The 288,358-nt window shown below is 39.9% G+C and overlaps 13 protein-coding genes, 1 long non-coding RNA gene and 4 other non-coding genes across 34 annotated transcripts in view; 6 read left to right on the top strand and 12 right to left on the bottom strand.

Annotated features, from left to right (window-relative positions):
- ttll1 (tubulin tyrosine ligase-like family, member 1) overlaps nt 1-11,195 on the bottom strand; it is a 15,006-nt gene extending 3,811 nt beyond the window's left edge. Inside the window, exons 1-9 of one of the 2 annotated variants that reach the window (XM_031313598.2) lie at nt 10,709-11,195; nt 10,457-10,580; nt 7,862-8,070; nt 7,597-7,777; nt 7,192-7,329; nt 6,562-6,670; nt 5,857-6,000; nt 2,227-2,313; nt 1,274-1,437 (exon numbers count right to left, since the gene is read on the bottom strand). In XM_031313598.2, the coding sequence (XP_031169458.1) occupies nt 1,274-1,437; nt 2,227-2,313; nt 5,857-6,000; nt 6,562-6,670; nt 7,192-7,329; nt 7,597-7,777; nt 7,862-8,070; nt 10,457-10,580; nt 10,709-10,742 (1,190 nt within the window). In that variant the 5' untranslated portion in view covers nt 10,743-11,195. Of the gene's footprint in view, nt 1-1,273; nt 1,438-2,226; nt 2,314-5,856; nt 6,001-6,561; nt 6,671-7,191; nt 7,330-7,596; nt 7,778-7,861; nt 8,071-10,456; nt 10,581-10,704 lie in introns of both variants that reach the window. The other variant, XM_031313599.2, reaches the window with a different exon arrangement.
- On the bottom strand, nt 183-269 carry trnay-gua. The gene is given in 2 exon segments: nt 183-218; nt 233-269. It is a non-coding gene; the product is annotated as a tRNA-Tyr (tRNA).
- trnay-gua lies at nt 2,931-3,017 on the bottom strand. The gene is given in 2 exon segments: nt 2,931-2,966; nt 2,981-3,017. It is a non-coding gene; the product is annotated as a tRNA-Tyr (tRNA).
- Nucleotides 4,264-4,350, bottom strand: trnay-gua. Its single transcript is given in 2 exon segments — nt 4,264-4,299; nt 4,314-4,350. It is a non-coding gene; the product is annotated as a tRNA-Tyr (tRNA).
- trnay-gua lies at nt 9,238-9,324 on the bottom strand. Its single transcript is given in 2 exon segments — nt 9,238-9,273; nt 9,288-9,324. It is a non-coding gene; the product is annotated as a tRNA-Tyr (tRNA).
- Nucleotides 11,196-12,383: 1,188 nt separating the features above from the next.
- On the top strand, nt 12,384-15,741 carry bik (BCL2 interacting killer). 2 transcript variants are annotated; one of them, XM_035996239.1, is made up of 7 exons: nt 12,414-12,470; nt 12,556-12,584; nt 13,416-13,473; nt 13,635-13,737; nt 14,523-14,675; nt 14,763-14,841; nt 15,455-15,741. In XM_035996239.1, the coding sequence occupies exons 3-7, from the start codon at nt 13,416-13,418 to the stop codon at nt 15,569-15,571; spliced, it is 510 nt and encodes a 169-aa protein (XP_035852132.1). In that variant the 5' UTR covers nt 12,414-12,470; nt 12,556-12,584; the 3' UTR covers nt 15,572-15,741. The 2 variants fall into 2 exon arrangements, with proteins under 2 accessions (XP_035852134.1, XP_035852132.1); XM_035996241.1 differs by lacking the exon at nt 13,416-13,473 and having other exon boundaries at nt 12,384-12,470.
- Nucleotides 15,742-15,962: 221 nt separating this feature from the next.
- On the bottom strand, nt 15,963-22,989 carry mcat (malonyl CoA:ACP acyltransferase (mitochondrial)). Its single transcript, XM_031313602.2, has 5 exons — nt 22,365-22,989; nt 21,823-21,910; nt 21,520-21,737; nt 21,190-21,327; nt 15,963-16,522 (listed from the first exon to the last, which is right to left on the bottom strand). Exons 1-5 carry the CDS (start codon nt 22,800-22,802, stop codon nt 16,250-16,252), a joined length of 1,155 nt encoding a protein of 384 aa, XP_031169462.1. The 5' UTR covers nt 22,803-22,989; the 3' UTR covers nt 15,963-16,249.
- Nucleotides 22,990-24,088: 1,099 nt separating this feature from the next.
- def6c (DEF6 guanine nucleotide exchange factor c) lies at nt 24,089-33,096 on the bottom strand. 2 transcript variants are annotated; one of them, XM_031313580.2, is made up of 13 exons: nt 32,966-33,096; nt 32,502-32,737; nt 31,645-31,785; nt 31,036-31,218; nt 30,164-30,394; nt 29,929-30,075; nt 29,620-29,728; nt 27,554-27,783; nt 27,367-27,474; nt 26,899-27,065; nt 25,875-26,073; nt 25,683-25,773; nt 24,089-24,573 (listed from the first exon to the last, which is right to left on the bottom strand). In XM_031313580.2, exons 2-13 carry the CDS (start codon nt 32,595-32,597, stop codon nt 24,362-24,364), a joined length of 1,914 nt encoding a protein of 637 aa, XP_031169440.1. In that variant the 5' UTR covers nt 32,598-32,737; nt 32,966-33,096; the 3' UTR covers nt 24,089-24,361. The 2 variants fall into 2 exon arrangements, with proteins under 2 accessions (XP_031169440.1, XP_031169439.1); XM_031313579.2 differs by having other exon boundaries at nt 32,502-33,042.
- A 1,246-nt stretch (nt 33,097-34,342) lies between these two features.
- LOC116060079 (tetraspanin-7-like) lies at nt 34,343-38,633 on the bottom strand. The gene has a single exon (XM_035995805.1). The coding sequence runs from the start codon at nt 38,186-38,188 to the stop codon at nt 37,100-37,102; it is 1,089 nt and encodes a 362-aa protein (XP_035851698.1). The 5' UTR covers nt 38,189-38,633; the 3' UTR covers nt 34,343-37,099.
- A 4,071-nt stretch (nt 38,634-42,704) lies between these two features.
- si:ch73-352p4.8 (cystine/glutamate transporter) lies at nt 42,705-47,881 on the top strand. Of its 2 annotated transcripts, XM_031313480.2 has the most exons (13): nt 42,705-42,988; nt 43,071-43,336; nt 44,227-44,353; nt 45,021-45,136; nt 45,261-45,386; nt 45,524-45,623; nt 45,785-45,829; nt 45,919-46,042; nt 46,127-46,230; nt 46,339-46,435; nt 46,577-46,726; nt 46,812-46,989; nt 47,315-47,881. In XM_031313480.2, the coding sequence occupies exons 2-13, from the start codon at nt 43,111-43,113 to the stop codon at nt 47,377-47,379; spliced, it is 1,458 nt and encodes a 485-aa protein (XP_031169340.1). In that variant the 5' UTR covers nt 42,705-42,988; nt 43,071-43,110; the 3' UTR covers nt 47,380-47,881. The 2 variants fall into 2 exon arrangements, with proteins under 2 accessions (XP_031169340.1, XP_031169339.1); XM_031313479.2 differs by having other exon boundaries at nt 42,708-43,336.
- Nucleotides 47,882-48,387: 506 nt separating this feature from the next.
- Nucleotides 48,388-55,679, bottom strand: foxm1 (forkhead box M1). Of its 6 annotated transcripts, none has more exons than XM_031313475.2 (9): nt 55,477-55,679; nt 53,984-54,468; nt 53,678-53,826; nt 51,938-52,129; nt 51,665-51,793; nt 51,390-51,449; nt 50,891-50,939; nt 50,612-50,784; nt 49,577-50,392 (listed from the first exon to the last, which is right to left on the bottom strand). In XM_031313475.2, the coding sequence occupies exons 2-9, from the start codon at nt 54,429-54,431 to the stop codon at nt 49,577-49,579; spliced, it is 2,016 nt and encodes a 671-aa protein (XP_031169335.1). In that variant the 5' UTR covers nt 54,432-54,468; nt 55,477-55,679. The 6 variants fall into 6 exon arrangements, with proteins under 6 accessions (XP_035851696.1, XP_031169338.1, XP_031169335.1 ...); XM_031313477.2 differs by lacking the exon at nt 55,477-55,679 and adding an exon at nt 54,845-54,994; XM_031313476.2 differs by lacking the exon at nt 55,477-55,679 and adding an exon at nt 54,602-54,845.
- A 10-nt stretch (nt 55,680-55,689) lies between these two features.
- Nucleotides 55,690-57,515, top strand: rhno1 (RAD9-HUS1-RAD1 interacting nuclear orphan 1). 2 transcript variants are annotated; one of them, XM_035995806.1, is made up of 3 exons: nt 55,690-55,910; nt 56,065-56,255; nt 56,343-57,515. In XM_035995806.1, exons 2-3 carry the CDS (start codon nt 56,091-56,093, stop codon nt 57,081-57,083), a joined length of 906 nt encoding a protein of 301 aa, XP_035851699.1. In that variant the 5' UTR covers nt 55,690-55,910; nt 56,065-56,090; the 3' UTR covers nt 57,084-57,515. The 2 variants fall into 2 exon arrangements, with proteins under 2 accessions (XP_035851699.1, XP_031169344.1); XM_031313484.2 differs by having other exon boundaries at nt 55,703-55,910; nt 56,068-56,255.
- A 684-nt stretch (nt 57,516-58,199) lies between these two features.
- zmp:0000000711 (tubby-related protein 3) lies at nt 58,200-79,491 on the top strand. 5 transcript variants are annotated; one of them, XM_031313494.2, is made up of 13 exons: nt 58,243-58,321; nt 62,281-62,375; nt 65,023-65,064; nt 66,980-67,031; nt 70,703-70,865; nt 71,233-71,445; nt 74,550-74,683; nt 75,301-75,492; nt 75,683-75,795; nt 77,071-77,188; nt 77,286-77,384; nt 77,483-77,654; nt 77,770-79,491. In XM_031313494.2, the coding sequence occupies exons 2-13, from the start codon at nt 62,320-62,322 to the stop codon at nt 77,901-77,903; spliced, it is 1,488 nt and encodes a 495-aa protein (XP_031169354.1). In that variant the 5' UTR covers nt 58,243-58,321; nt 62,281-62,319; the 3' UTR covers nt 77,904-79,491. The 5 variants fall into 5 exon arrangements, with proteins under 5 accessions (XP_031169357.1, XP_031169358.1, XP_031169354.1 ...); XM_031313497.2 differs by lacking the exon at nt 62,281-62,375 and having other exon boundaries at nt 58,200-58,321; XM_031313496.2 differs by lacking the exons at nt 58,243-58,321; nt 62,281-62,375 and adding an exon at nt 60,144-60,372.
- On the bottom strand, nt 79,480-87,646 carry LOC116060085 (protein mono-ADP-ribosyltransferase TIPARP-like). 2 transcript variants are annotated; one of them, XM_031313492.1, is made up of 6 exons: nt 87,584-87,646; nt 85,418-86,263; nt 85,056-85,224; nt 84,441-84,628; nt 82,946-83,215; nt 79,480-80,502 (listed from the first exon to the last, which is right to left on the bottom strand). In XM_031313492.1, the coding sequence occupies exons 2-6, from the start codon at nt 86,251-86,253 to the stop codon at nt 80,058-80,060; spliced, it is 1,908 nt and encodes a 635-aa protein (XP_031169352.1). In that variant the 5' UTR covers nt 86,254-86,263; nt 87,584-87,646; the 3' UTR covers nt 79,480-80,057. The 2 variants fall into 2 exon arrangements, with proteins under 2 accessions (XP_031169352.1, XP_031169353.1); XM_031313493.1 differs by lacking the exons at nt 84,441-84,628; nt 85,056-85,224.
- Nucleotides 87,647-88,376: 730 nt separating this feature from the next.
- On the bottom strand, nt 88,377-91,240 carry LOC116060168 (tripartite motif-containing protein 35-like). Its single transcript, XM_031313608.2, has 7 exons — nt 91,110-91,240; nt 90,487-90,934; nt 90,208-90,303; nt 89,866-90,096; nt 89,754-89,776; nt 89,551-89,669; nt 88,377-89,378 (listed from the first exon to the last, which is right to left on the bottom strand). The coding sequence occupies exons 2-7, from the start codon at nt 90,907-90,909 to the stop codon at nt 88,834-88,836; spliced, it is 1,437 nt and encodes a 478-aa protein (XP_031169468.1). The 5' UTR covers nt 90,910-90,934; nt 91,110-91,240; the 3' UTR covers nt 88,377-88,833.
- A 30,992-nt stretch (nt 91,241-122,232) lies between these two features.
- Nucleotides 122,233-171,708, top strand: ptn (pleiotrophin). Its single transcript, XM_031313381.2, has 5 exons — nt 122,233-122,680; nt 154,902-154,996; nt 156,392-156,565; nt 164,038-164,199; nt 170,939-171,708. The coding sequence occupies exons 2-5, from the start codon at nt 154,903-154,905 to the stop codon at nt 170,992-170,994; spliced, it is 486 nt and encodes a 161-aa protein (XP_031169241.1). The 5' UTR covers nt 122,233-122,680; nt 154,902; the 3' UTR covers nt 170,995-171,708.
- Nucleotides 171,709-171,843: 135 nt separating this feature from the next.
- Nucleotides 171,844-248,939, bottom strand: chrm2a (cholinergic receptor, muscarinic 2a). Of its 2 annotated transcripts, XM_031313380.2 has the most exons (3): nt 248,764-248,939; nt 222,204-222,353; nt 171,844-180,344 (listed from the first exon to the last, which is right to left on the bottom strand). In XM_031313380.2, exon 3 carries the CDS (start codon nt 180,301-180,303, stop codon nt 178,789-178,791), a length of 1,515 nt encoding a protein of 504 aa, XP_031169240.1. In that variant the 5' UTR covers nt 180,304-180,344; nt 222,204-222,353; nt 248,764-248,939; the 3' UTR covers nt 171,844-178,788. The 2 variants fall into 2 exon arrangements, with proteins under 2 accessions (XP_031169240.1, XP_035851863.1); XM_035995970.1 differs by lacking the exon at nt 222,204-222,353 and having other exon boundaries at nt 248,764-248,926.
- Nucleotides 248,940-276,643: 27,704 nt separating this feature from the next.
- Nucleotides 276,644-282,181, top strand: LOC116060232. The gene is made up of 3 exons (XR_004107462.1): nt 276,644-276,763; nt 281,359-281,363; nt 282,171-282,181. It is a non-coding gene; the product is annotated as an uncharacterized LOC116060232 (long non-coding RNA).
- Nucleotides 282,182-288,358: the final 6,177 nt, after the last annotated feature.

Here is a 288,358-nt window from a genome sequence, read left to right as displayed (position 1 = left end):
AGATAGTTCACTAAGGTTAACAACTGTTTTGAGAGCGACAGAAAACTAGCATAGGCTGTCAGAGTTATTTAATGAAGTACTGTAATATTTCAGGAATATCTGCACCAAAAACATACTAATACTGCAAACACTAGAATCTTTGCAGGTGAAGACGGAGATATCACTATGTGATTAAAAGGAATTCCTTCGAGCCGGATTTGAACCAGCGACCTAAGGATGTCTGACGTAACCACTACAGTCCTCCGCTCTACCAACTGAGCTATCGAAGGGCAATGAGATTAGACACATACAACAAACTATATGTTGCCCAATCTCTCTGAGCCCCTACTTTGAACTGTAGTGTTGGTGTAGTGTAGAGAAGGCAGTAAGAGCCAGCTGAAGCAAAGAAAGACGGGTAACTTCCCTCCCTCTGGTTGCATTTACATAGACTCAATATGTAAACAAGGTGGTAAAGCACACACTACCCTCATTATTGTGTTTAGGATGGAGCACAAATTGTCAGACGACGTCTGAGTGTATTGCGTAAGTATGATCCACTGGTCTGTTAAATCACAACACCCACCCTTCCATAGGTCAGTTAGGTCTGTTAGGGCGGAGGGCTGTAGTAGACAGATCACCAGTTACAAACCTAAAGCCCCCAACTCCATCAACAACCTGTACCTGGCAAACATACTGAACGGATGTTACTGCCGCTTTAAAAGACACTGGTATGCGGGCCGATCCCTATAGCCCCGGACAAAAAGCTTTTGAAACACTCGCCTCTGGCAGGAGGCTGCGGTCTACCATGACCCAAAACCTTACGCCACAAGAATTGACTGCAGTGGGCCTCATCAACAAGCCCGGGAACCCCACTGACAGTCCCACCCATAGTCACTAACCTGACAAGGCACTAAACTGTACAGCCCTACTACTTTGATAATAATATTGATAATAGTAAAGATTGTAAGATGTAATGGATTTTGTTCCACAACACACAGTGAAAAGTAGCTCCTTCAACATGTTCCATAACATGGTTAAAAGCCATTCCTTTGCAGCAGATTTGAACCAGCGACCTAAGGATGCCTGGCATAACCTCTACAGTCCTTCGCTCTACCAACCGAGATATTGAAGGGCCTGAGAGCCTCTAAAAATAGACAACACATTGAGCTTAGTAACTGTAGAAGATACACTTTCATTTTTGACTGCTGTATTTAGCAGCTGTGTGACCTTACTTGGCTGTTAGAGGTTGCTGAGTTTGCCTGAATGTGAAAAGGTAGATTTTAATGTCACTCACAGGACTTGATAGTTGCCCAGGGCCTCACGGGGCGGGCTGCGATTCCAGCGGCAGTCTGGGATTTCCCCATTGGGCGTTACGATATTGAGGGTGTCGTTGATGAGGTTGTACTTCAGGATGCGGTCGTTGGCTGTGCTGGAGGTCAGCGAGGGAGAGGCATTGACCTGAGAATGACACAGATCAAAAGAAAGTGACATTTATATTTGAAGATGAGGTGGGATCCAAACAGGCATGAGCACATTGTTTCATTTCAAATTCTTCCTATCCCCATATAGAAGCTCTTATCAGGCAGGAAATTCTGCTATGGTGCTATTAATTAATTAATAACAGCTGTGCTCATAAACATACATTCAAAGAGGAAGTGGCAAGAGGGAGATGAAGCAGCAACTTTGATATCAACACACACTTAATTCCTTGATTAGAGAAAGGAGTTTAGCTAAGTTTAGAATAATGAACAAAGGAAAGTGTTCTTGACTAGGTTTGTGGCACATGTTTTTTCAGTCCCTCACTGAGGACCGTCTATGTCCTACAACCAACTTTATGTCACCCAAAATACATCAGATTGGTGTCTGAAATAGACCCAGCCTGGAAACCCAGTAAGTCATTATGACTGTTAAAATGAGTGCAGTAAAATATGCCACATGACAAGCACATTATTTAGAATGCAAAAAAAAAACACAATAATAACAGAGGCATCATATTTTAAGCAGACTAGCCAGCAAATAGCATACACACACACACACACACACACACACACACACACACACACATTAACCCATTAACACTCAAGGAACGTGGAGTCACTTGTCATGTCATGTTAATCTTTGGGCTTGACAAAGGCAAGAAAAACAGATTTGTTTTACACAGCAGAGGTTAATTTTTAGTAAATTAAAAGCTCTTTCGTGTGACTTGTTGGTGTCTACGCATGTAAAAACGCCTGGTAAACTACTTACCTCAATAAGCCATGGCTTGAGCTTGTCATCAATAATGATGTCATACCCATAACACTCAAAACAGTGCTTGTCATTGTTCATCACAGGCTGGGAGAGAGAAAAAAACAGACAATGAATTAGGAAGAGGAATTGACCTACATCGTCAGAGATTATGATCTATTGGGCTGTAAATCGGTAGAGAGGACCATGAGTTTGCGCTGTTTTCAGTGTTTTTTTCCGTAATTTTAAGCCAAGGAAGTGTGTCTGTCAGTCGGGGAGGGAGGACGGCGAGGTAGTGGTGTTTTTAGCGACTGTTGCCGTAATTTTAAGACAAGATAGGGTGGTTGTCAGTCGGGTACAGAGCTCCGCGTGAGCACGGACTTTTATGACTGTCAACATAGCCAGCATCTAACGTTAGCTACTCCGCTGTGCTGCAGAGTAATGTCTGGCTATGTAAGACTAGTGTCTAGCAACATTGATGCTGTGTTCTCAACCTGGCAACCTCCGTGAACTACGAGTCTGGGGTGGAGGGGGCGGGGGAGACGCCTCTGTCCAGTATTTTGAATTTGGACTGCAGTATGGTCAATATCTGCTAAACTAAAACAGCTTGTGGTGGACTCAGAGAAACAGGATATAACACAAAGTTGTAGCCTTGACAAGTAGACAGTGCTTCAAATATAGATGTTGCTATTGGACAACATGTTCATAACACAGTTAAAAGGAATTCCTTCGAGCCGGATTTGAACCAGCGACCTAAGGATGCCTGGTATTGCCACTACAGTCCTCCGCTCTACCAACTGAGCTATCGAAGGGAGCCAAAGCACACACATTCACTAGTAGGACCATCTCTACTAACACCATATTGACAAGTATATAGTATATAGTGAATACCTTCTTATGAGAAACAAGTTGTCTTCACTGAGAGATTATAATATTATTTTTATAATTATTTTTTATTTTTACAGACGACTAAGAGAGAGATTCGACGCATGGTGCAATGACAATCACCTGAAGGTTAATATCTGCGAAACTAAAACAGCTTGTGGTGGACTTTCAGAGGAACAGGATATAACACAAAGTTGTAGCCTTGACAGTAGACAGAGCTTCAAATATACACTCACCTAAAGGATTATTCGGAACACCATACTAATACCGTGTTTGACCCCCTTTTGCCTTCAGAACTGCCTTAATTCTTTGTGGCATTGATTCAACAAGGTCCTGGAAGCATTCTTTACAAATGTTGGCCCATATTGATAGGATAGCATCCCCCACACCATTACACCACCACCACCACCAGCCTGGCCAGTGGTAACAAGGCATGACGGATCCTTGTTCTCATTCTGTTTACGCCAAATTCTGACTCTACCATCTAAATGTCTCAACAGAAATCGAGATTCATCAGACCAGGCAACATTTTTCCAGTCTTCAACTGTCCAATTTTGGTGAGCTCATGCAAATTGTAGCCTCATTTTCCTATTTTTAGTGGAGATGAGTGGTACCCGGTGGGGTCTTCTGCTGGTGTAGCCCATCCGCCTCAAGGTTGTGCGTGTTGTGGCTTCACAAATGCTTTGCCGCATACCTCGGTTGTAACGAGTGGTTATTTGAGTCAAAGTTGATCTTCTATCAGCTTGAATCACTCGGCCCATTCTCCTCTAACTTCTAGCATCAACAAGGCATTTTCGCCCACAGGACTGCCGCATACTGGATGTTTTTCCTTTTTCAGACCATTCTTTGTAAATCCTAGAAATGGTTGTGTGTGAAAATCCCAGTAACTGAGCAGATTGTGAAATACTCAGACCAGCCCGTCTGGCACCAACAACCATGCCACGCTCAAAATTTCTTAGATCACCTTTCTTTCCCATTCTGACATTCAGTTCGGAGTTCAGGAGATTGTCTTGACCAAGACCACACCCCTAAATGCATTGAAGCAGCTGCCATGTGATTGGTTGATCAGATAATTGCATTAACGAGAAATTTAACAGGTGTTCCTAATAATTCTTTAGGTGAGTGTAAATGTTGCTTTTGGACAACATGTTCCATAATACAGTTAAAAGCCACTCCTTCGAGCCGGATTTGAACCAGCGACCTAAGGATGCCTGGTATTACCACTACAGTCCTCCGCTCTACCAACTGAGCTATCGAAGGGAGTCAAAGGACATACATTCACTAGTAGGACCATCTCTACTATCTGTGATTACCAGGTGTTTATCACCTATGGTTGGAGCCTCACAAATAATATCATAACATGAACTCCTTTGAAATGGAGCCAAGTCAGCTACAGTCAGTCTAACTATCCTAATATATTGGGAATGGTGCTATTGCACAACATGGTACGTACGGACCAAAAGGCCGGAGTGTGGACTGGTAGCTGGAGAGGTGCCAGTTCACCTCCTGGGCACTGCCAAGGTGCTCTTGAGCAAGGCACCAAACCCCCAACTGCTGGGGGCGCCTGTCCAGCAATCGCAGCCTCGTCACTCTGACATTTGTGCTCTGTCCATTTGTGCATGTATAGGTCCTGAGCATGTGTGTGTATTTCAGGCCTGTGTGTTCTAACAACAGAGAGAGAAAACATTTTTATTTCCCCCCCGGGGATCAATAAAGTATAAAAATATTATTATTAATTATGTTCCACAACACACAGTTAAAAGTCAATAAAGAAGTGGCTGCAAAGAAGCTAAACATTCTAAAATGTGGATGCTTCACACACATCTTCAACTGGGCAGCACAGAAGATCTACACAATCACCACAGCTTCAAGGTGGGCACACAACACTGATTAATGTCACCTATTCAGTCGACTAGTCTATATCCACGACGTTCCACTTCCAGAATTGCTCCGTTGCCGACGGAAATTCTGCCGGATTTCACTCATTTAGGGTGGATATCCGTCAACTTGGGCTTTCTTTGTGTTGGCATTTTAAACTCCGGTCGATTTATGAGGACAATGGTTAACCTTTTCTCAGATCTCTGCAGGGTAAATCTAGACAGCTAGCTAGACTATCTGTCCAATCTGAGTTTTCTGTTTTGCACGACTAAAACAACCTTTGAATGTACACATGTTCCACCAAAAGAAGTACCTGAGGCTATTTTGCAGAGGCGCTGTTGCTCCGTACGGCGCTTAGTGCCGCCCAAGACGATTGGTTCTCGAGTGGTGTTATGTTCCATAACACAGCTAAAAGCCACGCCTTCAAGCCTGATCTGAACCAGCGACCTAAGGATGCCTGGTATTACCACTACAGTCCTCCGCTCTACCAACTGAGCTATCGAAGGGAGTAACATCATCATAATGCATTAGTAGGACCATTTCTACTAACTGTGACTACCAGCTACTTATCACCAACAGTCATACTGTCACAAATCATATCATGACAAAAACTCTTTTGAAATGTAGTCAAGTCAGAGGCAAAGATTTCCCTGCAGCTACATGAGTAGAACTATCAATATAGTGGGGAGGTGCTATTGCAACATGTTCCACATCACACAGTTAAATATCACTCCTAAAGATGTCTAGTATTTCCACTACAGGCACTGAGTTTATTATAAGTGCCATCATTTGGTCAAACGTCCTAAAAATTATTGTAATTCTGTGATGTCAGTAAGCATGTAGGTGTATTGGTCACATATTCAATTTTGGAAATAAAAAGATTCTTACAGCCACGGCCTTCAGTGACTGCACCACGATCCAGTGGATCTGGTCAAACAGTCGGCTGGTCACCTCCTTCCCTCTGGTGCTCTCTAGGTACAAACGGAGGTTACTGACCGTCCACTTGCCTCCATGGACGTGGTTGTAGTCATCCTGTGTTAAAGGTACACAATCTAACTAGATATTGAAATTTGTTTTTTTTTCCCGCATGGAGTTCTGTTGCAAGAAGATGTACAGCTTTGAGAGGAATATTATTACCTGAAATCTATCAGTCAGTGTATTTGGATCTAGTTAGCATCAATTTGTAAAACTATAAATGTGGCCAATAACACTTGAAAAATATAACCTGCTTCAATTTAAAGAGGCAATCCGCAGATTTCACACACGAACATCAGTAAACTCGTCATGAGGAGAAGTATTGACCCTGTGAAAACAGTTCACAGACAGAAAGCCTATATTACAAATTTGAGGCATGGAGGGTATTTACCATTTAGGGAGGGTCTAATGACTATTAATTTGTGGGAAGGAAACATAGGGTGCAGGAGATTGACCCATAATTGGGAAGTCAGGAAGTCTGGATATTGCGGCCACTGCTGCTTCATGACACTTTATGATGCAATGCAAGTGCAATACTGAATTGGCGGAATACCCCTTTAAAACAAAATGCTCTATTAGTAATACCTACTAGCCATACAAGACAAGATGCAGACTTACCCCATGTTTTTGGATGGCCACATTAGTGAGGTGAACAAACATGTTTTCCAGTTCACTGGTGCTGGGTGTGTACTTGACTGTGCAGAACCTACAGAAGCCGAGCTTGTACCTAAGGATCAAACCACAGAGAGGGTTCAATCAGGGCCGCAACAAACGATTAGTGTCATTTTTGATTTAGCTGCCTGCTGTTTTCTCAATAAATAATTTCGTTTACAACATGTCTTCGAATTGTTTATTCGACCGACAGTCCAAAACCAAAATATATTCAGTTTACTTGTATATACTACAAAGAAAATCATCAAAGTCTCAATTATTAATACTTGCCAATAATTTTCTGTCCATCAACTAATAAATCAAGCTAAACTATTCGTTGCTCTTTTAGACTCAATAAGCAAGTTTAATAACAGAATATTGGACAAAAATAATAATGGCTACACAAGGTTTTCTACAATGGCATTTATTTATTACTAAAATCTTTACTGAATGAATAAGTCATGGCAAAACTGTTGATTTGATTACAGACAAATGCTATAGCAAACCAGCTGTATTCTGTTACATGTAGATAATAATATATTGCCTCTAAATGGTGCTAATATTCAACGTAAAAAAGCATAGAAATTCAGTGCTTACATATAGCATTTCAGAGGCCGATATGTGGTCACTAGAACGTAGAGACGCAGGTCAAACTTCTTCCCTCCTATCAGCAGAGGATTGTCAATGTACAGGGAGATGACATAGGCCTCCTTGCCACTAGATGCTGCTACAAACCTGGGAGCAGAAAGCAAGAAGCCAAACATCAGCAAATCACAAACGAGCATTACCTGTTTAGGATGTTTACTTGGGAATCAAATGCTCATAGGATAGATTATACAGGCCGTCATGTTCAAATACATTCAAAATATTTTACTATTGATGCTCTTTGGTTCATTTTTATTAAAAGATAAAGAAGGAAGAGAATATACGGCACCATGCAAATCTGTGTAAAGAGTAACCCTCCTCACAGGAAGTGTTATGACGATGTCTTCAGTAACTCACGTGGAGGTGCGGCTGTCTCTGGACCACTTTTTGATCTGGGATAGTTTATTGATGAGGAAAATGCCTTTGCCCTGAGCTTTCCCGCAGGGCTTCATGATCCAAGTGCTGGACGGGTTCTTGCGGTACTCCTCCACAAAGAGATTATAATCGGCGGGGAGCATGAACGTCACAGGAACAAAATCTGCATGAAATATAGAGCAAATAGTTAAACATATACAGCTTTGTGAGGAAAAGAATGTGTGCATTTCTACGCTCTAATGGTTACCTAAATAAAGGTATTTCCCGTTCTCGTCCTTCTCTGCTAGCGGACTGCTTTCCTTCTCAAGCTCCTTGCGGTAGCGTTTGATGTTCTTGATCATTAGGTCCTTCCTGGTCAGCTCGTAGTGGTTGGGGAAGTGGTTAACCATCTGCTCATCTGACAGGCGGTAGCCGGTGTCCACGCTGAACACATTTCGGATGGTCTGGACGCTCATCCTACATGTGGGTACAAATGAACCTGTATTACGGTGATCTGAAGGGTCTGGGGTCCAGAAATAAGCTAGGTAATTTAATTATAACTCAAATATTGACATTCATAGGATCAACATGCACTCTATTTGCGGCATTTGAAATTTGAAAGTCATCAAGTAAAAAGTAGATATGGTACTTGCACTTTACCAGAATATTTGTAATTTATGCTAGAGTCATATATTGTACTTTTTAGATTAATATTTATAATAAACATATGAAAAAATTATAAAATACAAATACAATACATTTAAAAAAAAAAAAATAAAACCAGTGGTTTCCAATCTATTTGGCTTGTGTGACACTTTAAAATAAAGCGGTGTCCAGTAGGCCTGCATGATTCGGGGGAAAATATGAATCACGATTTTTTAGCTTAGAATTGATATCACGATTCTCTGCCACGATTTTTTTCTCACGAAGTGTAATGTTTATTGCACACATGACAACACAAAACAAATTGGCAGTACCAAACATAGATTTTTTTTTGGCACCTATAGCACATTGTGCATCACCACAAGCCTGTAAACATAGAGGCTTCAATGAATAAAGAAAATAAAGTACATACTGGCCATTTAAGTACAGTAGGCTACCAAAAATAGTGACATATAACACATTGAACGAAAAAGGGCCCTGATACAGGCTCTATCTGAACTCCTTGAACATGTCTTTACATAATATCAATGTCAAATGCTTTCAATAAATTAATTGAAGGAGACAAAAGAAGAAAAAAAAATCGCGAACAGGGCTGAATCGAGATCGCGATTTTATAAAGATTTATCGTGCAGGCCTAGTGTCCAGTTGGGGAACCATTGTCACGTTTCAGATGTCTGTGAGTTGATAGGAGTTTAACCATAGAGACGTTTTGGATGGTGTAATTTAAATGACTCTACAAGTCCCAAAGACACTATTATTGCCACATCAAATATAAAAAAAAAAGATTAGAAAAGGTCCAAAAAAGTAAAATTTGTATAGAAGATGTTTGTTTTTACTTCTTCCCTACCTAAAACTGTTGTGGTGGACTTTCAGAGGAACAGGATAGAACACAAAGTTGTTACCTTGACAGTAGACAGTGATTCAAATATACAGTAGATGTTGCTTTTGGACAACATGTTCCATAACAGAGTTAAAAGCCATTCCTTCGAGCCAGATTTGAACAAGCGACCTAAGGATGCCTGGTATTACCACTACAGTCCTCTGCTCTACCAACTGAGCTATCGAAGGGAGTCAAGTCAGACTGATACATCAGTAGGACCATTTCTACTAACTGTGACTACCAGCTATTTATCACCAATGCTTGTACTGTCACAGATGATATCATGACACAAACTCTTTTGAAATGTAGTCAAGTCAGAGGCAAAGATTTCCCTGCAGCTACATGAGTAGAACTATCAATATAGTGGGGGAGGAGCTAGCTCTGCATCCTAGTGACAATTAACCTACTAAGTGCCCCCCCCCTCCCCCCCGAACAATTTGCACTACCCTATCCCACCCATACTGTTCTATTTATTTATTTACAAATGTACATACTGTAATTACACCTATACATAACCATATTCTACTGCGCTTTATACTATTCATCCTGCACATACACTTATTCTTACTACTCTTATAATGTTACCACACTGCACATAGCTGTACATACTGTAGCCTACATATCTGTCATATGGTTCATATAGAATATCCATATTTATTCTGTTTTTCTTATAATATATTCTGCTAATTCACTGCATATATCTATATTATTCTTACTACTATTATAATGTCATTGCTACTACATTGCACATATCTGTACATGTTGTTCATACATTGTTCATATTAGATAGCCATATTTATTCTGCTCTAGAGATCGCGATTTTATAAAGATTTATCGTGCAGGCCTAGTGTCCAGTTGGAGAACCACTGTCACGTTTCAGATGTCTGTGAATTGATAGGAGTTTAACCATAGACCATAGAGACGTCTTGGATGGTGTCATTTAAATGACTCTACAAGTCCCAAAGATACTATTATTGCCACATCAAATATATATATATATATATATAAAGATTACAAAAGGTCCAAAAAAGTAAAATTTGTATAGCAGAGGTTCGTTTTTACTTCTTCCCTACCTTATAAATTATCTCATGACTCTTGTGACCATTTGGATGGGCCCCAAAGCCAAAGTTGGCAACCACTTAACTGATTTTAAAGTAGGATTTTTAATGCAGGACCTTTGCTTGTGTTTTAAATTGTGGTATTCGTACTTTTACTAAAGCAAAGAATGAGTACTTTTTCCACTACTGCCTATGGTGCTTGCAGAGTACAGTGTCCAAGGATTGAAGAGTCAGGTGTAATGTGGATAAGATGTAAACCTACCAGTAGAAATTCCAGTCGTCGTTTTCTGTAACTTGAACCCATTCCCTCTTTTCAAAGTTGTTGATGAGCACTGATTTCTCAATATCGGTCACCCACTTCACCTTACCGGCCATGGTGCCTCCCACTAGGGTGGAGCACAAAACAGGTAAACAGATAGAAACGGATAGGATTTATGATAATACAATGCACAAGGGAAGAGAGAAAAAAAAACGTGCATGCAGCTACCATGCACCAAAGCAGTCACCTACCTACAAATCAATGTCAGGAAACAGCCAGTCATCAGCATCAGCTAGCCGCCGGGCTGGCTCTGTTAGCAGGCTGCTGAATCCTCCCAGGACTGCTGCAGAGGCTGGGCGGACATCACCCAGTCAGTGATGCAATCTCACCAGACTGTCATTAGCTAGCTAAACTCATAGCGAGACACAGCGACAGTTTGTTAGCATCATTGATAGCTCCAGCGAACATCAAATAATAAGTGCTTCCATGTTAGCGGTTTTATTGCTAAACAAGCTACATGTATTGATCCCGGCGTCGTGAAGCTGGACACAGTGACGAAAAGCCCACCACGGTCAAACTACTCTTCACAATAAAAGTCTTAGTTATTGAAATGTAATATAATATATGTTAACATATATATATATATTCAACTAATTATAATGTAAAGGGTAGCTAATTCTAGAACAAGAAATTCCTCTTGAACATGTTACGACGTCGGTATGGGCTTGGTCCTTCCGGGAGAATAACCTAGCAACGGAGGACGCAGTGATGTCATTACAGGATGTCATTACCACAGCGTACCAGCAGGGCTGAGCAGCGTAGATATATCTATGAGGTTTTTACTTCATTTATTTTCTATTTATTCTTTGCTGACCCCTGGCATGTGTTGTATTACTTTATTTTGTTTCATTTTTGTATTTTCTGTATATTTGTGTATCTAATTCAAAAATAAGTAATGTATTACTGCTTGTTCCATGGATGTAGGCTATTATAGACCGTCAAGACACAAAACGCTTACAAAAAGAGGACGTTCTGTTTTTGATCTTCACAATAAAACACGTGTATGGTCAAAATGCTTATAGTTAAAAAAAAAAAAGAAAAAGAAGAAGAGCGTTATCTATGAAAGGTGAGTAATATCTTCTGTAGCCTATACAGTGCTTAATTTGTAAAGTGGGAGGTCCCGGAGCGCAGAGGGGGGGTGGATCCGGCGACTCAAAACGGGGCTTGGAGGTAACGGAACCAAAACAAAAATTACACCTGCCTACGTAGCTTCTCTGATTAAAAAAGCCTAAACAACGCTGTGTGTACATCAGGGCAATGTTTATTTTTATTTCAGAACGTGCACTGCATCGGTGCGAAATGTAAAAAAAATTAAAAATACACTGCAACGATCGTTTTCAAAAGCAGCAACTATCCATCGGACAATTAAAACATAAAACCCACCGTGGTCTCCACATTCTTGATCGGCAGAAACGATTTTTGCTTGTTTGGGATCCGACTTGGCCAGTCGGCGTATTCGAAAAAGTTAAGCAAACTTTGTTGTCTTTTTGACATTATTATCCTCAACCAGCACAAGCGCTTGTGTCACTTGAAGTGCAGCGCCGCGCTGTTGAAGTGCCGATCCCCTCCCTCCGTCCCTCTCCCCCCTCTGTCTTACCCTGAAAATTCACCTCAAAACGCATTGAAAATGCAAACACAAGACTTTTGTGGAACTCCAATGGGGAATCAAGACTAACAAGACAGATAACAACATTGAACACTACACAAACAGTAGTTTATTTTTTTCATTTAGGCGACTAATTTTTCATAGTGACACAGGAGGTGCCGGATCCAATAAAAAAGGTTCCGGATCCAACGTCGGAGGTGCCGGAACATGTTCCGGCGTGTTCCGGCTCAAATTAAGCCCTGAGCCTATCCTGTCGCCACGGGGTGGTTCCTCTTGGTATCAGCAGGTAAAGGCGTGGCCCGTCATATTTGTGGCAGTTACCTGAGAGCGACGAGATTAAAGGACGCTGCTGTAAGTACAGAAAAAAAACACCTTTATTTCTTTATTGTATTACTTTCAAAGCATATTCATTATAATGTATTTACATTTATTACAGGGCGGCGTCTACTTTAATCAACACAACAGGTGGGTTTCATTTCTTTCTTGTTTTATAGTGCATGCACCTGTTTACTGCCTGGGGCGGCAGCATTTACACCCGTTTAACATCGAACATAATACTATTCCAACACGATACACTGTTAATTTGTAAATGTAGGTAGTCCTTTTTAAACGAATTAATATGTGCAGGTTAAATGTGTGATCTAATATGTGTGATCTTCAAAACGACCTTTGTTTGCTTTGGGTGAGAAGGATGACTTCATCTCTTTGTTATGACAATATGGCAAAGGACTATAGGCTATTACACCATTAATACTCCAAAACTGTCATCTGGGTATTATTTTGGAGCCTAACCTATGATTGTATTGTTACGGTTCCCACATTTAAGGCTATATTTAGGTGGTATTCTAAATGACATAATAATAAATACACAATAATACTATAAACATAAATCAATATAATCTTTTTCTATAGTTATAGTAAATCAACAAACAAATATCTGAAGTCTATAGGTAGATTCTTGGAAGCCAGTGATTTTTTTCATTTATTCTCGGTGAAATAATAAGGACAGTTTGGTTGATTTGAGTTATGGAAATTGTGGATTTGCATTGAGGCACACAAGTGCAAGTACAAAAGGAACTGGTCTGAGGACAGGTGCACGTAGGAGGGAACACACCTGATTGTTGGGGCAAATAACAAGTCATAAATGCAGTAATAAAGGAAGATTAGATAGTTAGACAGTTTCTATACTTCTATAGTTTTTTCCCTATAGTTCTAAACAGACATCTTAAACGTAAAAACACTTCAGTTGATATAAAGGCCTACAGTAGTAAGTTGTTGTTGGACTTTATCCAACAGATGATGTCATCTCTTCAAACCTGGGAGAGCCTGTTTTATCTACCTGGATCTCTCCCTGGTAACACAGCCACCACCTATCCTGCACATGACCCAGTATTTACATAGCCTGTTTATAAACGTTGGTACCCAGCATGGATAACATGGCCGATGAAGCTCTAGGAACTTTCTCTCACGTGTACTGATATGAATAATTTGAATAATACCGGTTTCTCTTCTCAGAAAACAAAATGGTGGAGCAAACAAGACAGCCGAGTCGTGTCGTCTCCCTCCAGGCTGGACCTGGTGAGGTGGGCACTGACAGCCTGTTTGACGTCAACCTCAGGTACATGTACTGCACAGGCCCTTCCCCACACCAGTCATAATAACAACACAGAGCTCAGACAGACTGAGCCTCAGGCTACAGACCATGTGGGATCAGTTGTACCAAAAACAAACAATATATATAAAAAATAATCACTTTGGTGTAGGATTTTTTTTGTTACACCTAATTAATATAAAGAAATAGACTAAATATGCACTGTTTATAATAACTAAAAAAATAAAAAATAATCGAAAATCGTGTGTATCGTGATTTTTTTCCCGACGATTTTTAAAATCGCTTCTTTTCCCTAGAATCAATTTTTTTCTTTCTTTTTTTCTTACCAGTGATTTATACGGTACCGCTGACGGCGAATACATCATATCTGTTTTTTGACTGAAAGCACAAAATGCAGAAAATACACGTTATGTACTTCTTTACACAAATAAATGTCAGACGGACTGACTGACGTGATATGCATTCTTTTTAGAAAACAATTCGTTTTTAGAATTGTCTCATGATATATTGTCTCTAGAAGTGTACTATTCAACTTTTGTTTTCGTTACACAAGGAAAAGAAAATCACAATGCTCAATACTATCGAATCGCAATGAATGAAAAACACGATACAAGTCGAATCGGCACCCATGTATCGTTAAAGAATCGAATCTGGACAAAGCATATCGACCCAGCCCTGCTAATAACAATTCATTACATACTTCAGTCTGACAGCACTTTGCTTGTGTGAGAAAGCCATCATTGTGAAAATCTTGGTAACTGAACAAGAGTCATGTCTGTTTGCTCCTTCAGGATAAATGACAGGGCTGCACGGGCCTTTGGGCAACAGTTGGCTCTAATTGGAGATCAGATGGACTGGGAATGGGCCAGCAGACAGCTGAACTGGCTACCAACGCCTCTACACGTGCTAAGACCCGCTCAGGCATTGACCAGGATCATATATCGGTATAAATCACAAAAAAACATCTTTCTCTGGAGCTTTTCTGTGTCTGGCTGTTGAGAAATTGTAACCTGGTGTTGCTTCTCTTTTAGGGATATCCACAATCAGTTATGGGGCTTCCAGGGCCTGTCTGCAGCGGTGAAGGCCTGGATAGCGAGCACTGCGCCTGGGGTATTCTATCTGTGTCTTAAGTGACCTTTTTGCTACTACTGCTTAGTTTAAAACATACAGTGTACAATAAAAAAAAACATCTTTTGGAAATTGATCTTAATGCCTTAATTAAAAAAAAGGAAAAATCCTAGAGATTGGCATGGTTTTATTTCAGTTAGCCTAATATCTGGTTTGATTTGCATTGAGAGATGATTTTATGGAAAGTACCCCATGCCAATCTCTGTAATGTGATGATGTGGGGCTATTTTAATTCCAAAGGCCAAGGGAACTTTATCATGATGCATAGTATCCTGGATCCATGAAATAACTGGCCTTTAAAAATAAAAATCTGCCTGGCTCTATGGGGATTTAACATAGGGGTTATACTTATGCCCCCTGTATTTTAAGGAAGAACATTTATTTATTTACGATACATTATTCATTCACAATGAAAATTGGTGTCCTTAAAGGTTGGATTTTTTGGATATTTTAAATAAGGCATTAAGATCAATTTCAAACAAGATGGATTTTTATTCCTCTTTTTAGTCAACTTTAGTATGGGTGTGGAAACTTAGTTTCTGAGCTCAAGTCTCATTGCACTTAGAATTGAAAACATTTCTCTTTCATTTCACAGGTGTCCAATTTAAAACCAGTAACCTGCACTGGCTGGGCCAGAGGAGCACTGGTGACTGTGGCGCTGTTGGCTGCAGTGACCATTTTGGGGGCACTAAGGGTGGAATGGAAAGCCTAAACAGGGACATAAGCAGGTCTTTTAGGCCATTATATATTTGACAAAAAAGGTTTTCAAATGAATGACAATTATTTCTGATTTGTTTCTGCTGTTTACTTCGACTTCTCTTTTTTATACTATCTTAATGACGTATTGAATTTGACACTATATGACCGGAAAACAGGTGGTTTGAAAAACAAAAAAAAAAAATACTGTAAAATTTGTCAGGGCATGTGGAAATTGTTAAATTGGTTTTACAGTGTTGCCCAAGGAGTTGGCCAGCGTATTGTAGCAGTGACATGTTGGTTCACAGTTGTATTAATGTCAAAAAGCATGTTTCCCATGACTGGACTGTTGCTGGCCTGCAGTCTTTTGTATCCAGATTAGTTTCTTACTGGTTTAAGAGGCCAACTTTTTTTTTTACAAATGATATGTAGCCTTGCTTTATATAAAATGAAGGGAGCTGGACTTTCTGTTTCAGATTGATTTCATGTGATGCAAATAAACTTCTAAATTACAAAATGTTCATCATGTCTCATTAATAAAAAAATATTTAATTACATAATAATAATAATAATGACACACAAACAAGACCATAAGAAGCAACCACAGGAGCTTGCAGGTTTAACAGGTCTTGCCGGTCATGACCACACCAAAACTAACACTGAGGCCCATTTTTTGACCTCCACATCTCTGCATTCAGTCTTCGTAAGTGGTGACTTCCACATGTGCGTACGTTTTGAAGGCCTTCCTGTTACACTTTTGAAGTGTGGCGCCGAGCTGCTTTCCGGGGCCGACCTCGTAGGTGTGGGGGAACTTCCTTCCCTGTGTCCTCTCATAGATCTCGTGCAGAGTTTGCTCCCACTTCACAGGCGACACCAGCTGCTTCACCAGCTGCCTGCGTACGTGGCTCTCATTCATGTAGCGTTTGCCGTCCACGTTGGAGTACACGTTGATCTCGGGGCGACGGACCTGAGCCGGAGAGAAATCTACGCGTTAGGTGACAAGCACTCCAGGCGTGCAACTTTGAAAAGTGGTAGCTGAACAAAATGGCTATTGGTGAGGTTAGAAAAACTTTCGTGAGATGTGGATGAAATTAATTAATACTAGTAATTAAAGCTGTCGGACGAATGTAGTGGAGTAAAAGTACCATTTTCCCTCTGAAATGTAGTGGAGTAGAAGTAGAAAGTGGCATGAAAAGAAAAGACTCAAGTATGTTTGTAGTATGTATATTTGTACTTACAGTCTTGAGTAAATGTACCTCTGCTCAAAGTAGAGTGAGAAATGTTTGTGAACAGCATAGGGCCTTGTCATTATGAAATAAATAAACACTAACCTATCACTGTTTAACCATCCAACTACCATAATGCATTTATGTCGAACTTCATCTTTTTATTTTTTTTATACCTTTATTTAACCAGGAGGTCCCATTGAGATTCAGAATCTCTTTTACAAGAGAGACCTGGCCAAGGTAGCAGCCAAATCACACAAATGCATACATAACAAACACCAAATTACATTTTCACGATAAAAGAAGTACAAAATGTTAAAAATAAAAATATAAAAACACAATGAGACTCTTAAGAAAAACAAGAACATGTCTCCATCACAACACTCTTTACAGTAGTTTTAAATTCATTTATGGACATAAGGGTTTCTAACTTTAGCTCTTTTTGTAGATTATTCCACCCCCAAGGTGCTAAATAAGAAAAAGCAGTTTTTCCCAATTCGGTTGTAACTCGTGGCACCTTAAAAAGCAACCACTTTGAGGAGCGTAGCTGATAGGTACCAGAGCAAACAGAGAGGAGGTTACAGAGGTACAGTGGAAATTTGCCAAGTATAGCTTTATAAATAAAGATATACCAGTGCTGTTGTCTACGAATTTTAAGTGATGTCCAACCAACTAAATCATAAAGAATGCAGTGATGGGTAAGGGACTTTGTATTTGTTATAAATCGTAGTGATACATGGTAAACTGAATCAACATGACGCAGGATGGAAAATGCAGCATGCATGTACAATATATCTCCATAATCAATTACAGGCAGAAAAGTAGCTTCCACAAGTTTCTTCTTAGCACTAAAAGTAAAGCAAGATTTGTTTCTGTAATAGAAGCCGAGCTTGACTTTAAGTTTCTTAACTAAAGCAGTAATATGTTCATTGAAGGAAAGCTTATCATCTATCCATATCCCCAAATACTTGTATGAAGACACTCTCTCAATTGAGTTCCCATCTAATGAAAAAAGGCCACAATTGTCGAGTAGCTGTGCTCGAGCTTTAGAGAAGACCATAAACTTTGTTTTCTGTGTATTTAAAACCAGTTTTAAACTCAATAATGTGTATTGCAGTGCCTGAAATGCAGTCTGAAGTTCCTGCACTGCTACTGAAATGGTGGAAGCCTGGGTGTAAACCACTGTATCATCAGCGTATAAATGTAATTTGGCTTGAACATCTCTATCCAAATCATTTATAAAAATTGAAAACAGAATGGGTCCTAAGATTGATCCTTGAGGGACACCTTTAGTTATTTCAAGAAAATCTGATTTATAACCTTCAGCATAAACACATTGAGTACGATCTACCAAATAATTCTGGAACCATGCAACAGCCTTCTCACTTAAACCAACTGAATGTAGTTTGGTCAATAACAATCCATGATCAACTGAATCAAATGCCTTAGACAGATCAACAAATAATGCAGCAGAATGTTGCTTCTTATCTAAGGCCCCGATAATATCATTTGTCACTAATGTAGCAGCAGTGATAGTGCTATGGCCACTTCTGAACCCTGACTGAAAATTATTTAAAACATTTTTGTCAGTCAAATACTGTTTTAACTGTACATTCACAAATGATTCTAAGATCTTTGACAAAACAGAAAGTTTTGATATTGGACGGTAATTATTCAATTCTGATGGGTCTCCACCTTTATGTAAAGGTAGAACATAGGCTGCTTTCCAACTTTTAGGAATGGAGTTAGAAAGAAGACTCAAATTAAAAATATGCGCTATGGGCTCAGCAATAATATCAGCTGCCATTACTAAATATTAGACGGACAGAAGTTGCAGTAAATGACAGGTGACTCTGAATCAACTTCCTGCCCTGAACTGTGATCCAAATCAAACTGTATCTGCATGCTTCCTGCATGGGCTCACATATGGCATTTCTCCCTGTTCATTCAAATCTCACTGTCTGTGTGTGTGTCTGTGAGTGTGAAAGTGACACTCTGACTGTACGAGAGATTCCCACCGTGTTTTCATTTAACATGACACCAAAGACTCAACACCACATTAAAGCATTGCGTTGCAGCGGGGAGCGTCCTGTGTGGGTCCCTGGAAGAAAACTTTCTAGTGTTACTGTGTTTCTTGGCTCTTATTGGGCAAAAATGGGGCTAAAATTAAGACATATTGACATTGATAATATAAAGGAGAAGTGGTTCCAAGCATAGTGAATGTCCCAATTCACGGCCCAAACTGAAAGGGACGCTTGTGAAGGAGGCATCTTGAAGACAGCAGCAAAAATGTTTAAGCTATTCCAGGTAGTAGAATGTGTACAGTACACTTTGTGTGATGCCCATGTAGTGACATTAATGCATAATGAAAGTTGGCTTTTTAAGAAAATGTGCCAAAATGCAAAAATCGGTCCCTTAGTGCAATTTTTTAATTTTTAATTTTTTAATTATTCATTTCAATGTCATTTTTTTTTTTTTGCTAAAAATTCTTCACATCTCCGTCTACATAATGACAATAAAGCTGCCACTTGACCTTATGGATCTGTTTAAGAAAGTAACAGTTGGAGTTTTTTCTCTCTGACTCAAAGGCCCTGTTTACACGTACATGGTTATTTTGAAAAATGGAGACATTTCCCTTCGTTTGGGCCCTTCGTTTACACGCAAACGGATAATTCGCCTCTGAAAACGAGTCTTTCTAAAACCTCTGGCCAGAGTGGAGATTTTGGAAAACTTTGTTTGCATGTAAACTGAGACAAACGGAGGTTTAGGCAGCCGAGGAAGTGAGGAAGAGAAGAGAGAGGAAATGATTCGTTGCTGTTGTTGCTATTTTCGGGATTCTGATTGGCTAACGTGGGCTTGAGCTTCTCGTTACACTGCCACCTACAGGTTTGGCATGCTCTTGACGGCATATATACACGGGTACGTGTAAACGAACACTTTTCTGAAAAATGACAGCTGTGCACAATGTTATTTTTGAAAACGGAGAGGTTGAAATGTCCGTTTATGAAAATAGCCGGCCACGTGTAAACGTAGCAAAACTTCTGCAAAGTTTCAGCAGAGCTGAGAAGATTCTAGGAAACAACTTCAGTTTGCAACAACAACAACAACAAGGGCTGTGCCCTTGCCTTGCAATGGAATTCAAATGAAAAGGTCTATGGGACTTTATTTATAGTCTTTACTGTAAAATAAATGCATTGTTGTGTTTAATAAAAATATTTTAATAGAGAAAGTATAACATTTCATCTTGTTACACTGTTAAGAAGACCCTAAGTGAACTTCATGTCAAATGCCATGTTGGGCTATACACTTCTATTTTGCCGTTTTTCAGTCTGGAGAAGTCATGTGATGCAGCCTAACATCACACAGTGTGTCATCACCATAGATATACACACACAAAGATCCCAGTTTTAAATATCTGTACATATTTAGTCTAATGTAAAATTGTAATGTCTTTACATTTTTTATTAGAATATACTTTTTGTTTCATATTGCTTAATAACCATACAAATAGATTTATAAAATGATATAAACCCATCCTAATATTGTGTTAATGTACATATAACTGTTTATTGTATTTTGTCTGATGCTTTGGCAACATACATTGTTATTGTATTGCGATGGAGCGGACACCCAGGAAAGACCCCAGCGACTGCTCCGTACTCCTCTTCCCCGGCCAGGGCAGCCAGTTTGTGGGCATGGGTAGAGGACTTTTGAAGTATCCTAACGTTAAAGAAATGTTCACGGTGGCCCAGAAGCTCCTCAGGTACGACCTGCGCTGCACTGCACTTACTCGTTCCCGTAGCAATACACCTGTCACGTTTGAAATCCATTGGACTAACGGTTCGAGAGATATGCTTATAACAGACACACAGAAACATAGACAGACAGACGTTCCTGTAATTTATAGATAAAGGAGTGGTGGACATCATTTTTTTACTTGGTTTGTTTAGTGCTGCAACTAACAATTCATTTCATTATTGTTTAATCTGAAGATTCTTTTTTCAATTAATAGATTAATAGTTTTGTCTATAAAATGTCGAAAAAACGACTTTTTAACTTACTATCAAACTACAAAGAAACTGGTTTAGAGCACGCTGTTGGGCAGTTCAAAGGGGTGGTTTTAACATCACATCTGTCTTATAGGTTTTGTAAATTAGCACTCTTTTACAGATTGTTAATGCTTCCCAAAGTGGGTGTTTTAAGGGCAGGCCATGGTTGCCACAAGAATGGTTCATTTTACAGTACTCTTTTAATATTCTTTCACTATATATAAAAACAAGGCAACATTTACATTCACTTCATGTTTATATTACATTTCCAAACATATAAAATTGGAAGAAATAAGCAAAAAACATGGAAATCATTAAATTACCATAACACATAACACCATGAAGAAAGTTTGACTGACCTCCACCTGTCTGAGCACCTCTCTGAGGGGTTCAGTAGCCGACTCCATCAGCTCGGTGTGAAAAGCCCCGCTGACTGGGAGAGGTTTGGTCCTCATGAACTGGAGACGTCGGGAATTTTGCTGGAGGAAATCCAGAGCCTGAGGAGACAACACAGTTATGATGAAAGAGATATCACAAGAGGAGTCTGAGACAAGACTGTTTTTTTAATCACACTTTTACGCAGATTTATAGCACTGTAATGATAATACAACAAGGATGTAAAGGATTTGTTGTGGTACATTTTGTGTCATATTATATGTTCATCCTAAGGCTGCCATAATGCTCCATACCTTTTGGTGCCCTGCGATGACCCTGCCATCGGGGAACAGATAGTTGGCCACAGAGCAAACCGGCTCCCCGATCCCCAGGCTTGTGCAGTGCTCTTTAGCCTGCACACAGGCATGTTTATACTGGGCCTGTGGCCTACCGATGACTGACAGCATCCCACTAGCAACCAGCTCGGATGCTTTCTGCATGGCCTCTGCACGGACCTTCACCGCATACAGAGCTAGAAGACACAGAGGGGGTAATATATTATATTTCTTTTAACTGAGCAACATCTGTGTCATGTACAAGTTAAGAAACATGTTTACCTTCTGCATAGTTCATGGCACCAGAAAAAACCAGGGCAGCAAATTCTCCAACGCTGAAACCTGCAGCAGCAACACACGTCTCAATGGCCTGTGTACAGAAGTGTAGAGAGTTACAAAAGAAAAAACTAAATAAGATGTTTTACCCAAGGGCGTAACTTTGGGTTCAACATTGGTGGGTTGAGATCTCTACTTTTGAGCCAAAAGGAAATTTTGAGCATATTAAACACTTCTTTTCCTGAATTCTGGTGAATTTTTCTGCAACAATGTGTGCCTTTTCTGCATCAAATGATGGTGCAAATGTCTTTAATTATGTAAAGGAAATTATTATTGGCCAGTTTTGATTATGGGGGGTTGTAAACTCCCTCCCCTGTAAATTACGCCAATTTACCCATTACTACTTTTACTTTAGTAAAATTTTGAATGCAGGGTTTTTACTTTTAATACAGTATTTGTTTATTGTACTAAAACTATAGAAAAACTTATTTCACCACTGCAAAAAACTGCTGTCGATCGATTATAGATTATTAAAATCAGACAGCCACCTTGGGGTTTTCGTGGTTGAGCCTCTCTACCGCAGCCAGTGAAGTGACAAACACCGCCGGCTGACAGTGAACCGTCTTCATCAGCTCCTCCTCGGGGCCCTCCAGGCACAGAGACAGCAGGTCGTATCCGAGGAGCTTCTGGGCCACCGTGAACATTTCTTTAACGTTAGGATACTTCAAAAGTCCTCTACCCATGCCCACAAACTGGCTGCCCTGGCCGGGGAAGAGGAGTACAGAGCAGTCGCTGGGGTCTTTCCTGGGTCTCCGCTCCATCGCAGGCGGCTCGCTTCCCAGGAGAGGTGCGGGGGTTTCGGGCGGAGGGTGGGGAGCTCCATCCTGGGAGCCAAGGTGGCTGCTGGACAGTCTCCTGCTCACAGAGACCAGCGACCTAAACTTCCCTCTGGAGGCTGCTGTCGTGACAAATACTGATGCCAACATGGCGTCACCTAATGATGTCTTCACGGATCAAGAAAGACCCATATTCTGCCTGGAAAAAACTATAATTAATGAAAGAAAAACTAAGGTTTGTGCTTAACGGTCAGCATGAGACAATCATGGGAGCCGCCATGTTAATTTAGGTCAAACAGGATTTGAGTTTGTTTTTTTCCGGTTCCCTTTCCGGTTCTTTTCTGCTGCAGCGACACCTTCAGGTCACAATATGTCATCATGACTTTTTTGGAAAAAGTACAAAATACAGAAGTAGGCTACAATAAAAATGTATGAATATCTTTTAAAAAAATATAATTTGCACTTACCAAAGATTTAGAAAAATCCCAACCTCAAAATTTGTATTTAATTTAGGATTACCCCTTGTATTTTTTGTATTTTTAATTTTCTGTTTTATCTTAGAATAAAACGTTATTGTCCCACCAATTCTTACCAGTTAAGACACAGTAAAACGGAATCAATCAACATAACACAATATGAAATAATAAACTATTATTACTATAAAATAGTGATTGCATATATGGTAAAATGAATTCCTTATGTTTTTTTGTTTATCGAAGGTGTCCCCCATAAGGCGCTTTCTGACTTAATTTTTTATTCTTTATAGCATTACAGTGGGTTTTATTGTCATTTATGTATTGCTATTATTATTGTTCTTTCATGATTATCAGCTCTTTGTCAATGTAATGGTTAATTTAACAACTTTTTGAATAACACTTTTTTGGGTGAGTTTTCAGGCTTACATAGATTTGAAAAAGATCACATAAATTAAGCTATAAGCTGTGACCAGGATATGTACTGAGTGGGGCATTTTACTGTTAAAAAATAATAATACTGTTTCTAAATTACCTTAACAATATCTTTATATCCAACATATGTACCAATACAGAAATATCTGTGATAAGCTACTATCAGCTGATATTAGGCTGCTTAAGTCTTACTGCACTTCTCAGTACTTTGTATTATTAAAATAATACATAAAGCTACAGTATATAGACAACCAAAAAAAGTAAACCCTTCAATCATGTGCAATGTTGAAATCATCGCCTTTTTAAAAAAAGTGTTTTCTTTTACACATTTATTACTTACATACATAACTTCCTGTGAGTTCAGTTATCGTGTTGTGACAGAGAACTTGCAAGAGAAGAGTGACTGATCTTGACTTCAAATTAGCTTCAGGAAGTCTGATGTTAATCGAAACATTTTGTAGGAGAGATTGTAGTAATTCAAATGTGTTGCCCAGGAAAATAACTGAAAATGATGAATATCACAAAATTACATTTTATCATTCAACAATAAACTTTATTGTACAGAAATGTATCTCAGTTGATCTGTCATATGTGTTTTCATTAAATCCTGCATCACAATGTGCGTTTCATCCTCACTGTCCATCTTAGTAACCATTTCAAAATATAAATATAAAACGTATTTTGCACAGATTCTTTTATGTATTGTAAATCATTTTTCACTTTCCACTCTCGGTCTTAAACAAATGAAGAATTTCTTTTATAAAATTTGAACTTGTGGATTTGAAACCGTCAACGTGGTAATCACATTTGTCCGTTGGGTTTTCCCTGTGATTTTTCTGATCCATCTGACAGGTTTGCAGCCTCCAGCTGCTCCTCCAGCGTCTCGCTGTCTTCTGGTATCTGGTTGTTTTGATCAGCTGTTATCTTGAATTTAGAGATGAACTCATTACTGGCCAACGCTCCCTCCTTTTTGGGACACATGGGTTTTGATGTTAGGCGATTTCCCAAACGTTCTACAAAAATGAAATAAACAACAACATTAACAACAAAGTTTGATCTTTGTGATGTTCACTGATACATTTGAGTTTTAGGTCAGGATTGCAAAAGTAGGTTTTATTTCAGGTGCCATTTGTTTGTTAGCTTGTTAGCTGAATATCTCAAAAATGTGTGAACAGTTTTCAATCAAATGTAGTGGGAAATTAGACCATGGTCCATTAAACAAATCCTTAATTTAATCCAGATCCAGATCTATTTTAAAGGGATTTCTTAACAATGCAACATTGCAGTTTTCAATACTTTATCATGAACTACCGCACTTTCTTGAAGGAAAGAATTCTAGCATATGTTTGCCATGACTGAGATGAACATTGGAAAAAATTAATTCAGTAATATTAGTTCATATTTTATTATCTGTACAGTTAGTCAAAATGACTAGAAATATAATTCAACTGTTATGAATTTACTGTGGGAAAAGCCTTTTTTTTTAATAATAAATCTTTTCAGCACAGTAAATAGCATCATTATCATAGCCACGGGGAAGTAGGGGGGCTGGGCCTCATCCTGCACCCCCATGTGGCATCACGTCACGCTGTTATGATTTACATGGCGATACTATATAGGCTATATATATATATATATATATATATATATATATATATATATATGTGCATATTAGATATTAGCTATTCATATATTCCAGGGGTGGCTGTGATCCAAACATTTCCAATAACAGAGAATTGTAATTTGTAAAAGTCCAAAAGTCAAAATGTATTGAAAAAAAATAGATGTAACGAAATATTCTGTTCAATCCATATTTGTTTTCACTACGGTGAAAAACTGTTTGCTCTCCTGCTTGCCGCATACAAGGGGAAGCACGCACCTGTATAACTCGGCACACACACACATATATATATGCTATCCATATTAGTACGTAGGCCTATAAAAAGGCCGCTGCACCCCCAAGTTAAAATATGCTCCCGCGAGTATGATCAATATGATGCTATTTATCAAGTTCAGTAGGGTGCATATTTGCTGACTGAAGCCCTTAAAGCAACCTAATTAAAAGTTATTGTGTTGCCCCTTTAAACAGACCCAAACAGACCAGATTGAGATCATACTGCACCTCCAGGACTGATGGGTGTCATCAGGCGGTTCAGCTGGACGTTCCAGTGTCGTACGTGTTGACTGGCATATCTCAGCTTCTCTTGTACCTCCTGGAATAAGAAAATCAAACAAGTAGTTTCTCATTCTTTTTTTTTATTATTATGATTAAACATGCTGCACACTGAGCCACTCCAAACTATCTCTATTTTACCTCCAGGTGCTGGTGGCTCTTCTGGCGAGAAGCCCGCAGATCCTGGAGCTCCTGAGAGGCTGAGTGAAGAGCTGAGGGGGTATTCTGGTCTTGATTGCCATCCGAGGCCTCCAGTATGGTGTTGAGGCACTGCAATGCCCTCTGCTGCTCCTGGAGGAGCTGGAACTGCTTCTTCTTCGCTTCTTCCGCCTGCAGCAACCTGGAGAAGAGAAGAGCAACAACTGCAATTAAGGTAGTTAAAAACCCTCAGCACCTGATTGCTGTCAAAAATCATGCTCTTTCTCTGATTCATAACTCAGTCAAATCTAAACGCAAAGACACAGGTTTTTAGCTTCAGTCTGACTACTTACATCTACTGAGTCTTGTTGTCTACTTCATGAGAATATCATTATCTATGATGTCCATATAAATCGTGAATAAACGTCCAGAAATGTGAAGAAATCATAGAAAAAAGTCACTCCTACTACAGAACTTGCCTGAGAATTGTCACGTTTTCTTCAGTATCAAAGTAATCCAGTAATATTTGTCTGTACATCCATGGGTACACTGTAAACAGGGACTGCTAACAGCTAATTCGGCAGACTGCTAATAGTGTCAAATTGCAAAAATGTAAACATATATAGGCTTTAGAGTTTTAACCATGGATATACATCCATGGTTTTAACCCATTGCTAACTAACTCCTCAGCAACATTATACTTACTGTTTAAAATCTCCAAAGCATTAGGGGAAGTAGTCCCAAAATGTAAGAGCATAATTATCCCCAAAATAAAAAAGACAAATAATAGAAGTTGAAAAATTCATTAATATTGACTTGACATGTTGCACTATCAATATGTTTTTGACATTACTAATGTTTATAATGTCCCATCAACGTGGTGTTAATGTGACACCCTACTCTATCAATTCCTATACAGATATTTGCACTGTGTTGAAAATCTGTGGATGCATAGACAGAAAAGTCACACAGTGTCAGATCTGGTTTAGACTATAATGGGAATACAGTAGGTGTGTTTGTTTATTACCTCTCCAGTTCCTGTCTGGCCTTCTCCTCCTCCAGCCGAGCCTGGATCTCCATGTTGAGAGCAGCCTCCAGTTTCTGCTGCGTCAGCTCCAACTCCTGGATCCTCTTCTTCTGTTGCTCAGCCTCCTTTTCTTTCTCCTGCATCTCTGCCTGCATGCTGTCTCTCAACTAGGAGTAGTCACAAACACACACACACACACACACACACACACACACACACACACACGGACACGCACACACACACAAACACAAACACAAACACAAACACACTCACCAATTAAGTGGAAAGAACTGACCTATTCTTGATTCCCCTTTTCCAGGAATGTCATTACCGTTTCTCCACCACTACAAATCCCTGAAGGTTAAGCCTGACTTTTATAATGCCAATGTTTTTGTGCTGTTTTCAGAACTCTAAATCCTTTTTAGAGAATTGTAAATAAACACTGTCATCTGGAAAACTTTCTCTTACCGTCTCGGCCTCCTTCAGCTGCCTCTCCAGCTCCATCTGCACCTCCCTCTGTTTCCTCCTTTCTTTTTCCTCTGCCTCCCTTCGTCTGGTTTCTAATTCGCGTGCATGCTGCAAGACACAGATAAAGGTTAAAGGCAAAAACTAACCTATGACTAATCGTCCCTCCACTGATTCCTTCCGCTATTACCTGTATGATACTTTCTATTTCTAAATCCTGTCTGTCTTTCTCTTTCTCCATCTTCTCCATCTCTTGGATATTGGAGTCGTCTGATTGGCTGCTCCGGCTGCTGCAGCTGCTCCGGGCGCTCCGGCTGCGCTCCCGGTTGGTGTGCTCCCGCTGGACCCGCCTCTTCAATTTCAGTTCTTGGTGAAGTGAAGACTTGCCCTCGCTCTGGAGACGGAGAGCTGTCTGAATAGCTGGAGAGGTAGCAAAAAGATAAACTGTAGATAGTGTAGATAGTGTTGTTGGTGTTTCTTTAGTTTGATTAATGAACAAAGGAGCGATATTTCTTACTGGATCAGTACTTCACACAGTTATTGATTGACAATCGATGTTTGGGAAGTGCAGCAAACACCAAAAACAATGACACCAAACTATTACTTTGACTAAAATGAATTGTTTGACATTTTGGGAAAAATTATATGCTTTCTTGAAGTTAGAAGATCAATACCCCTCTCATGTCTGTACGGTAAATGTGAAGCAGCCGCTTAGCTTAGCATTAAGGCTCCACGCATAGCTTTCGCCGTAGCCTACGTAAGTGGCCTGAAGAGTATACTTGTGCGTTGGTGTGTGTGTCGATCTCTTTAAGAGAATAGCTGGGCCGGCATGTGTGTATGTGTGTGTGCGTGTGTGTGTGTGTGTGTGTGTGTGTGTGTGTGTGTGTGTGTGGGGAGTGTGTGGTAGAGCGAGAGAGAGAGTGACGGGGATTAGCTTCGGAGCGAGTACTGACTTTGAGGCATAGAGAGAGAAACAAAGTGCCTCGCCTCTGCGTTCTGACCACAGTGAGAAATCTGTAGCAGGAGAGTGAACTCTCTCCTTGATTTCATGTTGTTTATGGAGGAGGAGAACCAGGAAATGAGTAGGGGGAAATGCAACGCTACCAAGCCACGTCCGAGTGACATGCGTCGCCGCGACGTGTAGCTACATTTTTCAAGAGGTGCAGGTCAGGCTACGGCGTAGGGTTTGGCGTAGGTGCGTGTCTCCACGTACCTACTTACGTAGCCACAGCGTAGATTTTACGCAGAAGCATATATCACGCTTTAAGTTTCATTTATGGTTCTGTGGAGGCTCCACGCAGAGCTTTCGCCGTAGCCTACGTAAGTGGCCCGATGTTTATACTTGTGCGTTGGTGTGTGCGTTGTGTTGTCATGCGTTTGTGTGGGGAGTGTGTGATAGAGCGAGGGAGAATGTGAGAGAGTGACGACGATTAGCTTCGGAGCGGGTAGCGACTCTAGAGTCATAGTGAGAAAAACAAAGTGTCTCCCCTGTGTTTTCTGACCATGGTGGGAAATCTGTAGCAGGAAGAGTGAACCCTCTCCTTGATTTCATGTTGTTTATGGAGAAGGAGAACCAGGAAATGAGTCGGGGGAAATGCAACGCTACCAAGCCACGTCCGAGCGACATATGTCACCGCGACGTAGTTAAACTTTTTAGGAGGTGCAGGTCAGGCTACGGTGTAGGGTTTGGCATAGGTCCGTGTCTCCACGTACCTACGCACGTAGCAATGCCATAGATTTTATGCAGAAGTATAAATTACGCTTAAGACTGGGAACATGGTGGAAACAGCTGGCCTAGCTCTGTTCAACGGTAACAAAATCTATCTACCAGCACCTCTTAAGCTCACAAATTAACAAATGATATCTTGTTTGTTTAACCTGTAAAAAAAACAGAAGTATAAAAATGTCTATTTGTGGTTTTACAGGCAGTAATTTGCCATATTATATCCAGTACCTTCATGGAGTTTCTGTAGTGATGGCAAGACTGGACAGTAAGGCTAGCTGTTTCCCTTTTTTTATGTCTTTGTGCTAAGCTAAGCTAGCTGCTGGCGGTAGCCTCATATTTATCCTACGGACATTAGAGTGGTAACAATCTTTTCATCTAACATCCAAAGATGTAAAACTATTCCTTTAAAATGTCTCATCTGAAACCAGTGAATTGAATTAGAAAACCACCAGTGACCACACACAATAAACCACTGCAGTCAAAATGTAATTTCTGTCTTTGTATGCTAATACTAATACACACCAACACACCTTGAGTCCACTCCACCTTCTGCCTCTGGTCAGACGCACTCATCTCAAAGGTTTTGTTGTGGGTTTTTACACAGAACAAACAGCGCTTCCCTTCCCTGTCTGCAATAGGCTAAAAAAGAAAGAGGAGACTCAGAAAATATAACACATTTCAGATAGTTTAGCTTGCTGGTTAGATCATGGAATCAAAATACAAGGATTAGGGTATTTATGTGCTGTAAAGGACTTTGTCTGAACCCATCGAAAGCACAGCATTTGACTGATTACAATATAATTAAACATGCAGTGTTTACATTACATTTCCTCACCCACCTCTATGACACAGCCCTTATTCAGCTGGATCTCCCCTTTCTTGTCTTTCAAGTCCTCGCTGACGTAGTAAGCCACAGAGGAGGGCTTCAGCACAAACCAACGCTCAGTCCAGTTCCTGCGTACATGCCCCTTTTTCCACATATAAGCCTGGAAACATTGGACAGATATTAGATAAGACAAAAACGACAAGCGAGAAGACGACAAACAGAAACAGGAAGATACAGAAAATACACACCCTCTTGAGGACATTGTGATACATCTCCAGAAAGACCTCATTCAAAGCCAGACTGAAGGCCTCAGCGCTGGTGATCCTTAGCAGCCGGCCTGCAGCCATGTGCTCCAGGAAGGTCCATACAGACATGTCATCATCCTGCACTGTAGCATCCTGGGATATTAAGTCCTCCAATGGCTTCCCATCCCACTCCTGGCTCATTGCTGTGGAAATTTTCTTGAGGAGATACTCCACCTAAAAGTGTTCAAACATTAGAATACTGTAAGTGTTTTCAGAAAAGATTACAAAAATATATATTATTTAAAGTCTAAATAACATATAGTGTATTCCTATAACATATACTCTACTTTTACAGAGGAAAGCTACTGTGCTGATAGTAGAAAAAGCTGTTTATTTTTGTCTTTGTCGACAGGAAACCGTAAGCATTATGGAGGAAGTGGAGGAAGGAAGAGACTCATTAACTTACTTACTTGTACTTTTCTGCTGTTAAAAAAATGTTAAATGGTTTGACTTTGTTGGAACACAAGCTGGGTTTCTATGGAGCATATGTCTTTCTAACAATTAGGAAATCACAGTGAAAGTGCCTTATATCACTGCCTGAAAAGCTTTCTCTGTGTGATTTGTTACTCTACTAAACTTTATTTGCCTTGTGAATGGTAAGGAATGAAGGAATTATTGCACTTGTGTACTTTATTTCAAAAGTGACCCTTTTCTCTTGCTGTACGATGACAAATTGTTTGGATTTTTTTACTCAGAGGTATAAAAATTCCATCAGATGAAATTATCATGGACTTGCGTCTCCATCAAATCAAGTCGCTCCCGATGTTGAGTCCTACCACAAATTCTTTTTTCACACCATCATCAACATCTTTTACCTCCTCTGGTATCATCACCAGCGGGTAGCGGTCCTCAGACAGGAGGTTGAATAAACAGAAGAGCTTAAAACAGTCTCTTTCCGATAGCGGCGCCCCCTGTGGTACACCCTTGAAGTTCTTCTTTCTGGTCATCATCCAGCACAGGTCATCGAACTTCTCCTTGTCAAACATGCCCTCTTTGACCTGAAAAGACAGAAAAAATGACTCATAATAATTGAAACTTGAATGAAACTAGATTGAAACTTCATGTGATGGAAACAGTTTTAATAACACACATAATGGATATATATACAGTAATAAATCACTCAACCAATAAGATAATTTGTTTCTCCTAACCCAAAAAGAGCATCAATATAACACTAATAAATAATAATAATAAAAATAATAATAATGAAGTGCTTTCCAAAGTTAAGAAATGTACCGGACATAAGAAGATTTAAGAACAATTGGTATTGCGAAAACAATAATGTGTATAACATATTAAAAAGAAAAACTATAACAAATATACTCAGAGAAAAAGCGTTAACTCGATAAAAGAAACAAAGCATACATAAATTGATAACATGTCTGTAACTGCTACTGAAGAGGCAATGTCAACAGTCACAGTACCTTATCCAGTATATATTTGTTGAGGTAGGGCATGTAGCCATGATTAGACACCGGCCCATCATCGTCATCCTGGAAGTGCTCCTCCAGAGCCACCGGGTCATGTGGGATGTTCAGCACTGTGTACAGGTTGTGGGAAAGCACCTGAAACACACACACACACACACACACACACACACACACACACACACAGGCCCACACATAAGCACATAGTCTCAATTTATATTTCTTCTGTGCACTCCATATCTCTCTCTCACACACACACACACACACACACACACACACACACACACACACACACACACACAGCATGTCAGGGCAGATTTCTGCTAATTCCCTGGATTCTTCTCTTCTATGGGGCATGTAGGAACTGGGCGGAAAGCTACATGACAGAACAAAAATAACTGAGGGAAGAAATTGCTGAATAAGCTCTCTACTTGTCCTCTGTCTTGCATTTTATTTGAAACGCTGACAGTGCTGGCATTATGTCACTATTTATGTTTCTGGGAAACAGAGAAAGGTTGGACTTTGAGCTTGAATCGGAAACTGGGCTCACTGCGCCTCACCACCAATCTGAGCAGGTTACGTTAGAATAAAGCTTTTTTTTTTCTTTTTTTTTTAATATTTGGACTTGTGTGTGAGCCTTTAGGGCGTTTGCTGATTGCAACGTTGATTACGTGGATTAAGTTAGTAGGCTATTTCATTACAAACAAAGGCAACTATAGAGACTGATAAGCACTGGTTTGTCTACAGCCAGAAAGAGTGATTTAAAGGAAAAGGTAGCAGTCTGTTTCTGTGTCCAGTGGACGCCCCTCGCTCAGTTTCCTGATCTTAATATGGCTACATACATTCCTGCTTACCTTTAACTGCGATTTGGACACTTTCCCGCATTTCTCGACGTCCAGAGATGTGAAGGCGTACCAGATCGACTTGAGGAGTTCGGATTTTAAATCCATTTGGGAGATAACCTCGCTGTGCGAAAAAACTACATTTCCAAGAGCAGCGCAGCGGCTTTTACGCAGCGACGAGCGAGCGAGCGAGCGGTGTTGAGAATTGCCAAATAAAATGTGGGGCAGAGTACAGGCTGCTGTGCAAACTGCGAAAGACCAAAAGGAGTCAGATGTAGGAGAGACTTAAAGAGGCGGAGAGTAGAGATAAGACCTACACTTTCCTCCGTAATACATTATACAAAATAATACAATACACGATTTTACAAATATCAAACACCCTGAATAGTCTGGTTTAGGCTATTCTCCACAAAATATTGGCTAATTGCCTTACCATCCACTCTTAACATGTATCTGAATAAAATAGACAAACTTACAAGCTAAATGTCCAAGTCTAAGACATTTATCCAGTCTACAGGATTTTTTTTTTAATTCCTCAAGTGCTGCCAACCAAAAAACAAAAATAAGACGGATCCGTGTTATCAAATTCAGAAGGCATACCGAGACACACCCATTTGTGGAGAGCCTGAAGCCATATTTATTTACGCAATTTCATAATCTAAAAAAGTTTTAATGTAGGCTATATTAAAGGATTTATTTTATGCTATATCTAAGGATTTTAAATGAACCAACATAAAAAAACTGGAGCGTATTTAATGATCTTTATGAAACAGGTATGTTTTTAAGGTTGTAATGTATGGGTTACTATACATGTAATCAATGTGATGCTTAATATCCCTAATTAAGTTAATTGTATAGGCTACTGCTCCTCATCTTTAGTGAGGGGTTTTGGAGCTGTGGAGATCTGATAGTGACTATATTTGCTACACCATTCTGCAGCCTTTATGTTTCCCTTCCACTGAGGATTTGTTTTGGTTGAAGTCATAAATAGTGCACATTAAAAGCACCCAACCTAAAATAGTTTTCAAAGGTATTATGAGCAAAATCCCCCTTGTGGTTTCCCTGACTTTAATTGCTGCTTGAACATCTCTCAGAACTAGTGGGGAGGTAGCAACCTCAGGCAAAATAGGTTAAACAGGGACAGTGTAATCAGATGGAAAGCATCCGCAAGCCTTGTTAGAGCATATAATGTAGGCTAATCAATACCAATAATTAGGTCATGAAAATGGTAGTCATTGTTTGGAGGCCACAGACCAAAGCCTATCTGTCTCCATATGTAGATATATGTTGGTTTTAAGTTAATCTTTCTGATACATTACACAAATCTAATTAATATTGCCCAATTTGAGCAGAGGTCATAATTTTCTGCTCCATAAACTAATAAATGTTGGGTCACGCCGTTGTGTTTCGTCATGCTCAGCAGTGCGTCTGTATCTGTTGTCTCCTTTCAAGGGCAGATTTAATCAGTGTCTCAGGTGGTAGAAATGAGATGTTGTTCAGTTAGCCATAATTCAGAATTGCCCAGCCAGAGGTCTCAGTGAGAATAGACCACTCCCAGCGCTGAGAATTTACCACTCTGGCACACTTCCATCATGGCCTTTTTTCATAAAATAAAGACCTAGAGCAGTTTCTAAAGGTCTTTAAAATGCAGACAGAATAGAATATATCTATTTGCCCACTGGGTGGAAATTTGGCAGGGGTTCAAACCTGCCACCTGTCAGGATGAGGGATATAATCTTTGGGTATTTCCGTATTACCTTAAAGAGGAAACAACTCACATTAAAACCCAAAAAGTGCGCTTCGGTGATTCACAAGATGTTACTTAGACATTACATACTACAAATGTGCCTTTACCAATGCAGTACTGTATGTTGTTAACACTACACTACATCAACATTACAAGAATGCTTTTGTCATTTATATATTTAATAGCCTATATTCAAGGGCAGCAGACCTTTACATTCCCATTGTCAGTGTCGAATCAATATCACCTGTAATGAGGCAAAGATTTTTGTTGTTTATTGTTGACAGATATAGTTTACAGTTTCAGTCATGCTTGTTCGCAAGGTTGGTGATTATTAGAATACATTATACACACACACATATATATATATAGGCCTATCATACGTTACAATTACAAGAGCAATAAAAAGGCCTATCCTGAATAGGAGAGGTGGGATGTATGGAGGCTGGAAGGAAGGCAAATGGATTTGTATCATCTCAGTGCATATAATAATCTTAAAACACATGTAATAACAAGTTCATATGAGAAAAAACACTTTCACATTCATCTAAGGAGTGTCTATACATTTTGGGAAATATACTTATTTGAGTTCCTGCAGAGAGTAAAATAAGAAGATAGATATCACTCTTATGACATTCATATTTTGTTCATTCATAGATCGGGATTATGTGATCTGACCCTTTACATAGTTTGTTTGAGGAACAAAAAATGTTTACGTCTGTGAGACACTGAAGTCTCAAAACACAATAATTCAACATCTAAATATCACACATATGGTGACAGTGGCAGACAGCTGAATTTATAATTAAGCCTGAGAAACACCAAAATCTGTTCAATGAGACAACTCCAGAAACTGTGTTTGCATTATTACAACCTATGGAAATATTTTTTATTTACTTGTGAATGATTATAGGGTACATTCAGTAGCCTATTTGGAAACACATCTATGCGCACAATAATGCAACTATACTGCAAATATACAAGATCAGACATTGCATTTCAGCAGCAACACTAAAAAACCCTTTTAATAATAAACTTGACACAAAGAAACTTTTACTTGTGATAAAAATGGCCCCAATGTGAGAGTTGGCAGCCCTGGCTAAATATAAAGCTACAGCCCGGAGATGGTTAGCTTAGCGTAGCAAAAAGACTGTAAACGGGTGGAAACTGCTAGCCTAGCTTTGTCTAATGGTAACAAAATATATCTACCAACTCCTCTAAAGCTCACTAATTAGATATACAGTGTATATTTATCACATTCCTTTTGAACGGATTAAACAAAAATTAACTAGCTAGGCTAGCTGTTGCTCCAGTTTTTATGCTAGGCTAAGCTAAGCAGCTGCTAGCATTAGCTTTATATTTTTCAGAGTGGTATTAGTCATCTTACTCTATGCAAGAAAGTGAATAAAGATATTTCCTAACATGTTGAGCTATTTTTTTTAAGTCAACATTAGTTTGATGTTGAAGAAAAGCAAGTTTCATGCTAGTAGTGGGATGCACAACATCTGGGTCATGCCAATGTAGTAAAAAATGCTATTTACAATTATTCAGTGATTTAAAACGATTCTGTGCTACCGAATATACAAACTTTAGCAACACAGAGACATTTGGAAGAAACTTTTTAAGCAGTCAAAGTTACCAAAGCACCTCAACACAGTGGAAATGACGACTATAAACAGCACAAAATACCACAGACCAATAGATTATTAAGCCTTTTTCAAAAGCACCATTCGAGCACAGTGTAGTCTTTGTGATTGGAAAACTAAATGATGCAGATACGAACATCTGTTGAACACAGCTAGACTAAATCATCTGAAGTGGAAAACTGCTGGTGAACATTCCTGTGCATTCAGCGTTGAGGTGTGCTAAATCAACCAAAATGAGAGTAGTTTAACCCTAAATAATAATCGTTTTTACATTTTATATAACGAAGCATATTAATCCATGCCAACATTTAAACATTTCTGAAACAAAATCAGAGAGCAAAGTCTCCTTGTACTGCCATCTAATTTTTTAGATTTACGGTCCCACCCTAATTTGTGATGTCAGACTTCTCCTTTGCAGGTATCAAATGGACACACCCCTCATCCTACCCATTCGTCCCTTCCACAATGAATCAAAGAAGTATTTTTTATTGTGCAGAAGACGGAGTCATACAAAGAGTTGCAAAGTGTGAAGAGATGCTGGTTCCTGAAGTATTTTCTTTTTACCACTAAATTGCCAAATGTTCTTATCTTTAATGTTCCTTAATATAGAAACAAAGGAGTATTATAGATAATTTAACAATACTATAGGTTTATGTTATGATCCTCAGTTTTAATTATTTAAGGAGTAGTTTCTGAGAAATTGTGCTTTCTTCACCTTGCCATAGTCGCTCAATTCATCCAAATTGAACCCGAAACTGAAAGTAATTTGATTTCAACTGCAGAATCAGATTTCTACAAAATGTCAGCTTTAGCTTCAGCTTGCTGTTAGCGATGCTTGCAAAAAGATCTGTAATTCCTTGTTTCTTAACAAAATGCTCAAGAGGACTTGCAGTTGATTTCCCTTTTTTGTTTTTGTGTACACAGGCTTGTATCTTTGACTGTTTTGTCAAATAACCATGTATTTCATAAAGCAGTTGCTGATTTTGTGTGGGGAGAGTTTTTAATGCCCATCCAAGCCATGGAGACCTCCAAATGCACCTGACATTGTGCAGAAAATGAACAAGACTTTGTAATCCCGGAAACCTGGACGCTCAAAATAAGCCCCCCCCCCCCCCCCTTAGAACTCTATTACTCTTTAAGGGCGTAGTTCATTCCCAATCCTAATTATCTACTAATTGGTAATTCCTTGGCGTGGGTTGCCTAATTTTTTAACTTGACCATTAATGTGCCACCACACGTCGATGTTGTCTTGGTGCCAGTTTCTTGGCCAGCAGACAAGCCAGGGCGATGCCTCCGATTTGAGTGAAGGCCAATCCTAACACTGTGGCGGCAATGTGGAATACGTTGTCGTTGACCAAACTAAAGACTTTGCGGAAGCAGCCATGGGGATGGATTCCTGCAGCAGCTACTCCTTCAACATCATCCGACAGAAGAGGTCGATTCTTGCAGCCCTTGCGCCTCACGCAGCAGCTGTCTGGCAGGGACACAGAAGTGCCGTTCTCGTTGGGCAGGAAGGTCATATGCTGGATAGCCCAGTCCGAAGTGAGCCAATCACGCCAACCATCAGCTCCACAACACTCCAGGGACCTCTGCAGGCTGTCTAATGCATCGGCACGGCCCTCATCCTCCGTGTAGCCGGCCACCGCTCGCTGTAAACCGCTGCGAAATCCTCCAGCAATGTCTTCGCGATAGAAGAGACCTGAGAGTCCAGCTGCCAAACCGGCTATTAGTGCAGCAAGTTGAAAAAACCCGTAAGCCCTGAGCACGCAGGGGAGGTTTGCAGCCACCCCTAGACAACCCAGGAAGCCCCAGGCGGTGATGGCTGCACCTGTGGACAAAAGGATGAGCGGGGCGTTGGGGTAGCGATTGGCAGACAGCAACATGTAGTCTGCCAGTGAAATCTGTGCCCAAACACCTAGGCTTAAGATGGCCAAACCTGCCCCCCAGAAGAGGCAGCTGAAGGCCAGGAGACCCAAGCGCAGGAGGTGCATGATTCCAACTGGGCGGCAGCAGGGTGGGGCAGCGCCCACAGGTGGTGGTGCAGGGGGTGCCAGGGAGGCCTCTGAACCCACGGACAAGGATAGTCGCTGCTGCTGCTGGTGGAGCTGCTCTTCCTGCTCTTGGTAGGGTGGCAGCAGGTAGCCAGGGATTGCAGAGGGTCGACTAGGAAGAGGAGGTGGAGAGAGCAGGTCGAGACCCCGTGGAGAGGAAAGTCTTCGCACAGCCAGCTGCTGGCGTTCCCAGTCCAAAACTTGTCTGCTGGGACTCGGCCGAGCAGACAGCGAGTCGTAAGGCAGTGCAGAGCTCATGATCCCGGCTCTTGCTTTATCTACTCCCCTCTCTCTCTCTTTAACACACTCCTCCTCTCTCTTCCTTCCTCTATCAATTCCTTCACTCCTGTCCTCCTGCAACACACAACCCCCCCCCCCACTTCTTTACGACTGGTTATTAATCAGCCATCAACACCACCAACGCCGACTGGACTGCAAATCACACTGATGGGTGTCGCGTCGTGCCGTTATCTGCATCCACAGCCCCCCGGTCTCCACTGTATTTATCGTTTATTTCGGGCGTTTTTTCCACCTGCGTGGTCACCAGCTCTAAAAAATTGCCTCCGCCGATAGTCACATCCAGACATCTGGATGCTCACTGCTACACCTCGCTCTGGTCAAAAAGGGAGGTTATTGCAGTGGACGTATCTGAAATCCACTCATGCACACCCTCTCTCGGTCTGGAGGAGACATCCCTTTTAGTTTTACTATAATCCAATAAATGAACTGGGGATGTCTTTTTAAAATGTAAAAACCTCCCCCATGTTAAACTCTTATGATATAGTGCCAGATATAATTACAAGTTAGTAGCCCAACAATGTCAGTGACGAAGGACGTGACTAAAGTGTTTATAGCACTGAAGTTGGATGTAAAGATAAAAGATTGTTATGTGTGTGTGACGTCTATTTAAAAGTCAATTTAATTTATGATCATCACCATTCACCATCATCACTATTTTGATTCACATCATGCTAATCCTAGTTACTGTATTGTCTCATCTAGCAATGTTTTCTCTTTGTCACTGTTGGAGTTATTCATTGTTTTGTTATATTTAAATAGGTAAATATTTACTTATTTATTTTGTTTCTGTTTTGTTTGAAATATACAGCCACATAAGTTTGATTATGTCATTAGTATCTTTACTTGGGTTACTTTAAGTATCTGTTAGTGCTTTTGTTTTGAAAGTACCACGCAGCCTGAGCCAGCAGGTGAAGTCTACATACATGGGTGAGCAGGAATGTAGCAGTTAGACACCAGGAAGGGCTGATGGTTTTTTCACTAGACAGAGCCTAGAGACGCCATTGTTCCTTTGTTAAAATGTTTGTTTTCCAAAAACTGGGAAAATCAACCTCACAAAATTCCATCTTTGCCTGGACAATGAACGTTTTTTTTTAATCTCTGCGTAAGATTCATTCCTTCGGTGCCTCAGTGGCTGTTTGATTTTGAGTTTTGAGTTTGTTTTTGTTCAATCTGGGGATAAAAATTGCCACTACAGTCACTATCGATTTAAAATACATTTAGAAACATATGCAATGCTAAAATCTTCTATTTATTTTTTCAAACCCCTGAACTCCCCCATTTAGACAGCACTGTAACTGCTCTTTGTTGGTCCCCTGTTAAATGATGCAGCCAGTTTTATTCTGGTGATTCCTGCTCATCAACCCTCCCCCCAATCATAGCTCATTAAAGCCTCTCAGTTAATTAACCACATTCATATGGATCTTTTTTAATAAGGACAAGCACGATGACAGGGACAGGGAAAACCCAGATAGATTGGCTGGGGAAAGAGGAAGGGTGAGCACAATGAAATCTAGTCTCACACTGTACGTACAGCCTTATGCAGCCAACCCCGCCAGGCTGCAGAAGGTAGCTCAACATAGCCTTTGTTTCCTGGATTTAAACAAAATCCCAAAAATTAGGTGTGACTGGCCAGGGTTAGCTCATATATCGATTTTTCATGTACTTGCAAGATTATACAGACCTTGTCCTCCAGTATGTGAAGAATACAACAGCGAGCAGGGTGAAGACAGAGGGATGTTTACCACAGACAGCTGGACGTCTGTAGAGGAAATGAGGTTATGTTTATGATGTTTATAATTAATCTTTAGTCTTGTAATTATCTCACTGGGTTTTATGTGCACTCTGGAGAGAAATGAAGGAAATACATCACCTGGCATGCAGAATGAGATACCAAAGGCGTCTCCAATACAGCTCCTTGAAAAGACAGACAGCACAACGCCTAAGCAGAACACACACAAGTTTAACTGACACAAGACACTGAACACAAGGTATAGCCTGAGGCTGATACTGGGGTTGTTTTGATAGCCCACAATGGAGTCTCACGGCCTGATATTGAATTGTATCCAACTTCTGTAGTAATGTTCTTGATGCAGACGTAGATTGTGCACTCATAATCCATAACTGCCCTGATTAGATTTCAGTTTTTCAAGAGATCCTACTTGCTCCCCACTCTCTACCCCTCAAACGTCTTATATTTAGTACTTTTTTTTAAAAAGTATAAAGAAAGAATATTCTATATTCCTTCCCCCTTTTTCCACACAACTCCGTCATCTGCAAATAAAGCAACACCAATAGACCTATCGACCCTAAAAAACATTTTACAAACATTATTCTTTACTCTCTTTATTGTATTCCTAATAAATAAATAAATAAAAAAAAAAGGTTGAGAATAAAAAAAAAAAAACAAAAAAAAAAACCTAGGCCCTATAACCTATCCTATCCATTGATATTCCTGTATAATGTTATGTGTCTGCCCTGAGCCCATGCCTGCTTCAGTCTTGTTTTGGTTGACTCCTTCTTTTTCTTCTTTCACTGTCGCTCCCCACTTTAAATTTGAGAGTGAACTTCCGTCAAAAATCCTTATTTTCCTCGCCCTTCTTCAGACTATTTGTCGACTATTTCTGCTATCCTTTCTCCCTCCTCCTCTCCTACTTGCACTCTTTTCACAATCCGTCTCCATATCTTCATCATCCGACAATCAAGACTAAACTTGCCATGCTAATCCAGCCACAAATCAGAGTATGCTGAGAAAGAAAGAACGGTCTGACAACAAGCAGCAAAAACCATAGATAGACAGTTAAAGGCAAAGACCAACAAAACAAACTTCTTCTTCTTTTTAATGGCGACTTACAATCAGACAGAGCATTATCGCCACCTGCTGTATCCTTGTTACATTCTTCTTATATCCTTTTGATTAGTCCAGTCCGTGTTTTGTAAATAGGCGAAGATGTGTTTAATCCATAGACTGTATATTAATATTAACAGTCTATAGTTTAATCACCATTTAACATCGCATCTTTGTGTGATTTACGGAAACATGTAAAATAACAAAAAATATGAATCACTTGTGACTTCCTTACATTTCTTCTTCTTCTTCTTTTTTTCTTCTTTTTTGCAAATTAATTTATTAATGGTAATTACATGGTAATATGAAAATTATATATAAAAAAACAAAAAAAACAAAACAGAAAACATACAAAAAAAAAACAAATAAAAAACAGAAAATGCCAGTGGATCATAACATAGACAGAAATCATAAATCAGTTCATAAAAATGTTATAGGATACATAAATTCAGGGTGTAAATCGCTTTCTTCTTTTTAGACAAATGATGGTGTATGATTGGAAAGTTTAGATCTTTTATGAGTAATAAGATCAAATTGATGATGTAGTAGGTTGATATGTTTTGTAGAGTAAAAAAATGTGGGGACATAACCAAGAGTGGGGACATGATCAAAAAAGATATCATCGGAAACCATTTGCACGCCACATACATTTCCCTTTTATATCTTTGTAGAAATATCTTGGATAAAGGATAAAAACAATAAATCATTATAAAAAGTCACGTCCTAAACCCCATTTGAAATCAGATATTCAGAAGGTAAGCACCAAATCTGGTGTCTGAAGTTATTCCATTAGGAAACAACATTTAGAACAGAGGCCATTTCCTTTTGAGATAAAGCACGTATATCACGGTTATTAATAATAATATTTAAACAAGAGAAACATGTCCGACCAACACCGCTAAGAACAGGATCCAGTGGTAGCACAGTAAATTCAGATAATAGCCTCTGAGAAGCATTAAGGCACCGGAAGGGATTGCATAAAAAAACTAAAGCATATTTCTTTGGTGTAGTAATACCATACTTGTTCAGAAGTTCAGAGTGTGCCATTGCACCATTATAATTGAGGAGCTGCTAACAAATGATTTGTGTTTATCTAATGTTGTCTCCATTGTTCCATATGTAATATCTGTGCAGGGAAAACTTATGCTTATAAATAGACCAGAAAAGGAGCATTTGTTTGTGAAAACTTGTCAATGTTAAACAGATGTAAGGTCTCCAAGTTTAGAGAACAAGTAGGCTACAAGTAGGAACAAGTATGTGTGACACACTCCAACAACACCATGACGAATTCCTCGTATGTGCAACGTACTTGGCAATAAAGCCCTTTCTGATTCTGATTCTGATTCTAAGTTTCAAACATTTGTTGTGCTCGTTTGTGTTTGTGGTCAGGCCAAAATAAAGGAATTCAACATCAAACCTCTTACATATTGTAAAACAGAGCTTTGGATGGGACAAGATAAAAAAATGTCTGTTGTTATGAACGCAGCCCTCCTGCAGTCTGTGCAGCTGCCTCTACATCAACCTGACCCTTTTTCCCCAAAGCCCGAAAGACATCCATCAAGCTGTACATACATAAGAGCACATGCACACATAACAGTACAATGAAGGAATGTGTCGAGCCTTTAAACGTGGTTACCACTTGCTGAGGCTGGGAAGAGTGCTGGCTTTGTTCCCTGACTGGGCGGGTGGGGTAAGAGCCAATAAGGGGAGAAAGCCATGCAGGACAAGTTAGGGGGAGAGGGGGCCATGTGAGGCCCGTGTTGGCCTCTTCCTACCACAGCTTCATGCACATTCACTAAAGTGCTGCAAATGTGTGTCCAGAAGGATTAACAGGAAGCACAAAGAGGACTGTTGAATGCTATTTTGGGGAAAGCATCAGGGGAAAAGTGGAAAGGATTTGGAGACAGAAAAAAGGTAAGAACTTAAGTTTGCAGGAGTCATATACAATAAAGGTGCAAACTTTTAATGAGCAGTTTGAAGGAAACTAAGTGAGGTCAGTTTGAGGTGTCAAGTTGGGATCTACGGCCACAGTGAAATGGACGGGACGCAAATAATGAAAGAGGATGACAAGAAGGAGAAGGCGGAAGAGGAGGTGGTGCACCTTCGGCGAGAGATTGGCTTGCTGCCGGCTGCGTGCTTCATCATTGGTACAGTGGTGGGCAGTGGGATCTTCATCGCACCCAAGGGAGTCCTGATAAACAGTGGCAGCGTGGGGCTCTCTCTGCTGGTGTGGGCGCTGTGTGGGGTGCTCTCCTTATTTGGTAAGATGCCTGATGGAATGATTTGTCTCTGCTGTCTTGGTAAACATGTAATTGTTAATTTCTGTGTTACTTGAACTGAATTTTACATGTATTAACTTACTGTAGGCCTATGTGGTTGGTACAGACATGGAATTGAATATTTTAGGAAAACAAAATATGGAATAATATATATTTTTAAACATTCAAAGCCATTAACACATATTTTGAATCCTTTTAAGAATTAATTCATTTTATTATTCCTTTTGGAAAGAATAATGAAATAAGATGATTCATTGTCACATTTAGTGGTTGTTTAACTTTTTTAATGTATTTTAGGATAGCTTCATGTAAGAGTAGATTTGTTTTCAATATGTCTGTCAATACATTTTTTCAATCCATCAATACATCAATTATTAATTACTGAAATGAATATATTCATCTGTCCTTTATTTCCTGCAAGTTATTCATAAGTTACACAATAACAAGACAAAGTGTCTACAGCCACGTTAGTGGCTCTGTGAGCACATCAATCTGCTATATAATGAAAAAAGACACAGAAATCTCACTTTTTACAATATGGCTGTTTAATATATTTTTTTCCTGAGCCAAGTTCAGCCCCGACAACACGTAGCAATGTTTTTTAAAACTGAAACGGGGTGCGTTGAACACCCTGTTGTGTGTGCAAGCACTCTGCCTTTTTATTAACCTGAGTTCACATACACGTCTCTGCTGATTGGGTATCACCTTTGACACAGCCAATAAATGAGAGACACACCCACCAAACCAGGCAGCCATTGCACATATTTGCACACCGTTTCACACCGTTCTGAGGAAACATGTCGTTCAACACAGAAACCGTAGTGTACGTTTTGAGATTGAACGTGCCCTTAGTCTGCTCTCTGTTCCATTAGGGGCCCTGTGCTATGCTGAACTGGGCACCAGTTTTACAAAATCAGGGGGCCACTACACTTACCTATTGGAGACGCTGGGGCCACTGCCGGCCTTTTTACGACTCTGGGTTGAGTTCTTATTCATCAGGTTTGTTTAGATTTGTTCCTTCAAGGGGTGTCACCATTTTGATTCAAATCGAAAATTGATCGAAATGAGCTTTCGATTTCGACTATCGGAACCAGAAGCAGAATCGGAGATTCGGCCAGTATTTCTTTCGATCTCCACCCCTGCCTACTTGCGCATGTTCGCAGAAAAAAAAACTTATGGGCTGGTGGCATGCAGCTAAAGACATAGGCTAACGCTAGCTTACCGGTAGCCTGTAGCTTGACTTTTCCAGACACCATGACCACTACCGGAGTCGGAGATAACGGAGAAAACTCATAAAACCCAGAAAATCCTCCTGCTTCCCTGAAGTCTCCGTGTGGAAACATTTTGCCTTACCCTTAGTGAGTTATGTAAACAAACAAAGAAGGTAAAGCATGTGGGCTCCTACAACAATCATGGTGCCTTCAGGTACATGTTGTTAAACTAATGGTGCATTCAATTGCGCCACTAAAAAAACTCGTTGCAAACTACCCTTCTGCTATCTTATTTGGGCATAGCCGTCCCTGTTGGAAAAAAAATGCTTTAATCAAAAATTGAGTCAAATTGTGACCTTAAAATCGAAAGTCAAATTGAATCGTGACACCCCTAGTTCTGTGTTTGTCCTGACTTAATCATCACACCACATAACAAGCATATTTTATCTGTCCAGGCCAGCTGTGGCCTCCTATGTGTCCCTGGCTTTTGGCCGCTATGTGGTGGAGCCGTTCTTTGCTCCCTGTGCTGCTCCCACAGTGCTAATCAAACTTGTCAGCATCCTGGGATTGAGTGAGTGGTTTTATACCTCCTTCATCTATCCACAATACCATTACCCTATATGTATGTCCCTGTTGTGTAAAATATAGATTCATAAGTTTTCCTTTACCAGCTATTTGTATTTGTGTCTCTGTAGCGTTTGTTGTGGCAGTCAACTGCTGGAGTGTGACTTGGGCCTCTCGCACTCAGATCACCTTGACATTCGTTAAGATGTTTGCTCTGGTCCTTATCATCGTCCCTGGTGTCATCGCACTGGCCAAAGGTGGGAGGATGTAATTATTTCTCCTGAGAATACAGATGGCTTTCCAGCTGTTAGGTCGTGTCAAATGATCATCATTTGATGATAATGCTGTTACTCTCTCTCTCTCTCTCTCTCTCTCTCTCTCTGTATTTTTCCAGGACAAACTGAGAATTTCCAGAATGGTTTTGAGGTTGACTCATTAACATTGGATAGGTTGCCACTGGCTTTTTATAATGGCCTATATGCCTATGGTGGATGGTAAGCAAGCTTTTTTTCTTACAGTATGCACATTGGCTTTTATTAAAAACTCATTGTCTTCTTTTTAAAATACATGGAACCTTTTCACTGTCTCTTTGACAGTATATTAAACAGTAATAATATATATTTTTTAAATGCTTGTGTGAACCTTTTTCATTTAGGTTTTATCTGAACTTCGTCACTGAAGAGGTCATAAACCCAAATAGGTATTTTACATCTGACGTTAGCTCTACACTTAATCTATTTTTAAAAGCCTTGTTGCCTTTACAATTCTGTGTGTATCCTCTTTTGTCAGAAACATCCCACTGGCAATAATCTGCTCCATGGTGACAGTGACAGTCTGTTATGTTCTTGTTAATGTGGCCTACTACACTATGATGACTCCCGCTGAGCTCCTGCTGTCTGATGCTGTGGCTGTGGTCAGTGCTTTATTGCATTTAAAAGGAAAATCATGAAGAAATATGCACTGTATGTTTAAATGTTCTAATCCTGTGTCTCTGCAGACGTTTGCGAACCGTGCTTTCGAGGGTTTGGCTTCTGTGATTCCCTTTCTTGTGGCCCTATCCTGCCTTGGAGCACTTAACGGTGGCTTCTTTGGGTCACCCAGGTAATCTGGGCACAGAAAGGTTATTATTGTCATTTATGTGTGTGCTTTAAAAGCAGCCAAGAATGACTGCTAACAGCCTGATTGGAACTCTTACTGTTTGTGTTGCAGGATGCTGTTTGTGGGAGCCAGGGAGGGCCACTGGCCTCCAATCTTTTCCATGATTCACATCCGCAGACACACACCTTTGCCTGCTGTGCTGTTACTGGTTAAGTACTTTCCACACACTTTAAACCAGCAACTTGTGTTTATTGGCAATATAATATTAGTAGAACATTACACTATATATAACAGTGACAGCAGAAGCAGACTGAGTATGGATAAGTCATTATAGCTGTATTGTCTCCAGTACCCCTTGGTGGTGGTGATGTTAATCACTGGAGAGATCTACCAGCTCATCAATTTTGCCTCCTTTGCTCGCTGGTTCTTCATCGCCTTGGCAACTTTGGGGATGCTCATCCATCGATATCGCTTCCCTCTCCACCCGAGACCTTTCAAGGTTAGTGTGTCCAACTGTACAGCATTCTTCATTATACCCTAGGCTAAACTGACCATGCACTGTTGTTTTTTTTGATGACCCAAAGGTGCCCCTGGTCATCGCAGTCACCTTCACGGTGGTTTGCTTCTTCATCGTGGGTCTGTCTCTTTACTCGGACCCCTGGAACACAGGGCGAAGCTGTGCTCTCACACTGACCGGGGTCCCAGTTTATTATGTGACTGTCTACCGCTTTCGCTTGCCCCATAGATGGAGACGCATCTTCAGTAAGTCATACCAAAATTATAACTCTATATATCCATTTTGCTGGGAAAAGATCAATATAGAGTATGTTAAATAGAGCAGAAGGTGCCTTGTCATTTTGGAACATAGCTAAACTTTTCTTAAGGTTTGTGTGTAATGTTAGTAACAGAAGAGGAAATCGACTTTTCACACAAGAAATGGTCCAGCTTATAATTGTTTACATTTTTTTACTAAAAACCGGCCCACTTAGCTTACTAAACCCCACTCTAGACATGTTATCTTTACTTAGGCAAGAATGAAAAGGCATCTCAACTCTTTCATAATTCTAATTCTCTTCAATATTCCCAGACTACTGCAGCATGCATCTGCAGATCCTTTTAGAAGTGACTCAACAAGAAGTGCAGACATACTGAAGACCCCAAAGACCGATTTCTACTGAGACTTCCTTTATACCACCTTAACAAATCCTAGAGTATTTTTTGTTTATCGTTTAAACCTGTGTTTTATATTGGTCCATTTTAATACTTAAATAAATGTAAGATGCTGTTTTGAGAAACTATTACAACTATGCTGGAAATGGGTGGGGTATCTGACTTCTCTTAGACTGCATTTAAGGCACTTAGCTCACACTTTTGCCATTGCCACTGGAAGAAGAAATACTTTTGTCTATCATTGTCATTCTTAATGAACATCTAAAGCTCTGCTCAAGATAGTCTTTATTTTTGTTTATGTTTTACAAAGTTCTTTGAGACTAATAAAGTCATTCTTGAATCACAATCTATAAATGGTTTAAACTATAGTTGCATAATATCGTTTTTTATCATCATCGCGATATCAACTTGCGCAATATACGCATCGCAAAAGGCTGCAACATATTACAATAGACACTCAAGAGATTTTTTCTGTTAGTTGAAAAACTATCAGCAGAAAACTATGGCAAACCGTTTTGACATAAAATCTAGATTTTATGTTAAAATGGCTTGCCATAGTAATCTGCACATTAAAATGTATGTCATTCTTTTTTAAGTGGTGCTTTTTATATTCAATTCAATGTTCAACTTGTTCAATAAAAGAATGTTGGAAATGGTTCCCTTTTGTTTTAAATTCAACAAGCAAGTTGTTCTATTTTAGCAGAATACTGAAAGCAGCAGAAATGCAGAACGGAGTACACGGTTTATTTATCACAAGTAATATTGTTATCGCATATTACCCCCATATCGTGCAGCCCTAGTTTAAACTTTTATTCAAATATAAATAGGCAACCTTACTTGTAGTTTTTCAGATGCAATACACCATACAGGGGTTTCAACATCACTGTACTGTAATTTGTGTTAAGTTGTAGAAACCTTGTAAGAAAGCTAATCAAAGAATACTTATGATTGAAAAAAAACAAAAAAAAAACAATGAATAAAAGCCCTTCGTGCTGCCTGAGGCGCCAACACCAGCTGATTTATTGTACAGTCATAGAAACACCAACTTCAGAAAACAGAACAAGGCACATGCTTTGAAAACTGTTTGCTAGAAACCACAGCATCTCACTCTTTGCATGCCATTCAGCGCTAACTGTAAACAGATCAACTCACTGCAATGCAAAACCTCTTGCATATAAATACACATGCTAACAAACCTGAGGGTATTATTAAAGCCATACATTATTTTGTGGCATTTTCAAAACGGGATATCCGAATATAACTGAAAATCTCTCATTCTGCCCTCCAAAGATGGTGCTGCAAAAAAACTGTTTCCCCTATGTTCCATTTCTGCTTACAGAAAACTACATTTGCATCTTTACTGAAAACTAATACAACCTTTGTCAGGTAGATCCAAAATATTCAGTATTTTGCTCCCAAAGACTACTTTAAAATATGGTGTTATGAGGAGTCACTGCATGCAAAATGTCCCTCTCTGCAGCTACATGCAAAATGTCCCTCTCTGCAGCTACAAAGTGCCTACTGATGGCATGCATAGAACAGGTAGGATTTATAAAGTCAAGTGGTGAAGACAGTGCTACAATTAATGTACAGAGACAATCCTATTGCGGTTAGTGCTATTTGTATTACTTTGCCATTGTTTATTGCTAACAATCTCACAATGTAAAAGTCGATTCCAGGAGGCCGCCTTAACCAGACGGCATGGATGCATCTCGCTGGCTTATCAGGCAATATATTTTCTTTCCATTTACATATGCAAAAGCAAAATTATATATTAAATTGTGCAAATCAACATACATAAGTGTATATGTACGTACATGTCTACAGACATATTTCTCTACTTGAGCGATTCGTTCAAGAGTACAGACGGATACGACTAAATAAATGATAAAAAAAAACAAAACAAAAAAAACACAGGACCTGAAAAAAGTTTTACGGAGAGAAATAAGAGCAACAAAAAAAAAAAAAAAAAAAGCAGTTGAGTGACGGAACCAATGAAAAAGCCAGAGGTGGAGAGGAACATCTGATGTAAGGGACGACAAGTGAGCAGCCTGCTAATTTGACCTAGTAACTAAAAGTAAAGTGTCCCTTACATTTTTTTTTTTTTTTTAATACTTCACTTTTCCCCATTCCATCCGATAGTGTTTTGGAAAACAAATGACATGTTTTGGCCCTCAGGTTACTTAAATTGAGGGATGAACTCGGACCAGCTGATATTGGCCATACCCAGGTCCTCATCGTCCAGACCAGAGAAGCTAATGTCCACTAGTATCTTGCTGAGGCTGTCGTTCATCGTATCCAGGACGAGGCCCTCTGTGATCGAGCGGTTAGCGGGTGTTGCAGCGCCCCCTGCCTGAAGCAGCTCTCTGGAGCAGCTGCTTCTGGGAGAGTCTGTCGGCCCCGGTACTCTGGGGGGAGCGGATGTGAGCAGCTCTCTGGGGGAGCTGAACAGAGGCCAGTCTTTAAAAGGAGTGTTGTTGAAGCTGAAGGTGGTGTAGTCATGCCGCGGTGTGACCGCAGGACCACCTGGTGTGCGGATGGGACTGAAGTCCAGAACCTCTTGACTCCTTTTGCCCACAGGAGTCACTTTCCAGGGCTCGGGTAAGACATGAGGAGGCTTGCTGGGCGTGGAGGAGCTCAGGTGGCTGTTACTTTTGATGGGGGTCTTGAAGGAGAAGTCCCGATCCGTGCTGGTGCCGTGCTGCTCCTGCTGGTGCTCGTCCAGCTCAGTGTCTCGCATGTCCTGGAAGGTTGAAGCGTCGGAGGCTACGCCAGAGTCAAAGAAAGTATTATCAGGGCAGAGGAGGACGGGCTCCTCGTGCACAGAGTGAACCAGGTGCTGTTTGCGCCGAGAGCTGCTGGCTTGTCTCTTCGGAGGGGCTTTTGGTGTCTCGCATTTAATTGGGACACATACCTGCTCTTCCTTCACCTTTACTTTGAGGTCTTTGTTCTTCTGAGGATACATTACCGCAGCTGGGGCGTCACCTTGTGTCACCTGTCAGACATACGACCATGCACTTTACAATTCTAGCAGTAACTGTGTCCTTCATACACGCATCCCCACATCAAAATCTAGTCAGAACTAACCAATATTTCTCCCACACAGCTGATCCCATATGACTATTGATACTGGGGGGAAAAAAAAAAAAAAAAAAAGTCTACAAATGTGTTTGTATTTGGCCATAAATGGGCAAAGCACGACAGAGTCTTTTACCTTAGGAGCTATCCGCACTCTCTTGGCTCCACGCGAAGTGTTCCGTTTCTGCTGCGAGACAGAAGGGGCAAACTGGGCCGATGAGGACGGCAGGTAGACAGAGGAGGTGACGGGGAGCTGGATTGGAACCAAGTAGGATTCGGTTCGAGGGAGGAGAGGCTTCATCCTCCTTTCTGTATGTAGAAAAGACAACAACACAGAGCAGAGCATCTTAATGACCTATTTTTTTTTTTATTTCTTCATATTAAACTCAAAGTCCTTCCATCTTTAATAACTCACCAGAGCTAGTTGGAGTTTTTCTTGCATCAGGAAGCATCCTCTTTTGTTGCTGTGGAAAATGAAATGACATTACATCACTTTTTTTCAGTGAAAACATAGTGCCTTACTGTGCTCTCTCCTTCCTGACTACACTTCAGTGACAATCTGGGTTCTCTCCCTTGTTTTTAGCAAGCTAGAACAGACATAAGTCAAAGTCAGACCTCTTAAAACTGTTCCTACTCTTAATGGAGGAATGATGGATACAGTGGTCTCAAAGCAGACTAGTCTATCAGTGTTACTTCTGCCTCCCTGCTGCTCAAATCATCTCCTGCAACAAAAAAAGATTTCTCTAGACCTTAGACCTCCATCTGCAGCTGCACTTTTGGGTCAAAGAGTCTGGTGACAAAAAAAGGCAAGGGAAAGTGGACGTCTGATTTTCTGTCCCTTTTCTGCTTTCTTCTGCCTGACTGCATGGATGAGGACTGTCCCTAGAGGAATTGAAAGGATAAAGCCATCTTACTTGGTGGGAAAATAAAAGCATTGGCACCGGAACAGGAGCAGTCATTGGGTCACAACCAGGCTGTAGAGAAAGATGTGGAATGAGGGAAGAAAAACATGAAGATTGGAAAAAACAAAACAAAACAATCCCCAGACACCATGGATGATTATGCTCATCAAACATACAAAATAATGAACAATAAGACAAAGTTAATGAGTTTCAGGGTTTCCTTCATTTTAGAGGTGGAAGAAAGTGAAAAGGGTGACGGCGATAAGAAATCAGTCAGTTGTGCTCACCTTGTACACCTGATCAAGAGTGAGGCATCGGTTGGCCTCAGGCCGGATAGTCCAGAAAGAAATTTTACCATCTGGTGATGTCTCACGAATGAACATGTCGTGTAGAGAGAGGTTATGGCGGATGGAATTCTGCAATTATAAATGAGCAAAAAAATAAAAAAATAAATAAAAAACAAATCCTTAATGGGCGTTTCAGTAGGTGACACTCAAAGACTTGAATCTGCTGTTATATGCACCCACGAATTATACATTTATTTTTCAGTTGTTAAGTACCTTCCATCCTGGTTTAGCCACTTCTTTGAAGTAAGGGAAGTGGTCCTCGATCCACATGTAAATCTCTTTCAGCGTCATCCTCCTGCTCTTCCGACTGTTGATAGCAAACTGGATCATGGCCATGTAGGAGTATGGTGGCCTCTCTGACATGGGTTGCTGCACAGCCTCTGCATCGATTTGTGTATTTTGTGCCTGTAAAGGAAATAAAGAAAAAGAAAGAGGCTTACTTACATGATACATGTGTTAAAGACAGATTATGTTAGATTAACGCAGACAACAGAAATTTCCACTAAATATTGATTAGGACTGGGTACCGAATTCAATACTTTTTAGGCACCGACCAAATTTACTCTAAAGTATCTAAAAATGTATCGTCATTCAATACCCAATTTCTAAATAAATAAGTAAGTAAATATAGTAAATATAAGTAAATCTCATCAGCGTCAGTGAGCCAATAAGCACGCAGCATGCTTTCTTTTTGTTTTATAAAACTGGTATCGAAAAAGGTATCGTTTAGGAACTGGTACTGAAGTCACGGTATTGCTACCAAATATTTTTGAATGATACCCAGCCCTAATACTGATGCATGAAAAAATCTTAAATCTGACATCAGTCAAGATTATGAATGTAAAAATTGTCACGAATCTGCCCCAAAGAACAGCACCATTTCTGACAAAAGGTGAGCAACATTGAGAGTTGCACTTAAGGCATCATGCTGATGCAAATAAAATAACTCTGGCCCGTGCAAAAAATGTAATAATTAAACTGTCACTCGACTAACAACTTCAACTAAGCTATTACAATAACCTCATTAGTCACAGTAACTACTAGGGTTGGGTACCAAAATCCGGTGCTAATGTAGCTCCGGTGCCTAAACGACCGTATCTACAGGACCGAATAGCAACACGTAGTACGGTGCCACTGAAATGTCTGCGCTGGCCTCTTATTCTCCGAAACAGACGTTAGAGGCAACAGAAGCATCGCTGCATGTCACGCTAGTTAACTCTACACTTAGCAGCAGGTAACGTTAGCCTACCGCTAGCTAGCAGCTGGTTTAAACACGGTTAAAATGCTGAAAGCTAAACGGTGTAAAGTGTGAGTGTATTTCACTGTAGAGGATTCCAACAGCGGGACGTTAAGCAGTTTGCAGCTGCCGTTGTCGGAAAAACAACACATTTGTTTACTTGAAACTGGCAGCCTAAGCCTTGTGGTGCATTCAAAGTTATTGTAAAATACCCTTTTCCCATCTGGTGATTGTTTTAGTTGTTTAACAGCAATCTACTGGTGAAATAAGTTATTTTTATTACATTATTAATAAATAATTTAATTTGGGCCGTATGGCCTTAGCAATAAACAAGCCGTGCTTCCTTTTTTTCTCAAACTTTTTTTTTTTTTTTTTTAAAGTATCAGTTCAGGCACCGGCACCGTTTTAAAAATATCGCTTTAGCCCTGGTATTGGAAAAAACCCAAACGATACCCAACCCTAGTAACTACAATCCTGCACGGTAATGTTTTGGCTCCTTGCTTTGTCTAGCAGCACAACTGTTTTCTGTAATCCCAATACTACAGAGACAATTGTCTCAATAAAATGTCAATTCATTTTGATTTACAGATCAGTTAAGGATGGTGTTTTGGGGACGTGCTAAGACATGCCTGAGATCAGCATCCGCTGCACCAAGCATTCATTGAAGTTTTCACATCAACAGTAACGATCACACTGAGGTAACAAGAGCAGCTGACCTGAAAAGGCTGTGAATTTGAGTTTTGGTTCTCCTTGTTGACCATCTGCTTGGCAGTATCCGATTCAAAGGCACATGTGTTCATTCTGCCCAGCCACTGAATATTGGTGAGGCTGTCATCTAGAGGGCCACACTCCAGCTCCTTATTCACTGATAAAGAAAAAGGAAAAAACATTATTGCTTTAACAAATGAAGGATTAAAGATAGCTAACCCAGTCAGTGCTATTAAAGAGGTGGAAAAACCCCCCAGTAAAACTCAACAACTGTACTTGAAATATCATCTTAGAAAAACACCTTATTTACATACATGCTTTAATTCCAGTGAGAGGTTTAGCATCCGGGGAGCTGTGCATAGTTTCAGCTTTCACTGGTTGTACAACTGTGGAGACGCCATCGCCTTCAGCAGCAGGCTGACAAAAAGATTCATCGTCATGGCTGCTATTCTCACTCAGAAGGATAAACTTGTTTGGTCCCTGGGCACCACACTCTTTGCCTTTGGCAGTGAGGGCCCCAATAACACTTTGAAGGTCTGCTGTTTTGGGGATGACAACCACCTGGGTATCAGACATGGAAGGGTGGTCCATAATGCGAATACCATCAGGGAAACACTGACTGGCAGCGGATTTTGAAGGTTCTTTGAAGCCTGATGCATCAGCTTGGCTTTGTGATTCAGCTGCTGGCGGATCATTTTGCTGAAATGGCAACTTTCTTCTTCTGAGGATCAGGGGTCTCCTTGGGCTCCGTCTCATGGTCATCAAATCATTGAAATGCTCCTTGGTGTTTACTGGTGTTCTGTACAAAAATAACACATAGAAAATACAAACATTTGGATCAACATAACGTTAGATTGTTTTAAAGCCTCCCAAATATTAGGAAAACATATTCAACTTTTATCTCTGCAACACACCATGCTAACTAGAACTACCTGTAGATGAACGTTTGCCTGGCAGACGGTATGAAGGCAATGCTAAGTTACAAACGTTAGCTAGCTAGCTAGCTAGCTAGTTAACAGTTAACGTTATGGATTCAAACCGTTCCCCTGTACGCTGATCGATTTTGATTGACACGAAGAAATCAATTGATGTCAAATACCAGTCAGAACCATACTGCACTCTGGTGGGACGGATTATATGTTAATAGTGGATCTCACGATGAAATTCAGCGTCACCTTGTTCCTGTGTCCGTTTTTAGCTGTGCAACTGCTCAGGTTAGCAGCCTATTTTCAGGTCAGTTGGTTAGGTTTCCTGGCGACTCATGCCTTTTAGAACAACAGTCGTTACCTGTCTACAGTTGACGACGTGTTTTGTGTAACGTTAACGTTACCGCTGATTCCCTGGCAAACATCCAACGTTTGTATGGATTCACATCTGACTGTTTTTATTAAAACAAATGTTGCACTGTTTTTGTGAAGTATGCCGAATTAAAGACTTGAGATTGTAATTATTGATTCAACATTTCAATTCATTTAAATACCGATGTACATTTGAAGAAAAGTAATGAAAACATTACAATGCCTTATTGTTTAAACTGAGTTCAATGTGACATCCATCTGACTCACACGAATGACATGCAAAAGGCTACGAAATAAAGATTTGGGAGGAAACATCTGTTTTGCCACGTTAAACTTGAAAATACAGATAAGCTATTGCACTTGGCTTTAACATTACATATTTCTCCCCGCGAACGTCATATGTTTTGAAGCTAAATTATCTAGCTAAGTGGCTAGTCATTACGTAGGTTAACAGCTAACGTTAGCTGACTACACCATTGTAACGAAAGCAAAGCTAGATAAAGCCATACCTTCATATTACTGTGATGTTTCAGGCAATTCCGCTTGGCTGGACTCCTACTAGTAGTTGAAACACTTGGTTCATATTCGAGGTTAAATCAAAGGATCCATGATATTTAGATATTTTTTCATTTAGTGTTATTTACATGCTGTCTGGTCGATTCAGAAACGTTTTTGAATTTTGGCGCTGTGGGTGCCACTTCCGTCACTTTGATCACGTGGTATAAAAGTGCACCAATAGTTGCTAGACAAAAGACCACGATGGCACCCAATCAGAGACGATGGTGGAGGAAACCGGGAAATAATCATAGGAAATAATGAGTAACAAGATGACGCAAAACAAAAGAAGTTCATAGTGGACAACGACAGTGAAATAACTAACGTTTTATACATGTATTAATTGTTTGCAATACTGGCTATGTCTGGCGCGAAGTATCACATTTAGGTAAGTACAACGTCGTGCTTGTAGCTACGAATGAAAACGTTCAAATGTATACAGCTGGCTGTTGACATCTGAACCGTAAACATTAATCTACATCTGGCACAGTATGCTATTTAAATCAGACAATTACATTGATATAGTGATGTTTTCATTCCAACAGGTATTCAGGAATGATTTCTTTTAATGCCCCGTAAAGCCATAAAAACAGAGAAGCCTCCCCTGCTGTTCCTGGAGCAGCCTTTGTGTGGAGCCAGACTCCAAAATGTGCCTGAAGTCCGAGCAGCACTCAATCCCAAAGACTTTTTCACAGAGACACAAGCACAGAACAGCTCAGCTCTTACTTCTTGGGTAAATTGTTGTGCAGTTATTTCACAGAATAATAAGTATCCTAAGTGACTCCATGTTTTTTAAGCTGTCTGTTTACTGTACTCTTAGGTAAGACCCCAGTTTGACCGTTCAGTTGCAGCTGCACCTCCAGTGAGACGAGGGAGGAGAAAATGTCATTCTGCCACAAGCATCCTTGACAGTTGCAGTCAGCTGTCCAGGAAAAGAAGTGTGTGCAAATTCCCTGCATTATCGTTTCAGACAAGGTCAAGAGACCAATCTCATCAACCAAAGAATACACACACAAAGAAATCTACAGAGTCTACTGTTGTGTGTGACGTGGGAAATGAACCACAGGGATCACACCAAATCAAAAGGACAGTTTCAGGTGCACAGTACTCAGACACACCAAAGAGACAGCCGACCTCAATCAGAAAAAGGAATGTGGAGACATTTTCCGATGGTGCTGCATCCTCCAGCAGATGTTTGGACCGGACTGAAACTCCATCTATTCAAGTGACAGAGAAATGCAGAATTCCAGCAGATGGTGTTTCAACACCTGCATCCAATGAGTACAGCACCACTGAGGTCAGCAGTGTCAATCTGCCACCTGATGTGGACACTCCAAAAGTAATTCAAGAAGGGAATAGTTGCCCCACCTCCACCTCTCTACACTTGCTACAGGCTCAGCCATGTACACCACCATGTAATCATCCACCTGACATTTTAGTGGCTGACACACCAGAGAGGGATTATGGGGTGAAGGTGACATGGAGGAGGAGGAGGGGTTTGATGTTGATGTTAAAACAGAGGGGCTATCTCTCTGATTCGGATGCTTTAATTCACAGCTGACGTAGAGATTTGGTAAGAACACGTTTAGGCAGTTTTGTCAACAGAAAAGAGACATTGATTCTTCAAACGGACCATTTATGTGACCAGAATGCTTTCTATGAACTATTTTTATCCATTGAATGGAGCTGCTGCATTTTAAAGTGATGATCACATATCAGTTCACTGACCGTTTACTTTGATCATCATAATGATAAGCCAAGGATGTTATGAAATAGCTCTCACTCACCCCCTCCACACAGCACAAAAAAGTTATTAATGTAATAAATCAAATAATGGACAAATCCAAATTGCAATAATTACAATATTTAAATAGTAAGCTTTTAGTAAATGAGAATTTATTTAGACCGATCCCAATTATACTGTACTGTTATAGATTATGTTGCAAATAAAAGGCAGTTCTTAAATTCAAATATAACCCTGACCTCTCACAACGCAAGCCTATTGTTTGTTACTCTGCTTCAACATTTTAATGGCAGATATATGGGAAAAAAAAGGTCATGTCCAATGTCCACGGGGACTGTAACTGATTTATCAAATGGCCAGTATCGCGCAAACACTATATATTTTTGTCAATGACATGAAATCTTGAGTCACTGGTGTAATAAAACCAAGAGTGCTGCTGAAAGATGACTTGAATACTGCTGTTGGTGATTGTAGGCAGTGCTGTGTAACTTAAAACCTACATTTTCTCTTTCAAATGTGTTGCATAAAATATATGCAATAAAAGTTTAAGTCCCAAGTAAAAACAAAAACAGTATACACTGCTAAATAGAGTATTCTGGGGTAAGATTTAGTTTCTTTCAGAAATGAAATATGGTGTGGCCATTTCAGAGAGGAACGACATCAGTAGTTATACCATGCAGAATTTATGTCTTGATGCAAATGAGTTTCTTGAACCACTCGTCATACATACTGGTCCCTGCAGCAAATCCTTGACCCATCCATTTTATATTTATCTTTTCATGCCTGTGAGGCACCTCTGAATTGAAGCTATAACATATTTCAAGGTAAAAGGACAGCTCTCTTACAGACGACAGCTCTCCACCCTCCTCCAGAATGTCCACCAATCAAAATCTACGTAAGTAATCGGCAGACCAATAGGAACGCCCGTTCTTAGTGTGCTCGGTAACTAAGGACCGAGTGTAACAGAGTTCTCTTCAACCGCGTCCACAAAAAGTACTGCTGCACGAGGATCTTCCTTAGCAACCGTGGATAAACATGAGTTACTACAGCATAAGGTAAAATAAAACATACATCGCTTGTACGTTGTGTAAGTATTTGTTCTGTTTGGCTAACTATTGAATGAGAAGCTAACCGCTGTCGTTACCGTTTTATTTTACCCGAAAAAACTTGACTGTCGCCCACAACTTTTATAAAAGGCACCATTGCATACATTAGCTAAATGCTGGGGGCTGAGGCAGCTAACGTTAGCTTATAATCGTAACAAGCCAGCTATAACATTACACAGCTGGCAGATAAACACAGATGACAGTTACCATGTCTAATTTATTTTCCAATTTTGACGATATATGTTACTCATTAATGCCAAGCTTAGTGAGCGAGCTAACGGTCGCAGTGTTACAGCACAAAATCGCTTCACAAACGTTATAACGCTAGCTGAACAATGGAAAAGGAAAGGAATTATATTAATCATTCAGCTACATTATCGCTAACGTTACAGTAACGTTACCTCAAGTGACAAACGTGCTTTAATTGTTAAGGTTTATTCGCTTATAAACAACGCCTGTTCGAATGAAACACATTTAGAAAACAATGGACTTCAGTAACAATGAGCAAACTCATCTTATCTAATGTAGAAAAAAACGTTTCATGTATGTTTAGTTACGTAATAACCAGGCATTCTTTGTTTATTTCATGACGAGCAATTTCTTGCGGTATTTCCGACGACACATTGTATAACACTCCATCTCCCTGAATATGTAGGATTGCGTTGTTTGGAATGTGGACTACTAGGAATGCAGGCTTCTCTGTTTATTTACAATGTTTTAAGTTATATACTCACAGATGGTGAAAGGCACTCAGACACGAAGATCTGACTAGATTTTGATTTGAATACAGAGAAGCGAGAGGCATTAGGAAAAAAAATGTTTGCATGTTTGAGCATGCCTTTCTGTGGCCTCTGTGTCTATTCCTGTAATGTAGTATAAGTTCTCACCACACAAATGAGCTGCTAAAGCTATATAAAGCTAACACTAACAATTAAGTAAGTAGTAGTCAGTAAATGCAAAACATGGATTTTATTCTTCATTTGAAAGTAACAGGAGGGATTGAATGTAAACATGCAGCAGTCAGACTCAACACAAATAATTTACCCATAGCATAATGCACCATAGCACTTCCTACACTTTTCTTTTGATGTCCCCTCTGCTGGTCATGCAAACAGTTGTTGGGAAAAGGAATCTAGTGTGTGTGTGTGTGTGTGTGTGTGTGTGTGGTGTGGTGTGGTGTGTGTGTGTGTGTGTGTGTGTGTGTGTGTTTGTGCACACAATGAAAGCTACTATAAACAATTTCAAACACTGGAGCAGCAGAAGTCTGCTCTTATTTTGCAGGGAGATAAAAATGAAAGTAGCTCACACCCTTTCCTGTTACAGTCCCAGCCTGATTTTTTTTTATTTAATTTGAGACATAGATACATCATGTAAAATCATGTTTATTTTACAGTGATGTTGAAACGTTTTTTAATTGCCTACTGTACTACAAACACATATGTGGCTTGCACAGTCAGTGTCAGTTGGTTCAGAGTTAGAAAATGACTAGCTACTACCCTGTTTACGTTTTCCCCCCAGATGTCTAACAAACACTGCGCTTTTACACAAGGAAAACTGTTGGCTTTGTAACTGTGTAGTAATGTGAGACATGGCAATTGACTCATTCCTTATCTGCACACATGCTGTGATGCACACTGCTCCATCCCAGACAGTTTGTGTTATAAAGTTCACAGATGGCTGACTCTGCATTTGTAATAATGAACCTTCAAAGACAGTTGAATAAGGGGCATGTTCTCTGCTTCTTGTTGCCTTTTTATTAATCTCTCACAAATGTATTAATTACATTTTTTTCAACGCACAAGCACCTCAGAGTGAAGCAACTACAAATACTGGAGCCTGCTTGCAGAGCTGACACATGTGAGGAGTGACAGTTTTCCTAACAGCATTACAAATGGAATGTTGAAAGGACTGACAAGATGAGTGTAGGATTGAAAGTGTGGGCCACTGATGCAGTTTTCTGTTCCCTTGTTGCACTGTAGTCATCAGTCATCATTGCTAAGGTTAGTAGTAAGAATGCACACACACATAACCTAAATTGAAAATGGGACATCTGTACTTAAATGGCATCAAAAGACATCCAGTGTCAGCCTAGAGTCATCAGCTGAAAGTTAATAGTAGCTAACAATTTTTTAGGTTGTTATTGCTGACAACTGTAGCTAGGTCTGCCAAGGCTATTTGATACTAACCCTAGTGGAATGTTTTCTTTGCTATGACTCTGGGTACAACAGTTACGCAACAGTTACATATAACATCACTGAGTACCATCAGTATCCCATTTACAAAAGCGTCCATGCCTAGAATTTCCTATAAAGTATACATTCTTTACAGAGTTGAACAAGGTCTGAAAGATCACAAATAAGCTTACCGCTTGCCACAGGAGTTGTCAAGCAACTAACTCTTGTTGCTTTTTGCATCGGTAGTTTACAGGAATTGTCAGCAAGGTTGGAAAATGAAGCTGACCCAAGTGCAATATGTGCTATGTGTCTAGCCCCAAAGAGGAATAGATGTATGGGAATGAATTCAGTACTCATCTTAGTTGACCATCGTAACACCATCATTATAAATCAATCAATTAAAAAGATTTCTGCACCAGGGTGGTGGTTGACCTCTGCAACCACAAGCATGGCTTGTGATTTACTGTGGTTGTCCAGTTGATTCCAAACACATATGGCTCAGCTGGCCAGAACAATCCACTCTGTTGCTCAATTACTGTCTGAAACACTGAAAAAAAACATCCCTGGTATTTGTAATGGACTCACTTTGTCCTTGTTGAATGCTACAACACTGCATACATTTCACTGTTATAGTTTCTGCTGTATGTTCACAATACATCTGTGTTTCTGCATGATGTTATGATCAGTGCCAAGTGGCACTGATCATAACCATGAGAACAGTGCCACAAACAAATAAAAGGACCATTGTAGGAGAGTCTTGAGTGAAGTGGGTCCCCAACGGAAATGTTATGATTATCAAATATCATAGCTTATTTCCATCATTTGTTTTGAGCTCAATAATTACTCCCTCTGGTGAGTGATTCCCCTGACTTATATGCTATTTTACCACTGTCTCTTAGGACAAACATACACAAACATACTCTTCATTTTCTCTGTGCTTTCTTTCGCTCGCTCTTGCAAATAGGCACAAAAAAACTGGACCGATTGTAACGCTCTGGTTTCCTAGCAACTAGATTAAGGTCTCCAGACCATGTCTGTTTTTAGAATGGGCAATCTATAGGTTTCGTTTTTTTTAGGTACCTTTATAAAACAGCATGTACTTATTATGAGGAACACAGACTGGAATGTCTTACTCATATGCTGACAGCTATTGAATAATTATATTGAATAAATTCCCACTATTGCGTATAATAGAGATGCCAGACAGAATGTGCATCTGTGGTCTGATATATGCAGTGCCCCCTTATGAGTCAGAGGAAATGAGCTGGGACTGATTGCTGAGTCTTTCAGAAATTTAATGGAAAGTAGTCGGGCAGTAAAATAAGGGAACTTAGGTGATAGCAAGTAGTCTAACTGATTAAAAAAAACTGTGATTTTATATCAAACATAAACAGGCTCAGACAGCTTACCTTTGCACTCATGGTATCAGGACTGTTTACGTAACTTTGCTAAAAATGTCTTCTCAACACTAGCATTTAGGCCTGTCACTTTCATACCCATCCCTAGTTGAATCCTTATGGGTTGCCCGAAGTGTGAAGTCATGGTAACAGCTCCAAGCCTCCCGACCTCAGTCTGCCTCAGGGCTGCTAGCTGTCACTCCCCTGGGTGGGATATAGCTACTCTTTGTCAGTGACATAATAGCAGAGATCTTGGAACCTGCAGGGTGTACTGTAAGGCAGGACTGCACAATAACTCTGAGCTCCAGTGTGAATATAAATTTTTGTGAAACTGTAGATAGCAGAGCCCTGGACTAGCATTCTTGCAGCCGCATCCATGGATACTATAAAGAATGGGGGATCTCAGCCTGTCTACAGTCGCTGGTCATACAGGTAGCTGCACACATACATATGCTCTTGGTATCATAGAAGCAGTTGTTTGAAAATAGCCTTCCTTGTGTGCTCCCAAAGACTTACGGTTTATTTGTCCCAGTAGGACCGCTGGCTCCTGCATTAACACACACATTGACAACCACATTTTTGCTTTAGTTCTCAGAGCTGTATTGACTTTTGAGGATTGAGAATTGCAAAGCGGTCTGTGCCAGGACGAGAGGTCAGCGCTACTATAATGTTTCTTCCAGTTGCTGCTCCATCCCTCTGGCCGGCTGAATGGCTGACCTGCAGTCAAAGATGTTCCTCTTGCTCATGTTTCTGCCACCATGTTGTTATTTATTCAGAGCATCAGGCTGTGACTGTGCTGTAACCAGAGTTGGTGATTTGCGTGTGTGTTCAAGCTGGTTTTTTTATGCTGTTGGCTGCTTGATTGGAACACTCATGTAACTAAGGATGTGCTTAGACTATCAATCCAACTGATTACTGAAACAGCTGAAGTGACTGTGACTGTTAGCATTTTGTTTGTCAAGGCTCAGAGATGTTTAGATTCTAATGTACCGGTAACGGCAGTATTGCCTATGTAACAATTTTTTGCCTTTATTAGTGATCCAGTTTGTTAGGGTTCATCTAAACTTTGTTCATTGCATTTGCTTAGCACACTACTTAAAGTTAAAAATATTTTTGCTGATTTAAATCCAGCTCTGTGTCATGGCAGTGTGGGCAGCGTGTGCAGATGAACGGTGTGTGGCTTCCCTCTGTGGCCGCAGCGCACAGAGCTCCCAGCTGAGCAGAGGTCTGCCGCGATTCAGCAGACCTTGGTTGCTCCAAGCTCTGTGCACTGGCACCACGGAGGGAAGGCAAAGTATCCCTTTACGGGTTTCCTCTTGTATATAAAACTAATGCATCAAAAAAAATGGGAGAAAGAGAATAGCATCAGTTGCTTGCTCCACATCTCCTGCATCTGTTTCACATTAGAAGCCAAAAGTTTTAAAGGAATAGTTCAACATTGAGAGTGGGATGAGAAGGTTGATATTAGGCAGTATGTTAAGTACGGAGCTGAAGTCAAAACATGGTTAGTCTAACTCAGAATAAAGACTGGAAGCAGGGAAATAACAGCGAGCCTGGCAATGCCCAAAGTTTCAAAAATCATCATTGAAGCTCCCAAATTTACAGAGTGTATCTTGTTTGAATAATCAGTACACAAACAGAAATGTAAAAATGACAATTTGCGGTTTGCAGTTATGGGACTTTTTCTTTATTGTCAAACAACAACCATGCGCAGTAGCTGTGCCCTGTTTATTGTTGTAGCAGTGAGGTTGCCAGGTTTAGACCTATACCAAAACTTGTGCTCACCAGCTGAATCTGGCATCCACATTATAGTCAAAGCCGCTTTAAGTGGAAGGATAAACGTCACTGTTTTGTGCTCGCTCAGGTGTAAACAAACAGTGGACGTAGTTCTAGTAGGTTGCAGTTGATAATTTTTACATAAGTAAATGGAATGAAGCATTTCATCTTATCGGTCCTTTTATTCTGTATCCTCTCCTAGTTGGAAGCTGAATTGCCTGTGGCAGACATTATGTCATGCTCATTCAACTTTCAGATTCCTTTTCGAAGTGGCAAAGTGGGAGCCGTATAATTAAAATGAACAACAGCTATAATGGACTGTGTTCCGATAAAAAGATCCCTGTGGTTTATGTCATGCCATTTCTTAATAGCTCTTATATTGTCATCTGAAAAGAAGTCACTGGTCAACTTGTCCTCTTTTGCACCCTGAATCAACAGCGGTGTGATAGACAGTTACCATTCCATCATTTATAGTATTAAAATCACATTTTCTCTTTATTGTCTATGATATTTTATCGCACATTTGATTTAGGGTTAGATTGATTTGCCACATAAATGCCTCTGACCAAATGTTCTCTGAATGAATATTTAGATTTAATGTGCAGCTCAACAGGAATTACATGCCCTCGTCGAGCCCTCCTTTTGTCAGTTATTCTAAACAGCACAGTGCTAAGACCTCCAATTACAGTAAAGCCCAAGAACTGGCTGCAGGTTTTTAATCAATGCTGGTGGAGGTGGGCTGTTGACGGAGCTGAAATCTCCATGGTTACTTTCGTCTGACAAACAAGGAAGGAACAACAGAAGCTTGTCCTTCTCTTGTCACCCAAGCTGTGACAGACTAATGAAACATTGATCACTCACATCTGTGATGAGGCACTCTGGACGTGTGTGTGTGCGTGTGTGTGTGCGTGTGTGTGTGTGTGTGTTTTCTAAGAATATTTGTGGTAGTAGACATCTCTCAACCCCCAACAGATTGAAGTATTTATGATAATACTCTGAAGGATGTTGGTCTTTTATTTTACATTGCACCTGTTCTTCAGCTGCCCTCTGTCTGGCAGCTTGTTTGACTTCATTAGATAATTACTGTTCTACTAAAGCATAACATCTGTTAATAGACTGCTGTAGCTCTCTAGTTTCATTCAAGCTACACATGAATCAGTAAAACCTATATAGATAGTATATAGAGTATTATTTATGTCTCATTCTTGTTTTGATCTTGTTGCTGAACATGTTTCATTCTCTAATTTTCCACACGTCCTGTGCTACGGGCTGCCATGGTGCCAAATTGCCAATTTCCCTGAAGACCTTCGAGCTCTGCCAGCTTCTCCTCTAACTCAACAGCAAGGTAGACAGCAATACACTTGCCCAGCACGCACACTTTCTTCTCACAATCTGTGACTTGAATTGCCAGGTTAACAGAAGTTTAGTTGCACTTTTAAAGGGCATTTTATCCGTGATGTAAACACCATATTTGTCTGACTTTTCCCCAACAGTTTTGGACACATGGCAATCCAGTCTGCTTCATAGCATGTCAAATATGTTCCACTGCTAAGACTCTTTCATCAGTTATGATTGCTCTCTAGGCTACGAACACACTTAATGTGCGTCATCTGCCGCTACCAAGTGGCATGTCTTTGTCTGGGGAAAACAGGCTCTACTATTTTGCAGCTACCATAAAAATGTTTAATCACAATATTCCGACACAGATTGCCTCAGGGATATACCATTACCAACAGAAACATTGTGTGAGGGAAACTGATGTTGTAACATAATCTAGAGGGTGTGGTTTCAACCATTAATTAGACTGTGCTTTGTAGCATAGAAACAGCGTTATTAATGGCACAGCCCAATGGGAAATCTAAGTCAATATTTTAATCAGAGTTATTTATGCCTTGGTCTAATTATTGGACATGTGGTAGTCCTTTGGTCAAAGCATCCAAATCCACAGGTCTCAGGCCTACACGGCCCATGTGAAAGGCTGTAGTGACTTCTCCCAGGTCTCGCTGTTCACTTGCACAACTTTCACCCATCTCTTTCTTTACCATCCTAAATGACAGTCCTGTAAGTGTAATTAAAAACTACTATCATATCCCACTCTCTATCCCTTCTCCTTCTTACCACCACCTGTTCTCAGGTGCCATAATGGGCTCCCATGGGACCCATCTGTTTGCCAATGTCAACACTGAGGGATACTTGGAGAGGGATTCAAAAGTGACATGACGCGGTGTGAGATGACTCAAGCCCGTGCTGGCTGTTGGGCTACAGATGATGCTAATTGTACCTATGTGGGCTTAAGAAAAGTAGAACAGGCTCATTAAGCCGTGTTCTTGTTGGCAGAAATGGGTTGCCGGAGTCTGTCATCTTTTGAAATTTAGTGACTGTCCTTCAGAGATGAGCTGTGATGTCAGCCAGCGTTGGGCTTGAGGTTCTTAACTAAGTAGTGCGTGTCATCACCTACACACTAGAGCCGTGGAAAGGATGTGAGAGGGACTGAGGGAGATGGAAATAGGGGGAGTGATGGATGAGTGAGTCAGATATCTGATGAGCTTACCTGATGGAGAGATAGATTTGAAGACTTCTCATCCTATACCCTTAATCCTTTTCTCTAAAAGAAACTCATTTCAGCCCAGCAGAGCATGTGCTATTTATAGAGTTACACAACAGGAAAAAATGAAAGAAATGGAGTTAATGACTTACACATTACATTAGCCTATGAGGGTGACTTTTCTACTGTAGATCTCTAACTCCGACAGCACAGACTCCTGCTGTTGCCCTTCTCACTTCACATGGTAGCTAAGCAACATGGGCCCAGCCCCTTCAGATAGGTGTCCAGGGTAAATGCCCAGGAGACTTAAGACTTCAAGGCATTCTCTCAGCTGGAGCTTTGTCCTTTTTCTTTGTTCCCTTTCTCTTTCACAAACTTGCTCTCTTTTTTCCCCCGTCATTTTCAGAGAATGAGTCATGCCATCTTTCGCCAACATGAAGGTCACTTTTTGGCCTGTAGATTTGTCATTATTTGGTTTTATTGCCACTTTTAAAACGGCCACTACTTTGACTAAACTCTATTAACTCCTAATTGCTTTATTTCATACAAGCCCATACACGATACAAAGTCTTTATTGCCTTGTATTTGTGCAACAGCAGTGGTGACCTCTACTGGTTTGATAAGGAAAATCAAACTTAGTGTAGATGCTTTTAGAGATCAATGAGTGTGAAGTCTCTAACTCTTTATAAGAAAGGTTTCTTCTTTTTCTCTGTAGTGGCATCGAAGATGACAGTGCCAGTCTTATGCAACAGAAGCTGGAAAAACAGGTAGGAAGCCACATTTCATCCACAAAAGAACAACACATGCTTTTTTGACAATTCACACCTTTTGTTTTCTCTCATCATTTTTCTAAGACTGTAATGTCTGTGTACTGTGTTTGTACTTTCAAAGAACATCTGGTGTAGTTCATTATGCTGCACCACTCGGATTAACCTTTTTAATTCACACATGTATGATGTTTTTGAGAGCTAACCTGTGGTATTTGTAATCACCTGCCAAGATTTAACATGAAACCGGTAAAATAAAAGATGGCCCTATGTTCTGCCACTCTGGTGCCTGCTGGCGTGCCTGTTGTTGGCAGGAGCAGCTTCAACATCACTGCAGTGGTGTGCAATTTAGTGATTAATGCTGTTTGTTTTGGAAATCTGCTGTTTTTCACCTGCCCAGTCCCTTGGAATTTTAATGCTTACTTACTCCTGAGGCTGAATTGTTTCCTTTTATCCACCCATTACCTGACATAGCCCTTCTTCTGTCGCACTTTGCTCTCTTTTCATCCTTTCCACCCCAAGCCTCTGTAAGACGCTTTATCCCCAAACCTTGCTGAAGAGTCGCTGTGTAGAGCTTTGATTTAAGCTGGAAGCCATACTCCACTATCTCACACAATAGGCAGAAACAAACAGGAGGGCTAGATTGGTGAGTTCAAAGAGAGGGATGGATTTAGTGCCGGGCGTCTGGCTTTGTGTGTGTGTGTGTGTGTGTGTGTGTGTGTGTGTGTGTGTGTCTGTCTGTCTCATGGTCCCACGTTGCTCTGTCAGGCTGCGTTCACATAAACTCAGGCAGTTGTCAGGCGGTCAGGCGAAAACATAAGTCTTCCCATCCATTTTGAATTTGAGTAGTGCGTTTAGGCTGCAGCGTTGGGGGCCGAAAAAACCTGCAGCAGCCTGTTTCGAAATGTTGAGACAGATTCAACTTGGCAGAAACACAACCCAACGTAACCCTGCGGTGGCCAATCATGTAACTGGCATTCAGACTTGTCAGTGCGTTTCGAGGCGGTGTGAGAGTCCTGTACAGTAAACAGGAAACATCACTGCCTCTATCGCTGCCACAAGAAAGTAAAAAAAAACTATAAGGGTAAAAAACAAAACACAAGCACTTAACTGCCCAGAAGTTTCTGTAACAATTTTTTTTTTCTGCAACAAGCTCCAGCACAAGGCACAGTCCCTCTGTCTCTTTTCTTTCTCTTTTTGTCTGTGAAATGAAGCTGCCTTCAAATGCGGTCAGAAATGTTGAGATCTATAAACAATGCCAGACCTTCCTCCACAGCGCTGGGGAGGAGGGTCTTGCTAGTCCACACAGCATTCTGGGATAGGAGAAAAACGTGCTCTGGTTTATTGGCATTTCTTTAAACCAATCACAATTGTCTTGGGCGGCGCTAAGCGCTGGACGGAACCACGGTGCCACTGTAAAATAGCCTCAGGAAGGAACTTGTTTTGGTGGAACGTGTACGTTCAAAGGTGGACAGATAGTCTAGCTAGCTGTCTGGATTTACCCAGCAGAGATCTGAGGAGCAGTTAACCATAGTCCTCATAAACCCACCAGATTTTAAAATTCCAACATAAAGAAAGCGGAAGGTAACGGACATCCAGTGGATTTTCCGGCGGCACAGGAGCAGTCTCGGAAGTGGAACGTCGTAGGTATATACTATAAACAATCTGACGGAAAACAATAACCGTGAAATATAAAGTCTACTTGTGCTACATTGGGGGTTAAAGAACACATCAGGACGTCACACAAATGGGCCATTTAGTGACACTCCCACACCACTGCAAAACCCTGTAGCGAATGCCGGACCGACCGATCAAGTGAATGAAGTCTTATGCTGCACACTTTCACTTGAGTCCAAACAGCCTCACTTGAGAGTCTTCTGTTCTTACGTAAATCATGAAGACAAACACATCCTCCTATGCCCAGAGGGGGATCACATGCAGGTTATGGAAAATCTATTGATAAATATTAAACAAGTTAAATCCATCTTTTTACTGTTTTTGACTCAATCCAGTGTTTCCCACCCAATTTGAAATAGTAAAATGAAAACCATTCAGGCAATAATACCAGGAGCACTGTGACCATATCTCAATTTGAGCTCTCTCTCTCTCTCTCTCTCTCTCTCTCTCTCTCTCTCTCTCTCTCTCTCTCTCTCTCTCTCTCTCTCTCCCCCCCCCTCCTCGCTACCTCCCACTGGAGCACTAATGACGAGTGATTCAGAGTTAGTACACTCAGAGAGCCAGACCTTTTTCAGGAACACATAGTGCAGAGCAGGCTGTTGGTTTGTCGGTTGCAGAGGGATGAGGGACAGGGGGACAGAGTCATGCCTAGCAGGAGTGCTGCTCTTTGGGGGAGAACGTACTTCCACCTGACCTCAAGACAAATGCGAATTGTAATGTTTTTTGTATAAAGAAACCTGTCAACTTTGGCTCACACTTCAGGACACAATGGACCGGGTTGGTAACTTGTTATATTGCTTTTTCTAATATATTTTCTTTTCATTTGTCTGAGGATAACAGTTTGTATAAGTGACATAGCTGTGTGGCTGTTTACCCAATCTTCCTATCTGGCTGTTTTTCAATAAGATAGGAAAGATTCAGACACCCAGTAATCTCTCACTGACTATTTTTAACTTTAGTCATCATATTCTTTGAAAAGACACAAATTAATACATAGTATGTGTCCTCAAATCAGATTTGGCTGATACAGGAAAGACTGCTGGAGCCTGAATGAAGTCACATCCTGGTCTCAAAACGCCAAGTACTGAGTCTTTACAAAAGAATGTCAATATTACAATAGATTGGCTTAAAATAGCAACTAGACGGGAAGGCAACACAGACTGGTCAGACTTTGATTATATGAAGAATTAGTCCAGAGTGTAGGCTGTGGAAATCTTAAGAAGTTGTTTCTGATACGGTTTCACTTCATTCAATAGTCAGTATCTTGACAAAAGGCAGTCAGATCACGCCAACTGAATCTAGAAACACTTCATACATAATCTCTAAAATATAATGTTTAACTGAATGGTTTAATTCGAAACTACTAAGAAAAAGAAAAATATGAAGCTCAGCTTCAGGCTGCTCTTGCCCCCCCCCCCCAAACACCATTGTTATGCATCTTGAAACTTGGCTCTATCTCCACATCCATTTATTACACTAACAGTAATGACGTTCATTATGATAATCATGCTTTATGTTTTTTCATTTGTCGCCTTTATTTATAGCCATAAAGCAAGCATGCATATCCCGGCCCTCCTTAAAGCAGAGTCTTTTGAAATAAGTCCAGATTGTTTAGCTCCCAGACTTATCATACACCTGTGTATTACAGAACTAATGTATTCAGAGGGGACAGAGGAGAAGAAACAGTAAGACCGAATTCTTAGAGCCATTTTTTACTTGTCCAACAGTTTATTGCAAGATACCTCTACAAATAATCAAATCAAATACCCATTAGCCTCAACTGTTCTATGAGAATAATCCAGCTGTGCAGTCACCTGCGTCTTTTACAGGGTTTTCATATTTAATATCCTATTGGAACTCACCATGCATACTAATGTAATTACCCTCAGCTCATAGAGTTGATGTTATCCAGCTTGGCTAAGTGTTCTCAGCCTCTTGCAACATTTATAAGAAGCCTTAAGCATCTATAAATGTAGTGATTTTTTGGTCCACAGAGGGCACTGCTGGAGCAGAAGCAGCGGAGGAAGCGCCATGAGCCTCTGATGGTCCAGCCCAACACCGAGACTCGGCCCCGGCGCTCCAGGACGCGACGTGGTGAGGAGCAGGCCCCTCTGGTAGAGTCTCAAGTCACTATCACCAACGATGTCATCATGGATGGTGAGGAAAGCACCTGATACCTGTTTTTTTTTGTTTTTTTAAATGTTGCATCAACACATGAGGGATATTTTTTGTTAGGTCATGTAAAACCACATAGACTGCCATTTTCACACAATCTTTCCTCTGTGCATAAAAAAGTAGGCATTGATGTGCTACATTCTGTTTTATATGAAGGAGAATTATGTGTTTGAAAGGCAACTTTATAATGTGCCACTGCATAAAATACATTTAAGATAATCAGTATTACGGCATTGTGCACTTGAAGAAAAAACAAGTTTGTCAGACAGACAAACAGTTGTATGTAGTAACTACAACACAAGGACATTTAACAGCTCAGGTAACAACTGACTGGTCTCCCCTCCTGTAGGTATCGATGGCCCAGCAGCTTTTTTGGGCTCAGAAGCCCCTCATCTGGGAATGAAAATCCTGTCTGTGAGCCAGTCTCAGTCCCAGTCTCAGTTCCAGTCACAGCCTCAGTCTCAGCACCAGTCCCTTGTTGCTGAGGAGCCTGAGAGAGATGGAGACACTGAGACGCTGCTAGAGCCCAAGACAGATATCCATGAACTACTGCAGAAACAAGGTGAGTCCTGTCAGAGCTTAATAAGCTTTTCAAGAGAAAATAAACTTTATTTTATTCTGAAGGAATACTGAACCAGAAAAGTGTTTGCATCAATTGTTTAACTCTGAAATATAGATTTCCAGACAAAAAAAAAGTTTGCACTCGCATTACTTTAGAACAGAGCTTCAAAAGTGGTAACCATTACCAACCATAACCAACAGTACAATAGTTTCATCCTCAATCAAAGCATGTTAATTGATAGGAAATTACAGTTTATAGCTTAAATATGTATTTTTTACTACTTCGAAAGAGGGTTAGTAAGGCACTGATTTTCTATTAAAACATTTTAAATCCACAAAGCCCATTCATTGACTTGTAACTGTGTTATTAGAAGATAAGAGTCAATTTACTTTCATGAGCACGTCTACTTATTTTTTTGCCTTCATCGCTGACTCTGTGGAGTCCCATAATCCACTCTGTGTTAATAGTTACTCATAGTAGTAGTTCAATCAGGAGAGACTTCATTGCAAATACGAAAAGATTTATTTGTAAGTTTACATAAGCAAAATATGAAATGTACAAAGTCTTTGGAGATTAGACTCCATTGTGTCGAATATGTTATGAATATGTTAAAGGGGTAGAGAAACCCAGACAATTCCCAGATGGAGTCTAGACACTGGTGGTGGTGATGAAGGACCACAAGAGACCAAATCGAAAGTGCCAAAGGGGCGGTCAGCTGGACGAAGACCCAGGGTATAATGGGTGAGAAGACCGGTGGTTGAAGGGGAGGAGGCAGGTCACACTCTATTCCTGAAATGACAACTGACAACCGCAGAGGAGAGAACAGAGTTAAAGCAGGGATGTCATGCTATGATTGGCTTGTGAAATACATGGCTGAATCTGATTGGTTTACTGAAAAGTGAATGCCTAGAAACAGCTGATCAATTAGGAGAGATGTGAAAACGTTATTGAAGTCTTCCTGAAAGAATTTACGCTGAGCTTCATTAATAATAATAGTTCTAAATCACTCCAGATTAGCAAGTGTTGTTAAGCAGAGTCAGACTTTTTGACATCCCCTAGAACTCTGCTGCTGCAGAATGGAATAGGGAGACAGTGGTGTGATTGATTGTGACGCAGTGAGAAATGGGTCATTTAATAATAGGCCAGGGCATTGTTCACACTGCAGTGCTCATCTATGGCATGATTATAGATACTGCCACACACACGCCCCAGCCAGCTGGCAGGGATTCATAAAAGTTTATGAAAGATGCATTAAAACCTAGCCCTGAGTGGGTGTACTTTTCTGATCCATCTGCTTCTGTGGAGCAAAAACAAGTTTATCCATCCTAAAATCATGTCATCTTGCATTTAAAGCAATAAAGTTTAAAACAACTCCACAAGTGTCATAATGTTGGGATTGCAGTGCCACAGTTTAATCCGGGGGTCAAATGACCAAAGGGTGCTCTAGTTATATCTTTTTTTCCTGGGCTTTAGTGTGATGTGATGCTGCAGTAGCAAATGTCATTGCCCTTCTCAATAATGCAAGTCCTCATTGTTAATGCCCAGCCCAGTTTAGCATAGGAATATGTCCTCAGGATTTACAGCAGTTATATTTGGCTCCCTGTTCTCACATAATACCCCAACTCCCGAGGAAACGGAAGAAATAGAAAGTTTGAGGTACATATTTAATCAGCTCATTCAATCAAGATGTGTATTTTTGACTTACTTTAAAATGTAATATCCTTGACCTGCTTTACTAAGGTTGTTATGAGTTATGAGTCCTCCTTGACATTTCCAGATGGTTGATTTCATAAGCCACTGGCTTACACAACTTTGTTAATTGGAGCCCTGGAGTCACTGTTAAGAGGGAAGCTAATATTTGCAATCTGTATTTCATATTGGTACTTGCTTTCTCTCAGGGATAGCTGCATATCCTGGGGTTATCTCTTTGCAAATATCCCAGTATAAATATTGTGTTTGGCTGTGCTGTCAGTCACATTATTATTCTTGTTCAATACTGCATAGGCCAGTGCTCTCCCAAGCCCCCTACTCTCTAACTTGCCCCTGGCATGTTGGTCCAGGTGGAAAAAAGGAAGTCGCAGAATGGCTCTTCTGTGTGCCAAGTAGCAAATGTTCTGTGTGTGAAGAAGCAGGCTTTGGCAGTGTTACTATCATTTAATCACTTCAAAGCTGACAGTTGGATTACAGTTATTAGGGACACTTGTGCAACATGCTCTATAATTGTATACAAACCACATTAATATCATCAATTGTTATTCCTGGTCGAGCAATTAATTAAAGTTAAATTTGACATATCTTTAACTTTGCAAAGCTCTGAGGAAACAAGTTCCCCTGCTTACTGAGATCTTTCCATACCATTGGACCGCTGTCATCCTCTGACAGCACATTCAAATTTGAGTTGCGTCCTGGCTGATAAATTCAATTATCAATGAAGAGACAGATGTCTCAAGCAGTCTAGACTGGCTGTAGTGAGCCAGGCCCCATTTTATGCATCAGCATGACTGCACGGAACTGTCTCTTCACAAGCGCACAGATGCAAGGTATGGGGGGGGTTTGGGGGAATGCACTGTTTGTGAAAGGTATTGAGGCCATGAGCCAAATGTGACCTTCGGGTAGGGTGAGTGCTGAGCAGAGCTTAACTCAAGTATTGTTCTGCTGGATAGAAAGCTGGAGATGGCTCAGTGAGATTCACAAGGTTTTATCCACTTTCCTCTTCTGCTGTTAAAGAGTTGAAATAAGTCTCTCCTTAGTGTAAAATAAATACTCTGTTTCTTTTGAGAATTAAAATGCACTTTTTTGCCTCAACCATTGCTTAATGTATTGCATCAGTTCTTGAGGAATTAGTTCTCATAAATCAAAGACTATAAATGAACCAAAAAAAATGTGAAATCCACCTTGGGGTCGGGACAATTTTGAACCAAAACTGAAGAAAAAAAACCTGGGAAGAAATACAATTCTTCGAGATTCTTTTGTAGTTGGGAATATACACAGAGCCTCTGGGATTTATTTTCCTTTTTTGTCTTGTGTGAATTTGTGTGAAATTGTGAAGGCCCTCCATGTAGCAATAAAGCTCTCTCACACCTTTGCCTCTTGTACCTCACCAGGTCTGTCTGGCAGTATGAACTTCGATGAAGCCAGCGAGCATGAGGACGACGTGGAGGAAGAACGGACACGTTCTCTGTCTCCTAACGCAGACACCACCAGACCTTCCTCTGCCGCCAGTGGCAAGGACATTCCAGTGAGTAGCCAAATAAATGCACCAGGGTTTCCGCGGGGTCTTAAAAAGTCTGACTGATTTGCTGAAGTATTGTGTTCTAGGTCTTAAATAATTTTCAACTGGTCTTAATTTTCCCACGTCAATGTAGCGCTACCTCGGTTACACTTTACGTGAAGGTATCTCTTATGTAGATACCTTCAAGTAAAGTGTAACCGCTACCTCTAATGCTCACTGAAATGTTCCCGCAGAGCTTTAGAATGTGTTTTTTTTAGTTCTGTGGTGTTGGAGTTCTTTCTGTCACTAGTCCACATATAATTCACTGTATTACGACTACAAATTAGACCAAATGCAACTTAAATTGCAGCCAATCTAGACACCAGTCCTATAATGCCAATGAGGAAATCGGGGAATTGTTGCAGACAATGTTTCCAGACTCTAACGTCTGACTTTTTTTTTTGATTTTGTGATATAGGTCTTAAATTTCATTCATAATGGTCTTAAAAAGTCTTAAATTTGACTTGGTGAAACCTGTAGAAACCCTGATTGCACTCACCAACAAGCTTCTAACGTAGACTATATAATCCAAACCACAATACTAAATACTGTGTAAAAAGGTTCATGCACTGTGTTGTACCTAGGAGGTGGCACCCCCCGGATCACCCACAGCAGAGGGCTCACTAATTGATGTGGCCAATCTAGAGGAGTTTGTTTTGCGTCCGGCTCCACGTGGTGTCACTGTTAAATGTCGAATCACCCGGGACAAGAAGGGCATGGACCGCGGCCTCTACCCCACCTACTTCATGCATATGGAGAGGGAGGATGGCAAGAGAGTGAGTGTGTAGCCATATAATGGAACTTGTTTTTCAAACTTTAAAAAAAACAAAAACAATTAAAAGTACTTAGACTATACAAGACTTGATGTTAAAGAGTTATCAAATAAACCACAAGATGATAAAAGAATTAATCTGTATAGCATCTGTGTACAGTACAGACAGCCCTTTTTTCTGTCTCTCTTCCCAGGTGTTTTTGCTGGCAGGAAGGAAGAGAAAGAAGAGTAAGACGTCTAACTACCTTATTTCAGTGGATGCCACTGATCTGTCGCGAGAGGGAGATAGCTTCATAGGTAAACTGAGGTAAAAACCACACTTTTTCTTGGATCTACCTGTGCCCATGGAGGACTACATTGTCACTGTCATTTGTTGATAGCATACAGTACCTGACTAATATACATCTAAAAAAGTCAAACTAATATCTGCCTAAAATCCTTGTGTAAAGTTGTGTTGTATTAAACCTACATTGTGTAATGTTTTGAGTTGATTCTTAGCAAAAACCCCTTTGTTCTTTCACAAATATGTGCTCCTCCATGTGTAATTACTTCCACCAACTAATCAAAGTATTCTCGTAAGCGTAGAATCTGCCATTCAGAATCATTCAGAATACATAGGAGCGACTCACTCGAATGACGGCCGCCATGTTGCGCCTCCATCTTTAAAATACATTAGCCAAAGAGGGACATACCTCCGCTTTTCGGGCTTTTACAATCAGTGGCACCGTGACGAATGCCAGGGGGAGATTACTCTCCAGGGAAGCGAAAAAGAGAATTAAAACGACAACGCGACAGACGAAGCAACAAGACCAAAGTTAATATTGGAGTGGCTAGAACAGCTGCGTGTAAAGGATGGAAATACTAAGAGCTCATTTAAGGTTCGGCCACCGTAGGAGTTAAAACGCGCTTGGAATGGGAAGGGCTAGAAAGTAATATTCAGTTGGTTGTCATATACAATTTCACCGCTAGATGGGAGAACTTCTTACACAATGTAGCTTTAAGTATTTCACATTGTTTGGAAATGCTACAAGACTGCATTTTGTTGTAATCACACAATCTACACGTCTGTTACAAAAAGCTGCATGAGGCACTATGAGCAAATTATACTACGGTATTATAAGAGCAGCTGTCAGACAATTAGCAGCAACTCTTTTTTTTACCTTTATTTAATTAGGGAAGGTTCACTGAGAGGAAGCCTCTCTTTTGCAGGAACGCCCTGATCACATTCACACAGTTACACATTCATACCTGGAAGCTGCCCAGTACAACCACAGTCTGATCTGCTGGCCACTGAGCAGCTCCACTGGAGCGGTTGGAGGTTAAGGGCCTTGCTCAAGGGCACCTAAGTGGTGGTAATGAGGGAGGGACAAGCACTTAGTTATTAGTTATTGCTGTTATTAAACTGTGTACAGTTTAAGTATGAAATGATACCTTGTAGTGGTAATGTTTGGTTGGTTTTAAGATGGCTGAACACAGTGCTTATGCCTTTGCCACTACATGACTTAGCTGTTAAAAATGCTGCCAGCAATTGAAGGAATGTGAAACGGTGTAAACATTTCAACTCCGGTGTGTATTCTAACAGGTCCAACCTCATGGGCACCAAATTCACAGTGTATGACAACGGCACCAATCCCTGCAAAAACCCCGGGACACTGCTGGAAGAGAGCAACACACGACAGGAAGTGGCTGCCATCTGCTATGTGAGTGAATGACAAAGACGCACACAAGCGTTTGCTGCGTTCCCTGTTCATTGATCATTTGAAGTGAAACTGTCACACTCTCTGTACCATTTGGCAGGAGACCAACGTGCTGGGATTCAAAGGACCACGTAAGATGACTGTAATCATCCCGGGCATGAACATGAACTTTGAAAGAGTCCCTGTAAGGCCTCAAAATGTGAGTCTGATGGTCCCGGAATCATTTACTCTGAACCATGGCATCAACAGAATGGGTCAGAACTGAACATGAATATGATATATAATACTATATTACAGGAGCAGGAGAGCCTCCTGAGCAGGTGGCAGAATCACTCACTGGACAACCTGATTGAGTTGCACAATAAGGCCCCCGTTTGGAACGATGACACCCAGTCTTATGTGCTAAACTTCCATGGCCGCGTTACTCAAGCTTCAGTCAAAAACTTTCAAATAGTTCACGATAACGACCGTAAGTATGCCCCACTATTCACTATTTGTCCACGCATATTTTCTGCACTGTTCAGGCTTACAGTAATGATTAACACACATACGTACGGTTGTTTTACTGTTTCCCCTAACTCTAGCTGACTACATCGTCATGCAGTTTGGCAGAGTGGCTGAAGACATCTTCACTCTGGACTACAACTACCCCATGTGTGCTCTGCAGGCTTTTGCCATTGGCCTGTCGAGCTTTGACAGCAAGTTGGCCTGTGAATGAACCAACAGTTTTACCACACCACCACCACCTTTTCTGTCCTCCTTCAAATCTCGTTTTACGGGATTGTTTGGAAGCCGACAGCTAAGCTGCTTACATCACCAGGAACCAGTTCACGCAGAAGTCAAATATGAGACTGAAAAAGAGAGCAGGAGGGCACTGATGGCATATGTTGGTGCTCTGTTGGCCGATCCAACAACCCTCCTGGTTCCTGTGCAGATTTTTTTTTTTTGTAACATGTTAGCAGGATTATTTCAATATCGGTTTAACCATTTTGTACAGTGTATACGTACAAATGTATTCAAACTAAAAGGGAAAAGGCAAAGCAAATCACACTACTCTCATCTGTGCTGGAGACGGGTGCAAAAAGAACTGATGTTAAATTAATGACTCATTGTTTGAAGGACGGTGACATGTTTATTGATGTTTTGTCTGTTGCTTTTGTTGCCTTTGAATTTGATTTCACTCAGTGTTTTTTGGCTCTAAGGATGGCAATGTCGGCTGAGGTGTTACTCTACAGAGCATAAACCTTTTGAATTACATAACATGGCCTTTCCTTTGGCGCCACCCTCAGGCCAAAATGTAGAGTTTTTTAGCAAAGTTTTCTGTTTTTCATCCGTGCAAGTCTTTTCTGGCAAGTAAGTCAGAATTTTAATCTTGTTTACATCTTTTAGTTTGGCTACATGGTTTAATCTGCAATCTACTTATAACTAATTTTGACGTTCTTTTATTATCATTGTCAAACCTCATTTTATTCTTGTGTGGAAAGTGCATTATTCAGAACAGGCCCATCTTAGTTTTTGTGTTTTTTTGTGAATAAGTGTAATTTTTATCTTGTGACTGTGATTTTTCTTTGTCATAACAAGTTGGATTATCGTGAAAAAAACATAAATGCAGAATTGCACATTTAAAGAGAAAGGATAGACATACTGTATATAAAATATAAAGTAATGCCTTCTTATTGATCTATTCTGGCAGTCTTCTAACATGAAATACCAAATTTAATTTCAAGACATGGAATTTTCATTGTTGCAGATACAGAAGTCACATTAGACTTTGTATGAAGAGAAACAAGAAATCTACTGTATCTACGCCGAGTATTCAAAATATCAGACATTTTATTAAGGTGAAATAGAGTTGGAGGCAATTTTGTACAGCCCACATTTTCTGTCTCAAAGCTTCGACATTATAACTGCCAGTGTCTCTTCATCTCCATTTGAATTGTAAGGGAAACTTAAGGGGAATCAATAAAGGATAGTTTCCTTTATGTCATTATCAAAATGTCCCTAATATTTTGTTAATTCACAATCTCACTGTGATGTGTCTGTAAGGCACATGTGAAAACGAAATATTCAGGGTCATGAATGATTTACACAGTTACTTTAAATCAGTCTAATCTTGATCCTTTAGGAAAAAGTGTTGTGTTTTTCAGGGGTAGATATAATTTGAATTTCCTGCTCAGAAATCCTCTGTAACACGCAAACACAAATACAAATATCTGGTTGGTTTTTAAAGGAAATTAATGTTGTGTGTGCCAGCAATTTATGAAAATCCTGTTTTGTCATTTTTGTGCAATGGAGTTTTGAAGAGTTAAAAAAGGAATTTATAGAAAATATTTTGAAATATATATATGCTTTTACTACTTCGGTGAAACACATTCCAGTCTGACATTTGGAAACTATCCAACCAGATATACGGCTGTATTTTAACAGATGAAAATACAACAATGGATGATCAAACTTATGTTGAAATATGAAGAGATTAATGTATTCTGTGAACAGTTTATTTTCATAAACACAACAGATGTCAATTTGATTCAGAACACATTTGAAAGAAAAACATAAGTACTTATTTCCATTGATTTAAAATGTTTGAATAACCAAAATAAAGACACTTAAAAAAATAAAGTGCTTCATAAGTTTATACGAAATTTTTACTCTGTGGTTCCTTGTCTTCATTGTTGTCAAGTAGAACATTATTGCACATCATCCATATATATTGCACACTTTAAGTGAGGGAACTGAGCATTTGCTGCAACTGACAACATTTGATGCAGTTGATAACATTTCAGGATCCTCTTACATCAACTCTAACACTGTTTATATCTGAACGATTAGCATCAACTAACTCCTGTGCCATCAATGCCTGTCCTCTTCATCAAATATTAATCTCTTGGGGCAGGTCTTTGTACTTGATGAGGTAGTATGGGTAGCAATGACAGCTATCAAAAACTACAAACATAGTGGGTTTGTCCATGTTGTCCACGCAGCTGTCGTAGAGATAGAACTGCCTCATCTTAGAGTTAAGCGGCGGCCTGTGGTAGTTGTACCCTCCGAGACACGTCTCCCCCACCAGGACTTTGGCTAGGAACATGTGGCGAACCCTATCTGGCCCCTCCCTGGCTGTGTACTTATGGGAGAAGGAAGCGGTGGTGGCGAAGTAGGAGCCAAAACCCTGAGACGTTCCATGAACCCCGGCCATGCGGGGGTCGAAGTTGTTGTGGCAGATGTCTTCTGAGGGCTCTTTGGTTGTCCCGTGGAAGAGATGTCTCTCAAGAGGCTCCTTAGAGTTGGTGTGCTGCTTCTGCATGTACGCCTTTTGCCTGTAATGACAATGCAGATACTAGTGTTTCGATGTAGTAGTTGGTGTCCAACTTTCCTGCCTCTTTGTCTTTGTACTTAACTCACATAGAAACTTGGATATAGACTGATATTTAGACAGTGTTGGGAGTAACGTGTTACCAAAGTAATGCAATTACAGTAATGTATTCCTTTTTGCTGCAACGCAGTAATATAACGCATCACTAATTACATTTTGGTAATATTATACCCGTTACAATCTCAGTAACGCGAGTTACAACGCATTTTAACGCAACATTTAGTGGTGTTTTCAGAAAGCAATTTGTGGTGGTGGTGAGGAAATGCAGCTTAACGATTACGTTGCCTGTTTTAAATAGCGTAAAAAAAAAAAAAAACGAAACGCAATATGTGGTGGCCGGTGTTGATTCCGTGGCGCACCGCCACAAATTAGTCTGTGTGGGAAACACTGGTTTTTTTTTTTTGTTTTTTTTTGTTTTTTTTAAGAATTCACCAACACCGCAAAACATTTCTTCACAGGCAAAAAAAAAAAAAAAAAAAAGCTGTGAGTGTTATTTCCTGTTGCTGTATTGATGATTTTTTTCAGGAGTTATTACGCTGCGTTGAAGCGAGCTGTCTCGTCACTGTTCCTGTGGTCAAAACCAGAACCAGAGACGGTACGGACAACATCTGTGTCCCAACAGGTGACGGTACGTCAGCGCGGAGAGCATTGTGTCCGAGCTGCTGACAGATATAAATATGTCGGGAATTAATGTTTAGGCTTGCTACACGTAAATACCATTGCATTTTATCAGCCGTGGAAAGTAACTATGCCGTACTTCAATACAACTGTAAGGTACTTTTAATTGAGTATTTTCATTTTCTCCTACTTCCCTATTGTACGTTTTACTTCTCTATTTGTATAGATTTAGTTACTTTGCATATTCATATTAATTATACAAAATATTATGAATAATCTATGATGTATTAAAGTGGATAAAGAGGAGACTTTATTGATCCGGTGGTGAGATTCACAAGCTACCTGCCAATTTAAACTTTTGCTGTTATTTTGATGAAAGTAACTCAAACGTAATGCAAAAGCAGTGTAAAGCATTACAATTCAGAGACAGTAATATTGTAATTACTCTCAAATGAAAGTAACTACTAGTAATCTAGAATGTATTACATTTTGGAACTAACTTGCCCAACACTGTATTTAGAAGGAATATATCTGTCTTATGATTAGACATATACAGTATATTAGTTTGCCAGTATATTGTGCTGAAACAAGCTTTTGAAATTGTACGAGATTCTGCTACTAGCTAATTTCCGTCGGCAGTCCCTGCAGAGGAGCAATTTAACTTGGAGCTGTGCACGGAATTATCAGCTCTACATGCACAGGTGCACGTAAAGCCCAGCTCAGTCCAAAGATTCGCGACGAGACGCGTTGAAACTTGCAACTACTTGCAACACCTCGTTCTGCAGCGTTCTGAAAGCTGCCAGTTCACACCAACCAGACGAGACAGTGTATCATCTCCATAGCAACGACTCTTTTTACTTCTGTCCTAACTTCCGACTTCCAGACTTTTTGTAGCTGAATATATCATTTGTTGCGTCGAAATATGAATGTGGATAGTGTTAGTGATAGTGAGATGCTTGCTACAGTTACATTTCTAGTGATTAATCGGCGAAAACACGTTTTATTTCTCCGATTCATGGCTCGTCACTCTCTAGCTCGCTACACCGTACGCGCTCGCCGTCGCACGTTGAGCCTCAGTTTATAACACAAATAAAATGGATTATGGATCACATGATTCTAGCTGACTTTACAAGATGACTTCTCTATTGGCTGTTGAAACAGGTGACGTCCCTTACGTTCTAAAACCAACCTCTGGAGACTTGACCAGCTGAGTTGCAGCCACACCATCAACTGGTTTGAGTCGAGCTGAGACGGGCCGGTTCAGACCGCTGAAACTTTTCTCTACAACGTTTAAAACGGTTTCGCCTCGTCGCAAATCTTTGGTCTGAACTGGGCTTAACTTGTATTAAAAATGTTCAGGGCCGCCAATTCTCACGCATTGACCGAGACTTTTCAGATACTCGCGCGCCACATGATAATTTTCTCACGCAGTAAAAAACGAATGCATAACTGATAATGTCGAGGACACTGACAATGCACGGATATACCAAAATATATCAGTACACAAGTGTTTTTTTCTTGTTCTTAATATTGTTTATGAAAAACCCATGATAGTCAATAGTAGTTTCACTGTACATTACAGTAATTTCGGCCAGATCTGGTGCAGGTAAATATTTTGGTGCATGCAATTTTAATAGTTACAAGCAGCAGTGCATGCACACAGAAGGAAACAAACATTTCAGGCCTTGCATAATCAATGCAAACTGACTTAATAACTTTAACTGAAGTATTTAAGGTTTTTTGATAACAGGCACAAATAGCAGCTAAACCTTTGGTACTTGTCCCAGTGGAGGAGGTTCTGGATCTGCTCGATGCTGATGATGTCCACCTTGGTCTCAGGCAGACTCTCATTGAAGAGGTTTTCAATACTCCGGTAGGCCTGTGTGCCGGCCGGAAGGTCCACCAGGATGTAGTCCTGCTCTGAGGCCAGACACCACACTGGAGGATACCAGGAGCTGAACTCCTGCAGAGGGTCCACGCTGAAGTTTTCCCCTGGAGGATCACTGACAGGCTCGGTGGAGACAGTCTGGATTCCTGTCCTGGGTGTAGAGTAGAGAGGAAGGGAGGATATTAAAGGAGAACTCCGGCCAATTTTTACGTGCATCTTGATCGCTATAAATTAGTGCTGTCAAACGATTAAAATATTTAATCGCGATTAATCGCATTAATGTCATAGTTAACTCGCAATTAATCGCACATTTTTATCTATTCTAAATGTCCCTAGATTTCTTTTTGTCCAATTATTTTTTCTCATTTTAATGCTCTTATCAACATGGAAAAGTGGATCGGCTTGCTTTGTGCTTTTGTTGCCTGGCTTTGACGAGGGGGCGGAGAATGTGCATCAGCTGTGTGCTTGGCCATCAAGTGGTATTTCAGACTGGATGTGCTGCGATGATCACAACGACAAAACACACAGATCACTTTGGTTTTGTCAATGGAACCATTTGGCAACTTTTTAAAAGTAAACTTTCCATTCAGAATTCTCATTTTGGCGTCTTGCGCTCGCCATCCACTCAAAACGTAACGTTAGCCTACTACTCTTTGGCCGGCTCGCAAGCCCAAACAAGTGTGTGCGGCGTGCCTGTTGTTTTGTTTCCGGTCTAGATAGATCCGGTGTGGTGTTGTAGTTTTTCTAACGTTACTAGTTGTTGCAGTTTTCTATGCCAAAAAGAACGTTAATCTCGCGATAAAAAAATTGACGCCGTTAAAATGGGTTTGCGTTAACGCCGCTAATAACGCGTTTAACTGACAGCACTACTATAAATATGCGAGTACTGTCGATTGGAAAAAAAATTACCAGAATCTGTGCTAGCAAACTGGAGTTGCACAGTAATAGCGTTAGAGAAGGCTAGCTGTAGTCTTGCGCTGAAGTCCCGTGGGAATTCAGTTGTAGCAGGAAAAGGTAAACAGTAGTGTGCAGAGCGGAGCGTAGTGTCTGAAGAGTGAAGATCGGAGATGTTGGAGTAAGAATAACGAGACTACAGCTAGCCTTCTCTAACGTTATAACTGTGCAAGCCACAGACATCATTTGGCCCGTTTCCATGTAGTTACTGCACTGTAGTGCTCAATTACCTATTTTTGAGGGGGAAATAAACTTCAAGTTTTTGTCGCGAAGGTATGGCCTGTCCTGGATTGTTTTTTTTCCTATCGACAGTACTCGCATATTTATAGCGATCAAGATTCACGTAACAATTGACGTTCTCCTTTAATGTGATGAAGAGGGGATATAGGACCATTTCTAAGGAAGAGAAAATGGAAACCAACTGCAGGTAAGGCTGCATGGATTTGGGGGAGCAGTAGATGGGTCTGCAGCGAACTTTTCTCTGGAACCCAGTGGTGACGTTGGACTGGGTCATGGTGGCAAAGTCCACCTTGTACTGTTGTGAGCCAATGTAGAAGGAACACTCGGGCTCCTTTTCGCTCATCTTCTTTAGCAGCGAGGTTGACACATCCTATGGAGAGATGAACCAATCAATGAACAAGGAGCTGCTGAAAGACACTTGGTAGTTATTGTCAGCTTTCACATATATTAATTAGAATGTAATCGTAAGACAATTGTAAGTAAGTACAAAAATGATTCTGATGTACAGTAAACGCAAGCTATTTGTAAGAAAGGTCATTAAGAATGGTTTCATATCTCCTCTTCATCACATTAATATCCTCCCTTCCTCTACTCTACACCCAGGCCAGGAATCCAGACTGACTCCACAGAGCCTGTCAGGGATCCTCCAGGGGAAGACTTCAGCATTGCATTGGTAGCTAAGAGAGTGGTTAGAGGTAAAAGAGGACTGTGGGGAAAAAAGGGCACTAATCGTGCCAAGGAGCGATAATAAAAGTACAGAAACTAAAAGGAGAAAAAAAAAGAGAGGAAACATTCACCTCGTTGTACTCTTCCCATTCAAGGTTGTTCCACCAGTAGATTTTCCATTTGCTGGCAAAGTAAGGGTTCCTGACCAGACTGTCAGAGTTAGTCAGTCGTCTAACCCCACCATAGTTACATGAGTTTTTCAACTTCATCGAGTCAAAGACAAGAGAGTAGAGGACATGCCTAAAGGTAGTGTAGGACGAAACAACATTGTAGGGTTACAATTAAAACACTTACACTAACTTTTGTTTTGACTCAGGGAAAACTGAACATGCTGTAATCAACACAAGGGAAAATGGACAGAGAAAACAAGACATATTAGTCTGGTTTAGCTTTACAACCAGAGATCTGACTCCAGTTCTACCCTCTTACTCACCCATCCTTGAAGTAAATGAGCTTTTGGTCGACATTGCAGTAGTTCCTCTCCAGTAAGACCTGAGAGCAAGAGGGGATGTCGATCCACTGGTGGGTGATCACACACCACAGCTGCCAGTGAAACGGGTAGGGAGTGTGGTGCATCTTACACCTTTGCCCTGCGCTACACAAACCCAGGAGGAATCTGTCACAGACCTGGATGTCAGGCGAGCTCCTCGTGTGAAACAGAGAGGGAACAGGCACTTTGGACGGGGCTCGCTGCTTGGTGGGAGTGGCTGTTGGGCTCTGGGTGGCGGGTAGGATCTGTCTCTTGGTAGGGGTGCCAGGCTGATGGGCAGGCTGTGGTTGGGTGATGATGAGAGGCAGGGAAACGATGAGGGCGGTGGCTGGCGTAGGGTTTGGAGGTATTTTCTGTGGTTGACCTGGTGGACTTGGCAGCAAATGGGTGCCGTTTTGGGAAAGGGTGAGCAGGACACAGGAGTTCTGAGTGGCGCCATGCTGCTGAGTGATGGACTGGATGACCATCTGAGGCTGCAGGATCCTGGTAGAAGGCACTACGGTCTGTGCCACACTGGATGTGCTTTCACTTTTGCTGGAAGTTGTAATCTTCCCTTGCGTAGAGCTCACAGGGGTTAAGTGAACACTGATGCTGTAAGGGTTAACGGTCCAGGCGATGTCAACCTGCTGGGATCTCATGGCCTCCCACACTGGGAGGCTGGTGTTGGTGTCAGCAGGGATTTCCAGTAGGATAAGAGACGGGCTCAGGAAGGTGACTTTGGAAGATTTGGACGGCGACTCTGAGTCTGACAACTTTCTCTTTGTTCTTTTGTTAGGCATCTTGGAGCTCCTGTATAAAACATTTTTAACAATTAATTTAGGTTTAGCTCAGTATAGACTCAAACTACAAAGAGGAAAGTGTTTTTTGTTGGTGGCTGTAGTCATGGGTCTATTTTATGGGAGGGGCGGTGGGGATATGTCACAAACACCTTTCTGATTACCTAAAATAGTCCCAACCACTAATTTGATATTACTTGCACATGTGTTTAGATCAAATATAATTTCCATTTGCTCTACAAAAAGATAATTCCCTCATGTTCCCACTGGATGAGAAATAGTTTCTATTTGTGTTTGCTCGTTTTGTCCCCACCCCCTTTACATGCAGTGTTATGATGGTGAAGGTGGTGAAGTAAACATTTGTGTAGACAACAAGACACACAATGGTGCAATTTATGCCGGTGTTTTCAGTTAGTTTTGGTTTTCCACTTTGATGAAGAGCAGCATGCTTTGTCTCATCCAGAGAGTCTGTGTCTGTCAGACGGTCTGAAGGGGATACAACCATGTCAGCAGAGCAATAACGTAATGAGGCAACAGGACAGGTAGATTTTTCCTTGAAATATTGTGAATTTATTCTCATTAAATTAAGCTACGACTTAATTCGCGATCAGAGAATACAAATATGGAGGATATGTTTTGAATGTGGAGAAAGTTTTGAACATGGGCAGAAATCTTGCTGAAAGACATGAGCTATGAAATTCCAAGGGTTTGTAAATGAATTAAAATGAATTGATGTAGGCTATCATTGATGTGAACAGGTGTTACTACCACAAACAAAAACACAAAAGAGTAGGGAAGCCTCTGCCTACATGTGTTTTGACTAAGCAGGGATAGGCCTAATATTAAATGATCTACAGAAGATAAATCACTGAAAGAAATACAGAATGCATTACATTTTATGTTTTTTAAATTTTGAAATGTCACCTGGCACATTCATTTTGTCATCCTTCGCATAAAAATCCACCAGAATGCAGGAAATGAAGCTCGAATTTTCCTGAGGGAGGACCCACAGACCCTCACTTCACGTGTCCCTCACATCTTTGGTCCCTCACCACTAACGTTAGGCCCGGCTGTGTTCATGTCCACGGCTGGGGGGCTTAATTTATATCAATTTAACGTTTACCCAACTTCTAATTAAAGACATAACAATTAAAACTTTTTTAACGTTCTTGTGTATTTACTTATTTATTAACACATTCTTAGCAATAAACCACATGCAATATTAGCATTGAGGCTATAACCAGCTAATGAAAGCTAATTTACAAGTTGATATGTGGCTAGTGGAGAGATTGGTTTGGCAATGCTTAAGTAATATTTGGCAAACCTTACCGACCGTGACGCCTGCTAATGCCTTTAACGTTGAATCTTGCAGGGAAAAGGCAGCTTTACACGATTCTCACGAGTTGTTCAGATAAGTAAACTAAAGACTGACATACCGCTGCAACCACGTTGCTTTCGGTAAGAACTGAAGGACAACGTCGACGTGCCAAGCGCCACAGTTTAGTGGGTGGGGTGAGGGGGCGTCCAAACGCTCTTAAAATACAGGAATGCAGGGGTATCAATTTAAAGTATTTTTTACATGAAGTGTAGATGTTGATCAAATTTATAGTTACTGTAGCTCGCGCGCGGGCACACACACACACACACACACACACACACACACACACACACACACACACACACACACACACACACACACACACACACACACACACAGGACTTGTGAAATATAAATTTCAATAGACCACATAAAAAGAAACTCATCTTCTCTAATAATACACAAAAATAATCCCCCATTATTTCTAAACTTAATGTTTTCGACAGTGGAATTAAGTCCACTGTAATAACATGTTATGAACAACAACATTCACACTTAAAAGAAACATCCATGGTTTCATTTTAGGTAACCATGCACAAAATCAAGGGAAGTCATGATATTTGCAAATCATTTATTTGTAAATTAGCACTCTCAGTATTTGCACATAAAGCATGTTTAGTGTTTGCCGAATATCTGTAGTTATAGGCATATATATATATATATATATATATATATATATATATATATATATATATATATATATATATATATATATATATATATACACACATATATATATATATATATTTATTATCTAGGTATATACAGTATATGAGTTATATACACAATTAGGCTTACAACATTTACTTTGACATGCCAATTCAGAATCATTTTACAAATTTAAATTACTTAAAACAGCCATATCTGCTGGAGCTGCTCCCCCCGCGACCCGATACCGGATAAGTGGACAAAGATGGATGGATGGAGCCATATTTTTGGTTAAATTATGTTATCAAACCTGATTTTGCAAAAAACATTTTAAGGAAATAGCAGTATCTTATATAATAGTTCAAAGTGCAGATATCAAACTAAAGTATGTAAAGGTGTACAGGCAAAGTATTCATTACTGGAAAAGATTGTAGGACAAAGTGCTGAAATTATGCAATTTGAGTTCAGATTCTAAGCGCCCTCCTCTTACTGTGTGACATTCTCTCACTCCTTTGGTGCTGAAGAAAAGCAAAAAGTTGTGAAGAGGAAATGCATTTTCACAAATATTCAATCGCTTTCACAGAAACCTCCAGTGGTTCCACTGTCAAAGGACACTGCTGACAACCAACCCAGAAGTAAGGGAAGACTTTCTCCGTGATGGCGTGCTTGAAGGTGTAGATGTGTGTGTTGTCATGTGGGTCGTAGAAAGACATCCTGCCCTTGTCACAGTCCAGCTGCACTCTGATCCTCTGTGGGTTCCTCTTCAAGTTGAGCCTTGTTAAAGGAGATGTACCCGCAAAGTACATTTTGTGGTAAAAGTACACACTCAGGTAGCCGTTCTTCAGCACTGAAGACACTTTCTCTTTCCTCTGGACAGATTCTTTAGCCACGCCGACAACCCACGCCGTATTATCTCCCACATTGACGTCCCAGGCATGCTTGCCTGAGGTGAAGCTCTCGCGGCCCAGAACACCGGTGTCGGGGTCGAACCTCTCCGGGTTGTCGGGCAGCTTCTGCTTCTCATCACTGTCACAGACGCTGGTGAGGTCGTCTGACAGGACGAGCCATGGGGCAGCGGTGTTGGGGTCCAGAGTCACTGGGGCTGAAGAAAACATGGCAGATAGTCACTCTGACTGTAACACACTCTGACTGTAATTCATTCAGTATCACAACCTTTTCTCCACCTCAGGAATACAATGACACAAGTGAAACTGCAGCTGAACCTTTAAAAGAATAAACCTGGACCTGAAAACTTGGATAGAGCATGTACTCACTGAATTTGACAATTTTATGCATCTTCTCCCACACATGGAAGTTCAAAGACCCCAGATATTTAGCCACATCTAGGAGTGCTCCCGGAGCCATGACTGGATCTTCGATTGGGCTGCTAGCTCTGCAGGGAGCAGAATTAGGCTGTTTATATATCTTGTTAGGAAAACAGAGAAAAGAAAAGCTTAAAAGATAAAAAATATTTCACCTTGTCAATGTCCTCTTGCATTTCTAAAAAAAAAAAAACAACAATAAGAATAAACTTATTTGTGTGCAAGTATCCATGCATTTATTCATATTTCAAACATGTACAAACTTACATGAAGGACAGAGATGCCCTCTAAAGCTATCCCCTCCTCTAAATCTCTGATGGATTCAGACACAGATGCCATATTTCTGGTAATTTCTTCGATTTTCTGCATCAACGCTCGACTCTTCTGCTCTTCCTCCCCCCTCAGCGCCTCCATCCTGGCTTCCTCCTCGGCGTTAAGGAAGCTGTGGAGCTTTTCAAACTCCTCTCGGGTCCGTCTCGCCACAAATCGAGCCTGGACCTGAAATAAAAACGCTCGTAAGCATGGCTTGGAAATGAACTGCACTGCTTATTAAGTGCATGATATTCTATTTTTTTTTTTAGCAGAAATGTCACCACAACGGCACTACACCTGAATGCATTCCACAGTGTCTTCATAGTTTTTCTTCATTTTGTCAAAAGCATCCCTCTTCTCATGCAATGAGCTGAGGGCAGACTTCATTTTCTCCTGAGCAGATAATTAAGAGAAAATGAATATGAAGGCCTGTTGAAAAGGAAGTTCATCTTAAAAACCTTAGGCTGTTACCAGCCCCTAACAGCTGTTCAATGAACTTAGAAAAGCAGCCCCAAGGAAAAGCATATCATTATTCCACCTTAGTTCTACATTTTGTCTTGAAGGTGAAGTATTTACCTTCACATCTACGACGGCCTCGCTGACAGGGCAACATTCGTGCTGTTTGTGCTTCCTTGAGGTGTGGCAAACCACACAGATAGCCTCCTTGTCTGGCATGCAAAAAAGCTTAAGCCTCTCCCCATGAAGAGGGCACATCTCCCCTGGATCACAGTACAGCTCTCCCGCCGTTTCATCCAGACCCTCACTCTCCTGGATGTAAGCCTCACACAGGTTCTTCAGGGTGAGACTAGGCACAGGGTCATCCACACTCTGGGTTCTGCACAGAGGGCAGTCACGGCTCCGTCCACCATGAGTCCAGTACTGCTGCAGACAGGGTGCACAGAAGCTGTGGCTGCACTTGAGGACCACTGGGTCCCTGAAGATTTCGCAGCATATGGAACAGGAGAGATCCACCTCTGGGAGCGAGAGCCTGCCTGCCATTTTGACACTTAGCTCCTGTTTCACTCTGAAAATGAAAGTAGGGCAAAGGGGCAAGCACTGATCAAACACAGGGAAAGCCCTTCTTTATACCTATAATCCCTTGCTGTGTTGTATTTATGAACACACGTCAGTCTTTAAAGCCTTTAAGTGCAAATTGATTAACTGTCAGTTCCAAATATAAAAGTTAGAGCCAAACATACCTCACAAACAAAGTCCTATGACGATCTAAATGCGAGCACTTCCTGCTTCCTGTTTTGATGAGTCACCCAAAGGAGGCGGAGTCTCAGAGGCTGAGCAGGCATTTTTAACCCTTAACTAACCCAAAACATCTCATTTACAGTCCAAAATCAATGGCTCACAAGAGAGACAAATCTGAGGGGATACCAGATAATTAATAGGACAAGAAAGAAAAGAAATCATTACTGTTACTTAACACTATGTATTTGTTTTAAATTTTGTTTCACATTTTTGCTTTTTTTGAGCGTAAAATACAGCATAGTTTTACCTCTCCAGGGCTCTAAACATCTTTCAAATTACACAATCTGAGGAGATTCTTTGGTTGAACTCTTGTCATGAGGAGTCGCAAGTAGCCTAGAAATTGAAATTAATTTTTTTATTTTTTTGGGGGCATTTTTAGGACTTTATTTGACAGGACAGCTGAAGACATGAAAGGGGAGAGAGAGAGGGAATGACATGCAGCAAAGGGCCGCAGGTCGGAGTCGAACCTGGGCCCACAGCGTCGAGGAGTAAACCTCTGTATATGGGCGCCCGCTCTACCAACTAAGTTATCCAGGCGCCCAGAAATTGCAATTCAAGGGACCATAAGCCAAAAAGTTTAGGAACCAATGGTCTGAGCTATGGCTTAAGTAAGATCCATAATAGACCTTTTTCATGTCAGACATTTTGATAAGTCATAGTAAGAGAAGTAGCCTACAGGTAAAATTGATAACATTAACAATGGCTCAGTTCCATTGTCCCAGTAAGCTATTCAAGTGAGCCAGCATGCACGATACGGACCTCCTCTAAGTGGAATGCAGCCATCTTTAATGTTATTAAATACACCTGTGCTTTTCCAACTATGACAAGTCATGCTGTGAAAAAGATACATCTATGATGATGAAAGCTAGAACTCCAGGCTCATTCATCTCAATTTAAACAAAAAACTATAAATATGAAACGGTAAACAATGCAATACAATTAAAGCCAATATAAAAACATGTTCATTATAAAATATTGAATGATCAGGTATCACCAGAGAATTTCTAATAAGGGGAGAAGTTCCACTCTCCTGATACTTCCGGCTTCTGAACTGGTTGCAGTTCCACTCTGGTTCCACATGAGGGCGCAAAATCCACTTTTCTCAGGATAGAATTTTTTTGTCTAGTAATTTGAATGTTGCATTCGAAAGGGGAGGCAAAGAAAATACACACGGCTGGGTGTTAGATCTTTTTAAAGTGGCTTTTTTGTTCTAAAAAGCCTTTTAAAATGTCAAAGACGTCATACAGATCGTACGGCCAGAGATACTGCTTTACGGCAAGCTCTGAGTCACTTCCTTTTTTCTCTCGAGGCATCGACAACACAGCTGACAGGAAAGGCTCTCCCTGTCAATACACGTGCTAGGAAGAGGTTTGCTAATGTTTTAAAGACCACGCTGAAATATTCACTCTGGCATCCTGGTTCCGCTTCGGATGCCATCAAGCGGGATCTCTGGTCGTAATCAGTCCTTCACTGACCAATCAGCATTCATTAGCAGAATGCTAGCGTGTTATGGGCAACAACGACTCAACCTGTAAGAAATCGAAAGGACATAAGTACTCATTCATTCAGCTTTCGACCTATAATCCATGTTGAACTTGCAAAAACTACAATCAAATCTGAGATTTGTCAACATCAATCAGGCGAAAGAGACTAATTTAGTCGTCTATCTCCATAGAGTCCCATTCATTTTGCACTTGTCTGCGATCACCCCCAGTGGAACTCTGGTGGAACTGGAACCAAATTCGGTACAATGGGGCTAAATAGGGAGTGAACAGGCTCTGCGTAGACTGGCTCTGGTATCACTTTGGTCCAAAACTGCAGCATCTTCTCATCTGTCTCCATGGTAGTTTTATTGAGCCCTGTAAACAGCTCTCTGCGGCATATGTCGCCATCTAGTGGCAAACTACTGTAAAAGGTTGATCTTTAGTGTGCAACTAATGCCAACTGCTATGCATATTATGTAGTCGAATGGGCATCGAAACACTTGCTTGTTATGAGGATTCACTGTACAGTCAGTGGTCAGCACACTTATTTGCTATTTTCATCTTTCATCTAACAGCAAATACAGCTGTTTGTAACATGCTGCTTTCCAAATTATGCTTCGATCATTTGATTTCATGAAATTGCTAAGAAATCTTTCCTGTGAATTTATTGTATGTCTGTTGTAGTAGTAAAGTCCACACCTCTCATATTTCTTTCTAGGATCCTCCTTTATCACACAGTATGCTGTTACTGTCCAGAAAGCCTTTATGTGTTTATGTTGCTATTTTTATGCTCAAAGAACAACAACAAATAGACAGAGAAAAATAGAGTCTGCTCACTGTCGGTTCTTGCTGCTTGATAAATGTATTGTTCAATTTCACAGCATCAGTGTGCAGACTCTCTTTATTTTTCATTCTGTCCACTTGCAGTCCAGTTGTGCCCATCTACAGCCTCCACATGGTTTCTGTGATTATAACTTGATTAACTTTGCATAGTAGGAACTTCTTTTGATTGTATGGAAGGACCTCAGCAGGAGCCTGAGGCCTATTAACGTGCTGTATTTGGCCCTATTGTCCCTTTCTGGTGTCAGATTAGAGCCATGGTCAGCACTATATCACTTTGTTTTGGGTTATTGGGAATATTTTGAAAAGAAACAAAACAGTCGTTACATTCACAGATCCTGACAACTTTGCATTTAAATGCAGGACATCAAGAGCTGTTTTTAGAAATGTGTGGGCAACATTTTTTTTCTTTTTCCAGAAAGCAATCAAGTTAATTAATTTTGTACAATGGGCATTTAGAGGAAATGTTTCTTCTTTGTAGAGACTATATTCGTGGTGTGAGTCACTGTCTAAATTGGATGTGGTATGAGGAGAGCTAAAGCCAGACTATGGAGCTTTTATGAGAGGAAATAACACATTATGTTATTCTTTCAAAGAAAGTTGATTACACAAGCAACAAAACACACAGTTTCTCAAGTCAATACACTGACAGGTTTCGCTGCTACAGTCTCACTTAGTCTGGTTAGTAGCTTATGGTGGCTAATGGTATCTACTGGTAGGAAACCTAAAGTAATTGCTGCTGTTGTCAGCATAAGTAGTGGTATGGTGGTGCTGAAGATGCAAGTCAAAAAGTAATGTCAGGTGTAAAAAAGGGCCAAACAGAGTGAGAACATGAGCCAGCTTTTATAGCCTAAGGACCCAGGTGAGCCTAATCAGCTGACGATCGTACAGTGTCACCCAATTGCCTGCTGAGGTGGTGAGGTATGACCCACCCTACTCTGCCTCTGATTAGCTTACCCCTGATGTTCTTACCCTAACCTTAGCCAATCTCACTCCTCATGACTAAACCTAACCAACCCAACCAACGAATGCAATGAGTACAAGCCAATCAGAGGCACAGTAGGGCGGGTCATGCTTTCGCAACAGTAAGATTTGTAATCAGGCTGCCAGGACAGCCTCCAAGACAGTTGGATCTTTATTATATTGGCTGTTAGTCATGCAATGATTTAAAAGATCATTAGTTACTTTTTGGTCACTTTTTTGTAGGCCACAGAGACTCAAGAATCTTCAGCTTTTCAGTTGGACCTAAAGCTGCATAAGCTGATTATAATGATTGATTGGAATGAAAACTTACTAACCCCTAACCGATGGAGTATTCTGTACTCGGCCTTCCTGTCACCTTCAAAAAGGTAACTCTCCAAAACTTACTTTTAGTTAAGCTTCCTTTTCTTCAGTTGATGGCACTCACGGCCTCTATGCTTTTTTGACATGAGTATAACAACATGCACAGATGGTCTTTTTGTCATTCATAAAGGAGGTTTTCAGTTTCCAGCAGATGCTCTGGTTGTTAATTTCTTCACTTCCCTCCTGGAATGACTCAGAGTTTTTAATGCATGCTGAGCTCCGCTTCAGCTGGGCAATGAAGCATTTGGTGATGTTTAGTGTATATAGGACATCGTGAACAGACTGTAATGTCTGTGCAGGCCTGTTCACACAGTAATTTACATTAGACATCAATGTGTTTATTGGTAATATCAAGTGCATTAACATTCAATGTAATTATTGTATGATTGTGACCAAAGATTTCAGTGCTTAGTGGATTTTTGTAGCATTATGCATCATAAAATGAACTCATTATGCTTGTTATCATGCTAACACTGATGTATGCAATTGCAAGTTTGCTTCTTTAACTTTTCTCTAATCACACGATACCTTGGACAATAACATCCGACACCACCTTTAAACTGAAATTAAACCATTTACCATGTTTCTCTGATGATGTAATTATTTTTCACCACTAGATGTCAGAATGTACCCACGTATGGTGAGGTCAGCTAAATCGCCAACTGAACTTATGCTGCAGCATTCATGCGGAAGTGTCCTGATTGCTTTGCATCCAAATGACTTGAAGTAAACGGACAAACATCAGGAGATAAGATATAATGCGTACTATCCTCCCAGGATAGGTGCTTTGAAAAATACCTGTGCTACCTCAGGATAAAGCGGTTAAATGTTCACATTTACCCGGATGTTACTGCCAGCACCCTCTCCTTCCCTGTAAATTGGTTGTCAGCCAGTGTGACCCGCTAATAGTGATTAATTATTGCTCACACCCTGCTAGTGTCCGCAGAGCTTGATCTGGACTGAAGGGGAAAGGGGAGGAGGGCTGTGTCAATCCTTCAGCATCTAATGAGGACAGGCAGGCTAACACACAGCAGAGACAACCCCTGTCCAGACCTGTCTCACAGAGAGCATCACTTTAATGAATACCATCAGGTAATGGAACTCCTTCCTTTTAGGTTTTGATGACTGCAGCTGAGAAGGTGCATTAAAAACATTATCAGTGAAGCATAACAGTTTCATATTTAGTTCACCTGTGTAAAAGCCTATTTGCAAATGTGTGGCAAAAAGTCAATAGTCTATTACTCTGCTGTGCTATGCAGTTAAGTGAACTAAAGCCAGTGAATTTTGGGAGACCGTAAGACGAAGGAGTGAAGGAGAGAGGGAGAGGTATATAAAGAAACACAGAGAGAGAGAGATATTTTATTCTATGAATTGGCATCACATCCCTTTATTAAGGCACACCTAAAGGGTTCATAAGTTGTGACTCATGACGTTTTTAATAGTCAGTGAATTGTTGATGAAAGTGAATGCTACTTAAAATGACAAAACTTAGTTAACCTGCATAAACTTCATTTTTTTGGCCACTTGGGGTCAGCGGAAACAAGCTGCAAACTAAACACCAACATATTATCACCTTCTTAATTACTTAATAATTAAAGTATACCTTAGAACAGTGGTTCCCAAACTTTTTCACATCAAGGACCCCTAAACAGACACAAATTAGACCATGGACCCCCATTTGATTAGATTTTGTCCCATGGTCCTGCATCTGATAAGATATTTGCCTTTAGATGTTTTATTACAGAAAGTGTAATAAAAAAATATGTATACATTCTGTCATTGTGTTTGTTATGGATGGATTAATAATGAAAAAAATTATTCCCCCTTTTGCTGGGGATCCCCTGGAACCCCCTCATGGACCCCTGGGGGTCCCCAGACCCCACGTTGGGAACCGTGGCCTTAGAAGGTAGTGGTGGCATTTTTAAACCTTGGAAGGTGTGTTCAATTTGAAAGCCAAGTAAAGTTTTGTTCTCTTTATTTGCATGAATTTGACTGTGCAGTCTGTGTTTATTTTGCCCCACTGTACTAACTGTACAGACATTAGCTGTAGCTTCACAACTTTGTCTTTATATGCAATCATGTTGCCTCCAAAATTCACTTTAAATTCAGTGTGACCACATGCAACACTTGCAGCATATCAAGTTTAGCTGCATCGTGTCTCAGTGTATCCAATTTTAAAAGATCTTAATTTATTACACAACTGTCCTGCTGTGCTTTTTGACTATAGCCATACTTTTCTGCTGAATATTGAAATTGCTGCAGTAGGCAGCAGCAGAGTCAGTGCGTATAGTGTGGAGAAGACATAATAAGATTAATCTCCTATTTTAGTCATAATTGTAATTTCTACCAGAGAGACGAGAAACAGAGAGGGACAGGGGCACCAGAACTGAATTATACTTTCTGCCATATCAAAATTTGATCTTTTCAGATTATAATACTTGTGACGTGATGACAAATCATTTTCGTGCTCTTCACATTGTGACTCATGAGCACCGAGCTCTGTCGTTGTCAAAAGGAAATACTAGAGCACATTCATTTTCATTCATTCTGTCTCTTCTTTCACACATAATTTGAATGCTCCATATAAATTGAATTAAATGCACAATGTCACTAGGACTCGTAAGGAACTCTCACAAAAGACCAGGAATTCCTTTTTTTGGTCACATATTGATTTTTCCCCCCTTGGTAATGGCTGAGAAACCTTTGACAATCGTCTCACACGGACACTGCAAGGTATGTGCGATGTAGTAGGTCTTTTCCCTGCTAGCTATTTTTAGTTTGTATTTGAAGGTGTGTGGGAAGGTTTGACTGAAATGATACACTTGCATGGTGCTCACACACACACACACACACACACACACACACACACACAGCTGCCTACACATACTGTAAGCACCCCGACATTTCCACAAACACAACTGTGTACTGAATTGGAGGTAAATTCGATCTTATTGGGAGGCTGCTGGAAAGCCTGGGGCTCAGAAAGTCTCTGGAAGGTCGCCAGGCCCTCCAGATTCACAGGAAAACCACAGTTATCAGTATTTCCCTCCCTCTCTCCTTCCTCTCTCCTTCTGTCTCTCTCTCTCACACACACACACACACACACACACACACACACACACACACACACACACACACACACACACACACACACACACACACACACACACACACACACCTGCACACAGCGACCCAACCCACTGGAGTTTAAATGACTAACATCAATTCAATAAGCCCGGCCTGACAGGGACAGCGCAATACACCACAACACAGCTGCTCTCTCCATCTCTTTGCTAACCCATTTCCCTTCCTGACTTCCTCCCTTCCCTTTAAACTCTCAGCTCAGCAGAGCAGAGTGATGACAATTTTGTTTTAGCCGGATGAATCTGCTGTCTGTGATGATCCAAATCTTTATTAGTTTTTTTCACTGCTCTACTATAAAAAAAAAAATGGTATGGAGTGTGTCAGGAAATGGTTCCCATGTCTGGAAATTGCTTACAATCATTTTCTGCTGGAATTGAGTTACGTGTTACTTGCTTTTTTTTACCTTCTCAGGATTTCATGTCATCTTGGCGAAGTGGAAGTGAAATTGCTCCCAGTCCTGTAAATTTTTTTCCTGTAAAAAGATTCATAAAAAAATATTCGATCAAACAGATCAAATTGTAGACTCTTAAGTTGGATCTTTGTGGTGACTCCGTGGGGCTGTTGCAGGACCAGGAGGACCATGCATTGGCCACCTCTATGTGGGTCATTTGGCTCAGCTTAGAGCCCAGAGCCGCCTGTCACCATCGATGTGTCAAATCAGCTGTGGCATGACAAGACAGGCTGCAGGACTGAAGCCAGGGATCTAACTGGCGAAGAGGAAGAGCGCCTACAGAATGCTTCGACTAATTGTGATCATCACCACTATCATGGCAGACTTTAGTGTATCAAAAATCCACTTTAAAAACTATAGAGCAAAGGCCTGTATGGGGTTTTGTTCTCCAGGAACAAATTGGCCTGCGGCTTCCCTTCATTTCATCTACTAGAGGGAGGCCTGGGTCTCTTTAAAACTCAGATGGATGTGCATCTCTGCCAGCATGACACCCACAGGGCCTCTGTCATGTGATAGTGCACATTAGGAGCTGATCTTGGTGACAAATACCCCGCCCTCGATGGCTCTATGTTGGGGCAAATGTAAGATATGGATTGCTGGATGGAGCTGCACTATCCCCCACTGACCCCTACAAGTCCTCTATGTGTGTTTGTCAGTGTGCCTGCTGGGAGTTATAACACATTAAACAGTATGTGATACACATAATCCACTTGATAAATGACCTGATAGCCTGGACAAACCTATGGCAGAATACAGAGCCCACTTTAAAGATACGTGAGAGCTGCTTGGGTTGTCATTTTTAGGCTGTGTGCTTAGGCAGATAAATCAAACACACCTACAATGGTTCAAATATTTGCCCCGCTTTTCCTGACTGTACTTTTTGTGACCTCAGCGTTAATTAACATTCCTGGGGCTGCACACAGAATGATTTCAGCCAGTGACAATTCTGTGGGATTATATATATATATATATATATATATATATATATATATATATATATATTTTTTTTTTTATCTTAGCTCCAGGAAGGATTTGAATGATATAAATCCCCATTGCCAGAAAAAGGATTGGAGCTTTCGCCTGACTTAAAGGTGTCGAACAGTCCGCGACGGCAGTAATCCTGTAATCTGGGCAGTCAGCAGCACCGCAAAGGTCTTCACACCAGTATGTACAACACACACACAGACTCAGGCTGATACAGAAATACAGCACTGCCATTAAGACTACAGCTGCCACCAGCCACACCAGCAACACCACCGCCCACATTGCGTCTGTCATCATATCCCACCTCGCATTGCTCCACTTTATCCCAGCAACCCTTTGTCCTCGGCTGAAATCATCGGGCTATTGTAAGAGCTCAATAGCAAAATGTTGGCGTTTTCTATGGGACTACGATAATGTTCACGTTTCCTTTGTCTTCAAATGTTTGTGCTTACATTCTTTCACATGGTGTGTTGGGTTTTACACTTATACGAAATTAAATGGACTCAGGTCATGTTTGTATTTTGTAGCTGTCTTTGTATCATCCTAAATGATGAGTTTGAAATGGGACTAATAATTTGGTATCTCAAATGGTAGAGCATGTACACCATGTACAAAGACTTAGTTCTTGAGTGGCCCAGGTACGACTCCGACCCGTGGCCCTTTGCTGCAAATCGTCCCCTCCAGCCTTTCCTGTCAATCTTGAGCTGTCCTGTCAAATAAAAGACAAAATTTTTTTTCAAATGTTTTCAAGCCAAAATTCAAGCCATTGTCAAATGAGTTGCTACAAAGTTAATTAAGACTATCAGCTCCACACAACTCTCTCTGTATTTCTCAGTATGGCTGTGTTCAGAAGATTGTGTCGTCCGGTGACTTTCCCGTGCAGAAGCTCGAGTGAAGATAATTACCTCTTCTGAAGAGTCCATCATCTTTTTTAATCCTCCGTGTCTCCTTGGCTACTAGCAACTGCGTGGAGAAGGGGTGGGGGTGGTGCGCAATCACGTGAGGCTTGTATCACGTGGACGCGCCTACAGTTTTGTTGTCATTACTTAGAATTCCTCATGGGGGCGACAGATACTACGCACTATAGCTTTAACAGATCTATTCTTACAGTAATATATATGTACAAGTATATATACATGAACAGCCTATATCTATATACATGTGTATGAGTAGGTGTATGAATATGGGACCATGTGTATTTTAGTGTGTATTTTAGTGTGTCTGTGTGTGTAGGTATATGATCATGTTAACATATAATGTGTACTATCGACTACATAGTATATTTTTACACTTACAATTAACATTTTTAAGTTGAACTGTAATATGATGAGACTGTGTGATACAGTTGAAAGCTCCAGGAAAGCTAATAAATAGATCTTGAGTTGGGATTGTTTTGTCAAACTATTATTATTTAGGTCAAGAATGTTATAATTCAAAAGTCAATTATGGACTAACTCAGACAAAAAGTCCTTAAAGTACCACTGATGAAGAAAAGGATGGTTAATGGAATTGTTTTGACAAATTTTTGCTTGGACTGGGACTGGAGACTAAAATACATCAAAATAAACAAACAGGCAAATAAACAAATAAATGGCACCTATGTGATAGGCTTTATAGTATGTTCTAAAAATGTTTTCTAAAGTACATTTAATATGGACTGGACTCTTGGACTAGCAAGACTACCAAAAGACATGCCAAAGGAAGATACTATAATATCTTGAAAAAAACTATTTTTACTCAGGCCAGAGTTGCATCAGTATTAGTACTACTGTTGTAGATGTCAGATGAGGTACACAATGACATATTCTCTGGTCCTGACCTCTTAGAATGACTGAGCTTTATAAATGTGCTAGTCCTTTAAACGTCAACATCTTGTTTGCTGGGCAGAAATGAAAACACATTCCTTTAGGTAATCTGCCTGCCCCCTCCTACTGCCTTATGTATAGGTTAGCAGAAACAATTTAGAGGCTTGGGAAGAGAGAAACAGACATGTTGCTGGGATACCAGAGAGTTGAATACATTGATTGCATCTTGTGCTTAAAGATGTACGCTGACTCGGATTACGGTGGCTGTTTGTACCTTATTAGTGTGACATTTCTACAAGAGGAGGACGGTGTCCCCAGATGACTCAGAGAATTGGGTGCATTTAAATGTCAGACTACAAGGGCAATTAATTTTTTTGTCTTGACATGTTTAATATTCTTTTGAAAGCGGGGAGGAAAAGCCAGTGTAGAAAATTGCAGATTGTGGAATGAGCGGAGAAACTGATAAGAGACCTTCCTTTTATCACTGTGGCTCCTTTCAAGAAGAGGAGACACAGCAAACTCTTCAAGTGAAGCCCCGACTGAGTGCATTTGACGATAGCAATTGCATAATGAGACTATCCTGAAGCTTGGCTGAGTTCTCAACTTGAAAAATCACAGGTTTAGTGTGGGCGAGTCAGAACAATGCCATGTTTGAAGTCTTTGTTGTGGTCCTTTTTTTCTTTTTAAATATTAATAACTTTGCGATGGCCTAAATCTAATGAATGTCACATCTAGTTGAAGGAGGCTCCTCTGTTATTATGTTTCCTCAAAATATCAGCACTCGCAACAGAAAAACATGACTTTCTCTGAACAACAGCATTTCTTTAACATCTTTTTAGGAGAGACAATAACTCAGACATACGCCTTCACGGCAGTAATATGATGGCTATAATGTGGCCTATAATATGGCAAAAATCTGTATTTTGTCATGCTGCTGTACTGCACTTGTCTTGCAACTTAGAGGTGCTTAAACCACAGCAGGAGTTATATTCAGCCATCGATCCATGGACAGAGGAGTACCTGTATTCAGTCAGGCCTTTTCCATTTTGATAAAACAATGATCTATGGTGGGTGGGGGAAACAAGCTGAGATAACTGTTTTGTTGGTGTTTCCTCCCTGACCACACTGGGCCATTGGTGAAGGTCATGCCTTATCGAGTGTTTGGCAGCACTTGTGACCATAACCATGCAGTTACATGGAATAGTGTTATCAATCAAAGCTGTTTGTGGCTGTGGAATATTATATTTAACAACGTTCAGAAATGGCTCATAAATATAGAGAGAGAAAGAATCTTTTGAAATCTTGAGTTGGCACAAAAGCTAATCTGTCAGGGGTAATGAATTTTAGCGTTTTTTAGGTGCACATTCAGGGAGCCTGTTGGAAATGTGGCTTGTAAAGTCTCATTATCATAATGCTGGCAGACAGGCGGAGTGGAAATTAGATTGAATTCAAGGCCATAGGAGTAGTAGCTGTGAGAGAGACACAGACACCATAAGCTACATAGGTAGTATTAAATAAAAAAAGAAATTTGTATTATTTTGAACCTAAAGATTAGCCTGGCTACGCCCTCCTACGTACTTCCACTCAATTTTCATTTTCCTTCAGTACACCATCTGGGTTTGCAGTATATTCTTGGGTTTTCTCCGGCCAAATTTTAACCGGTTCAATCAGCGAACAGAGGGAGTGGCTGAGAACGATGCCGTTGAGGCCGTGCACTAGAGTTGTAGTTCCGTAATGGCGGAGGAGAAAGATGTAAGCGAAGCCATTCGGTCCGTTGTGGCAACGCTGCCGAATATCCAGAAGTTAAAGCCCGAGCAAGAACAATCTTTGTTGAGTTTTGTTGGTCGCCATGATGTTGTGGCCCTCCTCCCCATGGGGTTTGGGAAAAGTTTGATTTTCCAGCTCGCTCTGTTAGTGGTGAAGGAGTGGCTAAAGGCGAACGCTAGCGATGCTAAGCTGATGTCACGACCAAAAGTTAGCGATTGGTTATGGCAGATCCAGAGTAGCTCTGGGCAGATCTAAACTTCAACAGAGTACCTGCCTTCAAGGAAATTAACACTTGTCAATGGAGAGTGGCCAGACTCTCTGTACAAATGAAATGTACGAGAGTCTGGTAAGACCAGGCTACCTAAAGATTACCGTGACGTTACAATTTTGAAGAGCTCCGTTTTGTTCTCTTTGGCGGCACATATGGCAATAAGGGGTAATTTCAGGTGTAATTTGGATCTCACTTCCCAGGGGGTAAGCTCCTCTGGAGATATTTTTCCCCATTTATGGCACTATTTTTTCTGTTGGATGGAAAACCCATTACAAATTGCGCTGCTTGTGATTTTTCAGGTTTGTAATACTGCAAATGCAAGGGACTTCAGTGGGCCAGATAATGACTTAGACATTGATTGAAATGAAAATCTTTGAGATTATAACTTTAAAGTGGAAATGTGTGATTTTTGACAAATAACACAATGTTACTCTTTCTAATGACATTACTTCTGAGTCACTTTATTGTCTTCATGACTCATCTCTACTTGTGCTACTGGTAGGAGCCAAGAACATACTGTCCAATCTAGAATTGATTGATATATATATATATGAATTTGAGCAAGTTGAAAATGAATTAGTTGAATTTTATACATTGTATTTTGCATTTGAATTTGGTATATTGCATTTTTTAACCTTGAATTTTATATTGTGAATTTGTGAACTTAAACTTAATAAAATTCAGAGGCATACATTATTTCAATGCATAAATATTCAGTGCTAGAAATTCAATGGCTTTTTAATTTCAAAATCCGATGAAACAGATCTACTTCCATATTTATCCATGTTTAATGTGTTTGTCTTTTTTCCCATTTATTTTCATATACAACACCCATATTCCCCTATCAACAGCGTATCAAAGTTTCTCATTTCAATATATTTTTAAAATAAAATACATAGAGTGTATTGTTTTAATCAATGTATAGATAAATAGCTGGATAACTGCTAGATAGAGATTGATGTCACCCTGATGTCCTCTCTGCCATGATAACTGATTCAAACCTCTCTTCACAGTCCGTGATATGGATGACCTAGCCAGTGCTTCGCTCAGTTGTTTGCAGTCTGTCAGGCTCTTGTGACTGATGGTTATGGGTGTGAAAGGTCAAAAAAGTCTGGCCTTACTTGCTCGGACTGGGGCTATTTTTGACCTCATTAAGTAAAAAATCACAGAGCTCCTCTCGGACCAGATGCATTCTCATCTGTATTCCAGGAGACACTAATGCAGACATCAATGTGGCTGGCGCTCTGCTCCATCTGCTCGGCTAAAATTGACACAAATAAAACACATACCACTGCAGCTACTTTGCTTGGGCAATTTTCCACATGCTGCCAGTCATGAAATGTAACTTGTGACTGCAAGTAGCTGAAATTTTTTTCATTTTTGATGCTGTGATCAATATTCATACAGTACGCCTATGTATGTATGTATGCAAGCTGGAATGAAGTTAAAGGCTCATCTTAAAAAAAGCATTCAGAGTCAGGGAAATTAAAAGTGTATATAAGATGTGGCTTTTATAGTTAAACTTACAAACCCACTCGTCCAATTACAATAATGCACACCATTTGGGGGGGCTGCATTGTAATGCACCACATTTTATACTTGCTGAAGAGAATACAGAATTGGTATACCTCAGTGATAGATGAAAATTCATCAGCAAGCATTAAGCATGGGCCACTGCAATGCAAAGGCTAATCCTTACACTTTATCTCTGCAAGAACGTCCATTTCCATCCATGACAAATTGTTCACTGCTGAAGCACATTCCTATTGAGGCTGCTGCATGTGGCTTCATTAAAAATGGATATTAAGGGAGTACTGCGATCAAAGTTAAGTCCTTATTTACACAAAGTCTACTTTGTCGGGGCGGCCTCTAGCTCACCCAGTGGGAGCGTTCGCCCCATGTTGGCTGAGTCCTGCAGCGGCGCAGGTTTGGGTCCGACCTGCTGCCCTTTGCTGCGTGTCATCCCCCATCTCTCTCCCCCTTCCATGTCTATCCACTTTCAAAAATAAAAGGAAAATCCCCAAAAAATAATCTTTAAAAAAAAAAACAACTACTTTGTCTCATCTCTAATTTGAGCCGGACGTTCGTGCGTCGCTCTAGCTTCCTCTGGGCATCAGGATCAAGTCTTGTAAGTTGATAAATGTGCCTCCTATTTACAAACAAGCAACTCATGTTAATCAAGATTGATTACATTTTTCACACTGATGGGAATAAATTGGCTTTTGCAAAGACTGCAGGTATACTGGAGCAAATCCTCAAGTTTAATTAAAAAACTGACAATTCCCTGCTTTTTTTTGTTTTCAATACGATCTTGATGTGATGAGTGTGAGTGCTGTAGTGCGAGTACCAAGGAAGAATCTGTGGTCTGCAGGGCGCTGATTGCAGATGGTCCGAGCTGTGTTTTCAGGTGGACTTTTATTTACTTTACCACCTCCTGGGTTGACAGTGAGCACCTGCAAAGGGCAGGACCAGCGCCCACTAAGCTGATGTGTGTTTACACGCTTGGCCGACTCAGAGAGACGCCTGCAACTGGAGAAATGAGGCTAAGGATCCTGGTGCCAATCACAAACACTTTAGCTGTCTTGCTAAATCCCCCCGAAGAAGAAAGAGTAAGAAAATCGAGACAAATCCACCACTTTTGCATATGGTCCCTATCCAGATGCTGTCTCGTTACTCAAAGTATTTCTCAATCCTTTTTTGGAACATGGTTCAATTGCAGCTGTGGCTCAACCTCTCTCTTCAGTCATCTGGCAAGGTTGCAAGTGGTAATTTATTTTTTCATTGATTGGGACTGCAGGCCCTTGCAAACAATGACAACTTGTGATCAGCTGGAGTGAGACAGAGGTGTTTTATTATGAGGATATTGACTCCTCTCTAAATTCACTTAAGTACCACAGGTAGGTCATCTTTGTGAAGCATTCTGAGGCAAGGAGACAACAAGTTGCATCGCACAGAAACGGATGTTTGCATCTGTGCAGTGTCAACACAAAGAACTCCTGTCATCACACAAGCGAAGGAACATCAGGTATGAGGCAGCGCAGCCTGATGTCCTTGGGTCAACGCCGCTTTTCTTCAGCGTTCCCTCGGAGGGGGTGGAGGAGGAAGGTTCAGCATTTGGTCACAGAGCTATTTCCCTTCCTTCTTTCTCTCAATCGGCAGATAAAAGGGCTGTGCAGTGCCAAGCAAACAGCCCCCAGCCCACTGGCTGCAGACTAGATGACAGAGAACAAATCAAACAGAAAGACGAGTGCTCCCTCGGGGTTCAGGCTCCATCAGTGTTAGCAGTGATTCCAAGTTTTGATCCTCCCTTTCTCTGCCTTTTTTTTGCTACTCAGCTCGGCACTAATCCTATTGTCAAAGGTGACTGCCGGGAACACCGTGACGCTCTGAACCACTTTTACAGAACCGGGCAGATGATATGTCATTTAAGTTTTCTCACCTCTCTCACTCGCCCTTATTCTGTCTCCGTAGTTTTTTTCACAGCAATTCCCTCACTAATTGGCCTTAAAGCTATTGTGTAACCAGCGTGAGACCTTCTTCTTCTTTTTAAAGAATTTGGTTTGTTTTGACAACTGGAAGTTTGAATTGTTGACTTCTCTTTAAGACCTCGGAAATCAGGAGGGTTGTATTTCCTGTGGAATGAAATATGGAAGGCTGTGTTTATTTCTGCACAGAGCAAATACCCAAAGGGGAGCGTGAGAATCCATAATCCCAACAAAAGTTAAGAACAAAACACCAGAACTACGTGGCTTGTTTTAAAAGTACTTTTAAGGCAGACCAACTTCTGGACCATCCTTTTTGGTATTTTATCACCTCATGTTGAGGTTTTGAATCTTCTCATATTATAAAAAGATTTCCATGTATTCTATTGATTATAAAGCAGGTCGAGATGCTAAATGAATACTGTGAAAGTATCAACATGCTCGATCCACAGAGAAATGCACACAACCTGTATTTAGATATGTGCCTTTAAACGAGCTGTCAGGACTTCCGCACGGTTATGATTTCACAACTATATATAGGTCGAATGTGCCGCTACAGTGCCGTTACAATCATTACCCAGCTGCAATGACCCGGAAACACTGACCAATCAGAGCAGACTAGGCTTTGGGGGTAGGGAGCTTAAAGTCTGGGTAAAGAAAAATCAGTGATTTCTTTGTAAACACATGATACATGTTAGAAAATGTAAACTGTATTCGCCATTTCTGTGTCCAGGATATTTTCAGGCGTTCTAAAATAATGGTTCGATGACGCACTGGAGTAATGCTTAACATAACCCCTCCCCTACTGTATGAAAATGATGTTACTACTAACGTTTAAGCACATAGCATCAGTGTTGCTTGGTTCACCCCCTGTGTGAGTGGTGCAAGTTCGTTACGTTCCACAACCTGTCTTAGCTCTTCCAGTTTAATAAATACATGAATAAACAACCCTGTTAAATGCCACAATCATATGAACACAAGCAAAGTAGCCGTCACTAACGTACCTTTCGGTCTTTCAGTCTTTCAGCCCGAATCAGCGGCTACTGGGCCCACAGGCAGTTAATGCTCACTGCTGTGTGTGTGTGGGCTTTGTGCTGTCTGTCGCAGTGGAGCGGCACTGTTCTTCGGCTCAGGGTGTGTGTCCTACCATAGACTGTGTGTGCTACTGGGTTAGCTGCTAATGTAGCTCAGCGTAAATTCTGTCAGGTAGACTTCTAATACGTTGTCTCTATTCTCTTTAACTGATCAGCTGGGCAGTGGGTGTTTCGGTTCTGTATACCAATTAGAATCGGGCACGTATGTTCTATCCAATCACAGCATGACTACCTTGTTTTAAATATCTTCTCTCTCCCGTTTCTGTCAGTTGTATTTTCAGACGAGAGTGCGAGTGCGACTAGTAGTTGTTGGCTTATGGCATTAGTGTTTTTCTATGTTGCGTCTGGTTCGTGGGTGTGTGTCATTTCAGGTTAAGAGCACATTTCAATTCAACCATTTCAAATGATGTCTATCCTAGAGGATTTCTCTCTCGCACTTGTCCTGCAAGCAGTTTTCCGTAGCCATGGCGCATGCATGCGGGTGCAAACAGTAGCATCCTGGCAGGCAGAAATCACTCCAGAAGTACTTTCACACGACTGCAGTCCCGGAGATTTTGCCTTGTTTGTAGCTCCCGACTCGCCGCACGGCCCGCTCTGAACTGCAGCTGGCCTCCAGCCGCGACTCTCATCCGTGGCGTTGTACGTGTTTTGGTCAGGTTCATTACGGCAGAGGAACCGGCATGTCAATTCAGATGAATAATCCAACCCTTCGTAGTTAAGTTATCTCATCGGGCATATTTTGTTCATTCATGTTTGCCGCCCACCAGTAATGCGGATCACGTTGCTGTGGCCTGGAGTTCCGGGCTCTGTACTTGATAGCATATAATAGGCAGTACATGGAGGTACGTAAGTGTTTTGTCCCATATTCGTGATGTTTCTGGGCTTAAGTACTGTTTAATACTTGGGCAGGTGTAGGATTCTTTCTCGTTAGGGAATGACACGTTAAGGTTTGTCTTCGGAGCTGTCGTGATATTTGTCAGTAGTCATGCTGACGTCAGCAAAATGCATAAGGCACTTATATTCTGCATTTGTACATAAATATACTCATTGCCGTTGTTGCCTGCTTACTAACGTTTTGTGCGTTATGCTCACTCATGGTGGGTAGCTCACACTCATTATGTTTCATATATGGTCTTTCAAAGCAAGTGTTCTCAGCATAATATTTATATTGTACAAACTATCTAACAAGCTGCATTGCTCGCATCAGCTATTTAGCCTACTTTTATTTTCATCTCATATCTGTGGGGGCCTCTTGGTGTTTTACGTTTTATTTTATCTATTTACAAAGATGTGTTGTTCATTTCCACTAAGCTTCCTATGTTGGTAATAGATTGGTGTGAGTCCTGCAAATCAGATTCTGACTGATTCCCGGTAGATGTGTTGGAACCGGTGGCAGCCCAGGTTTCTAATCACTACGTGTATTCACTTTCGGTTATGGCTGGTCTCGGTGGTTAGTCTTGCATCATTAAAGTACGTTGTCTTATTCATGGGCACGCAAACTCAGCATGGTGCATATGGGTCGCGTGTCAGCATTATGGTCATCGCATCCTCCTATTTCATGGATCCTTCTTGCGGTATCTTATGTCTGACTTTGTTACTTTGTACCTACATTCTGCGATGCCCTCTGAAGGTAAGTATTTTGTGTATTACCCAGACACTTTCTATCACTTATGAAATATTTTGGGCATGTCAAGAACAATACATTTTTGTTGTGGTTGGTAATCATTTGTTTCGCATAATCGTCATCGTGCGGTTGGCTTCTCTGTCTTAACCACGCTAGGTCAGTTGGTATCTGGGTATTATTAAGGCACTGTATTAATAATACATGTGTGGCACTTGTTTTCTTTTGCTGAGCTACGTTTTGGGGGAATCCCTATCCTAAGTATGGTGGTGGTAGTCCATCTTACTGGGCAAAAGGCAGTCGTTATTGTCTTATGTTACTGATTGAATTTTAGCAGCTAGTTGTACAGTTCATCTCTGCAATATGTTTAAACATAATTCACCTTTGCAATGGGATTCTTATATAGCTACACCCTATAGATCTCCTCATATCTGTCTCATTATGAGCATGTTTTACACGATATCGTTGCAGCACGGCCAGCTATACTTCATATTGTGCACGTTTAAATAGCTTCTTATTGCAGCATGTTTAACCTGTTTTTCTCGCAGGATGGGTAAATTCTCTATTGTAAGTCTTCATTTTCATTTATGCAGTGCATTAAGTGACGTTATCACTGATCTTGTACGCAGCTAACTCATGACATTTGACCTCATTAAGTTGTACTCCTTACAACACTAACCTTCTAAGTCGCAGACACTGCTTCTTTTCATTGCTTTTAATCTAAGATTAACTACTCATTGTGGCGGCTGTAAGGTATGTAGGCTATATTCTTGTCATTTAATCACTTAAATTCTTTTCAAGTTTTGGGGGATGTGTTTGGTTTTCCTAAACATTAATTGTATAGATCCCCTTTTACAATGGAGTCTAATCTCCAAATAATTGTTTGTACTTGTTTGGTTAATTGTTAGTAATAAATGTTACATATCTGCAACGAAGTCTCTCCTGATTGAAATGTAGCTCAGCGTAAATTCTGTCAGGTAGACTTCTAATACGTTGTCTCTATTCTCTTTAACTGATCAGCTGGGCAGTGGGTGTTTCGGTTCTGTATACCAATTAGAATCGGGCACGTATGTTCTATCCAATCACAGCATGACTACCTTGTTTTAAATATCTTCTCTCTCCCGTTTCTGTCAGTTGTATTTTCAGACGAGAGTGCGACCCGCCTCCTCCCCTTCTACCTCCAGGCATTGTCGACGGTGTATCGGTCTTCTCCCGGCTGACGGCCCATTTTATATCTCGGATTTTCTCACCACCACCACCAGTGTCTAGATTCCATTGGGGGATGTGTTTGGTTTTCCTAAACAATAATTGTATAGATCCCCTTTTACAATGGAGTCTAATCTCCAAATAATTGTTTGTACTTGTTTGGTTAATTGTTAGTAATAAATGTTTGCATATCTGCAACGAAGTCTCTCCTGATTGAAATGATGCTGTGGAGAGTACTCGTTCTTTGGCTCAAGGGGAATGTGTGCTGTGCTATGTAAGATTTGGTGTTAAAAATGTGACCGATAACCGGTATGGCCGAAGAGGCCTGATAACCTATCTGACTCCACTCAGGTCACTACACCTCACACCCTCAAATCTTAAGTGTTTGTTGACTGGTAGATCAGAAATAAAAGTCAGGATTCGTTCAGTTAAAATTATAACAAACTTTAGTGAAGAATGATATTGCAAGATACAAGTACGTGTACACGGATCAGATATTACAAGACAAGTCTATCTCTCCTAACAAACCGACAGAGTCTCGCAAAGCATCTCATGCTGCTAAGTTAAAATCTTGTCTTTTTATCCATTTCTGTCCCATCTTCTGGTGGTGCTGTCATCAGTTTGGATACAGTCCAGATCTTCTCGGCTCCAGCCGGCTCCTAACACGATGTAGCACAATGTATGAAAATGTTACCTTGGCTTCTCCCATTCCCAGGTCAAAAGAGACAAGCTGTTATTGTTGGGATTTGCTACGTTGCATTTCATTTACCAATAGTATACATTGAAAAATGTTTTACGATGTTCATATTACTGATACCTGTGTATTTTCTTAATATTCTAGGGAGTTGCTTGAGAGCCAAGGACATTTTCATAACTTGCGCTACACTTCTCCGCTTGCGAAACACTGCTCCATTGTCATCTCTGCTTCCCGTGGTCAGAGGAGACCTTTCTCAGTTTCCAATCATTCCCTGGGTGCCAATATCCCGTATTCCCTTTATAATATCTTATCACTTTAAAAGACCAGATGGCCTCTCATAACCCAGAGAAGCAGAGACGACAAGGTCAGCTCATGAACTCTAAAGCCTCTCACTTTATTCTCACAAAAAATATATATCCTACAGCTACAGACCGCGTGTGCTAATTTTTTTGTAAATGTGCTAGCGAACTAACACAGCAGCTCGTTATTCGGCTTAGTGCCTTCAGAGGACACTCCCCCAGTGTCTCAGAGCAGAAAGGACTGCTTATTTTTTCACAATTTTGAAACCTAATCTATATACTTGCCAATATGTTTAGTCATTCAGATTTCGCTGGCTGGTTATTAACATATTTTCCTGTGGTGTCACTGACTGAGAACGCATTTATTTTTACTTTACCCAGCCTTTAAAGAGACAGACGCTACAGAGCGTTTCAGACAGCGGGTCAATACAGGTATTTTTATACAGTGTAAATAAAAAAATGTTTTTTTTGAACTTTAAAGCATGTAAACATTCATAAGTATAAACTTGAAAATTATTAGAATATGTCCCCTTTAAGGGATCCAACAACAGCACAGATATGACAAAAGTTAGTTTTTCCCTCCAACTTTTGTTTGTTTGGCCTGTGTCTTTCGCTGTCTTTCACATGTTCCTAATTTTTGTTTGAAGTATGGCTTGCTTGAAGCTTTAATACATTTTCATTTTCTGTCACCATCTGTTCAACCAGATCTCATACTTGATTATCTGCAGGGCTCACCAACAAATGACTACAAGAAGCATCATGTCTTCACATCAACACTTTCTATTTCCAATCTAGTTTTGTTTTTTGTTTTTTTTTTAAGAAAAGAACATTTTATAATCTTGCTTCTGCTCAGTAGCATAAGATTGAAAAGCCATTAATGAGAACATACGCAGGCCTTACCAGGAAACAAAATTAAGCCATTAGAGATTAATGACTTTTTTGGGGGAAGCGTATGGAGGCAGATAAACGCTGGGCAACAGGGCCAGACTCACGTCTGGGAAAGGAATCGGGCGAGAGCTGTTTTTGCCTGTCACGCTCCGCCGGCCACGCTGGAGTGTTTTGGCTCCTTCAGATTAATTGTAAGTCATAAATGAAGTTCTACAGTGTTCAAACAGGATGGCCAGGGCAGGGGCTGATGCTGACATTGTTACATAATTATAGGAGAGGACATGTTTGGTTTGTCTGGTTGGAGTCACATTAAAATTCAGCTGAAAAAGTTCTGAGGCATTGTACACAGGAAAATGAACCCTGTACTGTATCAGATTTGCATTTGTGTGACTAGTAGGAGCTAGTCTGTCACCCACGAGTAACTAGTTACTTGACATCCTCTAATTCAATTCAATTAAATTTTATTTATAGTATCAAATCATAACAAGAGTTATCTCAAGACACTTTACAGATAGAGTAGGTCTAGACCACACTCTATAATTTACAAAGACCCAACAATTCCAGTAATTCCCCCAAGAGCAAGCATTTAGTGCGACAGTGGCGAGGAAAAACCCCCTATTAGGGAGAAACCATCGGGTGGTAAGGAAAACTTCCTTTTAGGGAGAAACCTCGAGTGGTAAGGAAAACTTCCTTTTAGGGAGAAACCTCGGACAGACCCAGGCTCTTGGTGGGCGGTGTCTGACGGTGCCAGTTGGGGGTGTGATGAACAGTGGCAATTACAGTCACAATAAAGATAATGGAACTATGACTAGAAATAGTAGTTGTAGTAGTTCATGACGTAGCAGGGCACTGCAGGGCGTTACAGGGTGTAGAAGGGCGTAGCAGGGCATAGCAGGATGTAGCAGGCATAGCAGGGCATAGCCGGATGTAGCAGGGCACTGCAGGGCATAGCAGGGCATAGCCGGATGTAGCAGGGCGTAGCTGGACGTAGCAGGGCGTAGCAGGGCATAGCAGGACGTGGCAGGGCGTAGCAGGGCACTGCAGGATGTAGCAGGGCGTAGCAGGACGTAGCAGGGCACTGTAGAGCGTAGCAGGGTGTAGCAGGGCATAGCAGGGCACAGAGCAGGGCCACGGCGACAGCTGCAACCATGATTTAGGTGCCACCCTAATCCAAGGAAAACTTCTGGGCGAAAAAACAAAAAAAAAGAACAAAAGATCCATGGGGAACACTTGCTTCCAATATGAGGGAACCACATTATCATACAAAAGTATTAGGCTAATAAATCAGCATTCATTCATTGTCAGTCTGATTATCTTGCTAATCAATACATTTTCCCCAGGCCATTACACTGCTGATGCTAAAAGTGTATGATGACTAATTTGCATTGAGTTGATTTGAAATGGAGATTTGCATTAAGGCCTGAATAACAAGCAGCTGTAGTCTTACATTAGAGGTAAACATTTGCTTTTTTACATCGCTTCACTATGACAATGTGAAAAAGTTCTGACTGTTCAACAACAGAAAAAGAAAACATCCCGATCATATTCCACAGGGAATGCCAAGGACGGTCTTTGAAAAGTAAAAATCACTTTACTTTTATTAGCTAGGGCACAGGCATATAAATATTAATATTCAACCAAGAGCTTATGCTTTATTAATGAAACTGAGCTTCTTGTGAAATTAAATGGGCATAATGGGATACCGTTTATTACCTCATGCTGAATAGATGAGAGCCATAAACTTCATCAGGAGATAAAGGTTGTGCTTTCATAAAGATTCGTGATGCAAATCGACATTACCGAGGTGTTGTGTTTTTGTTTGTGAGTGTGTGCTACTGTTTGTTCTGATCAGCTCCACTGAAAAATAATCAGAATCAAAAGGGACTTTTAATTAGGGCTGCACATTTTGAGGAAAATATGCGATATGCAATAATGTTGAATATTGCAATAACGATAAACAAACAGATATGAATGTGTACCAAGTTCTGCCTTTCTGCTGCTTTCAGTATACTGCTTAAATACCACAAATAGCTTGTTGAATAAAAAAAAAATGGAATTTTTGTTTTTATTTCCAACATACTTTTATTGAACAAGTTGAACATTGAACTTAAAGGGGACATATTATGCTTTTCCGTGTTTTATATCATATCTACAATGTTATAATGTTGGATTTTCATGATAACTTCAAATAATGAGGTAAACGTATTTTAGAGAAATCCCTGTGAGCTAAAACTTTCAGATTTCCAACTATTCTGAACTCTCCGGTTTCACCAGTTTTTTTATACTCTTGGCTAAGTTGTAAGCAACAGTAAGCAGGCCTTCTATAATTGGTCATCTGCTCCAAGTAGGCAGGACTGGAATGTTTTTTTTAAACCACTGCGGTGTTATACTGTTGCATGTAACTACATTCTAACGGCAGTAAACAATGTCACCTTGGCTGCCAGTGTCATTAAATTCTCCCCGAATCCGGGTCACATTACTCCTGAAACATTTTCTGTTTATCTAGTATTTGGTTTAAAAGCCTTTATTTGCGTAGAAAGGTCTGCTATATTCTATTAGTGTCCACTGCTAACTATAGTAGCTGTATGGCTAACAGCAGTAAACAATGTCATCTGGGCTGCCTGCCAATGTTGTTAAATTCTACCTAATTCCAGGTCACATTACTGCTGAAACATGTCAGATTGGGTAGTGTTTGGTTCAGAAGCCTTTAACTGTGATTTTTGACGGTAGAAAGTGCTGCTTCCTTCCACTAAAATCTAATGTTAGCATACTGCTAACTATAAAGTAGCTACAAGCTAACGCGACATAGCTGTAATCTTGGCCAATGCTTGTAATTTCTCCCCACATCCCGGTTACTTTACTTTTGGGACATGTCCGGTTGTGTAATATTTGGTTTAGAAGCCTTTATTGGTGATTTTTCACGGTACAAAGTTTTTTGTTTTTTTTAAACACTAAAGCATATAAACGTGTTCTAGTACAAACACAAAAGTATAATCCTGAAAATGCTATATAATAGTTGCCCTTTGACACAAAAGGCACCAGTAAAAACAAGAATAATAGTACAGTTTTCTACTGATATTCTCATTCAACTGACTAAAAAAATCCCGGAGTGCAATATCGCAGTCTTTTGAGATGGGTTTATCGCGCAAGTTGACATTGCAATCACAACAAACAATTAAAGCTGCAAGCAGCGATGGACGGGCCCTCGCACCTGTGCGCGTGTCGGGGTTACTGGCGGATGGCGCTCCTTGCGACTGTGCATTTGCGTGGCACTCAGACACTGCAAATCGTCACCAATGAATAGGGAACTCCCTGCTGAGTTCAATGATACCTCACACAAGACTCTACGTCATACAGTTCATTAGCTGTGAAAGGCGGCATGGCCTAAGCATAGGGGTCAGGGCAAACCTTTACCAATAAAAAAGAAAGTCTCTGCTGAGTTCATTGATACCTCACATAAGACTCTACCCTAAACAAGTCACCAGTTATTAAAGGGGGCGTGGCTTAAGCATAGGGGGGCGGGACAAACCATCACCAATGAATAAGGAACTATCTGCTGAGTTCAATGATACTGTCGGTACACGATCCGTTCTGCCTGCATGATCCGTTCTGCACATGCGCAAGATAATACTGTTTTACCGAGGATACGACCTGCACGATCTGTTCCACGCTAGCCTATGGCTAGCCTCCACCGGGAAGCTAACGTTAGTTTAGCTAACAGCTAATTCGGCTAACCGCTAGCTGACAGCTAGATTCAGTCTAAAATAACGTTAACTCAAACTTAATGGGAAAAGCAGCTACAGCTAAATTAAGACTTCACAGTAATAACAATAAAGACAAGTATTGAGTGATTGTATTTTAAATGAGCACAAGTAAAGTAGAACTGACGTAACAGCTGTTATATATGTTAGGTGTTTGTTATATATGTCAACGTTTATTTTCAAGTTTTATTTTGAGGGTCTTTTAAAGTTATTACATGCTGTCTCAGATAGCAGTTAGCCGAATTATCTGTTAGCCAAACTAACGTTAGCTTGCCTGTGGAGGCTAACGGCAGACCGCTACAATCAGCTAGCGGTTAGCCGAATGAGCTGTTAGCTAAACTAACGTTAGCTTGGCTGTCGACCGGAAGCGTGGAACAGATCGTGCAGTGTCGTAAATCCTCGTACAACCGCGCATGCGCGAACATTTTGCGCATGTGCAGAACGGATCGTGCAGGCAGAACAGATCGTGTACCGACAGATACCTCACACAAGGGTTTACCTTGAACGGTTAAAATGTTATGAAAGGGGGCGTGGCTTAAGCATAGGGGGTGGGCCAAACCATAAGCAATAAAGAAGGAACTCTCTGCTGAGTTCAATGACACCTCACACAAGACTCTGCTGTTATTGTAAATGTCCTTGGTGGTTGTTTTTGTCGTTCAACAGCAATTTACTAGTGAAATAAGTTATTGTTATTGTTATACATTATTATTAAATCATTTAATTTTGACCATATGGCCTTAGCAATAAACAAGCCATTCTTTAATGTCACCAACTGTTGTTTAGTACCCTTTGTTTTCTTTTCTTTTTTTACTTTCTTAAAAAGTATCGGTTCAGGCACCGTTAATTGTGTATGCGTATTCATTTTTTTAATCGATTGACAGCCCTAATAATTATTAATACCGCTAGTGCTGCTAATATCTATTCAGCACATGTAACAATATACTATATGGGACCTTTTACCATGAGGTCTGTCTCTGCTTTTCCTGATAAGATTTATTTTTATGAAGCACTTAATCAAAGCTGTCAGGATAGAGGGCGTTGTCTGCGGTATACATTGCAAAGCCCTCTGAGACAAACTTGTGATTGAGGTCAAAAGAAATAAACTTGACTTGTTTCATCAGGTGTACTGTAGACAACTGGATACGGTATTAGGCCGGATACAAATTTAAATGATGGTCACGGCCCCAACGGATGTTTAGTGTGCATGCATGTTTTGTCCTGTGTCTGATATGACTTGTGACCTAGCGGGGTACATCCTGTGAATCACACTGTCAGGACATTTTGTTTCTGCATTTTGTCCTCATGCACGGAGCTGTGGTTAAAAAAAGAAGAAGAAAAAGACTGTGGCTGACTTCGACAGACTGATTTCATTTGGTTTCATCAGACTCTCACCGCAGACGGGCCCAGTCACTGCCATCTTCTTATTGGGCTGCCAGTGGACGTAAACTCAATGAACAGAGTTAACAGTGTCTTCATCCCCGGCTCTGTTCATGCTCACAACAACAGCAGCCAGTTTAAAGGGAGCAAAAATAACAAGGGAGCTGTTGGATTTAATATAAAGACACATATACATATATACATATTTCACTCAATCTCCAATATATTTGTGTAAACTGTTTTCTGGAGCCCCTTTTCTGCTTTCAGCTCAAGAGAAACTCTCTTGGCCATCGAGGATCCTTTTTCATATTTTTTTTCATCGTTCATCGTCCTATCTCATTTAATCAAATGAGGGAAATGATGTCATTGGAGAAGCTCCTCGTGGATGGCACTAAAGCATATCGCACACTTAGGTGAGGGCTGAAGGGGGGTGCAAATGGATGAAATGTATTATTAATGAGTTGAATATGAGACGACAGCAGTGGAATGGTATATCGTTATCAACGGGGGGTATGAGTCATACTAATCACTGACCATCACTGGGGCTGATGCTGAAACAACATGATGCTGAACATGAAACTGCAGTGTCCATTCAAGGGTAAGGCAGCATGAATAAACAACGGACCAAAGTGCAGGGTAATTATTAAAAAAACATAACATCGTTATGCATTCTGTGGTTATAAAAATGGAGACGAGGCAGACATTCATTCCCTATTTGTATACTTTCTGAAAACACATTGCTTTTTGATGCCATTTGGCCATGTGTGCACTGACGTAATGCTTAAATTCTCAACTTTGTTTGCTTTTTCTTCTCCAAAAATCAATACCTTCTTTCTGCCTTCATTTAGGCTTTAGATTACGACGTATGTTTCTAGGGCAGATGCATCAAACAACCTATTTCTCACCAATTTTTACATTTTTTTCAACAGAGCACCTCTTTGATGACTTTCAAAACAAACTTTCAGTTGTTAGGCAAAAGGTGTTTGAGGTGCACCATTTTTTTAACTTTAAGTTTGAATACCTGTGATTGTGCGCTGGCGGCCTCTTGAAACTTATAACATCAAGTCTCACCCCTCACCTCTTCACCTCCCGTCGTACTTTTTCATATCATCCTAAAAGAAGTTGCAGTAACAGTGTGGTAGTGAAAAGCTGTCTTTTAGACTTGAGACTTGGACTTGAGTCAGACTTGCATCAGAAAAATTATGTATTGACTTCAGGGTTTTTCCTGGCTCAGAATGGGCCTTTGGGTGGAACCACATTAAGCGGGTGATCTCAGGGTCCTCCCCCAGGAAATTATGAGCCTCAAACACTTAATTTCCTGCATTCAGGTACATTTTTATGGACCAATTTATTTATTGGTAAAACACACAAAATTTATAACGCAGGTGACATTTCAAAAATATAATAAAAATAGAATATAATGCAGCAGAGAGAGGGGAGTTGACTACTGGAAGTCAAAGACGTTTTTACCGCTAGCTAAAACCTCTTTGTGGGGTGCCAAAAATTCCTCTATGCAGGAAAAGCCCTGGACTTGAACTCTACAGTCTTGTTAAAATGTTAAACCTCAAAACAATGAAAATAAAGAAAAAAGCAACAGGCATAGCCACAAATCATGATTTTTTAACAAATGTGTGTATCTGTAATCTGTGTATTTTTTTTTACATACATTAATCACTGCGTATTGCCAATGTGTAAATTGAATGCAGCCTAACTTAAAAACTTATTACGGTCGGTTTTAATCCCCAAAACCAAATAAAGGTCCCTCCATGAATCGAATGGCCTGCTGATGTTGACCATAGTTTTCAACCGATGTCGCTCACATTCCCCTTTGGCCAGACGGGCTTCACTGAATAAATAATCACGTTACTGTTTTGTCTCATGCCCAGGATGCTCGCTTTCTCCTACAAAGTGCGCATGAGCAAGAGGACACTGACTGCAGTTCACTTAACGGCCACCACTGTCATTAATACGGATTTTCTGAAAACAGAAGTGCCTTTAAAAAACATTTTAATCCAACAAACTCCATCTTATGAAGAACATAATGTGATATGATTGAAGGCTTCTTGTGGGGAGATTGTTTTCTCAACTGCTGTTTCCAAGGTCAAAAATGAACTTTGAACTCCAACATGGTCAAGAACTCCTTAAAGTGCTCCGGGAAAAAATTTTATTTGATCATCCACAACTTCAAGAAAACTAAGCAAACTCCTTCTGCTGATGAAAATAATGCAATATGAACCAAAGCTCCATAACATCTATAAACTGACCTTATAGAAAGATTGTCCATCTTTGAGATGAAAATGTTCAAATTTAGTGACATTTGTGATTTGCTAATAAAGACTTTACTTTGCCGTAGAGGATTTGAGATTTATCGGAAAGGAACTGAGACTCGACTTTGTCTTAAAAACAGCTCTGGTGGGAAGATTTTGGTATTAGTTTTAAGAAATTGATCATTGGTGACCATTAATGCTAATTTGTATCCCTTTTGTTTTAATTAATAATGCTCCTGCTGAGTCTCTATCACATTGTCTAATGGTTCTTGAATATGCTTCTACCTGTAAATGACCATTAATGTAGTGCATTATAATCACATTGTGAATAGCTCTGAGTATCACCTTAACAACAGGCTCTGGCACTAAAATGCATTATCTAATACTTACGAGCTACTGTTCTGGCACTATGATGTTTTTGTGCAGGAAAGACCTTATAAGGTGAAATATAAGGCCATTTATCTGTGTGTGGACTACAGAGAGTCGACAGGCGGTCTGACATCAGTATTGTACAAAGGGCTTTGTGGACAGAAGTAATGGTACACTTTATTGATTGTGTGTGCTGTCAATCCAGGCTTGTTCAGCTGTGGCATAGTGCCGGGGCTGCTCTATAGGGTCATCTCTAGCCATCTGTCGTTACAAATACCCCGAGAGTATCCACAACTTACTACCACACTCCCTCGAAAAGGATATCTGGCCACAAATAAGAGCTCAAATGGATCTAACCAGAAATATGAGAGGAAGAGAGAGACAAGGAGAGAAAGAGACGATAGATCAACTGACAGATAGCTGTACATAAAGTTTAATAATCTAAATTTGTCATTTAAAAGGAGCTTGATTTTTAACAGTTGACTGTTACTGTTTGTAAAAAGTTACACCTTGTTGACTTTTTTCTGGTGATAAATTAGCCACTCAGATCAATTATCAAGTGGGCCTGTGTTGTTTTGTTTAGGCCTAAAACGATCAGCCAAGTAATCAATAGTCGAACAGAAAATCAGTGTTGGGCAAGTTACTTTAAAAATACAATCAATTACAAATTACTTATTGAACAGTTACTTAACTTATTCTAATGTACTAATCAGAAAATGAATTACAGAAAATCAGAAAATGAATTACTTACATCACTGATTACATCTTTACGGTGCCTTTAAAAAAACTCCAAAGCCTCCATACCTGACTGATTCGTCATGGTCGGTTGGTCTTAAATATCTCAACAACTATTGTTCTGATGGATTACCATGACATTTTGTACAGACATTCATGGTTCCCAGAGGATGAATCCTAATGACTATGGCGATTATCTGACTTTTCCTGTAGTGCCATCAGCAAAGTATTCACTTATCTATGTAACGTCTACGAGATGGTTTGGTAAAAAATTCAGTACAGATATTCATGGTTCCCAAACGATGATTCCTGCCAACTTTGGTGATCCTCTGAATTTTTCTTCAGAGCCACCATGAGGCTTACATCTGTGGTTTTGGGTTTTCGACAACTATGGGAAAATTGCCATAAAATGTTGTACTGACATTCATGTTCCCCTTAAACATTTAGTGTTTAAAATGTTTCATAATAGTGACAAATACCACTTCCCAGAGCTCAAGGTAACACAGATATTTGGTCATAAAGTATGTGGCAAATTAAGATTTTGACTTGGTGCTGGCGCTTGATGAAAAGTTAAGGAATCCTCAAAGTTATTATAATTCCTCCTAATCTATTCGTCAAAAAAGTAATTGACAGATTAATCAACAATGGAAATAAGTTTCAAGCCCCAATGTTCATTAAAAGCAGTGATTTTAATATCTGTAATCACTATAATCATGCAGTCTCACTGAGATCAAGATCTATTTTTTCTTCAATAGACCTTAGAACAACTAAAACATCTATACAACCAGCAAATAAAAAACCCTAACCCTAACCCTAACATAAAGTTAGACAACCATTCAATCAAGTGACAAAAACACTATCAGAGATATACTCAGATGTCATTCACATGGCACGGTGAATATGTTTTTGCAGTGCTGACCCATATAAAAAGATGAAAAACAAATGCAGAGCCAAGCTAAGGTTTGTCAATACTCTATTGATTGTTGTGGTTGGGCTCAGTTTTCCATGGATCAACAAGATATTTTATATAACTCTGTGTGGTTTGGTTTGACTGCTGTTCTCAGCCTGCTCACTCTGTGGGCTCATCTCCTACAGCTGCATTTTGTTGTTGAGTTTGCTCGCTCCTCCTGAATATCAGCCTCTCTGTTGACATTTGGATCAGTGTCTCTTTCCACCATCTCCCTTCTCTTTCTGTTTATGTGTATCTGTGCGTCCCTTTTTTTTCTCTCTCAGCTCTTTCTCCTCATCCCCATGGATGTCCCAGGCAATTTGGCTCTTTACTGCTCTCTTCCTATCTCCTTCTCTCACCCTCTCGTCGGCAATCTCCCGTCTTCTCTCTGGTGTCTCAGTGAGTGCCAGGCGGGACGTCCCTAGAGTGACCTTGGGGGTAATGAGCTCCTGATCACGAGTCAGGAAACCCGGCATCCAACACCCAACCCACAACCCTCCCCTCACCCCATGCAACACACATAAAAAAGAAGAAAAAAAAACTACACAGCTATCGCATGCTCAGCCCACAAAGAGAAATAGTATTGGAGAAGCAGGGCAACGGGGCAGAGGTGCAGATGAAAAGAACATAGAGAAAATACTACTTCAAGATATACAACTATCAGACCTCCAAAATAAAGTAAGTGGATTTTCCCTTTTCTGGTAGCACACTAATGATGCATGGCTTTCGTGGAGTAGGTGTGATGTGATGGTGAGGTGGTTACTTGAGCAGAAAAGTTTGGAGTTCAAGTGTATTCTGTGCAGAAAGACTCGGCAGTACAAATTGTACTAAGGCCATTTTTGGTGTGTTTCTTAGTGTGTGTGTCTCTGAGTATATGTTGGGGGTGGGATTTATGTGTCCAGAACTGCCATTAACACCCCCCTGTTGTGTTCATGTTTTTAAAATCTCACAAAAATAAAACTTTGGGTAAGTAGAAAAAGAAACTCAGTTAAAGTTTGTCTGGTGATCAAAACAATGTTTTGCAAGTCTGTATTTTTTTTTGATATTTCGCCTGTTTGTTTTACTGTTATATATTTTACCAAAACGTTTCTGTAGACATGGTCCTAATCGCTTTTTTCTTGCTCTTCCCATTTTAAGCAGATTTTGCCCTAAGGCTGTTGATAAGAGATAATAAACATATGAAAAGATAAAAGACTATTAAGCTTAAAATGCTGAGATTTATAACTGCAGATGGAAAAGTGGCTTGTAGACATATTGCGTAAACAATTGGCCAGTCCCAGTAATCCAGCAACCACGGGCTATGGACTGTGGTATTAAATCATTAACAGGGCCGTCTCCTCAGTGATTAGACTTCAAACATCCATATGTTTTGTTTATTATCGCTATCAGCCAAATATATGCAAGACCAATTAAGTATGTCTGTGCATGTGCGCTGGTTGAAGTAGGCTACTTTTTCCGAGGATGTCGTAATTTGGGTCAGGCCTGACTGGAATGACAAACCCGGAGCAGCCGTATTGTATCAGCACTATGTGGTCCTGCAGACCTTCTGCTTGCGTTGCCATGGCTTTCTTCAGCACTGGTATAGCAACCCGAGTCAGGCTAAACAGTGTTCCTCTCTGTCTTATGGGCATTCCTGTTGCGGACAAAAGCTTTCTCCGGCTCATTCTTGCTCAAAATGAGGTGTCCGCTTCATTTCTTTAGAATCAACACATGGTGTGGTCCTAATGAAAGAGCTGGGGGAGATTAAAACATGAGGTGGAGATGAGCTTGAGAAACTAGCTTTGGGTCTGTAGGAAGTCAGAAAACAATGTGGATTAAGCTGCATGACAGCCAGAAGGGCCAAACTCATAAAACTGCGTCATTTCTAAATGGGTCCTGGCATTTTCTTTCCAAGATGGCCACTTGGAGGCCTTTAAGAGACATTTTACGCATTCTGCCCTTTTCTCTTGTTAAACACTTACTCCACAAACTTCACCACGTGATCGCGCCTATATGTCAAGACTAAGCACAAAGCCAGTTCATTTCCTTCTGTCTTCACAAATGCTTTGACGAGACTGCTCTCCATGGAGGAGCTGGAGCAATAAGGCATAGAATTGTGCTGTTAGGGCCCTGAGAAGTCCGCTCCAGGGGGGAGGGAAGAGCTGTGAATGGAGCCAATTCTCATCTATAGGGCACAAGTAAGTGAGGGAGAGAGAGAATAAGAGGGTAGGGGGATGAGGACATACACAAAGATTCTCACAATGAGTGGCTGGTTTATTCTTGTGGGGTACGCACTGACCCCTCACATGTGGGATGAACAGAATGAGCCTTGATGGGGTCCGGAGGGCCTCCAAAGAAAGGGAGGACAGCATAAAGAGAGGAATAGAAGAAAAGAGGAGGAGAGAGATGCCAGGAGAGAGGCCTGTCAAGGAACCATCCTTCATTGCATCCAGTTGTAGCACCATATTGCAAAAGCGTCAAAAGTTGATGATTCTGGTGTATTGCAACTTGAGTCTTATTTTACTGGTTTTGGCCACCATTCCTATTGGTAGTAAGTAAATTACATGGTAAAAGGGCTAAAGAAGTCAGACAGACAAATAAACTGTTAAAATACAAATTTTAACTCACCAGTGACAAAAGAAAAAGAACGGTCATAATCGAAGCAGCACAAGCTAAGATATCCTGACTTCTAGTTCCTATTATGGGCCAAGCTCCAAAAAAACTGGATCCCACACTTCCCATAAAGCAACTCAGAAGTAACTTTTGTTTAACCCTCCATGCCTGGTAAACTCTTGTGTCTTTCAAACTTAATGGCACCAATTTGTATATTGTATTGTTATTTTCTAACCTGATCTCACAGAAACACACAATCCCAACCTCTTAACACAACATTACGTGGTGGTGGCACATGTTAAAAAAATGTGCCGGCACCACAGAAACAATTAAGGTTTAGGCAACAACACTACTTTATTAGGTTTAGGAAAATATCATGGTTTGGCTTAAAATAAGTACGTTATTTATGTAAGTTAAGAAAAAGTCAATGTTGACTTTCGGTTTCACACGGGACACGAACAGCAGTCTCCTGGGTTAAGGTCCTGTATTTGTTTGACCCATCCCTCCTCCCAACGTGGATTATGGCGTTCTTTATACTACCTCACCTGACTTTGAGCCTTTTAGCTGTGTTAAACTGGGGAATACGTGTGTCCAACATGACAAATGCTCCTAATTGACTTTCCATTGGCATCACCACGTAGTGGTACGTGTGGTGTTAAGAAGTCGTGCATTTCATGTATTTCTGTGCGATCAGACTTTTATTTCTCACTTTGAAGCATTCTCTCTAGTACCAACGAAGACATTATACAGCTCTTTTAACAGGCAGAGTAGTAATTTCCGATGACAAGCAAACTGAACTTAATGTATAAAGTTGGTAGAGTGCCCCTTTAAACAAACCCCCAGGTTAGCCACACTTATTTGGAAGAAAAAACAAAGGCGAAATGTGAAATTATTACCCAGCCTGTCTATTGTAAACACCCATCACAGTTTACAGACTGACTTCCTGGTTCATTTTTGACATACCTTGATTGCCATTGTTGTGTGCGTAGGCAGTTTTCCTGAGGGATTATTACCTTACTACCATCTTGGATGCCTTTGGTTTCAGTTTTACCACAGAATGAAGTGGTCAATTATTGGCTTGTTTAAAATCTTTCTGATCATATGACAACTCAATTCGGTGAGTACAATATTGAGAGTATAGAGTATAATATAAAAACCAATAAACAAAATGGCCAAAACTACAGTACAAAAATGGTTGTTAAAGTGGAATTATCCTTTAGCTACTGTACTGACGTTTAGGAAAAGCACAGGTCCTGAGCTTGCCACTGAAATTTCCCTTCATCTGTTATTCAGCTGTGGCGATGTGTCTGCGATGTGCCCTGGGCTGTGACTCCTCCTGAGTCTATTAGGTTAATAGTAATGTGTGGACATGCAGACGTTCTCATGGAGACGTCAAGCAAGCAGCTATCTCATTACAGGCAAGGGCGAGACAATCAAAGCTGTCTACAAAACCTCTAAGCCGATGATGAGAGATTTTTCCTCTTGTGTGCCCATTGATGGAGCTACTAATGCCTTTTGTGGATGAATACACGAGTCAGGTTTTGTGTTCGTGCTCATTTCTTTCTTTCCTTAGATTCATACGGATTTTCTACTTTTTCTGTGGAAAAACAAATATCTAACTGTGACCTGCATCCCTCTGCCGTGGCTTGTTCTGACGTTGGATCCTCGGAGAGTTAATGATAACCCGAGGCTTTCCACTGTAATCAGTCAGCTCATTAGTGTCCCACTCAGTCACACAGCCACCCCCACGCACACACACACACACACACACACACACACACACACACACACACACACACACACACACACACACACACACACACACACACACACACACACACACACACACGTACACACATACAGTATGCACAAACACACACAAACTGTCCCCAGGCCTGCTGGTAGGTGACTGAAAGAAGAGAGGGCAAAGATACGTCACAGGGTTGGAACACAAGTTCTCTACCTACTGAGAAAGTTAACATACAGTAATGTAAAACTGGACCCTAACATTTAATTTGATGTGTTTGATTGTAGTGTTGGTCTGTGTCAACACAACATTTAGACAAACATACTAGTTGCTTTGCGAGTTTGAACCAATTTACTGCAATCACTCATGACTTATCCTTTTGCAAACCATGCTAAGATGTTTTGAAAAGTATTCTGTTTACTATTCTTAAGCATCCATTGTGAGATATGAAAATACCGTAGAGACATCTTGAAACATTTATTATGCATTATTTTTTGCTAAACTTACATTGTTGTTGTCTAGCAGGTTTTAAAAGGAAGCTGTGCTTAATCTCTATTAATGAAAATTGTTATGCAACATTGTGAAAGATTGATTTAGACTTGACATTTACTGGTGGATTACACAAGATAAAAAAAGTCTGCCAACTGATTTTCATACCATACAGTAATGAATGAAAAATATACAATCCTATTGCATTGATTAAAAAATAGTCAACACAAATGTTAAACCTACATTAAGTGATTTTTGGCCACTTGGGGGCAGAACTACGAACTGTAAACACAGCATTGACACACTATTACCCTGTAAAGCTAGCGGGCATGAGGTTGTTCGGAGCAGTGAAGCTGAAGTTTGAAGAGGCTAAAATGTTCCATAGAGCTGAGGGAGATAATTCTTGATAATTCTCATCAACAGGTTTGAAGATATTGTACGAAAATGTATGCACAATGATTTGTACGATATCTTACTAAATTACGAAAACTTATGCAGTACTGTTTGTATGATGTCTTACAAAATATGATGTTCTATTTAACGCTGCCTTACAGCAAACATCAATGTGGGGCTTGCAGTAAAAAATATGTGGAATACATACAAATTACAGTGCATTACTTTTTGTAGATGTACGAACAGTTCATGATGGCAGGCTGTTCTCTGTTTATCACTAAGAGTGACCCCTTTCATATTACACATCACTTGACCCATAAAAATATTGACTGGAGCAGCTTTGAGTATGCCTGATATGTAAATAAGGAGCTGATAAAGTGCTTGCAAATGTGCATATTAGCATATGTGCCATTTGGTTACCTCACAAGCACCTTAAACATTTCCTGCAGTGTACAAGATGCAGTAGAGGCTTTGGACAGAGATGCTGTAGTTGTAAATCTAAAATCAAATGTCATACAGGGAATACAGGTCCTGAGGGTGTTCCCCCACCCCTAATTTGTGTGTGTACGGGCTTCAGATTGTGAAGCACAGGGGAGTGGGTGTGTTTGTGTTCCTCTAATTAACTGAGGGATGATCTTTTCTCTCTCACGTACCATGTCATCAGAGAGAAACCTAGAAACTGAAAGGAGGAGAGTTGGACAAACAATACTACTTCAGTTGTATTTATCATAAAAAGAAAAACATGAGCATATTGGATATTAGCACTTTATGAATGCAATAGTAGATATACTTATAGAATTGGTCTCTTTTTAATATTGACCATCTGGTCTAGTCTCTTTCTAGATGATTACAGGTGCAGCGAAAATAAAAGTAAGCCACATTATCGACTCTGAATACTTTCTCCCCAATGCAGAACCTTGCTAAATGGCTCAGAGGTAAACCCTGAGGGGAATATTAAATAACATGCAGCCAATTTGCTCCCAAAACTCTAACTAAATGCTGTAATCTATTGGCTCAATCAATGCAATCTTATTTTATTTAGAGCCACGTCTTTGGTTGCAATGTAGCCTGGAGTGGATGCAACCCGGCCAGTGGAGCATTAATGACATTATAATAATTTCAACAGAGAGAATTTGATTCTTGCTGGGCATGAACAGTGTGTAGATGATAAGAGGGGTAAGCATTCAGAGACGTGTAGCAGCAGGTTGCTCTTACTCATTGGGATGCAGGGATTTGTTGTGATGTGGCCACTGATGTTGAATGGAAAGTTAAATTGATCGTGAGCATCACTGTGGAACACTGTCTGCCACTTAGTGTCTCCATTCCTATTCTACTGCTAATTGGATTGCTAATGGTAATGTTGCACATGGGTGAAAACCTTTTTTGATTATTATTTTTAGCACAGTGATCACATGAAAAAGAGATCCACTTTTTTTCAACATTACTCTCTTCAAAGGATTCAGTGACATTATATGTTTAAGAAAGAAAATCTCTGCCGTTTCCATCTTGCAGATCTTTTTATTAGGGCAAACTGTGGTTACCAGGCTGCTTAAAGTGCAATATCTTCAATGATTAATACCAAAATAATTTCAAACAGTTTATATAGCCTCTTACTGCCAAAGGGGGTGTCTAATCCTTGGTTAAATCTCAGCAGGTTTTAATCTGGCCCAGTAGAGAGTTTTTTTCTGCTCTGGGATGTCTTCCTGTCCCTCCCTCGAGGCACCACATTCTGGAAAAAGTGATTTGGAAAGTTAAACACCTATGATGGATGGGCAGAGGATTAGATAGGCCCACTCTATGGCTGCAAACACCAAGGGTGGTTTTATGTCCACCCACCAATAAGTGATTAGAAACCAGGATCAGTAAGGGTGGGTATGTGTTCAACAAAGCCCCAAGGGAGAAAACTGTCAGGCACTTGTTACTTGACCTAAATACCCTAAAATGTATGCGCATGTCACAGCTGTTTCTTAGTCGTAACTGAATGATGCGTTTTGAAGCTCTGACTCAAGAGTTAAGTTTCATCCACATGGAAGGAAAGGTAGACGGAGTGAGAGAAGAGAGTCGAGTGGGAAGGAATCGGGAGAAAAGAAGAGAGGCGAGAGAGAATCATTAGTCAAATGCATTAGTATTCCATCCGCGGCTTGTGCTGTAAGACAGCCGGTCTGTCCAAACAAACAACCAGGAGAGGGGGGATGCCTCATTATTACTTCCCCTCTTTTTTCCCCCCTGGAGTTCACATTCCATCTGACCACAAACACCAGGTCAGGGCTTTAGCCTTGCCCTCTGTCTCTGCTGGAGTTTAGAGATGTTAGCAGGGCCAGTAAAGCAACAATTCACATGCTTTTCAGTACACGATGAGGACAGTACAGTGCAAGGCTGTGGCCTGGGAGAGGGGAGACAAAAACTTAATTATTCAAAATGTTTAATGTTTTGTCCTCTGAGCGTTTTGGATAGATGTCCTCTTCAGCCTGATGCATTGTCTAGTGGAAGGGGCGTCTTTTCACCCTTGAGGTGTCCGCTCTTCACACGCCTGCAACCTTCCCTTCCTGACAGTTTATCACCGAAAGATCCCAGTGCTCCCAGGAGTAGGCGGTTGCACTCCGCTGGCACACAAACATCCACTATTGAACATAAAGATGCTTCAAAATAATCTTTGACAGTATCTTTGCCATTAAAATGTTACAAATATCCGCAAATGTAAATCAGTGCATTTTTGCTTTAACTACCTTTACATGGAAATATTCATGAGGAGATGACAAGATTATATAATTAATGGAGCATGAGTAACTCTAATACATTAAAGAATGTCACTGCTGCTTCCCACCTAAGATGGCATTTGTGTTTTTTAATGAATACGTTTGTCTCATCTGATCCACATTTATCATGCAGCATTTTTTATCAGTGATGGAAACAGGTACGTGTCCAGAACAAACCAGGACGAGAGGCCAGTTACAAAATATAAATTGAGTTTATTCACAAAGTCGCATAGATTAAAAACACTAATAGGAACAGGCCAACAGCACCAACGTGGAACTACACAGTAGCGACTTTAGAGGGGAAAGTGCAATGGCATTGACACAATCACTTGACATAAATAGCAAAAATGCACAGGAATAATTTAGAGGCTGTTAATATGCTTAGGACCCAATACACACAATAAAAGAGCAATGAGCTCCAATAGAACAAAATACCACTGCACACTTTAAAACCCACACATTCATTCTTCACTACATGCAGGGAATAATAGAAGACTTAACACCTCAATCCACACTAGCAGGCAATAAGGGGTCTCTAAAGCTATAAATAAGCCTATAACCAGCCTTAGAATTGCACAGCGCCCATCAGCGATATTGCACTTTACCCTTTAATAATAATATTTAAAATAAAAGAAGACGAACAAACCCAACTAAGAAAGAAAACAAATTGTACAAATAAATGCCCGTTACTCTAAATTAATGTGGGAAAAAACAATGACAGGCAATATTGCAGTCAAAGACAGTCGTTTAAGTCATTTAGGTTTCATTCAGACCAGCAGCATGTTTTAATGTCGTGATGACCGATAAATCATTATCTCTGCTCCAAGTTTGAGCTTATCTAAACAGCTGACTGGAATTGTTTTGCAGCGTGCCTATACGGCAACCTGTCTTCCGTCACTGCAGTCTTCTGCACTCGCAAGACTAAATGTTTGGCCTTCATACATGTTTACCCCGCTGCACTTCCTGATTCTGCGGACCGATAGAGAGAGAGAGAGGGAACGCAAATTACCGGTGTCCCTAAATAACCTCCGCCCTTCACAGGGCCATGACGTCACACCCATTACACTTATTTCCAGGCTTTGCGGTGGAGTGGAGGAATATGATGATGAGTGATATCAATGTAGTAGAGGAAGCAGGAACGAGTCCCCACAGCGTCACAATCTCTTTCCTTCAGTTGCATATTCTCTTTTTCAAAATTCCAACTTTTCCACCTCAGCTTTTGTCCTTTTCCTTTGAACTTCTGCCATTTCCACTCAGGCTTTTATGCACAGATTGAAAATGGGCACCAAACAGGTAGATGGAAATGTATCATTAGTAATCCTCGGACACCAGCTGACCACCTCTCAAAAAAACTAACAGCAGTGTTGCACTTTCTTTAAAGCACAAAGGTAGTGCATATACCATTTATTGCATGTCAGATTTTGAACTCCTGACCTTTGTACCTTGAAAAAGTTAAATTATGTACCCGAGTGACCTTTAAACATAATCATCTTGAGTGCTGCCTTAATTTGAATGGCCAATTCCCTCTCCTCTGTCATCCTTGATGCTTCTATCTCCCGAAACTGTAGCTGAAACAACCAGAACCAGAATCAGAAACAGATTTATAACCACGTAGTTTTCACATACAAGGAATTTGCCTTGGGGTTTGGTGCGTACAATAAACATATAAGAGGCAATACAAAATAAAAGCAAAGTACTGCAATAGTCAAGAACATAAATATAGAATAGAAAAAATATTACTATTTATTATTATTATATAATTGGAAAGATGTAATTGCAGGATGTGCAAAAGTTCACAGTATAGAGAAGAGCGACGAGATTGATCCCACACCAGTTTCCTACCCACCAACACTGCCAATGGGGTCAAGCACTGCTGCCGGGAGTTGGTCCCTGACTCTGCAGTGTTTTTGTCCTGTACCACCCAGGTCCCCCAATCAGTGCACTGCCGTAACTGACTTTAAGAGCATGACATTTAATAGTCACTTTTAATTCAGGCTGAATTGGCATCAGAAACTACTTTGTACCTTTGTGGTCGATAAAACCACACATCTGCTCTCTTGAGGGCCTATTAATTCCAAATCTAATATCTGAGATAAGATTTTTTTTCCCTGACTGCTGCCATATAAAGGATGAGAGGATCCCAATGGAAATAAGTTGACTTTTGGTCAACTTTATTTTGTTATCCTCAATAATTTGTGGTGTGCATTAATTTGTTATGAGCGTCTGTTATGTTTCTCCACTCATTTATTCAGTTTGTCAACTGTCTGTATGATACATTGTTTGTCAGAAACCTAACTAACTACATGCTAATAATGCTACATTTCTACTCTTTATTATAGAAAATTTGTTATTTCTTATACTTATTTTGACTTTGCACGCTCTGCAGAGACAACCAAATCAGCACTTGAGTTATCGGATCAACTGTATGTCACTTCGGGGCACTTGCATGCTCTCTTTACTGAGGTTGAAACAACTTTGACTGCAGAGTGTTGTGTGACACACATTAAAGTAAAACAGGGTTTCAGCGGAGGCAGAGGCCCCGCCACTCTGCAGTGTTTGTACATGAGGACTCAATGTCTCCTGTGACTGTTCTAATGCTCAGTGGCAAGTTGAAAGGTCATGTTTAATGCCCTGGGCTTTGACTGTGGGCAAGAGCCACTTCACCCCACCTCCCTCCACCCCTTAACCCTACACCCACCACACAGCTGAGCACAGCCCGTGTCATTATGGGGATACTGGCATTTGCACAGCAGTTCTGAGTTGTGTTTTCATTTTGAACGGGAATGATTGGATATGTCCACGCTGCAAAAATGGGCTCCCTTATTTATTTGTAAATTGTGCCCCACAAAGTACTGCCACATTTATGGTTTGGTAAATAAAGCTGGAGCAAATAGTGTTTTGTGCAGATGAATGAAGACTGACAGCAGAGGGCACACAAAAAATCTTGTGGGATGCGCTCCTGATGGATGGAAATAGTTACCGCAGATGCAGGGTGATGGTGAATTGGACGGATTTGTGACGTAAACATCAGTAAACACAACATTGTGTGTGCAAGAAACATTTCTGTACCTTATTATCATACAGTGGCTTTACAGTGAGAATAGATGTTTCAACACTCTTTAATGTATGTGACTTATTGGAATATTGGATTGTTCAATGTCCTATTTTTTATATATATGTTTATTGGTTTTCATTTTTACAATAAGTACAAAATGGATCCATGAAATTTAGCATGCAACCATACTTCAAACAAACACACACATCCCAAAACTTTCCCAAACTTTATAAAATTGGTTTGATTTGGAATGTATCACAAATGTCAGGTATTCCAGAGGTACTAAATCAAACAACACTTTATGCCAGCCCTTAAAGGGGAAATATGCAGTTTGTTTAGCTAAAATTACTTTAACTGAACAGCTTTGGAGTCATTGGAATGGTTATATGACTTTTTTTTGGGTTGAATGGGGGTCGTCTCGCTCCCCCCTAGCGCCTGTGTGCAGAAAAACCACCTTTGCAACTTTTCGGCCGGCAGGCCGCTAGCCTCACTGTCAGGAAGTATCGCGTGATATCAGGTCTCGCAAATTGCTTCACAGCCACTGCACACATACGCCCATTCAGGAACCGGCTAACAAGGTAGCGATGGAGTTTTTCACACTATTGTCATGGCTGAGCCGGCTAAAAAGAAGCAGAAAGCTAGGAAAGCATTGTCGGAGGAACAGAGAAAGAGGAAACGGCAGACTGACCGAGTGAGGAGTCAGACACAAATAAACATAGGAGCTGCCAAATATCTATTCCAAAGCTGTAGGCAGAGCTCTATAGAGAAACCTGTGAGCAAAAAGCGAGAAAACAGCAAAGAAATGGCCAAAACTGCATAGCACCTCTTTAACAGTTGGCTGTTTATCACTAATCCACTGCAATAATATATTCTTCCTAGCTTCATATGTAAGAATACAGAAGAGTTTCTGGTTTTTTAGCACTACATATCTAGCAGGGAGACCAAGAATAAGAGACATTGGATCTATCTGTAATTTTAGCCCAAGTGTCTTTTCAATTTCTGTCAAGACATTAGACCAGTATCTCTACAGTTTATGGCATGACCAAAGGCAATGGGTTAGAGTACCAATCTCTTTTTACATTTAAGACACATTGGTGACAAGGTAGGGTTAAAATGATGTCTGCTTAACAATTAAGTGAAAAGTGATTCACAGAAACCTCTTTAGCTAAAGAATCTGTGGATAACTTCAGTGATGTTCATCTCCTGAACCGTCAAGGGAACTGCAGACAAACAAGCTGCAGCCAATTTTATTGCGGAATAAATTAGGTGGTGTGGATGCTCTGTATTGAATTCCCATCAGCTTCTCCAGCTGACGTCAGAGGATCTCAGGCGGTGGATCTCTGCGGTGCTTCACATGCTCTCCTCTGTGACTGCCCTCCACTTAAAACTCCAACTCTCTCACCAATTACATGCCAATTACTATTTTCTTTCTGTTATTTTTCTCTTTTTTAGTGCACAAACACATCACATATAAATTGTTATTTACATGTTTATTAAGTTTGGTGTTAAAGCAAGATTTCTCTTTGGCTAAATAAGGTGTTCAATAAACATACAGCCAGCTGGTATCAGAGATGTTTTAAAGATTATTTCTTAAGTTGTTTGCTGCCTTTAAAAAAAAAAAAAAAAGTTGTGATAGACACCCACACAGTGCATCATCTTACACTAGTTGGTCTAATAATTGTGTGTTTCAGATCAGCAGTTCGTTCTGAAGAGCAAGGCCAGACTGCGTGAAGAATTGTTCGAACGTTTCCAGACTCTTTTTTCTTTTATCTCGGTTCAGGAAACTTAGCAGTGGAAAAGTGCTACATAGAAGAAGGCAATGCGCCATGTTAGCCTCCCAATACTCGTGCCAAATGGCCCCAAAGACAATGCAATAAAAGTGAAGGATTTGCTTCGGCCAAAAGCCATGTCCTTGACAGATCAGAGTTGTCCAATCTTCCTCTGTCCGTCGTTCTCAGTAAATAACTTCCCCCCCGCTTCCTCGATGGCTGGAAATAAGACTGTCACTGGGTCCGGGGAATATAGTGCGTCGCAGATTCATTGAGGGTTGCGCAGAGCCTGGCAGAGTAGAAACTGAGTGACACTATCATTGCAAACAGAAGTAAAAAAGTTCTAAATAGTAGTCTTTCTTTGGGGTTTCAACAAGAACATTTTCCTCTCATTTTACATAGAGAAACAAGATAAGTAGGTTATTATATACTAACTACAAATAGGCAAAAAACATAGAGAATGTACAAAATATCAAGACACATTCCTGATAATGAGTTTTAGTGCCTTTCATCTTAATTAGGTCGGAATCTTCTTCTCATTACAACTTTTTTTTATACCTGTTGAAATTAATAATGGAAAATTGGTTTTACTTGATTCGTGTATTCAGAGAAAAAATATAAATGACACAAAATAAATGATATTTTTCCTTGCTACTTGGTGACAGCAAAACAAGCTGTAAAAACAACATTGACAAATCATCACCTAATAGCCAACTTGTTGGTAAACAGTTGCCTATTCATACATCCAGCAGATACAAAACTACATTAGCTCTTTAGCTCCTAAATGCTCCACTATGTTCACCAGTCGCAAACTTTTAATGTTTGCCATCTGGTGCTGGGCAGTTAGTGTACAGTGGATTTATCAGAACTTTTAGTAATAGCTACCAGGTGGAAATACAACTGAATAAAGTGAGAGTGAACTAAAACAGTAAAGTTGTAAGCTGTAAAACCCAAAACAATTAGCCAAAGGCTGTAAACTCTCCGTTGAACTAAAAGGGTTGAGTCTGGCGATAATTCTGTGCGGGTTCCGTCACTACAAGCAACCCTTTTCACCTTACACGTAGGCATTTGACTGATTGTTAAAATAAAAAATATTGGTCAGTGTAGCTTTAACTTGTTCTATTTCTAGTTAAAATCACTTTTGTGAGAATTCAATCACATCTTTCCAAAACGTTTTGTTTCCTTCTTACACCAAAAATACACAAATCAATTAAAATGACTATTATAACTAAATGTGTTGTGGTTATTGATAAAGCATGACTTGCAGCGACTATATTTAGTATATTATTCAAAGCAAGGCTTCAAGTCTCATAAGTATCGCCCTGTTTCAATATATTTTCTGAGAGACAGAATAGTTTTGACATGTTTGAGAGGTTCTTGCAGTCGGCGGGTATTTCATGCCTGTTTCACTGAATGAATTTTGATGGGCTGCTAGGTCCAGGCGTCTTTAGCAGTCCCGACAAGCCTTTGTTCTTTCCCTGTTTTCATGTCTGATCCCCAACAGCCCACAGGGGGAAGCTCTGTCGGCCGTGCGCTCCAAAAGCCTTTCTGTTTGATCAACTTCTAACATATTTGAACAATTTAGGCAGGGATGAATGCAGGTAATTCAAAGCCTGCCAAGACAGTGTTTTGGGGAGATGAGAAGACGCGCGGGTTCACATGGAGTAGCGGAGAAACTCTGATTTCTCATTTCTGCGCTGCTGCACACTCCAAAAAACTTTCCATCAACATGTAAACGAACCCTTACTGCCGCTGGCATCCTCCATCTGCAAAAAAAAAAAAAAACACATTTGAAATGATCCTCTCTCCCCCAAAATCACTCTACCCTTCCTCTGCTTCCCTTTCCTCGGGCAATAACTTATTTCACCCAGTAGAGGCCAGTGTGTAGCTGATGAGGTCATCCACCTAATATGACAGCTATACACTGCAAAAAAAAGGCTTTTGAACACCTTCAGTGGAGGTCACAGTGAAGAGGGGACATGGATATCATTTAGTTCAGTCTAAGCAGGAAAATCATTAAGAGGAAATCAATGGGACGTCGAGCAGCAAGAAACAAAGACAAAGACAAATAGAGTTTGACAGTGAAGTAAGGTAAAACATTAAAGCCATTTCCGCCATTGTTTGAAGTAGAAAAACACAGCAAGCGGAAAAGAGAGCCCTGTTCAGTATTACTATGAAAGGACATTAAATGTGGGTGTCATTGAATACAGTTACTACAGTAGAGTGCAGATAAGAGGTCAGGGCCATTATGAGAGCCCTCCACTGACAGTTAAATCAAAAGAAACCAATATCACCATCCAAACAAGTCTCTTGCTTCCAATTTCTGCCACACATTAAGAAGAAAAATAGACTTTACTGAATAGGTGTGATTATTTTCCATGGTTGAGTCATCAGAAATAAGCTGCTTTTTTCCCTTTATGTGGAGATTTGAAGTGGGACTGGGAAATTTGGAAATTCTAATCATCATTTAGCACTAAAATCTCATTTCATCCAACCACCTTCTGCTGTAAAAGAAATAATTTAGTGATCAAAGGGGAGGTGTGGAAGATATAAAGATAACAGTGTGGATATGCTGAAACTCTTAACAGCCCTGAGGAAAAACCCATGATTTATTTTCAGTTTCAGTTTTGACCCTTTACTCTCAAAGCTGTGCAACTTTACAGCCTATTTTTTACAGGTGTGAACCTGCAGAAATAATTATACTCTTCCCTCTGAAAACATAACTCATACAACCTTACACATAGCTTTCAATTTCATTTGTACTCAAATAAGATTTTGTGACTAGAATGACATCAAATCACTTATTTCTGATGCACATTCACCTGTTTCTGCCATTTTTTTAAACATTGTCGAAAAAGAGTAGAAAAGTTTGTCTGCATTGAACAAATTATCTTTTCTGACCATATTAATATATTGTATTTCACTTAATTCAAGAAAAATGAGATTCAGACATTTAAATTAACGATTTAAGTTACTTATTCATTATTTTTTTTCTGCACAATTTCACATCTCAAGCCATTTTATTTATTGGAAAAAAGTGAAAGAGCTTCAAATATTCATTACTTCCATCTTATGAGAAAATAAAATCCATTTGACACGTTCGTTATACAGCCACAGGTTTTGCGCATATGTTGACATATGTATATATGGAAGGACAAAAACAACAACTTTCCCTTAACTCTGTCCATCTATCTTTCAGTTTCAGACAGATTGCCGTGGAAATTTGAGGAGAAAAAACTCCAGGGAGAAGCAAATCCCCAACCAACCAAAGCAGCAGAGAAACACTGTTATTGAACGGCGCACTTAAAACTCCCGTCTCTCTATGGGTTGTCCACCTGGGAGCAGCGTGTGAATGAATAATAATCAACCGAACATTTCAAACTGGAGATGGGAATCGAACAGAGGCTTTGGATTTGCATGGATTAACTAACAGGGAATCCAAATGCATTGGGCACATGTGGTGCAAATTGAAGGGTCACTGACTATTTTCTAGGACATTAGTTGAGAATGACCACTCATGATTGCCTCCTCACAAATCGCACAGGTTAGTGATTAAAAGGCCTAAAATCACTTGGTTGCAATCATCCCTGAAATTGGACGGATATTGACGTAACGTTGCAACTCAAAGAGCTGTAGAGACAGATTATTAATGTTATTTTAAAATCAATAGGCTTTTTTTAGGCATTGCTTGTGGGGGGCCTGACTGGGTGTGTGACATGTATCTCCTAGATGTTAACTGTAACTATTTTTCTCCACTGCTGCCGTGTAATCTGAGGTGAGCCTCAGCCTGAAGGGAAATGTACAACTGTTTGCCTTTGTGAGGCTTTCGTAATCTGCAGTCAAGCTTTGTTCCACTGCCACATAAGCTACAAGGGAACCAACAGGACTGAAGTGCCTCAGCAAAACAAATGCACCGTACTGTAGCTTTGTTATTCTACATCAGAGACCGTATAAAGCTGCACCTTCAATACTTATTTTAAGAAGGCATCAAGAAAACGCATAAAAGCACCTCTGATTCACAGTACGTGGGCTCAGGAGAGCACCAGTTTAAATGTGCTAGGTAAATATATATAGCATATACTGTATCCTCCAGTATCTATGCCAGCAGTGTGACACTAATACTGTAAACACCACATCACATTATCAAAATGGTGAACATAATTCACCCACACTTTCTCAGTGATTGTTTTGCGCCGATGTCAGACAGGCAAAACTTCTCATCTCGCATGTCTTGGTGACAGCACAGCTTAGCATGCCTTGCAAGCTAATGTTGTCACCACAGCTTGAAGATGCAAGATGAGATCTGCAGGCAGAAGTGATAGGAGGAGAACATTAATGAATCCTTTGACAGTCACATCTTCTCTCTCAGCTTCACTGCACAATACTCTCGAGATAATAAAACAGAAATACCAAATGAAATCAAATGTATAAAAGCACAAACAACATTATGCTATATAGTGCTGACAGAAACGTTCTGCCTCACATTAGTACATTATTCTGCACAAACCTGATGCATAAACCTGTTTAATCAGCCTGTCTGGCAGAATCTAGCCTGTACTGTGCTGTAATGCTTTTTGGATAAAAATACCCACCAAATGACGTAGGTTATTTTATGTTCTGGCTGCAGAGAGCAGCACATATCCAGCTCCTTGGCACAAAATTGAAAAGCTTCATTGTATCCTGTTAAGTGAAGAATGGTGACTGACTTTAATTGGCATATAGATCTTTGGACCACGTGGGCATCACACTGCAGAACAACTTTTCCTTTGTCTACGGACATCACACTGACAGAAACATCTGGTTTGTGTGATGTAATTGGTTATATCAAGGTGCATTGTATATATTGCTTGATTCTTTAAAGTGCCCATATTATGAAAAAATCACTTTTTCTGGGATTTGGGGTGTTATTTTGTGTCTCTGGTGCTTCCACACACATACAAACTTTGAAAGAAATCCATCCATGCTGTTTAGAGTGAGATACAGTTTCTGAATGTGTCCTGCCTTCAGTCTCCGGGTGAGCTGTTCAAAATCGGCACGGCTTGTGACGTCACAAGCCGAAACGAGCAGGCTAACCACAACCATTAGCTCGTAGCGTTAGCATGCTAACGCGAGCATGCTAACGCTAGCATGCTAACGCGAGCATGCTAACGCTAGCATGCTACCTCATTCTTAATAGCAAAGCACTGCTACAACACACACAAGTTCACCATAATCTACAAAAGAACTACTTACATGTGCGCCCTCATTTAGAAGTCTCCCAGCTAATCCTGCTTTGTAACTGACCAAAGTTGTAGAAACCAAGGGGGTAAGTTTCGCTTCAGAGCTCGAATCTCCTATGGCGCCATTTTTATGCTACAAAGCGATCACCCTGTTAGCATTCCATTGACTGCCATTCATTTTGACGTCACTTTGACAGCGAATAACTTTACATCTGAAGCGTTTAAAGACTTTATTTGTCCATTGTTTATTTCTAAAGAAACACAACAATGTATAAAAGGCTCCATTACCTTGTACCTCACGTTATGGCTCCATAGTATACGTTTTTGTAAAAATAGGCTAACGATTGTATCATAACCACGCGACTTACTATCGCATAGTAGAGGAATTACCGTATAGTACAGGAGAAGCTTGCAGGCAGTTTGGACTTACATTAGCTGTTTAAGTTTAATTACTTATGTTAACTAGCATTTTAGTTAGCAATAATTAGCCTGTGTCCATGTTATCTCCTTACATATACCTACGCTCTCCTTCTCTGCAAGATTGGGAATTATTGAGATTTCTCTTGGCACAGCTACCAGAAGACTTCCAACTTTTAGACACGTTGCTCACGTCACATACGTTGCTTCTCTCAGTTGGAGGCTGCGCAGTAACGCTCAGCGCTCACCGGAAAAGTGCTTCTAAAGGCCTTCACTGGTCTCCGTCCAGAGCAACGGGATCTGTTGGTCCATTCTTATATACAGTCTATGGTAGAAACAGCCTTTCTTTTACTGTCTATGGAGCTAGCTAGCTGACATGATTACATCTGAGCTACTGTGCATGTGCGAGTGCAATCAAAGATAGTACAGAAGAAGAAGAAGAAAAGAGGTCTCACTCTGTAGCTAAAACAGAGACCAGCTGAAAAGAGGATCTGCAGCAGTGAGAGAGAGCGGTACAGTACAATAAAAATATGGTGTTTTTTGAAAATTAAACCATGTAAACCTATTCTGGTACAACCTTAAAATACAATTATGAACCTGAAAATGAGCATAATATGGCTGCTTTAAATTACATTTGTATTAAGTTATCTTTTTCTTATTATATTAGAACTGTGCATAGTGACTGCTTTCATGTTGCACCACTACAATATTTATTGTACAACTCAGTCTCACTTCTGAATTTGAACATATGAAAATTCGTACTATTATATGAGTATCATAACTCAGTGGGTGAAATAAACAAAACTCCTGGAAGTGTGTGTGCCTAGAAAGTAATAATCCTAGAAATGAATAATCAATAATAAACAACATTTTCATATAAATAATTTTTCAATTTTGCTCTTCATCCCATACTCGGCTCATGAAAGCATAGATTTACAACTCCAAGCAACAGATGTCTGTTACAGTAGTTGTTCACTGGACTTTTGTGGGGGGTGGAGTTGTGGTTTGTTTGAAATACACAAAAGATGATCTGAGGAAAAATAAGCCACTTGCAGGAGCTCATACTTATACTAATGCAAAACAGAACAAAACAAATAGAGTGCAGAAATACCACAGAAAATAAAGCAAACATAGTGATAGTCTCACTATATGGGGCTCTTACAGTACTGTACATGTTCTCAGTCTCAGTTTATCCCAGCCTATACTCTGCTGCTGGACGTGTTGAAAAGATGGAGTGCTGGAGTGAAAAGCTGGTGTGGGATTACAGGTAGATGGAGGATTTATCTCTCCACCAGTAGCTGTAGTCATGCTCCCTCTCAGCCTCGCAGTGTGACGCCTGGTTTGGGGGAAGTGGGTGGTAAACCTCTGTGGGGAAATGTTGGTGTGCGTGTAGGTGGTAGGTGTAGGTTATCTGAGACTGGAATCATGGTTATATCCAGAGGATGAGCAATATCTCCTCTCTGATGTCTGGTATGCAATATGGAGTCCTGCGCTGCATCTGAGGTTATACTGTATGGTGCACTAAGCTTTCTGCCTGCTGTCATTATTATTCAAATGTTCACCAAAGTCATATTGTACAAGGGAAACATTTCGCTTCTTAGTATCCCACAGTCACCAGAGGGCTCCCAAATCGGATTAGTCCTCTGTTCAGTTTTGTCATAATGTAAGAATGCCCCCAAATTTTCCAAATTTCCTTTTTTTTGTGGGGTAGACAGCAAATATATATATATTTTTTTAAAGAGTATTCTTTTGGCATTTTAGGCCTCCATTTGTGACAAGACAGCTTAGACATGAAAGGGGAGAGAGTGGGGGAATGACATGCAGCAAAGGGCCGCTGGTCGGAACCCGAACCTGCGGCTGCTGCGTTGAGGACTGAGCCTCTGCACATGGGCGCGTGCTCCACCTGTCATTACATATTAAGGGTTTGCGGGCATCTTAATACATTTTTGAAATAATAAAACAAATTGGTTGCAAATTAACAAATTTGGGGATTACAAAAAAAATGTTGCGCTGTGGAGGAAGGTCTGGCTAGTCCACACAGCATTCCGGAATGGGTTTATTGGCATTTTTTTAAACCAATCACAATCGTCATGGGCGGTGCTAAGCGCCGTGCAAAGCGCTGTGCAAAGCCACGGTGCCGCTGCAAAATAGCCTCGGTAAGGAACTTGTTTTGGTAGAACATTTGTACGTTCAAAAGTTTTTTTTGTCGTGCAATAGAAAACTCAGATTCGACAGATAGTCTAGCTAGCTATCTTGATTTACCCTGCAAAGATCTGAGGAGCAGTTAACCATAGTCCTCATAAATTGACCGGAGTTTAAAATACCAACACAAAGAAAGCGGAAGGTCACAGACATCTGGCCGAAAAGAGTGAAATCCGGCGGAATTTCCGGCGGCAACGGAGCAATCCCGGAAGTGGAACGTCGTGGATATAGACTAACTGGGGATAAATGCTTGATATACAAAAGACAGATTTTACACTATAACTTTAATATCCAGGGAGCAATTGATGCAGTAATTAATGTCTTTCTAATTGACTCTGCTTAATCATATAATACGTTTGGAACTTACTGACTGGCATTCATATATGTCAGCATGACACTGCAGAAATGGTTTATTAACACATCTACACAGTTGAAATAAACCTTGAATAAGCTGTCACTGCCGCTCCACTCCAAAATATGAAAATCCACAGTCTGTTTACAAGCAAAAAATAAAAAACGCAGAGATATTAATGGCATTGCTCAAGTGGACAGAAATACAAATTCTCTTCAAAGTCCATTGAATAAGAAGTGGAGAAATGAACAGAGAAAAAGAGAGAGCGGCAGACGAGATAGGAAAGAGAAAAGGAGGGATGATGGCTTAATCAACAGGCGGACAAAAATGCCCACGCTGTGTGAAAAGGCTTTCTCATCCAGCATACTTTAATGAACAAGTGACTCAAGGTGCTTTCACTGGGTTCCTGAGAGGAACACTCACACACAGACACACATAAAGATAAATGTTGCCTATTCAATTACACAGACACCTCTAAATTGCCGCCTTCGGAGAGAGCGTCTGAGAGAGGGAGGCGCTGACTGTTGATGCTAACAGAGTGGGGCTTGAGAGACGGAGCTCTGTTTCTGGGCTGTCAGTGGCTGCCAGGGGGAACAGACTGCACAGGTCCAGTAGCCAGACAGCTAGGTTCTAAAGGGAACAAACCCAGCTATTCTTAACAATCAAAAGGCACCCAAACAGAGAGAAAAGCACGAGGACGAGGACTGGCGATAACATGTCCCATTGCAGGCTGTACACAGGTGATTCAGCTGTGGCATTCTTCTCTGAAAGGAATGGAATTCAATGGTCAGGATGAAAATAGACGACTCTGAGTACAGCACACCCATATCAGGATGATCTAAAATAATCAAACCTGCTGACTCAACTACACTGTGTAGCCTTTTACAGCATATTCTCTAAATGTGCCACATCTATCAGCGTTTAGCCTGTGAACCCTTTTAGTTCTGACATTTCGTACATGGATAACTCATGAATACTGTTGCAGCTCTAGTCAAACCTATTGTAATGTCAGTTTGTGTGAGTACAAGAGACTCCTACAAAGAATCTGTGACCTTAACATTGCATGAATGAACACAAATTTGACCAAACCCTGAAATATTTGAACAAACTTTTATTTTTTTTTGTGGGCCCCTACTGAGCTCCCTTAAAGTAATTTGTTTTAAAAAAATCTCTGGTTTGTGCAGTATATCCCATGTTGCACTAGTGAGGATTCTCTCTGACCAATCAGTGGTCTGCAGTGTTTATACTCTACCTTTTAGTATCTGCTCAGCTTGCTTAAAACCTTGACCGAGGTGGTACCACAAAGAAATCGATGCAGGATAGTCTCGCGATATATTTCCGTACAATACTGTATCAATACACAGATGCCAAGTATCGATCTATTAATATATATGTGTTGGTTAGCTTGTCTGCTTGACAATCCTATTTGCAGCAATAAAATTGAAGTGAGATGAACAAACATATGAAATGTATCTTTTTAGATAAAACAGATGGTGACAAAGTTTCCTTTTGGGGACATCATTTGAAATTGGGAAAAAAATTTAAGTTGGAAAAAAGGTAATAAATTGCAATATACTGTATCGCAGAATATTGCAATATGTTTTTTTTGTATTGTGAGGCCTCTGGTGATTCCAACCCCTACCAGGTACTATCCACTTTTTGTTAATGGAAAACCAAGAAAGAGCAAGTCGAGTAGAGCGTAGTCAAGTTGTACCATGCAGTGGAAAAACATCATATTAGTTTGAAATGTTTACCCCTTGAGTCAGTGCTAAAACATTAGTAGTTTTTGTTGGTGGGTTACCAACCTGTCTCCACTGAAAAGAAGCCCTTATTGAAAGTTTAATCCACTTGTATGCCCCCCCCCCCCCCCGGCTCTCTCTGTGCAGCCTTCTTTTCATTTGAAAACATGGCTGAAATATTACAAAGCTGAAGATAGATATAAAGAGGGGGAGGGAGTGGTGTTGCATGTAAAGAAAGTTGAATATAGTCTTCATTTGTGGTACTACAGTTTTATAATCCTAAAAAAAGGAGGGTAATTGATAACTACTGGAGTTTGTCGTAACAGTATGGGATTCACATGAATGCTAATAATTAAGAAAAAAAGGGGCACAGAGATGAGTGGGAGGATAAACAAGTGAGTGGGTGTTTGGAGGCGTAGATATGATATGATCAGGGTAATGCAGGCATTCATGCTTAAATAGAAGTCTTCAATTTCAGCTGTTTCAGCTCCGATGCTCTTACAGAGCCATTGTTTGTCATCCTTATTGTGTTTTTATCATTAAACAAGCCTGTCATTCTGCACCGCTGTTCAAACTGAGCTCACTTTTCAAGACTTGGCCTCAACCACAATACACACACACACGCGCACACGCACACACACACACACACACACACACACACACACACACACACACACACACACACACACACACACACACACGGAGTGCCACACATGCTGTTTTTGTTCCGGAGCGCGGTTCCCTGGGGGCTCCTCCAGTGCTGTTTTGAGAGATAGCAGGGACCCTCTCCAGCACTTTCTCCCCCACTGTCTGACCTTTACAAAACACAAGTCAGAAAATGTGTGGCATTTTCCCCTAATCATCTGCACCTAAACACATGAGAAATGGTGAGGTGTTTTGATTAAGGCTTGCAGAGTAGCATTTTCTTAGCTTCCTCTTATATAATTTGTCATATAATTATCTATATTCCTGTTATACCCTTCACACCACTGTTTATGCCTGATTTGCTGTTTTTTGTGGCTGCATAACAGAGCTTTACATGCTTGTTTGCTTGGTTGTCTCTTTTAAATGCCTTCTCTATCTATACACTTCTCATTTCATCTGTGCTGAAATCTCAAAAGCTCAGCTCAAGAAACACTCAGACCGAGAAACTCCTTTCAATCCTTTCAATATGCCCTGTGTCTAGGTGAAGTATTCGCTCTTCTTCTGAATCACAACTACTGAGATGGGAAAGCCACTCAGAAGGGGATTTTTCTGCCTGACTTTTCCCATGGACATAGTGCTGTATTTTCTGTCTGTAACTAAAGATAAACAAACAGTGAACCGTAAAGAAAAATCTGTCAATAAAATGTCTTTTCTTTTGTTTCTGTTTTTATAAATATCAGACATGGCTTGGCAGGAGAAGAAATGTTCATACAAGTAAAGACATTTCAGTGTAAGATCTTTTTAAATTCAATTTCTTAATTCATTTTAACTTTATTTGCCAGGTAAGGGCAATCAATCTTGCAAGAAAGAGGATACAGGCATCGGTCCACCTGAGATTATTTTGAGTGAGAACTTTCCAAGAAAGCAGAAGCAGCAAGATTAAACAATGCTTAAAACAGAATTCTTTTTTAGAGAATAACTTAAAGGACAATTCCGGCGCAAAATGAACTTAGGGGCGCCATCTTGGATAACAGTGATGAGCAGTCGAATCACGAACGCTGTGTTTGAGCTATGTAACTGGTTACTGGTTGCACGGCGTTTGTCGTTCAACTGCTCATGACTGTTTTCCAAGATGGCGCCCTCATGTTAACATGAACGCTACTGTCTTTATAATCTATCTTTTTAATAAACTGTCTGTACACTTACAAAGTTCTCAATGCTTTGGTTTACATGTAGGGACCTTCATTATGCTACCGTTGAAGTGTGGTTCTATTTTGAGCCTTGTTCGGGGTATAAAATAGCAATTTACCATCTGCCCGAAAGTTAGTGTTAGTAGCTAACCACCGGTTTGCGGCAGCTTTTTTAAAGCTAGAGACACATTCGATTAGCATGAAAACAGATCCCAGAGAACGTTCGACTCGGTACACATATGTTATTAACCCCTAGGTTAATTTTGCGCCGGAATTGTCCTTTAACACTAAGCTGAAAAGCATTATGTCAATGACCTTTTCTGACTGAAAGTCTTTAGCACCTGTAACCACTCCCAGCAGTGATGTCAAAACGTACTTATCACACCTTGGAGCAAGGTGTTACCTTTAACATCCAGAGGTCAGAATTTTTTTTTTTTTATTTATTTTTTTTTTTTTTAAAGTTTGTTAATTCTATTCAAGTTCATGTGTGAAGAGCTTTGAACAAGAGATCTAAATGCAGCATTTATTTATTTTTGGCCACTTGGGGGCAACAAGCGAGGTGTACATGTTGGCATACAGTTGCCTATTTATGCATCCAGCAGACAAGGAGCAAGAGAAGCATTTACTTGAAGTGGAGGCATGTGGTGAGATGCACACAGCTGCAACTCTATGGTTGTTTTATGGACTGTGTCTGTTGTTTGGTTCCTTTGCATTGCTATTAGATTGGAAGACTTTGTGTTGGCTTTTATACGGGACCTGTGAGTTGGATGCTTACCTTCCACCTAGCAAAGAGAGAGGTGAAGATGGTTCTTTCTTCTTCGGGTCGGCTTTTTGCACAGACCTGTGTGACCTGAGTGGTCTTTTCCACCTGAGACCAGTGTTTACCACTTGGAAGAGAACTGTGGGAGTGAGACTTAAAATACCTTTTCCTTTCGATTGCACGTTCATGTGAAACGACCTCCAAAACTAAAACTAGCTATAAAAAGACAGAAAGGCTAGGGGTAGAATTAGGTAAAAAAGCTTACTGCATATTTTACAAAACATGCTTATTGCAGCATGTTTTGTCTTTGCCATCCAGAACTTCGCCTTTACTCAAAGTACACATGGAGAGTTTTGTTTTTATCTCTCGCTGACCTGTTGTTTAGTGTTGTACAGTAAATCAGCTTTACGCCATGGAACATGTTTGGCTGCCATCCCTCTTTTTATTTTGCAGATGAAATAGGTGGAGCGTAGTGGCTCTTTCTGGTCTGTCCAGCTATGGGGGCTTGTCCCCTGTTACTGAAATAGAACAATAGTTATGTAATGTACGTCTGACTCAATGCACAACCCCGTACATGTTTACCTGCCATTCCATTAATCACTGAAGATGTAGTAAATTCATGGGCTTTTTATGATTCACTGTCATCCCAAGATTTGAACATGTACCCTCTTTGATTGAGTGGAATACAAGTACGGAAGCTTCTCAGTGTTTATCTAAGAAATAAATGCAGCAAAAAGAATTATTAATATATTAATGGGACTAAATTTCATTTTAGATTTTGTATTGATAAGTATATAGATGCTTTGACCCTCTCTTCAGAAATGATCACATCACTATCACAAAGCAGAACAAGCAAGACACAGACACATTCATCACTCAGGTGATCTGCATCATCATCAGAGTTAATCTGCTCTCAGGCTGGACCAATCAGAGCAGAGCTGAATGATGTCTGATAGTCCCACATGGGGGACAGAGCAGAAGGAACTAGAAAAGACGATTATCATAAAAACTACTATATAGAAAAATAGAAAATGTAGAAAATAGAAAAAAGTACTATATTACTCTCCCATATTTTTTAGAAGAGTTTAAGAGTAGATTGGCTCTCAATCATGCAGATCACAATCACCTGAGTGATAAATGTATTTTTGTCAATTGCTTGTTCTGCTTTGTGAGGGTGATGTGATAATGCCTGAAGAAGTGAGATCTAAAAGTTGCAGAATTAAAATAGCTGGGAGCTTTTAACAGTGTGTGGCTCACTATATTCACAAGCTAGTCACTAACTGTGTAATTTTGATGCTGAGCAGGTAGTGTACAGTAGGTTTTTAGAGCTTTTTCCCTGAAACAGCTGATGGCTGCAGCCTATAACAGCACTTTGAGAGTGGCGAGAGTCAACCAAAACAGTAGTTTTGGGCCTTAAAGCCAAACTATGAGCTGACTTTTGCTATAAAGCTCCATAAAACCCAGACGAGCTGCTGATTTGGGTGATAATTCATTGTAGCTTCTTCACTACAAGCGACCTCTTTCACCCGCTTTGAATGTTATCAGCTGATTGAATGGCCGTTGTAAGTTCTTATCACTACCATTGATATGAGGCTCCTAGTTGGCTCAGTAGGCCGTTATTATCCATTGGTAAGCTAGATCACCCATCCCTATACATCCATGACCTATCAGCATCAATATTCAACGCTCACCGGGGCTCTGTAAAATTATGTAGTATAAAGAGCAACAATGGTAGGGAGTAGTAACTAACACAGAAACTTCATATTGTAAGGAAGGTTGCGAGTGGTGGATGGGTTAAACCAACAGCACATTCACCCGGGAGAGCTGTGTTTGTGTCCCGTGTGAAACCAAAAGTCAATGTTGACTTTTTATTTATTATTTTTTAATTATGTAGGCTATGTAACTTAAGTTTTTAGGTAAAGTTCTTAACTCATGCAACAAATGTAACCCTATCCCTAACCCCAACCTAACCCTAAAGTATTTCAACCCAAACAACAATCTTTTACTAAACCTTACCAAGTAGTTTTTTGCCTGAATATGTATTTTTGTGTATTTTAAATGTTTGCTGTTTTTTATATTGCTTAAAGTGTGTTTTAATGTACTGTATGACTTAAGTCAAAGGCACATTAGGACTAAAATATATCCTTATATAAAAAAAAGGATCACCTCATATTATATCAAGTATTGCGTGATGAGTCAAAGCAAGCTTGGAAATACTTGCCTTTGGAAACTACATTCTTTGATTTGTTACCTCCAGGGGCAAAGAGTTATTAAAAAACATGTATAATTAATGTGCAGCTAAGTGATCTTAAAAGCATACATGTGTGTTATGATAATATTTGTGTTCATCATTAACACCCCACAGGGGGGGGGGGTGTTGCTTAGTTACATGCTCCCCATATGTATTTAGACAAGCTCTCCTATTGAGAACTGGATTTTGAGAGGTTAAATAAAAAAAAAAAAGAAATTCCTCACATAATTGTGAGCTGTGTCTGGATCAATGGGGCAAATTGGAGGTTTGATAAGACTAATTCTCACTGGCTCATGAGCCACACACTGATCACTGGATGTTTCTGATGTTCCAGCTAAAACAAACCCAGAGATGTGAGGTTTGCAAACATTCAGTTCTCCTTTTCCCGTCTTAGCTTAGTGTGGAACTCTAGATTTCTACACTGAGACTTTACTATGTTTCTGACGTTAATTGCAAGCAGTTGCTAAATGTGATCATATTTGGCTCCCCAGAGTAAAATATGTAAGAAAACTTGTATTTTGTATGATAAACTGGGGACTGTGTTTATTTTTGTCTTCTCAAATACTGTGTTGTTTTTGAAATTCATATAGATATACAGATACAGATAGTCAAACACCCTGATTTGAGAGTGTGGTGTATTTTGGCCACAAATATCTAAAATAGAGCTGAAATGATTAGTTGATTATTTGGTTAGTCAATCCACAGAAAATTAATCAGCAACAATTGATTAATTGGCCCAGTCATTTACTAAGCAAAAATACCAAACATTCTCTGGTTCCAGCTTCTCAAATGGTAATATTTGCAGCTTTTTACAGTTGTATGCCATTTTAATATTTTTTTTTTACATTTCATAGACTAAATTATTCATTGAGAAATAATTTAGTCTATAAGAGGCACTAAATGACTTTTTATTTGAAAAGTTTCACTTCACTAAACCTTCAGGTATGGCTATATCCTGCATCAAATAATTAGCTTAGATGATGAAGGATGATGTGACCAGTGGTGAATTGAGCTGAGATAAAACCCCCACTGCTTTAGTCACATTATAGGTGTCTATGTCATGAGAATAAGTAAGTTGTGGTCAGGTTTCCAGGGGCTAAGACTTGGAAGGAAAAAAACGGCCTCTTCTTTCCGTCACAAAGTGTTGAGCTTTAGGTGTGTCTGACTGTGTGTACATTGAAGAAAAAGAGGGGAAGAGTATTTATGGAAAAGCACAAGTAGACGTACCTTAAGTTAGCAATCCCTAGTGCTTCTTATCAAAGAGTTACACAGGCAGCACACATGCCTGCCGAATGATAGTCAAATGCTCCAATCCACCCAGTCATCCATTATAGGTGCTGTCATGCTCTGGAAATAGGAGCTACAGGGCTGGGAGAGACTTCCATTTAATTTATTGACCTCAATAGGAGGAGAAACCTGTCATCTTAAAGTATTCTCTGGCTACAGAAGTAATGGTTAATTCACTTTAATTCCAAGAACTTCTTTCTTCAAGCTACTGTATGAGGTGCTCAGTCAAAGTCATCAACCCCATCCCTTTTTATGCCTGCACTTCACGAAGAACCCATCACTGTGTGTGTCTATCTGAGGAAAAGGTTTTCTTATCTTTTGAAAGGCCACAATACTTATTTCTTGGAAAAGGATCTTTATCGAGGCTGTTTTATTGGTTTTTTTTCTCTGAAACTCTTAGAACTCATTGTATGCGCTTCTTACCGTTTGGATTTAATGATTTTTTTTCTTCCTTTTTCAGGTTATGGAGAAGAATAGTTTGGAATCTCTTTTAAAAGAGTCTGAAGTATTTAATCAAAACAGGGTTTGCCTGTGTGCTGCCACAATCAGTAAAATATAAAATCAATTGTGTGGAAAGATTCAGATGGCTTTTCCTAGCAGACAGACTACAGGCGCTGCCATAAGGCTCATTATTAGTTTCTAAGAAGTGCTGGGGAACATTAAATCCAAGGTAGAATGCACTACACTAACATCCAATAATTAAATACAAGGTTTGAATACCTAATTTAAATTCCCGAGGCTTTCACAGTCCCTTAAACAGATTTAACTTATGTGATGTCTTACAGTAAGTAAGTGAAATGAAAAGTTGTTAATGCAAGTTTCTTACACAATGGGATGGGGTGCGCTCAGAGCCAGCTCATGATTAATTAAAAATGACAAATGGATATTATTTCCCTACCAGGATCAACCTTTCTACAGGAATTTGAGCATAGAGGAGTTTTTTTTGCGTTAACACTTGGTAATTGCCTCAGTCTCATGCTGTCTCTCCTTTCAGACAGCGCGGGCTGCTAGAGGATTTAACTCTCTCAAACAAAGGGGGGGAGAAGGCAGGAAAGTTGAAGAGAGTGAGTTTTCTGCAACAATGTTATTACAGTGACAGGTGATAGCGACAGTAACAGCTTTCTGCTGATCCAGAACCAGCTAGAGGATTGCATAATAAAGGAACTTCTGATTCTGATTATATGGAGCAGTGTTGAGAAGGATACTTTCAAAACGTATTCCGTTACAGAATACAGAATACATGCCCAAAAATGTAATTTGTAACGTATTCCGTTACGTTACTCAATCTGAGTAACGTATTCTGAATACTTGGATTACTGCCACATTGAACAAGCAGATAGATTTTTGTATTTGTAGTCCTGAACTGCATACTACAAAAAGCTAACCGCAGTCTAAGCTACCACGAGCTAATTTTAGCAAACGTTAGCTAACATGTCAAATGGGGCTAGTCAGTCTTTCAACGGCTCTGGGGATAGTAAATCAGCACGTAGGAGAATGTAAAGTCGCACGTCAACTATAAAATAGCAAGGTGACCAGTAAAACTACAGCAGACGACTACCCTTGGCTAATTAAAAAAAAAAACTTACTTTAAGATGCTTCTTTAGGTTGGAGGTGGAGTAATTTGGACGCAGAAAGGAGGTTGGTTGCTGGCAAGCAGAGGTTGCACTGCACAGTTATATTCAGTTCTCCCTTCTCTTTCTTTAATGTGAAATGCTGTTTGAATTTCCAAGATAGAAACGCATTCCTGCCCTGGCTCTGTTGTGCCGGTTCCAGCTCCATCTCTACCTCTATTAGTGATCACGCAAATAGCTCATTCACACAAGAACACATTCACACTAAAAACCTAAATCACTCTTCAAACATTTTGTTACTTCTAAAATAGGGATGCCACGATCCAACTTATTCCCTCCTGATACCCATTCTGATACTTCAACTCAGGGTATTTGCAGATACAAAGTGCTGATCTGAAACCAATACTCTCTATCTCTTTATATGTATACCTCACTGTGACTCACCAAAGTCAAATTTATCAAAGGTAACATGAGGCCATGGATTGCTGTGACATTGAAAGCAAAGTCCCCGCCATGACTGAATAAATGTAACTGATATTGACATTGATGTAGAAACTGTGTTTCATGTGGATCTGTCATATCTGGCCAATACCCAATACGCTTAAATATGCCCTGTGGAGATTTCTTGTAAACAGACAAAATTTCTGTTTACATTCACTCTTAAGGATGCACACAAAAGCTTTTTATAACATTTTGAAACCTGCATTGTTTACATCCATGTATACTTGCTAGCAGTGTTCTTCTTTACTGCCTTTTGTTGGCACATTGCTGTGTTCCTGGGGTCATTACTGCCACCTGTTGATTGGTTGAATATTGTGAAACCATTGGCAGGAATATGTATTGCGTCACCCCCTGTGTATGTGTGTGTGTGTGTGTGTGTGTGTGTGTGTGTGTGTGTGTGTGTGTGTGTGTGCAAAACGAGGACCCACTCATAAAACAAACAAAGCGGGGACCCACTCAAAACTCTGCTCCACAGCACTAATAGTGGTAAAAAAACTCCACAGGGTACCTTTAATAAGGTCAGTATTAACACCAATACTGAACATTCCTTCAGAACTTCCGTTTAACCCTCTAAACATAAATAATACATACAGTTTTTGGTTTCACTCTTGTAGAATCAAAGAAAGGGTTTCTTTAAAGACAACATTTTGCCACATGCAGCCTCAATCTTATGTTGTGAGCAAGGGTTTTCTTAGCTTCACTTACATAATATTTTGTTGAGTTTTGACAAATTAAATCAAATGTGTGTTGACTTTTTGTACCCTTGACAAGGTTTCACAAAGATTGACAACAAATACAGCCATGCCTGACAGTGTACTGGCAGTGCAGACAATCAAAATGTTGGTGGACACAGCACAGTGGAAATGACACCAGATGAAAGATGGACATTTCCCAGGCTATTCCTCTGTCTCGTGAGACTTGCGACAAATATTGCTTTTCTCTTCTTCTTCTTCATGTTCTACCAAATAGCTGAAAGCGTTAAAGGAGAATTCCGGTCAATTTCAACATGTAGCTCTGTTGTTTGTAAATTTGGAGTGCTGTCAGTAGCGAGAAAAACGAAAACAATCGGTGTTGCCTACACCGTGTTATCCTCCTGCTAGCATTAGCACCCAACAGGCTTAAACAGGGGAAGTTTTAAACTTGTTTTTAGCCTCTTAACATGTTCAAAATGTCATTAAAAGTGCCTACCCATGTGAAGTGATTCCTTCCAAGTGAACACAATGAATCTGACTGCAGGAGATGTGAAAGAAATGCATGAAAGTTCTGCTAATTCAGCTCGGTTTAGTTCCGGTGTTGAGACGGCATTTAAGAGTGCTTAGGGACCGTCTACAAACTACAACACAGAAAAGAAATACAACAAAAATATGTAGGCTATTAATTTAATGATTAAATAAGGTAGTGCCTCCAAACTTACCTCAATTATAACTTGTCTCTTGCTAGTTGTACTACAGCACTTACTTATAAAAAATAAACATATGCCTATTTTTGAAAATATGTTTGCATCTCTTTTCGGTGTGGTAGTTTGTAGATGTCCTGAAGCACTCCTTGCAATATCAACACCGGAACTAAACAGAGCTAAATTAGCAGAACTTTTATGCATTTCTTTCACATCTACTGCAGTCAGATTCACTGTGTTCACTCGAAAGGAATCACTTCACATGGGTAGGCACTTTTAATGACATTTTGAACATGTTAAGAGGCTAAAAACAAGTTTAAAATGTGCCTGTTTAAGCCTGTTGGGTGCTAATGCTAGCAGGAGGATAACACGGTGTAGGCAGCACCGATTGTTTTCGTTTTTCTCACTACTGACAGCACTCAAAATTTACACACAACAGAGCTACATGTTGGAATCGACCGGAATTCTCCTTTAAGTTCAGGCACATTTTAAGGAGCTCTCAAAAGTCATAAGTTTTAACTGTGTAAAGAAATCACATCCTCTAATGATTGTCTTATCTCTCTTTCAGAATGAATGGACAGAAGCTGTGGACACGGGTGGCCGTGATGGCACTCCTGGTGCTAACAGTGATGGCAGCTGAAGGAGGCAAAGCAGAGAAACAAGGTGCATTTTGCAAAGCTTGGGACAGATTCTTCAACTATAGAAAAATGTATAGAATTATTAGTATCTCTGCAGGTTTTGATTTACTTTACACTATATATGAATATGAAAGAGCAGCACCATGCTGTTCAGTATTAAATCCAATCTACAACTTGTTTGATGACGGAGAAGCAATGTTTCTCAATTAACCTTATCAATATAAAATGTGACATACAGTGCTATCACCCTCCAAGATGTTGTGCTGTGAGAATATTACTCTTAACAACTTATTTAGTTGGACACAACTCTTGAAAATATGAAATGGGAAAAAGCCTTTGGGGTTGAATTAATTGGTGTCCTTTGAGAATTTACCAGAAACAAATAGCAATATCTTGCAAGTAAGGCTAGATAAGTCAGATAATTCCCACTTGGGTAAAGAAAACAACATTTAGCTAATTTAAATTCAAGTAAAAAAAGTTAATTTGCATTTGAAATGAGAACAAGCACTAAACTCATTAGCTGCCTTGAACTAATATTAAAAAGTCAAAGAGACACTGCAAGTAGTAGTTTCCATTTCTTGTTTTAATAAAAACTAAGATTCTAACACGTTGGTTATAACCAGAACTGTAGATGTGAGACATTTGTGTCATGTCGGACTCAAGACATAAATATTAATCTTTCAGACTTGACATGGGCTTGACTGCTGTGGGACTGGACCTAAAACTTGATTCCTTAAATACATGACTTGACCACTCCTTGCAACACAGATACTCTTGTTCGGTGGCCATAGCTTCACAATGTCCGCAGGTACACCACCAGTTTCCTGAAGTACGAGGCTGTGTTGCGGCATTGACTACCGGTAGCTCTCTCTCTCTCATAGCCCTTTCATGGAGCTCCCGCAGCTCTTTGTTCAATAAACTGTCTGTACACTTACAATGTTCTCAATGCTTCGGTTAACATTTAGGGACCCTAGTGACGGTATGCTACCGTTGAAGTTTGACGATATTTTGAGCCTTTTTTAGTGGTATAAATAGTGATTTGTTTTTACTTTCCCTGTGCCCCAAATACTAGCGTTGTAAGCTAATCAGCGGTCCGCGTTAGCTTCTTTCAAGCTACAAACACATTTCATTAGCATGAAAACATGTCCCAGAGAGCGATCGAGTGGGTACACATCTGTTATTAACCCCTAGGTTCGTTTTACGCCAGAATTGTCCTTTAAAGTCTTATAGTTTTGACCTAAAATAAGATGTCAGACAGGCCTTGCATGGGCACACTTGAATATTATTTATATTTAAAATTAGATATTTAATTATTGGGCATATACAGTGAAATAACTTGTTCAGTGATGTAAAAAAAATCTATTGAATAATTGCGGAGATAATATTAGGTTACAGAACCTGTTTATGCTCGGTCGTACAGGAAAGAAGGAGCGCAAGTCAGACTGTGGGGAGTGGCAGTGGAGTGTGTGTGTAGCCAACGAAGGCGACTGTGGGCTCGGCACCAGGGAGGGAACACGCACTGGCACCGACTGCAAGCAGACCATCAAGACCCAACGCTGCAAGATCCCCTGCAACTGGAAGAAGAAGTTTGGAGGTGAGGGAGGACATAGATATTTCTTAACAATCTACAGTACCTTTTAAATATTTAAATATTCTACGAACACAAAAAGACTCAGAACGTCCTTACTTCTGCATAACTGCATGGCTTCTCTCCCTCTATCACCCCACACCTCCCCATAATGTATGCTAGCCTGTCACTCACAAAACAATGGTCCCATTTTCACAATAGGAATGAGTAAGCTAGCTAATTAGAGGTACAACAAAAATGTCTGCCAAGAAAGTGATACATCGTCATAGAAAACACAGGAATAATCATCCTGCTTTGTCATTTGCTTTTTGGGCTTCAGACTGTGCAGCCTTCACATATGAAATGTCTTGCAGTGACAAGCCTGAGGGACTTTTGTTCTTCCAGTAAGGCCTGTCAGGCAGGAGCCTGCTGCTCTGCAATGAGCCTGTCACGAGTGATGAACACACTGCAGGAAACTAGGTCCTGCAAACTGGCTATATAGATTATAGTAGCTAAAGTTTTGGGAGTATTGACATATAAGTTACATCAGGGGCAGATTGGCCATCTGGCAACTCTGGCAAATGCCAGAGGGGCCGGACCTTTTTTTTGTTAATGTGGGCCGGTCAGATTTTTTTTTTTAAATATAAATAAATTGTCTTTACAGGCCGACAGCGCAGAACACGGGTTTTTATCACTTGCACGATTTCACTATGGTTATAATAATAATAATAATATTAATAATAATAAATATTAAGCATTTGGCCAGTCGGCAACAGCCGGCCTGGTCCCGAGATGGGCCGACCGACCCAATCAGAAGTTACTCAAATTGGGACATTCAGTCAAAATCAAGCACGTCACCTTCAAATGGGATCTCCGTTTGCAGGGTTCAGGCTGTACCGGACACTCTCGGTGATCATGCTGCTCTGGGGGACCGGCTGCAGCAGTGAGAAGCCGCTGCTGACAGGCAGAGAGCCGGAGCTCTGACTGCTGTCCGTCCGTGCGGCCATCTGACGGCATCAGTATTAAATTGAGACCGGTAATGAGTTTCATTACCGGTTAAAAACGTCTCATTGTCGCGTTAAATACTAATCTAATTCGGTGTTTTGGTACAGTTGGTTTTAACACCTGATGCGAAGGGAACAAGCAGCGTCGCTCTGCTCCGTCTTTCTGCTGTGCCCCATTCACGTAGTGTTTAGTTTTACACTACAGGTTAAACTCTGCAATTAATCCGCGGTTCACATGTATGTATGAACTGTGGTGGTCCATTACACTGATAATTTTTTATCAATAGAATATAGAAAACATTAGGCCTACACTTCACAACGTTTTGTATCCATAACATGATTGTGTTATTGTAGAATTTAGCAGTAAAAGCAGTAGCCTCTGTAAGTCAACCCTACATTTTTCAACTGGGGAGCAAAACATGCTCTTTGGGGGGAAAAAGTTACCATAAAGCCCTGTTCATGCTAATTAAACAACTGGACTTTAGGGTCAAGTGTTGTCGTATCGGCCCATGTCCCGGATGTGAAAGCCCCCTTACTGGACTACTGAATATAATAATATTCCATTTTATTTTGTATTTTAAATTGTTACCTGCCACCAGAATTTTATGATTTCCTTGCCATAAATATAGACGTTTTTACCATAAATTGGTGCCTAAAAATGCAGAATACAGGAATATCAGGAAGCAGGAAGTCTTTTACCCTCAAAATTTCCTGGGGGAGACCAGACCCCCCCTGCTTTATGTGTTCCCCCAAAGGCCAATTCTGAGCAAGGAAAAACCCTGAAGTATAATCACAGAGAGCCATAAAAACATTAAAATTGCAGAGTCAGAGAGTTAAAACAGATGAAAAGATGGAGAACCAGACAGACAATATGTACAGTGTCAACAGAGAGAAATACGGACAATCGAACAGACAGACAGTGACAACAAAGAACAACATACTGTAGAGAATGAGAGTAACAGCATACAAACAGCATAAACAGGCAGTATGTGTACATTTGTTATAAACGTGTGCTCTCTAAAAAGTAGTAAGCATTGTTTGCCAGTTACTTACATTAAATGTTTAAAAATCTGTTACATAAGGTACTGCTTATATTATTTCACCATCTGTACACAAATGTAATTAGTCAATGCACGTGTCCATGGGTGGGGCTGCATGGTAATGTGGGCTGGTGTGACTACAGTGCCAGGGCTGAATTTTGGTCCCAGTCCGCCCCTGAGTTACATACCTCTGGCCTTTAAATTGTGGAAAGTTACTTGAGAAAAGAAAATAATAGAAAGGCTGTTGTAGAGGCTGAAACTGAGCCAGTGCCTTTTTTTTGTTTTGGATATTTTTTCAATCAAAAAATGAATACTGTAACATTTGGTGCATAGGCCCCACAAAATGTTTCCGAATTAGTGTATAGACACCCTGCAATTTAACCCTGGCAGCCAAACCTGGATTTAGATGTGGTGCTGCTCAGTAAAAATGTCACAATCAGAATCGCTTTATTAACCAAATGCACAATGTACACAGGAATTTCAATTGGTGATGATACAGCGCAGTGAAAAAGTTAAAATGCAAGTTAAAAAGTCAGAGAGTGGGGCGACCTCTAGTTCACCCAGTAGAGTGTGCGCACCATGTAGGCTGAGGCCTTGGTAGCGGCCCGGGTTCGAATCTGGCGCGCGGCCCTTTGCTGCATGTCGTCCCTCCTCTCTTTCCCCTTTACTGTCTTCAAGCTGTCCTGTCAATTAAAGGCCATAAAAAAAGCACAAAAATAAATAAATAAAAAAATAAATAAATCAGAGAGTGAAATACAGAATTACAAGAATTATATACATTTGAACAAATTGCGCACATTGTCTGTAGGGTGGAAGTGTGAGTGTGTGTGTCTGTGGGGGGGGTTGATACTGTCTGTCATTGATGTAAAAATATTTTGCTAGACTAGTTGGCTAAGTACTTATAGGTAGCATGCATATTGTACTAAGGAAGAACATTAAACCTTGTAAAAAGTGTAAACTTAAAAACTTTATGGGTTTTTCTCTGAGAGTCGTTCCGGATTCCATTTTTTGACTCACAGGAGTATGACAACCACGCAGCAATATTGTCGGGTTGCCAGCAGCATGACCCAAAAAAGGGCAGGTAACGAGGGTACCCAACACTACAGCTAATGGGTTTTTATACAATAGACCATAGAAATACTCGTACAATGAATGCACAAATGAAGGGACACAAAGCCCAAAATGGATAGGAAGTGATGTTGAAAAGTGATAAAAGAAAGGGAATGAATAACAATAACTTTATCTGCAAGGAAATATCTATCTCTTCAAGCCACTTAAGTCTGGGTCTGTTGCAGTGGATGAAAGTTAATGTTTCCATCCTAAAAAATATTGTATTGATCTCAAATCAATCCCCCATTGTGTTTATTATCAGCTTTGACTTTGTAGCAATAACCTTAAAATCCTGAACAAGTATTTTACACTAGATTTGACATTTTTAAAGGCAGGGCGAGATTCTAAATGATCAGATTTTTTCCCCAATGATCCGGAAATATATATAGGACTCTGTTAGGATGTGGAGGTGCTGATGAGTGGGTGTGTTCACAGTTGTACAACCATTGTTTAGCCTACTTGTAAATTACCTTAAAGAGGCATGGGCTGCCTGTCAAATTTCCAGGAGTTGGCAAGGAATCTCTCTCTCTCTCTCTCTCTCTCTCTCTCTCTCTCTCTCTCTCTCTCTCTCTCTCTTAGACAAGTTACGGAGGCGTATGGTTTCAAAGTTGGATGCTCAGGAAGTCCCTGTAGGATTCTTGCAACAATGACCCTGTCACTCCCTCTCTCCACTCTCCGTCCCTCCTCTCTTCACCCCTTCTCTCCCCTCTCCCCTCCTCTGATGAGCACCCAGGGATCTCAGAGGCAGTGACAAGGGGTCCGATGCTTTCATGTGAGAGGAAGCTGACGAATGTATGTCACAGCCTTGAGGGAGCCCGGCTAGAGTGGCAAGAAAATAATGGAGGGAGATATGAGAGACATGGGCTGGACAGTATACACACACGCACGCACGCATGCACGCACGCACGCACACACACACACTTCTTCAAACACATTTCTACAACATACACCAGTCACTGGCTGTAGCCATTTTCTGGAGCAATCTTGCATCCTCTGGGGTTGAGTTTAAAGTGGATCAAATTTAAAGGGATACTTACCGATTAGCATTAAGCTTTGTATCAGTAGAAACCCGGTAGTATTTTCAAATGACCATGCTTTCCTCCCTCATGTCCCCTTGAGAAGAGAGATCTCTGTATTGTGGGTCTGAAAAAAGCTTCTGATATTGCAAAAATCGTCATTTAGCGTCATCGGAGGCATTTTCAACCCAGCCATAGGGGGTAGGACTTGTCACTAGCCGATGTGAGTCGAGTGTCAGCCATCTTACTGACTGTTAGCTACGCTAACAGTCTCTCTCTTTTCAGCAGCAACTTTTACAACAATTATGTGCATTCAAACTACCGCACATGTGTACCACTGGGACGCCTGCGGTGTCGTTCGATGCCGCTAGCCAGGTAAAGGGATATCGAAAGCGGTGTGCGTGAAAGCGGGACGAGGGCAGGAGTTCGACCTAGGTGGAAAGCTAACGCTAGTCGGCCAGCTGTGCCATCCATCTTGCTTTAGGGTGACCAGACGTCCCCGGTTTCCGTGACCTGTCCCCGGCTGGAGCTGTCCCCGGTTTTCACTGTGACTGACAGACCCGAAATTGGAATGAAAGAAAGAAAGAAAACATTGACCAAACGCGCACCCTACACGTGCATGTGCCCATATTTTACGATGCTAAAATGACGTGTTTATTTACGTGGAGGCTGGTGGGTTTAGCGAACGCAATTTCGCGGATTTTTTATGTTTAAAAAAAGGATCTTACTCTTTAACAGAAAGGTCGACCTCCTTAGATATCCTTTCCATAATGTTGTCAGACACTTAGAATATTAATCTTAGTCTGTCAGTGGCAAAATGAGCACTTTTATGAACGTAAATACAAGCTGGACAATTGTCCTATTAACTTACATTGTAGCTTGTTTCACCGCTGCCGACTGCAGCGATCTCGTTTAATACTGGACCAATGTCTAAGGAAAATATTTCCTCAATAGTTTTAATTGTTTAATTGTAAGCAATAAAGCAAAAGCTGTCAGATAAATGTAGTGCAGTAAACATTACAACGTTTCCCTCTGAGGTGTAGTGGAGTACAAGTATGAAGTAGCAGCAGGGGCGATTCTAGGATCAGACCTTTAGGGGGGCTCAGCCCCTAATGAGAATGTGACACAGATATAGTGCATGCAAAAGTGTTAATCTGCGCCATGAAATTACCAACTTCTTCACAACCGCACTCCTGCTCTCCCTCTGACAGATACAACCTCCTCAACCAGAATCTAAGCTTTCCAGTGATATCAGCGCCAGTTGCTGTGACAAATGGTTTGCAAGAAAATTAACATTGAACTTACATGAAATGTTATCATATTTGCATTCTGCATAAATCTCTGCACACCCATTACACTCTGTGAAATATGTCACAAACTCTTCACTCAACACATGCATCGGTACAACAAGCGGTTCCCGGGGAATCCGGTTTTGAAATTGCAACAACATTTCTACATGGTCTTCAACTATAGGCACAAATTATAATGTATCCTCATGTAAACTATTTATATCAGCACAGACATTTTTGTAAATTGCTTAGCCAGTGTATCCCACCATAATGGTTATTATATTGCCAGATTCCAGACAATCCCACTTACTTATATATATTCCACTTACAAATATGAATATAAATTTCTACTGGTATGCTTCCTAGTGACATTAATGCAAAAATATGAAGAAGAAACTATTCCACCTGTGTGTGCATGGTTAAAATTCTGAAGTGCAAATTAGTTCAGCCTACAGCACAAATATTTCCATCCATAGATAATAATCAAGTCTAACCTCTGAATTTCTTTTCAAAGTGCACCAGATTGATGCATTTAAATGTTAAAATAGACAACATTTTCTTACAGGGGAGCATGCCCATGAACCCCCCTAGGGGGCCCTGGGGCAGTGTCCCCGTTTTAAGTTTACAAAGATAAAAACATTACCTGTTTGGGAGTATTTACGCTTCTGAGCTGAAAATGTCCCCGGATTTTGTCTCAGAAATCTGGTCACCTTATCCTGCTTGCAAGTGTCCGCTCATTAGACAACAAACTGGACTACGTCCAACTTCAATGAAACTCCCAATGGGAGTTCAGAGACTGTTGTGTTTTTGTTTTTGTGGAAACATGGCTGAGCAACAGTGTAATGGTCTCCGTTATCCAGCTACCAGGCCTGCTAGCTTTCTGAGCAGATAGAGATGCTGCTCTGTCGGGTAAGACTCGTGGAGGTGGGCTATGTTAACACGGACATGGACTGGTGCAGAAATGGAGTGCCAACTACTGCTAACTGCTGGTGGAGTTTGTGACTGTTAAATGCCGACCATTCTACATTCCACGCAAATTCACGGCTGTGTTTATACTCGTTGTTTACAGCCCATTGAAGCGCTAATGCTACCAATGCGTTAGCTGAACTTTACAGAGCCTATAATGTGTGTGCCTATAATGTGTGTGCACTAAATGTAGTTTTGTATGTTGTTTTTATATAATGTTGTTTTTATATATTTTAAATGTGTAACACCTCTTGAGCCACAGTGAAACGTTTCATGTATATGATTGAAATGACAATAAAACACACTTGAGTTGACCTGACTGCCTGTCTATGCTATGTGTCTATGTCTGTAAGCGGTAGGCGTGGCTTGGGAGTGGACTCGTAGGGAAGCGAAGCAAGTGCATTCTGGGAGTTGTTGTCTTTCATCCACATGAGCCAAAAATACATTTTCTGGCTTTTCTCGGTCTAGAAGGCACCAACTTCTAAAAAAAAAAATCACATTTGTACTACATAAATGACCCAGTTTAATACATATTCATCTTTCCAGCGGTGAAATATCCCTTTAATGTCAAATGAAAGCACATATGTGAAATTTATTTGAGGTGCTGCTGAAAGGACTTTCACTTCTCTGCTGCCAAGATTGTATCTGTCCATTGTTTCCAGGATGAACAGGAGCCAGGCAGTTTTTGATTGCATTCATCTGTTAGCGGGTTTCATTATATAGGAAATATAGGATCAAAACTGTGCAGCACCATCTATTCCTGTTAGGAAAAAAGCTATAAGCATCTTTTATTTGGAGCGTCTCGTGGCTTGGGTCTGTGGATCTTGGACAGTTTCTATTGATAGGAAGGAGATAATAACCAAATAAATTAAAAGCATTCATCAAACCCATTAAAAGTGTATGACTCACAACTCCTTAGACTCAAGGGGGTTGATTCACTGACTGATTGTAAAAAATATAGATGCTACATTTAGTCATTTTTTCAGGTTTTCTGCTTGATCTCTTATCCTCCTCAGAGCCACTTCACGAAACAAAAGCATCTAATGAAGTGTCTGATTTCTTTGTGTGCTATAGGGGAATGCAAGTATGACTTCCAGGCTTGGGGGGAGTGCGATCTGGCGACGGGCAAAAAGAACAGGACGGGCGTGCTGAAGCGAGCGCTCATGGATGCGACCTGTGCCGCCACTGTCACAGCCACCAAGCCCTGTGGGAAAACCCCCAAGACTAAGCTGCAAGGTAAGCCGAGTGGAATAAATCACCACTAGATAAGATATAACTCTCCCTGGACATGCTGTCAGCAACAGAGGGGTGCACTGAATTCCTGTTGACGAATCACCGTGTGGTATAGGTTCTCTGTACTCTAACAAAAAAGTATGATATTTTACTGTTCAGTTTCAGCAGTATAAACAAATAATTCAGGATGACAACTTGATTCATTCAATAATTTATAGTATGCCAACTGACTCCTTTTTAGTGCAGAGTACCTTTTCTTCCAAACACACTGGCATAATTAAATTTATTGAAGAAATCAATGCACTGTACCTCCCTGAAATATCTGTATTTTCAAAAAAACTACCCCTTACCCAAGACAAAGCAAAGGCTCTAACAAGACTTGTTCATGGGCTTTGTACTGTAATGTAAGCTAGAGAGTTGTTGAAACACACCATCCTTAAACCCTTGATGCAACAAAGTCGCTTATTTGAACTAGTTTGAAAGCTGGAAATATTATCTTTTATTTAAAGAAATCACATGTCATTAGGTCAGTTTGAATGAAAAGAAAAGACCCATGCAAAAACAAACTAATGGTTTAAGAGAAGAATTGCTCCAATACTTTCTTGCACTGTTGAGTCATTGTAAACAGTTACAGGGAATGTTAGATTAGTTGGTTTGTTTAATTAAGTATAGCTGAAGGGATGTTTACCACTTGGGTGTCTCTGTTTATTCAGCTGAACTACTCATCTTCCCCCTGACAAGCTTGTACATCTTGTGCTGTTTTTGGATGTTCTGTGTGTTTTAGCGATGCACGAACACAAAATCAAAAAAACAAAATCTGGAGTCATCAATTATGATAAGAAATTAGCATCAGTATGTGCATCATCAAGGTGCATTTGAGAGTGGATTTATTCTATCCTCTTTGTAATAATTACTGTGTAAGTTCAGCAGATATTTAGCTTGTCTCCTGGCACATCTCAGATTGATTGCATCTTTGTTAAATCCCACAAACCCTTGCAAATTATTTTAATCTCAGGCGATGCCAGCTGTGATTCACAGCATTAGAGGTGAATAGGTTAACTCACTATTCAGCTGTAATTACATGCTTTTAGCTTTCTTTCGTCATTTTAAAGAAACTGAAGTCACTACTTCCCACATTCTACGGGAAATGGGCAGTTATGAAAACCCGAGCTGACATAAGATTTGAGCTACTGGGAGAATATAGTTAATAACCACCTGAATGCATGTAGAATATATTACATTCTGCTTGGTGTAAAATTGGTGATAAGAATGCACACGATTCATTCCAAGTGAGTCGATGCCCTTTGTTGATTCTGTAAACAAGGATGTAACTGACCCACTGTGACTGTCCCATTGTCCAAACAGGATTATAATGAGTGCAGAATTGCTGCCAATGGTCATAAACTGCGCCCTTATCATGCTCAGCAGATGACATGTGTACACACAAAGGTTTGCACATGGAGTTTGCTTAACCTTACTGTCACTTCATCAAACAGCCAGTCAAATTACAATGATAAGACATATGGGAGCTCTCCTGAGACGTTTTATTTTTATTTTTTACTACAGGATGTCTGACTGCAGCTGCAGTGCTGCCAACTGTAACACATCTGTCTGCTTGACTGTTTGTCTTAAGATGTTATGCCAAACTCTAGTTGACTTTCAAAGGAGGAATCTGTTAAATCTTTTACTCGGTAGCACATCATTAATGCATTGTGACAGGAAGTTTCTTGAGAAGCTGTACTGTACTCGCTAGCTGCGACTCTACCATGCTTTCCAGCAAATATATATAATACAGGATTCTGCTTTTAAAAAAATATGTATGTATGTATTTATAGTAGGTCTATAGTAGGTGTCTTCCGAAGAATAACAGCATCAGTCATTTCAGCAAATGCCCAATAATAATGTATGTTTAGGTTAAAGACCTCCACCAGAAGCCATAATAATCAGTCTTGTCAGTTGGGAGCAAAGGGCAGTTAAAAACAATGTTTCTTTGGAGGCCATGTTGTTCAATACACAATCCATTTTCTTGATTTTTGCTGTCCAGAGTTGTGGGGGATGGAACCTATCCCAAAATGCAATGGGTGAGAGTGAGGGGCTATAGGCAGGCCTCCAATATATCAGTGCCCATCACTCACATTCAATCAGTCACATGGACTGTGCAACTGTGGACACGCAATCTCCATTCAGTCCTATTTTGTATGCCATTCTGGTATCTTAAGTGTTATATTGTGAATATAAGAACCTTATTCCAAACTGATGAATTGCATCATGTTTCATTTTGCTGGAATATCAATGTAGATCAAGAACTTTTCATGTTAAAAATGTAGGCTAAATAAAAATGTATATATTCACATAGTGGATGTATGTGTGTGTGTGTATGCGTATGCAAGTGGAAAGGTGTTTGGTTTGCAGCCATGTGTGCAGCGCTGCATACCTGTGCGCATCAGTTCTAATGAAGGCCAGATGCGTGGATGCGGAGTGACAGTCTAAGAGGTGTGAGAGCTGAGGGCAACAGAGAAGCAGAGCGAGGATGACAGTGGCCGAGATAAAGGGAAGCAGTTGGGAAGAGAGACTGCGTGATGTGAGGTGTGATTTACCACGTCTGCCAGTTGGAAGATAAGCCCTGGGAAGCAAAGGGGTTGCTGGGAAAAAGAAAGAGGGACTGCTGTGCACAATGAGGTGTGTACAGGAAGGGGAATTGTGTATGCTTTTTTGTGTCAGGGGATGGCATAGATACAGTCTACAGCAGCACGATCAGGGAGCTTATGGAAAAAATAAACAGAATTGTTTGACTTAGGAGTGACTAAGATGGAGAGAGGAGAGGCTATCTAACCCCCGGCCAAATCTACAATTCTGAACAGCCACCTTGGGTTGGGAGATAGGTTTCCCCTGACTGCAGCATGTTGCTGTGATGGAGGCAGCATCTGTCTGCAGTATGTTGCTGTGATGGAGGTAGCATCTGTCATTTGCAGATTCTGGAGGAGACAATGCTAAGAGCCGCATTGGGAGCGATCTGAGATTCAGAGTTGCGTGTCTTTGCTGTCGAGCCCAGGTGAAACAAAGACCCTGCGGAGCAAAAGAGGGAACAAAGAGTGACAGAAATTAAACATCATGAATGCCTGTAGAAACCTCAAGGTCCCCCCCTTCTTTTTCAGCAGAACAAGAGTGAGCAGGGTGTTTTTGGCGTGGATGCCAGACTTGGTTTCAGGTAAAACAAAAGGCTTTGTAGAAATAAATCTGGCGTCTCTGAAATAGTTTGGAGCAATTTTGTTTGGGTCATTCTTTCTGGACAAACAGGTGGTGTTCTGTGTAAGATAATGTAATCCAGAGCCACACAGAGTATTACTGTTGCACTCACCCCACAGTTTCTGCAGTTACGGCTCTATGCCCTTGTAGGTCAGAAATATGAGGTTAAGAAAAGACGATTTAAAGTTTTTAGTCTGGCCAGCCAAACTTTACAGGCAGATTTTTCTGACAGATCATCAGATGATGACCTCCTTGAAGTTGTCCAAAGGCTGATACTGTATAACACTCAGATCTTATGGCAACGTGCAAGGAAAATACAGTACTTTCTTTCATTTGAACTAATTGATTGCATCATAAATTAATCTATAGTTAAAATGAACTTGTCCCCCGTGAAGAGTTTATTTGTGAAAACAGGTAAAACCCATTTTTAAAATGAACAAACCAACACTAGCCAATTTGATCTGTTTTTGCAAATGAACCCTTCAAGTAGACAAACGACAAGAAATGAGGTTGGAGCAGAACCAGGGATTTGTTAATCAGCATGGTCAGTGAATTAACCCCTAGGTCACCAAAAAGAGTGTGCCATCAAAATGTGTCATTTACCAGGCATACTCTTTTTATATATGGTGAAATGCAGTGGTGGAAGAAATATTTAGATATTTACTCAGGTAAAATAAATACTCCATTACAACTTAAAATCTTCTATTAAAATCATAGCTAGGTAAAAACACGTAAGTATTAAAGATAGATTTATCAAAGATAAAAGTACTTATGTGTCAATGGCCCCTATAAATAGGTTATTAATGCATCCGTGTGGTGTGCAGCATTTTTGTGTATCATTTTTATAATGTGATTTAATGTTTTGTATGTAAAATCTTAATCTGCAAAGTTCCTATAGGTGTCAAATAAATTCAGTGGTGATGTTACTTCCCTCTAAAACAAGGGCGTGATTTTGGGTTCAACATTGGGCGGGTTGAGATTTCCACTTTTGAGCAATATTGAAATTTTGAACGTCAAACACTTCATTTTCTGCATTCTGCTGAATTTGTGCCTTTTCTGCATGCATTTATGGGGCAAATGTCTTTATTTACGTAAAGGAAATTATAATAGGTTTTTGGGGTGGGTTGCACTGGCCAGGGTTGTAACCCTGTAAATTATGCCTATACTGTAATGTTGTGAAGTAGAAGTATAAAGTAGCATATAATTGTAATTATACAAGTACCTCACAATTGTACTTGAGTAAATGTACTTGGCTACATTCTGACATTCAACAAATGTCAAAAATTCAGATTCTGCTCTCTACTCAGTTTTGGCAAAATATGTTGTCACCGTGTTTTGGCTCAGGGCAGATTTGAGCCGGAGAAGGCAGCAACGGCCTGATTCTGAGTCTGTGTCAGAGGCAGAGAGGAGAGCGAGCAGTGCCATGTAATGTGCAAATGCAGCAGAAAGTTCTCCAGCCTGGTATGAATTCCCATCTCACATATGGAGAAAGATAATACAAAGTGAGATAGAATCCTTTTCTTCCATCTCTCTCCCCGGGGAGCAGAATATTCTGACAAAAACAACAGGGGAAGAGAAGAAAAATATAGTAGAGAAAACATTCAAACAAATAAAAACAAGCAAAGAAATGGGACGGAAGAGCAATTTCCGGATTTGCATGGGTGAGCGCACTTTGCACGTCAAAATCTTATTGCCAACGGAAGTTTGCAACCGAGGTGACAAGAACAGATTTCTAAGTCGATTTCCTCATAGTGCACGTTCAGAATGTTAAAAAAGGTTGAAACTCAATTGAAATCTCATTGACTAAGCATACCTTGTTGCTGTTCAGAACTGCTTTCCTGCATTTCATTAGAGGAGTTGTGAAGGTGTCCTTTCACAATAATCCATTTCATACAAATTAATTAATTCAGGATTTATGTATTGACAGTGTTTTCATATCACACTGTACCTCTTTTTAAATTCACCAATATGCTTTTTTCATACATTACTTGTACTGGATTTGTCAGGCATTTGTATGAAATCAATGCTTTTTAAAATCTCTGAAATGGGAGCATTATGAAAATGTGGCGATTTTTTTATTTGGCATTTAACACGCCTTTCATTTATGTAAAGCTGGTCGAGTTGTGATTGTGAACCTAGACAAAAGTGATGTCGGAGGATCTAAATTTAGTGTTAAGTATAGCAGTAGAAATTTGCTTTGGATTAGGTCTAAATAAAAGGGTTGCTGATTATGTAGGCTGACATCTCTGTTCAACCAATACATTCTCACTCCCAACTTGTCAAAATACAGCAGTTTGGTCACGACCCCTTGGCGTCACTTTTTAACACACTGGGTATGCCTTCGGTATCATTTTGCAAAATTCAGTTACGGGACATAAGTAAGTCAGTGCTGACTTTTGGGTTCACACAGGACACAAATATTGGTCTTCACAGCGCCGCGGCCGAAGCCCAGTCTCATACAGACGCTAAAGGGTGCCTTGTGTGTTGGTATCAGAATCTGAGAGCCACTGAGCTAGCTGCCGTATTTGACGAGTTGAGAGTAAGAACAGGTCGGTTCAACATGTCGTAAATGAAAAAGCTTGGTGCCAAGTATTTAAGAAATACAAACTTATTACAATATATTTTGAAAAAAAAGAAAATGAAATACACTGAAAGGTACAAGACACATACTTTTATTGACTAGTTTTCATAATAGGACGTTTTCCACAGACTTGTCCACAGGTGTTACTAATAACAATGATGCCTTCGTTCTATTTAAGTGTCCCAGTAAAACATGGGGGTTTAGAGGTTACAGATGTAGAAAGGAAGTTAAAAGACAGAGCAACTGAGTCAGAGCACTTTCTTAATAAAGTCAGGACCCTGAAATGGAATTCAACCATCATTGATTTTTAATATTTCTCTACAAAATAATCTTTAATTTTATTTTTTATATGCAAACTCTATCTGCACAAACACAGGCATATGTATAAAGAATAAAAAAAGACACAAAGTTCAACTGAGAGACAGATGCATACATACAAGCAGATACACACAAACAGCCCAGCAGATTGACAGTCCAGTCGAAACAGCTAGCCAGGAGCTACAGTAGCTTAGCCAAACCGCTGCAGATTGTGCTCTCTTCCTGTTCACCAGAGCGGAGAGGCCGCAAAGCAGACAGGAAAGACATGGACTGTGGCTTTTGCCATGCCTGCCAGATACCAATCCACTGTTGCGGGAAGTTGATAAAGTATCTTTTCATGGGGCATACACCAAGCCTAAAATCAATCCCCAGGAGAGAGTGGGAGGAGGGATTGCATGCAGTGTCACAGCACTAAACCTGCACTCTGGGAAAAAAAAAAAACTGATTAAAACTCACACGGTTGATTATTACAATCTGAAGCGGAGCATATGCCCTCTTCATGGAGACAATGGGATTTGTTTATTTGCAGAAACCCCACCTCTGGCAAAGAAAGTAAACACTGTGAGTTTCAACTATTTGTCTTTTCACTTATTGTAGATGCGAAGAAGCAAAAGAAGGAAGGCAAGAAGCGAGAGCGCGCCCAAATGGACTGATGAGGTTGTTTGTCCCTGGGAGGAAGGAAGAAGAGGGTGCAAAGACGTCCACTGCCCTATTTCAACATGGTTCCTCTTTGTATATCCTGTAGGTTGACAGTAGGAGCCTATAGAGCTTTGACAAAACCAGTGGAAACATGACTTTTAGTGAAAACATGTTTTACTTTTTCTTCTTTCTAGCACCTGATAAGAAACAACTTGTATGTTGCGATAGGAGATATAATACTCAGTGGTAGGGACAAATAATGAATACAAAAAGAAATTTGTTTACTAGTGTTCTTACCTAATGATGTTATTTCTAGGATTATTTTCTTACTGACAAATTGGATAGCATTTGTTTTACAGTTGCATAGCCTAACTCTAATTTGGAAAACTCTTTGGTCCATGCCTCGACTTAATGAAGCAGTTGGCTAAAAGTGAAGCTCTAAACATCTTCACTTAATTAATTTGAGCAAACAAAAAGATTTGCATTTGCAATTTTTCGAAGTGTCTCAAGTTAATGGTAATGCTTTACCCCATTACTTTCTGCTATATGATATTTTTCTTTTATTTCCAGTAAGAATAAACCTAGATCTGTCCGGAGGCTGCATGAAATAGCATCTGTAGTGTGAAAACTACTACTGTTTTTAGTGTGTTTTCCTCCTGCTGCTCTGTTGTACCTCAATTTATACCCACTGATTTTTACCATCCAGCTGTTTGCTGTAAAAAAAAAAACTCACTATTGTAGTCGTCAGTTGGAGTTAACATTCCCTATGTTTCCAAAAATAAAAAATAAAAAAGGTAGACATATGTGTCTCTTTCACCCTGTGTATCATCACACATTGAAAAACTCAAAAATAAAATGTGAAACACATTTCATATACAGTATTTTATTTGAATTTCATTCTGAGAGAATATGGCACAAGGTAACCACTTAATGCAGTTCATCTTACAATGTCATAGGGGACCAGTGATAATAACACTCAGGTTCATTGTTCAGAACAAATAATCAATCAAGAATGCATCAAAAAGGAAATCAATACCATTGTTACTGTACAGGAAGTATCATAGTGGGGGAGGGGGGGGGGGAATAAATGAGGGATTCTTTCGGGGAGGAAACATTCAGATAGTAGCTATTAAAGACGTGTATGTACATTTCAAATGTACCACATCCAAATTACATATAATTTATCATATAGATATATACAATGCAAACAATAGATTGTACAATTTATTTTTCCTATTGCAAGAGAAGCCACAAGCCACAGTGAGTGAATACACAATGGACATCTACATACATAAGCAAATGAAAAATGAACATTTGTATGTACATTTAACACTTGCAGCAGGCTACAGATTTTTTTTTCTTCTTTTTTTTTTTGTTTGTTTGCTGATTTTGTTTTAAATCCACGTTAACTGTGACCCTTGAAGTTCAGATAGGGTCAAATAGCTCAACCCTCAACCCACTGGTTGCTCCACACACAAAAAAAGAACTTTTCCCCAGGATGTTAAAATTGCGAAAGTTATAAAGTGTGTCCAGTAAGATAGCAGACGACAGCTTCTTCACAAGGTGTGAGGCCTAATACATTTACAGGTGAAATCAAAATGAAGCCCTTGCTTCTGGGCCTTTGGGTCACTGGAAACTAGTTTTAGCTTTTTCCTCCTCCAGGTTTCCAGGTTCGCCCTTTTTTTTCTCCCCTTTCTCCTTTCTGGCTGCAAAAGTTACTCTTGATATCCCCTTTAATGCTGCTCCGAAGTTGAAAGGTTTGGTTCGGTTGCTCATTTTGCAAAGCAGGAATCCATTTCTTAGCAAATCATGCCCCCAGAAATGCACATACCTTCTACTCTTATAATCATATTCTCTTTGAAACACTTCCATAACCCATAATATTCATCTTTATAGATCTTAAATAACATTTTAAATTTCAAACCAAAAGAAAACCTCTCTGGCTGTACACTGATCATATTTTAATTTGTACTTTGTACAATAATAAAAAGAAACAGATTCACTAAATGTCATCGAAAATGTACAATATGATGTATTTATACATATTCCAGGACTATGCAAAGCTGTGTCTATGTGAGTCTTTTGGAAGCCTGTTGCTATTGAAAGATTGAAAAAATGGAAAATCAACCAAAAAAGCCCACTGTGCCTCCAGGATAGTATTGAAATATGTCACAGCTGTACAGTTTTTGATAAATTATTTCAAAAGGCATTGAGATGATGATTTTAGATTGTTCAGTCCAAGCTTCCGTTGCCTCTGCAATCAGACAGTGGCTGTGTTAAGATGGAAATCATAGTAATGGGAGCTCAGAGCTGAGAAACACAATATCTGTAACCAAAAAGTTAAAAATGCTTAACATGCTCTTTAATATGCACAATGTAGCACCATCTACTTTCAGCACAGAAACACTAAAGATACAACAGTGATTTTAGGATAAAAGAGCAATTTGTTTATGTTACTCTGGATAAGGCACTTTAAATTGCTCCGTACAATCTGGCGATATATATATATTTTCCGTCTCTGATAAAATTCTCCCAGCATGCACAAGCTGCTGCGTTTTCACTTCTGCAAGGCTGCACAAGATTGGTGAGATTAATCTCAGCAACGGCCGCCAAGAGTGAAGCCAGAGAAAACTTAAATTTGAAGTAATCTCTGATAAACTTTACATGTCATGTGTACTCCGTAAAAGGAGTTTAGCCCTTTGACATAAGCCGTATGAAGAGGAGCCCAGCTAGCTCTGACGGCACATTATGATCTGTTGATTACAATGGAGACAATGTTTATTCTAGTCATATTAGACAGATGGGCATCAGAATGTATGTTCTGTACGTGAGCATATATGCATAAGAATGGACTCCTAAAATATGAAGGTTATGATCATAACAATAAAGCAAGAGGTGGTGGATTCTGTTTGCACAACATGAGAATGAGATGCAATAAAAGCGCAGGAGGGACGGTAAACAGCACCATATCACATTGTGTTTACACCAGGCGGCAGCTTTCGTCTGGGACACTGAAATTCCTGCAACAAAACCCTTGGCTGACCTGCCCAGAACGGCTGTGACTTCTCCAAACATGGTCCACATGCTAGCTTTGGATTTTGTCACTGACAAAGCCCCTCCTCTGTCCTCCCCCCTTGTAGCCATGACTACAAAGGCGAGCTTATCTGTTTCATATGAACAAAGTGTACACCTTGGGGGCTATCAGCCGCCTTTCTCCCTCACATGCACGACAGCCTCTCTCTTTCGCTGTCAACAAACAACCCTTTCTCGTTCTATAATAAGCCCACATCATCCACCTCCCCCCTGACAACGCCTGATACAAGAACATCTTTTTTTTCTCATCTGTCCAACAACAGTAGCAGGGGGGGTGAAGCGGTTTATGAGAACTTTGCTCCTGATGTTTAAAGTGCATGCCGTGGAGATAACAGCACTAAGCACTTTTTTAGATGCATCCCCCCCTTCTCCTTGCTCCAGGAGGTGATAAACTGCCATCACCTTCCATCAAACACCTAAGCAGCTGCTCAAACTGGGACCCCTGGACCACCGCTTGAGCTGTGAGCCACTTACTCTCCTGCTGGTATCACTCAAACGACAGCTTAGGAAAGATTAATCAGATATTCTGGAAGGCTCTCTACCCACTACTGAGATGTGTGACGGATGTCAGACAGACATGGCTCTACTTATCACCGTGACGGATGGTTGGATGTCGAACTTGGATGGATGCCTCAGTTCTGGCTGAAACTGCTCGCAGAGACAAACATGGACCATTCAATGTACATTATGTGCAGCAGTGGTGGAAAGAAAATGTACTCAAATACTACCAATGTATAGGTAGCCAACTTGTACTGAAAAATGTGTGTGGACCAATCAGAATTAGGAAATATTGAATCAAAATCTGTTGTCTATTGGTGGATTGTTTGTTTATGTTGCCAGGCCACTATCAATCAAATCTGATCAAACCATATCCACATAGACATAATGAAACAAACAGATTAGCTGAGTTTTCAACAAGTCCTCATACCTACACGACACAATAGGTTGCCAATGACTCCCAAAATTACATATTTGACCTTGTATTCACGGCCGCATGATGGCCGTTTTAAACACGTGACCGTAACTTGGAACGTGGTGGCAGTTTTAATCACGTGACTGTTCTATTTAACGCAACAGCCACCATTTTTAACACATAGTTAATGTTGTGAAACAGAACTAGTTACATTACGTTTAGAAAACATCAGGTATTGGCTTAAAATGAGTCATGTAAAACTAAAATGAGGACTTCACTACGTCACGGACTTAGGTCTGTAAAAGTTGGTAAATTTAAAAAAGTGACTGTTGACTTCTGGTTTCACTCGGGATGCAAACTCCAGTCTCCTGAGTGAAAGTCCTGTTTTTGATTGACACAGCCACCACACCAACCTTTGTCCTTACGGAGTTTGGCACTCTTATACTTTATATATATATATAGTATATATTATACTTTGTCACCTTACTTCCTTGTTTGTTCTCGCGATAATTATTACAGCCATGAGATGTCGCCGCCTAACAAACGTAAGTATGGGTCATTATAAGCTGCTTCCACAACCAACCTATACAGTCGTTTTCTGGGTGAGTCTGGAGCTTTTAAAAGTCAAACAGGGTGCGCCTTTTAGTAAAATTTTGAATGCAGGACTTTTATTTTTATATTGTGATATTGCAACTTTAATTTGAGTGATGAAGATAGAAGATCTAGATACTTCTTCCACCACTGATGTACAGCCACATGCTGGAGATGCATCCAGAGTTTATGGAGGCCTAGTATTTTACCGTAGCATTTACCATGTTGCTGTAGGTTGCCAGCCACGAAAAGGAAATGTCAGTGTGCTAGCCTAATGCAAAATTGTGATTAATTTCTGTGACTGCAACTAGAAAATTTAAATGCATGTGCAGGGATGTTTATCCTGCACTGGCTCTGCAAATGGAGCTTTACAGTGGAACATAGCAGGAAGGAAGGCTAGAATGAGTGCAGGAGAAAGATAATTAATAATATAGCAAGCTATAGTTAAGCTGTATAACAGTATATACATATATGTGATATTTACATTACATTCATGACCTCATATATGAGGTAGAGACTATAACAGGATGAGGACTGAGTGGAGCACTAAGTGGGGCATAGGCGTGTAGCATGCAAGCACAAGCTGAGCGTGTAATGGGCAATCTTTAATCTCAAATGTAGGTGTTCCACATCGTCCCATAATCTGATCAGCCTCATGGTGAGTTTTCATTATAGGATCAGTCCCAGATCTCGGTTTGAGTAGACAGCCTTGAGGAGCTATTTGGTGCAGGCGTAAATCTTTGCAAAGCCCCCCTACCAGCCACTGTGGCAACCTCCTAATGGCAAATGCTCCTGAATATTCATCACTCCAACTTGTGAGCATACATTAATGTAACTGAGAATGGGCTAATAGGTTGAAATGATGGATGACATGCATGAATACATGGAACATGACTTACAGGAAATTGATATTTTGTCATTTGTTTTCCAATTGAAATAAGACACAACTATTCATTATTTCCAATCTCAGAATAAAATGATTTACATAGACTGAATTAACTCGCTTGTTAATTTTCTAAAAAAGAAAAAGGAGATGGGTTACAAAACAGGTACAGTAAAGACGTGGAAATAGCCCTTATTTAAATCACAAGGTTGTGACCCGTGATCAGAAGTAAACTCCACTCTTGGAGCAAACACACATCAGCATGTATACCCACACCCACTTCAGAGCTCTCACACACACACACACACACACACACACACACACACACACACCTTCACAATCATCATCAGTACAGTGAGTACAGTACACGCTGTGACATCAATCTACTAAGCAGCAGAATCGTATGATGTCTCCCACTCATCTACACACACCAAAGAAACACGCACCACCAAAGCCTTCCCAAAGACAGTAATAAACCACAGCTCTGAGCTCCAGCCACCTGTTTCACATACAGAGCAGGACGGTTCCTCGCAGTGACAGTAAATATAGGCATCTTGATAACCACCATAAAATAAACCATCTTGTCAGCAGCTGGAAAAGCTGACGTGATTTGATTCGGTATGATCGGCTGGCAAATCAAAGAGTGCAACTGAACAATCTCATGCCACATTTGTTTTCTCTATTTAGTCATAACACGTGTTGTTTGTTGTTCTTATAGCTATTTGATTATTGTCTATGATGATACAAGGCAGGCTATACTCAGTGAGTTTTCTTTTATACAAATTAAAAATGTGAAAACAAGTTGTGGTTCTACGGGCGAAACGTGAGGGACTATTTCTTAGCTGGGTGAAGTGATTTCCTAACGATGACAACAGAAGTTCAGATTTTTGCTCCCTGCCAAAAAATAAATAGTCCCACACATAAACCTTATAAAACCACAACCTGTCATTTTGCACTTCGGTTATTTTACACACAAAACAGACAAGATATGACACTGGTTAATTGGTGAGCTTTAGAGATGCTGATGGACTGATTTGTTTTAAAATTTTGTACAAAGCTAGGCTAGCAGTTCCCCACTGCTTCCAACTCTAACTAACTCTTGGGAAGACAGATAATTAGTGTCTTTCCCAAATTGTTGAACTGTTCCTTCAATTCGAATGGGGGTTATTTCTCTAGTAGGATCCAAATTACTAGTTTTCTCTACTGGATAAATACATCTCTATTTTATGGCACATAATGGGTCAACATCTTGTAAAGAAAAAGAACATTTTCTCACTTGTGAGATAGACTATCTCTTTATTAAAAAGGTCTGTGTAGCCAGGATATTGTTTATGGAGAGACATGCTGCTGTTGGATTTTTTTAAATGTCATTTTCAAGGCTGTGAGCACAAACACATTTGCATTCATTTATTAAGGTGAAGGCAGAACTTTTGAGACATATTTGGTCAAATAAAAGCAACCTTACCACCTGCATGAATAAAATGCCACCAGTAGAGGCAAGTGAGAATTTTTTTGGTAATTGTACAGCTTCAATATATTTATATATCTATTATGTATTGATGGCAACTCATTCCCAAAGGGGCTCATTGGTAGATGGGATAGCTTCCAGTCCTGATGTGACCACGTTAGAGGCAATCTACGCAAGCTGCCCCACTTTATTCTACATGTTGCTGGTTGGAAGTGCCATGATGAGGATCACATACAGACAGAAAGAAGGCAGGCAGAGGGTCACACATGGGCGTACACACATACTCCGAGCTAGCACACCCACATAAATATTGAGTATGCACTGATATGTACAGTTATCTACAGGTATCTCCACTGAACTTTAAACTTCTTGGGTTTGTAAATTCAGTCAGCCCTATTTTCCCATTTAAAGTCTTGTATTTTCGTACAGCGCAGATCTTCCTCCACTCTTTATCTTTTCTCATTTTCTATCGGCTCAGTGTCACTCCCAAGTGTTCCCTGTTTTACACACCCTCTTTTTTTTTAGCTTACAACTCGGAGTCAAACTGAATTTTTCACAACCTTACTAATCTATGCTGCTTCTGCACGACACATCTCAACGCAACTGGCATCAGTTGAACTTGTGTAAAGTGCTACAACCGGTTATTGAGAGAGAAATTAAAAAACAAAAAGATAAAACAGTGGAAAGTAATTTCAAATGTACTCTTGCAGTCTTTGACATGCACACACACACACACACACACACACACGCACGCACGCACACACACACACACACACACACACACACACACACACACACACACACACACACACACACACACACACCTTATACTTCAACTCTTCCTCCTAAGTGGCCCATATTTATCTGGCTGACCTGATATTTTTATATTGGCAGAGAAGAAGATGTTTGAATGTCTTTTTAAATGTGACATTGCACAGAGCGTAGCAGGCCGGGTTGATGGTGCTGTTGATGTAGCACAGCCAGTAACCAATAGTCCACACTGTGTTGGGAATACAGCTGGAGCAGAAGGTGTTAATAAGCACCATCACATTATAAGGAGTCCAGGTGGCAACAAAAGCTACCAGGATGGCCATTATGGTGCGGGTAACTTTTTTCTCCCGTGAAGGTGGCATTTTCTTCTTCTTGTTGGGAGGCTGCTTTGTCATCTTCACAATCTTCCGCGTCACGTGATTCTGCCGCTCTGAGGCTGGGACGATCTCAACGGTAGCGTTGGATGGCGTGTAGCAGTCACCCTTGGGCGATTTAGTCTTGATCTTGATGCAGGTCAGCTTGGAGCCCCCTGCCTTGGCTCGCTGACGTGGGAGTGGCTGGGTTGTCTCGGCACTGGAGTTAGCGGCGGATGGTGCCGCCTCCTCATCCTTCTGAATCGACGCAGGCACACTGCCAGATGTTGAATCATTGGAGCTCTCCTTCTCCTCTCCAGGAGTGCAGTTCTCCTTTGCCACGTCGTCACCTTCGGCTTCTCCCTCAGCAGAGGTCGAGGAAGGTCCCTTGCCATTTTGCAGTTTTCCATCATGCTGGTCATGCTGGTTAGCTCCATCAGCATTCTGGCTCTGGGAACGAGCTGTGTCCTCCCCTGGAACGTTGTTATTGTTGGGTTTTGGTGTGTTTATCCTTCTCTGGCCAGGCGACAGGGGCTCTGGATTGGCTCCTGACGGCTTGCGGTTATCCTTCTTCACACGGCTCTTGCTCGCTCTGGAGATCTGCCAGTAGAGCTGAATCATAATGATGACAGGCAGGTAAAAGGCGGCAATGGCAGTGCCAAAAGTGACTGCAGCATTAGAGAAGAACTGGATGTAGCACTCCTTCTCAGGCACTGTCCGCCCACCAACAATGAACTGCCAGAAGAGAATGGCTGGTGCCCAGAGGACGAAAGACAGGACCCATGCTGCTGCAATCATCATTCCCGCCATCTTGGTGGTCCTTTTGACAGGGTAGCTGAGGGGCTTGGTGACACAGAAATATCTGTCAAAGCTTATGATGAGAAGATTCATGACAGATGCATTGCTGACAACATAGTCCAAAGCTAACCACAAGTCACACACCACCGGGCCCAGGGGCCAGTACCCCATTACTATGTAGACTGTGTACAAGTTCATAGAGCAAAGTCCAATAATTAGGTCAGCACATGCGAGGCTAAATAAAAAATAGTTGTTGACGGTCTGTAAGTTCCTATTAACTTTGATGGAAAGCATGACCAGGATATTTCCAATAACTGTAACCAAACTGAGGGAACCGGCCACCAACACGATGAACACCACCTCCACAGTCTTGTAGGCGCTTTTACTCTCTTCCACAACTTCTGTGTCATTGCCTTCAGAGGCATTCCAGTACGTGAAATTGAATACATCCATGGCATTTGGTCTTTTGTTGCCACCTCCTACTCAGATGGAACCTACAAAAGAGGACAAAAGAGAAGAGAAGATTTGTAATGAGGCACAAAAGTCTGACTGTCAGATTCAGCGTTTTAGTCATCTGAAGACTTTTAATTGGCATATATAATAGGGTCATGGCTAAAACATAATTATAAAATGCATACATAATTATCACAAGAAGTAATCACTCGTTCATTGAACTACTGACTTTATGTATAGGTTTGTTTTCCAAATACAGTTTGGAACCAAGTTAAACCTGCAATACTAGACCAACCAGGATAGCAAAATAAAACAAGCACTGGCAACACATTTAGAAATGCATGTGATGTATGAACAATACTCTTGCCTTTTTATTTTTCCATGCAAAGTGCCTCAAAGCTGTTTTTTGTAGGCTTTTGTTTGCCTATCCACTTTGATGGATGCATTTTTCGACCTGGTAATGCGTTATGACGAGCCTGTGGCTTGAATTTCCGTCTTTCCATTTCTTCAGAATGTGTTCCCAAACCTCTATGTTTGGTGTTAATGGGCGTCTTTAAAATCAATCTTCCCTCTACCCTGAATATATATTTTTACTATGCAATGTTTGCACGTCAATTCTTAGAAAGAGAGGGGAAATTGTAATTATACACCACACACACAGTACGCATTACCAAGAGTTCAATAAAAACTGTAAAAGGAATTATTGACAAAACTGGAGCTGACATTTTATCTTCAAAGGTCCATTTCCAACTTGCACTTAAAAATTCTCTTCAAACAGCGCTATCAAATTATTTTGATCCCCAAGTGACCCGCTAGTTCTCGCTTTTAACCTTAAGCATTTGCCCGTGTTGTAGACCTTGCTTTGATTTATATGCTGCTCAGTTGTGCGCTTCACAGGCCTTTGGTATTAGGAGTAACGCGGTTTGTCTGCTCTGCGTCTAGGCCACAACTCTTGGAGCAGTTTCGGGTGCTGTAGGTCAGATTTGATAGCACACTTGGTGGCTTATCACTTCCTCAGTTTGACATAAATATCATCAGGCTGCAGAACTGCTTCAACTTTTTCCTCAAGCTCCATATTTTTTGTAAAATAACTAATCAAACTTTATTCAGCCTGTAAAAACCTTTTTTAAATACCATTCTGCTGAGAAAGATCAATACACCAAACAACATGGGCAATCTCTTGTTGTGTGATACATGTGAGAAAGGGAAACTTTGGACAATGTCCTGACCTAATTTGTTGGACTTTCAGTTCATTCATATGTGAAAACAGCTTTAGTCACTCACTTGATTTGAACATTATGGTGACAATGGATTGTTTTACTTCATCAAATGGTCAATGACCAATGTGAATCTGACGCATCACCGTGTAACTAAAGTTAATGAAGTGTTATGGGTGACACAATACTGCGGCTGGGGAGCTGTCTTGTCCAAGACTTTGCTATTTCAGCTTAAGGTTTTTAACAGTTGAGCACAGTTGTTGAGTAACTAGTGAACATTCACTTATCTGCTGTGGCAGAAATCCCTAATCATTGCATTAGGCATGGAGCTAAGCTGGACTAATCCCCATAAAATGTTTAAGTCCACCGATTTACATTCAAAAACACCAACAATACAAATGGGACACACTTGTGGCTCGCTTGAGACAAGTGGATTAGAAAAGTAAAGTGGATTAGTATAGATGTTCATGGCACAGTGGTGACAGTTAACTCCCCTAGATGCTCTTTGTCCACCTCCAACTGCCATAAGCCTTGTTCCACACCTGAAATCTCTGCAACAACACAGCAAAAGCTGTGCCCTGGCTACCGTCAACTAAAGATGCACAAATCCTATTCAGCTCAATTTGAACAGCCATGGTTTTCTAAAAAAGGTCTCAGGGGAGACTAGACTTTATTTTAAAGCTTCCGTCCACATGTTGGGAGCCATGTTAGCATTAACCTGGTGCGAAAAGACCCTTCTGCTTTAAAACAGCCAGTGCTGTGCTTAATTTCCCCAATCAGGCTGTAGTTTTACAGTTTCACTTGGATTCCTGTTTAAATATCTTTATCTCATCTTCCTAAGACACAGCAAGCAATAGTAGGGAAGTTGTACTGAACAGAAGACAGACATCTTTGCTTCAGTGTTGACTGGTAGAAATGCTTGCATGCCAGCCCGCTGAGCATGAGTGCATTTGCAATAGCCTGGGGAGAGCAGCAGTGGCACTCGTCGCATAGCTATCAATCACAGAACATACCTGCAAGTCTCAGTTTTACTGCTGTCAGTGCCAGTGGATCTAACAGAGCACAATCAGGACACTTCCATTATTATCCTAAGAGAGATGACTATTCAGATGTTTCCTCATCACACTTTTTAATTATTCACTGTACATGAAGCAAAATATGCTATATATATATATATATATATATATATATATATATATATATATATATATATATATATATATATATATATATATATATATATATATAAATAATATATATATAAATATTCTGCAATCTCAAATTTGCCTTTTTGCTGTTTAGTGTATTAAGAAAAAACGTGAGACAGGTCAGTTGCTGTCATGGGAGGATGTGAATAAATGAGTTTGAGTATTGTTCTCTGTTCAGACTTAGGTAGTCCTGGAGCTGGCTCACTAGAGCTGAAAATTGCTTATGCCCTCTGGGAAGCAGAAAAGGCTAACCTCACCTTTTCTCCACAACTTCTGACCTCATTGTCTTTTGTAGTGGACTCCAGGAGGGTCAGATCTAAACCAAAATAACTGTGCTGAAGTAAGTAACAATTGTTGCATTTTTGTTTAAATGACAACTGCTTTGCCTTTTTATTTGAAGCTAAATAGGCAGTTTTGTCAGTGACAGACAACAGGTGTCAGCTTTCTGTTGATGTAGCTTCAATTTTATTGGCAGCTGTATAGTTCAACTGAGACCGATGCATTTGGCTGCCTCCCTAGTGTCCAGATTCCCATTTCCCATCTCTAAGCACTGATCCAAGGTAAAGCCCAGGGCACTTGCCCCCTGCTTTCAATGATTACATGCATTTTTATTGCTGGCCCTCTCCATGGAAGCGTGCAGGGTTAGGCCTTTGTTTACTTGATGTTTGCACATAAGCATGACTGGAATGCAAAACTTATCATTGCTGCAGTACAGCTGCTCCGCAGGGGGTGGAGATCCATTTAGCGCTTCTCTCAATAGTACTACAATTCATGGATATAAGAAAGTTTTAAAAGACAATAAAAAATAATGACTACTTGACTTGCTCATCCGAAGCTCAAGGCTTCCCTATTGTAGAAAAAACAACAACATTTGGTGGTGTAACTACAACAGTCACAATTTAGTATGACAATGTGGGAAGGTTCAATGATGGCTGGTTAACATAAAGCAAAATTCTTTTTCTTCACTGAGTAAATCTTCTACATCTTTTTGGACTTGTCACTGTCTCACTGTCGTGAGGTTAAGTTCCTGCTTAGGTAAATATTGGCTCATTTTATCCCAAGTGTGTGTAAAATACTCTCCAGCAGGGCCGTCAGTCAGACAGGCATACTGACAAAGTGCTGAGATACACAGACACACAAATGCATACAAATATTTGAAGAAATGTTTAGCAGGAAATGAAAAAGGTTCCGATAACCATCAAACCGTCTCAGTGTTCTGATGAAACATGGCTCCAAAATGAATCTTGAACTGGTGAAGTATAATTACAAATTTGCATTCATTTCCTCAAGCTTTCTCCACCGTCTCAGGGGTATCAGACTGGTAAGGATGGATCTTGACAGATGCCTGTAGAGATTCAGTGTAAATATTTATACAGAGAATGATTAAAGCCATTTATCCATCTGTTTCAGACATTTATTTGGGTACTGGATCATGGTGGCAGTGGGCTAAACAATGTACATGTGTGTGTCTCCCCTAGCCACAACCTCCATCTCTGTTTGGGGTGTACCCTGCCTGAAAAGATACAATTCCTCCAGCATAGTCCGTAAAAGTATCCTCTTGGATCTTGACCTGGAAGGAGACCCAGGGGGAAACCACCAAAGGGAATACTTCCTCCAGGAGGCATTCAGGTCAGAACAACTGGCTCCCTTCAACTTAAAAGAGCAGGGGGGGGGAGGGGGGTCACCCAACTTTTGTATTTATGAAAACAGCAAAATTTCAAAGTGGCTTGTTTGATGCATATTTTTTCATGTAGCTCTTAGTCTCGGCCCTCCTTCGCTACCAGATGGGTCTGACCCATGAGTTTGCTGGGGGGCAGGGGGAGCACTGCCTCCCTGGTGGCTAAAACGGGTAATTGCATTGTTTAAATGAGTGGAATAATTACATCTGGCATGAGCAGATATTTTATAAATATCTTAAATAACACAAAACAACTAAATGGTGGTAGGTAATACATCAGATTTCATATACTGCTTTAGTAAAAAAAAATATTACCTGGCTGACGATGGGAGCAGCAGGACGCAAAAAAAAAAAATACTGTTGCACTAGTCTGGACATCTTGCCGTGCCAACCTTGCAATAAAGGTTTCCTAAATGCCATGTATATAAATGTGATGTCAGCTTACTAATTGATTGCGGGTTTTGTGTAGATTTGGACTTTTATACGTTTATTCCACTTTGTTTAAACGGCGAAGTGGAGAGGCCTCGTTCACCTGGTTGAAGCTGGCTGGTGAATGTGATGCTCGTATAGGCCTTGCTGGATACACCGTGACCGTTTTTGTGGATCAACTGATCGCTGTGGATTACTTTTTTTCCGTGTCATTGGATTATGGCAAAATACGGATCTTTTTTCTCAACGTGTCTTAACGTTTTATGGTGTGACTGCGCTTCGTTTCTGCGTTTGGATAGGCATCTCAACAGACTGTAGGTCGAACACTGATTGTTCACTGTTACATTTTAATTGAATTTAAGTGTCGGGGCATTCCGCCACCGTCTGTCTATTGCGTTCCAAGACAGCCGTGCCACGATTGGATTTCTTAAGGGCGAATTGTTAAATTGTTACAATGTAATTTAAAATCTGCTTTAAAAATAAACATATGTGTTTTGGAATATAATGTTCAGCTTCGGCAGCTTTACCTATGTGCTAAAATATACAATGACTGAGGAAGCCTAGTGACGAGTCCATAGCAACCAGTTTTGAATTTGTTATTTCCGTGTCCTTTGCTGAATGGTCTCAGTGTTTTATTGTTTTATTTCATATGAATACTAGTTTACTAGAGGAGTAACTTAGTATTTGAAGTAATGCAGTAACGCAGGAAGTGTGCATTTAGTTTCCATGCTTATTGTGTTTCCACAACAATGTTCTAAAAATCTACTGAAATGGCCACTATAACAGAGGAGTGTGATGTGTAAGATCAGAAAGCAGAGGTTAACTCGTGTATGTCATGACTGTAAAAAATCAAATGGCATCTGTACATCTGTGCTAATCGCAAACTAGCACATAAGGGGAGGGTCATGCCTCTTTCTCAAATCATTTTGGAGGGTCATAGAAAAATTATTACTGCCGAGGGGAGGGTCGAGTCTTTTTAGCCTAAAGGTCCCAAAACTCCTCCGGTGGCCCCTTAAATAAATAATGAACAGTCCCTTAAAGCTCCTTTTGGATGTCTGAGCCTCCCAGCCAGCCCCTGTAGGTCCATAGTCTAGGGGGGGGGAGGGGGGAATCACCCAACTATAGAGGTAATCACCCTCTAAAAGAAGCCAATGTTGGCTGCTTCTATCCACTACTGTATTCTTTTAGTCACTAGCCTGATGCCATGAAAATAGATCACTGGGTAAACTGAGAGCTCTTAACCACAACAATCCATTACAATGCCTGCATCTCTCGGGGACAGATTAGGGCAGAAAGGTATTGGTTTGTACGAAGTGTTGTCTGAGCACATCGGAAATGTAAACACTACTTAATAACCACTTAGATACGGGGGATAATATACGGGGCACATATCTTCAGAGAGTCTCCAACCTGAAAAGGGTAATCCAGTATTATCCAGCCCAGTACCAAGGCGCCAGACTTGGAGATACCAACCCTCACCCCAACTGCTTTACACTTGGCTGCACACCTGTTGCTGAATCATCAGCAAAAGGTTCACATGAAATCCTAAAGTCACCTAATTGACACTCTCCAAACTTCTGCCGTGCTTAGAGATACTGTTCATGAATATCACATAACAGATTGTCAACAAGAGACAATCCACAGAGCCCAAAGCCCACAGAGAAGGCACTATTGCCAAAAACACATACATAGGTCCCACTCTAGGGACAGGGACCCAAAGGCTCATTGCAGAGGCATGCATAACATATTCTCTGCTCCAACACAGTGGATCTCAGTTGGGTTCTTGTGAGCATCTCAACACAGTCTTGGCTGGTGTCTCTCACCATTGGCAACTCTGGAGAAGTCCAGCCCTATCCAGGTATTGTTTCCCCAGCATGTGCCGTGCGTAGAGATGAACTCAATTGCATCTAGTTGGTATCGCACGCCCTCTCACAGAAGCTCCCATTACAGTCCAAACACATGGGGTTTCCTGGATTCTCTTTTTGGTGTGAGGTCACTCTTTCCCATTAAAGAGTAACTAAACCCCAGAGTTTTGGCGGAAGTGCCTCTACCTCAGGCCCCCAGGAAGTGCGCTTAGCCTGGCAGCCAATCTTTTCCAGTGGCCACTTACGGTATTGCAATATAACAAAATCCCCTTGCGGCCTGAAAAGGATTTTTCCAGTAGGCTACCATTGTGAAAGGAACATCTGTAAGACTGTTAACAGGACACCTCAAACTGCAAACAATGTCCATTATAACTATCTATTCTCATTTTTAATCCATGGACTTTTTATATTTGAAAAACTTCCCTCGAGCCGAGAAAAGCTTAAAAACCTGTGATGTCATCACAATGTAAAGTCTATGGGCCGAGCGGGAACTCACGAGCAGGGTCAGCAGGAGCAACACTACTGCGCTTATTCAGTAAGCCGCATATCACGTAAGTAAACCCAGAAGCCTAGAAACTTTTTTGGCATAGCCTATGTGCCAGACAAGAAACTCCATTGAACGGGATCGGGATCCGGTATCCAGTTCCAATTACCTGGAAATTAAAAAAATCCCTCTGTGAAATTTTTTTAAACATGGGCAGTGCTGGGAAGAGGAGCTTATGCAGAATTCAAAAACTTTAAAAGACTAAAATGTTAAGATGTGGACGTGAATCCATCACAACACCACTAAACCCATCAACATTTTAAAGCTCATTCAAGGGGGTCTCAGAATTACTCTTAATCTCTTGGGGCCAATTTATTTTGGGAGACACTACCACGAGCCCCCGCCCCCCACCCAACACACAACCTCTCCAACACGATAAGCCTGCGATTAACGGATGGAGCATCAAACCTCTAATGGAATAACTTGACAAAGACCTCTCATTAAAAGTTAGACAATAGCATTATTCATGAGAGGGTGTAATTACAGGGAGGCTTTGTCATATCTTCTTTTCAGGTGTGACAAAGCCTCTCAAACTCAGACCTCTCTGGCAGTGCTTGTGTTAAGTGGACATGAAGTCAATGGAGAGTAAACGAGCAGGAAATGACATTCAAGCAGGTGGAAAGACAAACTGTGATAATCTGCAAACAGTCAACTACCCAGAGATACCCCAGAGAACCTGAAGGTGGTCTCGTGTCGCTGTGTGCCAAGTAAGTGGGATAAGATGCAAAATGTACACTAGAGAATTTTGTTTTTGTGTGTGCACATATTTTGATTAAGAACACAGTAAGGAGGTATATGAATGAAGGTTTTGGCCAGACTCTTCTCGATCTTCCGTTTTAACTCGGTCAACCAAATCAAGACGAAGTGATTGCTTCACTCCCTCTTTCTTTCCCTCGATTTGTCTTGGGTCTTGATGGCAAGAGGCTCATAATTCTTTCACTGTGACCTTTAGGTGCCACTTCATAGAAATTATATTCATACTCATTTACCGCAAATTGTCTTCAGCATTGCAGGACTGTCATTTTAGGGTGCCCTCTTTCCAGCAACACCCTGTCCTTACCTCTTCAGAGAATACTCAGAGATCAGCCTATTGATATTCCAGCTTTTTTTTGCTATAGCAGTCTCCACACCATCTGTGAAAAATGACAGTGTCACATACGACCTCTGCTGCTCTGCCAGGCAGCCCATCCAACAACTCTGAATCACTGTAAGCTGCCACATTCATCCCCAAATCTGTTAAATACACACAATTTGAGGATAGAATTACTGGAAGTATGTTTAAGCCTTCTGCAGAGCATAGATTAAAATAGCAAGAGCCAAGTCAACGAATTTTGAACAGATGCAGGTCAATGGAAAGATCTTATATAGCTCTAACTGTAGATCACAGTTTAGAAGCCACACTTCCTGGAAAATATCACCAGCCTTCTGGGATGCAAAAAAACCCCCAAAAACTGGAGCTCAGTCAGTAATGAATGAACAAAGTCCTCAAGCAAGCTTGGAAGGTAAGGGAGACAAGTCAATTTTCTCCTGCCATACAGAGAGACCCTGCAGCAGCTACAACTTGACAAACACTGTCAACGCTCACTATCTCTCCTGTCACTTGATATTAAACGTTTTATTTCATACAAATAATGTAACCACAACTGAAAAAGCCTGCACCATGTATCCTCTGTTGATTTGGCTTTAATTAGCAGATTTCCATATTTCTAAGCATAATTGCTTCTCAAGAGTAAAGTATGCTCTGCTACCCCACCTTGTACAATTTCATTAGTCTGAATCTCAATGGAGAGTTTGAGTCTCATTATAGTTTAAGTAACATCAGCGTTGTTTCCAATATCAGCACAAATATCTGCTATTATCAGCATCCTTGATCTAAAAATACCAATATCATCATCTGTTCTAAAAAAAAATCCATGTTAGCTAAACCCCTGATGCAATTTAGTTTTGTAAGACATTGCCTCTTTTATTTTATCCTGATGGAAATTGTCCCAAGTGTGTCTGTTAGCTGATACATGACAAACATTTTTCACTGGGCAGCAAGGACATTTGCAGTAGTCATGCAACCAGCTATAATCAACAGACTTATTAAGCAACATCTCGCAGGCTAGCCATTTCTCTGGTGAAATGCTGCAGGACATTGCCAGCAGCTGACAGCCTGCATATTTGTGCGAGGCTAATGCTATGGATGGAATAATATAAATATTTGTAGTGATCTAACAGTGAGCATGGGGGGAATCTTTTGAGCTTGAATAAGTGTATTGATATTTCCATTACTTCTCCTATAAATGTATACCCTTTAGCAGAGCCCTGCTGGTGCTGCTCTGGGGCTTCCTCTCCCAGGCTTTGTTCAATTAAACCCTGCTCTCAGCTGAACCACAGAACAAGTGTATAGAGTCGCATCACCCGGAAACTTAGAGGAAAGGAATGGATAGGTGTTACAGAAATATACATACTTCAATTCTGATCTGTTGAATGGTTTGATATAGCAAGAGGAGTGTAAATAAAATGTGAGGCAACTGTGCTGCAAACAAAACAGAAAGGTCACCTTCTATTAATGTGGAGCAACGTTGCCTTTGAATAATGAGATTGTGTTATGCAAGTGAGCTCTCAGACTTTGTACAGTGAGTGGTTCTGATCGCGCCACCGGCTCTCCGAGCAGACTGACTTTATGACCAGACATTTTAACTCAGGCCAATGAGCAATTATAACCAACCCTTTGACTAGAGTGTGCTTAGCGGGAAGGACATAAGCCTGTTAATGTCACTCTTAATGTGACACTCAAAAAAAGGTGTCGAGCACATTGTTAGTATTCAGTGGTTTAGGATCAGTCGAGAAAAGTCATATGATATTACACACACACACCGAGGCTGTAGGGATGGTGCCAGTGTACTTCTGTCTCATTATGGCTTAGAGCAGTTTTTTTTTTTTTTATTATCCATGACTGGTTGTTGACTTCACTTTTTTCCTCCCCATTGAAAACATGAAAAATAAGTAGCTTTATTTACAACTATGAATTTCTTTTTAGACATTTGATACTACCACTAGAGGATGCCAAAAAAGAATATTTTTAAATACTACACATTAAGTGCCCTGTAAGTATGCACTGAAACCTTTAATGCAAAGATTGCAGGTGGATCTTAAACCTTTTAATTATTATTTTTGTCTCAGAGTTCAATACAACTGCCATTTGTCTTGACGTGGGCTCATCCTTTTTAGATCAAATTCAAATGGATTCGGTCTTGGAATTGAATCCTCTCAGCTGTTCATGACTACAGCTCTGCTTTATAAAATCTATATATGAATATGAAATTGTGATTATATTTTCATTTTAAAGAGATTATTGGGTGCCTTGGCCACTTCCCTGGGCATGATGGTGCTCTTTTGCTTGTACTCCGTGAATCGGCATGCCTGTCTAAGCACTCTTAAATCGCTCTGCCAGCATCACTGTCACCCTGCTACTGTCCTGTCCTCATTCCCCCTGTCTGTGTCCTGCCTGTTATGTATCACACTGGCACCATCCCTCGATTGAAAGCTGTGGTGCTCATTAAGATAGAGAAAGATAGCAAAAATAGAAAAAAGGCAGGGAAGGAGAAGGGAACGAGATAAAGCATGTGCCTGTTGGATTTGTTCCACTTCATTGTTTCTTTATTTCGCTGCCCATCACCCCCCTCCCCGTACTCTGTCATTCTCTTGGGATTCAGAGTTTAGTGATAAAAAGCAGAGCTATGTTGCCCTTGGACAGGTTGTTCTATTTACAGTACCTGTTCTAGTTTTATCATATGTTACAATAAACCAGAAGATGATTTCCATGACAATATACATTAATCTAGAGCAGTGTTCAGTGAAGATAATGTGAGTAAAGTAATGCATATTCTTTAAATTTTTTGCTGATCTAGTGCAATTTCTCATTTCCAAACGTTTCCTGTGTTCTTTAAATGCAACAGCCGAACCAAAAGCCAGGAGACTATAACAAACTGTCAGAGGAACGTTATGGGACTTGCGGCCCAAGAACCACTGAAGTATGGGAAGTAGGGATCTGTCTCTCTTGTAAAGAGGCAACAAAATTGGCGCTCAGAAGCCTCGTGGTGTTGCTGTAAATAAAGCTGACAGATGCTAATCCATGTAAGTCGACCTTGATCCAAATAACCGATGCGCCATACCCAAAACTCAAAGGGCTCAAACCTGATGGTCTGTCAAGCCACGTGTCACACAGACAGGCGATTGACAGGACCCTCTTATGTGGCTTCCCCCATTTGATTACCTTGTCACTGCCTCTCATTTATACGCTGATGAGAAGAGATTAATGGTGGTGTAATGTGATACCTGACTGGCATTTATTTTAATTTTACCTCAATGCCCCTTCTAGGCAGGGATATACAATGTTTTGACAGTTTTCACATAACTTTTAATGTGATTATTGTAAAGCCTGAATTTTTGCAAAACTCTAAAAGAACACCTGATTCAGACGTTAGCGCTCAGTTCAATGGGTGTCATAGGTTTCTCAGCCTCATAGATATGGGTTAGAAGGGGCCTGCTACACCTACTAGTAGTTTCAGAAGGCCGTTATTATCTTTTCACATGGTAAAAGGTCTCCGTTAGCATGGTTAGGGACTCATTGGCATAACTTTTTTAATTCTCTGGGAGTCCCGTTGTGACTTCAAACAAAACTAACGTTACTTGTTTAGGTTTAGCAACAAAACTGCTTGGTTAGGTTAAGGAATAGATTGTGGTCTGGGTTAAAATACTTACGTTCCTGGCGTTAGGCTTACAGAAACATTATGTAAGAAACTAACATTACGCAAAGAAGAACATAAAGCAGCGTAACTTACATTGCCTATGTAACTTAAAGAAAGTCAACGTTGACATTTGGTGTCACACAAGACACAAACAGTCTTTCAGGATATTGTATGGTACATATTGAACATGTTAAATATTTGCGATTTTCAATTTGTGCTCACCAGGACGGACTGCCAAGCATTTCGGGGGTTGTAAAAAACACTTGTAACATAACTCACACCACAGGAAAATATGGCAAGATCATCTTTAGAGTGGTCAAAAAAATCGGGGCTTTGCCAACTATTGTTGGGATGGGGGAATCAGGCCAAAAATCTGCTTGATTCTCGTGTGGTGTGTACCCGGAGTTACGTGGTCTTCTTTTAATACTACTCCCTACCATGTCGCTCTTCAGATTATGCTGTTACAGCTGCGAGGTCGAGCATTTGCTCTGAGCTTCATATATTGATGCAGATGGGTGATTAAGCTTACCAGTAGATGATAACGGTCTACTGAGCCAACTAGGAAGTAAAGTAGGACCATACCGCTATACAGTATATCTATGGTAATGATAAGCAGCTGATAACGGCAATTCGATTGGTTGATAACACCCGAATCGGCTGAATGGAAACACTATTGAAGACCACTTCTTAGCTTTTTTTCCAAAGTAAATTATAATAAGCCTCCACCCATCGAATCTAAACTACTGCATATTTCACAGACGTTGTCATCAATTATACATGTGATATATTAAATACCCCAGCTTCACTATCTGCCCTCCACTTATTTGCATTGCCTCGAGATGCTGTCCAGCCTGGAATAACCATCCATAATAGTGACTGCTTAGTTAAATAAGGTTTGTGAAGTTTTAAAAGATAAATAATGATCACAGGGATACATTTTCTGAAAACAGTACAACACAGGAAGAGCTGCTGGCGTGCTGTGAGAGGCATTTAGATTCTGCTGCTAGAGAATGCATGAAGCATTTTGAGATACAAGAGGCATGCTCCTGCATCGTATTTGATTTATTTAAGCCATCTGTCTTTCTAGTAGGTCAGGACATGCAGGATTAATAGCAGAGTCAAGCACTGTTCTTAGTGTAGCAGTATGGATAACATAAACCAACATTGTGGTTGCTCCTTCATATGTTATATCATTTCTGTCCATCAAATAAAGCAATGTCCTAAAATAATGGACAAAAGCACATGCTAACACAGCGATGAACACCCAAACAAAGCGTTCCTTGTGAAATCACTATGGAAATGTGAAACAAATATTTGAATGCAAGAGGTGTCAGCTATGTAATTAGCCTCTTATTCTGTCCTCCCCTTGCTTTCAGTATCTCATTCCCTTGTGCTCTGACTGACAGCTTTATATTTCTAGGAGCATGTCAATGGACTTTTGTGCTCAAAAAACACTCTACACCCTTAAAATGTGGCTAATTGGTGTTTTACATTTCATCACATTAACAGCGCACCTAACCTAACATCTCATCAAAACATTGTGCCCAGAGCCAATCAAACCCTTCCAACTAAACATTCATTAGCCGACTTGACACTGATGAAGGCTATGTCGTTAACATGAGAGCATGCAAAGGGAATCAGCCCAAGGAAAATTGCTGTCATTTCTGATTCTGTTAATTGGTAAATTTTCATGTCATGTCGCCTGTAGCCAAAATCCATTGAAAAGGCCAATCTTTGACCCACTTCTTTCATTGACTGTCATTTCCTATATTTAATACATTTAAAGACTTAATATAGGTTAGCAGTTAAAGTGGATGCACCATTTGGCCAAACCTCTACTACAAAGGTTAGTCCTTTAAAACCTTTGTCTTTGTATTCAGGCTTTCCTATATTTGTATAAAGTTATTTTTGTAATTTTCATCCTACCTCTCTGTACTGTAAATATGTATCTTGATTACCTGTTTTTGTGTGATCTGGTCCTGGTACATTCCCAGTAAGAATAACATTATGTCACTTCTGCAGCCTGCTCTCACCTACTGTATTGTGAACATTATATTTCATCAAACACAATACTAGTTCATAGTGAATAATCAGAGTATTGTACTTCAATGTGTCTACATGAATGGGCATAAAATGGGTACAGAAGATGTGTGATGGATTTTAACAAGGTCTTTAACAGTATATATTGTCAGTGTGGTAGAAAGAAATATTTTCAGAGAAACATTTTACTCAACAAACGTTTTCAGACTAAAAACACAAGAGTAGAGTACCTCAAGAAACCGGCCTTGGTCCTTGACTATTGTTACTCATACAATTTACCATAAGGCCTCAGTAATGTCTACATGAGCTGACGGCTATACTGTCTTTTTATAAATGTCTAGCTTTTTAGTCAATAAACTCAGATACTGATTAGTAATCAGTACAGTTAAATAACGGTAAGTAAAACAGTAAGTAAAAGGATAATGAACTGGTTAAATTGGAATAGATTGGAACTTAAAAAAAGCAGTGTTTGGTTCAAATCCCATTATGTTCTTAGTTAGGGTTGAAACTCTTATCTAGTGTCAAAAGTTTAAGAAAACTCCTCGGTGTCACCGTTGACTTTAAATTGTCTCAGTCAAATCACATGAATGGAACTAGAAAGCCTAGACCTTGTCCAGACTAACTACTACTCACTGAGGTCAAATAAATTAAGGACAAAATAAACCTCAATTTAACCAAAATACAGCATTTTGCCTTGCTTTCCATACAAGTAACAAAAATATTAGTGGCTATTTTTTTCAGATCTGGTCAAACCCCAGGAATTAACTGCTGCATGAATGAGCAGTTATCAGGGATCCCAATGAACCAACTGAAGACATGCATGATAAAAGACAGACAGACAGACAGACAGACAGACAGACAGACAGACAGACACACACACACACAGTGGTACCATAGTAATTTTGAGAATTATGCCCATATTTACCAAAATTATGGCTAAGTTAATGTGACAGTCACTGAGTACTTCTGTGCCTTTTAGCTCTCGCTGAATTATTTTTTTTGGCAGTCGTGCTCCAAACAAAATTATGGCCTCAACCTGCAACACAGGAACACTGCAACAAGAACCCGCACACCTACATCTCACAGGTGTTCGGAGGTTCAACTCAATTTCAGACTCAACAAGTAGTTTCAAAGTGCTGAGTTATTATGTGACATTAGAGCTAAAGTATGCAACGATTCATATCAACAAAGAGAATTTGTTCGCCACACCAACTGCTCCCCCTCAGTTGGTCAAATTCCTGCCCCAGCACTTGTCACTCATGTTGATAAGCTGTCTACTCTGAATGCAGCATTCACAGGCAGTGAAGAAGCGCATCGAGAAGTCAGCCAATCTAGAATTTTAAAATGCAATGTTGATATTCATGAGTCTTGTCTGCCAGATTTAGCTGCACTGCTTTTTTTTTTTTTTAAACTAGATTTTTACCATTGGTGTTACACCCACATCCATCTAACAGTCACAACAACTGGTATACACCCCTCAATTTCTTTTTTCATGCACATTGGGGAATTAAGGCATGTACACACAGTCATAGACAGAATGATAATACTAGATCCTTTGTTATTTATTATAGAATAGAATATTCCTGCTTTATTTTCTCTGGACTGTAGATTCCACTTATGCCAAAGCTGCACATGGTCATAAAAACGTAATTGGTATATGCTAAGTTTCAACACTGATAACTGAATTGCAAGAGCATGGGCTTTGTTTGCAGTGCTCCTATGTGTGTTTGTATTGTTTTGTTGCCTCAATGTAATTCCCCTTATGTGGAAGTTAATGAAGCCAGTGAGGATATATTGAAGGGATTATTTGCCAACAAGCAGGGAAATAAACATTGCTGTAATCAGCCAACAGGTAACAATCAGTAAGTTATACAGAGCAAAAGTAAATAGATAAGACTACGTACACAGCAAATGAGGCTTTGCAATAGATCGGCAAGGACACTCAGCTATGCACGCCACAGTGGCTGGCAGCTATTTACAAATCAAAGTCACTGCATGCGCTGCAGTGGTTTTCATTTGTTGGTCCACCTACATTGTTTTAATTTTATTTGCACTGATTAGGTATGTTCTTGATGCCAACTATCAATTTATTACAATTTGCTCTAATGAATAATTTAAAAGCCAGGATAAGTTGTTCCTGTCTAAACCGACAATTCTTAGCTGTAATGGAAAACTTTTTAATTAAGAAATTAAGGCGAGGCATTGTGGAACAGGAGGGATGGTTGCATGGCAAATTGAGATCAGGCACCTCTGCATTAATAATAAATGCTAAAAGTGTTTTTGCTCTAAGTGATTCTTTTTACAAATGGGATAAAGCTTTTTCCTATTCGCCGCCTAATGGGGTAAATCTGACCTAAAAAAAAAAATCCAAAGGGAGCCTCTTTAAACCTAGCTTCTAACAGATTGAGCACAGCTTTGAGTGTTAAGAGTGCCTACGCAAGTGTGACAGTGACAATGATAAATTCAGATTAATTCCAATGAATTCATCCCACATTTTTGCTAAAACTTTGTCATTGTCTATAATTTACTGGAAAAAAAGACTTTGATCCCCTTTGTTGTAATTTGATTTAGATGACTACCGATTACAGAAAAAATTATAATTGACTATGTGAAAGGGCGACAGCATCCTTGTCTCTGGAGAATTGATTCAAATCCCTCAGCTCATCATTATGCTGCAATCATGGTGTCAGTCAAACAGAGAAGTGGAAGACCAGAAAGAACACAGTATAACGGCCAATTGTGAAAAAGGGAGAAAGTAAGTGTGCTGCGCAGCAACACAGAGATATCTTGTTTCCAATCCGTCCTCACTCAGAAAACGACCCTATAGGTCAATTGTGCAAGCAGCTCATAATGACTCATATTTATGTTTATTAGGTTAGGCAGTGACCTCTTGTGGCCCTAGTAATTATCGCGAGAGCAAAACAAGGACGCAAGGTGATAAAGTATGAGTGCCAAATTCCACTTAAGGAGGCAGGTTGGGGTGGTGTATTGGTCACAAACAAGCACAGGACTTTAAAGTGCCCATATTATGAAAAAATCTGGGATTTGGGGTGTTATGTTGTGTCTCTGGTGCTTCCACACACATACAAACTTTGAAAAAAATCCACCCATGCTGTTTAGAGTGAGATACAGTTTCTGAATGTGTCCTGCCTTCAGTCTCTGGGTGAGCTGTTCAAAATCGGCACGGCTTGTGACATCACAAGCCGAAACGAGCAGGCTAACCGCAACCATTAGCTCGTAGCGTTAGCATGCTAACGCTATGGCTAACGCTAGCATGCTACCGCTAGCATGCTACCTCGTTCTCAATAGCAAAGCACTGCTACAACACACACAAGTTCACCATAATCTACAAAAGAACTACTTACATGTGCGCCCTCATTTTGAAGTCTCCCAGCTAATCCTGCCTTGTAACTGACCAAAGTTGTAGAAACAGCCTTTCTTTTACCGTCTATGGAGCTAGCTAGCTGACATGATCTACATCTGAGCTACTGGGCATGTGCAGTGCAATCAAAGATAGTACAGAAGAGAAGAAGAAAAGAGGTCTCACTCTGTAGCTAAAACAGAGACCAGGTGAAAAGAGGATCTGCAGCAGTGAGATAGAGCACTGCAGTACAACACAAATATGGTGTTTTTTGAAAATTAAACCATGTAAACCTATTCTGGTACAACCTTAAAATACAATTATGAACCTGAAAATGAGCATAATATGGCTGCTTTAACTCACGAGACCGGGGTTCTTGTCCCGTGAGAAACCCAAAGTCAACTGTCACTTTTTGAAATTAACCAAGGATAGGGTTTTTAGGGTCTTTTTTGCATTATGCAATGACGTCCGTGATGCAATGACGTCTGTGACATCACATTCGGCCCCCATTTTAGTAGTTTTACATGTCTAATTTCAAGCCAATCCCTGATGTTTTACTAACCCTAAGTATTTAAGTATATTTTTATGCCTGAATTTAACTATTTTAGTTTCACAACGTTAATGTGTTTAAAGTGCAACTTTAAATAGAACTGTCATGTGATAAAAACTTCCATCGCAGTCGCATGTTCAAAATGGCCATCATGTGGCTGTATCACAGCAATAGAGTGCTCACATTTGTTGTTTTGGGAGTCATTGGAAATCAACCTATTCTGTTGTTTAGGTATGAGGATGTGTTTCTTGTTCCCCTACACTGATTATAGTGAAAATATCTCCCGTGACTCACTGTTTAAATCTTGTTTCATTTTCAGCCATACATTGTGTCAATAAATGAAAATGAAATAAAATTCCATAAATCTGCATATAGACTACCAATAAGCAATAAGAGAGCAAGGGATTCAGACGGCCCACTGCAATGTATTTGTCTGTGTTGCAGGCCGTTTCATTCAAACGCTATTAGCCATAATTTATTTTCCATCGTTTGGTTTCAAAGAAAAAAAGTTGTTGGCAGCAAAAGAAATGATGAAATTCTGGTAAAGTAAGGACTTCACTGTGTTGAGTTTGCTGTAAAGAGTTTGCCAATATATTGCCCCTTTATAGCTTTCACAGAAATGGATTTAAACTATTTTTGTAATTTCTTTAGCCTTGCTTCCTTATTATTACTAATGTTACTATTTAGACTTAGTTTTATTTAATACAAATTTAAGTTCAAGTGTAATTCAATAAAAAAGTTTTATTGACTGAATCCTTACTTTTAAATCACGTTAGCTTCTGGTACAGTACAATTGTTTCTGCTGATTTTATGATTTGTATTATCTCCTTTCTACATCCTATTCTCCATTTCTATACACCATCCGGGTGCACTGAGGACTTTACATGCCTACTTTTAGACTAACCTTCACAATTTCTAAAGCCATTTTATAACCATTCAATTGAAAGGTCAAGCTGGACTATTGTATCTATATGCACTCAATATTTCCAATTGAGCTTCACAATGCACAGGCCATCATAAATATTTCAGAGGAGCTTGTGATGGATGAATTTGGTTCTGTAGTGAAATACAACAATCACAGGGCTAAAAAGAAACTCAAGTGTCAGGTATTTTCAGGTGAGTGCGTCTAACTAAACCCACTGTCACAAAGCAGAAGAAATGGTCTGTACTCCCAAAACTGTTGCACATGGTTTTGACACTGTTGTGCACAAAGCCTCACGGCTCTTTCAGTGTGCAAAATAAATTTAACTCTGACCCCACCCACTATCTCACAGCTGCAGAAACTCAGTCATTAGGCGATCCAATTAGATTATACAAGCTGCAGAGATCAGAAATGCACTAGATCTACTCAATCATGGGGTTATTTAAAAAAGGACATATACTGTATCTCTTTTAGCCAAGTTATAATAGACAGTTCTGTGTGATTTAATAATGCATATATTAATGATATGATTTAGATAAAATGTAGTGTCTTTACAACACAAGTAAACCATTTATCAAAATAGTCTACCATAAACCTACTGATAGGACTGATACTGTTCTACCTGCAGGCAGCTGCCACCCAACACACATGATAAAATATTTACCAGTCAGTCAGTTTAACATATGGAAGTGATGCCGTCTAAGAGCTGAATCACATTTGCAATGATTTAGAGATGGACATTTTCCTACATGGCTCATTTAAGACCTGAATAAGGTCAGATATAATGGCAGAGATATTATGAATAAATATAGAAAAGAAACAGTTCTTTATAAATGACTGTGTGACCTTATGATGAAAGTAACTAATCCTTCCAGCTCATTACTCGGGCATAACCCATCATCGGATGAAACTCTAATTTTTGGCTTCTCAATAATTTTCTTACATGAATAACCACGGACAGGATGACAGCTTGATGTAGTATTTAGACATATAATTCTAAAAGTTGACAGACAAACACTATATCTGTCTGCTCGCCCTTTTGAATTTTTGATTTGCATACAAGCTAAACAAAAAAAAGACCAATAAATAGCAGCTAGCCTTTGTAATGACTAGTCATTTTTTATGTAGGTTGTTTGCTAAATAACCTGACAAACAAATGTTCCTGCAAAACCAAAAATAAAGTGGTAAAGGGGCACTCCAGAGATATTTGTAGTTGTGGGACTCATAAGAAACTGATTTAAAAAAAAAAATCTATGTAGCAGAAGCCGAATTATCCTGACTTTTAGTCACCAGCATGTATCAGGCTCCAAAAATAATGATTCCCAACAACGGACCTATCGGCCCAGTAAATGTTGTTTAATTGTAGAACTCCAAGTTTGTTTCCTGTGTAGACAGTATACATTTTGTGATACTTATTGCTAAATTTCAACAATATTAAAACATGCATACAATTGTATCATGTTAATGTTGATAAAACAGCACACCCATTGAAACTTAGCAAACTAAATCATAAAATGTTTGAGACAACATCCACATTGGCTATAATCATTTTAGAGACACAAACCACAGAGCTAAATGAGTAAAAAAATCCTGTGTATGTGTTTATGATAGAATTTTTCTGGATGAGTTGTGTCCTATAAGCCCAGCCAGTTTAAAGGAGTTGTTTGACATTTTGGGAAATACACTTATTTTATTTCTTGTTGAGAGTTAGATGAAAAGATAGATACATCTCTCATGACTGTATGTTAAATATTAAGCTGTAGCCAGCAGCTAAACTTAGCTAAGCTAACCGGCTGTGGCTTGATCTTCTTACCTAACTCTACAAGAAAGTGAATAAGCATATTTCCCATGTTTAACTATTCATTTAAATATAATAACAATATAAGCATGTCTTTCTCTAAAATAACAAAATTATTCACACAAGTAGAAATGTTGCTATAACTCTTAACAAAGTTGTTTAAATCATAACAACCCCAGCCAACATACAGTACGGCTATGCACACATTTTCCTATTTGTGTGTATTTGGGCTTGTGCAATATCTTCTCTTGTGCAATATCTTTTCTTATCTCTCTTCTCTGTTTCGACCAGGTATTCTCACAGATTTGTTTATTTACATTATTTATTTCTATGGTGAATATATACATATGTAAATATGTATTTCTTTTTTGCAGTGTGTGCATATATACATATGTAGCAAATTGTAACGAATGTATTAAAGATATGATATAAATATGAAGCCATTCATTCATGATTATTATGTAGTACTGGAAAAGGGGTAGGGTTAAATAAGCTTTTGCTTCTTCCTATTCCTTTTCGGACATGTTAAGTTAATATTGTGTTTTTGTTCTTTTAGCTTTTATTGTATATTTTTATTTTTACATGTTCAAAATTAAGCATTCATTCATTCTCTGTTTGCTGTCCCAAAATCAGTAATCTGTAAAGTCCCTTCACTGAAAGGAATTTGCTGCTTGTGATACCAGTAGATGTGGTAGATTTGTACCTTCTCTGAGCTCTGTAGGTAGCTTGCATCATCTAATTGGATCATCTAACGACTGAGTGCCTGCAGCTGCAAGATGGTGGGTGGGGTCATTTAAATATAGACTGCAAGAGTTGAGATTGGCACACACACATTAAGATGTATTTGCACACTGAAAAAGGCTTAAAGTGGAAACATTTGTGCACTTTAATTCATTTGTGTTAATAAAATGTCAATTGGAGCATTGGAGAGAACATGCAGAGAAACTTCTATTTTGGGTTAACCACAACACATTTCCTCCATTCCCTATAAAAAGAGAAATAAACTGTTTATAGTTGATATCTACTTTAACCCTTTTAAGCATTATTGGCAGCCAGTTTGTTTATTATCTTCTGCAACCTGTGTTAACCATGTTCGTACCTCCCTACAGAATGAGAGGAGTCTACCAAAGAAGACATTTAATTTGAGGTGGATAATGGAGGTTTAACGGTCCTTAAAAAAAAGCCTCCCATGTTGTGTTTGTTTGGTTTAATGCTTTTGATTTGTTTGTTTATTCTCTCTCTGTGTCTCTGTGATTTCCCCTGGCTCCCCTGTGGAGCAGTGCTAAATGAAGTGTAGCACACACACACACACACACAAAGTGTCACTCTTGTCTCACAGCAGGCCGGGGGGTTGGTATCCATGAATGCAGGTTTACTCCCAGAGGAAATGATTGGCCTGGATTACATGATAACTTTTACAGGTAATGTGCATTATTTTGTCTTTTTTGATTTTAAAGAGTCAGAATACATGACATCCTTCTGAAAAATGATGTGATCCATAATCTAAACAGTGTTTCTTAACGCTCATCTCCAGCTGAACTTGAACTAAAAAGACTTGATTGTGCGCTGTTGCTTGATTTAGTGTTTGGATGGCTAAATATAGTGTTAAGGTAGCTAAATATAGTATCTGTCTGGTCAGCTTTTTGAGCCAAGGTTGGCCAATAAGTAGCAGCGAGCCTGTGTTTGCTTATTAATCTGATGGACGGATGCTCTCTCAAAGCTAAAAATAAAACAATAAAGGGGCTGATTTTAATTTCACTTCCATAAAGTATAATAAGAAACATAGAAGGTGAGCTATCCATATTTTTTGTCCCTAGTATGGTTAAATGCTGGATTCTACAATTCCCATAATGCAACGTGATACGGTCTTTACATTAGACTAATTTTCATTAGTCAGTGCATTGTAAATGAGTCTTTTAAACTCTGAACCCCTAGTGTTTAACACAAGCTTCCTGTTAAAGATTTGTCAACTCCAGTCTCAATTTGAGAACCCTGATTACATTAGACTTTACTTTAACTATTTTCACAGGCTGAATCATACTCCATATACATACCAAACTGTTTTAATGTGTAAAATACTTTACAGTAGGTGGAGCTAAATGGATTACCAAACGTAAAGGTACCTTGTGGAGTTTTTGGCCACTAGTAGTGCTATGGAGCAATGTTTTTGCGAGTGGGTCCCTGTTTTGTTTGAACTGTGCATGCTTGGGGAACATGATACATAACCCTGCCGCTTGTTACCACAGATTTTGACTGATTGACTAATCACAGAAATAATTAGCTCTTTTCTAAGCTAATTTGGGCTAAAATGAGAATGTACTGTCACAGTGATCTATATTTGGAAACAGTTAAATATTTTACCTTTGTGCCTGTACAGTTTTTACCTAATAATGCTAATAAACACCAACGATTGTAGGTTGTACAGGAGCCCATTTCAGGAAGGAGGTTTAACAAGCTCTGAATCTAACCCTGATGTCTGAGTTGATTTACCCTGAGATGGGAAACTCTGAGTTTTCGGTTTCAGAACAGCTGATTTGAGTTGGTTCAATCAACTCAGAGTAAGTTCACTCAGAGTTAAAAATTGCTGCTAGAGTAAATGCGTATAATAAATCAGTATAATATTACTGGTGAAATGATATTGAACCTATAATCTATTTCATTTAGGTGCAATCCTGTGGGCGAAAAAGTACTAGGCCTACTAATCCCATTCTGAGGCTGCAGCTGCAGTGCAGCACCATCATTAACAGAATTATAATTCATGATCTTTTATTTCAAAGGGTTTACATCATTCACCTGCAATACTGTGGAACTCCTTTTGAATGGCTCTTACTGGTTTGTGTCCAGGGAACACTACAAAAACGTTTAAAACACGTTTCAGAGCGAGTTACACTCTTCTGACTGTGCTTTGCTACAGTGGCTTTACTAATATGCTCCGCATCACCAATGTTGTAAAGAAAACTGCTGTTTGCAAAAAAACGTAATGCGACACAAATAATCTGCTGGGATGTACAGCATGTCCACGATGGGTGACGTTAGTGATATGAAGACGGATAAGGTTATGTAGGCTACATAACTGATAGACTGGGAAGAAAAAACGATACCACTCAAACAGGAAGTTACCTGGAAATGAAAATGCATCTATAGTCGGGGCCTCAATATCATCTCCCGACGTATGTTTAACACCCTGTGAAGTAATACAGCTTCTTCATCAGTAGGGTCGTCGACAAAAGGAAATGCCATGTTTTGAGAGAAAAAAAACGTTTTATAGTCTGCCTAACGTGGTTAATAAACCAACCGTGTTTTTTTTATTCATGCTGATAACAAACTGCGCTAAAATGCGCCTGATACAGACTGAATGAATAAATGAGGAAATGAAAGAGCGCTGTGTCAGAGGAAGGAAAAGGTTTATTGAAGAAAACCTGCTACCGACCTGGTTAGGTTCACAGGCTCAGTTACCATAGTAACTGACTCTGAGGTTAAGTTACCTCCCTTTCTGAAACGGAAAACCCAGATTTTCCCTCATCTCAGGGTTAACAAACTCAGAGTTTTCACTAAACCTGCTTTCTGAAACGGACCCTAGGCCTCTAGCTACAGCTAGTACTCCTATCGGTTGCAGACAGTTGCCTGTCAGTGTCAACCGTGCACTCGGAGATGGCTTCATTTTCAAGAACACTTCACATGTCTGTAAACCTCTTACAGATGACATTTGAGCATACATCAGCATGAGCGTACTGTCAGTACTCTGCAATCTAGCCTTTAGATTCATGAACAACAAAAACCCATCTCTATTAGCCTGCTCTCTGTCTCGCTGTCTATTCTGTCCCTCTCTGCTCAGCTGTGTCCATCTACTAATCAGATTAGGACATTATATTTGAGGTTGTTGGCCTAATCAGTGTAATAAAGGGTCTCTGAGAGCATTGCTGCCCATTAGCGTCATTAGGCTGCAGCTGAAAGGAGAGCTTTGTAGACTCTGCTTGATCACTGCTGCTCAGAGGAGGTGAGCATCTATCTCTCAGGTGGGCCTATTGATCTGTTTACTCCCATATGAGCTGGCAGGACTCGTAGGAGTTAGCCACCACACAGGAGCTATAAGATATTTATTCTTGTGTTGCATAACGACTTCATTACTGCTGTTGGAAAGTAATAATGTGCTGCTGTGGGAATGTGGTTTAAAAATGGTACATTTTAATGCAAAGAAAACAAATACATGTTGAGGATATGGCTTTGGTTATGCCATTGCAACACGGTCTTACTTGTTTGTCCTACAGTCAGATTTTGTACTATACATAGACTTAAAGCTATAGTGCGTAGTTTCTGCCACACCCATGAGGGATTCTAAGTAATGACAACAAAACTGTCGGGCGTCCACATGATACAAGCCTTCCATGACAGACAAGGACCGCAAGATCGAAGATCTGTATTTGATTGTGTCTGATCTGTATTTTTTTAGCAGAGGAAAATGGCTGGCTGTAACCCAGAGCTATGACTTTTATCAAATATTTTGTTATAGAGTGTTGTGCATTTTCTTCTTGCAATGATGTAGCATTGAGTGGTTTTAATCTGCAGGCCTCACGCTGTCATGCTTTCATGGCACAGTGGGCTTTATAAACCACTGCTTAGCACTGTGTGCTCTGAGATGACAGGAAGCGAGCAGAAGCAATGCCAGGCATCAGTCCAGCTGGACAGCCACAGCTAGACTCCAGTGGCTGGCATCAGTATGCTACACTCAGCTATGCCGCCTTTATGTGGCTGAGAGGGAGTGGCTTTGCCAATATGATTTATAGCCCCAGATTAGCAGCTGCATTGGAGGCTGTAGGTTGTCATTTTCTTGCGCATATGGAGAGCTGATCGGGAATGAGGAAGGTCTTGAACCAACCTGCACAATTTCAACTAAAAGCCAGTGTATGTGTAGAAGCTCCATTATGCACATCAGATCCCTCCTGTGTGTGCCAATATGTGTATGGAAATGAACAACTACATGGTCCGTGGGCACCGGGCAGCTCTCAGCAACAGTCATGAAAGAACCATTATCAATGACCCTTGCAGTAATAGAAGCAGCAGCTTTGTGCATGAGAGACTGGGGAGGCTGTAGCGAGAAGCCAGAGAGGCCAGACTTCAGTAATGGGTCACTGCACGCTCTTAGCAAAGAGCTCCTCAAAACTGTTTCCTCTGCCAGCTTCCGTCATCCCAGGATGGATTTTCTCTCACTACGGATTTTACTGATTAACTGCCAGTTGTTCAGAAGTGCATATTTTGTAAGTTGCTAGCTATTGAGGCAAATTGGTATGGCAGTATGGTATTTCATGATTCTGCTGATGGTTTGAAATAAAGTTTGAGGGGATTTAATTTCTTGAAACTGTAAAAATTCTTAGAGATAGCAGTAACATGTTAGAATACTAAAACAATGAATGGACTTAGGATCAAACCTGATAAACAAACTCAAAGCAGTGCAGGCTGAAGTACATTATTAAGGTATTGGGAAAACCTCAGTTGTACTGTATATTCAGATTCCTTTTCACATTTACAGCTCATGTATTGCAAAGCCAACCTGTAATGTATAATACTGTACATCCAGATAGACAGTATCCATATTAAGAATTTGGTTCCAATACCAATTTCAACAGATCAGTGATTCACAAAAACATGTTTAATTAACCTCTGTAACTTTGCTAATAATTTGCTTATTGTACACAAAATTACAAGTGCTAGATGTTGCTTTTGTCTAAAACTTACAGAGATATAAATTAAAACAAGTTATTATGATGCACCACTGCAGGGATCAAAATACAAAACAAATATATATAGTTATTAAAATGATGTATCACTTCTAATAATAGTTTACTCCCTTTGGCACCATTTTGTCAAAGACAGAAGGCATTTTTACAGTCACATTCAGAACTATAATTTGCATGCCGTGGTTATGATTCTGTATATGGCCTCTGATTCTCATTTGACAGCCGAAGAATGATTAAAGTCACCCATCAGCCTGTCATTTGAATTATTCGCCACACCAATTATTTGCCACACAGCTACAGTACATCCAAAAAGCAAGAAAAAAAAGCAGATGACTTAAGGTTTTGCCTCTATACTCAAATGTCCCAGTTGTTGACAGTGAAATATACAGTGTCTGAGCTATCAGTGACACAACTAGATGACAAATATGCTGTTCTCTTGGCTTGTTGACAAGAGTAAGACCAATCTATTAGCCTGTATTTATAATGGATGTCATAAACTGAGGTGAAGTGAAAGCTTTAGGAGTAATGAGAGCAGGCAGCACTTCTGTCTCACATCTGAAATCCCGCTAAGTATCACTTCCAAAGAAATGTCCCAGTGTTTAATGATTTAAATACCTAAGCAATTATTCCTGAAGCAAACTATAATTGCTATTGATAGAATGTCAATCAAATGCAAAATGAATGTCTGAATTATATATGTATTTGACCATACTTGTCGTTCTTGAAATATTGATCAGATAGGAGATTTTCCTTTGGATTTGCTGAGATGAATGGGATTGAAGGGTAATGGCTAGTGAAACAGAGTGATTTTCCATTATGCCAGAATCGTAGAAAAGGGAGAAGGGCATATGAGAAATGACCCAAAGTGGGCAATGTTGATCACATCTAATTCATTCAGCATGCTCTGCTCCTTCAGCCCTGCCCTGCCTGTGTTGGATTAGGGCTTGAAAAACTTCAAAAACTTTTTTTAGTTTTTTTTACAGCAGCTGCTATGCAGCCGACATTGTAAAGTTGCATGATGTAGCACCCTACACACTCTAAATCACTTACAAATAAAGATGCAGTTGCTGAAAGTTCATTCCAATGCTTGTGACCCACTAGTTGGGAACTAAAGAGTCTTTATTATTTTCCTGCAATTTCCACCGACTCCCAAGCAGTCAGGATTCCTCACATTCACACATTCCTATATCATCATATCTGGCCAATCATCTTTCTGCTTGCATTCCTTAAACCAATCAATTGCTGCTGCCATTCAGACCAAATATTACAGAAGCCATCCCATCACCACCATGATCTACAGATTGTTCCAGGAGATTGTAACTCCTGAGATTTTGTTTTCCACCTATACTGGCCTTCCTCCACCACCATCAGCATCTAGAGTCTTGGGGGATCCTGTCCTATCTCCTATCTTCATGGGCCTGCATATAATGAAGACACTTCAGGTTGATGGAGTCCCAAGTCTTTCTCTTTGGCTACCTCAGTATTGTTATACATTTAGAATTGATCTCTCAATATTCAAATGCAATATGAGGCATTGTTGAAGTCTGCTACTGCCTCTCTTTCTCTTCTTTAATTTAGTTGTTGCTGCTATCAGCTCCACAGCAGCTCTACTGGAAATGACTTGCCATGATGCAGATGACATTTGGCAGTATGAATAATCGAAAACAAAACTGAACCAAAAATTGGCCCACAAACACACAGAGCATTAACTTTAAAGAAAAAAAAAAACAGTCAATAGTATTTTGTCCTGTTTACTGCCATGTGCTCAACTCCTGAAACAGCTCCAAATTGTGTCTCAAGCCCACAACACCCTCAGACCTCATCAAGGTGAACCAGCATTCAGTAGCAAGAAAGAGAAAATTAGAGCTGCGGAATAGAGTCATGTCTGGCACGTTGCCAGCCTAAGCATCTTAGAGAAAGTTCTTGAACAATGTCCTGTTGCTACCATTAAGTAGTGGGATTACTTAAAACGATTACCAGGGTCGCCAATCAACCGTGGTGAATGTAGCCAATAATTACAGTGAGAAGATGAGGAAGGTGTATGACAGAGATTAGAAAAGGTGAACTCCAGTGAGCCATACAAAGTATATGCATTCGCCCAGCTCAGAACACACTGTTTACCACTGGAGTGTTGCTTAATTTAATAGATGAGTGTTCACAATGCAGACACTGTTTCAGAAAGTTACAACAGGCCTTGTACTCTATGTTCTATCCTCCTTGGATTTCTTTAAAACTAGCATAAACCTCAGCATGCTTGCACAATGTTTTCTGGTTAAAGGGTAAGTTCACCCAAATCACTGAAACCAAGGGTCATTATTCCAAGTAACAAAGATGTTCTCCTGAAAAGAATTTTATTAAATGTAATTTTTCAGTGCTTTCAGCACTTATCAGGTCATTTGCTTATGACCTGATAATGGCACACAAGTAAACGTTAAAGGAACATCAAACTGATTACAGTTCCTACTGAGACATGGGTTTATGTAACACATTTGTATACCAATCCATCCTATAATTGTTGAGATATTTCATTTAAAACCACTAATGTAAAAGTCAGGGGATCACTAAAGTCGTTAGGATTCATCTTCTGGGAAACACTGGGGACAAACATATCATGGCTATCCATTCAACAGTTGTTTGGACCAAAGGGATGAACTGACCGACATTATTTCTAAAAGCAATGCAATATGGATTAAAAATAAACTAAACAAAACCTGGATTACTTGGTGATGTGGTGAGCTGACCCTACTTGTGGTTATGAAACTACAGTCGACCACTAGGTGTGAAGTAAAGAGTCTCAAGGTTTTACTTGGATGAGTGAAAATCTGTCTCACCAAACATGACAGTCAACTACACCATACTCTTACTTTTTCCCCCTCGCTGTGTCCTCTCTTATGTTGGATACCATTCATTTCCATCACATCACATAGATGTTGACATTTCATTTACCCGGCTGCACTGGGAAGCCCCTCAAATCAATTTCAGGCACCTGGAAGATATGGTAAATCTTCCTAACAGACATGCCCTTAGGCTAAATTAAAGTGAATGTTACTTCCCCTTGAGATGAATTTGCGGTGACAATAATATTTAGAGCGGGACCCCCAAGATGTGTATTTGTTATTTATTTAATAGTAGGAAAAGAGAACTGTCCTAATGAAATATGACAATTTCTCCCAGGTGAGTGGAAAGCCAGTGAATTAGGATGTAAGAAGTAATTAAGGACATGTCTGGTTTCTGCTCATTTTAACTGTTTTGAACCCAGTGCACATGTAATTGATCACCAGTCCACTTGCTTTGGCCATCGTAATCATCATCCATCTTAAGTATTGATTAGGTTTTGCCAATGTTTTATGTGACACCAACAAACTGATTAATCATTAATGTGCCCATGTGGCACCTTTTTTAAGGCCTCACTGCACACATGGTTGCCACAAAGATGAGCTATCGTGGATGTTTCAATATATGGCATCTGGCTCATTTGCAAGAAATGCAATCTGTGTCTCAAAAGCTGAATGTGGCTATCCCTCAGCCAGTGTCCAAGCCATTTCATGAAAGAGTGCACAAAGTTGAGCATGTTACTGCAGTGGACCAACAGGTAATAAGATACCCAATGAGATATAGGCAATGTCTTTAATGTCAAAACAGAAACTTCTAGTATTGCCTATACCCCAAGGAGAGAAATTAGCCTTATCTCGGAGGAAGGTACGTGGCCATCCATCAGCAATTTCTCTCAGTTTATCGGCCTGCCCAAGTGGAAACGCACAATGATGTCAGGCATTAATCAAATGCTGACACCTCACATTCAGGACTGAGACATGTACCCTTTTCTCCCTGCCCAAATCCATTGTCCCGCTGGGGCTCTCTGGCTGCAGATTAATACCCTTGTGGCACTGTGTGCCAATATCAGACAGCTGGCAGATTGTGCTGAAGCCATGTTGAAAGAACAACATGTGCAAAAGTGCAGAGACCATACACTGAAAATCCAAAAAGCACCATGTTAAAACTCTTGCACTTCAGCCACTTCATTACAGTTTTATACTCACAAATGTGTTGCAGAAGTGCTCTTAGAGACTGCCCCCTTGCAGAGAGCAGAGACGAAGAGACTGTTACATGCACTGTGTGCCACTGTGCCTGGGAATAATCTTGTCACAAATGCAGCAGGACAGGAAGAAAGAGCTTCATGTAGCGAAGTTCGTTGTCTCTTTTTCTTCCCCACCGGCCACTCATTCATTCTGTTTAGAAATTACTGAGTGCTATTGATGTGCAGAATCGAAACACTCACAGGAGGGAGGGTTGTAATAAATTGAACATCTTGGACACTGGATGGCTCGCTGAAACTCTCCACGGGGCTGTATTCATGTCAAAACATTAATCTAACGTGGGACGCCAAAGGTTTGTCTATGTAGAGCAAAAATTGAAGAAAAGTCTGTCGCTGGTAAGTGTTTGATTCAGCCTCGGAGAGTACTTTAACTGCTGTGGTTGTTCATGAAATCCTTTCAGAGGACTTTCATTTTTCAGATGAATGATAATCTGGATACAAAATAGCAGGGAGCCAGATGTGACTCTGGGACAAATCCCTTCATTTCCTCTCTACTGTCAGAGAAAAAGCATGTTTTGGATATGCTGTTTGTTGAACTAAATTCCTCCCTCTATTATTTTGTGGGAGAAGTCATTGCAGGGCATTTAAACTGGCATGACCTCTGAAACAGTGGATCTACAATCCCCAGTGATGCACAGTACAAAGTCCAAAGATTTATTTGTTGCACTCAAAGGAAATTTTTACCCAGAATTTTAATTCTCATTATTTTGTGTAAGTAATTACCAGATGAAGAAGTGTACAATTGCTGCTTCCTAAAACAGAAGGAAAGCTGGCAAAAAAATTGCAGACGCTGTAAATGTGTAAATCACATCGCTCATCAATATCACTTCCCCATCAGTCAGGAACAAGATCTGGCTATAGTTACACTTCTGCTTTCCATAAACTGTTGTTGCTTTAGCCTATTATTTCAGTTGCAACCCTGGCAGCTCGTGAGAGCAAATAAAAAATATAAAAACATAATTCAAACTGATGTGTGCATTGGCAACACATGGCTTAAGAAGCCGACAAATAGCCTATACGTAATCCCTCCGCTGAAATGCCGCTGACATTTTAATGCAAAACGAAATGTGCATAAAATCTTTTTTAATCAACACAAAAACTCAGGTATTATCTTGTTTTCTTACTATATCCTTACTATAGGCTTTTAATACGTAGCAGTGGTGTGACGATTTCGTTCTTCTGTTTCTCTGTAACTATTTCTGATTTTACATGTACTTTCTTTATATTGTATGATATGTGTTTTTATTCTTGGTTTCGATGTTAAGCACTTTGGATACCTGCTGGTTGCTGTAAAGTGCTATATAAATAAAGTTTGACTGATTGATTGATTGATTGATTGATATCCCAAACACATTAAAATCACACTAAAATCCTACAAAAGACCCCACTTACTCAAAGTCCTTAAATTGATCTTTAGCTATCCTGATTCCACTCACCAGACATGAATTTTGATAGTGGACCATTCTGCAAAACCCTGGATAATGTTCAATGACAGTATTTAAACGTATTTCTTCAATATTTGTGTACGGCAGCTACTATATGTTTAAGGTTAGGAAAGGGTCATGCTTATGGCAAATAAAATATGGTTAAGTTAAGGTCAGGGCTAGGTATGAAAATTAGACATGCTACACACCCATCCACCACCACCTTGTTTCATATAAGGCACACTATTTTCTGAGATGAAAAAACATTCCCAGGGATACTGGGCTGTACGAGCAGCAGATAACCACTGGTAACGACCAGTTTATATCATTTTTATGGACATTTTGACATTATTTTGCGGTTATTAAAACAGGTGTCCAGGTATCTTCATTCTCTCTGAGGCGACCACTTTTGTAGGCCACATTTTTTGTCCAGCGATCCAGGCTATGAGGGATGACTGATACAAAAACTTTATGGCAAAGTATCACTTTTACTGAGGTATGACCATTTCCAATAACAAACTATAAACCTTTTGCACCAGCAGTCTCTCTCTCTCTCTCTCTCTCTCTCTCTCTCGCACAGCAGCCATCTGAGAGTGAGAAGCCACGCAGAAAATTGCATTTTTCATGTTACCCACACACTGACTGGCTGTAACATGTATGCAAATTTTGGCACCTGAGAATATTTCCCAAGTCACTGACTTGGTGGGAATGCAAAATGGCTTGCAATGGAAGATTATGTACTGTATATTATAATGTGTGCGCACTGAGAGGTAATGTGTGGTTTTTATGAGAGTATCTATTCTAATGATAATAGCAGTGATGAATGGTAATGATTTGAGAGAGCAGCCTTATCGTGTACCCACTGCTAATGCCCCTCCGACGACCAGCCACCATTTACGATGGCCCTAAACCCCCCTGCAGACAGTGTACACAGATAATTCAATACCTTTTGTTATTACACTACGACTACGACTACAAGATTAACATCCTGCCAATGCCCTTCCCTAGTAGCTTTAACATCACCCTACCCTCCTGAAGGCAATTAAGAGAGACTCGGACTGTAGGGTCTCCCTTGTGCAATTATAAATCAGTAGCTCTTATGTGAGGCCATGTTAGAGTCCCTTTCTGTGAGCAACAAGGAATAATTCATGTGGCTATGTCTACTGTAGGTGTGCTTACCAAGAGAATTTCTAAAAAAGAGCTTGGACCTGGCTCATATACGGTTAAGGGGTGGTTAAGTTTTGGCATCTAAAACTTCCAAGTCACGTATACATTATAGGCCCAGTGATCCACTTTGACCTTCTCCCTAAAGATGTGTACACACTGAACACGAAGTGAATTTTAACAGGTGATCTGATTACACACAAAGTTAATGGAAAGGCATGACTCATGAGTGGATTGAGGCAAAGATGTGTTTATACTGAAAATGATTCTTAAGAGAAAACTTTAAACTTATCCTGAGGCTGTGTGACTCAACTACATGAACGAACTGTGCAGAGACAAAGAAAAAGGAGCAGGGTTCCAGCGAAAAGTTAGCAAAATCTTGCGGTCACACAGGAATTATGTACATATTGGACAATTCCGCAACTTTCAATTTACATTCAATGCCAACATTAAGTAGAATGTAATATGCCCAATATGTAGCATGGGTGAAAAGTAAGGATGTGGAGGACAGGGTGATGGATGGGAGTGTGGCACATCTGGAGACAAGAGTTTACATACTGTTCACACAGACCTGCAATTGACATTCACCTCTTTGTTCAACCTAACCACAATCTAAACAATAATATTAGAAAACACTTTTGAAACTGTTGGCATTGCACCTAACAAAATTATGTAACTGAATGATTCCTAAGACTTTTTGTAGCAGTGTAGTGTAATGCTACTTCCACCTGGACAGCCATTTGAACAACCCATGAGGTTGCGTGAACATAGGTCATGCCATTTTTCTGTTGAGAAGGGTCTCATACAACTTGAGAACATTCAGAAGAACACAAGTCCTGTCTGTGCTGTTGACCCATATTGATAATTCACTGTTTGACCTCTCGCTCTTGGATTACGGTTAAATTATGTCCCAGATTGGAATAACTGTTGTCAAATCCGTACTGATCTCCCCCTAATGTAATGTCAGCCTGCACGGTCATGTCTTTCCTCACTTGTTCATATCAGGGGGGCAAATCTATACTACATGCATAATTCACACTGTGAATATGGGCATCATGGACAGCTATATCATCATACACTAAATAAATTGTGGAGTGTGGATATATGTTTAGTGGGGAGGAGTCATCATCAATCTCCATGGCTGAATTTAGCTGGATTTGGCAACATGTGTGCGTTGGAAAGCGGGCCGGTATGAAAAATACTGGATGGAAATTCAGAAAGATAAATGGATTTTATTGCAAACCATAAGGTCACCTATTGCTATCTAATGGCTATATGGAGATGTTCCTTTGCCTAGAAATCCCATAGGGCTAGTCAGAGACAGAACTGTGTCTAATCAATGACCTGGTTCCAGTAATTACTGTTTACTTTAGCTCATTATTCTCAGAGCTTTGATGAAGCAATAGCCCTTATGTGAAGGATATGTGGCCTTAATTGGTGGTTGCCAAGACGTGTATCCCCTGCTTCTGTTGTAATGCATATTGGGAAGAATGGAGTTCAGGAAGTAACAGACGCCTGAAGCAGCTATTTTTGGCCCTGCCTTTGAGTCATTCACATACTCTAATTATCTGACGAGTCAACATGTGACAAAAGATGAACAGCAGTCCTTTCGTCCAGCAGGGCAAACAATGAACACTGCACACATGCTTCACACAGCGGAAGAGAATGGTTCATATGTTGACATTTACAACCTAATTAAAACCAAGAAGGGAAATGATCCAGGCAGGGTCAGATGCTTATTACACACAGGTTACACACAAAACATACACAAGCATTCAAGCAATTGCACAGACGACTGCACAATCCTACACACCGTTTAGCTACTCCACACACATTTAGCCAAGCATCGCTAATCCCACCCAGCTGGAGAAACCTGCTCATTTGAATCACTGAAATCCTAGACTGATTAAAATATATTACCATATCAGGGAAACTCATACTTGTAATTTTAACGATGTATGTATGCACATAAATTCCCAGTTGCCTCCTGCATTTTGATTGGGAGTTGAGAGAAAAAACGTAGGTAACAAATACAATGCATCAAAGATGGAATTTAGAATATACTGCATTATTTGTTTACAAGCACATACAAACGAAGCTACCCAAGGCTGCGTAGAGTCGACTGTCACATCTAACTTATCAAGAGCATACCTCTCAGCCATTTGTTTCAATCTCACTGGCAGCAGTAGACATAAACTGAGCTCTGGTCTGCAGGGTGAAGGACTTTATTTATGCAAAGAGCATGAAACACACTGTAGCTTTTTGCTCAATTGACCATTTTTTTTAGAAACCAAAATGAAAGAAAACAACTATATTAAGTTTGAAATTAACCAAATTTAAATTGTGTTACCCATATTATCAGTGCCCAGATCTCCTTTTCAATAATTCAGTGTCTACATCAGAAACACAGTATATATCCCTCCTTCTGCCATGACAGACAAGCCTACTGCATTCCCCAAGCTCCATTCATTAAAACGTCCTTTGAGTCCTTCCCTGCGAAGAACAATACCATCTAGACCTCACAATTCAGTTAACCCCCCCTCTTCCCCCACCCCACATCAACATGCGCAAACACTTGCTGTGATGATATGCCATGCTGTGTTTGCCTTTGCAGAGCCTCACTATTATGACTCTCACTGTATGCTGATTTAAAAAAAAAAAAAAAAAAAAATACAATAAACCAGTTCCCCAGTTTATCGTGGTCTCACATTCAATCACTTAAGATGATATTAGATGAGGGCCAAAATGTTGTGTTTTGATTGAAATTACCGTGAAATTGCATGCTCTAATACAAAAAATGATAATAATAATAATAATAATAATAATAAAATAAAAAGCTAATACAGATGATGCAGATAAATTCTTTTACTACTGTATATATTGAACAACATTCATCTTTCCATGTGTATCCACATTTCTGCTTCTGAATCCAGTATGGTTTAGTGTGTTAGTCATTTGCAACTGGCTTTCTCTCTTTTATTTTCATGGCTAATTGGCTATGCAGTACATGGAACCAGAGACCTGGAGGCAACAGTCAAGAAGGAGAAAACTGGGATGGAAGAAAGATCACTAAAGCATTTAAATTTGCTTTCCCCTTCATTTAATTACTCTCTCCTGTTGTGTACTTTTTGTGCTTTCCCCTTTTCTCAAACACACCAAGCTCTGGCCAACTATGTCTATATTCATTTTTCAGATTTCAGAATATCCATCTTGAGCCATGCAGGTCTTTACTCCATCTGTCTTGCCTCTCCTTAATTTACCTCCTTATTCTTACTCCTACTCAGAATGTGCACCCATATCTCGATTAGACCTCTGGAAATGCCTGTGCAATTTCCTGGAAGATTAAAGTGATGAATTTACACTATATCAATCAGAGTAAATGTGGGGCTCAAAATAGCCCCCAACTATCAGCGAGAGATGTTTTTGAGCAGTGGTCAAAGAGCCCCATCAGAAACAAGGGTGATGTAAACGTTTTCAATCACGCTCCTGCATGCTTTTGAAGGTTTCATATTATATTCAGACAGACAGTTTGAGAAAAATAATGTTTTTGAATAGAAGAAATAAAAGTATGAACCGGAAAATGAGCATGATATGGGACCTTTAAGAACATCACAATGACATGTTTTAAAATATAGGAAGCATGCTGTTACAATGATTAAAAAAAAAAACATCACAGAAGTGCGGTGCACCTGTCAGCAGCCACCTCAGATTAAGATGAGCTATTCCCTGGTGACTTATCATCTAATGCAAGTAGTCCCTTCAACAAGCTGCCCTAACTGAGGTCACATTTCTCTGACCTCGGGGCATTATTACCCTGTAATCATGCGTCGCTATTCATGGCTACATTTGTTATTTCTCGTTGACAGCCTAATGTTAGAAGAAAGCAATTTTACCTGATGGATGAGCATAAGAGGGGGAGAGGCTGTATTCATGCCTTGCCAGTGAATAATGCACAACAAAATCCCATAGATGCCAGAACCGGCTGCCCGCAATACCTGCCTTCGCAAATATACTACCAGTCTACGTGCTGTACACACTGGGTTATTATTACATAGAGCTGTGAGGACTTTTCAGCTTATGATGCCTATTCATTACCACAGTATTTACTTCAAGCAGGCTGTCAGTCCTTACATTGTACTATGAAAAATTGTTGACTTATTCTCAAGCAACATAGCTTGGGCGACTGATTTATAGGTCTCACGCCATCCATGATCACAGAAATCAATCTGCACTGCTTCTCTGGCCTGCATTTTGTCTGTTGGCGGCAATAGGGATAACGTGTTAAAGTGGGCCTCCTCAATTTTGTCACTTTAAGTGCAATCAATACTGCTTTCCCACCAACCGAATGCGTCTGAATAGCAGGCCCCTTCTCCTTACACTAGACTGAACATTTCAATCAATATCTGACTGGAGGCTAAAAACATCTGCAGAAGCAACAACAAAAAGCAAGCCTGAATTAAATGCTTTGCATTATACTGAAGACGACGACACACTCTGCAGGAACAGTAGTGCAGAGAAAACAGTTGGATATATAAAGAAGAAATGGGATTCTCTATGACAGTCAAGTCTGCAACCATGTTTGTGTGGCATAAATGTTGAATGGATCAAATCTCAACACCAAGTAATTTCTCTGAAAACAATTCATTTGCAGGACTGAGCGTATATTAACTCAGCTTAGCAAATCAAACACCAAATCACTGCTCAATTAGTGATACAATCCAATCAGCAGAACAGACCGCCACAGCTTTTTCAGCAGTGTTTTCCACTGTGAATGTAATGTCCCCAAAGACCCATACATCATTGCGGACAATTTTCAATGTATGGCATGCCGTCGGCTTCCAGACAGCTCCAATCCATAAAAGCAAGCCTCTGGCCAATGTACCTGTAAATTAATCTACCTAAAAAATTCAACGAGCCCAGGGAGAGGTTTGATGTGTGCATCTAGGTGCATAGCGCTAAATACGATTGTATTAATTGCCTGGAGGATTATGGGACACAGACCTCCACTCCCTCATGCATATTTGACACTTCTAGCAGCATGCTCAGGCCCTTGTTGGAGCTAATGGATAATGTTTTGGCACTGTGTTGCATATGAATGAGCTACCAAGTTATGAGTGGGTATGCAGCGAGTGCAACCCAGTCCGTATCTGTCTGAGCATGTGTTGGCTCTGTTATCTTGAGCCAGCCAGGGTGAGTGTAGGGCTGGGTGGCCAGGTTGCAGGTTCCTAACTGGTGCGACTGCTCCCTCTACTCTTGCCCTGAAAAGCTGCCGCTGCCATCTCCTGTTAATTTGTGCCAGGGATTTGGCCGGCTTCACACGGAACTGACATGACAGTCCTTTGGGGATGTTGTGAGCACAAACACATACTACGAAAAAAGTAGACGGATGAATATGCTGCCACTTACACACATACACAAAGAGACATAACCTGTCATACAAATGAAAGCAACAGATATGCAGTTAGACAGACAAATGCACACATACATCTACACACAATCTCAATCTCATTGAACTGAAAAAGCCGCAACTCCATTTGAGATGGTTCTGGACAGCGTCGCCATGATGAAGAGGGAGAGCTCTTGGCAGTGTTGTTGGTGGAACAGCATCAAACAGTAGTGTGTGTGTGTGTGTGTGTGTGTGTGTGTGCAGATGCAATGTCTGCTGATAATGTCCATATACACTCCCGCAGTGTGAAGTGAGGTTGTTGATATCAAGTGCTTGCACATTGCTATACATGGTGTCCTTTTTGTCAGCAGAGATTGTCTGGCATAACAGAGTGACACCTGATCTGATGGCTTTTGGGATTCATGATTTTCACCTCTAAAATGCACTATATTGTATTTGCAGTGCTATAAAGTTCAGACGGTTATGTAAGGATATATTTAAACAAGACAGTTAGGTCTACAGCAATGCTAGCAGTTCTGCCAGGCTGTACTTCAACACTGCTGTGCTTTGAGCTACATGCTAATATCAGCATGCCAATATGCTCACAATGGCAATGGCAACATAATGATAAATTGGTATAACATGTTTACCATCTTAGATTAGCGTGTTAGCATGCTAACATATGCTAATTAGCAATAAACACAAAGTCCAACTGGGACTGATGGGAAAGTTATTAGTTTTGCAGTTTTGGTCATAAACCAAAGTATTGGACAAAAGTGGACCAACGTGGTAGACCAACAGACTGCCTGACCAACCTAAAATTCCATCTTTAGAGCTATGCAGCTAGTAAGGCTAAACATTGTTTGTCAATTTAATATGCATTACCATGAATAACTACTTACCTGAGGTGATCAGAATTTTCCTCATGCATTTGACCCAACCTCCAAGGCTAAAAATTGAAGCCAATGTGGAAGTGCCAAAAACTGCAGTTCTTTGAATGGCCATTGAGACGAGCGAGTCAATCCCCATACACCCCCATGTTAAAATGCACGAAGTTACATACAAAACAAACATGTTTACAGGTCTCTATAGCTAATTTCCCCCATTCATGACAACTGTAAGGGGGGTTTATATAACTCACTCGTTTAAATTATATTAAGGCTTAAACTAAACATAATTTAGAGCATAGCCGCTTTGAGTGACAGGTGGGTGCCGTCACAGGAGACTGTAGGTCCTAATTCGGCCAGCCTCAGGTCCATCCACACTCCACCTCTTTGCCCATTTTTGGATTAGCCAGGAGACGCTGCCAAGATGGCGACGGCTGGAGCCACCCAAGATGAGCTTCACAATGGCTCTTCAGCAACATATGGTTGACGTCACGCAGACTACATCTATGTTTTCTACAGTCTGTGGTCCTGAATGAGCACTACACTGTTTCTTTGTCCAATGTCTCAGTATCACTGCAGCACAATACATAAAGCATGTGAGGAGTTACAACTCTGTTCATGGTCAAGAGCTCTTTTATATCTATCGCTGTCAGACAAGCTCTTGTAACCCCATTGACGTGTTAGAAAAATGTCACACATTCTGTAACAATAGGCCAAGGATACAACCATAAGCCATTTTAAGACTTCAGTGCACAAAATTGTAGGTACTGTAGCTTTTTAAAGAATAGCATATATTTAGTGATGGTGTACTACGCATTCAAAACATTACCTGAATGCATAGCGATTACATTATTTTACATGAATGATGAATTCATTTATATTATGAATACCTGATATATTAATGTTACCTGCCAGGTTCAGTAAAGTGATTGTGGCTTCAAAGGAGGTATACAATATGTAAATTTGTTATTTGTGTGTACATAAATTTCCATCTGCCAAGATGTCATATGTAAATTGAAATTCATTGCGAGCACTGACCCACAGCAGATCAAATTATATGTCAAGATTGGGGCGGCTGTGGCTCAGGTGGTAGAGTGGCCGCCTACCAATCAGAAGGTTGGTGGTTTGATCTCTGCAGTCCCATGTCGAAGTGTCCTTAGGCAAGACACTGAACCCTGAATTGTTCCCAATGCTGCGCCATTGGTGTGTGAATATGTGTGAATTAGGGATACACTGATACCACTTATTTTAAGACCAAGTACAAGTACTTACATTTGGGTACTCGCCGATACCAAGTACCGATACGAGTACCGATACAAGTAATAATAATCCCTCTGGGGTCGGAAGCTAGAATTTTATGAAGCTCTTATCATTTCTTTATTGGAAGTCTTTTAACTTTTTCATTCATTTGCTGGTTTCATGGGTTGCCTTTGAAAAGCAAGAATAGCCTCATTAACATTGTAAAGATCTGCTCTAAGATTACTGGCCTGAGCTCCCTCTGGAAGAGTCCAGAAAGCTAAGAGAATCATGGGTAATTTTGGCCATGTTCTTTCTTGTAGATTCTCTTTAATGCCATTAGGGCGGCGCTATCTTTTTCTATTCAAGGCTCAGTGGCTATGGGCTGGACATTTCCCTGAGCTAGTGTCAATAAAATAAATTATATCCTTCCTGATATCAAAATACTGAGAACACTTTAGAAAGAATGAAGAAGCAAAGTCTGATGACATCATTCACATGGATATTAAGTAGCCATGTTTTACCAGCTCCAGCAGAGAGGATGGTTTGTTTACGCCAGCAGCCAAGTTCACAAGATTTTGTCCAAATTTAAAGACTCGTAGCAAACTATATAAACAGTTAGACTACAAACCGACAGCTTTCGTTTGAGCTTGTTTGTAAAACAAAATTGCGCTATTTGCAGAGGACCACTGTGGTTGTTAAAACAGCGCTGTGTAGAGACTGCATGTAGACAGAACGGATTGAAATATCGCTTTCTTCATGTTTATGCCATTAAAGCTGATGTGAGACATTGGACTGGGCTGACACTGCTACTCCTAATATCAGTGGTAAAGCATACGGGCAACAGGCTGCTGATGTGCTTTTTCACAAAGTCATGAAGCTTTGGAAATACGGTTTCTGTGATGATTTGACGGCTGGGAATCTCATACCTTGACTCCAGTATACTGAGAAGACATTGCAACCCAATATTATTAAGGACTGACAATGGGTGGTCGTCAAGTGCAATCATATATTGGGTAAGAGCCGCTGTTATTTTTACAGCCAAAAATTTCGAAACAGCTGGCATTGCTCCTCTTTCGCTGCCTATACCTGCTCGACGGAGAAGTTCATGTAATGTTGCTATGAGGTGGTATCGAGTGCGATAGTATCGTAGTAATTTTATGATTACAAGTACGAGTACATGCGCATGGCATCGGACCGATACCTAATACTGGCATCAGTATCGGTGCATCCCTAGTGTGAATGTTTATCTGATGAGCCGTTGGCACCTTGTATGGCAGCCTTGGCCACAGTGTATGAATGGGTGTGAATGGTGAATGGTGCCTGTAATATGTAAAAAGCGCTTTGAGTAGTCGTTAAGACTAGAAAAGCGCTATATAAATACAGCCTTACATTTAAGACAGACATAACTCTTTTCCAATAGAATTAAAGAAATGTAAATGTGTGTAGAGAACAGATGCAAAACCTAACTATGATTTTTGAACAGAGGGGGGGATCATTTGGAAATGATTCATTCAGAAATCGGAGCTTAGGATGAGTTTCTCTTTTGGGGTTTGACTTGTTGTGAGTGTCATGAGTAAACACTCAAAAGCTCACTCCAGTGTCAGAGTGTGTTAGTACTTACAGTGGGTGCTAAGCAGTCCGTTGGGTTTTCTTGCAATTGGATGGCATACTCGAAGAGTGTGTGTTCAGTGTAGCACGAAAGAGGCTCATTTTGACAGAAGATAGCAAAGGGCGTGTCTGACTCCAGGTTCATGGTTAATAGCCATGGCCACTGTTAAAAAAATAAAAATAAAATTAGATGAGGATGAGCATTGGACTGCCTTCAAGTGTTTCAATGTGTTTCCCATGGGATTCTGCACTGGTCATCACTGATGCTGTTTCAAGAGTAGAACCGCTACATGGACCTGGCCTGGGATTCAAGTTTCAGTCCTTACTATGTAAATTATACTGTCCTTTACCCCTACATCCTGTAACTCCAATAAACATAATGTACACATCCTGCCCGACGATCAAAGAAAAATGATGGGAACTCTGACTGCTTCTAATGTAAATGACTGTGACCTAAGTTCACTGTATGTGCACACTCTTTATAGGAGCCACAGTCCTCCAAGACCATTATCCCAGAGTGCTGCAGCACTCTCGCTCATATTTCCAGAGGAGCCGCTAACAGGCACACCTAATGTTTAAATGCAAATTTTAACCAGAGCACCTTGCAGGAACCACAGCAGTTTAGAAATCTCTAAACCCAAGCCATGCCAGTTATTAAAAAAACAACTCTTAACAAGCCACTGTTTATGTCTTTAGCATATGAAGATGAAGCAATGGCACACCTGCTTTTGAACTGCATGCAAATAAATAACTTGAGCTGGAGAAGTTGAGGGAAAGACAAGCACATCTGATAAAGGGATAAACCCTAAGGCTACAGTGTTTAGTACACTAAGACAGTCCGTGCTTCTGGTGAAGAGATGTAGTGTGATGATAACAACTTGTGTTTGCATGTCACTGCATGGACACATTAGCCATTACTGTCTGCAGCATGCCAGTCACTGTTATGACTAATCACAGAACACGAAACAGCAGAGAAATCACACAGCCCGTGCTTTTGAAATGAAACAGCTACCTTGAAGAAATAAGGGTTGTTTTTTGGCAAAGTGCAAACACCAGCAGGGCTTTAGTTTGTGAAGGATTTGGGGAAAGCTGGATGCTGAAACAAGTTGAGGCTGTGTGACGCATCGCTGTAGTCTCACATTGTTAGACAATACATTGTCCAAATGATTTCCCCATGGTGAAAATCTGCCTAATGATCTTTGTCTCTGGTGCTGTAATTCATTTAATATGTTAATAGGAAAAGCCGTTAGTCTGATCAGACATTGCGTAAACATAAGTGTACTTCAATGTTCTCTAATCATGTCAGAAGAGGATTTGAAGACTCTGAGCAATTCTGCCACATTATAAGATCATGAAAATTATTCATAAAATTGTCAGATGATGATAAGGGTTTAAAATATCGAATGGGCAGCCTTGGACGTAGATTGCAATCTCCCTCGCCGACAGGCAGTTAATTCCCCATGAGTAAATCTGAGAACTCTGAATAAATGTGCACTAAGTCTTAACATATACAGATTACATATACTGCATACTGATTGGCTGTAGAGTGGCATGAGCTATGATAAGTTTCTTTGCTGTCTCAAGCAGTGGACTTGCTCTATGTGTATGTGACAGTGAAAATGTCCATCAAGGTTATAAAGAATAGTGTAGGTTCTTCCCGGGCTGAGCCTAACCTGGGTGGCTGTCTTTTTCCACACTCCATATTCTCCTAAGAATTACCCCAACCTTTGAGGAGGGGGAACTCTTCTTAAATAAATAAAGTGGCCAACCTGTACAGCAGATTGTCACCACTGAGGAGCACTAAGCGTTTGGTATATGCTTCTTGAACTGCTTGGACAGTTCACAGACCATAAAACCTTGAAATGTGTCTAAGCTCTGTAAAGATGTAGGAATGATACACTTTGTCACCTGCGGACTGAAAGATGATTGTCAGCTGTTTACCATCCTGGCTCTTTGTTCCAGAAGCCCTGAAGGGAATCTTTGCCGATTTTAAACCAGCTCTGTGTCAGAGCCAGACACCATTCATTTAAACACACTGCCCACACTGCTATGACACAGAGCTGGTTTAAAATCAACAAAATATCTCTTCAACTACTTTTTCTGTGCCTATTTCCTTTTCTTTTTTTTCTTTTTTTTTAATCAGAGTTTACATTTTTTACATTTTGTAGCTGATATATCCAAACTGACCAAATTAATAAAAAAGTATTGTGTGGACAATCATGTTCTTTATACCTCTTTTTTCACACCTTTAATCTGATACCTTCAAGATACATATTAAATAAGATGCCTTAGAGCTGGCTGGGCTGCCAACTAAATCACATTTACATCTGATTACATTACTAATACACATTTTGTAGATGTGTTAGTACACAACAGGATACTCTGACTGATCTTCTTAAAAATCTTATCCCCTTGCCTACAGATTCTGCATTCATATGCAGATATATGTTTATATATATTATAACAACATAGCATCTGTGAATATAACCACTATGCTTTCAAAGGGACATTTTCAAACTGCTTGTATGTTGTCTGTTACTGGAGACAAATTTTGGCAACAGGATGGCAACGACCTAAAATGCCGTTTGTATGTGGACAAAAGGCCAAAATGCACAAAAAAATCTGTTTTTAAAAATACCCATGTACATGTGTACTAGGCCTTAAGCCATCTTTAGAATGGAGCAATTTTCAAAAGTAACCATAGATGGGCAAATCGTAAATATGAAGGTTTTTTTTGCTGTCAAAGCAGTTTGAGTGTGTCACCGTTTAGATGTGGTTACCAATTAGAGATATCTACCAGTTAAACACTTTAGTTTTCAAGTTTGCCTGAAATAATTTACATACTGTGTTTTTATGAATGTTTTTTTATTCGTTGATTCCTCTTCCTCCTCCTTCTGTCCTTTGTTTGAAAATGGCTATACAAATTAGATTTAAATAGATAAATTGATTGACAGAAAATTAATCCAGTGTTCTGTTAATTGATTGAAAATTTCAGTCATTTGTAGCAATGATGCCAAATGTGATGTAGTTCGAGCTTCTTGGTTGTGAGGATTTGCTGCTTTTCTTTGTCTTATGTGATAGTAAGCTTATGGTACATTTAGACAGGAGACTTACCGAGTGAAGCTTCAGCCATTTTGAGTTCCTTTAAATGGTCTCACTTTCATAATGAATATGGTTCACTGTGGGTTACCTCTGCATAGCAATATAGTCAAATTCCATTAAGTAGAGAACTGTACACAGGCGAAAGATGTGGCATGCAGGTTATATTGGATATCCACGGAGATGAAAGTATTCATATCACACTTTCACTTATCACTACTTCACCTCAGAATACCCCTCTGTGAAGTTGCTGTTTCATGTCTGATGACTTTCTGCATCTCCACGAACTGTCAGAAGCGCTTTGGAAAGACCTCATCGAAAGCACAAGCAATAAAACAAGGCTTCCAATGTTTCCATTTTTAAATACTCCAAAGGGAATGCCTGTAATGCAATTTCCTAGTACTTGGTGTCCCCTGACTGCAACTGCCTGGCCTTCCTTCAAGTGTGGGCTGCTGCTTTATTACCACATCAGCATTATGATGATGAAGTAGGGAGGGCTTGCTTCTCAAAGTCTGAACCTGGTCATAGATCTCAGTGGACATCTACAATATCTCTTCATTATCTGCTCTCAGCCAACATCTCAGCACGGGGGCATGTGTCTGGAAAAAAAAAAGCTTGATTATGTAACTGTCTGAAAGGCTGGTTATCAGCCTATACACAGGCAGATGCATTAATCTTTCACTGACTCTGCATCTATTTAGAATATCTGTACTTCCAAAATGCATGATGGATCTATATGCACAGTCTGCTGGTAAATATTTTTCATTTAACTGGCTGCTCTGATCAATCAAGAAATCCAAATAACAAGTCACTAAACTTGCATGGACAAGTGCCAGCATTTATTAAATTTGTATCTTGACTAATTTACACATTACTCTTATTTCTAGTGGGTGGATGTTTCTGCACCTGCATATTTAGTCAAATGTTCAAGCTTGAGGGAAACAGCAGAGCTGCAAACGCACCGGTGTCCATTGCTTTGGGTGCTGCTTAGATGAATGCAAAACCCAAACCAAACAAATAGAGAGATTAGTGGATCTGTTTAACCTCAGGGCAGAAGGACCCTGTTATTAAACCAGATAGTTTACTTAGCTGCGTGTGCTGCTGTCTGCCAAACTCCAGTCCTCTCCCTCTGCAGTGTGTCTTAAAAACAGTGCCACTCAGAGGTAACGGCACTAATTAGGGAAAGGATTTTTTCATCGGTGTCAATCACTATGTTAAATCTGTAAAGTGTAGTACATTTACTGCCAGAAGTACTGCATATGATACATTCATACTGTATATTTCAGTAAAAATTAAGCAGTAACAAATTTACTTTTCAATTGCTCCGAAACCCCTCCCGGAATATTGGTAGACATATTATCAGATCAGACAGATTATCTCATATATTGGCCTAAAAATTCTGAATTGGTCAAGCTACATACTCAGATTACATTTCAGATGGAAATATTGTACTACATTTATTTCACCACTATAGTTACTTTGCCCGTTGAGATTTTATACGCAAAACATAAGACAATCTTATCAAATTAAACTACCCATCAGTTTAAATGAAGTCCCAACCAGTTACATTGAAAGGCTTTCTACACTGACTGTAATAACAATCTAAAAGAAAAGAAACTCGGTGATATAACAATTTTTTTATAATAATAATGTGGTGTTATTTGTTGGGGATATCCTTCATCAAAGATTGAATCTTTTCTGTGGTTGGCTTATTTTCTTTTTGGAGTTGTGTCGTCTTTATTCCATCATCAGTAGGGCTGATGATGTTCATTGCCAGTGGACGGGATTCAGCACCCGCTCCAGTTCAAAATCAAATTGGTATCGTTTCAAGTATTTATTGTCTTAGGTGAGCACAATGTCAAAACTTTTTGTGTGGATTAAATATTTCAACATCTCACTGTTGTGTGTAGCAGTCATAGTCAACCCTCCTAACCTCTTCGCTTTCTCTTAGGAATCTCTGAAGGTCATGCTTTTGTCATCAATGTGTTCCATTAAATATTTGTTTTCATTGTTCACTCATGTCCCAGCTTTCTGTCCAATTTCTCAGACTTATAGACAGAACCGAAACAATACTATTTTTGAAGCCAATACAGTTTAAAAAATCAGATAACGATATATCGCCCAATTGTACATTTTCTTAACATAAGATATGTTGATATAGATTCCTTAGATTTTATTTTAATTTTTTTTTTAAGAAGAATTGTGACCAGGATACATACTATTTTGATCAAAAATCATCAAAAATCATGTTCATTTATCTCTTTAAATGACAGCGAGATCTTTGTCCAGAAACCATCAGAACATAATGATATAATAATTGTTTGAGGGTTCACTGCACTTGGAGCTGCTTATGTTTGCAAGCAGACGTTTACCCTGACAAGATAATCACTGATTAGTCTCTTTGATGTTGCCGCCAACAATATCACAATAGGTTGGATTTAATTTTTTTCTGAAGTGATGCTCCTTTTTGAGTTTAACAAATGTGTGTTCATTGTGTTAGGCAGACACTGAGTGAAAATGAAAACAAATATGATTTTATTTGTTGGACCTTTTGGGCTGTGAACCAATGTGTGTGCGGGAGTTTTCGCAGATGGAAAAGTATTTGCTATATGGCTACATGTATTCATGTTTTATGTACATGTTCTCAAATACGTTTATTATTAAAAGAGTCAGGGTTTTCAAATGGTCCAAAAAAAGGTGTCCGTTTTCGTAACTTTTACTGAGCATACAATTTAGTCTTTGCCCCAACACCAGAAATTCTAGCCTTTCAAATCAATGTTATTGAAAAATGTGGTTTAACACTGTTCATATTCTCTTTAGTATCACTTCCTTGGCAGAGCTCAGAATTTTGAAAAAAGGATGAAAAAGATTAAAGATCATATAAAGGTTAGCTTTGCCATTGTGCTTTGATTTAACAATAATCTTGATGGCAACTGGCTGGTCCTTTCATACAATGCCATTGGGGATTTTAATCATGCATGTCAGGGACTGCATCTGAAAGCTCCAGTCAAGAGGTGGAATTGAAAGAATCACATAGCAGCTTTGTTGGAGTCTTCAGTGGCTTCTTTTCACTGTAAAGTAGTAGCATGACATTCCCTGCTAGAGCTTTAATTACATTCACAATGGATGATTTTTTTTGTATATTGCTTTTTACAAGAAGTCAAACAGGGGAGATATTTCTACAAAGAATAGCACAGAAATATGGGTTAAGTAGACATTAGTGGAAATTATTTGCTTTCTCACAATTCTGTTTATCATTTCTTGTTGTAAATTTGACATTCTTCTTGCAAATACTTTCATTAATTTGTGGGACATTCCTTAGGTTTGAGGACAGCTGAGAGGTACATTTACGCTACTCTTGATCACCATAATCCTATTGGAGGATTAACGTAAGAGGAAGTGTGAACTTCAGCAGTGTTTCAAATCAAGCCTAAATCCCTTATTAGATGCTGGTGTTAGGTACAGCAGAGGTTTTTCTTGTCTTTTCAAAAGCAGTTGCTATCTCACAGGTAGCTTTCACTTGGTATATAGCTCTCTTTCTTTAGCTGTCTAGTTTTATGTTTCTCTGTGACAGAGGGTGTAGTAAAAAGTGCCAACAGAAATGTTTGTGGATGATTGTATTGCACAATAATTGTTATTAACTCTCAGCTCAGTTTGACCAAATATGTAGTTACTGCATTTTTATCTCATTTTATCATCCCTATAATATCATAATTTTTCCCCCTCCTCTAACATAGTTTGACAACTTCTAGGACATGTTCCATGACATTAACCCAAATCTTAACTGCCATAGCAAAGTGAAAGAGTAACCAAATAATTAACACGTTATACCCTCTACACACATTGCTTATGCCTTATGCTGAGCATCTACACACTCACCCTCTCTACTAACCAGCAATGAAAAAGACTGACGATGGATGTTTCCAGGCTTACTTTCTTTCATTAAACCCTGATTATGTATGTAAGGGTTACGGTTAGATGACTGCCACAGTTATCAAATCAAAAATGTCTAAGGTCGCCTTTACAGTTCCTCTATGAGTCTTACTTTTGTTTCGGCATCATTATCAAAGAAAATCATGTCCACACATTGCAATAGCGCAGTGATAGCGACTGAAATAGAAGAGAATAATTTCTCCCATTTGCAGACAATTTTACTTTATAATTATGAACAAAGACTCAGATTCATTGCACACATTGAACAATAATTAAAAACATGACGAAATATTTGGATTCTATAAAATAATGGCAGTTAACTTTTTCACCAGCTACGAATCTCCTAAATCCCTCTGCAAATCATCTTGCAATCCCCTGGGAGGTACTATCCTAAAGTCTGCTTTAGATTAATAGCCAGCCATTTTTTTGGAATTGATTATTTAACTTTTTTTTTTAGTGTTATGTTTTATCTCAGCCTAGCAGAATGGTTCTGCGCTGCCATAGAGGTCTTGCCAGTGAATTCAAATCCTTCATTGCAGGTGTGGAAAGCAGAGTGGTGAAGAGGCTTCTTCACTTCTGCACTCCGCTGATAACTTTAACATTTGACCATGTATTGTGTTCAGGCAGCTGGTCTTATGAAAGCACGCAGCGATGCTTTCCTCCAAACAGATTCGCATTTTTGTTCCCTGCACGACTTTGAGTATTTGAAAGGAGAGTAAACTCGTGAAAAGAAAATATAGATGGTGCACAGGTTCAATTGCTGCACGGACTAGATTAACGAGCATTTCTTATCAGCAATCTGCTTATTTTGATGCTAAGTTGGTGGAAGCTGCAGATAAATTAAACAGCTCGTGCTAAGAGGGACGGGAAGTGAATTTTCTAACAAGCTGCATGTTGCTTTTAACTCCACTGTGTTTCAATTTGAGAATATTATTTAAAATAGTCAGCCGTTCTCTCAGATTAAGATTATAACAATATGGAGAGTTCTGGCACTCATAATGAATTAGTCAAGCTTGGAAATGAAAACTTCCGCTGTCAGCAGGATGGCAGTCAGACCTGTTCTCAATGCTGCTACGAGAGAAAAAAGATGAAGTGCTTGCATGCTGATTTTCTAACTAGGTTATTGGTCACTCTTTCCCCCCTTTTTGCTCTCACGCTTTCTATTTCCTCCTCGTCTTCTTTTCTGCCATAAGTCTGTTAGTGTTTGTTGGATGTCATATTTATGAAGTGCTTTCATGTTTCCAAAAGAAACTTTGAAATTACATTTTCTTAATGGAAACATGAAATGTTCTCTTTTTTCCCACCTCTAAACTCTGACCTTGCTCTTACTTGTTCCAGTACATACACAATCAATGGAAGCAACCACCCCCCGCCCCGTCACCAATTCCTGTCTTCACACTGCAGCCATTTTCCGGAGCGATTTCAGGGGATAATAGCACTCACAAATCATCTGCTGGGCAGTGGAGCCCATGAAATTGATGTGCCTTCATTTCAAAACAATGGAGGTGCCTTATGAGGGGCCTCATGATGTCATAACTTTAGTAGCTGACAGGCAGTGCAGGTGTATTTTGGCCCCAGGATGGGCACCGGGCCAATGAAAACCCAGTCGGGACAGCTTAATCAATCGCCGTATCGAAGAAGATGGCACGACTGTGGTGTAAGCAGCCACCAGATATGCTCAATCACATTCTCTGTACTGAGCAAACTGACAGCTTTTACTTGAAAAACCAGGCCTCCTTATCTCCCTAGAATTGAGTACTGCTTCATCTGTGGCAATCTCTGCAATTTCCAGTCCAACAAAGCAGTTGGACAAGAAAAAAACAATATACTACCTAGGACAAAAGTTAAATATATGAACAGCATTTGGGTTTTACAACTCGATACAATACAGTAGAGTCCGATACCAGTTAAAGTTACCCCGGTTTTGTTACAGAGATTAAGTAATACATTTTTCATATGGTGAAGTAAAGGGGTGCTATGAATCTCTGGAGTTTTTGAGCTATAAATGAGTGGGTTGGACCTCAGTGGATCTGCCATCCTGATTTGAGGGCATTCATTAAATTAAAACAAATGAACTATATTTTTCGCTGGGAAAATTTCAACATTATCCATCAGACCCATTGTCGCTTTTAATTAATTCTTCGCACACTAGTTGACATTTTTCATAGAGGGTGCATGGGTTAAGCACACCTTCTGTATGAAAAGATTAAAAAGCCACTGACATGCTAAAAAGAATTATGGATGACTGAGGAGCATGGCTTAATTGGAAATTGATTGACTTGGCGGCGTTACACTTGGTCTCATAACATTTCACATCCCTCATGCATAGGGAGTTTGATGCATTTTTCAATAAGCGGCTGCACAGCAGCAGAACCTTTTCATACTGGTGTGTCTGTGGATAAAGTTATGTGGATAAAGCCATGTTGCCTCACAAGATCCAAGCCATGACTTCAAAGGGCCAGGGTGGAGGATGATTTTTGCATGACGGATGCAGATTTCCAAGCAAGCTGCACCTCCTCATATCAACGTTATATGTGCCGTTGCATCTACCCTGCAACTGCTACAAACCACGCTGGTGTCAAGAAAGTGGAGCAATATCATCTCCCAAGATGGATGCCTGGTGTAATTTTGTGGAGCCACTGATTGCGTCTGCTAAATTTTCAAATCTCTCACATTTGATAGGTAAGATTTTATTAGTACTGTATTATGCTTTGCAAATGTCCTCCAATCCAAGTATAGCAATGCACTTATCATTAAAGCTTGCATGTTCTAAACTGGGGGGCAGGTTTCACCAAATGTGCAGCATGCAAGATGCAATGTGCAACATGATAATTTGCTCTCATGTTAATTTCAACACATTTCTCTAAACCAAACAAACGCCATACTGGTAACTCTCACATGAGCATGCAAGAAGGGGCAATCATTTGTGAAACGTGACAACGCCACCATTTGCAATCTGCAAATAAGCAGTACTCACAAATTGCTTTTGTGAAACAGGCCCCGGATGTTTAATCTAATTTTTACCAGCTGTTTTGCAGTTTTGTCACTGAATCAAAGATGTAGGGAATTATATTTCTACAGCAGACTTCTCTGGTGAGATTATCACATAAAGCAGCAGCAGGATACTTTTTCTTTTCTTTTCTTTTGGCAGAAATATTTGAATGTTTTAAACTTCATTACCCAAAAAACCCATGACCAGAAGTTAGCAAACTGCACACAGCACGCTGATATAACAACTTTGGCAGATACCAAAGGGTTGAAAGAGGCAACAGCTCCAAGCATAAACCGCTAGAAGCAACTACAGAAGAGCCTTCAGATGAAGTTCTTTTAATGGCTGCTCGTGCTGTCAACTAATCTGGGGTACAGTTCATCAAATGTGGGACATGCAAGCTGCTATTTGCAACATGAGATACCTTTTGGACCCATTAATCAGCATGCAAAAGCCCTGTCGGACTTCCAAATATATCCGCAATTTGCAAGAAATTATTATTTATAATCTGCATGTAAGCAGTGCTCACAAGTTGATATTGTGAAATAGCCACTTGAAAGTTGTTTGGCTACTGGTAATTTTCCCTTCTTCTAATGTAGAGGTTTCTAACTCCTGGACCGATACCAGGCCTCGGAACATTTCCTACAGGGCCCAAAGAAAGCCATTTGATTCAACCAAAAAAAAGCTAAACAATAATTCTATAACTTCATAGACTATTGTAGGCCATTTTTTGTGGAAATTACTTTGACGGTGTGGTTGGTCAGCTGGTCCATGACAAAATTGTCCATTTAAAAAAGGTTACAGTACGTAGTATAAAAACGTTGGAGAAACCCAGTTTCTCAAACTTACAGTAAATGTTGCCCATACTCTGATTTTCAGCCCACCGTAAATGGTAAAGAATGATCCCAAATGTCCTGTCCGAAATCTACAGTATAGATGGCACGTCTGTTTTCTGTAGCCAATGAAATGACTAGGGATTCCATATTTTAATTATATTTGAGAGTCAGCTGGTTTGGCATTTAACTTTGTACAAAGAAGTGTCCACATACCCAAAGTCTGGACATGCATGTGTTTTTTTTAGGGCTGTCAAAATAACGGGTTCATTTCGATTAATTAATCTGAGAAAAAATAACGCGTTAAAAAAAATAACGCAGATAAATCTATTCCATATTGACGTTTGACCTGGAGCCGTTCTAGCCACCACTCGTCTGTAAAATGAAGGAGGGAGACGAGAATGTGCTGCCTAGATCATTAATTGGAACATTTACTTGTAAAAATCTTCTTCCTGCCAACCCTAGCTACCGAAATCTGGTGCCACTGATATGTCTGCACTTCTCTCTGATGCTCTGAAACAGACACAAACACCGCTGCACGTGACGCTAGTTAACACCAGAGCCATGTCTTTCTCTATCACTCTGGTTAACACTATACTCGACAGCAGCTAACGTTAGCCTACCGCTAGCTAGTAGCTGGATTAAACACGGTTAAAATGCTGACAGCTAACGCTAAACAGTGTAAAGTTTGACTGTGTTTTACTGTAGATGATTCAACACCGGGATGTAACAATCTGCAGCTGCCGATGTCGGAAAAACAACACAGACGGTGCGTTCAATGAAACTGGTAAACTACAGCCTCGTGGTGCATTTCAAGTTATTGTAAATGTCCTTTTCCCATCTGGTGGTTGTTTTTGTCGTTCAACAGCAAATTACTAGTGAAATAAGTTATTGTTATTGTTATACATTATTATTAAATCATTTAATTGACCATATGGCCTTAGCAATAAACAAGCCGTTCTTTAATGTCACCGACTGTTGTTTAGTACCCTTTTTTTTTTTCTTTTCTTTTTTTACTTTCTTAAAAAGTATCGGTTCAGGCACCGTTAATTATGTATGCGATTAATTTTGATTAATTAATCACAGAGTATGTAATTAATTAGATAAACATTTTTAATCGATTGACAGCCCTAGTTTTTTTTAATTATTTTTTGGTTCTTTAATCAGTGGATTTAAGCAGACATGCTGAGTGATTTTTAGTTGTTCTTTTACATAAAAAACATTATGGTGGAGCTTTACATTAGGATTTGCTTCATAAGAAACATACCTAATATAGTTAGGTAGTTCTTTAATATATTACACATCAAGCTAGAACAACATGAGTGGATTTAGCAGGCAGAGACCATCTTTGTGATGGAGGGAAGACATGCATGGTTGCTCTAAGGGCTCCAGATGGACAAAGACTGACAGTAGAAACGTGGGGATGGCAGACAGAGGAAACTCCTCTCTGACTGCCTATGTACGTCAGCCAGGGTCACTGGCACAGCAATCCTCAGATATAAATGCAGCTAAACGCAATGGCAGACAGACAGATGCACACACCTCTCCATGAGAAAAGCATATCTCGGGCTGTCAGATTGTACCGAGGAGGTTAAGGGAGGTCGGAGTGGTAGAGCAGGAGCAGGCAGACAGCTTGTCAATGCCGTTGACAATCAGATGGCTGAACCAATACTTTGGTTAGCCACTCTTCTACTTTCCTGTTTATTAACACCTCTTACTAATGCACCTAGACATGCCCCAAAATGCCTATACTGGTTAGTTATTTACTACGAGCACATGTCAACAGCTCATTTGAACATTCCATGGTGAGTACATTTGAAATACTATTTTCTCATATCTACAATCTGTCTGCAAAGCATCTCCCAGTTTTCAGTTAAAGCCATTGATCTGTATGTGCTGTTATTGGGCTTGGTTAACTCAAGCTGGAACATACATTTGTCACTGCTGTGTGTCTTGGAGCAGTATCTAATCCCAGAGTCAACATTAACATGGCTTTTCTAGGGCAGCAGCTTCGTTTTTGAGCACTGGCATGGCGAACCAGATCATTCCTGCTCTGGAGAGGAAACGAGAGAGAGAGAGAGAGAGAGAGAGAGAGAGAGAGAGAGAGAGGCAGAACAGCGCGAGGAGGGGAGATGGAAAGATGAGAAGAGCGAGACTATAGGATAAGCAGAATGATGAAGTGGGGAGAGGGAATGAGGGAGTGAAGGATGCTAGCATGGGGACGGAAAGGAGAAAAGAAGTGACCAAATAAATCACCAGCCAACAGATAATTAGACAAGCTGCACTCAAGGGACTGTTGCAGCACCATGAAAAGTGACACTGTGATTTGCAATTAACTCTTAAGAGGAGGAATGGGGATTCAGTTTCCTTTGGATTAATTCCAGGAATGAGATGCCTGACAAGATGGTGGCCATAACGAATCTGTTGGGCTGCAGGAATCATTATCATCATTTAACTTGTATGATGGCGCCTCTAGGGAGCAAATATCTCTATTTGAGAAGCAAAAAACATCAAATTAGTATTTATTAATAGTGTGTTCGCCATGTTGTAGTGGTGTTCGAATTCTAAGTGGTTCATTTCATTCACTATATAGTCCATAAAATACCCACAATGCACAGCTAATTTGAGTGTACATACGCACGATGTACCCTACATTTTACTCCCGTAAACCACAATGCACTGCGGTCATGTTTTTTCCAAAGAAGAAAAAGAAGCAGAGGGACCGACGAAAACTGAAAAAAAATGAGGTTTTTGTTTATAAATGTAAGTCGTTTAAGTATAAGCATTTCCTGTGTTTGACACGTTAGTGACCTAGCTTTTAAACTTTTTTTAAACTGTTGTAGGACGTATTATGAGTGTTTTTGTTTTCGTTTGTTTACTTGATGCTGGATGCCCCAATTTCCGTCACCCAAATATATGGCGCATCTTCTGACGCAACGATGAAATTTTCAGTGTAGTGTCCAAAATCTTGTATGGTCCTTCCCTATATCGTTCACTATTTAATAAACACTCAACCGCAGTGAGTGAGTGAGTGAATAAGGGAACGGTTTCAAATACAGCTCCAGAGCAATTAACATGTACGGCCATGACAGGGTTGTACTCAGAGCTCGAGTCATTTTTATGTTTGTCAGTTGTGCTGTTGCCATAGTTTACAGCGCTTGAGATGAGGTATCGTCCTTCTTATCAGGTTAGCTGAATGCTCTCGCTTTGCAAGTCCTGTAGTATGATAGAGAAGTGACCTCAAGGACGAGTCTGGCTCGTTGTCTTCTGAACAAAGGTCGTTCGACAAGGCCGTAATTACGCCGAACACACAATCGCACACCCACAGAAGAGTAATTTAAAGATAGGATCGCACTGATACAAGGTTCATGTTAGTTTATCTACAAAAATAAATGTATGTCCTAATAAGGACATTTTGGCTGAAGGCATAAAACTTTCTTCTTTCACTTAATTAAGATACAAAGAAAAACTCTTTCAAGTGTTTATACTGCACTGAAACAAAATGTCAAGGTCACATTACTTATCTTTTCTATTATAGTCTTACATTTTTCTTTCTTTAATTTATGGCTGTTTTATCTGTCGTTTTAAGGCAAAAGCTGACAAAGTGTAACAACAGGAAACATGGAGAGGGAGAGAAAAAGAGAGGATGCCATGCTACAAGACTCCTTGGTTGTATTCAAACTTAGCATGTCATGGTCATGTCATCTTTTCGATCAGAGGTCTTCAACCTTCAGGACCCCTTAACTGAAATAGAGATGGAGCAGATACCCCCTACTACACATTATGTATAAAATTAAGTTGCATATTAAACTGGACTTACTATAACGTGTAGGGCGGCCTAAAGCCTTTATGTATACTTTTTTTTGCATATAATACAAAGCTTTTAAAATAGCCTAATAATTGTTGGCATGGTTTTATAAATACTGTTTTAATGTTAAACATACATGTGGCACAGTGAATCCTTAGGATTAACTGTATCTGTGGATGGCTAATTACTGACTACCTTACCTTTAGGCCAGTAAGCAGTGGGAGTTTATATTTGCTAACAATATGTTGGATTTGTGTTTACTGATGTTCATTTTTGAAAAAACTTTCAAAAATTAACTTTTATTTTGTATTTTATAATTATTTTGAGGCCCCCCTGCATCGACCCTGAGGACCCCCCTGTTAAAGATCCCTGTTTTAGATAATCGAATACAATGCCAGTCACATGTTTTCAGTATTTTCAGGTTACTCTAAAACGTCTGAAATGTTTGCCTTTACCTGGTCTTAATTTGTATCTTATTCGATCTAATTTAAAATAAACGACACCTTAATGACTCTAATTAGGCACCTGTTGTAAACATACTTTGTATTGCATTACAATGGATGTTATCACCATGTGTGTTTGGAGCAAACTGGTTGACCTTTTTAGCACAGCTGCTTCTCATAAAGCACTAATGACAGCACTGATTACTGGAGGTTGTGTCGGCTCACAACATAAAAAGTGAAATAAAAAGATAAATTGTGAAAACAAAATAAGCTTTATTCTTTATTTGGATCACCTTTAGCTCTATAATAATAATATTTAAAGTACCTGTGAGCACAGAAGCTCATCGTGTGAAGAGTTATCTAAACTGGTAACATTTCTGATTGAATAAAGTCTGTAAAATGTAATAAGGTCAAAGAAAGGGCTAGCAATGCATGTGATCGAGACCCAAGCCATATATATCCTAATCCTTAATGAAAACTCACATATTTCTCAATTTACATACACAAGCCACTTTTTTAAGTTTGGGTTTACATAAGGATTTTACAAATAGCTTGATATTCTGTCTAAATGCTGCCCAATGCTAAATGCTATGGTATACCATGCTCAAAAGCATGTACATGTACATGTACTCATTAGCAGGCTATATTTGTAGGTTCATAATTGTATTTAGAGGTTGTACCAGAATAGGTTTATGTGGTTTAATTTTCAGAAAACACCATATACTCGTTGTACTGCACATTGCTGCAGCTCCTCTTTTCACCCTGTGCGTTGAGCTCTCTGTTTTAGCTACAGAGTATGTTTTTGGGTTGGACTTTGGGCTTTTTCACTTTGTAAACCTATAACGTGCACAAAAAGATATATAACACAATAAAGGAAAGGGGAAAAGCCAAAAAGGATTATATGAGCACTTTAAGAGTAGACGTTTTTTTTATTTGTGCATCTTGGCAAAGTAGCTTGGTAACTCAGTACACTCTGCCAACACTAGAAGCACCAAAGGCTAAAGTTTCTTTTCTTTTTTTTCTTTTTTTTTATTATTTTTATTATTTCCATCAAGATGTAATACATATACCAGCATACTGTGTAATTTCATACTCCAATCAGAATACATCTCCTACTAGTAACAGTATTCCTCTACTCCACTTTGACGCACAAACCTACCCGCGCGCGCGCGCGCGCACACACACACACACACACACACACACACACACACACACACAAAATTGATACTCCTCTCCCGTCTTCCATGTTTAACAGCTTCCAATTATCAGGCAACTGGAATGAGACCTCTCTGATTTAGCCATGTTGGGAAGTATTGATTGGGCTGGAAAATTGTGTAAAATTGGAAAGGAATGGGATGACCTTGTCTCTTGTACTCTTCTCCTGATTGACAAACTAAATAGAGACAGCTGTGGAGATGTACCTGCATGGTAATGCTCTCTGTTTGAGCTTTCAGATTGTCTATGTGAAAAGACAATCCATCCACACAGTAGCTATTAGCCAAGGAGGACACGGACGATTAAAAAAACATGATGGACTCTTCAGAAGTTATATTTAAGAATTATCTTCACTCGAGTTTCTGCGCGCAAAAGTTGCCAGACGACACAATCTTCTGAACACAGCCATACTGAGAAATACAGAGAGAGTTGTGTGGAGCTGATAGTCTTAATTAGCTTTGTAGCAACTCATTTTGCATTGGCTTGAATGTAACGGACGTTCATTAATATCAAAAAGTTACGCACTAATTACTTCAACATCTTGTTTAATATCTTAGAGAAAAGACAGGGACTTAGATAGGCCTACTGTATTTAAATACTCAAAACTGCTGTTTGACATATATTAAGTGATGGCAGAACAATTAGTTCAGTAACACAGGATAATAACTTGGGGAAGGTGTTTCTTATTTCAAGTTTTTTCATATGATCAGACATGTCTTTTCTCTGCCATGACAGCTTTGTTTGTGAGAGGGCTGTCAAAAAGGGCCATCAGAGAGTATGAACGTAGGGGCTGCGGGTGCCATAGTAAATCTATCCCACGGTCTGTTTGTGCTCAACTGACACAGTGTACTCTCTGGACTCTGTTGGCAGTCCTGTTCCTGTCAAGTCAAATAACAGCGTTTCAGATAGGCTGCTTGCTCTGACACGGAGAGACGGCTCATTGGGAGGCCAGAGAGATTCCACAAAACTGGTTGGGAAATGTACAGAACTTAACTGTGTGTCCACTGCAGAATGCAAAAAAAATAAGCCCTACAAGTTCCACAACACACACAAGCTCAGATAACCAAAAAGTGCCCAATTTCCTTCTTGCTGGCATTTCTTTCAAATGTCAAATCATTCACCTGGAACAAGTAACACAGACCTTCAGGGATCTTCTTTGAGAATGTCAAGCCGAACTATGAATCTGACAAAGCTTTGGATAAAGTACAATGTCCACTGGTTTCTCATAGTGAAGCCTGAGGAGAGAAAGTGAGACATCCAGGTCTCAGATGCTCTGACACGCTGCACGTACCAAGTGTACATGTAATCTCAGGCTATGTTTTGTCTCTTAAATAACCCGGTCATGGCACCACACAAACAGGACAGTTGTCTTTTCTGAGGGACAAAAAGGCAGACATTTACCAAATGCCATCAAACCAGACAGTGGTATTTACTACCATTATCTGGGTTTTGTCGCACGTTTACTTTTAAAAAGACAGTGTAGACATAGCCTATAAATTGAACTGGCTGTCCACATAAAAGTGCCTTTGGGCAATAAAGAAACACAGGATGAACCCAGTTATACCTGAGGCAATAAACAGGTCTTCACTTGCAAGAAGGTGGGAATAAACCGAGAGCTGACACAGAATCCAATAACAATAACAGACAATGATTGTCACTGGACTTCATAATATCGACTCTGGATGGAATGCATAGCAGCCACCACCACCTCGCTGCCTCAGCTAGTGCTGTAGTGTCTGTTTACCTTTTTGATTTGATCCACAACATCCAGGGCCAGGGTCTGTATTTATCTGTTGAATGTGTACACAGTATTTAGCTTTGTGTCAAGTCGTCTGTCTCAGAGGCTTTGATTTTACACGCTCTTTATTGAGCTTGGAATGTGAAGAGGATAATTGTTCAACACAGTTTTGGAAAATGTTAGATTGACTTCACGTGTCTCTGTTATTGTCACCTGTGCATTGATGAATTGTTTAGAACCTTTAGAAAGAACCCTTATGCTATTTTAACAAATGTTTTCTTAAAATAGTGATTATCAAAACTTTGGCGGACAGGAAAGTCAGAGTTTATGTGGTGGAATTTGATGTTCCATTTTTAATGGCGGTTTCTGGTCAATGGACTTGTGTTGGTCTCAGGGGAGCAAATTTCTCTAACTCTTAGAAAAGCCCACAGACAAATTTTGCCAACAGAGAATGATTAAAATTCTAATTACAGAAAGCAATAAAGCACATGTTTATCTTCTTTCTGTAATTAGATGTTGAAGGTGATTCAACATTCACAAATCTAAGTCTAAGAGTCAATGATAATAATCAAGCACAGCCCTTAGGCAAAAACCGAACTTGAGAAAGCCTTTCATGTGTTTCTCAGAAAGATATTACAAAGCATATTTTTTTGTAGCAACAATTATATCTTCAGGCTTTTGGTAATGGAAGGCAGACGTTGATGCTGAATAATGTAAACCCCAATATGGTTATAATATATATAGATCAAATTTCAAGTTGTGACACTTTTGAAAAAACTCTTTAAAACACTTAAAGGTCCAGTGTGTAACGTGTTTAGTTGTTCATTATCAAAATCTGTGTTGCCCATTCACATACTTATCCTTTTTCATGAATATTTACCTCCACCATCAATTCCAAGTATTCCTTGTGGCTTGAAATGTTACATTTACATTCGCATGAACTGGGGTAGACGCTCCATATTCATGTGCCATCTTGAAATACGTTAGCTGGTAAGGGACATACAGGACATACTGCTCCGCCTTTCGTGTTTTCGCTGTCACATGATAAACTCACAGGTGCTGCTAATGCTGCTAATGGGTATCATAGCTTCCCGGCACCAGCAAGTTTGAAGAAGGAAACATGGAGGACCACACGTATTCAAAATCCAAATTTCAGGAACAGGAGTCTTCTTCTTCGCCCAGAAAAATAAAAAATTATATTGACCGGCTTTTTGAAGCGTGAAGGCTACCGTAGCTGTAATACGTACTTTGAGCTGCGTGGTGCAAGAGAGTTGATTGCGATATATGATCTCAACGCTAGATGGGAGAAATTCCTACACATTGGACCTTTAAAGAAAGTAGCTGTATATGGTGGCTAACAGAATAAAAATGACTGAACAAGAGTCTGTAGTCATGCTAGCAACTCTGTGAAGCTGTGCTTAGGATGTAATTATTATTTGGTAATCTGCCAATTAAATAACGACCAAATTTCCATTAAAAAAAAGAAATGAAGTCAGGTGCAGGCATAATGTTTACCATGTTCATCATCTTACTGCTGCGCGCATAGGCAGATTTCGGAGGAGACTTTTATTTTAAGGACTTTAAGCATCACCATCAATCCATCCAGTATTTGTTGAGATATTTTAGTCTGGACCAAAGTGGTGGACTGACCAACAGACCAACAAACTGTATTCAGATTTAACAGCAGAAGTACAAGAGAGCATTGACATTATTGACATCAAGTGCATGATCCCTCCATTTGGCTATCATTTCTGCTTTAGCTTCAGGCAGGCCTTTAATTAGGACAGCAATACCTTCAGGAATACAATTAGACATTTATTGCCTATTTATATAGAAGTCAGCTGCCAGCAGCTCATTGGCTTGCAGTTAAAAGTGTATGGATTAGCTTTGGTGCTTCATGCATCACACATACTGTAGTGTAATCTGTATTACATCTACAAAACTCTCAATGGGATAGTCAAGGTACATCCATGTCTAGTGCTTGCGCATTTTCTGCTTCCTTTCTAAAAGTGTTAAAATGTTCCCCTCGATCTTGTTTGTCTGTCTAAATGATTCTGAGCTGCTTCTGTATCAGACTCAGTGGCTTTTGCTTCCCAGAACAAGCAAAACCCCCTGTCAAAAACAAAAAATAGCAGTCTTAGACTTTGTAAGCTTTGGATTTTGTCCCCTGGAATACAAAGCAATCCTCCCGTTGGCTAATTGCTTGTTAGTGCTCCTGGCCCACGAGAAGAAAAAGTCACACAGGGCTACTTCAAAATCTTGAAAAAACATCACCAAGCTCTCTTCAAAATGTTAGTCTCTCTGTGTGTGCACCCCAACTGTGTGTGAATGTGTATGCTGTAGGTCAGATAGGAAGCTCGATCCTACCCTTTATTTTGTCTGTCTTCCGATCTCGCATCACAGAAGAATTAGGCCTGTTGGCAATTACAATAACCCTCCCTGCTAAGGTCCAATGAGAGCAGACGGGCATACTAAATGTTGTATGTAGCCAATGTTTATGGCAGAGCCAGAGCTTGAAGTAGCCTGCTGGAATCATGTGGTACTGAGGTTTGGAGTAATTAAGAGCAGGGAATGGCCTCCCGACATTATTGCTGGATAAGCGGCAAGACTGAGGAACACCTGAGGCTTTTGGAAGCAGAGAACAAAAGGATCTCCAGAGATTTAGAGAGTAGCACTACAACTGCTGCTGCTGCTGTCGCAAACTGAGCTCCTTTTCAGATTTTTACAATGCTTTATTATGCTGGCATGAAATGGTGATACAGTATGAAAGGAGTATCTAGTAAGTATCTTGTAAGTTAACATTTCCAAGGACAATTTACAGCCAGCTTGATTAAAAAAAAAAAAAATCTTATGTGATGTGCCACAGAAAATGAAACTGAATTGTAATTGCTGTATTTTTCACATGCTACCTTTTAAAATTGTTTTATTTTGTAAAATTGTTTTATTTTGTATATTTGTAGTATATATTGTAGATTTTACATTGTTTGGCATTCTGTGGACAGCAAAGGAAGAATTTAATTGTACAGTGCATATGACAATAAAAACTCTGAATTGAATTGTATGGCACTTCTGTACCGTTACGTTACTGTTCAGTTACTTGAAAAACTGTTATTTTTTCAAGACATATTAAGTACAGATGAATACATAGTACATTTGCAGTCATAGTTTGCTCACATTTCAACTTTAAAGCTGCTATAATTGTTATGTTTTACATCAAAAATGGATGGCATGATCATGCGTAACGTGAAAGGTGTAGCTCTTATTGACGAACCCACATACTGTAGAAGTACCCGACTGCATTTCCCCTCAGCTCTACGGAACATTTTAGCGTCTTTCAGCTCAGTGTTTTGGTTTGACAGCCCACAACTTTACTGTTTTGATTAACTCTAACTGCTCTAAAAAGGATGCAGCTGTTTAATAGCGATAAAATTTGACCAAAAACCCACTGTACAGCAGCAGACAGACAAATTTAGTAGTTAGCTGGTGAAAATATTGGAGCGTTTAGCAGCTAAAGGGGCAGATATTTCCCTCAGGAGTTGGAGACTAAAAAGAGAGCGTAAAGAAGAGTGAAAATTGGACTTACATTCGTTGGTTGGCCAGAAACACAACCCTAAATGAATGCTAGTGTTGCTCCAAATCTGTCTGCTGGGTGTGTAAGTGAGCAACTGTTTGCCAATGAGTTTGCTATATCAACAGCTTGTTTCCGCTGCCCTTTTTCTGTGTGCCGGTCTGACGGCCACATTCTGCTTTATGATGAATCGTGCACAAGTTGAAGGAGCTGATGGAATAACATTTCACTGGAATTGTACCTTGTATGATGAAGGATTGCTATGTTGATGAAATGTGCTGACACAATGCTGTAAATAATGCTTAGTCCATTGATTACAAGTCTTTTGTTACAAATGCAATTACACTGGTTTGTTTCGTCTAACTCTTTCTGTCTGCTAGATAATGACCTTAAGGAGGAATCTCCCTCCTCCCATCCTTCACAATCAATGCCACTCCGTGCGGTGGTTTAGTGGCACTTCATATTGTAAGCTCTGCAATCACTCAGCATCTGATAAGGAGCACAGCTAAAGGGTACACTAGCCGTTTGTCCCACTAGCTGAAGATACGGCATCAGTATGTGGAAATCTGCATACACTGAATGTGGATACGGTTTACATTTAGCTGATGAAACCATATTTAGATACGAGTCAAATACATTCTGTCAGTCTTTTCCTTGGCACAACCTTCATCCACTGACTCATAGACACACTTGTGCACTGCATGTTCAGTGTTATGTAAAACTCCTTCATATAACCTCTTTTTTATTGCTTCTACAAAATTTCCACACATTAACAGAGCCAATCTTCTGTTTCTGCTCAATTTAGACCTTCCTTCACCCAGCCGATGCTGCGTGGACTTCCCGGCTCAACCACACGGAGCAAAAATAACATTTTTAATTGCGTATAAATAAAGTAAATAAGTGTGTAATGATAGAAAAAGAAAGCGATTAGAGCAGGAGCTCAGTGCAAATAGAGGAGCCTACTGCGGTTGAAAGCGTGATAATTAGACATTCCTTTCTGTGTGTGCCAGCTACACAGAATCACTAATGTGCACTGTGCAACCGCTCTACAACCGAGAAGCTTATGTCCATGGAATGAGGCACCCCACCGGCTAAATTTAACTTTTCACAAAAGCAACCTCCCCTCAAACACTGGTCCCACCACTGCCAAATACACAGATTTAGTAAATTGTGTGCATTCATGGTAGGAGCTTTGGCATGAGTGTCCTTCAATCTCTCCTCTTTCTCTCTGTCCTCCCTTTGAGTGTGAGCAAGAAAGAGTCATATTTTGTTTTGTGTGTGTGTGTGTGTGTGTGTGTGTGTGTGTGTGTGTGTGTGTGTGCGCACATACACATTTAGCTGTAATAAAGCACAGTGTTGGTTTACATCCTCATATTTCAACATGAAAGAAAACATCAAACAATCAATCGAGGACCATACCTGTTAATGTCTTGTTTTCACCACGGGGCAATAAGCATCACTTTCAGACGCACCAACAGACAACATCTGTGGTTGTTTCTTAAAACATGGAAATTCTGTGACAGATGTTTGAATGAATACACTCCCTACATACGTCACTTTACTCTTATCTGCATTAGCCAACATGCCAATAAGGCAATCTTCATGCAGAATCGCTGGCCGAGCCCGATACACGGATCAATGCATGCCATCATCACAATCAGGCACTTTGACACCCCCAGTATTAAATGATGCACAGTCCATAATATATGCATCTATAAAGTAATATCAATAGAGTTAAGCAAGGGCATTTGAAAAAAAAGAAGAAAAAAAAGCGAAGCCACATGTCTGACCTCGGTAAACCTCAGTGGGTTGGCAGAAATTGAAAAACCCATCAAATAACTGTTCAGTCACGGTACATCCAAACCTCATCCATCAACATCAGGATGTCAAAGAGGATGATAAGTGTAGCAACAAGTCTGAGAAACTTCTGCAAACTTGCACAGAGACTACAGCAGTGACACAACACATTTGGTAAAATTGGTGGAATTATGCAGCCTTATTTAATCTTAATATTTTCGGAGGATGTAAAAGGTTGTTAAAGTGCACTCAAATGTGCCACAGTCCTTAAAATATTGCAAGGAAAAACTAAGGCTGAGAACATTAACAAGTATATGATAATACTGAGAAAGTTGAAGTTGTTAACAATATGGGTAGTGCAGTGAAATAGCCAGTTACAACATGGCAGTACTAAAAGAAATGGAGTGTTTTATGTGATATGATGATGTGATTGATAATCACATTTTCTACAATCAACAATATAGTTATAATGTGATTATGCAATACATTCAGAAGCTTTAATTTATATCTACATACATGTCTGAGGTTCCAGTGGTTTATAAAAAAAACTAAATGTTTTGTTGTTGCAAATATAACAGCCTGTCCAGAATCTGTATCTACATGTAAACAAATTACTCTTCTGTAAAGCATTTGGTTCAGGTGCAGATGGCACCCAGTTATGATCAAGTACCACCAAAAATTAACATTTTGAGAAAAAGCACCAAATTATGTTTTATCTCAAGTACAGCAGCTGTAGTTTGATATCAGTTACCTTTTAATACCAAATTTGGATCAGATTGAAATTGTTGCCAGACTGATAAACATTATTCTGCACACACAAATATTGACTCTTAAGTCTTCACTCCGATGCAGGGCTGTTACAAAAACAACTGTGTGTGGCTGAAGTGATGGGAACCTTTTACCGAACAGAAGCAAAATGCACATGACCTCTTTTTTTGGCAAGACACCAAATCAGATTCCTAATTGGAGATCTGCATGAATGTGCAAGAATGAAGCCAGCATTGACCTACACACAGTGACAATAACAGCTACTAAAGGTGACATCAGTCCTTTGCTTCTCTTCAAACAAAACCAATCACAGCCAGAGACTTAATCAAGGTCAAGCCCCAGCACTCATTCACGCACTACACAACAAAATATCTAATGAATATCAAATCTCTGCACAGGTTGGTGCTACAGGTGAACTGTGTCTGCAGTATTATTTGGGACCCTGCTGTAAATATCCACTTACTGACCCCTGGTGCAATATTACATTTAAAATAATCATCACAAAAAAACTGTGTTCCTTACATCCATGGCAGCAAGGTGGCTCATATACAGAGTTTTTTTCCAGTGCAGAAATAACGGCAGTAAACAGATTTTTTCCAAGTGAGAATTACTTTTCATTCTTAGTTTTACCAGCTCTTCTTACACTGACTCTCGCTCTCTCATCAATGTTAGAGTGAAGTTAAATGATCCAAAACTAGAACCTACCTCCATCCATCATAAGCAGACCACGTCCCACTGCACTGATTTATCCAGCCAAATGATAGGAAGAGTACACCCACTCCTCTTCTAATTCACATAGACGCGACTAATTTGCTGTGATTGTCATCCTGATAAAAGGAAAAAAAAAAAAAAAAGATATGCTAAAATTGTGTATAACGGAAAAGTGGCTTGATAAGTCACAGCTATATCATTTTGGATATCGAGTCCTCCAGTAGTTTAATGGGCAACAAGCCCAAAGCGTGATTTGGGAGATCCACTCTGCGCGTAAAACATCTCAACAGTCACAGTCATACAATCTGCCACAAGCCTGCCGTCTCAAGTCTGCTCTTGCATTGCGCTTTTACGCAAGTAGGCTGTGGCTGCGACGCAAAATCCCCTCATTTTTAATGAGGTTTGCCGATCTCAATGCGTGTATAACAGCTTCAGATTGTATTGTACTGGTTTTACTGACTTGAAAACACAGGAATCATATGGCAGCATAAAACATCCATTCATCCATTCAAACACGCTGAAATAAAAAATGGTTGATTGGTTTGAGGAGACAAGAGAGGAATCTGCTTCTGGGCAAATATAGAATCACACAGATCTGCATCTCTGCTGTGTGGATGATTAGACATCAGGATTTTCAGCACACATGAAAGAGGGGAGTTCTGGAGAAACCAGCTGTTATATGAAGACAGGAATGAAAAGACACGGAGGACGCTTTTATCCAAGGCGCATTAGAGTGCCATGAGCGCATACATTACTGGTAAACTGGTATTAAAGATAGATAATCAAAACATAGTTGGTACAACCGCTTAAAGAAGAACTGTTGAGAAAACCCTGAGAAATGAGGATAAACGGTGCTTGCACCGGATATCTGATGAGACAGCGCGCAATCTACTGCAAGTGCGGGTGGTTGGATGTATTTTGTTGAAAAATGAAACTGATGATTACATTAAACCATTCTACAGCATGATTTGGTACTGATACTATTTCTGCTCAGGAAACTATATGAAAGTAACACAAATAAAGTTCTGCTCTCATCTCTCCGTCTCCAAGATGCGTCATATGGCACAGGCAGCTGTGGATCAAGCGTATAACAGTTCGTTGTCCTTGCGCTCATCATTCACAGCTTCCCCAGTAGTAGATATTGGCAGGGCTGTTTCCTCCGCGATATTTCAGCCGATTACATGGCATTCAAATCTTTGACAGTCACCCAGATCTGGGGGGTTTCTGAGTTAAATCTCCCTGAAAATAAAGTTAGACACTTTTGTCACCCTGGCTGTCAAACACAACTTTGCCATGTCTGAAATCGTAAAGGAAACCGACTCAGAATATTATTTCACTGAACGAGTTTTCATATTTTGCCTATTTACGCGCTGCAGAATCATGATTACAGGTGTCTACATGGTTGTGAGAGCAAACCTGACGGTTATAAAGAGACTCTCCCGTCTCAGGTTCGATCCCTGGCATCAACTAGTCCCTTCTGTCGGAGTGTCCTTTAGCAAGACAACTTAATGAAACCTGCTCTCCGCTCGCTCAGTCACTGTAGGAACAAGCGCTCTATTTCCCGGTCTCAGCGAGTCAAATAAACCTGCTTGAGAAATAACGATTCCCTTTGGTTTTTATCAGAAAACAGGTTCAGTTCATAAGGGGAAGATTATCCAGGCGTCGGCTTACCTGCTTTCATGCTGTCATGCTGGTGGCGTCTTTTGGTCCGCTTCATCGCACCGTGGCTGCATGTCTGAGGACATGCTTCTGGAGACAGTCTTTGGAGAGGAAAAGCGCCTCGGCTGCACGGGAGAAAGTGGAAAGGTGGGGGAGAAGTATGTGTGTGTGTGTGTGTGTGAGTATATGAGAAAGGGAGGGGGAGAGAGAGAGAGAGAGAGAAAGAGCTCTTAGAAGTAGGCTGTCATTTCTTTGACGATAATGACAGTCGTTATTTGCCTTTTAAATTCGGGGAAACCAGACTGAGTGTGTCCAGCAACACGATATTTTAAATTTAGAAATTAAACTGCATTATTCGCCAATTCACCAATTAAACCTCATGTCATCAAGATCAGACACATGTCCCCACTTTTCAAAGGAAGTCAGCTCATTTAGCCTATTAGGGCTTGGTTCAAGACATCATATTTATTATTAAATGCATTTAGAGTCGATTTAATTTTTCATTTTCATTTCATTCATATTCTTTAACTTGCTGGTAGACGAACAGGATTTTGCCTGCGAATTTGGGAAAGTCTGGGTGATAGTGTGGTTTCCATTCAGGAAAAAAGGCAGATTTACCGCAACTTTACGCACACTTTCTACTTTCAGCACCGAGGAGAGCGCACATTTCGAATGCAAGGAAAAGCAAAACGCGTGCACGTAGCTTGCACACTTCACCTATCACTACTCTCTGTGACAATATCCTCTCCTGTCATCCAACGCACGCTGCAAATACGCCAAACTAAAGCCTTTTGAATTTAATATTCATTCTCAAAATCCTATTTCCAGTCAAAGAGAGGAGGAAATCCGCCAGTGGGAGGGAAACAAATCAGTTTCTGAAAATCTTGGAGCAAGACTGAATAAATCACTAAACAGTTCCACTTAATTAAAGACATTTCTTGAAACTAATTCTAAATGGAAACAATTAAAAGTAGACAATAGAAGAGTTTAAATTCATGTATTTCATCCCATTTGTTCTTTTTTCCCCTATTCATGAACTCCCCCGCAGGGAGTCTGTTGATTATCTGAACCCATGGCCAAGGAGACCTGGTCTTCGTCACGTTGTATACACATTGTATGGCCATCCTCACTCTGAAGACAGCTGCTAAAGCAGAATGACTCATTTTATCATAACTGACTGGCACTTATTGAGATTTACCCGCTTAACACTTGTTTGAAAAGGAGAATTCCTGCCTGATTTATTACGATGTTGCATTTGGAAATAGGGCTGCTGGTATTAAAGGCTTAGTGTGATTTGACATTATTTAGTATTTACTTTTTAAACCTGCCATAGAGACAATATTGTTGGGGAAAATAAACAGAGGATTGGAATGTTTTACTGACATCTACTGGGGACATAATCTCAAAAGACCTGCTCTCTCTCTCTGCAGTATGTGTGTGTGGCTCTCAACAGGCAAAGTTAAACCTAGTTTCATACACATTCACGTCCTCTTTCTCCAGGTCCACTCACCACACTGATGGACAGGTAACACCAACTTTATTTTAATGAATGTACACCTACAAGAAGAAAAAAAAAACAGCCTCCTCTGCCTCTCCTCCCTCCTCAATCTCACAATGCTCTCTCCCCAGATTTATCATCCTATCAACATTAAGTGTTTTATGTGTTTTCAAATTCGGGGGTGAAAATAAAGCCATTAGGCACAGTTTTTAATGGTGATATCCTGAACCTTAGGTGTCAATTAAAATGTATCAAGTTTGCAGTGGTTTGAGAAACACATACATGCTGTACTTGAGTTATTTAACAATGTAGCTCTTGTAGCAACTGAGAAGTATAAATTGGTACGCTGAGGTTGCATATAAAATAGGAAGGTTCTGAAAATAAAATAAAAACTAAGATGCAGAAGAGAGGTGGTTCTCACGTGGTGACAGATGTCAGACACAGTTTTACATATTTAAACTTTGAGAGAATGTGTTAATGGATTATGTAAATGCTCTAGGTAGGGCGATATATGATTAGCACTGCAGTAAGATGTGTCTGTTGTTCTCATTACTAAATCCGATGGCCAGAGCCAACAAACATGCTGGGTCAAAACACCCACCATAGTTATTCTTATTCACAATACACATGACTCACAGCTGCTGCTCATAGGAGTGTAAACAGCCACCTAAATGGCCATAAGGGGATCAAGCGCTGCATATGCATGCTGTCTCATGCTGATGGAGAGCCTCAAAGGCCGGCTTGAGTGCAGCGCAATTAGTTGAGGAACATCACGTTTTTAATGGACTCACTTTTGCTAAAGTAAGAGACACGGCGAACAAAGAGTTGTCTAATGCGCCATCCTGTAAATGGCAAATACATCAAAGTGCATATGTAAAATTGACTGTTAATATATTTTTCTTTCATGGCAGCAGAGAGCTGTCAAGGCTCCCTTCGTTTAACCTGTCGGAGCTGTAATCTCTTGTGTGTTTAGTTCCTGTTCTCATGTCAGGGTAAAAAAGCTTGACTAAATCTGTTGCTGTAATATCTCATCATATATGATCCCGAGCCTCTCTATACTGTACCTACCTCTCAAAGTGTTTTCTGCACCTGTCTAACGTCTGGTGCTGCGGTAAATCAGCTGCTCAGTCAGGGATATTGGCAACAGGTGTGACTTGTTATGCCCCTCCTCTTAGCAGGGAGGGGCTGTTAAACTGTGAACACCCAAACAGTTGATTTCAGTTATTCTGTCTGATTAGACCTCTGCTCAGGTTGAAGGTGGGCCGGAACTTACGCTGCGTTCCAGGCAACCCATAACCCGTGTTTTCACAACCTTCTACCCGTGAAAGTGCCCTGGAACGTCAATCAAACCTGTAACTTACTATCCGTGAACTCGTACCAGATTGTTGTACTCCCAGTTACAGTTTTTGACGTCTCACACACACATAAACAACAATGGCGACCCCTGTTGATGCTGTACAGACGCTGGTGATTAACGGTGAGAAATAGAAATAAATAGACATAAACAGGCAACGTAAATTAATTCCGCACATTGTAATCAAAACAATACACATACAATTGTGTACTATTACAGGTTATGTTTATTGATTATGAAGCCCAAAATATGTCGCAGACTAGAAATCGCTAGTATCGTCTACCTAACGTCAACGTTAGGTAGCCGCTAGCTAATGCTAGCTAGAAGGGTTTGTCGTGACTTTGCCTGGAACGCTACCAAGTCGTGAGTTGTGACTGGAAGTCGTAACTTACGGGCTAAAAACTGTGTCTGGAACGCAGCATACGATGGGAATTTATCACAAATCTTTTCTACCAAAAAAAATTATAAAGCTGTCATTTGTCCTGCCCTCACAGGTGCAACAGAGCTAACAGGAGGCTCAGCAAGATGTCAATCAATAGCTGTGTTTGAAACCGTTCCCTATCAAGTGAATAGTGCACTATATAGTGTGTTCGCCATTTTTTAGTGGTGTTCGAATTCTCTGTGGTTATTTTCATTCACTATGGTCCACTGTAAAATACCCACAATGCACAGCTAATTTGAGTGTACATACGATGCACCCTACATTTTACTCCCGTATACCACAATGCAATGCGGTCTGGTTTTCCCAGAGGAGAAGAAGAAGCAGAAGCACCCGCGAAAACTGAAAAGGAAAAATAGAGTGGACTTTCGTTTCCAAACAATGGGAAATGTAACATGCAGCATATATACAAGCTTTTACTATTCTCCTGAGTGCTGGGATTGTTTCAGGGACGTATTACAAGTATTTTTGTTTCTGTGTGGGGTTTCAGGGCCTTTAAGATGTAAGAAGATAAGAAAGTTTTCGGAGCCAAGCCACCTCATCAGCCATTTTATATAGGGTGGCGGTGTTACAGTGGTGTTCAGGAGGTTTTACATTTATTTTGGTGTATGTTGCAGCTTTTTGGTTGCCTATTAATGGGATGGCTAGCTTTTTATTCTACTAAAATAAGGCTGCTAAAGGTTATGTAGAACAGAGGCATACTATGCAGTAACCCTCAGCCTACTTCCATGGCATGGATCCACCCATTCTCACCTGACTTCACTCACTCCTAATCAATGGTCTACTCTTTGTTCTGTCTGGAGCAACATGTGAGGGCCTACTGTCCCTGCGATTCAGATACAAACCTATGGTTGTGCGTGATTAAAAAAAACATAACCGACAAGCCTCATCATCTCCTCTCTTGCTCTAAATGTGTGCACAGTAAAAGTAAATAGCTTAAAATGAAACATCAGTTGTCCCTCCTACTTTCTTATCGATGTACCATGGTGATGCCCGATCTCCTGTGAACCAATCCTAGAGATAGATTCTAGAGGTTAAATTAAATTAAATAACATAATACACAAGTGATAGTATATTATGTATACAATCAGTACAGTTAAAGTGCTAGCTCAATTTACTGAAGAAAGTAAAAGTGCAACAAGTCGCAAACCTTAAGTGCATTCACTAGATTCAGCTCGTTTTAGTGACCAAGCAGTAGCCTGTATATCGACAGCATTTCATTTACAGTATTGTTCCAGTGCCGCCGGAGGTTCCGCCGGATGTCCCGCCGGATGTCCCTAATTTTGGGCCAGATGTCCCTCACCTTCCGCTTTCTTTGTGTTGGCATTCTAAACTCCGGTCGACATCCTCCGAGCTAGGATCGACAATCAAATTAAATTTATCTTTTTTTTTTTTTTTTTTAAATATCATCACACACTCGACAGCCATTTAATGCCAGAGCTTGCCTCCCTACGTGCACATGTTCCACCAAAACAAGTTCCTTCCCCAGGCTATTTTGCAGAGGCACCGGCCGACGAAGACGATTGTGATTGGTTTAAAGAAATGCCAATAAACCAGAGCACGTTTTTCTCGTATCCTAATGTTGTGTGGACTAGCCAGACCTTCCTCCGCAGAGCTGTGGAGGAATGTCTGGCAATGCGAGACTAGTGGCCAAGTTGTGTTACTCCTTCTAACTTTAGTTAGTCGACCATCATAATATTTATTCCTTCTCACCAAGTTGGTCAAGTTAACATCCTGCTCAGCATCCGTTTATCACCATTGTCTTTGTTTGGCAACTTCAAGTGCTCTCTGTAGTTAGTAGGCCCTGTGTTTACAGAGTACTCATCGATTATTGGACTGTCACTCAATGCGAACAGCTGTTGAGAGACTTTGACTTGCTGTTGAAAAACCCTAAGTGCTACTTTATTAAACAGAAGGATGTAATAATCCTCTTGATGTCTTAAATCAACTCTCTACAGTGGATTTATTTGTAAAGTCGTCTGGAACTCTACAAGCTGGGGAGGATGGAGCAGATGTATGAAGGTTCATCCTTTGATCACTTCATAAAAAACTATAAAGAAGGTGAGGATGGTCTTAAAAAATGTGAGAAATTAAATGTTGGGATTTTGCATTTGAATTTAAGGTCAAAATTAAAATATGTAGTTAAGAATTAAAGTGACCTAATTAAACTTACAACCTACTTTCAAATGTAAATATAAAACCCAAAATTCAAATTCAAAAATCCAAATTCAATAATGGAGGTTCAACTGGGTTCTGATATTCCCAAATGATTCTGAGCAAGGCACCAGAATATCCTGCTCCTGTGTTTCCCAGCTGCCATGACATTTTACCTCAAACAACAGCAGTTGTTTAACATGTAACTCTTCAATATTCTACCATAAAAATAATCAATGAATCATTCTAGTGGTGAGTCCATGACCCCAAAACCTAGGATGTCTCGTGACATCAGGTAAATGACTTGGAGTAGGACCAGTTTGTCTTAATCAGATTTGGCAAGTCACGGACAAGCTGGGCCCACAAAATCCTCTCAGGACCACCAGAACAAAAGACGGAAGCAGAAGAGAAAGCAGGCAGCAGAAGAAACACAATATGCACAAATCAATAGAGAGGATGGGGAACAGGCCAAACAACCCTCACAACAATTTGATATGCAGGATAATTACTCGCTCACAAAACAGCGCAGAAAGACAATGTCTTCATTTTTTTTATCATGGGTGTTTGTTTTCAAAAACTTGATGTTGTTGCTCCTTCTCAGTATTTTCGTTCCCACCTGTATATGCTAATTTTCCTTGTACTCTTGTTTACAGTTTGGTGCAATAACAAGTGAAGGGACTGTTCTGTATGCATCAGCGTTTTGAAGTATGTTTCACAAGAGTCTGGTGACCTGCATGCTGCTCTCTATGTTTTGCTGAGCAATTAGTCTTTGTATTTGGCAGACAGTGCCATTAGCATGGCAATTCCACCGCTTCAGCATTATCCCATCCCACGGGTGGCCACACAGTGGATGAACATTCTCTGTAATTCTCTTTTCTGAGAAGTTTTTGTGTTAAATAGCTGTCACTCGTACCCACCAAGCATTACCATCCAGCTCTGCAGCGTCCGTTAGCCCCACAGAGCTTTTTTTAGCTACATTTTTGTTTTTTTGCTTTTTTGTCCACACAATTAAGCTTAGCGTTAGTTCATGCAGGACACGGAAGTCATACGCCCACTGATTGAATTATCATCTCAGACACACACCAATCACAGCCATTCTCACATCAAGGCAGCTCTTTAAAATGTGACTCCCTCCTCACTGATCCCTGCTACACAGACGCTGCTCACTCGCTGCTGCTGCTGGCAATGATTTGCCTCCACCACCCCAGCCTCCACCTTCCTAGTTCAGAGTCCTAAGTTTAAAATGGTTTTCAATGTCTTTCTTTTGGCTCACTCTTTTTTTTACCCAGGGGGGTTTCTGCATGGTGCTCCCTGTTTCAGCTCATGCTGCTTGGCTGGTCCATCAAGAGCAGAGCTATCAGCGCCAAGCATAACTGTATTTCCATTTGTTGCAATAAATGATTAAATCTATGTTCCTGACTGAATTCCATTTATAACCATGGCATGCAGTGATCTCACCTTAAAATATCTGATAAAAACACTATCTGCCCAGCACCAATTGGCAAAGCTAGCATCTTGCTGGTAAAAAAAGTCCAAACATCTAGCAGTCTAACTTAAATGCTAGATATTTCTCCCAAGAGTTGTTGAAGATAAAAATAGAGCTAAAAGAAGGTTGAAAATGTACTTACTTTACATTCATCAGGTGGAGGAAAGTGTCTGAGGATTGTGTCAAGTGGCAATTGTTTGCTAACGTGTTAGCCACAAGAACCTTTTCACTTATGTAAGTTTGTTTTTTGGGTTGTTATTCCAGTTTTTCTTTTTCCAAGTGGTAAAAGAATATATTAAAGCAGCTTTAATCACTTTAGCTCCACCGTTTATGGTGTATGTAGGTCACACTCTGTTTGAATTGAACAGTTCAGCCATGCACCCACCTTTCACTTAGGCCATGGCAGGTGAATCCCATTAAGTCACTTGTATCAAATGGGAGACTAAATCTGTGGATCCAGTCGAAGAGAGTAATGCAGATTTTATTTGTAAATGGACATATTTTCCGAGTGACATTTCTTATTACATTAGTTCCATGTAGCAATATGTGAAAGAATAAGTATCTGAATCCACAAGGTTGTGCACCTTTTTATACTCAGCAAAGCACATACTGATCTCCAAATACTGATTGAGCTGTCTAGTATTTTAGAGTGAATTTACACTTTGAGCTCACATTTTCTCTCTATATAAAGAGAGCGCATAAGGGAGCAAAGTAGCTTATCTATCATGCCTGGGGTTAATTGCCCTCAATCCGGGATCTCCTTTTGAATGTTTTCACGTCTCCAAATTAGTTCATTAGCAATTCTTTGCAATTCTTTTATAGTGTCTTAATTGAGGGTAATTAAGTGAAGTGATGGCATTAGTGGATTGGTGGACAAAGCATCAAAACCTCTGCTAGGGGTGTAGCATAGGCTACATGAATATGTCATTAATGGTGACACTCAAGAATAAACCCTGCAGCCCTTTATTGTGCTAAAGCTTTAGATGAGCAATGTGTTCATTTGCCTGAAACGTTTTTTGTTATTTAGATAAGTGGGATAATTGGGATAGAGATGAATGCTGTATTAGTGCAGATGTGCAATAGAGCGTTGTCGAAATTGTGCAGACTAGCAGGTTTGACCCTCTGTGTCACGCTTCAGAGACCCAGACCTCTCCTCGGTCAACTGGCTCAAATCACAGAGCAGCTGTACTATCTATGATAAAAAATTACATGTAAAATTACAAAACTAAAAGGATGCATTAACACTGGCATACATATTTTGGTAATAAAGGGTCAATTTCCTTAAACATTCTCACATACCTCTATGGTATCAAGCCATACAGATGGTTTTGGTTTAACACATAAACTACTTATTGCCTTCATATTAAGTCTCTTTATAATAAGTTTCTTGAAATCCTTCTACAGCTAAAAGACACATAGTGAGGAAGGCAGAGCCTGACACGTCCATGAGTGTACTGAACCGTTCATAATGAGATGATAAAAAGTCAAACGTTAGAGGAAAAGTTGTGAGTTCTCGTCCCTTATGTGAATTAGAGATATCCATTGTTTGATAGTGTTATGGAAATTATGATACATACTTTCCCTCTTGTTATTTATTGAACTGTTTGCATAGAATAATATTATAGTGATTACTATTTCTCTCTCTCTCTGTTAAATTAAACTATTTGCATAGTAAGAAAACATAACACTACTTGTTCCCACAAGATAACATGGAGTCATTGTCTATCTTGACTGGGGCTCGAGGACAAAACATACGTCTCTCTAACCAGATAAAGGGGACGCCATCGAGTCTGACCAGATAGAGGAGACAACATCTAAACTGACAAGATGGACAACTGACGACATCAAATGCTGTTATGATTGTATTTCACACATAAGCTACTGTTTGAGGCTTACGGCAGTCACTTTCTGTACTTGTGTTGTGAGTACTGTAAACTGATTCTACTTGCAAGTAAAGTAAACTTTATTATAACTTCAGTGGTTCCATCTATCCTTTGATAATGTATTTATTCTAACAGATTTTTTTCAACACTTCTTCAATGAAAATTTCTCACAGCACATTGTTTTTGGAAAGAAGCAATACTGATTTTATTTTTACATGTCATTTGTTTTAATGCTCTGAGCACCAAATTAAAAACTTTCCTCACAAGATCATATGTTTATGTCGAAATTACAAAGCCCTCTAGCAGCCATATGATTTATGATTCTTTTCTGTCGAGAACAAAGGAGGAAAAAGAGTGACCTTGCTTCCGAGTCACAAGTTTACAGCGGGTGGTGATTGGATGGGTCAACAAAACGCTGTTTGTGTCCTGTTTCCTACCAACAGTCAACATTGGTTTCTTTTAACCATGACCAAGTAGTTTTCATATCCTATACCAGGATTTTTCCATTAAGCGTAGCTGTGATCAGTTTTATTGTTGCAACGGTGAATTGGAACAATTTTGGGAGGCACTGACGAATTATGTTGAACTGCCAAAAAGGGGGGTGGGGGTCAAATGGCAGAACCAGTCATTCAGCAAGTGCTACAAAACTACATGTTTAAGTTCAAAACCAGGGTCATTCCTATGTTCCCAGGGTTCTTGTTGTAAGAGATTGGTAAGGGCTTTCTTTAAAGTTCAAATTGCAAAAGAATGAAGGGAGATGGACATTTCAAATGCAGTTTGAATGGTAAAAATCCATCCAGCCACTGTGGAGATATCACTGTCTGTAATGGAAGTCAAGAAAACTGTCAAATTGAAATTTGAGAGTGTAGGTTTCAATGAGCATATCATCAGTAGTCTATAAGCTGTAGGTGAGTGATTTCAACATATCTGACCCAGGGAAACATATGCTAAACATTTTACCTAGAGAAAAAAGCATTGGTGCGAACATAAAACCCTTTGAATGGTCTCTCTAAATCCGCATATTAGGAGGATATTGAGCTGGGCGTATGGTCTCGCATTGCCAGACCTTCCTTCACAGTGCTGCGGAGGAGGGTCTGGCTGGTCCATACAGCATTCTGGGATGGGAGAAAAACGTGCCCTGGTTTATTGGCATTTCTTTAAACCAATCACAATCGTCTTGGGCAGTTGCTATTTTGCGACTGCAAAATAGCCTTGGGAAGGAACTTGTTTTGGTGGAACGTGTACGTTCAAAGGTTGTTTTAGTCGTGCAACAGAAAACTCAGATTGGACAGATAGCCTAGCTAGCTGTCTGGATTTACCCTGCAGAGATCTGAGGAGCAGTTAACCATAGTCCTCATAAATCCACCGGAGTTTAAAATTACAACACAAAGAAAGCGGAAGGTAACGGAAATCTGGCCGAAAAGATTGACATCCGGCGGAATTTCCGACAGAATTTCCAGTGGCATCAGAGCAATCCCGGAAGTGGAATGTCGTGGATATAGACTAGGGAACATAGGACCCTGTGAACATAGAATTGCTCTCCCTAGCAGCGGTAGAAACTATGATGGGCGCAGGAGGAAGTCAGGTTATTGTAAAGCGACAAAGTCGGACTTTGACACAGGAGGCCGCTGTTCAATTCCTGCTTCCTACCAATAGATTACCAAAGACGTACTACTGTATAGCTCCATGCAAAGACAAATTACCTCCACAGTGACAGTAACTGCTGAAAGAAAAATGACCAACAAATATGGGCAGTGATCATCTACGTATACATTTATTCATAAACTTTCAGCTCATAAGTCTGCATGATATGCCTGGTTCTGTCTGAGGTTTAAAGTTTTTCCTCACCCCTGTCGTACTAAATGCTTGCTCTTGGGGGGAATTGTTGGTTCTTTGTAAGTTATAGAGTGTGGTCTAAACCTACTCTTTCAAGTATCCTGAGATAACATCTGTTAGGTACTGTTCGTTATTTATTTCAGGGGCCACCAATTAGTTATAGTTACTCACTACTTGTTCCAAAAAGTAACTGAGTTAGTAACTGAATTACTCTATAATAAAAGTAATTCGTTACCAGGGAAAGTAACTATTTGTGTTACTGTTAAAAAAAAGTTGCTATATGTCAAAGAATTTGGATTTTTTTTTTAGCAGTTTTTTTGTTGTGAGGCAGAAAGATCTAGCTTTTGCTGCTTGGATGACTTTGCTCTGAGTCCTTCTTTGCTAGTGGATGGCGAGCTATCATCTGTGGTGGAGGTATCGGTGTTTTTGGCCACTAGCTTTGTAGATGCGTGTGTCGTTGTGAGATGCTTCATTAAATTAGAGTTGCTTACAACAGATGTCAACAAAGTTTTCGCTCCTGGACATAATGTACACATTACATGCACGTTCTTGCCTTTGACCACAATGAATTTGAAGTAGTGCTTATATCTCCACCTTTTCATCGGATTGCTCCTGACTCGCCATCTCTGCTGCTTCATCGAATCTCTGTTTAGCTGTTGTGTGTGTGTGTGGCGCGTGTGCTGGCATGTGTGTAAAAACACTGGCTCTGATTGACTACCATGAAACATGACTCTGCCTTAGCCAATCATAATCGCTTACCTCGTTATTAACCCACCTCCTCACTAGCTGTGAGCCAGGGGTGCGTTCGGATTACACAGTTTATTCAATCAATGCATAGTAACGCACCGCATTTAACGTCCAGTAACGTTAACGGCGTTGTAACGATGGGAAAAGTAATTAGTTAGATTACCGCGTTACTGAAAAAATAACGTTACCTAACGCTGTTCTTTTAAACGGCGTTATTCCAAACACTGGATTTACTCACTAACATTGTTGTGAAAACACAATAAGCATGGAAACTAAATGCACACTTCCTGCATTACTGCATTACTTCAAATACTAAGTTACTCCTCTAGTAAACTAGTATTCACATGAAATAAAACAATAAAACACTGAGACCATTCAACAAAGGACACTGGGAAATAACAAATTCAACACTGGTTGCTATGGACTCGTCACTAGGCTTCCTCAGTCATTGTATATTTTAGCTATATGGGTAAAGCTGCCGAAGCTCAACATTATATTCCAAAACATATGTTTATTTTTAAAGCAGATTTTAAATTACATTGTAACAATTTAACAATTCGCCCTTATGAAATCCAATCGCGGGACGGCTGTCTTGGAACGCAATAGACAGACGGTGGCGGAATGCCCCGACACTTAAATTCAACTAAAATGTAACAGTGAACAATCAGTGTTCGACCTACAGTCTGTTGAGATGCCTATCCAAACGCAGAAACGAAGCGCAGTCACACCATAAAACATTAAGACACGTTGAGAAAAAAGATCCGTATTTTGCTGTAATCCAATGACACGGAAAAAAAAGTAATCCACAGCGATCAGTTGATCCACAAAAACGGTCACGGTGTATCCAGCAAGGCCTATACGAGCATCACATTCACCAGCCAGCTTCAACCAGGTGAACGAGGCCTCTCCACTTCGCTGTTTAAACAAAGTGGAATAAACGTATAGAAGTCAAAATCTACACAAAACCCACAATCAATTAGTAAGCTGACATCACATTTATATACATGGCATTTAGGAAACCTTTATTGCAAGGTTGGCACGGCAAGATGTCCAGACTAGTGCAACAGTAATTTTTGTTTTTTGCGTCCTGCTGCTCCCATTGTCAGCCAGGTAATATTTTTTTTACTAAAGCAGTATATGAAATTTCATGTATTACCTACCACCATTTAGTTGTTTTGTGTTATTTAAGATAGTTATAAAATATCTGGTCATGCCTGCTCATTTTTTAAACAATGCAATTACCCGTTTCAGCCACCAGGGAGGCAGTGCTCCCCCTGCCCCCCAGCAAACTCATGGGTCAGACCCATCTGGTAGCAAAGGAGGGCCGAGACTAAGAGCTACATGAAAAAATATGCACAAAACAAGCCACTTTGAAATGTTCCTGTTTCTATGAATACAAAAGTTGGGTGACCCCCCCCCCCCAGACTAAAAAATGTTGGGTGACCATCCCCTCAACAAAGAATAAAAAGACATGATCCTCCCCTATTTTCCTCCGGTGGTCCATTCCATAAATACCGAACGGTCCTTTATGATATGACACTATAAATAAAATTTAAATTGACATTGAAATTGAAATTGAATTGAAAGGATATGAATAGATGTGGTCAGTCATGCTTTACCTGGAGGTCGTCCAAACCTCGTCTCTCTATTACAATAAAGGAAAGAAGAAAAAACAGTACTTGTCTTAGCTACACAGGCTGTTGTTTTGGCTTTGCTCCGGGTCTGTCCTGTTGAAGATACTCAACTCCTTTTTAAATGGTGCTTCCACCTGTGACTGCATTGAAGGGAATGTAACAGGACACTTATTTTGTGCTTGTGCAGAGGTTATTGTAGTCTGTAAATACCTCCCCGACAGCAAAAGCTCTGTGCTGCGAAGACTCACTGAGACATTTGTTTGTTATATAAAAATGCACCGTAAGAGGCAATTTGGCCTTTTGCTACTCTGAGCTGAGAGACAAATACTCAGATTACATTTTTAAAATCTGTCTGATTCTGGCAGGTGTTGTGCCCATAATGGAAACTCTGCCTTTGAGAGCAGACAGGGGGTATTTAAAAGTTAAATCTTTTTTTTTCTTCCCCTGTCACCATCTATCTTTAACTTTTAAAATGTCTCCTGCTTAGATAAGGCTGTGCTATTTCATACGGAGACAACTGAAAATTACAACTACCTCCAAGAAGTGAAAATCAGAGAAAAAGCAAGGCTCACAGGGAGCTGTGTGTGATGGTGACAAGAACATCATCTAATTATCAGTTAGAGATGATTAGAGCAATGCTCTGTGACAATGCTGTAAAGCCATCAGGATGGAAAATTGCTGAGTTTGTGTCCATGCAAAATGTGTGCACGTAGCAGCTGGAGCTGTTTTGTATAAGTTTCAGTCACTGAATTTTTAACTGAATAGACAATTATTTTCTTTTTTGAAAAAAAAAACATTTCTGTTTGAGCAGTTGGGCATAAGCACTTGTATTTGCTCCTGATGTGTCATTAAGTTACAATGCCCAAATTCAGACTGATTTCATGGGAAATCATAGACATATTGCACGAGTCATAAAAATGCAAATGCTTTTTTATGGATTTTTTCTTTTTTTGCTACCATACACTGCAATGAGCTCCATCAGCTGAGGTAAGCGCACACAATGAAGAGGAGAGTGAGGCAGATTTAAGGAGGAGAAGGTGGTCTACTTTAGTCGTGCAAATTCTTAAGGACTGTGGAGTAAACTGGTGCTAGATCAAAGATTCTCAGCCAAGCGTGGCTCCCTTTGTTTCTAAACAATAAGAAATTGAAATTGATTATGCCAAGTGGAGCAAGACAGAGCAAAGGAAATTGGAAAGTATTACTGTGAAAAATAAGGGATGTAATTAGCTAACGCTGATTTCAGTATGAACCCTGTGGTGATGGTGGATCCACGATGGTTTGTCTTTGTTCGGAGAAAGCATCCAGGAGAAAAACAGCAGAGATTACATCAGGTTCAGAAAATATAGATGTTTTATTTAACTGCTTTTCTCTTGTAAAATTAATACCTTTGGGTTTTGGTATGTTGGGGTGGGCAAAACAAGGAAGTGGAGTTTGGTATGTCAGTGCTCAGTACGCATGTGTTTCCATCCCTAAGTGTCCACAAACCCATGCTCCTCCTTGCAAAGTGAATAAAATGTGGTCAATACAAAAGTTACATTTCCATAAAAATGTTGTTTTCCATTTACAGAGAGCAGTTGAACAACACTTCACAGTAATGAGATGATCAGCTGCAGCCTTGCTCTGCAAGTGTCCACTGATAGATATTTTTATTAGGGGTCCAAGCCCGAGCTTGGACCCCTATTGTTTTTCTAAGCATTATTATTTTCCTCCATTATTCTTCTCCGCATAAAACTCCCACTACAGCCTAAACCGTACATGGTTGGGGGGTGCCATTTTCAGGACTGGTCCAAAACTCCACAAGGACCTAATGCGCAACAATTGACCCACTTCCACCACTAGGTGGCGCTATAGCAGAAAAAACGTGTTTGGCCCTATAACTCCTGCACTGTACAGCGGACATTCAAAAACCATATATCTGCGTTCCCTGGATTGAGTTAAATCTCCTGATATAGGCCACGCCCATTTCCGCCTAGACTTTTATGCGTGAAAAATTGCGATTTATCAAAAACCTACTTTTTTGATCTCCTCCTAGACCGTGTGACCGAGCTGCACAAAACTTGGCACGTAGCATCTCCAGACTGACCTGACAAAAATTATTAAAAGAATTTTTATAAGATAAAAATTCTGCATATTACGCACAAACAAATTTGTGTAGCTAACTATGAAAACATCAACTTTGTCATATCTCGGCCAAAATAAATGCTATCAATGCGAACCTTTAGATTCTTGTTTGCCATGACCCTCTGGAGGTCCCCCACATATTTTACAAAAATTGGCCACTAGGGAGAGCTACAAGAATAAAAAGTTTATATCTCATGAACGGCTCATCCGACTTTTACAAAATTTGATAGGTACCATCTAGGGCCACTCCTGAGGCCACTCCTACAAAGGGGTACTGATTGGTGAAAGTGGGCGTGGCCTATGGGACCCACGTTTGGATTCACCACTTACACTGATGTGAATAACTTTAAATTTAGTAGATGTACAATGGGTCATGGACCTCACCTACCAAAAATTACATATGTGGACCACTAGGTGGCGCTATAATGACGTCAAACGTGTTTTTGCCTATAACTCCCGCATTACACATTAGAAAACCTTACATCAACGTGTTCCTTGAATCAAGCTGAATCACATGATATAGACCAAGCCCATTTCTGCTTAAAAGTTTTTTTTGTAATATTGCGCAGTGCGCAAAACCAACTTTTTCGAACTTGCGACCGATCTGCACAGAACCTGGTACATAGCATCTACAGATGGACCAATAACTCAATGCATTTAAATGGGAAAATTGCAATATCTCTGCCACAATTGTAATTGCTATCAACACGAAACTTATATGATACTTGTTCGGCATGCCGCTCTGAGGCTCTGTACCAAATTTGGTAAAGATCGGCCATTAGGGGGCACTATAGTCAACGTAGACCAGTTTGGGCCTTTTTACCCTCTTCTGAGGTCGTATACAACGCTAAACGGCACTTCTGATTCATAACTTAATAACTTTATAATTATAACTAGTAGAAACATATGGTCTTTTGGCGCTAAGAGCTAACAGTCGCCCCGTTCTTGATGTCTTTGATGTCTTCATAGCCCTTACAGAATGTTTTGTATCCAGCCTAGAAATCTCTGGTCTTTGTGCAATTAATCCATACTGTTACATCCAAGATTGATACACTGTATGTAAGAAATGTAAATAGTTACAGACTTATAATGTTAAATATGTTTATTTTTGCACTGGATGACTCCAAATATATAGAACTGTTTTAGACAACACAAATGCTTGTGTGACATTGCTGTGTGTGTGATATCAAAATATATATATATATATATATATATATATATATATCTGTGAGATTCATGTTCAGTTTTATTTATTTGTCTTTATGGTCCTACAACCTTTTTATCATTCAAGTGACCTCACTGCAACACAAATATTCTAATAATAATAGCCTAGTTTTTCCTGAAAAGAAAGGATGTTCATAGATTGACTATGGACAACAGGGTTGATGTTTTACAAGCGTTTATAAAACATAAAACCAGACAGACCACAGGTTGTCAAAAATCCTTTAGGGCTCTGGGATATTTGCAATGGCAATGTACTGCAGACCTTGCGGCTCACACCTCTCGATATAACCCGACGTTTGCCTCCCCACCGTTACACTTTGGGTCCCGCTTTCGCACGCTCCCCGAGTCGTCGAGGGCGACTGGCGTCGGGGGCGACTGGCGCCGGGAGGCTTGGACCCCGTCATAACTGCTTGCAGTTCTAGTTATTAGTTATTTTTTAGGTAGGAATACAACAAATCCCCCTGCCCAGAGGTTGGTCAACGTATTGACCAACCTCTGGACCTCTATGAAATTACAAAAATGTATGCACAACGGTTTGTATGATATCGCATGAAAAAGCGGTTCATATTATATTATATTAAAAAATGATTTGTATATTTTACAAAATATGATGTTTTATTTAAAGGTGCAGTAAGCGATGCTGCGTGAAGATTATTTGAAATTTGAACTCAACATCAATATCGCTTACTATACCTTTAACGCTGTGAAATGGCTAATGGTCACCATCACCATCGCATGGGTTACGATTAGGCACCAAAAGGTGAGTGTGAAACAGCGACCGGTCTCCGTTGCGTCACGACAGTTTTAAAAACCCAATAATTAACCAATTCACTGAAATAATAATCCCCGAGTAATCAATGCTGAAAATAATTGTGTTGAAATGAAATATCTAATAACTGTAGCAGTGGCTATACCCTTTTCAGCTGGTGGCCGGGGAAAAAAAACATTCCATTCATTCCTGTCATCATTATGTGTCGCTTTCAACATATAGAACATATAGTAGTAGAACATGATTATTTCCGTGGTGAAGTTGAGCAATATGGACAGTGGCATTGTAAGTGATAAAATTGGCTGATGAGAAGTGCTGGTGCCTGGCATTAAGTTTCAATCACTTGCTGTGATGAGGGTAATCAGAAACCACTAGATGAAGAATGAGAGATGGGAGCGCCTTTTATTTTACACTAATTACACTGTAAATCTGAGTGGTAACATTAAGTATCGCCAACCAAATCTAAAGGGAAATTATGCGGCGCAATTAATTAGGAATCAGGGAGATGGTCAAGCTCTGTATTTTATATTTATGGGTAGATTTTAATTTTTTTGAGTTAGGTTATTACTACCTGGAGGGTTTAATAGAGGAGTGGGTCAGTAGTCCTATCTTCTCTTCTGTATCACGAAGTGGGTTTACACAATAGCATTGGTAATAGGGAGACCACAAAACCTCACAGAATATGTAGCTACCTTCTATTACACAAGTAAATATTCACAGTTAGAGAAAGCATTAGAGTAGCTAACATGATACAGTGAGTGCTAATCTTTATTTTTTCCAAACGTGAGGGAAGAGCAGATCCTATTTGTTATGCCTATGAATAAGTTTGCAGAGGATGTGTGAAAAAAAGAATTGTGACCATGATTGCAATCTCCCAGAGACTTGGACTCCTACAGTGCACCTTCCATCAATCCACTTTCACAGCTTATCAGAAGTCCCTGAAACAGGAAAAGAAGAGATGCAGAATGGTGGAGTGCAAACTGGCAAACAGCCAAAACACTGACTGGGGCTTAGAAAAAAAAAAGATTACTTTTATTTTTGGCAGACGGGATGGATGAAGCAGTTGGATGACACTGGCAATGACTGGAAGCTGGGAAAAGCGCTGTAGTGATGATGAGAATATGTAAATTCACATGTGAGTATGATGGTCCAAAGTGTGTTCAGTTCCCAGTAAGAACTAGACAATTTAACTTTCTATTCTTTTGATTTTTTTGTAGGGCCAGCAGCTCCAGCATGAGACCCGAAACTTCCCTTTTCCGGGCCACATTAGCCAGCTCTGACTGGGGCATCCAGAGGCATTTCCAGGCCAAGGTGGAGATATAATCCCTCCACCTAGTCCTGGGTCTTCCCCGAGGCTTTCTCCCAGCTGGACGTGCCTGGAACACCTCCCTAGGGAGGCATCAGATGCCCAAACCACCTCAACTGGCTCCTTTTGATGCAAAGGAGCAGCGGCTGTACTCTGAGTTCCTCACGGATGACTGTCCTTCACACCCTAGCTCTAAGGGAGATGCCAGCCACCCTCCTAAGGAAACCCATTTTCAGCTGCTTATACCCTGGGCGATGAAGTGGATGTAATCCCCCCCCCCCCAAAACCCCAAGGTACTTGAACTCCTTCACTTGGGGTAGGACTCACTTGTAGGGTGTAGAACTTATTTGAATTATACTCACCTTCAAATGTGGTCTAATTTTTATAGCGTGTGAACATATTTTGCCTTTGTATTCTCTTCTGTCCCAATCCAGACACTTTAAACTCTACTTACCTCTATATATATATAAATCAGCAGGACTTAACCACATCTTCAATAAGTAAGCTCTTTTCCAATTTATAATGTGACACTTCATGTGTTACTTTGGTCAGATCAGTTGGAAAGAAAATGATGCATTTGAAGAGAGGCTTGGTGAGACAGTTCTGATGGGTTTTCTGAGACATAAAGAGCGGAGAAAAGGTTTTATTGTCTCATGAGTGAACTGTCGCCGTCTCCCCAGGATGCCATCATCTCAAACACTTCTGACGATTATCACTCATCATTTGATAAACTGGGGAGATGTGGAAGAACACCAAGACGTAACACAGAAGTTTGTGAGCAACAGCCTGGTGCTGGTTGCTCAGGACCTAATTGGCTATCCACAGTGAATCTGGTTTGAGTAATCGCACTTTGACAATGCACGTCACCTAAATTAGACACTACAGATGGAAAACATACCTGCCGTCTTCACGAATCTCTAAAGGGAGGGAGTTAATCAGCAATGTCACAGGCAAGCTGTTGTCAATGATGTTGGAAAGAGTCATTTTTTTACTTTTTTTTTGTCTGTGAAGATTCTCAGTCATCCTGGTCATAATATGTTGAAGTGCTTTGAGTCAAAAGTCAACTGAACATTGATTCCTGAAGACTAAAGAAGTCTTTTGGATGAGAGCTGAGATGTATTTAAGAATCTAAAGTAAGTCGAGTGTGATTATGTAAATCTAATGGCCAATGAATGTTGAATGTTACATACAAAGCAAACCAGGAGCTTGCCTCCACCAATCAAAGTGAGGAACAAGGTGTATGCTGATGACAATGCCCTGCTGGATTGCGATCGATTGATGAGAAAACAAGACTGAAGAGTCTGTAGAGTCTAGAGCCAAGCTAGCGGCTTTGGAAGCGTTTGATAGTCCTTAGAGAAAACCAAACTGCTTGAAGATGAAAAAAAGTAGTGGTTAGTACTTATGTTTATCAGAGATCAAAAGTTCAAACGGCCCAGATCGAGCTGACAGTGACGGACTTGGTGAAGTTAGCGGAATGACTACGTGTGACTGCGTCCAGTTTGGTGTTAACATAAAAGGCAATAAGAATACTTGGATTATATTCAAATAAAGTATGGAACATTTAACCTGTGTCCCTTATAAATTTAAAAGGAAATACCACTAAATTGTGAGGAAAATGTCTTTTTGAGTTGCTGGGAAAAAAAGTAATGAATTATTTCTGTCACGTTTAGTCAGGAAAGACTAGGCTTGGACCCAAATGCAGTTAGAGGTAATTTATTTAAACAAAAAGAGTCTTACACAAAGTGTCCTCAGGCAGGAACAAATGAAAAAAACCAGAATCCACAACATCACAGAGAACCGACCAGAGACAAAGACAGAACAGGGACTAAATACACAGGTAACGAGGACTAATGAGGGACAGGTGACACAACAGGTGGAACAATCAAAAAAGGTGGGAAACAAACAAAGACAGGAAGTAATCTATACAAGACAAGGGAGACAAGACAGACTACAAAATAAAACAGGAAACAGAACATAACAGAAAAACAAGACTACAACAATAAGACAGAACAAAATACCAAAACCCTGACAATTTCTGACTGATATGTTTGCATTGAGGACATCTCTGACTAAATACAGACACAAAATCAAGCATTTTTACTTTATCAATTGAGAGATATTCCAAAGTAAAAGTCCCGTCAGCTTGATCTGGGCCGTTTAAATGCATTAAACATACATGTCATATGGGTGCACTACAGTTTTAGCGTCGGCTGATTTGACCACGGAGACTGCTGGTTTGACTGCAGTGCATGACAGCATGGCACTACTAATCTCTGATAAACATTAAAAATAATAATAAGAAAGAATCTTTTTCATAATAAAAAATGAATTATCTCGTTTTCTCAAGACAACAATAATTAAGTCGTTATCAAGACATAACAGCATTAAAAACATAATTGCAAGTGGACTGGTCTTGGCTTCCGTAGTTGAGATATTTCACAAATGTCAACCTCGTAGTGGTGCAAGAGGAAAAGTAAGAGAATCACCAAAGTCATTAGGATTATTCCTCTTGGAAAAATAAATGTTTATGCAAAGTTTCATGCTGTCATAGCCATCCTTAAAGCCTGGCTAATAAAATGCACCACTCCAGCAGAACAAAAAGGGCAGGGCAGCTCGGGTCAAAGTTCAATGCATTTGAAGTAGTCTGTATTGCTCATTAAGCAATCTGGTTCTAGCCATATTTTAGAGAAGTATGTCTGGATAGAAAACACTAAGCATTAAAATGCACAGAGATGTGGAATTATGTAGCAGGAGTGGTTTGTAAAGTCTCAATGTATATTTGATATTTTGAATTTCCCAATGCAAAAACATGTTACCTTTTCACAGCAGACATTTTAAAGTGTTATCGTAGGAGAAACACAGGTGTTACTAATAACATTAAGGATGGCTCCATTCTATTCAAGAGTCCCAGTAAATCGTGTGACAGTGATCTAGCATGCACAATACCAGAACCCTGAAACCGATGCAGCTAAATGGAATTCAACCATCATTGAGTTCATGATTTACACTTTTTAAAAATGTCTTGTCTGGAAACAGCCTATTAGAGTGCATTATAATGTACACATATTCAAGCTGACCATGGCTGCTGTTTAAAGAGTTAAACAGTGGTTTCCTTTTAAGTTTATAGACGATAACTAATGACTATACCCAACTTTTGGAGACAAGCCAGGTGCTGAGAGTGATCTGGTCAATAGACTTTGAAAGAAGCACATCCAACTAGCCGTTACTGTTGATTGTGAAGAAGTCATGAATATTTAAAGCAATTATAATGAGATGCTTACTTATGTGAGGCACTTAATGGTCTCTAAGTTATATATGAGTGGTCAAAAGGTTGAAGCCAATGTGAGAGCTCTAGAGAACGTCTTAACTCTCGTAGCAAGTTAATTGGTAGCGCCTATCGTCTCTTGGTACGTTTCCAGCACTTATGCTTCCTTACTTTCTTTTTCCTTTCTGTCATCTTATTTTTCCTCATTGTTCAGGGTTTTTCTCTTCCGCCTTATTCTTTGTTTCATTCCCTCTTCCAGTTTGCTTTTTTCTTCTCCTTTCCTTAATGCTCACCTATAATAAAGGCTGTTTATATTGAACCACCAGTGCAGTGCATGCAGGGAAAGAATAACACCTTTTGTCATAGAAACAGGAACATTGGCTCTTAATGAGTTTGTGTAGTGATGGGAAGTGGAGGCCCTCCATATATCAATGTTTAAAATGGTAGTAAACCTATAAGGGGTTTGTTTGTTCTGGGACCAGTGAGAAAAGAGAAGACACACTGACTTTGTGCTTACTCTGCAAACTGCTCAAAGAGGAAAAAGGCAAGCCAGTCAATACTTGAGACACTTGGATGAGGTAGCACAGATCGATCAAGTGCACAGTTTTATTTGCACAATAAAAGAGTGGACATTTCTGAAAGCATGCTTAGACACTTCTCTGAGACAAACAAGTCGATATAATGTCATGATACGTGTTTTGTGCCATGTAGGTCAGCATACATTACTCTTTAAAAAAAGGAAAAATTGGATGAAGCTGTTTGTTATCATCATTTATTATTTTTCAATCCAACTTTTTTGTCTTTGTCTGTTGTTTTGTACTGAATTACAGTAAAAAATAGTTACAGTCCTGGCTAAGCTGGAACCAGTAAAACCAATTATTATAAATACATTTTTTTATTTTTACAGTTTAGTTTGTTCTATATGTCTTTATAATGACATGACTCTATAGTAAAATACAATTTAGTTAAGGGGAAGTCTAATTTAATTTTTAACCTGTTTTTTCACATTCTACCATTATGACTTTGTGTTGATCACTTTGCTTCATTGGTGATTTTCTGCTAGTTTACCAGGGGAGCATGTCAATGTTCCCTCAGCCCTATGTTTCCTCAACCCTGTTCCCTCAACCCTATGTTCCCTCAGCCCTAACCCGAACACCTAAACCTAGATGATCACATGATCATTTTAGCTCTAGCTAATAAAGTTGCAGGTTGTAAAACCAAAACAAACAAAGATGCTAAAACACTTAGTAGGGCTGAGAGAAAATGCAGAGGATGTGGGTTTGTCACTACCAGTGACCCCTTTAATATTACACATACTCATTTTATTTATTTCTAATATAAAAAATATTGATTAGTGCAGCCACTTTAACAACAATAGAATTACAGAGACGAAAAAATGGACTCACTTCAGCTAAAAACAGTCAGTACCAAATAATTTTTATTTCTTATTTACACCATAAATGAGCTACAGCAGATACAGTATGCCACTTTTTTTTTTAGGTAAAACTAATTATGTTAGAATGCATTTGAACAGATAATTGTGACATTTAGGAAGTCCCAGTTGACCATCTTATTTGCTGAACATCGGCAGTGAATGCAGCATCAGAACACTTCTGCTTCACTTGAAAAACTATGAAAATAAGGCCCAAGGTGAAAATAACTGGAATTACTTTGTTAATTATTAATATCATTTTAAGTATATTTGTCTCTGGCTTTATTTGCTTCCCAGTGCTGTGAAACAGTTTTTAACTAACCATGTCAAAAAAGGGTAACTGTTCTTGTGTCTGTTTGCATGCTGGGTCTGTTTTCATGCTGTGTTGCTCTAGGTGTGTGTGTGTGTGTGTGTGTGTGTGTGTGTGTGCCCATGTTTGTTTACTGCAGATCATCAAATTTCAAATGAGCCTCTCAACACTTGATAAAATGCCAAGTTTGAAAATAGCCTCTCCTTTGTCGAAGAAAAAACTTTTTTTATTAAATGTGGAACTGCTACTGCTCAGTTTAAAACTATTTATTCAGTTTTATAAACCAGTTTAAATACAACCCCAATTCCAATGAAGTTAGGACGTTGTGTAAAACGTAAATTAAAACAGAATACGATGATTTGCAAATCCTTTTCAAACTATACACACTATACACTACAAAGACAAGATATTTAATGTTCAAACTGATCAACTTTATTGTTTTTTTGCAAATATCCACTTATTTTGAATGTGATGCCTGCAGCACGTTCCAAAAAAAAAAACTGGGACAGGGGCAACAAAAGACTGGGAAAGTTGAGGAATGCTCAAAAAATGCCTTTGGAAGGTTTGGAACATTCCACAGGTGAACAGGTTAATTGTTCATGATTGGGTATAAAAGCAGCATCCCCAAAAGGCTCGTTCACAAACAAGGATGGGGCGAGGTTCACCACTTTGTGAGCAACTGCGTAAGCATATAGTCCAACAGTTTAAGAACAAAGTTTCTCAATGTACAATTGTAAGGAATTTAGGGATTTCATTATCTACAGTCCATAATATCGTCAAAAGGTTCAGAGAATCTGGAGAAATATCTGCACGTAAGCGACAAGGCCGAAAACCAACATTGAATGCCCGTGACATTCAATCCCTCAGGCGGCACTGCATTAAAAACCGACATTATGTAAAGGATATTACCACGTGGGCTCAGGAACACTTCGGAAAGGAAAAACTATACTGTTCACTGCAGCTTTCAGTAATTCGATAGACTAGTTTCTTGACTATTAATTCTTCTATTTTAAGATTTCAATGTCTATTTTATTATTGATTTTTAGAATATATTTTATTATAACATTTCTACAATTTATAGTTGTCTTGTTGTAACTGTGCTTTGTTTATTGAATGTATTTTGATTGTTTATGTTTACAATGTATTTATATGCCTCTGTAAACTATTATTTCTAGTCATAGTTCCATTATCTTTATTGTGACTATAATTGCCACTGTTCATCACACCCCCAACTGGCACCGTCAGACACCGCCTACCAAGAGCCTGGCTCTGTCTGAGGTTTCTCCCTAAAAGGGAGTTTTCCTTACCACTCAAGGTTTCTCCCTAAAAGGAAGTTTTTCCTCGCCACTGTTGCACTAAATGCTTGCTCTTGGAGGAATTACTGGAATTGTTGGGTCTTTGTAAATTATAGAGTGTGGTCTAGACCTACTCTATCTGTAAAGTGTCTTGAGATAACTCTTGTTATGATTTGATACTAAATAAAATTGAATTGAATTAAAGCACTTTGAGTTGCCTTGTGTGTGAATTGTGCTATACAAATAAACTTGCCTAATGTCATTTTTTCTCTCTTTGGGTGACTACACAAAGGCTTACTGTTTATCCCATTTCATCGCTTTTTATCTCACATGCTATATCTAAGTCCTGAAAAACATTACTATTTTCACTTAAAAAAAAATACATTGTATTGTAAGATAATTCGACACATTTTCTCCAACCAGTGGATTGCTATGTCCGTCTGAGATAAGGTGCTAAGGTGTGAAAGCGTATTTTGCTCCATATTTCTTCAATAAATACAGATATCCAGTAACAAGTGACCAAATACCATTTTTCTTATTTTTCTTACTTTTCACACTTTCCGTCTTGGGTTTTTAATGTAGTTCTCCTGCCAAGCCATAAAAAAAACAAAGGAAAGCAGTCACATTGTGGAGTTGATGCAAAGTCTTGCTTAACAAAAGGAGTCAACAGTCAGTCTTATCTAATTTGAACGTGTGGAACTCTCACTTTCTTCTGCACACCCACTCGTCATACCTCTCAGGTCTCATTTAACAAGTTAGAAAGGAAAATTGTTGTGATCTGCAGAGACAATTAGCTTCTCAACAGAGCCTTTTGGCAGTGCTGTGGTCCCATTTGCAATCATGTGTCTCTATACTTAGACATACCTTGCTTTCCTAAACAGAATCCTACACTGCAATTAAAATGTCCTGTAGTCTCATTTAAACATATCCATAAAAAGCAGTTTCTGGAACATTATCCTTCCTACACCTGCTGAGGTCAATTTTTAGTTTTTTTTTTTTTTCACACTGGAGGTCCAAATCCAGACGCAGTTTGCATCAATATGTGTTGTTTGGCACAAAGTTAAGTCTCATTAAAACAATGTTTGCTAACGAGTAGGCAACTTACTAACAATCAAGCTACTTGCTAGCCTGCGCACGTTGACAGAACAAAGAGAAGTAGCTAAGTTGTGTGGTTTGTTCACTTTCAGTGGGTCTTCACCATTCTTTTATTGATGCCCCCTGGTTAATTTCAATAGACCAGCTGCCCCTGCTTATCAAGCTGCAGACCAGCGACCCTCAATATTTCTGAATGATGTATCCAACATTGTTTGAGCCACAAGTGATTGTAGTGCTGCTGACGAAGGGATGAATCTCCCTCCCTTATTCTCTCTTGTAGTTTGTGGCGATAAGAATGCAGGGAGTAATTATGAGAAAGATTTAGAGTTTTTTGACATCAATAGCTCTGCTGGATTGTAGAAAAGCTAAACAGCAGCATGTTTTCTGCCTGATTAAAATTCCTTTGGTCCTCACTTTGCAGACTTCTAATGCATCAGTTCCAGAGATTACTGTTTCTTATGCAAAAAGCAGGGCAACCACCCAAACACATTCCAATAACATATATAATATAGTCATTCTTGTATTGAATGGCATGTGCATTGGTAGGAAAATGAAAAAAATGTTTTATTATCTGTGGTATTGAAGGAATGTGTTTACAGTAGCTAGTAAACTGTTATAGTTTGCAATCCAACTGCATATATTTGTGTTTTAAAATTACAACATCCAGTATTAGTAATAGCAGTTTTAGCTAAAATATCACTTTATTAATCCAACCCGGAGAAATTTCACTATAGAAATATTAAGATGCAGGACACATTACCAAACACAAATCTCTCTGTCGACATTTAGGGGATTAAATACTCAAACATTGAAACAGCTTTTACATTGAATCGTACAGCTGGAATCAGGGTGATGTTTGTTCCTTAGTTGTCGTGGTTCAAGATTACATTCAAAAGTTGGCCCAGAATCCTTCACGAAGTTTGTATATCTTCCCTTTTGGTTTATTTTCTTTCCAGCAAATAAAAACACAACTGGCAGTAAAGTGAATCTACTGTATCTGTAATATTTGCTGCCATTTTGTTCTTGGGGAGCGGGTGGGGGGGAACTGATCCCAGTCAAAGTTTATAATTTATATTTCCACCTACCAGTGTTTCTCTCAGAGGCCTACAGCAAAACACTGCCTCAGCACATCTAAATGGATTTTCATAAAAGACTAAATGAGTACCTGTTATTAAATTTAATGCTATAAAAGTAGTTCTCCCTAATGTTTGACACTAATTTGGGTAAATTTTTACACTGTATTTTAGTGGTTTCCACACTACCAGCTTTATTATGCTTACAGTGTGTTTGGAGTCTGTACATTACAGTGGGTAATTGCGAGTGTAACTTTTGTATTTTATTTTCTCAAAATTAAGTTGGGGACGAGGATTGGTGTTCCTCTCCAGCAGTGTGGATGTACAGAAAGGGCAGATGGGAATCCAGTCATATTGTCCCATTGCGACAGCTGCTATCACAGGCACAGGCAAACAGCAGAAGCAGTGATTAAGGCACAAGGTTTAAGTTGATGATTAATGGTGTGTACTTTTTGTTCTGTTCATGAAGAGATTTTTTTTATATGGTGTGTACTTTTTGTTCTGTTCATGAAGACATTTTTTTATATTGTTCGAGAATAATGAAAACAAAAGAGCAAGAGACACAATATTTCTTGTGTCCTGTAAAACGAGATACATGCAACACATTTGTTATTCAGTATGAACGTGTTTTATTGATTGCACTTGACTGGCTGCTTCTTAAAGCAGAATAGATGTGTCACCAAGCATCGAACAGCAGGGATATTGTAAGTACAGATACATGCTATTAATCAAAATTTAATTTCTCTTCAACATTCATTACAATAGGTGTTCCAAGTTCAAAATGTTATTAGCACAAAAAAGTGCAAACAAATTCAAGTTTTTGACACATTATGTGTGTAATCAATCATAGTTATTTCAAAATGGTGACTATTCTGAACATTGTTAACACATCCTGACTTCACACTATTGACACAAATTACCACAAAGAAAGGCCAAACCACCACAAAGAGATACAAAATGTCCACATGCTTGGTCAGTGGCTCTCAGCGCCAGATTCCGACGCACAAGGCACCCTTTAGCATCTGTATGGGATGCACCGGGCATAGCAGCAGCTCGACCGTGGCGCTGTGAGATGACGAAGAGCGACAACAGTAGCGAGTAGTATGAAAGACCGAAAATGAAAAAAAAGACTTTCACCGAGGAGAAAGGGGTTCGTGTCCCATTCTTGTCCCGCATGTCACTTAAACATACTTTTGTAACCCCACAATCTTTCCCTAACCCTAACTAAATGGTTTTACCCTGCACGTTGAAAAAGTGATGCCAATGGGTACGGCGACCAAGCTTGTACCCAGAGCTTCAAATATCGCCGTTGAAAGCCCCTAGCGTCTGACTGATACACTAAATGAGACTTTTTGCGTCAGTAACTAACACCAAAGGCCCCTGACCTAGCGACGTTTTTTGACGTGCTGGGAGTGAGACTGTGTTGCTACAAGAAGACATAAAATGATAAAAAAGAGACAGACAATCTCCACAAAGAGACATAAAATATCTAAAAGAAACACAAAACGACCACAACGGGACAAACAATGTCCAGACCACAAATGACACAGCCACATCTGGGCCCCTCTTTAAGGGGTGGGGGAGGATTTTATGTTTCTGTGCACAGGGACCCATTGTTTAATAATTTATCAATGTTCATAGTATTGTGTTCCATATCTCTCTACTTTCTTTATTTTCAATTTCACCCAAACTGTCGAGTTCCGGATGATTTATGTGTCCTGTCAACTAAAATTTAACTAACAATTATCTCCTTTCTCCCCTCTATGTGTTAACTTGCTTTTGTCAACTCGGCCCATAACTGCAGTGCCAAAAATATAGGCATCTGAGTTACCTGATATTCATAAGATGGGAGGATTTGAGAAATAACTCGAAAGCAATGAAATAATTGATTTTATCTCTGACAAGCTGAGGGTCAAGTGCATTTCTCTACGATATGCCATAACTGTATTTTCACTGTTGACAGTTGTGAACATGAAGGTGAGACTGAGAGAGTAAAACTGTGTTAATATATTTAACAAATTGAGTTGAATTTAAAGGGCAATGTATGATGCTAGTGTAGATGTTTCTTTTTATATTCCTTGTACATCGACACATACCACCAAAATCCTGTAGAGCTCCATTTGAAAGACATTTGTTACATGTGGGGAATGTAAGGACCCTCGCGTACATGTCTATACTAGACTGCCCTGTGCAGGGAATCAATATTGAATTTCACTCAGCCAGCCAATTTTTTGGATCACTTATCTTGATCACTTGGTTGGCAAATTATTAAGTCACAAGAATCGGAAGTAGCTTACATTGGTCAAGTCTTGCCTGGGGGTTACTTGTAACCTACTACCAGGAGCACCTAGGTCTGCTCAATAGGGTTTGCCGTCTCAGAAATCAAATTATACAGACGCTGCCTCAGTGGGACCAACACTGGAGCACAGTGCAGATGTGTGCTACATGAAGAAGGTACTCAGTTGTGTTGTGGTTTAAAGGGGAAAAACTAAAACAGAATCCTGATATTTCTAACACAGGTTCATCTGTACTTACACAAGAAAATTGAGTCTAATCTTTATCAAAGTATAAGTTTAGCAGCTCTTATTGGGCATGAATCTACCTTGTGCGCTAATAAAATGTTTGTTTGAGCTTTTAAATCACAATGACCTTCATTCTATTATACTGCCAACAGTTACGAACCATAAAATATGACCATATCCTATAAAATCCCGGGAAGAGTCAGTGTGTCCGGAGCCAGTGTCCTTTGCAAAGTAAATGGTGAAAGCATTTGTATCCAGCACTCTTGTACCCAACATATGGAAAGATTAAACAAAACAGACTTTGCAGACAAGATATTTGTTCGGTGTGTTAAAACTGTAAAACTCGAATGTCTTTGTGGTTTTTCCAAAGTATCGCATTTAATACAAGCAACAATGATGCGAGCACAGTGACATTTAAAACTGGGCTTTTCAAGTTAAATTTAGAAATGTATTCATTCTGAAGCCAATCTCAAAACCCATCAGCTAATCATGCATGATTAGTCTCGGGGGAATGGGCAATGCAATGGAGCTGCAGTGCAATGATTAAGAATAATCACTTTTTACGCCCACACAAAGTTAAAAAAATCTAAATGAAAGCTAGAATCACACATATGAGTATATATGTGGTATTTCTACTGCTGACATCCCTGTGGGTTTGTTTAGCAGAGAATTAAATTTCCGAACATAAAAGCAACATTAGGAGATGAGAAATCTTCGATACTGTGGCTCTACATTTTAATGTCATGAAGCCTGTATGCTGTGTTTTATGGTTATTGAGGTAGTTACACCACTGAGGAAGGTCGGGGATGAAAAGTACTTCATTCGTCATACATCATTTAAAAACTAAATATCCTAAGGGTTTGAAGGAGGAGTAAGCGCTATCTTGCTTTATTTGTTGTATTGTGTATTGTGTGTGTGTGTGTGTGTGTGTGTGTTTGTTTTATATGTGCAAAGGAGCATTTCATTGTATATTTTATTTTTTAAGATTGTATTTGTGTATATAAATGTGCTCATTATATTTATTGATATCCATATTTATTAAACTTGACTGACTGAAAACATGGGCCACTCAGATGTAATGATTAAAGAAGATCAAGGATTCAAACCACATTGTTGTTGTTGTTGTTGTTGTTGTTGTTGTTGTTGTTATTGAACAAATTGAATATTGGAGATTGAGTAGTAAAAACAGATTCTAGGTAAAAGCAAAGGTGGAGTTTTACAGATGGAAACCTTTCCAACAGGAAGCCAGTGCAAAGACTAGGGCAAGGGCAATATAACCTCTTTTCTTGGTTTCACCTTTGATGGCAGCATTCTGCATGAACTATAACTAATTTAGTTGAGTATTTGGAGAACACAGAGAAGTGCTTTGCAATAGTTGATAATTTGTAATAAACGGGTACACAAGCATCTCTGTATTTAGTGAGAAAGCTCTGAAGTTTGCATTATTCTTTCAATGTTAGTATGCTCTTCTTGCCATGTTCCTTACATTAAACTGGAATGTTGGATTAGAGTCAATGACAACACCTTACTTTTTGCCTCTAGTTGCTCTGATAGTATTCAACTGTAGTACAGTTTGTGCTGTTGCTTTTTAGATGTAATTACTGCCTTGAAAGTGACTTTCAATGCATTAAAATAGGTGAGTATCATCAGGAGAAACGGCTATATAAAATTGGGTGTTATCTGCATAATACTGAAAGTTATTATTGTGCTCTGTGGTAACATATGATGACTAAAAATGTAGTAGACCCAGAACTGAGCCTTGTGGCACTCCATATGGAACTTTTAACCCTTGTGTTGACTTCGGGTCACATTGACCCATTTTTAATTTTAGTTTTATATCAGAAAAAATGGGACATGGAAATAAGTGCTGAAAATGTGTAGAAGAAAAACTTTACAATTTAAAACGTTGGAAAAAGCAAAAACAAACTGTGAAAAAAAGGAGTCAAAAACGTCAAAAGAAAAGGTCAAGAGGTTCTGACAAAAACGTGTGTCTGAGACCTCTACCTGTTACTTGCTGTTGACCGCAGGATCATTCGTTGTTATGAGGAGGAGCTGCATGTAGATACCGTTTCTTTTCGTCATCAACCATGCCAAAAATAATCACTATTGCTTCTTTGAACCTGTCCAAGATACTTTGTAAAATGAAGCACTGTCGTGTCTGAGTTCATAACATTATCCGGAGGTGCACACAGCTCGGCAAATTTCACAGCCCACAGACAGCTACAATAATTTTCTCTATTTTTGATTCAACAACATCAGGGCATCAGGTGAATATCAACGCTGATAGGCCTACGTGACACAGGGGCACAAGTTTGCATAATTCGCAAATTCACATCTTTTCACTGAATGTATGTAATTGTGCTGTGTGCAAATTCGCTTTGCGTTTGGTGTGAACACAGCATAAGGCTGCACTTAAGTCCAGATGTATAAGAATAGAGTTTATATACAGTATAGTATAGTGTAGTCTGTCATCATTTTTTATTTTACCCCAGAACAATTAGAATGTTATATTGTTCTGAAACCACTCTGGACTTTTAGGTGTTTTTATTTAAAATAGACTGTCAACTATGTGAGGAATAGCTTTACCCAATGGTTTGTTGAAGAATCCCGTTTTTTCTATAGTTGCTAAAATTGGTCGAGTCCACTTGTTCCATGTTCACTCTCACACAGACTATTACTTTATAGTGTGACGACCCTTCCCAATCTGCCTGCATGTCATGTTCTGCTCCTTTGTCTGCAGGTACTGGGAGTGGGTGGGTAGGTGGAGCTGGGAGGGTCGTCTGTAACTGGCCATCTGGGCGTGGCTTACAGAAGGCATAAAGGACTGCCCTCCTGGGAGTCTCACTCGCTCTCAGCTGGTCCTACTGACTCCATCCACCATTTTGTTCTTTGTTTGGTTTGTTGCACATTACAACACACATCACACCATTCATTCACTCATCCACACATGGCAAACACGACTGATGTCTTCTACATTTACACACCCCACTATTGTATTTATGTTGAGTTAATTTGTGTTATTAGTCTATTTAGTTAAACTACTTTTTGACTAATTTATCTGTGTGTGACCTCCCTTTTGTTGCCGGCCTTGAGCCAGACGGTAACAATAGCAATGCAAATATTACCTTTCCATTAGCTTTGTTCCATTAAGATCATTCCACTAGGTTAAGTGATTACAGCTGTGTTGTTGAAAGTCTTTAAACTGGATATAATAAATGTCAGTTTTTTTTGGGCATCAACATCCTCTCGATATAGGCCTTGATTGGCTAATCGGGAGCACCGGGAGAATTCCCAGTGGGCCAGTCTGTTTTTTGGTCGTGAGGGCCGGCGTGCAGTCATGGTACTGGGTTGAAAACATATAGTTGAAATATATCATTGATGCTGTCCAGCCCACTCTTTTTATTTATTTATTCTTGCAGACCACTGTTCTCTATCATGCAGCCCACTACAGAGTGCAGTCTGGTTATTTTGACGAGCCGTGTTTTGACTCCTCCAACGACACCTTGCTCAAAAAACATACAAACCGTCACCTCGTACACTTCAGTCAGTGGTGCTTGTTAGGATGTGACCGTGACATGCGAGCAAAAAGAAGCTATAAAAATGGATAACAGAAGCTCCAGAAAGTGACGCAGCCACTGAAGACTGAGCAACTTTTTGATTAAAACCACCTAGAGTGAACACCAAATGAAGACGATGAGACAGGTAAGCTAGTTATGAGCAGTGCAGGATGCTAGCGGCCATACAAAACATAATACAACGTTGCCTGCAAACCATCGATGTTGATGAATCAAACTTTCTCTTTTAGCTCCTCGGCAGCAGCCACTAGTCCAGTTTTCTGCTACCAGTGAAGAGCCAAGCGGCAGCCATGAGCTCACAGTGGGCAGGTAGGATTGCTCATTGAGTGAATATTATAAGAACTAGAATTAATATTAATAAAGATTATGGTGTAGACCTGCTCTATATGAAAAATGCCCAGAGCTAATCAATGATGCCAGACGATTCACACTAATGAAACTTACTTGACTTGATCAGAAAGCTTTGTAAAAAAAGGGGAGATTTGTGCTGAGAAGTCATGACAATTATATAAATGTGATTTAGTATCAGAAGCAGAGCCAGTAGTGTGCATAGCTGCTGTCAGTGTGGAAGGCACAGGTAAGCTGTTGTACCACAGTGTGTGAACTAGCAAACATGATCAGATCAGTTACAATATAACCACTTTATATGCCCAAATGTTATTTATTTATTTATTTATTAATTTATTTGACAGGGACAGTGTACATTAATTAGCATTTCTGCAAATGCACCAGAATTAGCCAAAAGGCTATTTTTCATCCGTTGTCCCTGGACAGATCTTAAAATTGTCTACCTAAAATAACACAATAAAAAGATTACAGTGAACAATGCAAATATAAAAAGCAGTAAAATAGATATATCTCCTCATATCATGTTGATAAATACAAGTTTACCAACATACAGACATTATGTTAATAAATAAAAAATTAAAAAAAATTAAAATTATACACATTAACACCACAGAGACACAAGTGGTAACAGGTTGGGTTGAGTGAAGATACATATTCTTATTAGTGCTGACATGTTTGATGTGATATGAGCCAGATTTTTAGATGTTTTTTAAACAGAGTGTATGTGGTGAGTTCTCTGATGTTCTGAGGGACAGAGTTCCACTCCTGCGCTGCTACGACTGAAAAGGCACTCTGACTAAAAGCACTTTTCCGTAACGGAACAACACAGTCTCCTCGGGCCGACCCTCGTGTTACTCTCAGTGTGGTGTTTCTGATGTTTACAAACTGACTGAGTGGGGGAGAAGACAGACCATGGATGATTTTGTAAAACAGACATAGGTTTGAATACTTAATGACATTTTCCCAACTTAAGAACTTATGCTTTTGTAAAATGGCACAATGATGATACCTAAATGTTTTTTTATCCACAATTTTGATTGTCTGTTTATAAAGTGACTCTAAAGATTTTAGTGTTGTTTTATTTGCCTGTGACCAGGTTGTAAGACAGTAAGTGATATGAGACAGTACCATACTGTACATGAACATTTTTGCTGCCTGAAGTGACAAGTTAGATCTTATGAACCGGAAATTTGCGATATTGAATTTGACTCTGTTGCAGACCTTTTTTATCTGTGATTTAAAAGTTAGTTTAGAGTCTAGTATGATGCCTAAGTATTTGAACTCTGACACAACTTTTATTTTTCCCCCTGTCACATAAATATCTGCCTGATTATTTGCAGTGTTTGATTTCGAAAAGAACATTGAAACTGTTTTATTTACATTAAGTTTTAAGCAGGATTGATTTAGCCATTCAGAGACATGGGCCATAGACTGTGTGAGTTTTTCAGCAACTTGTTTTATGTTTTTACCATGGGTATAAATGACTGTGTCGTCTGCGTACATCTGAATATGGACGTCTGGACAAACAGAAGGGAGGTCGTTTATATAAAGTGAGAATAGCAGTGGCCCCAAAATAGAGCCTTGAGGAACCCCTGTGGACATTGCGAGGGGCGGTGAGTGGTAATCACTGATCCTGACTGACTGAGAGCGATTCGATAGATATGACTCTATCCATTTTATTGCATCTGCGGAGAAATTAAATTTACTTAGTTTGATTAACAATATTTTATGGTTTACAGTGTCAAAAGCTTTTTTTAAATCGAGAAACACAGCTCCAACCACGCCACCTTTATCCAGTAAATGTTTGATATTTTCTATGAAAAAACAATTTGCAGTTTCCGTGGAGTGTTGAGTTCTGAAACCAAATTGCATTGAGTGAAGAGAAAATGTAGTGGTATTCAAATGTGTTATTATTTGTTGGGAAATTAGTTTCTCTGCGACTTTTGACACTGTAGGTATGATGCTGATTGGTCTGTAATTGTCCACTGACAATGGATCTCCATTTTTGTGGATTGGAACAACAGCAGCTGACTTCCACACACTTGGAAATACTGCCTCAATAAAGGAGAGATTGACAATTTTGGTTACTGGTGTTAACAATGTAGAACTAAGTTCTTTCAGCATGCACACATCTATGCCAAATATGTCTCTAGTTCTGGAAGATTTTAGTGTTTTTATTGTCTGTAAGACTTCAGATTCTGTGACTGTGCCTAGGTTGAAAATTGGCTCTGAGTTATTTATCGGACAAATATTTAGATTGTTAGATGGTAAACTTTGGGCAATAGTGGATACAGATTCAATAAAAAAATTATTGAAGGCATCTGCAACTTTGTTTGTATTATTTGTAATTTGTCCATTTATCTTAATTTCTAAAAATTGTTTCCTTTTTGTGTCTCGTCCTACAAGTTTTTTAAGTTGGTTCCAAATTGTTTTAGAATCCCCTTTTGCATTTTCTATTATAGTCAAAAAAAAATCTGCTTTGGCCTTGCGTATAGCTTTAACAGTCTTATTCCTCAATGTTGTAAATAGATTTTTAGCACTAGCTGACTTAGTTTTAATTGCATTTTTTAGCGCACGATCCCTTTCTTTCATTAGTTTGAGTATGTCCGAGTTCATCCAGGGAAGTATGTTTTTATTGTGTTTGTGTTTAACTTTACAGCTAAAATCTTTAATTGTTCTCTCAATTGTCGTCACAAAAGATTTAGAGTCCATTTCACAATTTGTTCCCAACAATATGTGATCCCAGTCAATCTGCTGTACAGCACTATTAAATTCTTCCTGGCGGTTTTTTGGGATTCCAACAAACTCACGCTCTCTGACAGAATAACCAAATCTCTTTTTTGAGAGCTTTCTGGCCACAAGGATCATATTGTGATCAGAAAGACCAGCTAACATATTGTATGATTTAAATATTCTCTCAGGTCGGTTGGTAAATGCCAAATCAATCTGGGTGCTGCTTGATGTGGTGATTCTTGTGGGCCCTTTGATCATTTGGACTAGATCAAATTTATCAGTTATTTTTTTAAGCTTTTTTCTACATGATGTGTCCTCCCAGTTTATGTTGATATCACCCAAAATAATGGTCTCTTTGTTTAAGTTAGATTCTTTCAGTAATTTTTCAAACTTTTCATAAAAAGTGGCATCTGAAGAGGGGGGGCGATATACCACAATGATTGTGAAAGACATTTGTGGTGATAGTATAATATGTAAGCCTAAGCATTCTAGTTCATGATCATTCAGCTGTTGAATTTCCTGACACTGAATATTGTTTTTTATGTATATCATAACACCACCACCCTTTGACCCTTCTCTGTCTCTCCTGAACATATTATAGCCAGGGATGTTAAGTGCTGCAGAAGGGGCATTGTTATAGAGCCAGGTCTCAGTTAGACAGAGATAATCCAAATTTGAGTTAAGCAACAAGTGATTAACTTGATCTGTTTTTGACATGATGCTTCTTATATTTAAATGCCCACCCAGCAGACCTTTGGGTTTTGCTTTAGGGTCCCAAACTATTTTTGAGTTATTGACAGTTTGAAAGAACGCCCATTTCCGGTGTTTGGCTACCCCTGGATTGAGCCGCTTCCCGGTTACGGTTGTTACCATGGTGGCGGAGCGGCCATTCAGCAAAGTTTGTTGTTGTTGTTGTGCGTCCGAATCATGCCTCCCGCTCCCAAGCGCGGCCAAGGCTGCACCACGCCGTTGTCCCACGGACTCACCACCAAAGCCTCCGTCCGACGCACCGACACAAACCCTCGGACCCGATGTTTCCTCGTGCAGCGCCCCAACAAACCGTCCCGGTACCGCGCCATCCACACCATCACCCGCGCCTCCCCGAACAGACAGCTCGACCACAGTTGCCGAGGGGAACAGAGGAAGGAGAGGATCAAGATATTGTGCAGAGGAACACGGAGATGTACCAGAACGTACCTGCAAGGTATGAGTGGCGTGTTTGTCCTCTGCGCGTGGGTTAGCCTCTCCTAGCGTCTTGAAGTGATGCGGACCTGGGCACGGGTGGATGTCTCCGGATAACATCAAACATATGGCGATAATAAGTCCAGTTGTCAGCGGTGATTGAGTCGGTGTTGTTGATTTAGTCTTCTTGGTAGACTTATTGTAAAGTAGTGGGTAGACCAAAGTCACAGCCAGTGTGTAGGTTCCATAGCTGGTGCTTGCTTTTGCCAGCTCATTGTCATTATATCCCAGATTTTCATATTTTGACGGATTATCATTTAAATTAAGCAGAGGAAAGATGTTACCAACCATCCGAACTGGATCAACATGAATAGGCTTTAAAATCTTTGTGAGCAAACAATAGACTAGGAGCACTGTGACAGCCCCTCTCCCACCTGCAGCCACTGGTGTTACCAGTGATCCATTATGCTTTTTATCATCAAAAATAAAATAATAAATATACAAAGCTCACGACTGAAAGGGAATAGGATGAAAATAATGAAAATGATGATACATGAAATATACAATTTTTTATTTATTCTTTTATATCATTTCAAGGTTTGGATATCTGATAGATTCTGATATTGTTGAACATCATTGTGTTTTTATAAAGAAGTTGTTAACTGTTATAATAAATCTACATTCTGAAGCAACACTTAGTGTGTTTGCACTGGATTGGAAATGATATTTTACAAAAATACACAGAATTACAAGGCTATAGAGAACAGTGCGCTATTGCAGACTTATATACTAAGGCTTTAATTACATTATTTTAATATAGTCAGTCATGAAGTAAAGGCATGAAACTCCAGTGCTGAAAATGAGTCCCACTCTGGCCCTTTCTCGACATCTTCATAAAGAGTTTCAGGGGAGCCGGATAGCTCAGTTGGTAGAGCGGGCGCCCATATATAGAGGTTTAGCCTACTCCTCGATGCAGCAGCCGTGGGTTCGACTCCAACCTGTGGCCCTTTGCTGCATGTCATTCCCCCTCTCTCCCCTTTCGTGCCTTCAGCTGTCCTGTCAAAATAAAGGCCTAAAAATAATCTTAAAAAAAGGAGTTTCAGTGCACACAGAGAAAATGTGTTTCTGTTGTCAGTGCTGTAATCCATGGGAAATGAGCCACCATGTTGTTTTAGTTGTCAGCCACCAGACTCACTCTACGTAATTTAATAGCTGTTTTTCTAAACCAGGTGTTTTAAATTACTTGGATAATTCTAGTGTTCATTAATGGAAAACAGCAATAAAATATTCATGAACTTAATAAAGCTAGCTTAATAAGGCATAATTAAATTAGCTAGCTTGTTTGTGTAAACCCGAGCCACTAAAAGGATATATTTGTGACTTACAACTGATGTTTGGATTATTCATAAGAAAAAGTTCAGTCAGAAAAGACACCCAAGACTAGAAGCAACAGGAACCTAAAATGTATAACTTGTATAATACGAAGCTTCCTGATGGAGTTTTTTCACTGGAACCATCTCCTGGATCCGCACTTATGAACAAATAATGGCCTTTATGCTGGTGGTGGAGTGTAGGATGGTATGCTATAACAGAAGATGTGAAAGATACTGTTGAATATATAAGGCATAGTGGTGTTGGGATGAGAAAGAAGACTACTAGTTTCCTGCTTGAACTTGTCCGGGATGCACACTGTTATAAATACGTCTTTGTCTGTCTTATAAATATAAAAAAATCATAGTTGTAAACAGGACAGTTTGTTTATGCACCACAAATGTATGACAATGGATTTATTAAGGAAGCTGTCTTGAGTAGATAAAGATGACAAATAACATAATCTAAAATGACAAAGGCAATGGAATTGAAGCAGTGCTCTGAAATATGTTACCACTTGCATTTGACAAATGATGGCAGTGCAAGAGAAATGTCAAAAATGATGACAAACAAAGCACAAGGCACACCAGGCGCTTAGGGAAATTATGGCAAAGGCAAAGAAAGGAAAACAGTTCTGGTGTAATGGAATTGCCAGGGGCTCACATCATTGATTTAATGCATGCAGTTTCATTCGCCTCATTCAAAGGTAACAGGCAATGAATAAAAGGCCCAGTCATGACTAACTATCAAGAGGGCAGAAATATGGCGGGAATGAAGAGTTCCACAGTATATTTTAAGGATTTTAAGGATGCAAAAACATTTGGTGATACGCTGGATTGGGTTTATTTTGTAGCCCATCTGTTCCTCCTTTGAGTTAGAATATTTTTTGTCTTTTATTGAATATGCCGTTTCATCCCCAGTCTTTCACATTTTAATTATCCCCACTTTCTACTTT

The sequence above is a fragment of the Sander lucioperca genome, chromosome 20 (genome assembly GCF_008315115.2).
Source record: "Sander lucioperca isolate FBNREF2018 chromosome 20, SLUC_FBN_1.2, whole genome shotgun sequence".
Classification (NCBI taxonomy): domain Eukaryota; kingdom Metazoa; phylum Chordata; class Actinopteri; order Perciformes; family Percidae; genus Sander; species Sander lucioperca.
Note: the sequence above shows the minus strand (reverse complement) of the source record. Positions and strands in the feature narration are given on the sequence as shown.

Coding starts and splice junctions, on each gene's coding strand:
- bik (XM_035996239.1), top strand. CDS start 13,416: ATGATGTCATCTCTTCAAACCTGGGAGAGCCTGTTTTATCTACCTGGA. Junction 13,474..13,634: donor TCTACCTGGATCTCTCCCTG/GTAACACAGCCA, acceptor TTCTCTTCTCAG/AAAACAAAATGGTGGAGCAA. Junction 14,842..15,454: donor TAGCGAGCACTGCGCCTGGG/GTATTCTATCTG, acceptor TTCATTTCACAG/GTGTCCAATTTAAAACCAGT.
- mcat (XM_031313602.2), bottom strand. CDS start 22,802: ATGTTGGCATCAGTATTTGTCACGACAGCAGCCTCCAGAGGGAAGTTT. Junction 21,911..22,364: donor TCAACCACGAAAACCCCAAG/GTGGCTGTCTGA, acceptor TTCTGTACACAG/GCCATTGAGACGTGTGTTGC. Junction 21,328..21,519: donor TCATCGCAGGGCACCAAAAG/GTATGGAGCATT, acceptor TTGTCTCCTCAG/GCTCTGGATTTCCTCCAGCA.
- def6c (XM_031313580.2), bottom strand. CDS start 32,597: ATGGATTTAAAATCCGAACTCCTCAAGTCGATCTGGTACGCCTTCACA. Junction 29,729..29,928: donor ATAAGGGCTGTGTCATAGAG/GTGGGTGAGGAA, acceptor TTTCTTTTTTAG/CCTATTGCAGACAGGGAAGG. Junction 26,074..26,898: donor GCCAGACAGGAACTGGAGAG/GTAATAAACAAA, acceptor TCTCTTCTCCAG/GTTGCTGCAGGCGGAAGAAG.
- LOC116060079 (XM_035995805.1), bottom strand. CDS start 38,188: ATGAGCTCTGCACTGCCTTACGACTCGCTGTCTGCTCGGCCGAGTCCC.
- si:ch73-352p4.8 (XM_031313480.2), top strand. CDS start 43,111: ATGGACGGGACGCAAATAATGAAAGAGGATGACAAGAAGGAGAAGGCG. Junction 46,436..46,576: donor TGCCTGCTGTGCTGTTACTG/GTTAAGTACTTT, acceptor TATTGTCTCCAG/TACCCCTTGGTGGTGGTGAT. Junction 46,727..46,811: donor TCCACCCGAGACCTTTCAAG/GTTAGTGTGTCC, acceptor GATGACCCAAAG/GTGCCCCTGGTCATCGCAGT.
- foxm1 (XM_031313475.2), bottom strand. CDS start 54,431: ATGACCATGAGACGGAGCCCAAGGAGACCCCTGATCCTCAGAAGAAGA. Junction 51,450..51,664: donor CTCTTGATCAGGTGTACAAG/GTGAGCACAACT, acceptor CTTTCTCTACAG/CCTGGTTGTGACCCAATGAC. Junction 50,393..50,611: donor GAGTGCGGATAGCTCCTAAG/GTAAAAGACTCT, acceptor TATGTCTGACAG/GTGACACAAGGTGACGCCCC.
- rhno1 (XM_035995806.1), top strand. CDS start 56,091: ATGCCCCGTAAAGCCATAAAAACAGAGAAGCCTCCCCTGCTGTTCCTG. Junction 56,256..56,342: donor GCTCAGCTCTTACTTCTTGG/GTAAATTGTTGT, acceptor CTGTACTCTTAG/GTAAGACCCCAGTTTGACCG.
- zmp:0000000711 (XM_031313494.2), top strand. CDS start 62,320: ATGGATACTATAAAGAATGGGGGATCTCAGCCTGTCTACAGTCGCTGG. Junction 67,032..70,702: donor AACAGAAGCTGGAAAAACAG/GTAGGAAGCCAC, acceptor TTTGGTCCACAG/AGGGCACTGCTGGAGCAGAA. Junction 74,684..75,300: donor CCAGTGGCAAGGACATTCCA/GTGAGTAGCCAA, acceptor TGTTGTACCTAG/GAGGTGGCACCCCCCGGATC.
- LOC116060085 (XM_031313492.1), bottom strand. CDS start 86,253: ATGCCTAACAAAAGAACAAAGAGAAAGTTGTCAGACTCAGAGTCGCCG. Junction 85,225..85,417: donor CTCATTTACTTCAAGGATGG/GTGAGTAAGAGG, acceptor CACTACCTTTAG/GCATGTCCTCTACTCTCTTG. Junction 80,503..82,945: donor CACTGGGACAAGTACCAAAG/GTTTAGCTGCTA, acceptor TTGTCATTACAG/GCAAAAGGCGTACATGCAGA.
- LOC116060168 (XM_031313608.2), bottom strand. CDS start 90,909: ATGGCAGGCAGGCTCTCGCTCCCAGAGGTGGATCTCTCCTGTTCCATA. Junction 90,304..90,486: donor AGGCCGTCGTAGATGTGAAG/GTAAATACTTCA, acceptor TTATCTGCTCAG/GAGAAAATGAAGTCTGCCCT. Junction 89,379..89,550: donor GCATAAAATTGTCAAATTCA/GTGAGTACATGC, acceptor TGTTTTCTTCAG/CCCCAGTGACTCTGGACCCC.
- ptn (XM_031313381.2), top strand. CDS start 154,903: ATGAATGGACAGAAGCTGTGGACACGGGTGGCCGTGATGGCACTCCTG. Junction 154,997..156,391: donor AGGCAAAGCAGAGAAACAAG/GTGCATTTTGCA, acceptor TCGGTCGTACAG/GAAAGAAGGAGCGCAAGTCA. Junction 164,200..170,938: donor CCCCAAGACTAAGCTGCAAG/GTAAGCCGAGTG, acceptor CACTTATTGTAG/ATGCGAAGAAGCAAAAGAAG.
- chrm2a (XM_031313380.2), bottom strand. CDS start 180,303: ATGGATGTATTCAATTTCACGTACTGGAATGCCTCTGAAGGCAATGAC.